Source organism: Lepidochelys kempii, chromosome 14 (genome assembly GCF_965140285.1).
Source record: "Lepidochelys kempii isolate rLepKem1 chromosome 14, rLepKem1.hap1, whole genome shotgun sequence".
In the NCBI taxonomy this organism is placed as follows: Eukaryota; Metazoa; Chordata; order Testudines; family Cheloniidae; genus Lepidochelys; species Lepidochelys kempii.
The window spans coordinates 3,716,832-3,962,088 of NC_136393.1; the positions used below are offsets into that span (position 1 = coordinate 3,716,832).

At 59.0% G+C, this 245,257-nt stretch overlaps 2 protein-coding genes across 3 annotated transcripts; both read left to right on the top strand.

Moving 5' to 3' along the window:
* The first annotated feature begins 38,796 nt into the window (after positions 1-38,796).
* Positions 38,797-205,864, top strand: SDK2 (sidekick cell adhesion molecule 2). Its single transcript, XM_073310179.2, has 45 exons — positions 38,797-39,661; positions 123,852-124,011; positions 149,420-149,526; positions 154,819-154,966; positions 159,656-159,789; positions 161,996-162,107; positions 162,569-162,759; positions 163,191-163,274; positions 163,378-163,572; positions 164,347-164,463; positions 165,648-165,815; positions 166,071-166,173; positions 167,128-167,304; positions 168,611-168,747; positions 169,194-169,341; positions 169,438-169,578; positions 169,701-169,882; positions 170,471-170,586; positions 173,227-173,422; positions 173,743-173,841; positions 174,660-174,851; positions 175,215-175,336; positions 175,491-175,600; positions 176,066-176,216; positions 178,345-178,582; positions 178,786-178,901; positions 179,653-179,842; positions 180,790-180,888; positions 181,654-181,848; positions 182,015-182,216; positions 182,548-182,651; positions 183,124-183,194; positions 183,815-183,950; positions 185,092-185,148; positions 185,522-185,623; positions 186,097-186,212; positions 188,215-188,401; positions 190,200-190,337; positions 191,886-192,047; positions 192,353-192,478; positions 193,970-194,134; positions 194,940-195,080; positions 197,251-197,389; positions 198,016-198,142; positions 204,188-205,864. Exons 1-45 carry the CDS (start codon positions 39,583-39,585, stop codon positions 204,539-204,541), a joined length of 6,534 nt encoding a protein of 2,177 aa, XP_073166280.1. The 5' UTR covers positions 38,797-39,582; the 3' UTR covers positions 204,542-205,864.
* A 12,795-nt stretch (positions 205,865-218,659) lies between these two features.
* CDC42EP4 (CDC42 effector protein 4) lies at positions 218,660-237,149 on the top strand. 2 transcript variants are annotated; one of them, XM_073310794.2, is made up of 2 exons: positions 218,660-218,876; positions 234,224-237,149. In XM_073310794.2, exons 1-2 carry the CDS (start codon positions 218,712-218,714, stop codon positions 235,298-235,300), a joined length of 1,242 nt encoding a protein of 413 aa, XP_073166895.2. In that variant the 5' UTR covers positions 218,660-218,711; the 3' UTR covers positions 235,301-237,149. The 2 variants fall into 2 exon arrangements, with proteins under 2 accessions (XP_073166895.2, XP_073166896.2); XM_073310795.2 differs by lacking the exon at positions 218,660-218,876 and adding an exon at positions 219,599-219,793.
* Positions 237,150-245,257: the final 8,108 nt, after the last annotated feature.

Here is a 245,257-nt window from a genome sequence, read left to right on the forward strand (position 1 = left end):
AGCCAGCCACCTGAACACTTCATCAAGGAAGCCAATCAGAACAGGGTGCAGGTTTGCCAGGGCTTTCTGCCTGGCAGCGGCCTGGCTCATGGAGTGGCCACACAGCCAGCTCCTCAGCAACGGCCCACGCACGCCCCGGGCCAGCCCCTGCCCTGCCTCCAGCGCTCTGCCGGGCTTCACATGGGCAGCAGCCAGCCAGGGCAAGAGAAACCCTGCTGCAAAAGTGCTGCAAGGCAAAAGCAAAGCCCAGGGGTTCCAGGCAGACTGAGAGGGGTTTGACAGAGGGCGGTAGCACTGGGCGAGGGGGCTGATCCCAGCCCCACTCCTAGGCAGAGCAGAAGGAAACACTGTTGCTGTGACATCCAGCTCCCATCGCATCAGCAGCTCCGAGGGCTGTACAGCGCAAACAACTCAGCGGGTTTCCGCCTCCCTGGCTCTTTCTTTTCCAGGGTTCTCCTGGTTCCACACCCTGCACCCCAATGACATGGCTTTTCTCTTCAGCCTGCTCCGCACCAGGGCCGTTTCTCTCTCCTCTCCATTCCTTTCCCGCTCCCTACTGACCTCTGGGGCTGAGGCAGCCGGAGCACGGCTCTTCCTTACCCATAGGCTTGGGAACTAAGGGTGCTGGGGGTGCTGAAGCACCCCCAGGTTTTGCACCCAGGGTCCCAGCCACAGGCCCCTCCCCCGGGGATTCCACTGCCACCCAGGGTTCTGGCCACCAGCCTCTCGCCCAGGCTCTGCTCCTGGCCCCGGCCCTGGGGTCCGCACCCGCCCCCAGGTGTGGACCCAACCTCGGCTGCCTTACCCCTGTCCATGTCCTCCTCCTCCTGGAGCCACGGCCCTGCTCCCGGCCCCAGCTCAAGGGGGCAGTGAGGGGCTCAGACAAGGGTAGGGGGGGCACAGCTCAGCACCCCCTCGCTTAAATCTGTTCTAGCACCACTGTCCACATGCAGGTGAGGGAGGTGAGCTGGTAGCCCCAGACGTAGGGGAAGGAAGGGGGAAACCATAGCAGGGAGGGGGAACGTAAGGGAAGGGCAGAGATATCACTTAGTGCTCCATAGACTCCACCGTGCAATTCATGGTGCTGGATGCAACAGGCTGGGTCCTGGTGACCTCAGCAACTGACCCTACTCCATACTGGCCTTTATTGGTATTACAGGAGCCCCGGCAGAGATCAGGGCGCTGCACAGACAGCGTGAGAGACAGTCCCTGCCCAAAGTTCTCGCTGTCTAAACAGCCAAGGTGCAAAAGGAAAACAAAGCACAAGGAAGTGGAGTGATTTGGCCAAGGTCACCCAGGACCAGAACCCGGCTCTCCTGAATGCCTCAGTCACTAGACTGTGCTGTGCCGTCCCTCCAGCTGGGCCACTCATACGATGATTTCAACCCTGGGGGTGCAAAGGGTGGGGCTGTCCCATGGTGGGAGACCCAGGTGATTGTGCCCACACGTCACCGCCTGGGCCTGTGCTCACCACCTCGCCGTCCGGGCACACTCACACAGCTGTGCCGTCCCCCGCGCCACGTCAGCTGCTGTTTATTTATGCCCCATATGCAAAAGCAGCACATAACTCTTATGGCTACACGGATTATATTTCCGTTGCTCTCCGGTCTGCACCAGCAGCCCGTCTTGCGGCCTATAATTCAAATGCCTCGGCCCAGCGAGACTGCGTCAAAAAGAAAGAAAGAGGTTTGCCAAGGAAGCCGAGGCTGGCACCAGGAATCGGTATTTTAAGCCTGTGCCAAATCCCTGAAAATCCCGTGTTAATCGATCAGCTAATTTTGGGCTGAAGCGATTGGTGCCCTCCAGCGCCAGCCCTTGTTGGCCAGTAGCCGCTTCCCCTCGATGCCAGTTCTGCGCAGCCGGGGAGTGAGGATCAGACCTGGTGGGTCTTCTGCGAAGATGAGAACTGAGCTCTATGGCACAGATCTGAAGCCAGACCCTCCAGAGACACTGCCGCTGATTGAAAGGCGGATTGGTTCTGCCCCCAGATGCAGCGCTGCGCATGAGTCGACGGCCAACAGCCGAGCGCCTTGTCCAGGGGTAAATGCAGGTGCAAAATGGCCTCCCGTGCAGCCTCTGTGACAGATCCTCTCCCTGCATCCCTTGGCGCAAGTGCCTGGACCCTGGCTGCCTCGGATTCCTGCGTCCGACACCACAGGGCTCATCTGCTGCATTCCTTCCGAGGGGCTGTGTCGAGGGAGGGTTTTTGGATAGCGTGCTTCCTTTTGTCTTTTAGTCCCAGAAATGAACAGGGCTTTATGATTACTTGTTTTTTTTATCATAGGAGCCGCATTAATGAACCAGAATATCATGGCACCACAAACACACAACAGCCCCTACCCCACAGTGCAGACAGTCTAAATACAAGAGGCGTCGGACACAAGGAAACCAGGAGACAGTGGCGGTTCTTATGCTGGCCAGTGTCTCAGCTCACCAGACGTTTGCCTACGTACACTTGCAGCATCATGGAAGTGAGATGGACAAGTTCTTCTAGCTCATCCCACCCATTTTCCAGCAGGATAAATATCCCAGCAGGACATTTTTGAGTGCCTTGCCCTGTTTAGTCTAAATGTCCCAAGGAGGCAGCTTCCACCGCTTCCCTGGAGAGGCTAATTCAACTGACAACTCAAGCAACACCCTCCACTAGCCAGTCTGTTCTCCTTCCACACTGCCTGGTTTCTGGAGCTGGACCAAATGAGACGCCACAAGAATTTGGGGTAATGTTCCCCCAGTGCAGAGAGAGAGCAGAAGATGTCAGAGCTGACCTTACATTGTACACCAGTTCTCCCCCTGCCTTTGGGTGGATTTCACCCAGCATGAATAAAGACAACTGGTTTCTGGGGGTTGTATTATTCAGTGTTCCTGGAGCCTGAAAGTCTCCCCGATGTGAACAGGAAGGGTGATTGGAGAGTTTGCACCAGGGCGTGTGTTGTTTGAAATTTGCTACGGCGACCCATTCACGGAGCAGCAACAAATCACACGCCTTAGGTGACCGTCCACCCCGCAGGACTCGTGAGCAGCAGCGAGGGGAAGAGAGCAGTACACGAGCTCTGCGTCGGCCAGCGTTTGTTTGCGTAAACTCGCTACAAACCCCCCAAGGTTCTGTCTACACTGCAGCTGGAACGGACAGCCAGCTAGTGCCAGCTAGCGTGGACCTGGTGGCACTGGACGAGGCTCGTCCACACAGTCCTTTTTAGGGCACTAACACGAGCCCCACTAACATGAGTCGGTCTACCCAGGCTGAGATGCAGTGTAGACAGACCCACTGGGACTTGATAAACCCTCCCTCACTCAGAGTCTTCACTCCGAGACTGGACGTTGGCCACAGGTTACTGGACCCGATGGGGCTGACGGATGTTACTGGAGAAGTACAGCTCCCTCTGCTGTGGGAGTCCCGGGGGCAAACTCCCCGGGCTGGGCTAGGCAGGCATCGACTGAGATGTGGAGCTGCCCAGATGTGGCTGCAGCTCCCCGGCACCTGAACCAGCCGGCCAGGCTAGGAGATCATGGCGGTCCCTGAGGCTTTGAAATCCACAAACGCAGGACGCATTCCCAACAAGATCTGATCGTCCACAGGCAGCCCCCAGAAGAGAGGCCGACATTCCCTGGCTGGGGCGTCTAGCGAGCGACATTCCAGCACCGTGGCGTCTACTCGCTGGTCCATATCGCTCTGGCCAGACGCTTCCCAGGGAAGCTGTTTACTTTGGGCGCTTGTCAGGGTGGGGGAGGGAACTGGAGCGGGGTCTGAGGCGGTTGTTTCCCCGTCTCAGATCTGCTGATCCGCAAGCTACCCCGCTGCAGGCACTGCTCCCCGGCATCAGAGTCAGCACGCCCAGGCCCCTCACCAGTGTGATGGACTCCAGCCCGGGTCAGCGGGTCACCAGGCCTGATTCCCTCAATCCCCCAGAGATGCGCTGCTCAGCCAGTTAGCCAGATAACAGACCTTGGCCGCTTAATCTGAGATTAAGGCGGTGACCCCCCGGCAGGCCTCTGCTGCTGGGGGAGAGAGAGAGATGAGACACTGCAAGCCCAAGACGGGGCTATTTCTGCCGTTTCAATATGTCCCCGACACCTCAGCAAATCCCGTTGTGGGAGAGGGGAGACTGGGAATGAGAGCCAGGAAAGCCATTTCTGTACCCAAGGTCCATAATATTCCCCCCTCCCAGGCCTTGTCTGTCTAATAGCCTGAGACCAAGGCAGCTACAATCTACCACTGTAGATTTCTGTAACCAAGTCTCCGTCCAGTGCCATATGGACACGGGGGGAGGAGGGGTTTATCCCTCCACAGTGAGAGACCGATCAGCAGAGAGCTCTGAACCCGGGCAGAGATCAGCCTCAGGAGCTGCCAGACCAGATCAGTCTGGTGTCCTGCCACCAGCGGTGGCCAATATTTGGCCCTGATGGTTCAAAGGACGGTAAAATCCACCATAATGCACCAGGTGCCTTGCAGCTCATTGGGGAGGCAGGTAGGGAGGGGGCTCCGTTCTGCCACTCCCGCCCCCCAGGAGCTGCTTCCGGCTGGCCCTGAAAGGCAGCAAGGTTCAGGCAGCTGCTGATGCTGCGCCCTGCCTGACCTACAGGCCCGCTCCTTTCCACCTGCTTTCTCCCAGAGGGTGTCTCAGACCCTTAGGTTGGACTGATTCTCATACTGGTCCCGCCCTGCCGCCCTACCTGATCCAAAGCGCTGTTTGTGTCAGTAAGGGGTGCAGGATCGGGCCCTGGAGCTGGGAACTCCCAGCCACACTGCATCAGACATGGGGTTTTGGCCAGCGAGAAGCCCACCCAGCTGAGCTCCCCTCATCCCCACCCACCCCGCCAGGCAGTGGGTGGCACATGCCCGTGGAGCTGCAGCAAGATGCCAGGGGAAACCGTGGCACAGCAGCCCCGTGGCATTCCGGGTTGCGCTGCCTCCCAACCCCATGGCACTTCGATCCTATTTAGCTCTTGTGGGTAAGTAGGCTGCAGCCCAAGAAAAAGAAGCAGGCGGAAATAAGAGGCAGGCTCCCATACGCTTAATTGGAGCTGGGTACTTCATTACCCACACACCTGTTCCCAAGCACCATATGGTCCGAGGTAAATAGACTGTCATCGTTTATCCAGAGTCGGTGTTTCAATGCGGCGTGTGCAGGCTCTTGGAGGAAGTCACCTTCCCCTCTTCGGGAGCCAGTGAGCTGAAGGTCAGGGAGTCCAGAGACTGGGTGACAGGCCTTTGTGGTCTCCCCTGCTTCTTTCTGAGCTCCTACTTCTCTGCTTTGATCCATCTCCGGGGCCCCTCTCTGAAGCTTGTCCACAGCATTTCCTCTCCCGCTGAGCCCATCCTTCTGCGCTTGGCAGTGGCTGAGTTTTCACTCCAGCAGCAGCTCACCGTGGCAGTGTTTTTGTTTGCTTCTCTGCATGGATGCCTGTGTCATCGGCATTGCCCTCGGGAAAGACCCCGCGTGGCTCTGGGAACAGCGTTTATTGGTTAGCTCCGGCGGAGGGGGGCTTTTCTCTTGTCACCACTAGTGGCTTTGATGATGGAGTGGCAGAATTTGAAACTGATGCCATCCTTTTAAATTTTGCCAAGGGACCAGTGCCCACTTTGAAGTTGACGGGTACAATGGCCCCAGGCAGCAGGCAGCAATCCTGTCTGGGGGACTGTCCTATCTTGCTGGGAAAGGGAGCATGGGCCGGGACAGTAATGGATGGAACCGCCTGGGAATGGCACGAGGGGGTGAATTAATAGGTGACAGTCTTCTCTCTGAGCCAGTACTGAACAAATGCCCCGATATGGCACATTGAGGTAACACTCCCTCTTCAGGAGCAGACCTGAGGGCCTGCCACGTGGTCTTTACAGACGTTTCGCAAACTGAGGTCCACGGACCCCTGGGGGTCCCCGAAGGCACTCCAGGGGTCCGCAGACCCCTCTGATCAACTCCTCCCCCTCCCTCCCAGCGCTTCTTGCACGCCAGGGAACAGTTGTTCAGCCGCATGCAGGAGGCACTGGGAGGAAGGGGGAGGAGCCGGGACAGAGTGTGCTCAGGGGAGGGGAGGAACCGGTGGGGAAGAGGAGGGGCAGGGGTGGGAAGAGGTGGGGTGGGGTCTTGGGGGAAGGGGTGGAGTAGGGGCAGGGCCTAGGGCTGAACAGGAGCTTTGGGGGGGTCCATGAAAGATTTTAAATCAAAATGGGCGGTCCTCGGGTTGCTAAAGTTTGAGAACCTCTGCCACAGCACTTTCTGTAAGAGTAGGGCATTAATTAGTTGTTATGTTAACACCCAACTGCAATGTTAAGAGGAGAGAGAATAAGTTAATATTACTGCAGTTAATATGACCACCGCTCAGTCAGACACCTTATTCTTTACGCCCTATCCTAAGCGATCATGTGGTGTTGTGGCGCGCTGTTCAACAGGTTCCACGTTCCACCCTCAAGGTGGCTGCATTTCAGCTGTAAAAGATTGAAACACTTTCCTGACCAGGGTTTTGTTGCCATGTGGAATTGCTAAGTGTTTGCAATATGCTTTGAGACGTGCTGGTCAAAGGCCCTAGAGCGGGCTTGTTTCAGTAGCCAGTGGGGCCTAGCCCTTTCACATTCATTTCCTCTCCTTTTTTGATGCTGTGAGCAGTCAAACCCTGCCACATATCCTGGGAGGGGGGCGAAATGGCGGCATGCATCAACTCCTGTAGGTGTGGTGAGGCATTGCTCTCACCAGGGCATGTGTGTGATTGAACCAAGCGTGGCAAGGAAGTATGTCTTGTCCTCTTAATCTGCAAGCAGTTAGTCCTTAGTGTGACAGAAAGTCTGTGGTACTTTCAGAGATGATTAATCATCAGCAAAATAAAGAGATTAATTTCAGCCCAACGTGTTCCTTGGGTAAGCTGGGAGCTACGCGTTACAATCTGTACACTGTCTCCATGCCGTCATCTCTAGGAGATTTTTTCCCCACTGCCCTGAGTTTGTACTCCTCAGCTCAGTTCTTCTCGGTGTGTGTAAATTTCATTTTGTTTTATTTAAGCGCAGGCGTCTCCCTGAGCACCGGCACTCACGCGCGCAAGGGCGGCAGACGATTTACGGAGAGATGATCTACGACCCGCTTGCTCATCTTAGTTTGCAGCTAATATTCGAGCTAAAATTTCTCTGCAGAGGAAAGGGGGAGGGGAAAAAAAAAAAAAGCTTTTCCTCCTCAGTTCTGTCTCTCAGCAGAACACCGGCTTTTGTGATTGTGCCATTTCAAAAGAGGCCGGGACACAGCAGTAATACATTCTGGCCTTGCTTGAAAGCTGGCGGTTTAAAAAAAAATAAGGTTTTTAAACAGGCTCGCAAATTGATCCCCAGCCACCCATCTCCTCGCGCTGCCTAGGGTTAATGGCAGCCTGAGAGAGTCCTGAATCCACTCCCAGCTAGCTAGGCCTCTTCCCCAGGGCCATCATTAGCAGAGGGAGAGAGATCGGAGAGAGCGTTACTGCTCCATCCGCCTCCGTCCATGAGCTGATTAATTGATGGATCTTTGGGGGACCCACTCCAGGCATTGCTCTGGGGAGAGGAGCACTGGGTACCTCGCGGCTGGACCTGAGTAATTGGCAGGCTCCGAGATGGCTCAGGGAAAGCCTGTACCCCTGAGTTTCTCTGGGCAGGGGGCAGCTTTATTATTCTTTTCCACTGATGCTTGGAGTCCCTGGCTAAGATCAGGGCCCCGCTGTGCTGGGCACTGCCCGGACACACAGTCAGAGACAGTCCTTGCTTGAATCTGAAGTCTAGACAGACACAAGAAGGGTTATTGTCCTTACAGTGCAGACGGGGAATGGAGGCACAGAAAGCTACCGTGACTCGCCCAGAGTCGCCCAGCAAATCTGTGGCAGAGCCAGGAACCTTGATCCCCTGAGCGCCAGTCAGGGGGTTATCAGTGACTCAGCAGCCAGCAGTCTCCTGGTACCTCATGAGCACCCTGACCACTGGCTTCAGCCTCCATGGTCCCCTCTGCACATGGGCCTTTGAGCAAGGCTGAATTTCACCCGGAGGGGTTATCTGCCACTGGGAGGTATCTGGCAAACTGCAGCTGTGCCTTCTGCCTCACTCCACAGATCCCAGTCATCAGGCGGCCAGCATCTGACACCCGAAATCTGACCCGGCTAGCTGAGCTCTGATTAGTCCCCTCAGTCACAAAGCATTGCCCTTGTTCCCAGTGTGCATCGGCTGGGATTTCTTGACATGTTGCTGTTCCTTGCATGGGCAAGTTACAAACTTGCTCCCGCCCCACCTCTGTGCCGGTGACGCTCCAGGTCCTTGCACCCGCTGGGGCCAAATGCAAACAGCCACAAACCGGTGAGTTAATTCGCACAAATATTCACAAGGCAAACGCCGCTCAGTATTCGCCCGGCGTTGCTCAAGTCTGTGTCTGAGCAGGGATGGGCCAGTGAGGAGAGAACAGTAACTTACCGGGTGTGTCAATAAAAGCAATAGACTTCTGCTTCTGACGAGTTCAGTGAGCCAGCCAGCCTGCAATGCCGCCGATAGATATGTGCAGGCACCGGGTGCTTGTGTTTGTGTGCAAATGCTGGGCCAAAAGCTCAGTGGGCTAAATACTACCTCCCGTCTGACTTCAACAGAGCAGCTGCAGTTTGCACCACCTGACGAGCAGGCCCACTGTGTGTGCGTGTGTGTGTACCGATAGATTGTGTCTCTATGTGTGTACAGAGAGACAGTGTGTGTGCGCAACTAGACTGTGTGTATGTGTACAGAGAGACTGTGTGTGGGTAATAGCTTTATACCATCTAAAATAGAAAAGACAATTGGATGTCAAAAGCAATTTGAGGAACACATTTATACCCACTGACTTTTATGGAATCCCCACTGATTGATTCAAGCCCCATAAAATCTCCCCGGGCAACTTACACACCTTCCCAGCCTGTTCCTCCCAGCCCCGGGTGACACTCTATTGAATAGGAACTTGATTGACTCCTCTGTCTTTAACAGGATTTTATCTGGGATCCCTGTTATGAGTAGTCTATTTTCAGCTTTCCATCAGAGGCCCACTCCAGCTAAAGAATGCAGAATATATGCGGCTGTGTCAGAAAACGTACAGAGCCCATCCATCATGCTGTCAAAGTATCAATCAGGAGAGAGAGCGCATAAAGCGGAATCAGGATGCTGTTAGGTTGGGGGTTGTTTTATGGTTTTCCAAGGAGAAAACAAATGTGGGCAAATTTTGAAATCACTTTATCCCCTCGTGTGGGTGAATTTTCCACTCACCCGAGTGAAGTTCTGATAGTTCAGGGCTGAGCCCAGGATCGTGAACCAGGAGCTGGGTAAATTTACCCCACGTACAGCTCTGCTGAAGCACCCCACATCCTGACCTGCAGCCTCCCCGGCTATTCCTGGCCTGGGCTCTTCCCCACACATAACTCTGCCAATACCCTTCAGTCCTGATCCAGCTCCCCCGCTCCCTGCTACTCTGGTCCTGGAAACCCACGCCCACAGCTCGGAGGATGCCTCTCAAGCTCAGCCTCTGCTCTAACCACTAGGTAACATTGCCCCTCACAGAAGAATTGGAGAAGAAAGGTGGGATGGAGAGGAAACCTAAAATGTTTGTCCTCCTGCCTCCCCACCCTACCAGAGCGGAGATCAGATGGAGACGTGAAGAGAACCGGCCCAGAGGAACAGACTGTGGTCTAGAGACAAAGGGGAAAGCCAGGAAGTAGAGATGCTGGCTGCTGGCCTTGGTGGTACCTACTGGGTTTCCCTCCTGTCCATCTCTAAGATGGTCAGCGGCACCATGTGCCGGAGAGAGCAAAGCTCCCACCACAGCCCGCAGGCAACCTGTCCAGTTCGATCATTGCAACTGCCTTTGTGTGAAATGAGCATCAGACAGTTTGGGGAAGGCATTAATGCTGCTCTTCGGTGCGATTAATCACCATCATCAAACCCAAACGGGCCCATCAGAGTGCAGAGAACTGTGGGCAGGGCGTTGATTGCCCCGGAGGATTGGGGGAGCCCATGGGGCACCAAGGGGCGGGGTCTTCAAGGTAGCTCAGCTCCCACACAAACAGCTGGGAAGGAGCTGCAGTTACCCACTGTCTGGAAAGTCTCTGGGCTTTTCCTCCCCTTGCCAAGAGCAATGCGGGGGAGAAATGTAGGCCCGGCTTCTGCAAGGGGCTTGGCCACTGCCATCTCTGGGCCCATGCAATCCTCTGGCACAGACCCCGGGCGGCGAGCTGCATGGTGCAAATCACACAGCATGGGTGCACGTCGCACCATCCTGGTGCACATCATGCCACGCTGGTGCACCACACCCCTCCACTGGGGGCTGAGCTCCCACTGTGCACAAGGCCAGAGGGGTGGCGGGCGGGGGAAAGGATCGGGGAGGCCGGGATAGCGGTGGTGACGCCAGAGCAAGCGCCTTCCTAGCTGCTGGCACTTGTCTTGGCCGTTGGGCATCAAGCAGATGCGGTAGGTGGCAGCTTCTACCACACACACACGCACCCCCCTCCCTCCTGCTGTTTAGCACGTTAACTTCTCCCAGCAACTATGTTTTAACACATTTTCCTCTGGACGCATCATCATTTAATCCCTCCCCCCGCTCCCCTGCGGGCACCCAAGTCCTTCTGGCTGCCAGCACCTTGTCTAATCAGCTTCCCGAAGGAGGGAGAGGGATGGGGAGGGGGTGGGAATTCCCCCTCCCCACTGCGCTGAGGCCCTGGTCCCCCCCCCATCTCTCCCCTATCGCTCCGAGTCACCGAGTATGCAGCGAGAGTGCCAATCAGGCCACATACATTATTACACAGGGACTAATCGCAAGCTGTTTCCAGTGCCCGTCTTCACATTGCAACTGCCCCCACCCCAGGAGTGGTGACAGTCATGCAGTGAATGGACCTACCAATCGGGGCGTGGGGGTTGGTCCGGTGGGCGAGGGGAGACGTGTCACTTTCCCATCCCTGGGCAGCGGTGGCCAGCCATATTAACCCACTGACTCTCGTGGGAGAAGAATGAGACCCCTGGGTTTTTTCCTGCAGGGTCCCAGGATAGGAGGGCACCTCGCTGCTGTGTCCCAGCCCCCCTCCTGCACCTTGGTCTGGAGCCTGGTGGGCAGGGGCGTCAGCCGTGGGTGGATGCGTGGGCATCGGAGGCAGGTCAGAGGTTGGGCACAGGGTTGCATTCGGGAAGGAGACTGCTCCATGGCTCTCACAGGGTATGGGAAATGTCCCGCTGGTGCCCAGGCCCCCGTGGCTCAGGGATCCAGTTCTGCTGGGCTGCCCGGGAGGGGGGTCACGGCTGGGCATTCCTGCAGCGCCTACATAAACATGGTGGTGCTGTGACATTTGTAAAACCGGGGGCAAGGTGCAGCCCTGTGGGCACAGATGGAGGAGCAGCCCCGCCAGCCCCCGCCCCACATTCTGTTGCCCAGAAGCCCGTGAGGCCCCAATACCCCGTTCTCTGTCACCCTTTTGCCACCTCACGGAGCCTGTGTTGCCGTCTGGAGTCCCAGCACCCTTCTTTAGGGTCTTTCCGGCTCAGCAGCTCTGCGAAATGACACTTCAGTTTGGTTGCTGAGCAAAAGCTCCAAGCGAAGGGCTCAGTGGGGCTGTTCCGGGATGGCGTACTGCAGGCCCCATCTCCCCCCAGGGCTGGGCATCCCAGCTTCCCTCCTGTAGGTCAGCTCTTCCCGACACCGTCTCTCTTCCCACCCCTGTAACCCTCTGGTAGGTTTGAAAAGGGCTCAGGTTGGTGGGCTTGCTTTCTTGACAGCTTGTGCCCTTAAAACAAAACCGCAGCACGACTCTCCCCCTCTCGCTCCGCCCCGCGCCTGCACGCACCCCCGGCCTCCCAAGTGCTGTGCTTTTCGGTGACCCTGACAGTGCTTGGAGGGGATAATTCCCAGCCCTGGCTGGGCTTGTGAGGAAGATGGAGCTGCCCTATTGATCAAATGTCTGGGACACCTACCAACAAACCCTGGATGTGAAATCGATAGCACTTTGCCCTGACATTGTCGAGAGCAACAACAAAAAACGGCAGAAGCTGTCAGAGGAGAAGCCTGGCTGTCAGAGGAGAAGCCTGCACCCCACTCCCCCCCCTCAAAAAAAATAGAGCAGAACAGGCCTTTATAGATTACCCATCAGCCCTGCAGGTGTCCCCCAGCGGCACTCCAGGGTATGCAGCATTCCCTGTGTGCGCATCCTGTTCCGGAGGAGCCGGCCAGCACTGAATGCACCCTCCAGGCCCAGAGGCCCAGTTGCAGCAGGCCCAGGGTCTCCGTTTTTACTTATTTTGACAGATGTGGGGGTTTTCAAGAAGGAAACCACTTTGGCGCGTGAGATTCTTGGGGTTCACGCTGGCTAAATGAGCTAGGTCCCCCGCTACAGGCAGGTCCATACGGAGGTTAACAGCCTACTACTGCTGTGAGCTAATAGTGTTACTCCTTTCGTTCAAGTGGTCGAGGGTTGTGCTGCAGGTCCTGGATTTGGTTCCCGCTGACGGCTATGCCAATTTACACCAGCTGAGGATCTGGTTCTGTGTGTTTTGTTATGTATGAACGGCCACACTGGGTCAGACCAATGGTCCAGCTAGCCCAGTCTCCTGTCTCTGACAATGGCCAGATGCTCCGGAGGGAATGAACAGACCAGGGCAATTATTGAGTGACCCATCCCATCATCCAGTCCCAGCTTCTGGCAGTCAGAGGCTCAGGGAAACCTGACGCACAGGGTTGTGTCCCTGAGCATCTTGGCTATTAGCCATTGAGGGATCTAGTCTCCAGGAACGGATTTTATTCTTTTTTTTTTTTTTTTTGGAATGCAATCATACTTGTTGCAGATAGAAACTTAAACTGGGCAGCTAGCTGGATGCAGTAGCAAGGCATGGGACCTAGGGGTATGCCAGAGCTAGAGCCAGTGGACTAGGTGGGGTAGATCTGCCAAGAGGAGCCCAGGGAATAAGTACTTTGATTCTCCCCGCTCAACCTTGCTGGTACACTAAAGTAGGGAGACAAGCCAGGCCCTGCATTCTCTTCATGATAATGCTTCAGGAGGTGTTAGAATGCTCCAGACCAGAGGCCAAGTGACTGGAGCTGGCAGAAAAGGGGTGTCATTGCCGTGAGGGGTGTGATTGCTGGTATGGCCTGATGGCTGTGGCGAAATGGAAAAGATTACAGTCAAATAATATGGAGGGGAGTCGGACCAGGGCATTTCCTGAGCGTTCCTGATATGGAGCCACCGGTGAGCAGAATTCGACGGGCCGGCAGCGGTCTTGCAGGCAGAAGATGGGGCTTTAAGGAGCGAGCTTTGATTAAATGGAAACTCCAAGGGGGGGGAAATATATACCCTTGACTCCCCATCCCCCACATGCTCACACACACACACACACACCATTCGTTACGGAGCAAGAGACAAAACACAATGAGGCCTTGGCCTGGATGTCTTCCCCACTCCTGCCTTACTAGAAACACTAGCCAAGAATCACAGTGATCCCGAGTGAGGCAAGGGAGGCCCATTCAGTTCTGGGCCTCTCCTCCAAGACTGCCCACAAAGAAGCCAGTTGTGGCCTCCCGAGGAGGTGATTTTTGCCACACGTCTGGCTGGCCCATTAGGACCCGCGCTGTGACCCACCAAACTTATTGCCCACAGGCCCCATGTGAGGTAACGCTGCCGTCCAGAGCTGGGTTTGAAGACCGGAGACAGTTCATGGGGAAAAGAAGCTGGTTTACCAACGGATCCTGCCTCTCTGGAGAGAGAGTTTGATTTTTTCATAGGCTGGGGCCAATTACTGCTGTGGAAGTGATGCCCTGTGTTCTCTGAGTTTCCCTTTGCTGAAGAGGGTATTAATTTCAGAGGAGAGAAAGTAGCAATTAAAGGCATTAGCAGATCCGCTGGGCTGGGGCTGGGAAATGAAAGTGACCAGATTTAAATTAATTGCACTGGCTGCTGATAGCCCTGTCAGCTTGGCTAGTGAATCCATCCATCTTGGCTTTAACCTGAGCACAGGCAAAATACCTAGCCAGCCAGCCTGCTGTCTGTGATGGGTAACCCCGCGCAGAGGGGTGTGAGGGACATGCTACAACACAAGGAGAACGGAGGCCGGCTGGGAAGAAAGGCGGGAGGAATTCCTGGGCATTACTGTCGTGTCTGGAGCAGCAGTAATTAGTCAGTCTCAGGAGGGGAGGATGAAATCTTGTGGCTGAGGCACTGGGCTCTAGAGATCTGGGATTAAGTCCGAATTCTGACATTTCATTTCTTTCTGTTTCAATGTGGACAATGGGGAGACTAACCCTTCCCAGCCTGTGTCTGGCGGGTCGATCTAGACTGCAAGCTGCTTTGGGCAGGGGCTGTCTCTCACTATATGTGGGTGCATTCCCATGGCACACGTAAATAACAGTGGTAATAATGCCCTGTGGGCCTCTCTAGAGCAAGGGTACTGCTCCCAGACCCTGCCGCCCGCCCCACTGGAGCAGACATTCACGCACACAGTCCTAAAGCGGAGACAATAATCCGTAGAGGAGTTGTGAGGTTTAATTCATCAGTGGATGGACAGTGCTCGGGAAGCTGTTCCTACCGAGCTAGGCCTTTCTATGGCACTTGTCACTGGCACTAGAGAAATGATGCACCAGGGCCAATAGGCTCCCATGATGCACTGTCCTCTCAGCAAGAGAGGAGACTGTGGTGCACCATGGGAGATGTAGTCTGATCAGGGAGCCAGTGCCATAGAGGAGAAGGGGGGGTGAGACTCTCAAACTACAACTCCCAGGAGGCACCACAGTTGCTTTTCCACTTTGAAATTTTTGGTTTTGGGGGTGAACATTTTCAATTTTTCACCAAAAAGTCACATTTTTTCCATGGAAACCCCCATTTACTGAGCAGCTCATGCAGGAGTGGGCATATGACCCCTGCGATGCCGGGGGGGTCTCTTAAGCAGGTTAAATGCGGCACACATTCCCTGGAGAACCAAGGACCTCAGTCCTGGGAACATCCTGCTCCTGGATGAAAGAATCTAAAGCCACCCTCAGCCCTGCAGCCACAGCCCTTGGAGCTCCATTACCCTGGGCACCCTCCTTTGGCCCCCCCCAGGCCTGGTAGAGCCTGAGCTGTCTGTTAACTGGTGCTATGAATGTCACGGCGCCAAAACCCTTCGCGCCTGCACCTGATTCTCTGAACAGTGGGAGGGACTTGAGGTTAGTCCCACGGAGCCAGACGCTGCTCATCCGACACCGGTACAGCCCTGCAGATCAGCATTCAGCGCCAGGCAGGGCTGCGGTCGGGTGTAACTGTCGAAGAGGGCCAGCCTTGGAACCAGATCAAGGAGAGCACCCCGGCCGCCCCGCTCTGCGCCCTTCCCCCGGCCGCAGCGAATCCTGTCGTTATCCCTCGCCCAGCCGGGCTGAGCTGACGCGCTCAGGAGCCAGCCGTGGGGCAAGAAGGAGGCCACGAGTGGTTTCAGCTGTAACTCAGTGAAGCTCTGCCTCTGCTTTCCCCAACCTGGGGCCTACTTCTCTCGCCATCGCCCCGAGGGAGAAGGAAATAACAGGGTGCATGGGTGTGTGACACATGCCTCGAGAGTGCGTCATGACAGATGAACAGGCAAAGGCGAGCCCCCCTCAGGCAGACGGCTAGGGCCCAAGAGACTGAAATGCCCGGGGTCTGGTTTCCAGATGTGAAGCAGCTGGAAGCCCCTTTCCCAACCCATCCTGGGAGGTCCCTGGTCCCGGGAAGAGACAGATGTTGTGATGAGAGAGTCAGAGCTGACGGATGCCACAGGGAGGGGTGTGCGCTGCAAGGAGAGGGCATCTGCCGTAGCCCAGCGGGAGAGGAACGGGCTGCGATGCGAGAACCAGGACCGTATGGGTTCGGTAGCAGGAGGCATTTCATGACTGCGAGCTCTGGATCCTCCCAGGTGTAGGAGCTCCATTGCTAGGGCCGGGCAGAACTGGACCAGGCAATGAATACTGCCTTCTGCGGGGCGGGCCCTGCCATTCCTGGGTTGGGGCGAGTGCGTGAAGGAGCCTTTCCCATCTCTGATCTCCAGGATAAAGCTTCACATCATTCGCCTGAAGTCTGTACGGCCGGGGTCCTGAGAGCTGGAGCAGGGTCACATTATCTCTCTCGAAGGCCTGGGGCCCCTGGCTGCTGGTAAGAGATGTGGACACTGCCCCCACCTCATCTATGGGATGGCAAAGGCCACGTCCAGGGCGCTCCCAGCGTGCAGACTGCGGTTAGCAACCCTGGCCATCTCCCCCGCCAGCCTCCTGCACAGGCTCCCGGACCCTCCAGCGGGTACACGTAAATAGACGGCTAGCTGCGCCCCTGTTAATGACGCCCAAGCCCTATTGCGTGTCAGGCACAAGAGCAGGCTGCTCTCCCTGTCGTTAACACGGCCTAGAAGGCAGGCGTGCACACAGTGTGCTTGACGGGAGACTGTAGGTGAATCTCCTAGGTGCTCTATAAATAACTGGGAAGAGGAGGGGTTCGATGGAAGCGCACACACCGTGGAGAAGGATTGCTGTGCTGTTGAACGCACACAGCTGTACATGATGCACAGAATGGATGTACACACGCCCCAGGCCGCGCTGTCGGGCATTTATAAAGGTGCTATCAGAACATCTCCCCTCGAGCACCTTCCTCTGCACATCTCAGAGCGCTTCACAGGCATTTATGGCCCGAGCCAGGGAGGTCTTCGGGGCTGGGACAGGTGTCTTCCTACGTGTGGGCCTTGTACAGTGCGTAACGTGGGCTCAGTGCTGAATGCGGCCTCCAGGCGCTGTCACAAGCTGAATAATGAATAATGGCAGCCACAGTAGGGCTGTCTATTATTGTTCATTATGGCTATTGCCATAGGGCGTAGAAGGCGCAGTCAGGGCTCGGGGCTCCAGGATGCTCGGTGCTGCACAGATACAGAACAAAGAGACAGCCCGCGCCCCAAAGAGCTGGCGATGGAAAGCAAGGCAAGAGGCAGCGGGGAAGCGGATGTGGTAGAAGTGAATCCAGGAGCCCTGTTTTCCCACCCATGACTGTCGGAACTGGGTTGTTGTTTTCAGATCCAGCCCGGGGTTCTTCATCCGGTGCTTGGTAACCCCTGGTGTGGTTCCCCTCTGCCTGTCCCCGTGCCAGGCTCCGTCCCTGCACAGGAGCACGGCCCTATATCAAAGCCACCTCTGTCTGCTGGGGCTGCTGTGAGCGGGATCGCCCTTTGCGCCATCCTCCATAGGGCTGGGCATGTGGCCTCTGCGGCCCTGCCAGCTCCGCGGCAGGCTGAGCGGACAGCAGGAAAGCTGGGCCAAGATCTGCTCTTCCATGGCATGCGGCCCCAGGACTTCCAGGTGCGGCTTGGTCAGGGCCACTGCGCTGCCATGAAGAAAGAGCTTCTCCAGCTGGGGCTGGCCCGAGTGCTGAGGTCAGGAGGGTTCAGCAGGAGTATGGGAGTCCTCAGCAGCCCTCGCCAGATGCAGAATTTCTAGAGATGAATTCCAGCTGCAAGGCTCAGATCCTGACTCCGACATCCCCAGAGCTGGGGGCCGGCAAAGCTCAGCACGGAGCTGAGGCTGGCCAGATGTGAGGTCTGAGCCCAGATCTCCTCTCGCTCAGAGTCCAGGGGACTTTGTTGTGGGCCCTTCACTTCCATACGCCACTCCAGAGGATTTCCAGCTCAAGGAAAATCCAGCCATTGCCTTCTTCTTTCTCAGGGACCCTGCTCTCCCACTGCAAGACCTGAATCATTCCAGTGGGAATTCCTTATATCCCACATTTTGGAGCAGAGGACAATCAGCCGTTGCTGCCCTTGGTGGCTCAGATTTCCATGGCCTCTATCACACATCGCTCCTTATATGAAGAAGACGTATTTTTTACCCCTTTATAAAATGCAATGTGCCGGTAATAAAGAATTTAATAACCCACTGTGCCTGTGTGGATAGAAAACTCATTTGTTTAATAGGCAGCAGTTTGGCTTTGTCATGTTCATTTAGTTTTTAATGACGCACAGTTGTGCCAATATTGATTTTAGCTTATAGGGACTCAAAAAATTTACTATCTGGAATTATCTGAAATGTAACCATTTTATCTTGCAGTCAGGAAGATGGATCTCCCCCGTCTCGCTCTGAGCACCCTGAGCTGTTTGTTCCGGCATCCATGTGACCCTTTCCAAAGCCCACCCCAGCTTCTTTAAATCTCACCCCATCAGGCAGTACTGCACTTGCCGGGAGAGGGCTGGTGTGTAATGTATTTTTCATCTTGCAAAGCATAATGGGAAAAGAAAAAGGAAGTCAATTTCCCCAGCTCTCTGCCCTGTTGTGTGCGAGTTTAATTTCTCTCTCTCTGTCTCTAATTCTGCTCGCTCCTGCGTCTCATTGGGATTGTTCCCCTTTATTGCTTTCCTGGTACGCACACAAAAGAACTCGCCTGCACCTGAAGGTTGGGCTTAGCAGCCGCTGGCAACCCTCAAGCATAACTCTGATTCTGCTCCAATCCGTGTCGGGTGGAGTGCTTCGAACTGAGGATCTGAAATATACATGGAAACCAAGACTTGCCCCGGAGGCATCTCAGATTCCGCCCCCGTAGCCAGTGCATTATGGAACCTGTGCTAACAATAATAATAACCCTGGGGCCGGGATTTTCGTCCAGGTGTTTTGGTCTTTAGCCCCGGTGGGTGAGTGGGGAAACTGAGGCACGGAAGGGGAAAGTGAGTTGCCCAAGGCCCCACAATGAATCAGTGGATGAGTTGGGAATAGGACCCCGGAGTCCCATCAGCTCTATGCTCAGGCAAAGGCTGTGCTTCCCGCAGTGTTAATGGAGGCAAGAGCCATACTCTCAGGAGGGACAGGGCCCCTGAGCCAGGCTGCCTCCTCCCAGGTGCATCTGAGTGGGTTTTATCTGACATGGCTGGGCTCTGCGCTCTGGAGAGGAGCTCAGCAGGCCCCAGAGTCATCAGGGTGATCGGCTGATTATCAGACAATATTTATGATTCATTCTGAGCGCTCCATGGGCCCAGCTGTCTGAAACAACCAGGGCTGGCTCAGAGTGTGGCTTCCCAGGCCGCTCTCAGTGACAATAATACTCAGTGCTCCACGGGCTTTCCAGGGGGATGGTCCGTTATCCCCCATCCTACCCACTGCGGCTGGCACCGCGCTCCAGACTGAGCCAGCGGCAGAACGGGGAAATAGGGAAACCCAGGCATCCTGCGTCCCATTCCCAGACAACGTCCATGCCCCCTCCATTCCTAGTGACCCAAGGACTCATTCCTAAGGCGCCTACATGGAATGAGCTGGGGGAGGGGGGGCCCATTATGGCTGCCAGTGGACAGCTGACCCCATCGCCGTGGTCACTGGTGCCAACTTCGCGATAGGCTCAGGAGAGCTGGCGGCAGGATGAACATGGAGGTGGGAACTTCTTGCCACCCCGGTGATTGGTGCTGGTTCCTCCAGCCCAGAGATGAGGCATAGCAGTGGGGGGGGCGCTATTTATTAGTCTTATAACAGTAGCGGCTACCAAGATCAAGGCCTCATTGTGCTAAGCATGCAGAGTGGCAGGCAGTCCCTGCCCTGAAGAGTTTGCAATCTGCATGAATAAGACAGGCAAAGGGTTTTAAGCCTCATTTTACAGATGGGGCAACTGAGGCACGGAGCGGCGACTTGCCCCAGGTCAGACAGGAAGAGCCAAGAACTGAACGCAGATCTCCAGATCCTTCACCGCTCGCCTTTCCTTTCTCTTCAAGGCCAGCGCACAAAGGACGGGGTGGGGGAAAGTGCCCGGCGCTGCTTCTGTGCTGTATCAGTTGTACAGGTTCCAGTCTCCCTGGTACATTTAACCAGCATGAAACTCACTAAGTGAACAAGGGCTGGAGCACTACATTGGATTGTGCAAACACAAGTGCCTGAAATTAAATTGGGTGATAAACAGCCTGCATTAGCTTTGCTTATATTTTTATGAATCAGCATTTTCCATGTCAATCCGTTCCCCCACACACCTGAACCCATTAGGCTTGATACTGTACAAAGTGACAATTGACAGCAAATTGTATTGACAGACTCTTATTGACCATAATTACTCCACAGGAACCATCCTGAATCCATTATCCAGAGTGTAAAAGCAGCAGTCCTTCTGTGGGGCCCGCCACGCTCGAAGAAAAGATCAACGACTACTGGTTTTGTTTTTTCCCAGTTAAAAAATGAAAGGTGTTCTGGGGCAATTCACCACGGGGAGCACCTGAGATCTATTCTGGGGCTAAGCCCTCTGTCTGGTCCTCTATATTTCACCTGCATTAACAGTTCACCTGTCAAAACTAAATCCAATCTTATCAGAACACCAAGCCCACCACCCCAACTCCATTATCATCCGTGTAGACAGTTCAAATAGAAGGTGTGGCGACTGATCCAGATTTCGGGAGGAACTATTATTCCCAGATCCAGACTTTGCCGGGGCCAGGACACCAGCCTCAGCCGATGTCTGTGTGCAATCCGCAGTGCAGTTTGCAGGGCTACCACTGATGAATCGGCTCAATCTCGCAAGAACCAGATGCTGTCGCTAGGATTTGAATGTCAGTTGTTTAGTCACCTGAAGCTATCAAGGGGGTTTCACAGAACCCTAAGCAGGTAAGGCACCTACCTCACTTAGGTGCTCTTTGCATCTTTTAGGTATCTAAATACATTGGTCGATTTGGCCTTTGGTTGCTGTATTGTAGCAGGATGTCCTGGGAGCTGGAATTTTCCAGCTGAGCTTGAACTCTGCCAGTTTATTTTCTTCGTCTGGAAATATATTATTTACTATTTTCTACTATTATTATCTATTATTTATCACTTAATTCTGTAGCTCCTGCAATCCGGGGCTGCACCGGTAAGAAAGATGATATGGAAAATAAAGTGCATTATTAATATGTCTTATGAACAACAACACTGAACCAAAAAAAAATAAAAAAGGGGGGGGGACACATTAAACCAGAACTTGAAATCCCCCTAACCCTTGGCTGGGTGCTGCACAAACACTGAGTGAGAGACCATCCCTGCCCTTAGATAAACGAGGCTGTAAAGGGTGGGAGAGGAAATGGAGACACAGAGAGGGCAAGTGACGCATGCGAGGTCCCCCGGAAGGTCAGTGGCCGAGCAAGAATTGTAACTCTGGTCACCGGAGACCTCGTCCAGTGTCCTATCCGCTAGACCCTACTGCCTCTGCGAAAGCAGCTCTAATGTCCAGCTGTATTCTGGCCCAGCTGCCATGAGCATGAACGATCTGCGGGGCTGCGTTGGCCCTTGCTGGAACAAAACAGGTGGCCCATGCCTCCAGTCCATAAACCACGCCCCAGCATGCCGCTCTCTGGCTCCCATTACACAGCACCTACCAAGCAGCCCGCTTTGAGAGACAGGACTTCCAAGTCTCTGCAGCCCATTCGCTCAGCACCCTGACAGAATCGGGCCCCAGAGGTGGATCAGCTGTTTGCAACATGCTGTTTTCTTAGCTAAAATCCCTTCCCAGGAGGCAAAGGCTGAGCCTGCCCACGTCCCGTGCTGATCACTCCCTGCGCCTGCCCTCCACCGTCGCTCCTGCAAGCTGCCATTTCTCTGCGCCGTCACGGACAGCCGACAGTCCCATCGCTGGAGCGAGCACTCGACGCGGCATTGTGTGGCCCCAGCCTTTGGTATCCCCCGATTTCTGAAAGGCACAATCCCAGGAGGTGAGACACACGTGACAGCAGCATGGAGGGGAGGAAAGCAAGGCCGGAGCTCAGGCTCGGCGCACTGGGAACAACATGAAAACTCTGCCAAGCAGGTGCGAAGCAGATGCGACTGAGGATGGCAAAGTGACAGTAAAGCTGCTACCAGCGCGGCCTGGTCACCAGCACGCTGCCTTCCCCAAGGCCCAAGCTAAGAGAGCATAGAGGGGCCAGTCGTTTCTCAGGCCAGGTCTACACTCAAAAGTGAGGTCAACCCAGCTACGTTGCTCAGGGTGTGAAAAATCCACCCCCAGCGTGACATCAAGCCAGCCTACGTCCCCATGTAGACAGCGCTAGGTCAGCGGAAGAATTCTTCAATCGACCTAGCTACCGCCTCTCGGGGAGGTGGAGTGTGTACGCCGAAGGGAGAGCCCCTTCTGTTGGCGTAGGGGGTGTCTACACTGAAGCAGCCTAACTGGAGCTGTGCCACTGTACTGTTCCAAGTGTAGACAACCCTCAGCAGGCCTGATCCTCCGCTGCCCGAAACCCGTGTCACCCCACGGAAGCCGGTGGGAGCGCTGCTGACTTCCACCAGCGGAGAATCTGGTCCAGTAAGTGGGGAGAGGCAGATGCATTCCCTATGCCCCAGAGAGAACCGGACAGCAATCGGCAGCAGCAAGGGTAGCCGACCCCGGTGCTTCTGCAGCCCCCTTTCCATGCGAAGTGGCCTGAGATAATGGACAGTGCGAGGCGGGCTGGGAGTCTGTTCCCAGCCCCTGCCACTGAGTTGAAAGGCATCCTTGGGCAAGTCACCTAGGCCAAGATTTTCAGAAGTGGCCACTGATTGTTTGGGTGCCTCTATATTTCAGGAGCCCAAGTCAAGACACCATGCAGTCCTGTTTTTCAGGAGCCCAAGTCAAGACACCATGCAGTCCTGTTTTTCAGAGGGGCTGAGCCACTGAAAACCAGTCCCTCAGGGTCTCAAGTTGCCCGGTGGCATTCATTCACTGCCATGGAGCTGAACGCTGTGAAGACACCAACCCCTGTAGCAGAAGTGTTGGGGTCAGGGACATGGCCAGGGTATCCATGGATCTACTGGCCAAAATCTCCTATTAGAAGTGGGCTGGGTGAGGGCTCTTGCCCAAGGGGAGATGATTGGCCCGGCCATGTCCCTTGGCAAACCCTCTGAAAAGCCCATTTCCTTGGACAATTTGCTAGGAGGGAAGAATTCGCCCTGCTCCCTCCCTCGGATTGTAAATCACACAAATAAAAGCCGGGGCCAGTCCTGTCTGCTGGATTCGTGCTGTCGTGGCTAGCGCCTGGGCAGGGGCTGGTTGGCATGTCTGCGCACAGAGATTCCCACCTGCGGTTCGCTTTTCCCTGGCTCTGTCCCACTCTGGCCATCAGCGGGCCACGTAGCCGTGTGGCTCGTAGCGTTGGAATTACACGTTGCATCGGACCCAGGGGCCTTTGAGCACGCGCTGCCTCCCAGTTAACAAGGCATTATGGTCGCCCCTGGCAGAAACCGCAATAACAGAACCGTGGCAAATAAAGAGCGATAATCCTGCGGATTTGCTTTAACAGCGAGATAACGGGAGAAACAAACACACGGAGCTTTGCAAACAAAGGGGAGCGCCCCCTCTTCCCCCCCTACACACACTCATACAGCCGCACACATACTTTCCCAGGCCTTTGCTTCTGCGTAAGCGAAGAATTTGAACTCCCTCGTGAGAGGATTGTTGGCACCGCGCAGGCAGGTTTTGAGCAAGCTTCTCCCATCCGTCATTGCTTTGCATGTGCCCCTCATTTCTGATCTGACCTCTGCCCTGGGCACCCCCACCCCGCCTGCTGATGCCCCTGAGTCCCCAGCAGGATACATTCTGCCTCAGTGGGCCTGGCTGGCGGGGGGGGAAGGGGGGTATTTCAGTCTCTGTGTTCGTTATAAATGGGCTTCCAAGGAATTGATCCTGTTTCCATCTGCTGTGAATTCAGGCCTCATTCTGAGCTGCGCGGGCTGCTCTCGTCTGTGACACCAGTTTGTGTGGTGTGGGGTCTGGACTGAGATCCACCAAAAACACCTTCCACATAGACTTGAAAGGTGGAAGGCTCCGGGGCTGGGGTTTCACAGCAGCCAAAGTGAGTTAGGCGCCTCAATCGCACTGAATCCCTTCTATCTCCTTCCTAATTCTCTGAGCCATCCAGTCCCCTTCAGCCCCGGGGAAGTATCTTGTCCTGGGACCAGGCTGTGTGCAAACCGTGTGAGACGACCCTGCCCACGCTGGCCGATCAGGAGTTAACAGTCATGCAAATGTCTGACCCAAATTTAATCAGCAAGGAGAGCGAGCGGGCGAGCGCTGATCTCTGTCAAAGAGAATAACGCGGCTTGGGGTCAATCTCCCGTCACTCTCCTGATGTGCGGATGATGTTGCTGAGAGGTGTTTGCGAAAGGACTGCTGGCCACTTCTGGGATTTCTTTGCAGCTTTCGAATCCCAGCAAATCACAGCCCCGACACATGGTGCAAGGAAACACAGGGGCCTCGAGGCCACTGGGAAAAAAATTAAGTGTTGATCCACAAACTTTGTTACAGAGGGAGGGGCCATGCCCCTCCTGAGCTGTGCGACGCTGATGCGGAAAGGCAGGCCCACTCGGTGCCGGCTGGTGTGCAAATACCACGGGTGTCTCCCGTACGCCCTGCTCTCTCCTCCTCAGCCGAAGTACAACAGGCATGCTACGTCTGGGCCGGGGGCAATTTATGCTCCCATAAAGACTTCTGACATGTCTTCGCCACGCTGCCCTGGTAGCCCAAAGCTGGTAGCAGACTTAGCACCCTGTGTATGCGTGGGGGACAGCAGGAGAAGGGGACGGGGTGCTCTGTACTGCCAAACAGCCCTGCCTCCCTGTCAGGGCTGTCTGGGATCCAGGAGGCCCAAGCCAGTGAGAGCAGAGCAATCACCCCAGGATGCTGGCAGCCCGCGGGTAAGTCAGGTGCATCGCAGTGGTGAAGCGAGGGGTTAAAGGTGCTGTTCTGGGTGAAACCTTGCCCATAGCAATGGTCTTGGGCTAATCCGAACCAGATCAGGGGGATGCTGATCAAAGACACGTTTCTAAGAGACAAATTCCCTCCCCCATTTGTCTAATAAAACCAAAGATTATGAGCAACAGGAGAACTTCAAACTGCCTGTTTCCCTTTTTCCACTGATCCTGTTTGTTTTTTGCATTTCGGTCAGCACGGGCAATGGGCAGACCTCGGTCTGCCAACTCTTGTGACTTTACTGTAGTCTCGCAAGAGCTGGCGTTTTACTTAAAGACTCAGCTCCGGGAGCCCTGTGATGATGAGAGACTCTCCGCTCTCCTTTAAAAACAAGAAGTAAATTTCTAGACCTGGAGGTTGTGGAGAAAAACTTGAACAGGCAACCCCTAAATCCACAAAAGAACCAGAATTGATTTACTATTTAATCTCAGGACTTGTTAGCAAATCTCAGGATTGTGGGGGGGGGGGGCGGTGGCGGTGTGAGCTGGTGATTATTTTTGAACATTTGGGGTGGGGAATTCTGCAGACCTGTGGGTGTCACTGAGGTTTTTAGTCATTTTATGCCAGTCCCTCCCCTGACAATCACCCCAGTATCAGAGGGGCAGAGCCTGGGTGGTGGGCAAGAGCTAGTTAAGTAATAGACCACCCCACCCCCGCTGATGCCAGTAGGACTGAACAGGGTGTAACATCCCAGCTCTCAGACACTCACACAAGGCTGCGGTGATGGGGTAGCAGACGTTAAAGGGGAAAGTTTGAAGCCAGACAACGAGCCTGTTTCCTTGGGAATTTTAAAGAAACCACCAGGACTTTGTCAAACCGCAGAAGGCTTGTTGGTTTTGCAGAACCTGCCCCTGCAGGCCACTATGGACCCACAGGGACCAGCTTGGCCTGCTGAACTGTCGTCTCTGGGGCCAGCCAGACTCAAGGAAGCCTTGGCAGGAAATTTTGCAAATGCACACCTGTGCGGCTCATTACCTCAGCCTCCGGCACACCTGTGCTGTTCTGCAGAGGGTGGAGCTGTTAGCTGGAGCTGCACCAGACAGGATGTGCTCCAGGGGGAAATGGTTGTTTTCTTTTCTGAACTGGGCCCTTCTTTCAGATCTGGGGCTTGGGCCCAGCCCGCAGGGAGCTGCAGCCATGTGGAGGCGGGTGTGCCCAGCAGGAAACCGGTAAGAGAGTCTTTTCCATTCACACCACTTCTTAAAACTGCTCTTTAGTCCCCTCCCTTCCAGGCTGCCTGCCAGCTCTCCCCTCTCCATGCCCGGGCGTGGGCTGAGTCCAGGGCTGCCGCGGGACAGTTTGTTAAAAATATGGTATTATAACAACAAATACTGAGATGCTATAAAAAGCCCGTGTATTTTGGCAAGTGTTCCTAAGGCGTATTGGAGCCATTTGCTCTTGCTGCTGGACCCAGGTAGAACTAAAAAGTCCATTGTCCCAGGATCAAAGGGGACTCTTAGAGGGAGAACTTGGCCCTTTTTAAAAAACCTGTTTGCTGCCACAAATCCAGCTGCAGGGGTTGGCTCAAAGAAAGCCGAGCGTTGGTCTCTGAGGCGGTAGCTGGGCAAAGCTCGGCTGTGTCACGCTGTGCCGGCTGTGGTGATATTTGGTGACGGTTTCTTTTAAAACCTGAGCTCCTGAGATTAAGGGAGAATCTCAGTCTTCGTTATTTAAAAAAAGAAAACAAATTCTCCAGCCCTGGTGGTTGCAGAGAAAAGCTTGCACACAGCTCAGAAACAAGTGAAATATGCCAGGCTGGGAATTTGGGGGGGCTGGACTGTGGATTGTGGAATGCTTGGGGTTGGCTGAAGAGAATTCTTGGGGAGACATCTGAGATACAAGCAGGTGGGCAGAGGAGGTCACTACCCCAGGGGTCACTCTTCCATCGTTCAAGTCACAAAGAGCTACCCCAACTTGCCTTGGGGGTTGATTCTGAGGTGGTGGTTTTTCCTCCAAGCACAATAAGGAAAACTCAGGTCTCCAGGGGCAGGTAGGAGAAGGCCAGGGGGCGGTCTGTAATTTTTGGAGCTGCTGGGAGGAATATTTTGCCAGAATCTGGAAGAATTTGTGCTGGGTTCAAAAAGTATTTGTATAATAATAACAAATCGGCCCTGCTCGTAATCCTGCAGCTGCCGCTTTAGGTTGTTTGTACGAGCGAGGGCACGTGAGAGCCGATGTTCCAGACAAGGGTTTCTGTCTCCGAGCCCCCTACTGGGAAAGACACTGGAGGCTGATGGGAGTGGGAACAGACTTCTGCCCCGAGAGATGAGGCCTTCCGCGTCTCCAGCACCTTCCCCCGCTGGGCTCCATGTGCTTTCCACACCCTCTTTCCCACAGGGACGCGGGGCTGCCGTGCTCGCTGGGGGCTCCTTCCTGTAGCCCGGGGCCATGCCCTGGGTGGCTGGGGCTGGAGGCTGTTGGACCGGGGGGTTGGGAGGACTAGCCAGACCTGCCTGCAGCCCCCTGGGAAGCTGATCAGAATTTTGACTGAAGCAGCCGCTTCTCCTGCGGCTTCCGTATCCCTGCACCCCTTGAAACGGGCACCCCCCTTCAGTGCCATTTAATGGCCTCTCCACCTCCCTCGCCTCACTAGCCCCCGGGAATCCCTCCCTTCTCTCGTTATTCCCACGCCAGCTTTAGCTGCCCTCACCCCTTCGTGTGCACTCCCACCAGGGAGCCCCAGTGAATAGCTCCCCCCAGTGGTCCAGTTTGGAGCTGCCCCGCCCGGTTTCGCCACCCGGTTTCACGTGGTTGGCATGGGCCTCCAGGTGACAGCATGAGGTGAACACAACCCAAAGCTCGCCTGGGGCTACTCCGGCCCTGCCTGCGTGCCGCACGGAGCGGGGCAGGCTGACGGAGAGGCAGATCTGCCGATATTTAATCTCAAACGCTGAAGTGTAATCTCTCCTACCCCTGAGCAAGGAGAGGGGGCAGACAGCGGCACTTGGTCAAAACTTTAACCAGGCTCAAAGAGGAACTGGGTCAGTTGATGGAGGATACGTCTATCGGTGGCTCTTAGCCAAGATGGCCAGGGCTGCAACCCCATGCTTGGGGAGACCCTAAACCTCTGACTTCCAGAAGCTGGGAGGGGAAGACTGATGGGTTGCTCTATAATTGCCCTGTTCTATCCACTCCCCCTGAAGCTCTGGTACTGGCCACTGTCAGAAGCCAGGATACTGGGCTAGATGGGCCATTGGTCTGACCCAGTGTGGCCACTCTTGTGTTTTTATAAGTCCCGCTCCGCTCAGATGGACCCTGGTACAGTCGGGGAGCTGTGCTTGGGGACAGGTGCTGCCCGCATGGGATTGGAGCCTGGCTGTCTATCGAGCACCCTTCGCCGGGGGTGTGCACGCTTTGGCCCTGAAAGCTCTACTGAGTTACTGATGGCATGGCCTGGGGTGGGGGAGAGCTTGTACGCCCGTGTGACTCTTCCGGTGCCATCTGGTCTCTTCCCAAGGTGACCGACTTGCACTCAGGGTGTATTTGAGTCCCAGGCGTGAGGGAGCCAGTCTGCCTTTCCTTTTGGTGGCAAAGCTCTTTGGAGACCGGCCCACCTCAGTGATTGTCAAAGACCCTGTGGAGCCAGGCGGCTCTACTCCCCAGGAGAGAACAGTGCTCCCAGGGTCACATGGGGCCTCCGGGACTCCCAGCCCCATTGCCCTGATCCAGGTGCGTCACACTTGGTCTGTGTCACTGAGGTTTAGCTGAGAGCGCCCCCTGCCTTCGCTTAGCCCTCGGGGCCGCGTGGGGCGTTCTTGCTGAGCTGCAGAGCAGGCCTCGGGGAGGGCTGGTGCCTAATGCACTCGGGGGAGAACAGGTGTGTTTGTTCGGTAGCAAATGCTCTTATTGTTGCCTGCTTCCCCAGGGAGGGGATCACTGGGTGGATTAATGTCTGGTATTCTTTTTCCTTGCAATCAGTTCCTCTCGGAGCCCCTTGCAGGCTGCCGGGACGGTGTTCAGCCCATCGTGGGCTCTGTACCGCCTACTCGATGTGTTTTGGTTTGAGTGCCTGAAAAATCGATTGTCCCCTTGGATCGCTCCTAACTTCCCAGCCACTGGCACACAGGGTGTTAGCTCCCCAGCTTCCTTCCCATGCCAGGGAGCTTGTTTCTGAAAGGCCTGGAGGCAGGTTTGGTCTTAGCGAGACCTTGCACCTGCTGGAGGGTCCGTTCCACAAACAGGGAGCCCGCAGAATGCCTCCTCTCTGCCGTGGGTGCGCGTGCATCCTCTCAAGTAGTGCCCGTAAGAGCTGCGAGTGTCTTTGCCGCCGTAGTTCAGTCATTTTCTGAGTTTCACACTTATTACTCCCTGTTTGCCAAGAGCGTCTTCGGTTTTAAACTGTGGTCTCCAGTACCAAGCCTCTGTTTGAGGAAGGGATCGGGCTAGCACACGCATGCGCGTCTCCCTGCTCCTTGGCTGACTACGCATTGACATTGAAAGAGCTGAACAATAAGCAGCTATTGACGGGCGCGAAGGTCAGCGAGGAGATGTATCGGCCTGCTAGGGGGCTATCGAATGAGGCAAGTCCAAGGTTGCTGCTGACCTGGAGGGATAATAAATAAATCTTGATCAGAACCAGAAATGGGAATCGATAGCTCCATGGTTAGACATGGCCTGTTGCCTTTTGCAAGCTATTGGCGGGAGCCTTGGCACCCCCAAGTACCCGGGGAAGGCAAAGGAGCAGCCCTGATAGATGCCAGTGGATGCTGTGTCCAGATCTCCTTGTTATATTGCATCAGGGGGGAAGCTCTAGGTTCCTGGAAGCTCCACGCCCAGGTCTAGCTGCTTGCTGTCAGCCCGGGCCCCCAGGAGATCTAGTGTATTAGCCTCGCTGCCCCCATTTCTTCCCTACATCCCACCATGGGGGCACACCCGTTGCTTGTCCGAGCTCAGGAGGACTGTGGGGCTGGGGTGGCTTCTGCCCTGGGGCGTTCAGGACCAGGCGGTGCAGAATGCCAAGCCATCAGGCCAGGGTTCTTGAGTGGCACTTGTCTGGGGACCTCCAGCTTGCCGGAAGTGCGGAACTCTCGACACCCAGCTGAAGTCATTGCCAGGGCTCGGCCCCTCTGAAAATCAGCCCCCACGTGTCTTATGTTGGGCTCCCAATTATGGAGGCCCCTGCCCCAGATTGAAAGGCACCCCTGAAGACGGGCCAGACAATTCCCTGGCCAGGGCCTTTCTTGCAACATTACTAATGCAGGGGGCGGATTCCCATCTCTGCTGGGCGGGGGCATGGCCTATAAAGCCAGATGCTGTGCCCAGCTTGGGTCTGCGCCTACTTCCCATGCTGCCCCCTGTGCTTGGCGTGTTCTTCCCACCCTGCTGTCCCAAGCCACCTCCCTGCCCTCATGCATGTCTCTCCTAGATTTTCCTCTTCACTGATGCATTGGAGATGGGACACAGTGCGCGGGATGGCCCAGGGCTTGGAGGTTGCACCGAGCTTTCTCTCTTTCTCTGGTGCTTGGCTGGTTGGTTCTTGCTCCATGCCAGGATCTAGCTGATCGCCGTGTGTGGGATCAGGAAGGACTTTTTCCCCCAGGTCAGATTGGCAGTGGCCTTTGGGGTGGGGGCGGGAGGTCACCTTTCTCTCCTGCATGAGACCCAGGTTGGGTGCTGGGTTCATCTCACAGTTTGCATGGCCTTGTCCATTAGTGAGCCTCAGTCCTTCCTATTCTCTTCCTGGTCAGTCTCCTCAGGGCTGCAAGACCTTGGTCTCCTTCCAGCTGTTGGGTTTAGTGCGTAAGGAGCAGCGGGAGGTCTGATACATGGGAGGTTGGGCTGCAGGATCTGGTTGTCCCTCCAGGTTTTGAATTTTCTGATGCCCCGGGAAGGGAACTGATCACTCACTTTTGCTTGTTTAATGATGCTCCCCCCCCCGGGGTTTCCCAGTGCGTCATGTCTCCTGCACCCATCTGCGTCACGCTCCTGTCCTATGCAGCACCATGCACGCTGCTGGTGTGATAACCACCCCTGGGGGTCATCGGCGGAGTTCGAACCTCTCCCCTTCAGCACAGTCGCCTAACACCTGAGCAAAAGGAGCGTCTCCAGTGGCTGGCAGCAGCAGTCGGCTGTTATCCTCCATGAGGATCTGCCAGTTGCGGGGGATATGAGACAAAGAGTGCATGTGTGTCGAACCAGCACCTGTTGTCAGCCCTGCTTATTAGAGATGAGACCAGGAGCCAGCCTGACCCTAGCCAGTGCCTCTGAAATGATGCCCCTCGGGGCTGTAATCATTAACAGACTGCTTCCTGTGACCTCCTGCCCCAGCAGGTGATCCAGGAATAATCCTGTGGGCTTGAAGTGGTTTCTCTCCCCCCCTCTCCCGCGGGCATGTTAGCTCTAGCTATTGGAGAAAGACTAAACCGCTGGGCTCCCCTGCGCCTGGCGCTGATGGCTGCAGAATTCAGTTACTCGTGGATCAATCTTATTTCAGGGTGGAAGGCAGATCTTAATTGGCACCGAAGCTTTCAGGGCATCTGACTGGGGTGGGCAGTTCTGGACCAGGGGAAAGGAAATTGGCCTTTAACTTGGTATCCAAAGAAGATATTTAAAACATGTTGTTGTTCTCTTTTTTCTCTCTCTCTCTTTCTCCCCCTCTGTGGTTTCTTTGTTTGGTTTTCTTTTAAGCCCTCAATTCTTTAACACAAGCCTCTGTTTTGCGACAATTAGTTTAGAGGGTCCCCTTCGGAGGAGCAACGGTGTAGTCAGAGGAAATTCAGAGCATGGCACCATCGTTCCCAAATGGGTACACGCGACTGCTCAGCTGTTCCCGGCCCCTCACGCTGGGTGGGGGGAATCTTGGGAGTGGCTGCTGGGCTGGCTGTTTCTTTCCTTTCCTTCGCCATTCCGAAATGCAGGAATTATCCAAAAGGTGCATGGGCTGGAGTGTCCAATCCCAGGTGTAGCTCAGACCTGTGGCTGGCAGGAAGCTGAAAAAATGAAAACTGGCTCCTGACTCCCCAGAGCGTTCAGGGGGTGGGGCCAGAGGAAAACGGCAAATAAATGGGTTTTCGAGGGGCTGACCCTTCAGATAGGAACACTGACAACTAGGTTCTCCAAACCAGTCAGTGGCATGAGGAGAAGGCTGTGGGGTGGGGTGACTGCTTGTGGCAGACTCCCCAAAGTGGCAGGACTGCTTGGTCCAAGACAGGGCCCGTGTGCAGTCACGCCGGACAGTGCAGGCTGTGCGTGTCAGCCTGGGAGAACCACTGGGTCCGTCTGTGCCCAGCAGCCTCCGTGGATGCCTCTGCATTCACCACAGCAGGATCTAGTCCCTCCTGTAGTGTGGGGGACACCGCAGGTTCTAATCCCAGAAGCGTCCACTCCATCTTTCACCCTTCCCTGCTGGGGAAACTGATCCCTGTGCGATGTACTGTGTCCATCAGCATGGGGTTTTGGTTCATCTGATTATTTGTACTGTAGTAGCATCTAGAGTCCGCAAGTGAGATCAGGGCCCCATTGCGCCGGGTGCTGCATGGACACAGGGGGAGATGGCCCCTCCCCCAGAGAGCTCCTAGATGAAAGAGACAAGTTGCCAGTTTCTGTCATTTTATCTTGTCTTGTGATATTTGTTGTATTTCTTTGAGCTCCAGCTCCAGAGTCTTGTGACTTTGGGGGGGCGGGCAGAATCTTGCGTGGTGGTCTTTTAAAAGTAAGTTTCTCGCCCTCGCGATTGTGAGGACGATCTCAGAACCGGATCCCACATTCGTGATCAAACCAGACAGCAAAGGAAAGAAAACCACACTGTTTGTATTTTCAACATCTCGTGATTTGGGGGGCGTTGTCTGATTTCTGAACCCTTGGGATCGGCGGTACTGGATTTCTTCTCCCCCTTTTACAGCTGGGTGGAGCTGAGGCCCTGAGAGTTGGGGTGATTTGCCCAAGGTCACACTGGGAGTCTCTGCCAGAGCCGAGTCCTTTTCCCTGGGTGCCTTTCCCCTGATTGTGGCTGGAGGGCTCCACCCTGCAGCAGTGCAATGAAAAACCCGCTAACCACAGCCTTTCTGTAGGAGGGCTGGAACAGCCGTCATCTGGAGAATAACTCTCCCTCGGTAACGCTCAATATTGCTTCACAAGAGCACAGCATGGGAGCGAGAGAGCCGGAGAGAACGGATTTTGGATTTTGCATCTATTGACTCCCCCCACGCACCCTACCCTACCTTAGCGCCAGGCAATAGCTTCCAAACCTTTCCCTGTCTGGAGCCTCGATGAACTGCACGCTAGTACATGCTAGTCTCTGAACAAGCTGTTCCAATGCCTGTTCTATTTGAAACTAAAGGCTGAATGAAAGACTAAATAAATAAATAAAGCCGAAGCGTGTATTTGGTTTTGTCTTAGCAGAGCTTGATTTTCGCCTCCTGGGGCTCCAAGGTTAAAGTGTTCTCTGCAAAGGGCCTTAATGTATCGTTCTAGGGCATCCTTCAAAAGGCACTTTTCCAAACCTGGGTCATGAGCTGCTGCTTTCTTTGTGTAGGACAAAGTATAATTATGTCCCTTTTCCCTCCCCCAGACGTGCCCCCGCTGTTTAATTTCATGGTGATCATAATGAGAGCAAGTGGGGGGTGCCCATGCCTGGGAAAGCCAGGCTGATGGAGTGACGGGCTCTAGCAGGATAATTTCCCTCAATTTAAGCCGCGTGGAGTTATCAGTGCCGTGCCTGGGACCCTGATTCAGCTCTCCGCCCCAGCACAGGGCTGTGAGCACCGGTAAGGCAGAGCCTTGGGGACCGAGAAAACCAGGAAGCGCCTTGGGTTGCATCTGACCTCCTAGTGCGCTGCTAAGGCGCACCGGGTGACCGCGTTGTCCCCTCACATCCCACCATCGCATTGCAAGGCTGGGATGCAAGTTTTGCAGGCCTTGCAAATATATATATTGGAGGGGAGGTCCCATGGAATGCTCTGCAAAGCTAGGCTTTCGGGAGGCGGAATGGCACAGAAATTGGAATGATCCCATTAAAAAATATGGCATGGGGAACAACCCCTGTCTGCCTAGACAGCAGCAAGGCACGTGAGTCTGGGCATTGCCGTGTCTAGCCCTCCTTAACTGGAAGGAGAGGTTGGCCCCAATGAGCAGCCAGGGCTGGATTAAGGGGCAGGTGACTCAAGCGACCGCCTGGGGGGGCACCAGGCTGGGGGTGCTGTAAGAAATTCAAAAGTTTGACAAATGGGAGGGGGGCGCCATTTGGTCTACGACAGGCCTTGTGAGCTGGGGAATCTGAAACAAGGGATTAGTACTTTTTTAGGCCAGAAGGAACCACTGTGATCATCTAGTCTGACCTCCCCTCTAACACCGGCCATAGGATTTCTCTGAATTCCTTCTGGCTTGGACCAGAGCAGATCTAGAATCTGGCATTAAAAATATCCAGTGATGGAGAATCCACCTACAACCCAGGGTAAATTGTTCCAATGGTCAATTACCCTCGCTTCTAAATATATGCCTTTGTTCTAGTCTGAATTTGTCTAGCTTCAACTTCCAGCCGGGGGAGCCCATTAGACCTTTGTCTGCCAGCTTGATGAGAGCTCTCTTCTCACATTTCTAGTCCCCATATAGGTACTTCGAGCCACTCCTTAACTTCCTCGTTGTTAAGCTAAATAGATTGAGCTCCTTGAGTCTATCACTGTAAGGCAGGTTTTCTCATGGCTGCTCTCTGAGTCTTCTCCAATTTATCAACATCCCTCGTAAATTTCAGTCAGCAGAACTGGACACAGGATTCCAGCAACGGTCGCACCAGTGCCAAATACAGGGATAATAGAACCTCCCAGCAGCTACTCGAGATTCCTCTGTTTATACATCCAAGATCACACAGATGATATAAAGCATGTTTCTCGGTGTCCTATGCTGGTCTCTCTTCCTCCTGACACGATACCACAATCCCTATGAATGTCAGTGAGCCAGGCTGTCTGGGGAATGCTGGTCTTCTAAATCAGTGGCTCTCAACCTTTCCAGACGGCTGTCCCTCTTTCAGGAGGCTGATTTGTCTTGCATATCCCCAAGTTTCACCTCACTTCAAAACTACTTGCTTACAAAATCAGACACAAAATTACAAAAGTGTCACAGCGACGGTTACTGAAAAATCACGGACTTTCTCCTTTTTACCATCTAATTATAAAATAAATCCATTGGAATATAACTATTGTACTTACATTTCAGTGTATAGTATATAGAGCAGTATAAACAAGTCATGGTCTGTATAAAATTTCAGCTTCTTCTGACTTTGCTAGTGCTTTTTATGTTGTAAAACTAGGCAAATATCTAGATGAGTTGATGTACCCCCTGGAAGACCTCTGTGTACCCCAGTGGTTGAGAACCACTGTTCTAAATAGCAGGGGGATAATGGGATGTATTCAAAGCAGAAAGATTGGGAGTTCGGGTGTGGGGAAAGGAAATCCATTTCTGTTGCTGTGTTGCCCTCCAGCATCACAGGCCGGCAGATCCCAGAGTGTCTGGCATGTTGAGGAAGATTTTTCCATTTCAAATAAACCCTTCATCTTTTCTGTAACTTGCCTCGGTTTCTGGGAGAAGTTTTAATTCAAACCCAGCGAAGTATTTTGGGTTTGTCTTTGATGCGCCCTCTTCAAGCAAGGAGCAAAATAACAGCTTTGAAACCTGCAAATAGCATACAGTCAGCCCCTTTGCCACATGCCACATGGGTTACACAAGAGCTAACTGGTCATTAGGGAGACGGCTGCTTTCCTTCCCCCCTGGTTTAAGATCTTACGTTTCCAGCCAAGCTGTTAGCCCCGGAGAGCCTGTGCGCAGGATCCAGATACTCCTCTGGCACCGGGGACCTGTACACGGATCCCTCTCCTGTAGTGCTGCTGGGGGCAGAGGCCTCCTGTGGGATTCACCCAGGGGAAGATTTCTACAGAAAGTCACAGAACACTCAAAAACTCCCTGCACCTCTTGACCAGCACATTCAGACGCCTGCATTTTCCCCTTCCAGTGCAGTTCCCATGCCAGGGCAGGTGACGCAGCCACGCAGCATCGATCAGAGCTGGTTTGTGTCTCCAAAACATTCCAGTTCAAAGGTTAATTAACCATATAATGGCCCCAACACCTGGCCTGGAAGGTGAAGATTCTGAGCCGGTGCGGTTCCAGAGTTCCTGGGTGAGCCCAATACTTGCATTGAGAGAGGATTAGAGCCCTGGAGACAGGAGTTCCTATTCTTCACAGAACAAGGCCTTGATCCTGGAAAGGCTTACGCAGAATGATGGAGGAAAGCTTGTGTAGTGAGCTTAGCAGAGTGTTATGTCCCCTTCTAGTGGCTGGTGTGCTGGAGGATAACAGTCTACTACTGCTAATGGAGTTACTCCTCTAGCTCAGGTGGTAGAGGCCTGGGCTGCAGCAGTACAGCTGGTGAGCTGTGGGGCAGGGGGCGAGGCTTGAGCCCGTTTCCAGGCCAGAGAAGCTGGTGCGTTCCTTGATACCAGGAGGCTTCACACACACAAATATATCGGTGTGTATAAGAAATACACACACTTGTTTCAGGTGTAGAGCAGCAGTACGCTTTATTTAAAAGAATGCCCTACAACTACATTCCCAACCCAATCCAACCTTCTAAATTCCTCCCAAGTATTGAGTTCTCCCCAAGCTACTCCCTTTTCCTGTCACCCTCCTCTGTATTCGTCGCTTTGGTCACCCAGAGAGAAACCCAGGTAAGTTCTATCTTCTACGGCCTTCGTCACCAGCAGCTGAGCCTTCCCAACCTGTAATGTATTTCTTCTCCTAATACCCCTGTGTGGTAGGGCCAGGCTGGAGAGACTCGGTGGCTTGCAGGAAGTCTGGGGCGGAGCAGGGAACGGATCACGGGTCTCCCGTAGCAGTATCCCCAACCACGAGGCTGTCCTCCTTCCTCAGTCCCGGAACCATTGCCAGACCAGACCAATGCAGAGGTCCCTCAAGCACCCGAGCTCTCATTTTTGTCTACTGTAGCTTTGCTTGTCGCTCCTGGCGGGGGGCTCTATGCGAAGGCAGGAGACTCGCTTGTATTATTAGTGGCTTTTTGAACTATACCCTGACCTCCCGTCTGTATGTCCTGGCACCCATCCCTCCACCGGACCTTCAACGAGATGCCATTGCTGTTACGTCTGCTTGGAGAACTGCGACGGCTGAAACTAACTTATTATCTATGCCCCATTCTCAGACAGGGAACATCTCACGGTGCCTGCTCGCATTCAGGGGAGGAATTCCATTCCTGTGTTCCGGGGTGGGATGCCACGGTTCATTTCCCGACAGCCTTTGCTACGGCCGCTCACACATCCCTGGACAAGCGTGCTACCAGCCCTTCACCATGCGTGGGTGATCGGCGCTGCCAGAGTGGAAGCATGGGTGAGAGAGAGTCGAACACAGCAAATCAGTTCTGGGGTCCATTTGAACATAGTTCCTGGGTCAGGCTCAACCGGCTACTCTCTGGCTTGACCAGTTTCACAGCTGTGCACCGGCTTGGCCTGCTTTCCTCCCCACACTGCGATGGCAGGGCAGCGTCACGCAGACAGCACCTCGCGGTGGAAGAATGCCCAGTCCAACATCTGCAGGGCGTTCAGCGATGCCTCGCTGCCCTTGGTCCAGAGGCTATCTCCTGGTTACAGAATCCGGTGTCTGCATAGGAGAGAGTCTAGTCCAGTATCCCTTGCTTTACTTTTGGCTGACTCCCAGCAGAAGTCCTTAACCAACACAACATTAATCTCTCCACCAAATTGAAGATCTACTAGGCAGTGGTCCTGACATCTCTCCTGTACGGTTCTGAGACACGGACTCTTTACAGTCATCACATTAAACAGCTTGAGCAATTTCACATGCGCTCCCTCTGCTCAATAATGCACATTCGCTGGCAGGACAGAGTGGCCAATATTAAGGTCCTTGAAAGAGCAAACACCAGCCAGCATCGAGGAAATGCTATTGAGAGCACAACTCAGGTGGACCAAGCATGTCAGAATGGAAGACCACCGCCTCCCAAAACAGATCTGGTATGGGGACCTGAGGCTGGCAAAAGAAAGAAGGGCCATCCGTATAAGCACTTCAAAGAGAAGTCTCCAGCGGGCTGGTGTCAATCTCAAAGAATTCAAGCAAACGGCTCAGAACAGGACTCACTGGCGGCCTCTGATAAGATCAGAGGTTCTAGCGTGATCCACAAAATCATCTCCAAGCTGGGCGTGAAAGGTGCCACAGAGCTGCATCATCAAACATCACGGATAGGGCCTTCCCATGCCCTCCGTGCGGCTGACTCTGTGCATCAGGGTTCGGACTTCAGAGTCATACCCATAGTCGTAGATGAGAATTGTGACCATGTGGGCATCATTGTTGGCAATGGACTACTACTTACTTATAATACAGTAGTGCCCAGAAGTCACAGTCACATCCACTGTGCACAAAGCTGTACAAACATGAAATAAGCTAGTCGCTGGGTTTACAGACAAAGGCCCACAGTCCTGCTATGGGTGGACCACAGAGCCCAGTGCAAGGCTGGGACCTGAGTCACTGGAGTATTTTGAAGCTATTAACTCACATGTGTCTAATTCTTTTCAATCCTTTTAAGTTGGCTTCCTTAACAATCTAGTAGCAGTGAGTTCCACCGTCTGATTGTGAATTTTAATATTGGGGGTTTTTTAAGTGCAGGGGTTTTTATAAAAAAGCCCAGCAACTCTCCAGACACCCTGAAGAAGATCGGGAAAGAGAGGACAGAAGCGATCCCTGACTAGCGCAGGCTCAAAACATAATCCCTGCAGCCTGTGGCTGTTTCTAGGAGTGCTGCAGGTTGGCTGGCCTGGGTTATTTAGTGGCCCAGCCGCACCAGCGAATGATAAAACTCCCCCTTTACAGGCGCGCTCATGTCGGGGCTCTTAGCCCTGCCCCGTGTGCGGGACAAGTTTCATCCCTGCGCTCTGCACCAGGGCCGGGCGCGCAGGGCCCTCGGCGCTGCAGCCGGGCTGGGGCGGAATGGGAGGCCCGGCCTGGAGGAGGCAGGCACCCCCCGCCGCCCTAGGGGCCCTCTGAGCTCCCCGCGCTGGGGGCCTTAGACTCTTCCCCAGCGCCCGCCCCGCGCCCTCTCCCCGGCTGGCCACCGGGTAGCGCTGTGCGCCTCTCGGTCTCCCCGCCTCCCCCGGCTGAGGCTGCCCCCCCCTGCTCGCGGCTCTGCTGCTCCCAGATCTCGGGCTCAGTCCGCAGCCAGCGAAAGGAGCGGCGGCAGCCCGCCGGAGAGCCGAGGGGCCGGGCGAGCGAGCGAGCCGGAGAGGCGAGAGCCGGGCAGCAGCGCACCCCAGGCGGCGGCAGGCAGGGGCTGAGCGCGCCCGCCTCCCCACCTCGCCTCCCTTCCCTCGGGCACCTCTCCGGGAGCGCGGGTGGCAGGAGGAAAAGCCCGAAGCCACCGGCCATGGGGATCGCTCCGCTGGCGGGCTAAGGAGGGGGGCAAGGGGGAGCGCCCCCTTCCCCCATCGGATCCCAGCCCCCCCCCTTCCGTCCCCCCAAAACTTTTCTGGCTGGATGCGGAGCGCGGATTTCGCCAGGAGTGGATAAAACGGCCGCGACCCCCGCGCGTCAGTGGTGGGGGGCTCCCCACGCTCCGGGGCTTTGCCATCTTGGGGCGCCCTGCGAAGCTGGGGGGGGGCTTGTGCTTCCCCCTTTGGAGCAACCGGGGCGGGGGAGATCCCCGCGGTGCTGAGCCCCGGTCCAAGGCGGGACCCGGTGCGGACAAGGCAGGGCTACGTGTCCAGAACTGGGAGCGGAGCCTTTCTCGCCCGGCGGCTGGGGCGGCGCCGGCTGCGGGCCGAGGGCAGCGCGGATGGGCGATTTCCCCTGAGATCTTCCCCCGGGGGTCGGCGGCTGTTTTTCGGGGCGCGTCTGTCTGCCTGCCGCAGCCAGCGAGACTTTGCACGGGGAGGAGAAGCAGCCCGAGCCGGCGGCGCGGACTGGGGAAAGGATTATAAAAGTCGGGGAAAGTTCCCTTCCAAACCCCCGCGGACCATGGCAGGGGGCGGCCGCTGGCAGCCCCTGCTCTGCATCCTCCTCGCTCTCCAGGGGACCCCCGGCGCCGGGGCTCAAGGTAAAGCGGAGGGGGCACGACCCGAAGGGGAGGGGAGGGGAGGGGAGGGGAGGGGGGCCCTTTCCAGACCAGCCCCCGCTGGGCATGGAGCAGCCTGGGAGCGCGCAGGAAACCGGAGCCCGGATTTGCACGGTTCGTTATTTTTAATTGTGGGATTGACTTGGATGCTACCGAAAGCTCGAGAGACGCGCAGCCCGCCCTGTGCTCAGCCGCTCTCTGGAGGTGTCCCTTTTCTGTGTTGATTGACTCTCTGGGGGTGTCCCCTCCCCGTGCCCCTTTCCCCAGGCGTTTGAGTTTCTTGTCCAGGCAGCGTCTGGTCCCGGTGCTTGTTTTAAACAATGTTCTGCGCTGGTTCTGGAGGGAGGCGGAAACCTCGCCTGGCTGATGGAGAGGAGGAGCAGCTGGCCATGGAAAGTTGTGTCTGCGTGATGGAGAGTGGGGGTAAACATCAAGAGCTCAGAGGGATGGGAAAGGAGACATGCGGGGGGGGGGGGGGGGGAGGCTGCAGCGTCCTGAGACTCGAGCCACAAAGATTTGGAAAAGAGAGACTTTAAAAAAAACCAACCAAACAACGAAAACCCAACTTGAATATAAAGGCCGGGGTGGGGGTGGCGGTGGCGTGGGGGAGAGGGATCTTTCTGCCTGGCTCGGTGCTAGCCAGCCAGGTTGTGACTAACCCTCAAAAAATGAAAACCCGGGGCAGCATTTGTAACGTTGAGCCGAGGAGCCCTTTCCAGACAGGATGTTGTGTCCCAGCCCTGGGCTCTGGGCTTGCTCTCTCGGGCCTGGTCAAAAGTATTGTGTGTGGGTTTTTTTTTTATTTGATTGTGCAGGGTGGTATTGAGTGTGCTTGGGCTCCTGCAGACAGCTGAGAGGAAGCAAGAGAGCGGAATAGGGCAACATGTGAAACCTGTGATTTCTCTCTCCTTATTCCTCCTGTCCCCCAAAATCTTGGTGTTATTTAGGAGTTAAGGTCGCCTGCTGGAGAAGAGTTACGCGTGTGTGGGAGGGACGGGGGAATGGTTTCTGATGTATGCTGGCCTTAAACAATCTGGCTTTGTACTGTAAACTGTGACCTCCATCTCCCTAGGTCCTTCAATCTGTTGCCTGAAGATAAGGTTTCTAGCTGGCTACAGGTGGGCGTGTTGTTAATAGCGGTAGCAGAAGGAGCAAGGCAAAGCATGTCCATATGATGATGGCTTTGGGGGGCACGAAACCCTGCCCCACGCACGCTTTTCCACAGCTGGTCTCGCGTGGCTGGCTTCCTTAGCTGATTGCTTACATGCCATGGGGAAGCACACGGGCCGTTTTCCAGGGCTGCGTGCTACCCTGACATCTAGTCCCAGTTGCATGCAGTGGTTACCTGTGTGAAATCAGTGAACTGAGTAGGGCTAGGTTTCTTTTTCCCAGCTGCAGGGATGCGGATCTGTATCTGTAGAAAAGCGTTGATTTGAGAAGCCCTGTTTACACCAGCCATGACCTGAAACGCAGGCTCCTGGTCTGATGTCTTAAAAGAGCCGGCGCCGGTGGCTGGAATCAGAAAGTTGTGTATTCCAGGGGGCTACACGCTTGGAGAAAAAGCCACTCGCAAAAAGAAAAGGAGGACTTGTGGCACCTTAGAGACTACTCACGAAAGCTCATGCTCAAATAAATTGGTTAGTCTCTAAGGTGCCCCAAGTCCTCCTTTTCTTTTTGCAAAGACAGACTAACACGGCTGCTACTCTGAAACCACTCAAAAAAGGCATCCTTGAATATTTGATTGTCTGACGTGGAACTGAAGAAGTCCCTTGCCATGCACTGAGGAAGGGTGTTGCCTCTCTCCCTCCCCAGAGCTCGCTGCTTGGAAAGTTTCAGAAGCTCTTTTGGAAAGGGACTGAATATTTGGTTAGTTATCCAAACAGCTGCTTTAAATGACTAGGAACAGCTTTACACTGTGTGTATCTCTCCCAAGCACCTTTCTCTCTCTCTCTCCCTATCTTAAGACCTGTCAAGATAACAATACAGTCAGGAGAGATTTACATTCAGGAGGCAGGAGAATGTGGCCAACTGAACCCTGGAAGCTTATTACGGTTCCTTAGGTAGGGGGTGAAAGGAGGGGGGGACCCACGACAACCCGACTTTATTCTTTTCTTCCAAGGTCTGGTGAGAACTGGCAGCTCCCGATAGCAGAGTCTTGTTCAGAGAGAAGCATCTGCACAAGCAGAGCTAAAACTGTAGCACCCGCAGGTGCAGACAGTTTGGCAGGCTGAGTCTTAAAGGAAACCCTACGGGGCAGAAGGGAGGCATCAGGTGGGAGAAGGCAGAGCTGTAAATACCTATAGTGGGGGAGGTGGGTTGTGCAGTAAAATGCTACATAATCTTGCTGGGTAGGTGGATGGCAACTGCCTTTGTTGCATCCTGTTTCACGCTCTTGAATTCCTGTGTCCGTGCTATGAGGCTTCTGCTAAGATTAACCATCTGTGCACACTGGGATTAGACGGGGTGACAGCCCTGGAATGCGTTTCCACCCCTTGCTTCGAGAGGCCCCAGTCAGAGATTGGGGGCTTGAGCTTGTCACTGGCTGCTGAGAAACTGCACGCTTGTATGTTTAAAAGGCTAGCCCGCGCGGCGTGGTCCTACGCTGTCCGTCCCCCCTGCTCTCCCCTCCCTGTTGAGCTGCAGTAATGTAAGTAAATTAGAGCTGCAGTTTAAAGGGGATTCAAGGCAGTGCTCAGTGAGCTAATCCTGCAGGGCAGTGCGAGCCCCTCTGACAAGCTAATCGCCTCCAGGATGCTTATGTACTGTGGAGCCTATTTTCAGCTGCCTCTGTCATCTGAATGGGCTGTAGAAATGGTTGCCTGGTTCTCCACGGTACAGTTTGAGTTCACGAGCGCGGAGCAATGCCAGACCCTGGACGCTGGGAAGGCCGGGCTGAAGGGAAGGGGGATTTCGCTGGCAGAGAGAACCACAGCCCTTCTGTCCTTTCATTAATGAGGACTTTGAGGAAGTACAGAATCTCCTTGCTCAACAGCCATGTTAGATTGCAAAGAATTCAGGGGTTAACTTGCTAACTCTGGGGCTCATCTCCTGCCTAGGCATGCTGGATTTGTGTGGCATCTTCTGGGCTGCCTGCATCCCAGGAAGAGTTAGGGAGTCTCTCTCTCTCTCTCTCTCTGCAGGTGCAAGGGGGAAATCGTATGATTTCAGCCCAGGCTTCAAATGAGAGGGAGAATCTATAGGCAGAGCATGCTATGGGACAGCTGGTCCAGGCATGGGAGCTGCACAGGAGAAGGCCCTTGCGCCAGTAGCTGTGTGCTTGCGGGACTTGAGCTAGATAGGCAGGAGGGAGGGATAGAAAGGAGGAGGGTGTCTGTTGTATGCAGTTCTACATCCATGGAAGGTACATGGGATGCCCACGTGTGTTAAAGCATGTTGATCCGTGTAGCAGATTTGCCTGAGATCTTGTATTACTGCTTGACTCTAAATGGCTCTGTAGCCACACTTAGCGTCCTTCCGTCCCCCAGGTTTTGGGGGCTGGGTGTGCAGAGACCTTGTGATCAGACAGGTTGGGAAATTTCGGACAAGGGGAGGTCACTTGCAGTGGATCTGGCCTGTAGAAGGGGAGGGGGGTGGGTAAGGAGGCCTCTGAACCCCTCCCCGAGACAAGCTGTCTTCCAGGGATATAATATACTCTCCCTCTAAATTTACAGCCATCGTTTTCAGCAGCAAATGGAGCCAAAGCCCTCTCTGCCCCTGGCTTCAAACTCCCCATCCACTGCCTCTCCTTAGCACCGGTGCTATAATTTCTCAGTAATTAAGTTCAGAACATAACATATAAACTGGCAGTATATTACACAGGCAGTCCCTGTGTCGGAAGCTGTGACGGTCTCTTTGATTGATTCACTCTGTCTCTGAGTTTCTCTTCTCCTTGTCTTTGAATCTCTGTCTTTCAGATTTCCCCACTGCTGCGTTTGTTCGTTCCCTTTGGAACTATTTCCTGGCCTTAGGAACTTGCCTCCTGTTTGTTTTAAGGGCTCTGGAGCTCTCAGTCGGGAGGGACTGTGAAGTTTGGTTTACGTGCATGGCTTTGCCTTGTTTAAATGGGTCAAAAGTGGTGATGGGCGGTTGCTTGTTTTGTTTTTTTTTCTTTCCCCTTTCCCCCCAGACCTATTGTTTAATGAATTGAACTTTTCATATTTAATTCCATGGGACTGGTTGTTATAAATATGTGTGAGCTTCAGGAAATAGAACAATTGGGGGAGAGATGGGAGAGAATTTGGCAGTGAGGCTTAGGCAGTCCTTATTTTACCTTTACCTTTTACCTTTACCATTACCTTTTGGTAATGGTCCAAAATACCTCCGCTTAACCAGGGCCGCTGCCGGGTCATCGAGCTGTGACCGAGGAGAGCGTGGCCACGTGGGGGAGCGCTCATGGAATCTGAAGCAGTGGCCTTTCTGTGCAGGGCTTTCTTGTGACACTGGCCCTTTGCGACCTGGTTGGATTTTTACTAGCAGGTGGTTGGAGTTGGGTTACTTGGGGCTTGCACAGGGATCTTGGCATAGATCTAGGCATAGCGGTACCCCGATGCAGAGACTTGTTACTTGCCATCTCCTTCGCGCTGTGAGCACAGGGTAACCTCACAGCAGCCATAAAGCAGTGGAGTGCTGCCAGGGGTGAAAGCCACCTTACTAGCCCCAGAGGCTGGCAAAGAAGCCTAGGGCACTGCACTGGGAGTGTAGCTGGAGGAAGGGGAGAGGGAAACCTGCTGGAGCAGACTCCCAGTGTGGCTTTGGGCCCCAGAGCCTGCGACTGCAGCTCCGAGGTAGGTACAGATTTCCAGGGGGGTCTGCTGGGAGGTATCCTGCTGGAGCCAACGTGGGCATGCTGCAAGGCTAAGAGAGGCAGCGTAGGATCCAGGGGAGGTTGAGGTTGGAGCTACGTCAAGGCTGCGTTTGCGTATGAAGCCACTAAAAAGCCCTGCCAGCCGTCATGAGCATTGGGTCCCAAGTGGGAGAAACCCCACAAGGTCGCACTGTCTCTTCAGCTCGCGGCTGGGCCAAACCCTGTGCGATGCCAGCGTCTGAGCTGGAAACTGCTCTTCCCCACCGACTCGGGCCAAAACCACAGAGGATGCTCTGCTCTGAGCAGCTGCCCTTTCCCCCTCCTCCGCCCAAAACCCAGCGGAAGGAGTTTGGAGCTGAGGTTCCGGCTTCGGCTCGTCTCTGGTGGCAAAGTGCCATGTCCCTCAGGCATGCCGGGCCGGCTCCTCTTGTATGCCCACTGTCGCCCTTCTGGGGAGCGCCTGGCTGAATCTCACCTGCCTGCACTCCCTTACCTTGACTGTGAGCCCCGGGGCTGAGCGGAGCGTCTTCAGTCAGTCTCCTGGGGCTCCCTGTCTTGGTGCTGCCCACGTGAGCTGTGCGGGAGCATCCCAGGTGTGGGCCCTGGGGATGGAGTGAAGGGGAGCTGTGGTCCAATCCAGCCCAGCTTGGTAGCTCGGTAGGCCAGCTGACTGTTGTTCCCAGCTGATGGCTGCTTCGTATCCACCTACGTAGCAAGCTGGGTTGTCTTGGTGAGTAGCTGACAGCAACCGGGTCCCTGATGGGCAGAGAACACGAGCCGTGGAGATAGAACTCCTCGCCCTGTGAGGAAGCGCCTCCCTCCGGATCACGTGTGGTGCGTGGGGGAGCCCGTGCCCGTTCTCCCAGGAACCCAAGGGCTTTGCTCTTCGGGGCTGTGTCTGGGCGCCAGATTCTATTTGAGAACGTTTGACGGTGGAAGAAAATAACCGAGCAGTATAGCGAGTTGCTCTTTGTGTGCCCCCACCCTGTGCTCTGGGGCTGGGGGGGGCAAAGCTGGGTGCGTCAATTGCCACCTGTATCAGGGACTTTCAGCCCCCCCAGTGCTCCCAAAAGCTCCCCCAGGCCCAAGTGTGGGAAGCCTGGGGGGGTGGGGTGGCCCCCGTACGTTCCTATTGAACCGACGCGAGCAGTGTGCGTTTGTGTGCACAGTTGATTCAGCCGGCTGAAGAAAGACGGATCGATAGAGCGAGAGCGAAGGAGGAAAAGAATAAAAAAGTGGAAACCACTCAAATGCTGAAACAGGGATCGTTGCTGCCCCAGAGGTGCTTCCCGGCACTGGTAGCTGATTCTGCCATCCCAGCTCCCGGTAAAGAGGAGTGAAGAGTTTATTACCGGCCGCCATTAAAACAAAAGACACCCTGACACCTGGGGAAGAGGGAATGAAAGTTTAATTATAGCCTGGCTGTGACATGTAATTCTGAATTACCCACGGCAAAAAATAACTTATTGATTAGGGCATCTCGCTAATTACCCAGCAGAATGCAGCACTCGGCACCAGCTAATCAGTCACAGGTCTGAAGAAGCGGGGTGCTGGATGGAAGGCCTCTGCATCCCATTCCCGTTGCCTGCCTGGTTTTGCCCAGCTGTGCTAGACAAGGGCATAGGCTGCATCTGCTTTGCTTCCTGTGGCTGCTCCGAGTTTGACTTAGGCCCTGACCCCGTGATCGGAGCCCTGTTGTGTGCCAGGCTCCATTGCAGGATTGAAGCTGTGGCGGCAAGGTCCCTGGGGCGAGGCCTCTGTCTTGGGTTTGTACAGCGCCGGGCACGCTGATGCTCTGCAACAAATGGACCCCCTATTCTCCCGGTCTAGGGGATGCTTTCACCTTGGGGGTGTCAGATCCTTGGTTTGTCAAGCCTTTCCTGGCCCAAGAGTTTCTTTTGTCTAGGACTCAAAACGAACTGCCAGCGCTAAGCCTTGTGACCTGGTCGAAAACAGCCAGGGCTCTGCTGCCAGGCAGGGCAATAGAACCTGGCAAGATATCAGATGTTTCAAAATGTCACTAAAAAGATTTTTGTGGGTGGGAGGGAGGGCGAAGGGGAGGGATTTTGTTTGCAAATTTCAACTTTTTCATCTGACACCATTCAGCAGGGAGCCCTGCCGGACCCCCTCTCGCTGATCTAAGGACGAACCCTGCATTGGGACTTGTCTCCCACCCAGTCCTGGGGGGAGGGAGCAGCGGTACCCCTCCCAAGGGAAAAGATAGTCTGGTGGGATTTAAAGTGCTGCGGTCGGGCCTGCAAGGGATTGGGTGATTTAGGGCTCCAGACAGGATTGGGCGGGAGGGATGGACCAGACTACCTCCCCAGGCCAAAGGGGCTTATTAGATCAGATGCTGAGGCACCTTCTGGCATTCATGGGCTTTGGGCCATCCCATGGCTCTGCACACCCGTGTTTGCTGGTCTGCCCCCTCCCCTCCCCCCAGCTCCACGCAGGGTTCCTGGCTACTGTGAGGTCTCACCCTCCGGGCGGGCTTGTTTTACAGGGGTTGAACTGGAGCGGGGAGAGAGGCCCCTTCCCCTGCTACTCAGAGGCAGATGGGGTTTAGGAACTTAGTAATCTGAATTAGTCGGGTGATTTGGGTAGAACTAGCCGTGCCCGCCGCGAGGCCATGGTCGCAGGCGGAACGGTCTCTGTCGAACATCTCCCTGCCCCACGTTTTCCCGCCCAGCCCAGTTACTGGGCAGGCACCCCCCAGAGTGTCCACTACCGGCCCTGCCGTCTGGATGAGGGGACCCTCGGCGGGCAGGTTCCTCTGTGTAAGATCAGCAACGGCCGGCAGGTTAGCACCACGCGGAAGGGGAGAGATTCCCCTGCTGCAGGGAAGGGGCTGCCCTCAAACTGTGCTGTGAATTTGGAGCTGGGGCCGGGCGTGCCGTGAGTTAAAGCTGGGCTGGCTGGCCCTGTACCTGGCTTTGCTGGCAAGCCTTGGTGCTGACCTGTCATGCTGCCTGATGTTCTGTGCCTGGGCTTGCCGGAGCAGAGGCAGCTGATGGTCCCGGGTTGAGCAGCGGGTTTGCGATGCAGCCAGTTTGCTTGTGAAATGGAGACTGCTTAGCCGCTGGATGTGGATTTTTGTGGGGGATGCTGCCCCATCCCATCCTGGCCTAGGAGCTGCGTTCCCTGCTGGCATGGTGTCCCGCCCGCGCCCATGGAGAGGCGCTGTCAGGCACGGCTGCCTCCTGGCTCTAGAGCGGCACTCCCTGCAAACTACACTAGGCTCAGCCCCTTGTGCTGGCTTCGGGCAAGTGGCTGGTTTTGCCCTAAGACTGGGTGGCCCCCCACCCCTGACTCCTGGCGCTGCCCCCGATCAGTGCTGGGCTCCTCCGTCCCCCCGGGCAGGGATGGGGTTGCTGCTTGCAGCCTTCCTCGGCTTCGCTCCCCACTGAGATCTCACCCTCCCGCATTGTATTGGTTTTTCGCTGCTGCTGAATACAATTTCCCATAGGCCAAGCCCTCTCGTGCCCCTGGAGCTTCTCTCTGCCCCCCCCCCCCCCCGGCCCCCGTGGGTCTTTGCCAAGGATGCCCATCTGGGCCCCTCAGTGCCATGGGGAGAGTGGCACGGTACCGAGCTGGCAGGCCCAGCGTGCCCTGGAGAGGCCCAGCCGGCTGCGCCGTTCACCGATCCAGCCTCCACGACAGCCAGAGGCTGCTCTGCGCCAGTGGCCCTGGGGCCCAGCTGACGGCTGAGCTCTGCGCTGGATCGCAGCCCCCTCCTCGCAGCGCTGTGTCTGATTTAAGGTGGGCGAGCGCGTGAGCTGCTGGCCTTGTGCGAAGTGGCAGGGGGAGGGAAAGTGGCTTCTGGGGAAGAAGGGGGGTGAGGGAGAAGACAGGACGATTCAAATTTGATGCTGCTTAGAAAGCCATTAGTGGCCAGCAATGGCCATGACATTTTGATGATCCAGTAAGCGAAAGGGGAGGGAATATTATGGGCTGCAATGCAGCCTGTTAATGACTCTGGAGGGAGCTCGGTTCGAGCAGAGCCGGGGGGTTGTTCGGGCGGCTGGGAACATGGGCCCATGGTCTGTAACCTAGTAGAGCCGCTCTGGGCTGGCATCTCTCTCTGCTTTTGGTCTCCATCCCCCGAAGCTGTAACGAGAGAAGCGTAATTATCACCTGACGTTCCACCACTGGACGTTCCAGCCCGGGGTCACAGGAGGGGCATGGCCTGTCTTGGCAAAGCTAAGTGCATAGGCCATAAACCAACAGGGCAGAGTTCCCACTGAAGGCAGCAGGAGCACTGACCAGGCAAGTGCTTTGGGATAACTGGCTGCGGGGGCATGAAGGCCTAGTGGGCACCATGCTGGTGAAGGAAGCCCCTTGGGCATGGTGCCAGGGGGGTGCTGAGCAGGGCTGGCTGGATCTAGAGTTTCCTGGGGTGAGTCACTGCCCCGCCTCTGTGACTCAGTTTCCCCACCTGTAAAAATGGAGGACATTCTCCAGCCCCCACCCCCTGGGGCATAAGGCTTAGCAGGCCCATGCCTGCAAAGCAAAGGGGCACCATGCTTACCATTGCTTATCACGATTTGGGTCCCAGGGAGGTGCCCTTCGCAGCTGCGGTTCCCGACTGAGCAAATCCCCGTCGTGTGTGTGTGGCGCATGCATACGTGTGGCATGATCCCTGTGGGTGGAAGGGGCTGATGGTGGCAGCTTGAGTCAGGGGAGCTATAAATTTAGGCCCCCTCCCCTCTGCCAGCGCACCCCAATCCTGACCGACACCTTCCCCCTCAGCACCAGCCCGGGCTGGGGACCATCCCTGGCACTGCACGTGGGTGGCCACCATCTGGTCACAAGCCGGGTCTGGCGTGACAGAGGGGCCATCAGGCCTCAGAGGAGGGAGCCGGAGGTGAGACCTGGAGGCTGGCTGCTCGCACCCCCAGAAAAATGCCCATTATTAACCTGTGGGGATAGAGGGTGGGGGAGGATAGTGGCATCCGCTTGTGTGCGTGGCAGCTTGCAGGGCGAATGTGGTGCTCCCCTAGGGCGGGGACGATGAGACAGCTGCTGGGCATGGATGCTTAGCAGCTCCCCTCTTCTCAGCCCTTTGCAAACCCACTGCCCCTGAGGAGTAAGAGCCCTTCTCCAGCGATGGGCAAACCGAGGGGTAAAACAAGCTGCTCACTGTCCCCCAGTGCGCCCCGGAGCCTGGCCTAGAACCCAGGAGTCCTGGCTCCCACTCCTGTGCTTGGAGTGCTCTCCTTCCCGGCCTGCATACTCGTCCGAGCGGCCGGCCTGGCGGACTTGAATCAGACTCTGGAGAGACTAGAGCCTGTGGTGGCTGGCGCTGTGTAAATATCTGAGAAATGATGCAGTGATTATAGAGAGACTCCAATGCACCTCTCCAGCACGCGGCTCCTGTCCGTCCCCGCTGAGAAGCAGGCAGCCACGACGGCCCGATTAGTATTGACGTGACCTCGCGAGTCATTTAATAAGGGTTATTTTGGAATGTAAATGCACAGCCTGCAGCCCTCCTCTTCTCAGAGCTCATAAGCTAAGCAGGGTCAGGACTCGGACTGGGGCGGGGGGGACTTCCAGGAAAACCCAGCCTGCCCCAGGACAAGCGAGCGGGGGTGGCGCTGTGCCGTCAGAGGTGCTGCCTTTCAGATGAGATGGAAATCCAGGCCTGGCCGTGGCTGCTCTCTTCAGCAGAACAGTGTCTGGAGCCAGCGGTGTTAACCCTGGAGCCCTGGCTGAAGCCCAGCAAGGCAGGTGCATCGGGTGCACGATCCCTGGAAGTCCCTGTATGCTGCAGCTGGATCCCCATTCCTGCAGTGTTGCTGTTATAACACAGGCTGCTTCCAGCCAAGGCCAGCTGTCTCGGAGATGGGCAATGGCCATGTGGCTATGAACCGCTGCGCATTCTGCTCTGGATGGGAGGGGCTGGGTGAACAAGGAGACATTGCTGCAAACAGGCTCATGTTGTCCTCAAACTAAAATGACATGGGGCAAGTGGGGTGGAAAGGCTCCCCCTGCCCTCTCCAGGGCTGTTCTGTGGCCATCACCAGAACTTCCCTGAAGCACGGGGGAGCTGGCGTTGGAGGCTGCAGGGAAACCCAGGAGTTCTGGCTCAGACCGCTAGAGACGAGCTGAGCATGCCCACGATGAAGCGGCATGATCACAACTTCCGTGTTTAGAAGCCACCTTTCTTGGTGAGCTGTTGGGCCCTCCAAAGCCCTGGGACTAAGCTCCTGACTTTGTACGGCTCTGTAGGGTGTTCTCTGGTGGTCCGGTGGACGGAAGCTGGGCCTCTGGTGGGGTGTGCGCAGTTTTGGCTCTCAGTTGGGACTGCGTGGCTGGGGCGGTGGGCTAAGGGAAGTGGTGGAGGCCTGCTAGCAAGGAAACGTCAAGTGCGGAAGCTCTGGCATTGAATGGGAGATGGGATCAGCTTGCCTGACACGCAGCCGTGAGGGTTAGCAGGACAGGTGAGAGGCCTTTCAGCGCTCACAATAAAACCCAGCCACTCGTCTGCATCGGGGCTCCTTTGAACTCCAGGGGAAGTTGGACTTGGCAACAAATGAAAGCAAATGGGCTAAATTAACAGTGGCCGAGGGCAGCGCGTGGCTGCTTTCAGCTTGCGGATCTGCGTTTGCACAGGTTGCTCTCCGCTTTGTTCCTGGCAAGAGCCTTTCTGCCATGGTGAGGCCAGGTTAGAGTCCCGAGGAGGAGACGCAGCGGGCTCTTGAGGCAGGCCAGGCGTCTGCGGGCCACGTGCAAGCCTGAAAGGCGGCGCTGTGAAGGGGCTTCAGTCCTGCCACTGGTTTTGCACCCCTTTTCGGTGGCTGGGGCGAGCGGAGCTCTGACCTCGGACTTGAGGCTGGGGCCAGGCTGGGGCAGGAATGAGAGCCCTGCGGGAGCCTGAGGTCAGTGTGACTTCCTGGCGGTTGACGCCCCGCTGCCAAGGCGGCCTGCGGGCGCTCTGGTACGTAACGTCTGGCGGATCCAAGCATGCCGGAGGGGCGTGTTGTGTGAGGCGTCCCAGCCCAGCTGCAGCCGCTGCTCAGGCAGCCTCCGGTGACGGCGTGGAAGCTGAGCGGGCCCAGCTGCAGCAGGGCTGGAGGGTGACTCCTGTATCTGAGGCGTCATGGGAAGTATCTCCCATCTCGTCCCCCATCAGCCAGCGCCCCCGGGCAATGCACCGAAGGAGTCTGGCCTGTGCACCTCGCGCCAGGGTGGAGGGCTAGTTCCTACCGCGCCCACTGCTTAAAACAGCTGCTAGCTGGCCTCGCCCTGACACGCTCTCCTGGCGCGGAGGTGCAGCCCACGGAGACCGCGAGTCCCAGCCTGCAGCGCCCGCTCTCGAGCCCAGAGGCCAGGCAGCATTGCCCGGTGGGATTTGTAGAGGCCGAGTGCTGCCGTTTGGCACTGAGAAGGATAGTGCTGCGGGCTGGCTCTGCTCAGCACCAGTCCAGGTAAGCCTGGACCCTTGGGCTCTTTGCAAGTTGCCAGAGTGACCGTCTGTTGTTCACGCTCTGAATGCAGCGAGTTTTTGTGTGCGTGGCCCTCCAAATACAGCCAGATGAGCTTGCCCCGGTGCTGCGGTTAGCCTTGTAAGTTGCAGGGCCCTGTATAGCCTATTCTGAGCCATTGCTTTAAGAGAGAGTAATTCTTCCCCTAAATGTTTGTGTCTCCTCCTCAGCCCATTTCCAGAGGGGCCAGCACGGCCCTGATCCCACCAAAGAGGGCGATTGTGTTTTTTTTTTGCTGCACGCCAAGGAATGTTTCAAAAAAAAAGGCGCAAAGGGCAGTTGCGACCCGGCATGTAGGAGGAAGATGCACTTCAGAATCGAACTTGGTAGCCGGGAGTCCTGGGGTCGCTCGCCTGGAGTTGATGAAAGCTCTCGGCTTCCCCATATTTTTAAATCAAAAGCTGGTCATGCAGCCCCATTGTTTTGGCGTTTGCCCGTAGATCGGGGGCCAAAGAGACACTCAACTGGAGTAAGAGCCTGCGGGAAGCAAGGAACCTGCGTGGATTTCTTCTACTATATTTATTTAGTGAAACACTGGGTGGGAAATACCCAAGAGCGCAGCTGGCAGCTGTGCTGGGAATAGGAAGCTGCAGGTGTATGACACATGCTGCTGGCGAGGCCTGGCGAGTGTCCATGTCGCTAGTTCTATAGTGATCCCTCCGCTCCCATGCTGGAGCAGCCTCTTACCAGCCCTGCCTCTTCTATGGTGCATCCCCTGAGATTTCCCCCCCAACGCCTTACTCCATGGCATCCAGGCCAACACAGCTCTCCTCTTTGTTTCCTCATTGGCATAAGATGGGGGGACTTGTGCTTGCTCTCTGTTCGACCCTGTGGGAGCAGGACAGGGCATGCCATAGGTCCTACGTAAACAGTGGCTTTTGGGCTGCCTTTAAGGTTTCTCGGCAGCACGGGGCGTTCCGTTTGAATCAATCTTGGAATCCAGAGGGCAGGCCTCACGTGTGGCGGGGTTACGCTGCGTACGCCAGACCTGAAGCCCGAACTAGGCAGAAGTGAAATCCTCTTTCAGCTGATCGGTCCCAAACGGGATAGTGAAACAATCGACACCTTTGTTCCCCCGGCCGCGCCGTGCACGCACCCTCGGAGAGCAGCCCACTGCTGTTCCTAAGCTCTTGGCCAGCAAGACACCAGCTCCCCACTCAGAGCATGGAGCTATCGGAAGGGGCTGCAGGAAGACCGCTCATTAGCATAGCTGCCCTCTAAGCTCGTTATCAAGTTGCGCGTTGCTGGGTGGAAAACAGTCAGGGCTGGGACCATAATAAATATGCCGCTGTCAGTGTTGATGTGATTGGACTAATGAAGAGAAATCCGCCACGAAAGGGAGCTGCCGCACTGCCACAAACTCCCTTCCCCCCCAGGCTGGGTGCACTTTGCCCCCTTTTCCCGGGGTTCTGCAGCAGAGAGAGGAAGCCAAGGGAATGTGACAGGCGGGTGGGCGGAGGTGGCGGACGAGCGAGAGGGAGAAAGCGGGGGCCACTCTCGGGGGCCCATTGGAAACACGACAGGGAGTTCGGAGCATGGGATTAGAGCTTGTTTCCCGAGTGCATAGCGCTTCCCGTCTGGCTCTCCCAGGGCACTTGCCACTTTGCCGGGTTGGACACCAGCCCACACGAGCAAATACAGGCTCAGCTCTTGTGCGCTGCCTGGGGCTCTGGGAGCTGCTGCTTTGGGTAGGGGGTGCAAAAGGAGGGTTTCGGCCTGCTGTCTTTGGAAAGCGCCATGGGATCTCTCAAGCCTCCAGCCGGACAGCAGCTCCCGGAGGCAGGCAGGGAACGCTCTCCTGGGAGAGATGCACCTTGCCTGGGGACGGGAGGGAGGAGGCCAGGCTGACTTGGGACTCCTACCAATGTGGGCTGCAAGACGTACACGGGCTGTTCTGCCAAGCATCTTCTGTGGGTTCCTCCCAGGGTGGCCTCTGTCTCTCTAGGCTCCTTAGGCTCAGGCCTAGGGGAGAAATGGCTTTGACTCTCACTGGGAGTGGGGGCCAGACTTCTGAGCAGAAAGCTCACCAAAGCAACACAGCTCAAAACCTTGCGCTGGTTGAATGCAGGATCTGCGGCTCAGCCTCTAGGGGGCGCTGCTTTGGGCGGCAGGGTTCTCTGGCTCGTCAGCTGGTCTCATTGCATGGCCCAAGGACAGTGCTGCTAGCCAGGCTCTGGTCCGTCCAGCTGGACATATTTGGCATTCCTTCATGCCTTTTCGCCACGGTGAAGGGGCGTGCCGTCTGAGGAATCCAGGCGTGGACAAAAGATGCCAGTGACTGCCTGTCTGCTGGGCATAGGGCAGGAACCCATCCGTTCAGCCTGGCGCTGGGACCGAACCAGAGCCCTGCACCCAAACACAGGAGCCCATCTCAGACAGAGCCAGCACCGGAGAGGAGCTGCCCCGGCTCCGCTGGAGCGTGCCAAGCGTGCCGTAGGAAGCAGGATAACAGATGGGCCGATGCTGCGCCCGGCGAGCGAGTCGCCCTGCTGCTGGCGGTCCGCGCTCCAGGGTGCCCTGCAGGGTGGCGGTTTGTTTTCCAGCAGGTTTCTCTGGATGGGTAATTAAGCGAAGCGCCCGCAGAGCTCTGGTGGCCGCCTGGCTCCCAGCGCGCGAGGCTAATGGGCGGGCGCTCTGACTGCAGCCTGGGCATCAGACGACTCGACGGCTCTCTTGTCGCCTCCTCCCACAGGCCAGCTCCTGGAGTCACGTGCCGGCCAGTGGAGCTGACTCCTGTGTCCATGTGACCCTGTGCTGGGTCGGGAGGGCGGCCGGGAGTGCTGCCTCGCCTGGGTTAAATTCTCTGCCCTTTTGAGGGACAAGGGGTTCCTCTTCCTCCCCCCTCTCCTGGCCCTCCTGTCCTTAGGGCGAAGGAGGACTTGGGCACTGCTGCTTCTGGGGTGGCTGGACCATCTGAGGAGGGGGCATCTCCTGAGCACCATGAGCTACTTCCCCAGAGCCCCCGGGTCGGCAGCAGTCAGGAAAGGCCTCGGTACCGAGTGGAAGGAGCTGTCAGAGCATCACTTTGCAGCCCCAAAGCCGGCCCACCCCACCATGCGGCTGGGAGCAGAGCTGGCAAATGCTTTGCATTCCTTCCTGGCCCCTCTTTCAGCGGCCTGCTGTGGGCCACCTGCCTCCAGTCAGTTGGGCAGCCTCCTCCCGGGACCCTCAGGAATGCTGCTGCTGCTGCCAAAGTCCTGGCTGGGGACCGAGTTGGCTGGGAACTCCGTAACCTGATCCTGGGAACTGGGGGTCGGGGGAGAAAAGGGTGGGGGGCCACGGATGTGACAGCAGCAGCAGCAACTGGTGTGTTGTCCCCGCACTGGCCGGCCTTTCTTGTGCTCTCTCTGGGTCGAAACCGCTGGCCCCGAGCACGTGGAATTAGCCGCAGGAGGGTACCCAGGAGCTGGGAGCAAACCTCTCTGCTGGGGTGGAGGCAGCTGACCGGGCCCGGACTCCAGCTCCCAGGCCTGCCCAGAGGCTGGAGTTGGGATTCCCCTGCTGTGGCATTGCCTGGCTTTCTGGTGGGCGGACTTCAGCCCACCTGCCATTGCCCTGCTCTCTCTGGCCCGTGGTGACTGCTGAGGCCAGGAGAAGCAGCGCCCAGCTGGGTGAGCCCAGCACCAAGGGGGCTGCCATGTGGCCTGCCGGCCGCCTCGTCTTTGCTACAGAGGAGACTATAGGGTCTCCGCTGGGGGCCACGCTGATCGAGAGAGAGAATTGCATGGTGGGAACTGCCGTCTCCTCCAGCTGCTGCTCAGAGCAAGTGCAGCTGCAATCTGCCCTCGTTTGTTTGTCGGCCAGGTGCCACCTCCTGGCAAGCAGCCAGCGCAGCCCCCAGCTGGGCAAAGCCCGAGGAGCCCTTGGCAAACACCTTCTTGGTGTTGGCAGCTGGGCACCCGAGTGCCCAGGGCAGGGTGCATGTAAACCGTCACAGCACTCTGAAAGCACAGGGGTTGCTGGATTCCCCTGGACTTGGGGACGCTGGAGCGGATTGCGGCTCCCAGTTCTTCCCCCAGCTCTGCAGGGGCCTGCTGGCTCTGAAGCCCAAACTGCCCAGGATAAATAGAACTCCTCTCCCCATGCACCCCCCCGCGCCCCGTTGGGACCTCGGCATCATCCCCACGGCAACCAGGAGCCATGTCACAAACGGGATGATGACGACGTCGAGGGCAGAAACAAGCAGCCGGATCAGACTGTAGTTCTGAAGAGCGGAGGTCTTGTCTCTCTCTCTTGGTTTTTTCTCCCCTGAACAAGCAGCCTCAGTGGCGGAGCAAGGGGAGAGGTGCAGGGACGCGTAGAGAAACACAATGGATTGGGGCTCTCTAGAATGCTTCAGAATGGCCACCCAGCAACCCCGAATCTCCCCAAACTGTCCCGCAGGCCTGGCAAGCGGGCCAAGAGCCCGTGTGGTGCGCCAAGCTATGGCTGGCCGAGGTGGCCCCCAGCGAAGCCAGGAGAGAAGCTGGAGAGAGGAAGGGGCTGGACAGAGTGGGGAGCTCCCAGCGGGGGACAGTGCTCAGTGACCCACAGCAGGATGAGCTCATCAGTTGCATGGGAAGTGCTGTCAATGAAAGAGGTGCTGGGGGAGCCATTCCCGCCCTCTGGAGCCCCAGGGAGTTTCCCCTCGACCGCTCCACGGCTTTTATTCTCCAGGTCACAAAAACATCAGGTCAGACCTGAAAGGGTTAAACAAGAGCGTTCCTCCAGCGAGATGAGCATGTCTGCTTCTGGAGCTGCAAGCACCAGTCCCCGTAACCCTCCCTCCCTCTCATTTTGTGCAGGGGGTAAACTGAGGCACAGAGGAGAAGCACCTTGCCCAAAGTCACCCTGCAAGTCAGGGCCAGAGTTGGGAACGGGACCCAGGCATCCTGCTGCCTGAACCAGGACGTCAGCAGCTGGACCATGTGTCCTCTTCCACTCGATGCTGCCTGCAGGAGCGTGGGGGGTGCCTGGCTGGGATCTCGAAGCGATGGCTGTGGACGGCCTCCTGCATGAAGGCTGATGGGGTGTAGCCTGAGCTGTGCGGCCGCTCTGTGTGTGTGCGGGTGCTCCTTTTTCAGTTCTGTCTCATAAATCATTCCCAGCCCTAATGTGAAAACGCCGTTGTTCTCGGAGCCGGGGAAGGGAAGGCAACCTTGATGGTTTCGACCATTAGCGGCAGGAAGTCATTGATCTAATTTTAGCTGCGATCGCTAATTGCCTTTTACGGCGCTCGGTGAGGTGACTACCTGAGAGAGCCCTCCCTCCTCTAACCTTGAGCGCTTGCCCTGACTCACGTGTGGGCAGAGCTCCCCGTTCCACATGTGTCGCAGGGTTTTGGGTCCAGAAAAGTTGGCCTGTTCCCCTCCGTGCCCCGGGCACCCGGCCGGAGAAACGGCTTTGCCAGCGACTGTGGCAAAGGGGGTTTTCCCAGCTGCGGAGGGCAATGGGCAATGCTGCCGTTGGCTCCTGGAAGAGCTTTGCTCCAGAATGTTTGTGATGCTTGAAGCGTCGGGAGGCAAAGCGGCTCGCTGGGCCCCCTTCCAGCTCGCCGCTGTGTCTGGACTGCCGTTGTCTGAGACCTGGGCACAGCGGTGCCAGGCAATGCGGGCGGGATGCGCTGGAGTCTGCTGCCTGTGTTGTTTTCAGCAAGCCAGCTGGTGCGGGACCTTCTCTTGCCTCGTCAGCTGCTGCACCGGGGTACCGGGGCTCCCTACGTAAGCCGTACTTCTGGATCTGAGTCTGCCTGGCATGGGAAGGATCGGCAGGACTAGACCAAGGGTCTGCGGAGCCTGGGGCACTTGACGGGCCCAGGAGTTTGGGCTGCACAGACCACCTGGGCAAACGCTACCCCGCGTCCAATGCCAGCTCCAATGCTGGGCGTTTCTTTTGCAAGCTGGTACCCCAAATGCCCTTCTAGCACACAGCCCTTGTGTAGCGGGGCTGAAGCCTGCGAGCTGGGGACAGAAGCTGGCGTGTGTCTGCAGTGAGTTCATCAGATGCCACCTGTTGCCCTATAGGCAGATGTTCTTTGGCCCCTCCTGAAGTGTGGGCAGCTCGGGATGGGACCAGCTCTGTGACTGTGGGGCATGGTGCCCCCTTCCAGAGAGACGGGGGAATGCGACCCCTCGGCGGGCGCTTCAGAGCTTTCCTAAGCTGGTTCCGTCTGTCCTGGGGCAGCAATGCGCGCTGCTGGCGATGGGCATGTGGTTCTGCTGCCTTGGCAGATAGGAGCTGGGCCTCGTGCCCGGTCTGTGGCACCTGTGCCCAGAGCTGGAGGAGGAGAACCAGGCTAGATGCTGGTGAGCCAACGGGGCTCCAAATCAGCTGGGTCCCAGGTCCCAGCTTCTCCTGCCACCTAGGAGAGGCCCGAGCAGCAGGGGGGAGGCAGAGCATCCAGCACATTTTGTTTATTCATGACTCAGAACAAGTTGCTGGAGTGGAGCGCTATTTTTAGAGCCTTTAACTGATGGCTTTTTGGTGGGGGGTTGTGTGTAGGTTTCCTGTCTAACGAGCGGGCATTCCATGGGACGATTAATTCTGCTAGGCGAAGGAAGAGAAGGGGAGGAAGGGCTTGAGGAAAGCAACATCTACATGATGTATCTATGAAATTTAGCTGGTGCTAACTGAAAGAGACACCTGCAAACCTGCAAGACGGTTGGTCCTCTCTGGCCGCGTTTTGGCGACAGACCCAACCCTGGGTGGGACGGGTGAATAAATCGGCTCGTTCATTGCAGTGGGAGCTTTTTCCCCGGGTTTCTCTCTCCCACGTGGGGGGCTGGGCTCCTGAACAGGATCCACTGGCTGTCCCCTTTCTGCAGGGGACCAGTAGAGCTTGCCTGGAAATGGAGAGCAGAGAGACACTACTTTCTTCCACCCAGCTCCCAAATCCCAACCTCCCCGGCTTTAGATTTTCTCAGGGGCAGCTTGAAGAGAGAGGCCCCAAAATGAGAGAAGCGGGGCTCGATGTCTGGCTTGATCTCTGCGTCTGGGTCAGCCAGCAGTGTGACCATTTGGGCCACCCGCCTTCCACATGGCTTCCTGACCCACAGAACTCAATAGCTAGGGCAGTGCCAGGGACTGACCCTCGCCCTCCCAGCCCTACCCCCCTGCCATTCCAAGGACGAGGTTATGTTCCCATGTTCCCCCGAAGAAGCCCCCTCCAACTTGGACGTTAGCGTCTCGTGAACCCCGGTGTCCTACTGTTCCTCTCCAGGCGGCTCCAGCGTGGAAGCTGCAGGTGCTGGCATTTCTGAAGGGATGCTGACCTATGAATCATGCTACTGGCTGAGAATCTCTAGTCTGTGGCCCTCCCAGGTGCCCCCCAAGATGCCCTGGCTTTATCCTGACTAGCATGTAAAGGATGCATCCTGCTAGCTACCTCAATGTAACGCCTCCTAAAACGCAAGTCCAGACAAGTCCAGTTGTGCTCTGGTTTGGTGGAGCTGAGGCCTGGGGCATTGTTTGTGCGGACTGTGTACATAGACCCCCCCCCCCAGAGGGTCCTCATCCCCCGGCGGAGAGACTTTAGCAGGGCCTGGCAATCAGGGGCACGTGGGGTGTGAATCCTAGCGCTGACGTTCCCTCCATGGCCTCGGCCTCATCTCTTAATCCCTGAGCGCAGCACTGGAGATAATGGCTACCTGGCAGGGAGGATTAATTAGGTATCTGGGAAGCGTTTGCTGCTCTGCACAATGGCTGAGTGTTCTATTCACGCTTGTCCTTGACTCCCCCCACGCGTACCTTTTCAGGCCCGGCTTTCCCTTTTTCACCAAGGCTGGGGCTTCTCAAGCAGAACGGTGCGTCGGATTTCAAATCTGCAGCCGAGCTTTCGTCTCCAGCCCGCGTTTCTCTCTGCTCGCTGCCGATTCCATTCCCCCAGCACTGCTAGGGCCCTGCTGACGTAGCGCTGGGGAGAGGGGCCGGCTGACAGCTCTTGGGGCAAACTGGCTGGGTTTAACCACCGAGCAGGTCCAGTGGGAGCAGATCCCCTACGCTGCCCCCCTTTGGGGGGGGGGAGAGGGGTCCCCAGTCCTTGGCCTCTCCACTAACCAGCAAGGGGACCCACTAGTGGCAGCTCTAGGGTATAGATTCCTGTCTGCTGGGAGCTGGGCTGGGGGCCCCAAGGGTCTGGCTCAGTCTCCCGGAGCTGTTCCCCGCACTCTATCCATGGCTAGTCAGTCCCCCTCCTCCTTCTCCCGTTCCCGTCGCTGTGGGGCGAGATCTGGATTCTTTGTGTCCGATTCCCGCTTGTGCAAGGTGCGAGCCGCACGGCCTGTGACTGCGGTGCTGACCGGGGTGGGACGGGGGCGAATAAGCCTGGCTGTGTGCAAGAGCCCCACCCAGAACCGGGCCCACTGCGCCCATGTGACTCCGTTCAGTGCTGGCAGGAGCTGGGCTGGTGCACTGGGACAGGAGCCCACGGTTGCAGGGCCGAAGGGGCTGGGGTACTTCTAGAAGAGGGACTTTGTGTGATGCAAGATCCGGGGAAGCTGGGTTACGAATAACCAGTTACAAACAGCACAGGGAGCCCCAGCTTTGCCCAGCCTGGCAGTGGGCTGGGGGTACCCGACGGGCAGAGAGGGGAGCAGAGTTGAGCACTCCACCAGCTTTAATGTGGTTGTGTAGCCCATGGCGAAGACAGGTCCCAGCAGCCACTGCTCTTGTTCCAAGGAGCTAAGTGGCTTAGGACCTCACGCGCGTGGAAACTCACTTCGTCCCAGGGCCGTTGGCGTGCATTGCTGTAGGCGTAACCCCCAACCCCCGGGGCCTCGGCGAGGTATGCCTTAGCCAGGCAGGGGTGGGCAGGAATGCCATTCCAGGGGGATTTAAGACAGGCCGTTCCCTGCCGGTGCTATTGACTGACACAGTAGGGGTGGGGAGCAGAGGTTGGGGGTGGACACAATAGCTCCGATTTCAGAAACCCGCATCCTGAATGCCTGAAAACAGCTGACAGTCATGAAGGGGGATAAAGTGGGATTAGCCCATCCTTTCCAAAGAGAGACTAGTCTGCAGAGAATCACAATGCACCCGCTGTCCCGCCGGCTTCCCGCTTAACTTCTCAACCCCCCAGTTCGATGTGGAAGGGCAAGGGTGGGGGCAGGGAGGCCGATGTACTGCCATGAGCTCGGGATGCTCCTGCTGGCCATAGGGCCCCTGCATTTCCTCCCTTAGCCATCTTGCTGCAATCAGCTTTTCCTCTGCAAACAGACAACCCCACCCATCCACCCAGGAATTTTGCCAGTGTCTGGACAGCCTCATTCCAGCCCGGGCCACCCCGCAGCAGCCACTGCCCCTGTCTAGAGTAGGGATCGAGGGCTGCTTCGCGGCGCATTGCCATGTAGACAGATGGCCGAGTGCGGCCGGGGCTGGGCGCGTTGTGGGGATTGCAAGATGGGTTACTCTGGGGGAGTGAGGGAGCAGCCTCTGGTGTTTCTGGGAGTGGTTCCTTCTGTTCTGTTCTGTTCTGTGTAGGTCCTTAGTCCGCCCCCACCAGCACAGCTCCTGAGCACCTTCCAGGGGAGTGAAGTAAGGGACGTGACTGCCTCTCCAGCTGACAGGCGGGGCGTTTCTCCAGGCCCTGGCCCAGAGTGAGAGGATGGCGGTAATGCATGGGGGCACTCCTGTGGGAAGGGCTTGCTAAAGTTATTCTGAAGAAGCATTTCTCTTGCAAATGGCCGATCCTAGACTCAGGGAAGCACTTCACCCCATGGAGATGGGCCCAGCTCCCAGCCCTGCATCCAGACTCCCCGGAGCTTCAGAGGCAGTTGGCAAACTTGACCTTGGGTCTCCTCTGAATTTAGTAGCTTGCATGGGAGTGCCAGGCAGCTGCTGATCCCACTTAGATTCCCTCTTGCGCCACGCACACAAGGTACTCAGCCAGACCTCATAGCCTGGACCACGTCAGCTACAGCACTCTTCCTGCTTGGCTTGGGAGCTCAGGACAAGCCCTCCAAGAAAAGGAGCAGGAGAGAGAGGCTCTGCCTTCTCCTCCAGCTTGCAAAGGGCCTGGGCTTTGCTGCTCAGGCATCGGTTACTTTAGCAACGCTGCATGGTGAGGAGTAAACTTCAAGAGGGGACCTGTAGCGCCTATTGATTTTGTAAATTGCAGAAGAGCAGAGACACTGGGAGAAGGGGGGGCTGCAGCAGGAGGGATTGAGTCACACTTAGTTAATTTACAGCTGCAATGCTGTTGAGATGTGGGGGGGGGGCGTTGGTGAAATGAATTGATGTTTGTTTTGATAATGAGTTCTCAGTGCATTCGCAAACTAATAAAATCAACTCATTAGGCAGCATGTTTAATTCAAAACTCTGCTGTTGGGAAATTTCCCCCCTCCCAGTGGCTGATGGGTAATATTAGCACCCTGCCTGCGCCTGCATGTATTGTGTATCCAGGTGTGTGCCTAGATGGTGAGGGGAGTGTAAAGGGGAGAAATTAGACGTGAGCCTTTTTAAATTTTGCTTGTTGGTCATGTAGAAAGCAGGGCTGATCACTTTAAAGTAAGAATGAAAATACAGGGGCTAGAAGCTGAAGCAAAATAATTTCAGTCTAGAACGAAGGTGCAATATTAAGTGTGGGGAATTAGCCATTGGAAGAAATCACCAAAGGGAGTGGTGGATTGTCCATCACTTGGAGTCTTTATATCTAGATTAGGTGTCTCTGTCTATGAGATGTGCTCTAGCTCACCCACAGGAGATGGGCTTGATGCAGAAATCGCTGGGCTAAATTCTCTGGCCAGGAGGTCAGAGTAAGTGCTCACAGCAAGCCCGGCTGGCCTTAAAAATCTATCATTTGGTATAAATAAATGCAATCATTCTGCTCAATATTCAATATTATCTGGCTAACCTGTTGGAGTCTGATTGGCAAACTAGTGCAGTGATGGCATGACAAGAACCAGGAGAGGTTTAATATTAATTTAATAACACTGGCACTTTCCATCCGTCTACCTCGACGCACTTCATAATGCTGGCTCGGGGGAAGCAAGGCTCCTCCCTCCTCCGTCTCCTCATGCCCATTATCCCATCCTGTAGATAAGTGACTTGCCAAAGGTCACCCAGCAGGTCAAAGGCAGAGACCGGGAAGTAGCTCAGGTGTCCTGACTCCCATCCCGGTGCATTATTTGCTGCACCACAGTGTCTGCTCCTAGTAGAGCAAGAGGTGTGCGTGGTGTAACCCCTTGGGGAGGAGGAGATGAGCTACGGGAGGCAGGAGACCAGCCCAGAGCCCCAGGCGGCTCCATGTGTCCGGGGTTGGACACACCGCGTACATATGTGTGTGCATAATGGGGCGCCAACCGTCCGCAAGGGCTCGTGCGCTCTGCGTGGAGCGTGTTCCCAGCAAAGCTTATCGCAGGCGACGTGACCTTTCTTCTGCTGAGGCTGTTAGAGCCCCGGCCCTGGGCACTGCCGGGAGGATCCCCCGTCACCTTGAACGAGCGTCAGATGGACAGTCGGGAGCTGCGCTCCCTCCCCACCCCCCCGGGGCATTTATTTTTAACATAGGTCAGAGAAATAAACGAGAGCAGTTTGACTGCAGCCAGGGTGCTGCTCCTGGTGCACAGGGAGAGGGAGCAATGGACTCTGCTGGTATTTCAGTGTGACATTCGCTTGCCTCCCCGTTCAGCTCCAGCCGGGTCTCCATCCCCTAGGAGCAACATGGGTTCCCCCACGGCTCCTGGCACATCCACAGAGGGGGAGGCTTCAGTCTCTCAGCGCCAGGGTTGTGGGGTGATACGCCGGCCCGCGGGCTCCCTGGCACCCCTGTCGGCCCGCAGGCTCCCTGAAAGTAATTTGGGAGGGGGGCATCAGGGCTGGGGTTACACAGTCGCCTCGAGGGCTCGCCTCCGCTTCCCTTGGCCCCTCCCCTCCCCCAGCGTTGCAAGAGGCGCCCCTGGATGGTCCATGCAGTTTTGCGTTGGCCTCTCTGAAGCGCCGGGCTCCTGTGCCCCTCTGTTGGGGAGCCGTCTGGGTCACCAGTTCCCAAGGCACCGTCCGCTCTGGGTTGTGCCGCTCTCGCCCGTTGTCCATGAGCCGGAGGCTTCTCGAGTCTCTCCGACAGCATCCTCTCCCCAGGGGATCCCATAGCCTGCGGGTGGTCAGACTGGATGATCACAGTAGATCCTTATCATCCATGGAAAGGTCACCAAGAGATCTGTGTGCCCCCAGGCTAAGGGCTCCTGGCGGGGCACAGCTCGTTGTGGGCCAACCTGGGGCCTGAGCGATTCCCACATGGCAACAAGCTTCCGCTGCCCTGCTGCAGAGCCCACGTGGGTCGGGCCTGAGGCGTTGCCCTAGTCAGCGCCACGTGTCCCAGTGAACCGGAGCGCAGACCCGGCGGGCCGGAGCCAGCCTGGCGTGAGCAGGCGCACGCCGCACTGAGGCTAGCTCAGCGGCTCTCAACCTTTCCAGACTCCCTTTCCGGAGTCCGATTTGTCTGGCGTGTCCCCAGGTTTCACCTCACTTCAAAACTACTTGCTGCAAAATCAGACACAAAAACACAAAAGTGTCACCGCCGCGCTGTTACTCTCAAATCGCTGACTTTCTCCTTTCTACCAGAGAATGATAAAATAAATCCAGTGGAATACAAACACTGCCCTGGCAGTTCAAGGTGTAGTAGGTAGAGCCGCACAAACCAGTCGTAGTATGAAATTTTAGCTGGTACTGACTTCGCTAGTGGTTTTTATGCAGCCTGTTGTAAAACTAGGCAAATCTCTAGATGAGTTACGTCCCGCCTGGAACACCTCTGAGTGCACCCGGGCATACGTGTACCCCTGCTTGAGAACCCTTGCTCTCGCTGGCCGGGGCTGTCGCGGATTGTCCCATGCAAGGCCACTCTTCACCCTCTTGGGCGTCAGGGCAGAGTTCGTCCCGCAGGGGCTGAGGGAGTCACAGCAGAACCTCGCGCGCCTGACCCCCACCCCGCTCCATGCCGGTGCAGCTCCGCGGGCTCAGCGCCAGGAGCAGAGCGAGAGGAGCCGGCGGGGGGAAGGTCGGTGCCCTGGGCACAGCGGCCCCCTCTCCGTTGCTGGGGCAGGGGGGCGCGTATCTTGGCAAAGGCCGCGGGCCCAAGTTTCCTGGTTCTTGGCTGCAGAAGGGGGCTGGGAGAGGAGCTGGGGAGGAGGTCGCTGAGCTGAGCTGCCGTTCAGAGGAGCGGGCAGAGAAGGGCTGTGCGTCATAGGTCGCGCTTTCACCTCTGTAGATGGTGCCCCCCCACCACCGAAGAATGAGAGAACTCGTGGGTCTCTAGGAACCCGAGCTGGAGCCGAGAGAGTCCAAGGCCGGAAGGGACCCTGGTGATCACAGTCTGACCTCCTGTAAACACAGACCAGAGACTTGTCCCAGCCATTCCTACCCCCACGCCCCCTGATCTGGAGTGCTCCCCCCACCCGCCCCTTGCCCTTAAAGTCATTCCTGGGGAAAGTAGCCAGTCCTGTTGCCTTCCCCCCACTCTGGCAGAACCTTCATTGCACCGAGTCACCGCTCTGAGTCATGGAGCCAGCGAGTGACCCAGATACGGAGAAGACGGGTAATCGCAGAGTCTGAAGGATTTGGCAGCCTCTGAAGAAGTTTGAAGGTATTTTGGGCTGATAGCCGGAGCCGCCAAGTGATTGAGAGCAAAGTGGGGGTGGCTGGCCCCTGCCTGGGCTGTGTCTTGGCTCCTGGCTGAGCGTCTGGGTACACAGAGGGGAAGTGAATGTTAATCCAGACTGGGCTTAAATCACAGTGAGGAATCTGGTGTTCCCCTACCTCGATACACCAGCGCCTCTTGGGGGAGCCCCGTCCCCCTGTGAACTCTGCAGACTTGGACCCAGCCCAGGCAGGGCCTCGGTGCGTGGTGACAGGGCTGAGGAAATGGGACTCCCCCTCTGCCCTCCTTCACCCCACAGGGCAGGGGGTTTTGCATGAGAGGTAGGAGAGTCCAAGGCTGGAGACGTTGAGCAGGGTTTAGGGGCCGCCTGTGCCTTGCACCGGAAGTTGGAAGCTGCCTTCCTAAATTCCTCTAAACCCTGCATCTCTTTGCAGCCTCTTTGTTCCCTCACTGTCCTCCTTCCCCCAGCTTGGCCTCTCTCTCTGCTGCCTGGTGCCCGTCTATCAGACTGTGGCGAAGGCAAGGTGGCAGCAGGTCAGGGCGCTATTTTTAACCCAGGTGCATCCATGAAGCCGAGCTGTGAAATCACAGCTCCATCCCCGCCAGCTGGGAAGGGGAACAGCTCTGGCGCTGAGGCGTCAGACTCGCCGACTGAGCCCTGCCTGCAAGATCAGGGTCAGCGTCCTGGACTCTTGCCTTGTGGATCTGAGCCTGTTAATTTGCAGCCCTAATCTGGGCGCCGGGGTGCTAACCCGGGAGCTCCGGTTCAGCAGCTGCTGCCTGAAGACACAGCCGAGCTGCGTCCTGGCCTACCCAGAGGCAGCCGAGAGAGAGACTGGGGAACCGAGCGGGGTGGCTGCGGCACCCGTCGTCTCCGGCGCTCATGCCGCACACTTTCTGCAAACCCATTGTTTGTCCTTCAGTGGTGGAGCCTGCCCGCAGGGGTTGGATGGTGGCTCGGACCCCAAGCTCAGCTTGTGGAGGAAAAACCTTGGGTTTGACAGTGCATACTGGCTTGTTGCAACAGCCCCTGGGCTCAGGCAGAGTCCTTACATGGCCCTCATTACCGCAGTCTCTGAGCACCTCACAGTGTAATGGAGCGATCCTCACACACGCACCTGGGCATCAGGGAAACTGAGGCACGGAGCGACTAAGAGCTGTCTCCATAGGGATGCGACCTGAGTGAAATGAAACTCCAGGAAAGTCAGGCCAGCTCGCAATGCCAGTGGCTGCACTGGGTTAGCGTGCTTCAGCTTCACACCTTCAGCTAACTCAGCTGAGCTCTCCAGCGAGTGCGCGTGTAGCCAAGCCGTGAGTGACCTGGTTGCACCGGGCGCCTGGCAGAGCAGAGAAGTGAGCCCAAGGCTCCTGGTGCTCTGACCGCTGGGCCGTTGTGACTCTTCATAGGAGTCGTACACGCAATGCTTTACACCCTGTTACTGAGTGGGGGGGCTGGCAGTGACTCCGTCTCCTGCCCCCTCCCTTCCCTGCCCCACGCTTCTCCAGGGAGTGGCCATTTCCCATCTCTCCTCACTTTGCCAGACCTGCGGTGTGACGAGAAGCAGCACTGAGAAATGCACGTGCCGGGTTCATGGGAGGGTCGGCGGGGCCGGGAAGGGCTCGGCAACAGCGAGACCCCGTCGCCTGTCCCAGGCCCAGCCCCCGCTTGTCGGTCCCCGGAGCCCAGCGTCCGTGTTTGTCGTGTCCCCTGGTTTTCTCCGCTGCCCAGCTGGTGTCAGGGCTGATTGATTGGGTGGGACGGCTGGCCAGTCGACGGAGCGGGCAGCCGTTCTCAGCCCCGTGCGCTGATGCAGGCTGACAAGTGAATTTGCCGAAAATGTCGACTGTAATATCATTGGCACTTGGGGGCGGCAAGGGGGGGGGGGGCTGGTCGGTGAGGAGAAGGGGCGGGGGAGCTCTGGAGGAGGCTGGGAGAAACTGCATGAGCAAATGAAGATTCAGTGTTGGCTGGGGTCTGGTCTCCAGGTGCAGACCTCCCCACCCCTCCCCACCCCACCCCACCCCACCCCACCGTGCTGCAACCCCTCGCACACCACCACTCGGATCCCACGCTGGCTCTGGGATTCTTCAGACAAAAGGCAGGGGAGCGGGTTGCCCTTTTCATGGTGAAAGGGGGGTGCCCAGGAGCCTGCTTCCGATGGGGGCCCACGCACCTGGCTGCTCCCAGGTAAGCGACCCTGCTGACTGCCTTGCAGCCGTGAACCGAAGTGCTCTGGGCTGGGTTTGTGGGGGGCTGGATCCCAGCACTTTCCAACCCCCCAGTGGCATTGCACACAGAGCAACTGATCCTCTCTGCTATCACACTGAAGTCTGGGAGCTGGGGAGCGTTATGAAGGGTGGACAGGGTCAGAGAGAGAGAGACTATTCTGTCCTGGCTCTGCAGCCTCCAAGCATTGGGTGTCTGTGTGGCAGGGATTCATCAGAGACCCTGTCTCTCTCTCGCCTGTGGCCGGGTTCATCCTCCTGCTTTGCTATCCCAGGAGCGCTTGGCATCCCCGGCTGCAGTGTGTTTTTAAAAATCCCACTGGGCATGTGCCGTGCTGGCCCCCCACCCCAGCTAAGTGCAAGCCGGAGCGTCCTGTGCGATGAGGGCAGTGCTGGCTCCCGGCTCCCCTGGCAGTTGGGACTGAACAAAGGTGCCAATGTGCGTTTCTTCTGGGGGAAAATATTGGTTTTTCCAGGGCTGGGTGGGGCTGATGTTTCTGCAGCCGAGCCTCCGTCCGAGACAGAAATGCTTGTTTTCCCCAGTTTGTGTCAACAGGCCGTCTGGCTGAAAGCAACTCTGTTCCCCAGCCGGGACTGAGCCTCCTCTCCCAGCTACGAAGCGTTTGCAGCTTTGGCTCTCCACTCTCAGCCCCCTTCCTGCCTCCCATCCCGGTGGCAAAAATACAGACGCCTGCCCCACCTTGGGATAAACTCAGAGCCCCTGAATGGCCCAGTCCAGGCCAGCTGAGTTTGACAGCGTGCTCCTGTTCCCTGATGGAGCACCGGCTCCAAGGAGTGAGGGGTCGTTGGGGGGCCCGTGGCCCCGCGAGTCAGCGTTCCACGCCCCGATGCTGCCTGCACAGTGGGCCCAGCCCCAGCGGGCTCCAATCCCTGCGCTGCCCCAGACCTGCTGTGTTGGAAGAGGGCAGCTCTGGGGAGTTAGATCCCTGAGTTTGGCAGCCTCAGTGGCCACTTGCAGCTGTAGGGTGAAGGAGCAGGGGGCTCAGAGATGGGCCCCGGAAAGGGAGGGTGGCTTTGAGTTCCTGGGCGCCGTCTGGCATGGCAGCCTCCATGCAGCGGAGCAAAGTGAACCGGAGCTGGCTGGAGCGCGGCAGGGGCATGAGCCCGGCCTCCGCCCGCCCTGCCCTGAGAGCCGAGATGCGCACAGCCCCCAGCCCTGCTGCCTTGGCGCCGGGTCTGTGCGAGGCTGGGAGAGGTGAGCTCGAGCGCCGGGCTGGGACGTTGGAGCCCCGGAGTTCTAATGCTGCCTCTGATCCGACTCTCCCTGCCGTCCCGGAGCAAGTCCCTCCCCCACCCGCCCCGTCTGTTCTCCGCTTCCCTGGGGGCTGTGAGGGTCAGTCACAGCGGAGCTCCATGACCCTCCTGTGGAGGGGGCGGCAGAGGGGCTGGGCCTGCAACGCACCGGGCTGGAGTCTCGCAACACTGAGGCCTTGTGCCACCCACATGCCCGTCGCCTCTCCAAGGATTTAGGGCGTAGCCGGATAGCCGCAGGGCTGGCAGGGACAAGCCCAAGGAGACGGGAGGTGCAGCCTGTGGTTTAGTGCCCGGAGCCACTGCTGCCGGGGAAGATGGAGCTGTTTGCCTCTGGGATCAGCCTCTCCTGTTCAACCGCCTTTAATGCTGGAGCCTCCTGGCCCTCCGGCCCATATTCACCGAAACTGCTGGAAGAGCCAGGCTCTGGCTCCTTCTGCGGCTTGAGCCCAGTTCTGTTGGATGTGGACCCGCTCTCGTGGGGCCCCCAGCCTCTGTGCCCACATCCCCTCCCGTCTTCTGGGCCACACTGGCACTGGCTTGCTTCCCCCTCACAGAGGCGGGTTGTGGCAGAGGATCTTGTTATGAAGGCAGTCTGCTTTTAATTAACAAATTAAAATCCTCGTTAACAATCCAGCCCCAGGGCTGTTGGAGGGCAGGAGAAGCCAGAGCATTTGTTATGGAAACAGCAGTTAATTAACAAAATAAATAAATAATCCAGGCCCAAAGCCGGATGCAGGAGGGGAAGGGAAAAGGACCGTACGACCCAGCGAGGCTGGGCTAGTGGGCAAAGGGATTGTTGCCGGCATGGCTGTAGCCACCCTAATCCTTCCCCCAGGGAAGCTCTGGCCCCAGGGTTTGGACGGTAGGAGCCAGATCCTGCCCTGGCGTAAATGCACCAATTTCCATGGAGCGACTCTGGATTTATTCCGGCATAACAGCTCGGGGTTGACAGCGCCATGGATAACTGGTGGCTTTGGCCTCCCCCCGGGCGCTTGGGGCATAATTTAATGCCTCTCGCTGCAAACCAGCGCAGCCCCTGCATCTGCCCCACACGTGGGGCCCTGGGAGGCCGCTGCACTTAAGGAGCCAAGGAAGGGCTAGTGAAGTGGCTGGTGGCTGATAGGGAAGTGCTCTCCGGCGGGCAGCTCGCCCAGCCCTTGCAGAGAGCGCACCTCCAGCGGGGCATTGAGTGGGCACCACTCGGTGAGTGGCTGGAGCATTCATGGTGCAGCAAACGCTGAGCCCCGGAGGTGGGGCGGGAGCCGGCCTCTCCCTGCGCTATGAATTTTACGAGGCTGTGAACAAGCTAGAGGAGTAGCTAAAAGTGGCTGATGAATGTGTTCACGCCGTGCACCCAACAGCGGTGCGGCCTGCACCCTCCGGAGTCCCCGCCTGCAACAGCGGGCAGCCTCCTGTGCCCCCCAGAGCTACCGCCGGTGACCCTGGCGCCTTAGACCAATGCTGCTCAGTCTCTATCGGGATAGGAAGCGCAAACCCCAGGTGCGTCGGGCCCTGCAGCCCCCGTAGGTGCCTCTCACGCAGTGCAGCCTTTCCCGGGAGATTCGGGGAGCGCCCTGCGGCCCCTTACAGCCTGCCGTGAACAGGGATGGGGGACACAGCCTGCTCAAGGCCCAAGCTGGGGGCTGTGATGCAGCAGGGGAGGGAGACCATGGCTGGGGGGAACAGGGGGGGAGGGCTGTGTTTGTGGGTGTGCGAAGCGAGCCCCGACGCAAAAGCAGCTGCGGTCACAGGCAGGGCCGTTGTCGGCCTGGGAGCGCTGCAGCTGTCTGAGCCCGGCGCGGGCGGGGGACCCCGTGCAGCCGTTCCACTGGGCACACGTGGAGGGAAGGGGCGGTGAAGAACGAGCCCGCCTGAGCTCAGTGCATGGAGCCAGTCCCAGCACAGCCCTCTGCTCTCCCTGGGTCGGGGGCATCCCCCTGCAAGGGGGGCAGCGCAGAGCCTGGCTCCGTTACAGCACCCCCGCCTGCTGTGTCCTTGGCAGGGGTGCCAGGGGAATGAAGCCAGGACAGTGCAGCCGGGGTGGGTGGGGGAGGGAAGCGGCTGTGAAACGTCAGGAGTTTCGCTTCCCCTGCGGCTGCCTTTGGCCCCCTATGTGGGTGCCCTGCCCTTGGCTTACCCCAGGTGGTTCACACCTCACCAGGGGATGGGGCTTCTGCTCCCCAGAGCCTCTGGGAGAAGGATCGGTGCAGCCAAGGGGCTGTGCACCTGGGTCCCAGCTCCCCAAGGTCACGGGACCCTGCCCCAGCCCTGCTGTGGCTTGCTTTTCTGGCTCCTGCACTGCCCATCGGCCAGCTACAAAGCCAGGTGCTTGTGCTGGGGTACCCAGGCCGGCCCGAGACGCTTCCCCCCCAGGCATGAGCCTCCCTGGCAGATGGCAGCAGCCTGGGCCTGGAGATTTCTGGGGACCTCAGTTACCTCCTTGGCAGTCACCATGGCAACCCTACATGCTGCAACCATTCTCACCCCCGCTCCCAAACTCCAGCATCTCCCTGGATCGTGTCCCCTGTGCGTTCCCACTGGGCAGCTGATGCCGTCCGGGCTCTGTCTGGCCATGGCTGTGCAGCTCAGCGCTGCAGCCAGACCCCTGCGGCTCGTATGAGAGACCTCTCTGAGGGTGGGCTCGTGGGCTTCCGCTGCCAGTGCAGCCATTTCAGTGGGGGGGGCAGGCTAGTGGCCAGAGCAGAGGCCTAGGGTCAGGACTCCTGGGTTCCGTTCCTGGCTCTCTCACCTTGGCCAAGTGGCTTTCCCCTCTGTGCCTGATTCTGTACAGCCGGGCTCATGCCCAGCTCCCCGGGGTGGCGTGAAGGCTGGCCCATGCTAGATCCTAGCACCGCAGAACCCCTGAGCAGTGCCAAACATGCCGGGAGCCTGGGCTGGAGGGGCCGGCACCATTTGGAGACGGAGTTGGGACCTGAGCCCAGCCAGACCAAAGCAAGCTTTTTCTGGCTGTTCACAAACATTTGGGGGTTTTGTTTTGTGGGGGCCGGGTCACTCCTGCCTAGCCGTCCCCTGTCACAGCTGTAGGCTGGCACCTCCCGCAAATGGCACTGACAGGCTCCAGCCCAGGAGCAGCTGGTCTTTCCCGGCGGGAGCTGTGTCTATATAGCAGGGTAATACAAGGAAACATGGAAAATGTCCGGCTCAACCCGCGTTCCAGGAGTCTGTCGCCAGGGTCCACAGTGGGACAGTGCACCCCCTCCCACCCGCCCCATGGCCTGACAACTTACCGCCCCTCTGCGTGCCCCGATTTGGGCCCAGACACAGTTACTATCTACGGAACGAGACCAGCCCATCGCTTTCCAGGGCACCTCGTTGGTAGCAGGGTTAGGAATGGGGCTTCACCAGCTAATAGGGGGTCCGATCCTGCACTTCCCGCCCTAGTTAGGCTGCCGTCCGGCCTTTTCACCGCAGGTTCTTGTGTTAATGAACCGTCAATGCCAGAATGCTGTGGGCCCGTACGCGGCTTCCTTTGGGCCCTAGCTGGGGTGTGATGTGCTACGTGCGATATGTTGGCAGCTGAGACAGCAGGGCCAGGCTGTCACCTTGGCCAGGCCTCGCCGCAGCGGCTCTGGGGTTCACTGCTCTCACTTCCTGCAAACCGGCAAGTTACTTAAATTGGGCTTTACTGCCTAGCAGCCCTGTGATCACTGGGCCGTGTGACGGTGCCGAGGTGGGCTGTGTGTGCCCCACCCCAGAGGCAGCTGCACCGAGTCCCAGCAGCCTGTACCCCCTTGTGTAGTGTTTGAAGGGGTTCCGAGCTGGCATCTGAGCCTGGCACTGTGGTGACCTGCGGGTCATACCCCTGCCCTGAGGTCTGTAGCCGGGGGGGCAAGCGAGCTGTGCGGTGGCCCCCTTTGCCAGGGCCGTCAAATCCTCCAGCATGCAATGGGAGAGGCAGCCAAGCAGCATCACCTTTCCAGGGGCTTAGGTTGAGAACTCAGTTTAAGAGCCGGCTCTGCCAGCCTCACGTGGGCAGGAGGCTGCGTGCTACTTACTGGCCGCTTTGGGTCTGCGCGGCACTAAAACTCCCGCGGCCGACGCACCTCGGCCAGCTCGGGGCTATAAAACTGCAGGGCAGATACTGGGGTTCGGAGGGACCTGGGGGTCTGGGCCCCTCCTCCCTAGTGGGGTCCCAGCCCGAGGAGCTGCACTGCAGTCTGCTAGCCCTGCAGCCCCTGCCCGAGTCAGCGGCTCCAGGCCAGCCGCAGGGTTTTCACTGCAGTGTAGACATGCCCCGTGTTTTCTCTTGGAAGCCTCCTGCCTAATCCAGTTAACACCCCTTCGCAATCCAATTAGGTGTGAGAAACCCAATCTCATCAGCGGGAGTCATGTGAGTGGCTGCGGGGGAAGCAGCTTCAGCACCATATGCTTCTGCGGGGCCCCGCTGGGAACAGCTCTGCTGCCTGTAGCTGCAGCCCTGGCTCCCCCAGCAGCCCTCGCTGCCTTGCAGCGGGAGAGGGCGAGGGTTAAGGTGCCGGAGACTGGGGTTTGATTCCCTGCGGGACCTGCCTGGGCCCTGGCTGTAAAATGGGTATCCACCCTCTGCCACTGTGTGTTTGGACAGGGAGCTCTTTGGGGCAGGGGCTGCCTCTTGCTTTGTTTGTGCAGCACCTGGTGTGGTGGGGGCCCTGATCTGGGTTAGCAGTGCTGTACCATGCACACCTGCTTCCATAGGGTTTCATCCACCTGCCCCGCACCCACCGAGACCGTGACTGATCCTCACTGAAGTGGTTGCCTGTAGTCACTCTCCTAAGTCTGGGACAGCTGCGCTGCCCTTCAAAGGGTTGTTTGCTGTCCACACCTCCACATTTGGCAAATTTGGTCAGCCCTGCGCGTGTGTGATACTGAGTCTCACGTCCTCTTACAGGTGGGGAAACTGAGGCAGAGAGTGGGGCTAAGTGACTTGCCCCAGTGAGTCAGCGGTGTAGAATCCAGAAGTCCTGATTCCCAGCCACCTTTCTCCCCAGCCCTGCCCTGCTCTAACCACTAGACATGCTTCCCTCTTTTTTTTCCTCCCCCCTCTCCCACTTTGTGGTGAGCATTCAGCTGTCCCACCTCTTCAGCAGAGTGAGGGTGCTGCTGTGAGCAGCTGGGCATGTTCTGTGTGCACACACCCTGTGCTGTGAGCAGCTGAGGGAGAGACCAAGTGTTCTGCGAAGTCAGAGGGACAATCATTCTCTTTGGAGGGAAGGAATCGGGTCACCCTTTAGCCGGCTTGGGGGTTTGTGTGCAGAGAGAGAAACTACGTTTCACAGCCAGACACGTTATCCCATATGAACGGCTGGGCTTGTCTCCCTGTTTGTTATTTGCATTGCACTGTACACACCCCCCTCTGGAAAGCTGGCCCAGGCCCCAAGCAGCTCTGACCAGCTAAGAATAAGACCTTGTCTGTATGAGAAAGTTGCATCTGTTTCACTTCAGCAGGTTTTGAATCTGATTGGGTTCAGGCAGCGCCAACCCGTGTGGAAGTTGTTCTTGTGGGTCCGAATTGACTCCAGATCAGCCTGGCTGACAGCGAAGGCAGAGCGTCCACACAGTGCCTTGCACCCAACTAGTTCCGTCGCTTAAACCCCTGCAGGTGTCTCCTGTAGACAAGCTGGAAGAGACAACCGGTGCATACAACACACCATCACAGGGAAGGGCACAAGGTGGCTGGAGCACCTTACAATGAGCCCTGCCTTTCCCAAGTGTTTTACAGTAGCCAGCGAGTGTCCTGTCAGGATAACGGGCCACCGAAGCTCCGGCCCAGCAACCGGATGCTGCCCAGCTGGGCACCCCACCAGATAGTTATTTGCTGGTGGCGTGACACCAGTCACACACACAGCTAAGAGGGGTAGGTGGGAGCAGACTGTTCCTGTCTGGGTGGGCGGTGAGCTCTGAACCAACACTCCCTTGCCGCACCGCCTTGCTCCTCTTAACCTTGGCAGAGCCCCGGGCTGCCACACTGCAATAAACCCGCCGTTGGACGGGGCTCAGCGTGAGCCTGTCAGGTTGCAGACAGATCCATTTCAGTAAGCCAGGTATGCGGGTGGTGCGCTGGCAGATGGCTAGAGGGCACGGGGGGCCTGGCTGAGCTTCACTGGAATAATGGAGCACGCAGGGGAAAGTCGATGCAGGTTAGGTGGCCCAGGCAGCTGACTCAGCCTACCATTCATGCTTGCTTTTCGGATTAGTCCTCCTGTTGGCCACAGGGGCTGTCAGCGGAAGGTTTTATTGTGCAACCCAGTGATTAGGATTGGGGCTGCCTGTGCTGTAACCTTGATACCAGAATGACATTGGGGGAGGAGGGTTTGAAATGCAGCTGGAAGGCACATGCCCTCCGTGGGTGGCGGGCGGTGGAGAGCACCCTCGGAAGAGATCTGCCCCTCCCACAAGTCTGCAAGTCATGGTGCAAAACAGAGCAGGGCTGTCAATAGCATCTGTTTGCCCTGGTACGGGGTGTGGAGGGGGTAATAACATGGAGGGATTTAGCATCTCTCCTGGTCACTGGCACTTCTAGATGCTCGTGCATCTGTAAAAGCAAGGTAGCTCAGGTCTAACCTAGCCGGTACCTTCAGGCCCTGGCCGGGGGCGGGAAATGGGTTTATTTTTAGAGCCTGCTGTGATCTCATGCATTTGGCACTGAGTGAGGGGAGATCTCTATATTGCTCTGTCTCTCAAAAACCCTCTTAACCGTGCTTTGCGCTCGCTGAGAATAAAAGGCTCCTTTTTGGTGTGGCCCAGTTAAAATAAAACATCCCCAGCCCCAAGGTGTGGGCTCCCCCCGCTGTCTCTACCACAGCATGCTGCTGCTTACAACATTCCTCCGTCTGACCTTGGCACTTAAAGACAGGACCAGAGCCCAAACCCACCCTCTTCACGTCGGATAAACTAGGAACGCAGGAGGAGGTGGGGCAAATAGGAAAATTACCAGCATGGGTAGGGTTTCCAAGCAAGGGTTATAATTCCCAGCCCCAGCGTGGCAAAGAAATAGCAATCCAGAAGCAGCTCTGAGTCCATTGTCATGTTTTGATTTGCAGTTTCTCTTAAAGATGAATAAACACACCCCACCTGCATTCATTGTTTCTGTAGGACCTACAGTGTGGGTGCATTGTGGTTCCTACCTGACCTGCAGATGGAGCAGAAGTGAATGAGAGAGGGCAGGTGTGGCGATGGGATGGCGTGTCTGGTGGTCATGGTCAGAGGGGAAGTGGGGTTGAGGCCCCGGATTGGGATATCCAGTTCATAATGTGGGTGACAGCACTTGTTTTCTCCCACCTGGGATCTGTCTCGTCTGTTCAGACTGGGAGCTCTTCGGGGCAGGGACTCTTGTTCCGCGCAGCACCCAGCGCGATGGGCCCCGACCTCTGATTCTGACAAATGATTTCACAACCATGCTGGTGCCCAGAGAGGGAAGCCAGGAAAGTCTCTGCGTGACTCCTTCATGTCCCTTCTAGCATGGGCTGTCATCTCCAGTGAGGCCTCTGGGGACACCCAGTCATCACAGAACCGGTTTGGACAAGACACCGGCAGCAAGCCAGTGCTGGCTAGAGGGGAGGAGCAGGGCAAGAGGGAGGGCCAACATTTTCAAAAGCGTCGAGGTGAATTGGGCACCTAAATGGCTTTCAATGGGAGTCGGGCGCCTAACCTATGTATTTGCTTCTGTAAATCTCACTAGGCCCCTAAATCCCTTCGTAACCCTTAGGCATTTTTGAAGGTTTTACCTGAGACGTAAGAAAGGTTTTTCAAGCATCCTTTATTTGCACAAGTGTGTGCGTCACCAAAACCGAAGCAAATTGCACAACGCTCGTGACTTTGGATTGTTTCAGGTGCACTGCGGTGTGCGGATTTCCAGGTGTGCTCAGTGTGTGAATGCGTGCGTGCGAATATACACAGTACTTTTTGCATGCTTCCATTTGCAAGGTCTGTAACTTTTCCCTTGTCACGTCCGCAGCGTTGCAGTCTTCCCTGACCACCTCCGTTTGCGGCAAGATCATGCCTGCCCGTCCCCCCCGGACACTGATGCCAGATGTGCACCTGCAGTTATGATTAATTACCCCGTTCTGTCGCCAGGCAGTGCGTGTTATCAAGGGGAGGAACAAATGTTTGCTTAGAGTCCCTTTGCGCATGCACCTTTGAAAGCTGGCTGTGCCGCTGGGCTCGGGGAGGTGGCTTGGATGGTGAGGTGGTGAAAGCTGGGTCTGTGGATGGGGTGGGCAGGGACTGTGTCCTATGCCCAGGGCTCACTGAATCTTCTTCTGCATCAGTAACTGCTAAGCAAAAGGGGACGGGGCAGGAAAGGATGTCGCAGAGTCTCAGGGATTTGGGTGCTAAGAGGGACAGCTGCGGGAACAGGCAGTGCCAGATGCTGGGACTGTGGCTAACAGCGCCCACGAGGGGCCGAGATCAAACCACTCCGAGCAGCCCCACAGCACCTGGGGCTCTTACAGTCTGGTTCTTCCCTGCCTGTGCCCTCCCTGCACCGGGACAGGGTCTGCGGAGCTGCCTGGCTCACCGCCCATGAGGCAGGGCTCGAAGGTTGAGCGAGAGACTCTCCGAGTGGGAGGCTGGGGTTTGAGCTGGCCTTTGTCGGGGGCCAGAGAAGGGCGATGACTGTGGGCTGGGCTGGCGGAGGGGCAGGGGCTTGGGGACCCCCATCATTGTGTGTGTGGGAATGAGGGCCCAGCTGCCCCAAAGCTCTTGGCCGGATGCTCACTTAGCCCCGCCACCTCTCCAGGCTCCTGCTTGGGTTGTGTGTCCACAGGGGGCGAAGGAGCCCGCTGCACAGGGCTCCAGGAACCGGAGAGGGGTCGAGCTGACAGATGGATCATCCCCTGCCCCCTTTCTGTGTTGAGACTGGGGGCGTTCTCGCCCTCCCAGGGGTGGGAATCTCCTTCCACCCTCTTGTTCCCAGCAAACGGCTTCTCTGGCGTGCCAGGCCAGTCTTGTCAGCAGGGCTGCCTACGCTGGCGGTGCTGGGAGAGAGGCAGATGGAGCAGTCTGGCCCCAGCAAGGACAGAGAGCAGCTGCCCCGTGGCACAGGGCACTGGCCATGTGCCTGCATGAACAGCAGAGCCTGGCTGTGTGGGGGCCTCGTCCTACCCCCCACATGGCACCCTCCCCCCCCCAGCTTTCCAGACTGCGGAGCACTTCCAGGGCTAATGGGAGCTTCCATCAGTGCTCTGGGGCTGCCAGGACGTGTTTCACACTGCTTTAAAAGCTCTCTGGGTCATGCCGAGAAAACCTCTTCCCGGAGCCACACCTGCAGTCGTCCCTCGGCTTCTCTCGTGCGTGTGACCCCCCTCCCCCTTCCCCACTCAGGGGGAGCCCTGCCTCTCAGCACCTCTCTTCCGGGCCTGTGCCTGGCACTCAGTGACCTGGGGGCCAGGTCAGTGAGATCCCCCCGGCCTGGTTCTCTGTCGCGGGCGGAGGGAGGGGAAGCTTGGCCCTGGAGCTGTGTTGGGGGGATAGTGTCCTAGCCTAGCACAGCCCCTATTCACCACCACACACTTCGGGGGTCGTGCTACCCACAAGCTGTCCTTGTGTCCCTCCCTCCTGCAAGTCGCCCATCCCTGCCCAGGTTCTCCTTGCTCGAGGAGCCTCAATGGACTCAGGAGAGACCCCACGGCTGCTTTGCTGTCAGGCGCCTACCCCTTCGCCCCCGGTCCCAGCACCTGCCTGCCCCCAGCGAGGCGTGGAAAGCTACAGCGAGTGTGGCCGTAAAGGGGTGAAAGTTCCTCGGCAGCCTAGCAGAGGCCAGAGCCTGCTGAGCTAAGTGAGAAGATTCACCCGGGACTTTGGTTCCCGTTTTGATCCTGCTCTGCATGGACTACGCTGGGCTCTGCCCCAAGTGATTTGTGGTACAAAGGTGCCCGGCCGCCCCCGCTGAGATCGGGGGCCCTGTTGTAATGGGTGCTGAATGGACATGACAGTGCCTTCCCCAAAGAGCTGGCAATCTAAACTCCCAGCCAGGACCCGGGGAAACCCAACGTGTGCCTATACTCACGTTCAGTCTCTCGGGTTGCCAGCCTGGCACCTTGGATGTGCTCAGCAGAGTGGCCCTGGTTCCCACACGGCCTCTGAAGCCTGCCCTTTCTGGACTGGGCCCACGGGAGGTTTCATGCGCCGGCCGTGGCTTAAGGTTGCCATCTGCCTGTGGGAGAGACAGAATGGGGAGGACTCGGGAGCTAACGGAGGAAGGGAAAGTTCCTGGAACTTCTCCTGGAAACTCGCGCTGAGATACAAGCCGCCCTGCTCCGCTGTACTTTTTAAATAATGCAAAAATGTTAGAGCCCTCCGCAGAGGCTGCATCTAAACGCGGTAAGTGGCTGAGAAATGGAGCATGCGTTTGGGGAGTCGCTTCTGGGGCTGTGCGCGGACTGCTCTGTCCTCCACATCTTGTTTCACAGCCGCCAAACATGCACGAAACCACCCCAGGCAAAGCCCCCAAAATACCAGCGCCCCAGGAGGGGGAAGGGATGTTACTGACTGAGAGCCTGGGAATTCCGGTTAGGAAAAAGCGGCACTTCGTCATGGTATTCACCCACAAAAGCTCCTGCTCCAATACGTCTGTTAGTCTATAAGGTGCCACAGGACTCTTTGCTGCTTTTACAGACCCAGATTAACACAGCTACCTCTCTGATGCTGCTTAGGAAAGGTGTGTGTGTGGCGGGGGGAACCATGAAGTCTATCAGAGCATTGGAAATTACATTTCACAGCCCGGCGGGCTGCAAAGCCAACTCCTGCACTGTGCGTTCAGAGCGCGGAGAGAAGATAAGATTTGATTAAGAAGGCCGCTATTAATTTATGGCAAGTACACTCACGATAACAGAGAGGTTGCTTTTAATTAATAGCCAGAAGGAGTTTGAAAGCTCTTTGTCTCAGTGGGGGCAGGAAGGCGAGCTGGGGGATGGGAGGAGAGAATGGAGCAAAGTCAGTTACAAAGATTAATGGACACATCTGCAATTATCTGCCTTTTCGTTAGTTGAAGAGACGCGGGCAGAGTGGGGGCCGGAGCGTGTGGAGCAGAAGGAGCCCTGGGTTTCCTTGGCTGATTAGTTTTTAATTGTGCTTTTTGTCCTGTTGTGGGTGGAGCGGGACGCAGGGACTCAGGGGAGGAGATGGGGCATTAGAGAGAGTTGGCCATGGCAGAGCTGTCGGCAGCCCGGGCTCCCTTCCTGGGCTAACCATGCTCGGCCCAGAGGCCACATATCCCTCTCCCCCCAGCCCATTCCTGGCAAGGGGGAGTTGAGCTTTCAATGCTCCCTTGTGCCACCGGCAGCCCACCTGCACTGCCCTGGCCTAGTGTCTTCTAAAGCTGTCCCAAAGCAACGCACCCCACATGGCCCTGCCTGGGGGACTTGTCCGCATGGTGTCCTGCCTCCAGACCCAAGAGGAGACACTTGGCACTTTGGCTGTGGGCTTGCACCTGGGCCTGCCCCAGCTGGACTGTGGATGCTTTAACCCCTGCTGTGCTGGATGGAGGGCAGGGCTGGGGCCTGGGATCTGAAAACCCAGGGTGTATTCTGTGTACGGTCAGTGAGAGGTGCTGGCGCTACATCCGCCGTCCAGAGAACTGCAGGAGGCCACAGCGACGGGTGGGAGGTCGGGCCCCCTGGCACCACGTGCTACGCAGAGTTTTCACTCTGAATAGTCCAGACCAACGCTCAGACTGGGGGAGTGACTGGCCTAACGTCACCCAGCTGGCAAGTGGCAGAGACAGGAACAGAACCCAGATCTCCCGAGTCCCAGTCCAGGGCTCCTCCCGTCTGCAACACCCAGATCATTGGGCTCTAGTAGTTTCGCTGGGTCGCTGGGGACAGATGCAAGCTCCCTGTCAGCAGGATTGCGCTAATGACGGATGACTTTTAATGTGTATATATATCGCTGGTCATGCTGGCCCGGAAGTGATTGACTGGACCTGTGCCAGCCCGGGGCCCGCTGGCTGGGGCAGGAATGGTCATTGGAGCCATGAGACTTCCTGTGGCTCTTGGGTGACTTGCCAGTGGAGGGCCAGGTGGGTGAGGATTCTTGTTTCCTCCTTGGCTGGAGAGATGCCTTTCCAAAGGGGAGGGGAGCAGATCATAGGTCCTGGCTCCCGGTCCAAGATTAACCCGATAATCCGGCTGAATAAGCTATCGTTGCCCGGCTCTGCCATGCCCGTTATGCCTGGTGGCTTATCTTCCAGCAGCTCCAGTGACTCGGCCATGCTGCTCTGGTGCGAGGGAATCGTTCTGCTCCCCAGCGGCCGGCAGCGATCTCCGCACGCACGTCCCCTGGCCAGCGCGCATCCCAGCCGCATGGTCATTCCTTGGCTCTCACAAACCTACCGGCCTTTAGCAGGTGCCTTGGCCCATTGATGAACGCACCTTCTCCCCTTCTTTGGCTTCTGGGGTTTGATTTGTCCCGTGACGTTCCTGCCTTCCCTGGCATGGTCTCAGGATGAGACTGGGTCTGGACCCCTGGCTTCCCCTGAGCTCTCCCCATCCTGCTTTCTCCATAGCTGCTTTTTGCTGTCTCTGAGCGGGCTTAGCAGAGCTCGGCCTCCCTTGGGAGGGGCGAGGAGTCCCTGCCCGCCTGTAGTCCTAGCACAGAGGGCCTGCAGTCTGCATCCAGCAGCCCACCCATGGTGGGCTGGCTGAGCCTCCAGAGATCAGCCGCCAGGGAATGGCTGCACTTATTGAGTGAGTAGCTCAGTGGGCTCTGATGTGCCCTAGGGACTAATGAGTCCGCTGTGCTCCTCAGAGCATGACTGCTCCTAGGAGAAGGGCTCCTGGCATCTCCTTTCTGGAGGCAGTTCCCGCTGTGCTGCTCGCCTACCGACTAACTGACCCTTGCTGCTGCGGGCGGGGGGTGGAACTGGCCATCCGTGCCCACATGCCAGCTGCTTCATTCTCCCAGTAGGCGGGGTAGGATCAGAGTTTTATCGGTACGTATCGGCAAGAGTCGATTTCACTGGACGCTAACCGGTGGGAAAATATTTCCATTGGTGATGGAGAGAGACGCAGGCAAAGTAAGTGCTGCTGGAGAACCAGAGTCTCGGTTAAGGCTGGTTACCTTGTATGCTCTGGCGTGACGTGGATAGTTTGTGTTTTAGGAGTTATTAAGCTTTCATTTTTTGAATCTCAGCATCTGCTGTCCTTAAATAATTGTCCCGCTCCCCCCATTTCCTGACCCTCCCCCCATAGCTTCCCACAACTATGACAATTTCAATAGATACATTTAGAAAACATGCTTAAAAATAACCATCGATATTGTCCATCGTAATTATTTAAAAAATAACCAGTGAATTCTGCTCAGCCCATCTGTCCTGTGAGTTCTTCCCTCCTGCTCGTCACCCTGGGCTCTGAGCACCTTCCGGCCGTGCAGTAAGCGATGGGACTACACCTCGTCCCGTGTGGTTTGCTCTCTCCCCGGGGCAGAAGGGCGTGTGTCCGTACTGGAACCCCCCCTCAGCGGCCAGTGCCTGCCGGGCTGCAGAATGTGGCCGTAACTCCGATTTGATTTTTCAAGTAGTTGACACCTCAGTCCAGTGTCAGCCCTTTGTGTTCCAGACCAAATTGGGCCAGGCCAGCAGTTCCCTCACGTCAAGGAGACCAGCAGGCGACAATGGGATGAATGGGGGAGGTATAAGAATGTGAACAAATCAGACCTTTTATCTTGAAGCAGGCAATGGGAGAGCTGGCCACCTCACAAACCCCGCTAGCCCGTCATGGGAGGAGAACCCACTGTCTCCTTCCTACCCCGGTGCAGGAACCAGGACCTTTCTTCTGTCTGTCCTCCAGCGCTGCTGGTAACGAGAAAGGCCTCATTCCTACGAGCACTGCAGCCAAAGAGCTGTGCCTGAAACCCACATCTCAATGGGGACCTGTCCCAGAGCCACGGCTGCAGGTGTCCCCTTCGCATCCTGGCTCGGGTTGGAAATGAAGCCCTGGCGCTGTGAGGTGCCTCCCAACCTGTGTGCATGACTCCCCCTCTTGGTAACATCACCCTCTGTAAGTGTTTGCACTTCCCCATCTCACCTCTGCACCGGCCCAGCATTGCTAGCTCTGGCCTGGAGTCGCTGCATCCTTTCCCTCCACCGCTGCTGGGGCCTGCAGCTAGGGGAGAATCGGGAGTAAATTAGAGAGGGAATTGGGTCCCCTTGGGAGAAGCCCCAAGCCTGGGAGCAGCTCCTGCGGCAGGGTATCGCCAATGCACCACGTGCCTCTTGTGCATGGCGAGAGGCTTGCGTCCAGGGGGCTTTTCTGTGTTTGTGTTTGGTGCTCGCTGGAGTGTTTCAACCCCCCTGCCAGCCGCGGGGCTGGGGTCTCCTTGGCAAGCGCTGACATGCAAGGGGCTGTGTGAGCCCCGGGGCGCATGGCTCTGATTGTGCTAGGAACACACCCGTGCGTATCCCCCACGCCCGGGGCAGGAGGAGGCGTGATGCCTGGCACTCAGGACACTTCATTTGTTTGCCGGGGTTCTTGATGACCTAACTCCAGAGCGGTGGAGCGGCACGGAGCTCCCGGTGAGCCATGAAAGGTCGAGAACACGTGGCGAGAAGCGATGGAGCCGGCGTCGGCCCCGCTGCGTGGACTCGAGAGCATCTGAGGCTGAAGGAACTCGAGGAAGGGCAGGTGGCTGGTTTGGCCTCGGTCCAAGAGGTCCTGGCACCTGCCCACCCATAGGCTGCTGTCCCGGCCCAGCGAGCCAGGGAGGCAGAAAGCCACGCCGGTCCCTTTGGGAGGGACCTTGGTTTGTGGCGGGGGGCCTGGGCGAAGCTGCCTCTCCCTGCTGAGGGAAGAGCCCTGTGAACTCCACCGCGACTGCTGAGAATTGAGTCTGAGACAGACGGGCCGGCCGAGCCCAGCCCTGAGCAGCTCTGCCCTCAGCTCTGTCACCCACCCACCCTGCCACGCCAGGTGGGGAGGGTCCGGCAGGGGCTGAGGGGCTCTGCGGGGGTGAAAAGGGCTCTCTGTCCATGCGCCGAGCCCTGCGAACGTGGGGCGAGGCCGGAGAGCCGCAGCTAAGGGCTGCAGGGCCCGTGCTCTCCCCGGCGCCTGGAAAGGGTTTGCCGCCGAGTCCCCGTGGGTGGGTTCCTGGCAGCGGTGCCCCCGCGTGGCTTGGCCGAGTCGTATCGCCCAGCACCGCCTGCCGGGGCCGGTGTCTGGGAGAGGGACGTGCTGCTTGGGATGCGGAGACGTGGTGTTTCCCCCTGCCCAGAGAGCAACGCCATTGTGAGGGGGAGCGAGCGGTGGAGGAGTGAAAGGGCCGGGTATGAGTCTATTCAGCGCGACAGCTTCCCACTTCAAAGCGGGCGCCTTCCTCAGAAGAGCTGCCGCTTTTTGTCTTGGGATGAAAGCCGAGTTCCTGCCGAGGCTCCATCTCCGCTTGGCCCCTGCCTGTCTCCCTGGCTACAGGGGTGGCCTCGCACGCCGAGGTCGCGAGCGAGTCCCTCTTCGGTGTCTGTGCTGGTTCAGTGCCTCCGGTGCGTGGGGGGTCGGGGCTGCTGGTCACGCAGGGACGCTCTGACCCCTGTGCCTGGTGCTGGTTCGGATCAGCCCTGCCTCGGTGGACGGGGCTCCCGAGCTGTCAGTCAGAAAACTAGCTCACATCCAGCTGTGATGAAGCGGGACTGTTCTTAATGTTTCCTCTGAAATTATGGGGGTGCCTCAGTTTCCCCTATGCTGTTCTTAAGTATCTAGGGGGTGGGGTAAGGGGGTATGATCGTTGCAGAGCCCTAGAGGGCAGGTGTGTGCAGGGGTCTGGACACAGAGAATGGCCGACACCCTGTTTCCTGGCAACTGATGGCCTGGGCCCTTCCCCCCTGCAAGGTGAGAGCTAAAGGGTTGGAGAACAAAGGAATCAGGTGACCTCCTGGCCCGGGAAAGGGACAAAGCCCAGAGGACGGGGCAGGGGCTGGAGAGAGTTTCAGTTTGGGGCTGGCTGGGGACATGGAGTGAAGTGCAGACGGGGTTCTCTGGTTCACTGCCCCGCAAAATGGACCCAGCTGAGGGGTCCGGTTCTCTGCATATACAAGCTCTGTGTTAGACCATGTTCCTGTCGTCTAATAAACCTTCTGTTTTACTGGCTGGCTGAGAGTCAGGTCTGACTGCGGAGTTGGGGGGCAGGACCCTCTGGCTTCCCCAGGACCCCGCCTGGGCGGACTGGCTGTGGGACGCGCACGGAAGGGCAGAGGATGCTGAATGCTCCGAGGTCAGACCCAGGAAGGTGGAAGCCGGGTGAGCTGTGTGTCCTGCAGACTGGCTGCTCCCAGAGAGGAGACTTCCCCAGAGTCCTGCCTGGCTTCATGGGGAGCAGTTCCAGAGCATCGCCCGGGGACTCCGTGACACCAGCCCTGGCTGTTTTTTGGCTTTGGTGGCTTGTAGCCATGAGGGGAAGTGGGTCTGCCGATGTGGTTCCGAACAGGGCACAGTGCAGCCCGGCCCTGGGCAAACTGCCCACGTATGCAACGCTGCTGATGCACCTCAACCCTGACCCGCAGCCCGGCTGCTTGGCCAGACCACCCCCCGGCTCTGCCGATGCCCCTCAATCCTGACCCGCAGCCCCTGAGTTCTTCAAACCCCCCTCCTCCCCCCCGTCACGTCCAATGCCCGGCTGTCAGCGTGTGTCCATTAGCGAGAGCGACGTGGGTAACTGTACCAGCCGGCGGCCCCAGCTGCTGCCAACGCTGTCATCCCCTGCCGAGGGGAGAGGAGTGGAGAAGGGCAGGCGTTAACAGAGCAAAAATCTCCTGGGGGATGGGGCACCTGGAGCTGCGGTCTAGGTGGGGCTCTGACAGGCTCCTCGCTATGGGTCAGGCATGGTTGGGACCTGTAACACGCACTCTCCAGTGAACTACACCAGCACTGGCCCCATACTGGTAGATATGGCCCATCTAGTGAGAGTGCAGGGGACAGACTATGGCATGGCATGTTTCCTCTTCCCTTCTCCTGCAAGCTGCGCCTTTGCGGCCATGTCCGTGCCTCATGCCGGGAGGAGAGGCCAGGGCCGGGTCTCCTGCGTGGCTGGGCCCAGAGCACGTGGGTCTGAGCAGGGTGAGGGTGAGACCGGATCTCCCCGTGCCCCAGCTCCCAGTCACTCGCAGCAGGGTGGAATCCGGCGCTGTCAATCCGCGGCTGGGCTAAGGGGGTGGCAGAGTGAGGTTCTTTCAACCTCAGCTGCGTGGTTCCAACGGGATCAATCAAGGCAGAGTGAGCTATGCAAATGAATCCTGCCTCCTCTTGCCCAGGAAGCGCTTTGAGAGCAGCAGGCAGAGCCAGAGCGGCGCTAATGAAGACCCTTGGCACAGATGCCAGTGAGAGGAGGGAGAAGGGGCTAGCAGGGAAGAGGAGTCTAAGGGCGGGGGGCAGCCTGGCTCTGCAGGGGACTCACCCCGCTGAGATTCGTGCCAGCAGGGACGCTCCGCACCCTCCCTGCTTGGGGGCTGCGGCACGGCTGAGCCGGCGTAGCATTGGGATGGCAGGACCTTCTCTGCCCACCAGCCTGCCCATTGCTCTAATGCTTTTACAGGGCACTTACACCTCAGCCCTGGACAGTCGTGTGTGGATGGACAGCGTACTCCCTGCACACGGCAGCCCCAGGAGAGCCCTCTCTGTTTTATTCTTCCCGGTCCATTGCCTGGACCGCCTGGCTGTTGTCGGAGTGCTGCGTGGGAGGCGTGGGAAGCGTGGGCTGCGGATGCTGGTTTGTTATTGTAGGGTTGTTCCAGAGGCATGGGGCTGCGCAGGCCACTTTGTTATCGTAGGGTTGGCCGCAGGCCACGGGCGCCGCTTTGTTATCATAGGGTTGGCCGGGGGCTGCGGGCGCTGGTTTGTTATCGTAGGGTTGGCCGGGGGCGCCGGTTTGTTATCGTAGGGTTGGCCACGGGCGCCGGTTTGTTATCGTAGGGTTGGCCGGGGGTTGTTATCGTAGGGTTGGCCGCGGGCGCCGGTTTGTTATCATAGGGTTGGCCGGGGGTTGTTATCGTAGGGTTGGCCGCGGGCGCCGGTTTGTTATCATAGGGTTGGCCGGGGGTTGTTATCGTAGGGTTGGCCGCGGGCGCTGGTTTGTTATCGTAGGGTTGGCCGGGGGTTGTTATCGTAGGGTTGGCCGTGGGCGCCGGTTTGTTATCGTAGGGTTGGCTGGGGGCCGCGGGCGCTGGTTTGTTATCGTAGGGTTGGCCGGGGGTTGTTATCGTAGGGTTGGCCGCGGGCACCGGGTTGTTATCGTAGGGTTGGCCGCAGGCGCCGGTTTGTTATCGTAGGGTTGGCCGGGGGTTGTTATCGTAGGGTTGGCCGCGGGCACCGGGTTGTTATCGTAGGGTTGGCCGCAGGCGCCGGTTTGTTATCGTAGGGTTGGCCGGGGGTTGTTATCGTAGGGTTGGCCGCGGGCGCCGGTTTGTTATCGTAGGGTTGGCCGGGGGTTGTTATCGTAGGGTTGGCCGCGGGCGCCGGTTTGTTATCGTAGGGTTGGCCGGGGGTTGTTATCGTAGGGTTGGCCGCGGGCGCCGGTTTGTTATCGTAGGGTTGGCTGGGGGCCGCGGGCGCTGGTTTGTTATCGTAGGGTTGGCCGGGGGTTGTTATCGTAGGGTTGGCCGCGGGCACCGGGTTGTTATCGTAGGGTTGGCCGCAGGCGCCGGTTTGTTATCGTAGGGTTGGCCGGGGGTTGTTATCGTAGGGTTGGCCGCGGGCACCGGGTTGTTATCGTAGGGTTGGCCGCAGGCGCCGGTTTGTTATCGTAGGGTTGGCCGGGGGTTGTTATCGTAGGGTTGGCCGCGGGCGCCGGTTTGTTATCGTAGGGTTGGCCGGGGGTTGTTATCGTAGGGTTGGCCGCGGGCGCCGGTTTGTTATCGTAGGGTTGGCCGGGGGTTGTTATCGTAGGGTTGGCCGGGGGTTGTTATCGTAGGGTTGGCCGTGGGCGCTGGTTTGTTATCGTAGGGTTGGCCGCGGGCGCTGGTTTGTTATCGTAGGGTTGGCCGGGGGTTGTTATCGTAGGGTTGGCCGCGGGCACCGGGTTGTTATCGTAGGGTTGGCCGCAGGCGCCGATTTGTTATCGTAGGGTTGGCCGCGGGCACCGGGTTGTTATCGTAGGGTTGGCCGCGGGCACCGGGTTGTTATCGTAGGGTTGGCCGGGGGTTGTTATCGTAGGGTTGGCCGCGGGCGCCGGTTTGTTATCGTAGGGTTGGCCGGGGGTTGTTATCGTAGGGTTGGCCGCGGGCGCCGGTTTGTTATCGTAGGGTTGGCCGGGGGTTGTTATCGTAGGGTTGGCCGCGGGTGCTGGTTTGTTATCGTAGGGTTGGCCGGGGGTGCCGGTTTGTTATCGTAGGGTTGGCTGCGGGTGCCGGTTTGTTATCGTAGGGTTGGCCGCGGCCGGGGGTTGTTATCGTAGGGTTGGCCGGGGGTTGTTATCGTAGGGTTGGCCGCGGCCGAGGGTTGTTATCGTAGGGTTGGCCGCGGCCGAGGGTTGTTATCGTAGGGTTGGCCATGTTTTCCGTGGCCGCTGGCATTGACCTCCCGACGGGTCTGAGGGGGATACGGAGTGGCCGAAGCACCTGCGTGAGCACTAGACTCGGCTGCCAGGAGCGCGGCTGGCGCGGCCCCTGGAATTGCCTGAGCTCTCCAAATGCTCTGCACAGAACTAATGGCCCCGGAGGCAGGCGGGAAGCTGGAGTTTAAGGCCATGGCTGGCTCCTGCAGGGGCAACTCAGCCTTGGCACCGCTCAGGAGAGAGAACTCCAGCAGGGCTGGGGCGCGTGGGCTTTTAGCCTGCATCCCTGCCCGCGGGATGCCTGTCCCTGTGACGCGTGGTCGCTGGGAAGGGAGTTGCGAGGTCGCAGTGCAGCTCCTGTGGGCCAGGCTTGCACCACACACGAGCCCCTCACTGGCTGGGCAGATCATCACCAGAGAAGCCCAGGGGTCTGAGCACGTCCCTCCAGGTTAGGGCTGAGGCGTGGGCTGAGGGGGCCAGGCACTGGGCTGGGAGTCAGGAGATTTGGGATCAGTTCCCAGCTCTTCCACCCCTTCCCTGAGTGAACTTGGACGGGTCACTTATTTTGGTGACTGACTGGGAGCTGGGCTCTCTGGAGAACCCGGCCAGTAATTCCCGGGCCTCGGTCCCCATCTGTAACAGGGACACTGACCCTGCCTTTCTGCGCCCAGCTGCAAATGGCTCGAAATCCTTCTTTGCCCAGCACGGCGGTGCCCTCCTATGGCCCTGCCTGTGCCCGGCTCGCTGAGCAGAGATGTGTCACAGGCAGCTGGAGGGTAGAGACAGGGCGCCGTGGGCAGTTCCTGGGGTCTGCAAAGAGGAATCCAGGGGTCCCTGCCCCCCGAGATTTGCTCTCATTACCCCTCCCCCACTCTTTAAATGTCGTGTTCCGAGCGTCCCCCCGGAAGAACCCTCAGGTCCGCCCCCCGATCCCTTCAGTCGATCCGGAGCGAGGTGCATTGGCCGCCCTGTCGGGCGCGGGCGGGAGTTGGTGCAGACACAGCAATCGCTGCTGTCCCTCAGAGCTAAGGTACACTGGCAGAGCCGTGTAGGGTCCCAGGACTGGGACAGCCGGCAGGCCGTGGGGTGCATGGCAGAGCCGGGGCGGGGGAGGAGGGGCTGTCCCCGTCACTAGCCTTACATTCACCCCCAAAACATCTCCAAAATAACGAGAGCGCGCCGAACGTTTGAGCCGAATGCCGACTCTCCATAGGCGGGGTGCCGATGCCGGCCCCAGGCGCAAAGCGGTTTCCCCGCCGGAGCTTGGAACTGAGGCTTCTGCGCGGCGACGTTCCCTTTAATGTTCGTTGCTTTAACAAATGCATAAAAAATAAACAAGTTCCTTCCCTCCAGCTACATTTTGTTCTTTAGCTAATATTTGCCAAGGTTTGGTTTTGCCGGTGGCGTTTTGTGTGACAGGAAGATTAGAGAGGAGTAGAAGGAGCTTTCACTTCGCGATTTGCCACTCGTGGACTACGGGAAGAGGGGGACAAAACAACCCTTTACAAACACATATTGCTGACAAGTCTGGGTTTTCCAGCCAGTCTTTGGCTCTGCGTCTGCGCAAGGAGAAGGAGAAGAGATTTCCTTTGCTATCAGAGGAGGCTGGAGATGTCTGGAACAATATTGTCTTGTACTCAAAAAAGCCAGAAAAATTTTCCGGTGCTGAGGGGGGCGGATTCTGCGGTGCATGGGTAAAGGATAAAGGATTTGCCGTTGAAATGTGCCACGTCAGGCCGGGCTGCAGGCTCTGGGCTGGGGAGATGAAAGTTCTGGCAGGGCTCTTGAAATGTGCTAGAAAAGAGCCTTTTGTTTCTTTCCTCCCTTCTCCCAAGTTTTAGGCCGACAGGCAACAGCAAAATCATTGAGTCTTCTGCAATAAGTCGATAGGAGACCCAGTCTGCAACAACTCGGTCAGGGTTCCGGGGCATCGCCCCGGGACTGACACCGCGGTGACAGACGGGCCCTGGAGGCTGGGCGGGCGAGGGGGCGGGGAGCGTAGGCCAGCGGTTCCCAGCTTTACTCCACAGCCACCAGGGTTGCAAACACACACACACTCCGTGCCGTGGCCTGTAGCCGTGTGCACGTACACACACACACAGGGACGTGCGCCATTTAATCAGCGCGATTACTCGACCAACAGCCAATGAAAAATTAATGGCTCCTAACCGCACGCTGACATTTACCAAGCAGCAAATGTAACTTGCACAATGCAGGGCTCTGCTGGCCCCAGAGCAATGACACAGCTGAACACGCTCTGGTCCCTGGCCTTATCTCCTCCGCTGGTACCTTCACCCTCTGGCTCTCTGGGCACCTGCGAGGTGACGGGAGGGGTGACCTGGAAGAGCCTGGTGTGGTAACCTCCTCTGCCATGCTGGCAGCAGAGCCAGCAGGGGCTCGGGCTGGGGGTGGGGGGGTCCATGCATGCTCTCTGAACCCTGGACTTGCTGTCCTCCCAGAGACACCTGGTTCAGCCCCCAGACTCAGCTGGAACAGGGGTCAGGCTGGGGATCCATCTAGGCTCCGACAGTCCGCTCCAGCCGGCTGCTTCGGGGGCAGGAGCGAGAATTTGGGATAACCTGCCCCAGGGACGCTTTCCTGACCCCTTCTTTCCCTGGCTGCCTCGTGCCCTAAAGCATGAGGTTTTTCTCTTTCCTGGTTGTTTTTACCCCATGTCTCTCTAGCCATTCTCGCTGCCCGTACCCCCATCCTAGCTGCCTGTGCAGAGGAAAGCCAGTGCAGTGGGTAGGGCTGTAGCCCGTGGCTCTGGAGACCAGAGTGCCATTCCTTGCTTTGACACAGATGTCCCCTGGCAGGTCACTTATTTTCTCTGGGCCTCGGCTCCCTGTCAGACCACTGGCCTGCCATGCAGGGGTTGTGAGGATAAACACGTTACAGATGGTGAGGTGCTAAGTGCTACTGCAATGGGGCTGAGCAAGGGGGGTAGTGATATCCAACTCCTCAAAGCTCTCAGTCTCCACAGTATCCAGTGGCAGCGAGTTCCACAGGTTAATTGTGCCATTTGGACAATGCAGTCCATGGACCAGAAAGGGGAGCAAAGCCAATCCTTCCTGCCCATCCTCCCTCGGGCACTGAGGTTCGATGGCCCTTGCCTGGGTTTTTCCAAAGGACCAAATGACTTGACTAGTTGGTTTAAATGTGGAGGTTTTGTTAAATAACTTCCGACACAAGCCTGCACGTGTGTGTGCGTGCAAACCGGCAGTAGCACGGCTATTACACGCTCCTGAATGCATGGAGGAGGGGGGCGGGAAGGGGGGCTTTGCTTTGGGAGCTGAGTTAAGGCTCAGGAAGTGGGGTTTGGCTCAGCTCTCCAGCCAGAGGGGCTGGATCGTCCGCACTTGGCGGGCGCTCGGCTCGCCTGGGGGAAGGAAGCAAGCGTGCAGTTGTGAACCCGGGAGCCCGGCCAAGCAAGGCCACATCTGGGAGCAGGCCCCGTACGCCTAGCGCTGGCTGCCGAGCTATTTTTAGAAGAGGGGCAGTATTATTACTTGGAACAACTCCGGCTGGCTAAATAAGGCTTCAGAGCGGGAGGGGGGGGGGCGGGGAGAGGGGAACAGACACTGCTGGGACGGGCTTTGCCAAGGGGAAGCGTGTTTGGGGTGAGACTGTTCTCCAGGCTGCAGGAAGGGCTCGGGCCAGGAACATGCAAAGTCCTCCCAGGCCCCCGGGTCCCATGCAGCCCGAGGACGGCCCCAGGTCAGCTTTGGGAGCACGCAGAGCCTGCGGCGCCCTGGGGGGAGCCCTGGGAGCACGGGGCACGCGCCCCCTTCGTAGCCACAGGAAGCAGCCTGGCAGAGACCCGCCGCGACGCTGTTCTGTGCAGCCAATCCCCTCGCGCCTTGGGCAGGAGGAGCTAGGCTCTCCCTTCTCACGTGGGCTGGGGGTGTCTGGGAGTCTGAGGGGCTTTTCCAGGACTCCCCTCTTGGTGCCCCTCCCCCTTTTTGGATTCTGCAACCTGCCCCTTCCCAGCATGAGGTGAGCACCTGGTTGTCCTGCCGGGGGGCCCAGCAGGGGGCGGCAGGGAGTGATCTGGGGGAGGGGTGCTGGTGCGACATCCCTTTTCCAGGGAGGCTCCAGCTGGAGCGGAGGGAAGAAGAGAGCTCAGCAGACTCCTGAGCCGTGGGGCTGAGCTGAGATCTGAACGGCCACCCCCCCCAAGGCTGTGCCCTCGGGCTCTGCTTAGGGAGGTGCCGGCACCCTGGTGCGAACGGGAGCGCTGCGGGGAGAAGGGGCTGAGAAATGTAGGATCTGAAACCGGATTCGAACCCTGCTCTCGGTGGAGGTGAAAGGGCTTAACCCTTTAATTCCTCGGCAGATGTGCGTGCGTATATAGATCGATGCATGCGTGTGACGCCCCCTCCAACTGCCTGTGGGCATGGGGGCATGCTCCTAGACATGTGTGTGCATCCATGCACACGTATGCCCATAACCCCCTCCCCCCCGGGGCATATATGCATGTGTGCATGCCTGCCCATGCCTCCTCTCCCCACGCTCCCTGTGCTGGCGGGGCCTGTTTCTCCAGATGCGCATCCCCTCGCCTCGAACTTGCCTCAGCGCCGGGGAATGACGCCTCGAATATGTTGCACAAATGAATAATAAAAACAAAGGCAAATGACCCTCTTTATGGAAACTCATTTTATGAATAAAACAATGATTCTAGTAATTGAAAAAATGTGTCGTTAAATTAAATGCAGTGGTTTCTATTAAAATTTTAGTGGAGTTCTTTTTTTTTTTTCCCTCCGTTGCTCTCGCTGCTGGCGGCTCAGGGCTGGTAATTATAGCAGAGGGTTTTGCTCGCTCTTTATTGGTTTTTAATCTCTCCCCGAGCTGTGTGGCTCTGATGATATTTTGATGCCAAAGCAACTTAACTGGATACCTGACGAGGGAGAGAAAAAACGGGGGTGGGGCGGGAAGGCCAGCATAGCCGCTGTGCGGGCTACTTGGCTGGATGGCGCTGGGGATGGATGTGGCCATTGGGCGTCTTGTCAGTCCATGAGGCAGATGGTGGCCAACGGTCACGCGGGATTTTCGCGCCTTTGCCCCTCCTCCTCCTCGTTGGCTCCCTTTTCCGGCTCCCCCTTCCAAAGAGTCTTAAAGAAAATCATCCCCAAGAAAGAACAGAAGTAAAGTGTCTGTGGAGAGAGCGCAGTGTGGATGTCTCCTCTGTCACAGGCTGTGGCATTTTTGAGGCCAAAGTGGCTGCTTAGAGATTTAAAGGTGCAGTGGGCAAAAAAATCTAGCTTGCTTTTCCGGCTCCGTGCACCGTGCAGACCGTCCCCTTCCAACAGGCAGGAGCAAGCCTCCCAAGAGAGGGGGTTCCACTGATGTGGGAGGCTGACCCTGGGCAGGGCGATGGCTGGTGTGACCCAGCTGTGAGATGTAGGCTGTGCTCGCCGTCTGAGCTGCGCTTTCCTGGCTCTGCTCATGCTAGCCGCTGTTGGATGCGGTGCTAGCCCGGTTCCCTCTCTGGTGGATTCTCCCCAGCACGGAGGGGGGCTTGATCCTCAAGTTGGCGGGAAAAGGGGGCTGGCCCAGCTGGAGGAATCCTTGCCTGATCCGGAGCGAAATGCAGTTTTGATCGTGCATTGCAGACGCATCACAGGCTCAAAGTAACACCCCCGCCTGCCCCCGCTCCGAGCCAAAACCTCGATCCAGCCCTCGGCAAAATGGCTGGAGGCCAAAGGTCGGAGCTGGCAGTGTGTGTGCGAGACCGGACAGGGCGGCAAATCCATTGTGCGCTGGGCTGGGGAGGGAAGGGAAGGATGGAGCGACCATGAATGAGCGACCTGTTTGTTCCACCCTTACCCTGTGGCACATGTGGGTCTGTGTCATGCTGACGTGCCTGCCCGGATGGGGGCGGGGGACCGGGGCATCTCTGTGACACACTGTGGCTCAACCCCGGTTAACCTGGAAGAAACCCTAAAATCATCCCTGATAAAGTCGGCAGACAGCACAAACATGGGGGAGTGGGAAATAATGCAGAGGCCAGGTCACTGATACAGAGCGATCGGCATCGCTTGGTAACCCGGGCACAGGCAGACAATGTGTGTTGCAATACGGCTACATGGAAATGTATCTGTCTGGGAACAGAGAGCACAGGCCATGCAGACAGGATGAGGGATTCTATCCTGGGAAGCGGGGACGCTGGAAACGATTTGGGGATCGTGGTGGATAATCAGATGAACGAGAGCTCCGGGTGTGGCGCTGTGGCCAAACGGACTAACGCGATCCTTGGCTAATGCGCCAACGGGGCAATCTCGGGGAGGAGCGGAGAGGTTCTTTCACCTCTGGATGTGGCTGTGGCGAGACAGCGGCTGGAATCCCGTGTGCAGTTCTGGGGCCCACAATTCTCGACGTTGATACATTGGAGAGGGGTTGGAGAAGAGCCAAGGGTTAAAGGGTTAGAAAACCTGCCCTACAGGGACAGACCCAAGGAGCTCAATGTATTTGGCTTAACAAAGAGACGGTTCATGGGGATCCCAGTCCGGAAGTACCGACGTGGGGAACGAATACAGAATAACGGGCTCCTCCGTCAAGCCGAGGAAGGTCTCACGCCGTCCAGTGGCTGGCCGCTGAAGCTAGACACGTTCAGACTAGCGCTAGGGGGGAACGTGATGGCAGTGGCCGTCCAATCGACTGAGGGTCGTGGTAGATTCTCCATCCCGGGCAGCTTTTACGTGGCGATTGGATGTTTTTCTGAAAGCTCTGCTCTGGTTCAGCCAGGACTTAATTCAGGGGCGTCCCTGGCCTGTGCTGTGCAGGTCAGACTGGATGTTTCCTGTCTGACCTCAGAAGCGGTGACTCCATAGGAGACGGGGGGGTTGTGTGACACATGCACACGTGGACCCTGCAGGAGATGGTGCCCCTCTGGCCCCAGTGCCCATTGGCAAGGGGCTCCCCAGCTCCCTGTGGGCAGTGCCATGCAGCGAGCTCAGCAACCAGGCACACCTCCCTCCCTCTCCCTGGCATGTGGCCCACACCAGCATGGTGCATGCTGGGAAGCTGGAGGTCTGCGATAGGGGGGGGCTATACAGAAGGGCCCCTGCGGACACGCCGCGGCTCGGGTGCTGGTGCACTGGTGCTGCTGAAGGGAGCCTGCAGCTCAAGGGCCACTGGGGAGCTGCCAAAGCCCGGTGGCAAAGGCCATGGCAGGGGGTGGCCCAGGCTGCAGTGAGCCCCAGTGATGCAGAGAGTCTCCCCCAGACTGGGAGCGTGGAGGTTTGGAGGAGCCTTGGACCAGGGGCCAGCCATGCTCCCAGGCCCGGCGGAGCTCGCTGGGACAGTGGCCGGGAGCCTCGCCCCCAGTGGGATTTAGATGGAATTTTTTGCAGGCTGTTTCCTTGCTCACAGCTGTTTGCTGAGCTGCTGTCCTGGTCTTGGTCCAGATCCCTGGGGACTGAGGAGAGCGCCCTGCCTACTGCCAGAACAAGTCGCATCAGGAAATCTGGCCTCCCCTTTTTGCCTCTCAAATCCAGGGTTCCTCTGGCACTGGGCACAGTGAGCTGGATTCCGGCTGCCCAGCCAAATCCCATCCAGAGCCCCCATCCCCACTCCTCCTTCTCCTCACAATCGCTGACGTCGCCTCCTGAACAAACCAGGCAGGCACCCCTGCCCAGACACGTGGTGAGTGGGTGGCAGCCGAGTGAGCAAATTGCACCCTGCACAACGGGATGGGGAGGGGGGAAATTGCCACGGACCCAGCAAGTGTTCTGGGATCTTTGGCTCCTGGCTGTGCCCCTCAATCCAGACCGCACCCCACCCTGCTATCCAAGCCTTGGGTTGTCCCCCCCCAGCTCTGCTGGTGCCCCTCACTCCCGACCCGCAGCCCCCCGCTATCCCGGCTGTGACCCCCCCCCCCCAGCTCAGCCCTGGTTGGGGGGTGTTGATCATTCCATGCGGCTTGCACTGTAAATTCCTGCTGGGGGAGCCCCTGGCTGCTGGCTCTTGGGAGGGAACTGATACGTTAGCAGGCCTGCACTATTGATTTAACAGGCTGAGGCTTTACGGTCCAATTACCCCCCGAGTTTTCATTGCGTCCACGTGTTCTCCAGCTGCTGGGGTGCGGCGCATCCTGCTGTCCCCATGCCTCACCTGATCGGCACCTCGAGACCGGGGCATGCCCCCCGCAGGGAGACCGGCCCGCCCCACCCTGGCTGGGGAAGGGATGGTGGAAGGCAGCTGAGAGCCCTGGGAGGAGAGACCTCGGAAAGATCCGCTCCCAAGGCTTGTTCTCCGACCCCCTTCCCCCATCTGCTTGCAATTACGACCGCTTTGCTGGTATTGGAGTTGTTCTGGCTTTTAACCAGCTCCCTGGATGGGAGCACTGGTATAAATAGAACGCAGGCTTTTAGGCTGGCCTGCGCTGCTCCTTGCGGGACAGATGTTCCAGATGCAGCGCTTGCTGGTAGTGCCCGGGGGTGCATACCTTGGGCCCCTCACGGGGGGTAGCCCATGCTCGTAGGCGCCGTGCCAGGAGCAGATTTAGTGGCCCCTCGTGCACAGGGGAAAGGTGGGAATTTGCTTTTCTTTGCCCTTTTTGCCTCACTGAAGGGTCAGAAGGTGAGACGCTGAATCTCCAAGCTCTTGGCGGCCTGGCTCCAAACCTTTCTGCCAGCTTTGGGGGCTGCTCTGGGGGGAGAATGCGGCTTTTCTGGCTCTGTTTCATGTGGCAGAGCTGGGTCTGCTCTGAGGCTCAGCGGCTCCTGAGCAGGAGGGAAACAACCCCAAAAGACCGCGTTTGTGCGGCTTCTTGCAGGGACGCTCTTCTGTGGTTGCTTGGTTGGGATGAGTGGGGGGTTATATAAATCACCGTGGAACTTCCTGCTGCAGGTGTGATGGAGGCCAGGAGCCTGGTCCGATTGCAAAGCAGTCACTGGCTATTTGCAAGGGGGGTGAGGGGAGCGTCTGCAGCCGGGCCAGCTCAGCTGCAGCCAGTGTTTGTGTTATGGATCCGCTTGCTTCAGGGCAGAAGCCGGGGTCAGGAAGGAACTACCATCATGGCAGCAGAGCCGCAGACAGGCTGTGATGGGTGTTACAGCAACCGCGGGAGGTGGGGGTGGGAAGCCTGTGCAGAGCCCCCCTCATGTGTCTCAGCTGTAGGCATGTGAACTGCTGTGTGTGATGAAGACACTTCTCTCGCTGTCAGCAAGGGAGCAGTGTGGCCTAGTAGCTAGAGGAGAGGCCTGGGTGCCCAGATTCCTGGGATCTCTTCTCAAGGATCCAGTGAACTCTTCACTCCCCGGTTCATGCCTGCTCTGTGCCTCAGTTTCCCTCCAGTAAAATGGAGACGATACCCTCTCCCCTGGGCACATAATGATATGGACTCTCCCTGATGAGGCCCCTCCCTCTGCTGTGCCAATGAGTGAATGAGGCTGGCCCTAGCGGAGCGGTGGGGAGGGGCCATGGCGAGAACTGGGCCGATGTCCATGAAGTGCTTTGAGATCCTCTGAAAGAGACGGGCACATTGTATCTCCCCCAGCCCTGCACCCTCCCCTCCTTCAGCTCCATGGGCTGGGAAGGCAGCTAGGGGCGCACCTAGCCCCCCAGCAAGGGGCTTCTTTGACGGGGGGGGGCAGGCATGTGCTCGGTATTTACCACTATCACGTTTTCCTCTTGTCATTGCAGCCTGCCTCTTCCGTCCCGTCCCCTCCCCTCTCTTCCTCTCGCTGAAGCTCCTGTCAAAGCTGATCCGAGGTTAGCAGGATCCCAGACTTCTCAAGGGCAGCTGCGTGCCCGGCTGGGACGGTGCCCTGGCCGCACGCACCTGGGAGAGCCTCCAGCAAGCACGGCCTGCTCCCTCCTGGGTGATGGGAGAGAGCGCAATGCCCGGCCCGGGCAGGGGCATTGCAGAGCCGGAAGCTGTTATACTGAACCTGGCCTCCCCGGCCCGCTGGCCACTGGCCGAGAGCAAGTGGCAAACACCAGGGACGGCTCTGTAAAACCAGTGGAAGCATCGCGGGGGTTCTGGGCACAGGACTGCTGCCCATGGGCTGGGAGCGTCAGCCGGGTCCAGCCACTGCCCTGGTGCTGGAAGCAGCCTGGGGCAAATGCTCCAAGAGTCAAGAGTTGCCTCCCGCCGTGCTCAGTGCTCCCCCTGCACCTTAGGCACATCTAGTGAAACCACCTTATAGGAGCCTGGAGATGAGAAATCCCCGTGGATCCACCTTGCCCCCTCCTGGAACGTCCCTCCCCACCCCCAGGCTCTCCAACCGCTTTGTATGTAGGGCTGAATTACCTCCCACCCCGGATGCTGGTTGTTATCATTCATTTTACAGCTGGGGAAACTGAGGCACAGGCAGAGCTTTAAGTGACTTGCCCAAGGTCACCCAGCAGGGCAGTGGCAGAGCTGGGGATAGACTCCAGGTGTCCTGGCTCCCAAGCCTGCGGTTCAGCCAGGAGAGACTCTGCCCCATCTGTACCCAGCTCAAGCACTGAGGCATCTGTCCACGGGGACTGCGCCCCACAAGGCTTTGGCTGGTGTGCCCAGTGCCGGGACGCGTGGCCCTGCGCGGACGCCCGTCCCAGGGACCTCGCCCCACCCGGCCAGGCGGGCTCCATAAAGGCTCGGTGTGAGCCTGAGCCAGAGCGAGGGGATCAGTGCTGGGGTCCATTCGTTCCCACAAGCCCCGCCAGCTGCTTGCTGCATTTCGCTCTTTGGCATGGGCTGGAGGTGGGGTATTTTTGTCCCTTGCTGAAGTGGTTTATTGTGCTGGACTCACTGTAATGAGCATGTTCGTGTGTGTGTGTGTGTGTAATGAGCGTGTGTGTGAGTAATCAGTCTGTGTGTGTGTGTGAGAGTAATGAGCATATGTGTGTAACGAGCGTGTGTGTGTAGCGAGTATGTGTGTGTAATGAACATGTGCACATGTATGTATAATGAGCGTGTCCGTGTGTGTGCGTGTAATGAGCATGTGTGTGTGTAATGAGTGTGTGCGTGTGTGTAATGAGTGTGTGTGTAATGAGCATGTGTGTGTAATGAGTGTGTGCGTGTGTGTAATGTGTGTGTGTAATGAGCATGTGTGTGCGTGTAATGAGTGTGTGTGTGTTTAATGAGTGTGTGTGTAATGAGCATGTGTGTAATGAGTGTGTGCGTGTGTGTAATGAGCATGTGTGTGTAATGAGTGTGTGCGTGTGTGTAATGAGTGTGTGTGTGTAATGAGCATGTGTGTGTAATGAGCGTGTGCGTGTGTGTAATGAGTGTGTGTGTGTAATGAGCATGTGTGTGTAATGAGCGTGTGCGTGTGTGTAATGAGTGTGTGCATGTGTGTAATGTGTGTGTGTGATGAGCATGTGTGTGCGTGTAATGAGTGTGTGTGTGTTTAATGAGTGTGTGTGTGTAATGAGCATGTGCGTGCGTGTAATGAGTGTGTGCGTGTAATGTGTGCGTGTGTAATGAGCATGTGTGTGTGTGTAATGAGTGTGTGTGTGTGTGTAATGAGTGTGCGTGTAATGAGCATGTGTGTAGACAGGGCAGCAGTGAGTTGTGTGTGGAGCTGACAGAGATAGAGATCAGGCTTGTCACCAACGCCTCCCTGGTTATCCTCTCTCTTTCTTCTCCCCACACGCCAGCGGATTTAAAAACTCTCAGCTGAGGAGAATGCTCAGAGCTGCTTGTCAGAGCCGAGCTGCTGCCAGGAGCAGCCCTGTTCGGTGGACAAGGGGGCTCTCTGGCTGGGCCGTAAGTCACTCTGCCAGCAGAAGAGAGCTCCCAGAGATGCTAACCCCTGTCCCCTCAGCCAGCAACCCAGCGTACGCGCCGTCTCTCTGCTGCTGTTCTCCACGTTACTCAGCGCAGCCAATTGCTGTTTTTCTGTTCAGTGTTTCCAGCGGCCTTAGCAGGATTTGGGGAGCCCATCCCCCCTGGGAGCAGGTCTTGGCCTTGTAATACGTCTTCCTGCCAGACACTGCAGTGGATAACGGTTTGGACTCGATTCTTGTCTAGGGGTTCTCCTTGCAGCACCTCCTCTATCTCTGCCGGTAGCTCCCTTTGCGTCAGAGCGATGCTCCAGGGCTGGAGCTGATAGGGCCCACCTGGTCTGGCTGGCAGGATGAGTCAGTGGAATAGTTCTGCATCTTTGTGCTGGGTCTATTGCTGCTTATCTAACCCCAGGATGTCTGATAGCTCTGTGGGGGTGGGCGCCTGACCCTTTCCGAGAGATGTTATCTTCTCCAAACGCCGCCCTTTTCAAGCAGGTCCTAGCGCTGCCTCCTGCTGGTCAGAGTGGGGGGAGCAGGCCCAGTAGAAGCAAGTGGGGGGGCGCTAGCCACAGCTTCCTGGACAGTGAGACCTGCCTAAATCCACACGACTTGCTGGGCACAGGCCTAACATGAGACTTTCCCCACTTATCCCAATAGCCGCCGGGGCAGTTGCCTGCAGACAGTCACTGGCTCCTGTCCATTACCCCCAGGGAAGCTGGTGTCCCATTACAGCAGAGGTCCGGGGAGAGAGCTGGGCAGGAGGTCTGCCCAGAGGCGCCGACCAGGTTGTGTGAAGAGATGCTCTGCACTGGCTTAGCTACCTTCATGCAACCCCCCGCCCCATATTTTCACCAGTGTAAAAAGTGATTTGCAGCCATGCAGGGCGTCTGCACGAGTGCTCTGCGTCCAGCCAGCCACCTGCTTTGCATTGCAGCAGCCAGGTTGGTGCAGGTCCCCGGTGGACACCCCCCGTGGGTGTGCGTGTGAAAGTGAAGGGTATCCAACCCCCTTTGCAAAGAGGAACGTTAGCGAAGGGACGCACCAGCACCAGCGTCGGCCGGGGAGAGCTGGGCTTTGCGCAGTCAGGACCCGTGAATCCCAACTGAAATGAGACTGAAAAATCCAGGCAGCCGCCCCCCCTTTGGGGACTGTGTGGGGGACACGGGGAGGTGGTGGGGCAGCGGCTGAGGGATTAGCAGAGCTCTGGCCCCGGCTGCGCTCGCTATTCCAGCTGTTTCTTAGCCTGATTAATATCAATTGGTGGGAAGCAGGCTCCGGGCTGCTTCGCTTCCTATAAATCAACCTAACCTGGGGGGCCAGGGGAGGATAATTCTGCAGGGCCTTGCACTTGAATGATTCCCCTTCCCGCCGCAGGAGGTGGGCTGTATGGAAACCTGTTTTACATGGGGGGGGGGGAAACTGAGGCACAGAGCAGGGTGGCACCTCTTCACACAGTGAAGAAGGAGTAGAGCCCAGTGATGGGTCAGCAACCCCAAGCTCATTGCCCCCCGTGCAGCGTCCCAGCCCCATGCTCCCGGCCTGCAGCGGGGAACAGCAATAGTGAACGCTACCCAGTGCTGGGAGCCAGGGCCGCTCTCCCCATTGTTCCCAGGGGGAAATGGAGGTACAGAGGGGCAGGGATTCACCTGCGCTCATGGAGCATCTGCATCAAGGCCGGAGTTCCCCTCTTCCGGACCATGCTGCCTTGCTGACACCCACACCCACCCCTTTCCACGCTGGCAGGGAAGGGGCCTGGCCTGGCTGTTCTGGGACCAGCCGCTCACCGCCCTGGCTGCAGACAGGCAGTCGCCTGCCAGACCTGGTGTGTGTTCAGTGCACCCATGGGCCAAGCTATCTGGCTGCAACCCGGCCTCCCCCGTGGGTCCCCGAGGGCCGGAGCAGGGACCGGAGCTGGTCTCTGCTTGCTGAGCACACCCGCCAGGAAGGGCAGAGCGTAGAGGGGGCCTGGGGTGAGGGGGTGCTGGGATCAGGTGTGACTCCCCACCTGCCATCCTCAGCAAGGGGGCAGCGGCTGCTCCTCCATCTTCCTGGCCTGCTGGAGCAGAGCACAGGAGCGAGGGACCATTCCCCGGGCTGCAGCAGGGGAACCAGCCTCACTGAGACGTGCTTTCTCCGTGGGGTGGGGAGGCGTTGGTCTGGGAAAATGACCAGAGCCCCAGCTCCAGCCCGAGCCCAAATGTCTATATGGGTTTTATAGCCCCACAGCCTGGGCCTGTGAGCCTGGTCAGCTGACACAGGCCAGCAGGGGTGTTAAACTGCAGTTCAGACATACTCTGTGCCGTGCCAGGCCCGACGGGGCCCCCGTCTCGGTCGCCGGCCGTGCCACATCCGGCCCGACGGGGTCCCCGTCTCGGTCGCCGTCTGTGCCGCGCCCGGCCCGACGGAGCCCCGGTCTCGGTCGCTGTCTGTGCCGTGCCAGGCCCGACGGGGCCCCGATCTCGGTCGCTGTCTGTGCCGTGCCAGGCCCGATGGGGCCCCGATCTCGGTCGCTGTCTGTGCCGTGCCAGGCCCGATGGGGCCCTGATCTCGGTCGCTGTCTGTGCCGCGCCCGGCCCGATGGGGCCCCGATCTCGGTCGCTGTCTGTGCCGCGCCCGGCCCGACGGGGCCCCGATCTCGGTCGCTGTCTGTGCCGTGCCAGGCCCGACGGGGCCCCGATCTCGGTCGCTGTCTGTGCCGTGCCAGGCCCGACGGGGCCCCGATCTCGGTCGCTGTCTGTGCCGTGCCAGGCCCGACGGGGCCCCGATCTCGGTCGCTGTCTGTGCCGTGCCAGGCCCGACGGGGCCCCGATCTCGGTCGCTGTCTGTGCCGTGCCAGGCCCGACGGGGCCCCGATCTCGGCTATTGTGTGTCTGTGCAGCACGCTGGGGCCGGCTCTCAGCTGCTGCTGGTAAGAGTCCAGTGGTAAAGAAGAGCCGTGGTTGCCGATGCTGTTGGATTGTGCACAGACAGAGACAGTGTCACATTCGCCCTCTCTGAGCAGCTCGCCCGTGGCTTCTGGGGCTCATTCCCCGCTCGGGGCGGCCAGCGGGGAAATCCCAGCGGTGGTGGTGGTAACGCTGACCGGACGCACGCGGCTTCGCCCTGTCTCCTGACGGGGTGAGCATTGCGCTTGGCCTGGGGTCTCTGGCTCGCTGGATTTGTATTGCTGCTTCTTAGGGACCCTCACTCCTATTTGCTCCTGTTTCCTCCTGGTAACCCTGGGAGGAATCGAACACAAGGGGGCACCTCCAATCCTGAAACAGAAACAGATTCTGGGCGTTAGCTGATCATCCTCCCTCCTGCCCCATCCTCCCAATTATGCAGTGGGGGAAACTGAGGCACGGCGGGCCTGTGACTTTGTCACGGAGTCCCTGGGCGATGCTCTGAACTTCACCCTACGAAGCCAGGCAGGACTCTGGTGAGGTCTCCTTTCTGTGAGCAAAAAGAAAAGGAGTACTTGTGGCACCGCAGACTGTCTTCAGGACACACAGCTCACCCGGCTTCCACCTTCCTGGGTCTGACCTCGGAGCATTCAGCCTCCTCTGCCCCTCCGTGCGCTTCCCACAGCCAGTCCGCCCAGGCGGGGTCCTGGGGAAGCCAGAGGGCCCTGCCCCTTAACTCCGCAGTCAGACGTGACTCTCAGCCAGCCAGTAAAACAGAAGGTTTATTAGACGACAGGAACATGGTCTAAAACAGAGCTTGAAGGTACAGAGAACAGGATTCCTCAGCAGGGTCCATTTTGGGGGGCAGGGAGCCAGAGAATCACGTCTGCCCTTCACTCCATGTCCCAGCCAGTCCCAAACTGACTCACCCTCCAGCCCCTCCTCCTCTGGGCTTTGTCCCTTTCCCGGGCCAGGAGGGCACCGGATTCCTTTGTTCTTCAACCCTTTAGCTCTCACCTGGCAGGGGGGAAGGGCCCAGGCCATCAGTGGCCAGGAGACAGAGTGTCACCATTTATGTACACTGGACCTGTGCTCTGCAACAATTACATCGCCTTATCCCATCACCTAGAGACTTAAGAACTGCATAGGGGAAACTGAGGCACCCCTACAGTATTCAGAGGAAACGTTAAGAACAGTCCCACTTCGTCACAGACTTGCACACATCAATGCAGCAGCAAAGCCAGGAATGGAACCCAGGCATCCTGTCTGCTATCCCTGTCCTATGCTTCCTGTCTGGTCTCTGTGTAACTTAATAAGCAGAGCCCGCCAGGAGGGACAGCAGCAGCTGAGAGAATCCTTAAGTGTTGCGAGAGTATGCAAGCTAATGAATTGGGGATTGACCTTTGACCCCCCTGGGGACAGCCCTCCAGCCACAGCCAGGTTCCCTGCCCCGCCTGGTGCTTTAGCAGAACCAAGCGGGGCGTGTTGTCCCCTGGCCTGCAGCGGACCCTCTGGCTGGAAAAGCATCTCTCAATTATCTGGAACGTAGCACGTCTGGGTCTCTCCAGCTCCTGGAGCAAATAATGACTGGCCATGTCTCACTGCGCCACCGTTTGCTTTGCAGTGGGAATTCTTCAGCTGGCTCCTCCAGCTTTCCCTCAGCAGGGCCCTGGGGGCAGCTCCCGGCCCTCCCCTCTGGCTTTAGCTCAGGAGGCGAAATGAATCTGGTGGATCTCATTGCGGATTCCAGTTGCCCATGGCGTGAGATTGCCACTCGGTTCGACACCGTTGGGCACGGCTCAAGGTTGGAGCTGGGGCCGGGGGATGCCCTCTCAGCAGAGCTGTGTGCTGGGCATCCCAGAACTGGAATAGTGCAGGGGGCAGGTGTTAGGAACGAGGTGCATCAGCAGGCCCGGGATGCGGGGAGCCCCGGGCTGGAATAGCAGGAGGGGCTCCGGCCGAGCTGTGGGTTTGTCAGGTCGGTTTGCCTCTAGAACAAAGTTAAAGTCCCTCGAAAAAGGTTCCAAGGCAACGTTGGTTTGGATCGAGGCTGGAGCAGCCCAAAGGGGCTTTGTGGCCATGGGGGCTGGTCTTCCTGACACCGCCTTGCCCGTGTCCGTACAGAGCAGAGCCCCCTCCGTCGGGACGTGCCCGCTGCACGCCCCACCTTCCCTCACCCCCCAAGCCTCTCTCGTGCCCCCCTCTCCTGGGCGCTTGCTCCACCCGCGTCTGGCTTCGCCTCTGTCTCCCGGGCTCGCTGCCCTTTCCAGGCAGCTCTGGGTCTGACCCTGCAGCTGCCCGCGGGACCCCGGCTCAGTGGCACGCAGCTCCCGACAGCTGCCGGAGGATTAACGGCAGCCACAGAGACATCGATACAGGCAGAGCGTGAGGGGCTGGCTGAGCCCATCCCAGCCTCTGCCACGTTCCTGCGTGAAGCTGAGGATGGAGCCAAATCCTCCTCTGCGTGGAGTCACGGGCCTGGGATGCGGGGAGCCCCGGGCTGGAATAGCAGGAGGGGCTGCGGATCGGGAGTGAGGGGCTCCGGCTGAGCTGTGGGTTTCTCAGGTCGGTTTGCCTCTAGAACAAAGATGCCCTGCACACAGCTCTGCTGAGAGGGCACCCCCCTGCCCCGGCTCCAACCTTGGGGCTGGCAGGGGACGTGCGGTGAGGGGGGCACAGGGGAGCGTGAGGCGGGCAGGGAGGGTACCGTGGAGGGTCCCCCTCCGTCTCCCTTGCCTCCTCTCTGCTGATGGTACCTGCACAATCTCTTTTGCCGGCCAGCACCAGCCTGGCACTCCGCGTGCAAGGGGCCATGCCAGGCCCGGCACTGCCTTGTTGGGTTACCTGTTAGCCTGCAGCCCCTGCTGCCTGCCCATGAGTGCGGGCGCAAGGGGGCCCTCTGCTCCCTGTGCCCACCGTGCACGCTCCTCGACTCCCGTTGGTTCCTTGCCCCCCCTCCAGGAGAGCCCTGGGGTGTTGGTCTGAGAGGCCCCTTAGCTGTCCTCCTCCATCAGTCCGGCCCCGCCCGCCCGCCTCCCCTCTCCTCACCCTCCCGTTCCAAAAGCCGGAGTCGCTCTTTGCTTCCCGAACATCTAGCTGACAACAGCAGAGCAGAGCAAACAGGCCCCGGGTTAGCCCCAGCCTGCAGAGCTGGGGGGTCAGATGGGGAGGCCCAGCAGAAATCAGGGCCCCATTGTGCCAAGGGCTGCACAGACCGGCCCTGCCCCAAAGACCTGGCAGCCTGATGAGACGGGCGCACGCTCAGGTGGGCGGCGCTGGGCCAGGAACTGCAGAGTCCTCGCCTTTGTGCTGGAGCCCCCTGTATCCAAGAGCACAAGTGAAAAAATCTCCACTATTCCCAGGGACAAGCTAGTACCTGTCCTTGAAGCTGGGGCCCGGCCCGGGAAGCAAACCCAGCCACACTGCCCGCTGGGGCGTCATGCGCATCTCTGCCCTCACCGAGTCAGCCCAGCCAGCGGGGAATGGAAACCAGAGTCACGCTGGCGGGAGTGTCCTTTCCAGGAGAGGCCTGGCGTGGAGCGAGCCAGATCGATGTCCAGGGACAAGAGCCCAGAGACGCAGCGGCATCCGTGTGCATTAGCCAGCTAGCGGCCGGCAGCACAGTCAGCCGAGCCTGGCTGGAGTTGGGGCCAGGGGAGGCTTCAGGACAGAGACTGTGTCCTCGGCCCCCTCCAGCTCTGGGAACCTTGCAGTGGCTGCCCCAGCATGGGGTGAGCTGCCCCCGTAACCAGAGTTGAGCGCAGTCAGGGGGGAGCTGGAGCTGGTCGGCCGTGCTCCTGGCCATGCTGTGTGGCTTGCGTCGGCTCACTGCTCAGGGCCGCGCCCTGTCGGCCCAAGGCGTCCCTGCGCCCCGTCCCGCGGCTTGTTAGCGCGGCCAGCAGGTCCGGAGCAGCCAAGCAGGCGAAGGGGGATTCGGTGTCTCTCTCGCTGGCTTTGCCCGGCACTGCCGAGCCGCTTCGCAGCCCCCTGCCCGTTTGTGCGGGGCCTCTGCCCTTTCCTCCCCTCCTGTGCCACGCCCGGGGGCCCGCAGGACACCAGCTCTTAGCGCTCCTCCGGGCGTGGCCCCTGCTCCCCTCCCAGAGCTTAACTGGTGCCCAGGCTCTCCAGGGCTGAGCTTTGCCTCTGGCTTTACCGCATCAGCTATTAAAGTGGAAAAATTGCTTGTACCCCAGCACCTCTCATTACAGATTATGCCCGGCCCCCTCCCCTTCTCTGGCTGAGCTGGCTGATGGTGAAAGGCGCCTAGTCAATAACCCATCCTCGCTGGCTGAAAGCACCTGAGGGCGGGGGGGCTGCGAAGGACACGCAGTCGAATCGACAGACTTAACATCTCCTTTGCTGCCCCTCGGTTTTATCTCCCTCGCTAACAGCCTCCCTCGACCTGAGTGGAGTCCTGGCAGGGGTTCAGGTTTGGTTTCTCAGGGCTTAGAAGGCGGCGTCCATAAAAGGGGATTTTCCCGGGGCAGGGCGAGGGGCTCTCTCGCGGGGTTTATCTGCAAAGCTGCCCCATTACGGCTGGGAATTAGGCTCCATTACTCCCCGTCGGCGCGGGGCTGGGGGGCAGTGAAGCGTTCCCTTGACCTATATAAACGCCCCCCTGCCCATGCTAATGCACAGAGCGCTGGTCCAGAGCACGGCTCCTAATGCCCGTTGTGTAAGTAAAGTGCAGGGGCAAAGATTTTTATCCCATTAAGAGGGATTAATGGCATGAAAGGGGCAGCAGTGAGGGAGGGCTCTTCACTCTCCCAGCCCCGGCGCATTCCTGCTGCTCTTTTCACTGGGTTTCCATGCCCCCCCTTACTGTCCCCGTCCACTCGGGCAGTCTGGCTCGTGTGGGTGAGCGCTCCTGCTGGCTGGGACGGAGAGGCTCTCACTGGTGGCTGGCTTTCCCTAAGTGCGAAGCAGCGGCCATGAGCCAAGAGCAGCCGCTGATGCTAATCTGCACCAGCCGTGTGAAAAGCATCCATGGCTAATTGGACCAGGAACATGCCAGTAGTGGCCGGCTTCCACTGGGTTCCCCATACACACCTCTGCCATCCCGATCTGCACTGGCAAAGCTGGGGGGGTGGAGCCCAGGGCTGGGTTAGCAGAGGGCTGCGGGTCGGGGTCGAGGGGCACCGGCAGAGCTGGGGGGTGGAGCCTGGGGCCGGGTTGGCAGGGGGCTGCGGGTCGGGATTGAGGGGCACCGGCAGAGCTGGGGGGGTGGAAGCTGGGGCCGGACTGGCAGGGGGCTGCGGATCGGGGTTGAGGGGCACCGGCAGAGCTGGGGGGGTGGAAGCTGGGGCCGGGCTGGCAGGGGGCTGCGGGTCGGGGTTGAGGGGCACCGGCAGAGCTGGGGGGTGGAAGCTGGGGCCGGGCTGGCAGGGGGCTGCGGGTCGGGGTTGAGGGGCACCGGCAGAGCTGGGGGGGTGGAAGCTGGGGCCGGGCTGGCAGGGGGCTGCGGGTCGGGGTTGAGGGGCACCGGCAGAGCTGGGGGGTGGAAGCTGGGGCCGGGCTGGCAGGGGGCTGCGGGTCGGGGTTGAGGGGCACCGGCAGAGCTGGGGGGGTGGAAGCTGGGGCCGGGCTGGCAGGGGGCTGTGGGTCGGGGTTGAGGGGCACCGGCAGAGCTGGGGGGGTGGAAGCTGGGGCCGGACTGGCAGGGGGCTGCGGGTCAGGATTGAGGGGCACCAGCAGAGCTGGGGGGGTGGAAGCTGGGGCTGGACTGGCAGGGGGCTGCGGGTCGGGGTTGAGGGGCACTGTGTGAGGCCAGGACCAGTGTAGCGGGGGGGGCTGCTGGCCAGGACTGGTATCGCCGCACCAGGGCTGTGTCTGTCTGTCTGTGTACCTGTCCTAACAGTGTGTGGGTGTCGGAGGGGGCGGGGAGAGCTCCGGTAGCCCCTGCCTGTCGGGTGCCAGGAATTGCTGGGCCCCCGCCCCCAGTGCACCCCACTCCCCTGCTGCCTGGAGCAGACCCCGCCCCAGCGGGGAGCTGATGTGCAGATGTTTCGAGTGCCAATTCTCCCTCCTCGCCACCGCCTGGGTTTGGAAAGGGGTTGAATTCCTGCACCAGCTAATTAGTCTCTAATTAGCCAGTGGCGTGTAAACAGTCCCAGCAGATGGGGGCGAAGCGATAATGACCCATCAGTGGCGGGGCTGCCTCTGCCGGGCCGGAGAGAAAGGGGCAGAGCCCTGCCAGCACCGCTTACCCAGCTGGGCTTAGCGCGTGGCCTCCCCGCCAGCCCGCGATAACCTCCCCATCCCAACCCGCTGGCTCTGTCCGCCCTCGGGGAAGACGCCGATGGGTGTCTCCAGCGTGGGCCCAGTGTGGGCGACGTCTGCCTGGCTTTTGCTGGTGGAGATCTGCCCGAGGCCTCCACCTGCTGGGGTGCATCTGCGTGCACTTATGCCCACATGTCTGCGCGCGCGTTGGCAGCCCAGATTCGCCAAGGCCCTGAGCTGCCTCAGCCCCCCTGGACGTCAGCAGGAGCCCCAGGGCGCCCAGCCCCTGGGCACACCCCTCCTTGGGCGCGGCTGTGCCCCCAGGGCTTGTGCGTCCGGCGTGGCCCGGGGGTGCGCTGCGGCTGTGCCTGGGGAGCGCGGGGTGCCCAGGACGCTGCCCGGGCTGCGCGAATGCACGTCTGGCCGGCACATTATGGCCGCTGCCTCAACGCGATTGCAGAACCAGGGCGCTCCCCCTCGGGCGCCCAGCCGCGGGAGCTGCAGCCGTTTGGGCGGGGCGGGGAGGACTCTCCTTTGAGCCACCTGCCAGGTGGGACAGTCCTCGTCTTGCCCTCACCCTCGCCCAGTCCTGCGTGGGATCCTTAGCTCCACAGCCGCCTCCCACCAACGGGGTTCACCCGCCAGGGGCTGCAGCCCCACGGGGGTCCAGTGCGGGGCAGGCGGCTGAGGGCCAGGGGAGTAGGTGGTGCAGACGCTGCCCTCCCAGGAGGGGGAGAGCATCACCCTGCAGCGGGCCCCCAAAGACCCCCCAGCTCTGACCAGCGCCCTCCCCCTCTTACCCAGCGTCCTCCCTGCCTCAGATCTGCAGGCGAGAGCGTCAGGTGTCAGTGGGAGGGTTGGGGATGGGGAGAGGCAGCGGGGGGACAAAGCAAGGCTGCTCCTGGGGAAGGAGCCGGTGTCGAGGAGTGAATTGGAAATGGCCTGTTGATACACTCGGCCCGTCAATCACGCCTGAGCCACTCACGTCCCCGCCTGTCAAAGTGCCAATCATCCCGTGCCTGCGTACCTGCTGCATCATGGCACCGTCAGTTACCATTAACGCTGCCCGGGGCCGGGGGCTGCTCCGCGGGGGGCCTAGCGACCGGCTGGCTGGGGAGCTGGAGGTGCGAAGGGCCGGTAAATGCAGCGCTGAGTACTGCGGGGGGAGATCGGTGTGTCTCCATACACACCTGTCTAGCGATGCACGTATCAACCACTTCTACTAAGCCCATCACCACCGCGTCAGGCCTTCCTCCCGTTCTCCTGGCCACTCTGAGCCTTCCCGCCAGCCCGCGATAACCTCCCCATCCCAACCCGTCTGGGCGGGACTCGAACCAGCGACCGAGAGGTGAAACTCTCTGCCTGGCTCCCCGTCCCTCCACTCCTCAGCAGACTTCACCCCCAGGCAGTCACTGGCACTGGCTGGGGGTGTGTGGGGGAGGAGGGTGAGAAAACCTGGATTTGTGCTGGAAATGGCCCAACTTGATTATCATACACATTGTAAGGAGAGTGATCACTTTAGATAAGCTATTACCAGCAGGAGAGTGGGGTGGGGGGAGGTATTTTTTCATGCTTTGTGTGGATAAAAGATCTTCTACACTTTCCACAGTATGCATCCGATGAAGTGAGCTGTAGCTCACGAAAGCTTATGCTCAAATAAATTGGTTAGTCTCTAAGGTGCCACAAGTCCTCCTTTTCTTTTTGCGAATACAGACTAACACGGCTGTTACTCTGAAACCTGCCTGCACTATGTGACTCGTGATTTGTACCATGGTGCTTCCCGCTGTGCTGGGCCCTCTGCAGGCTCCAGGGTGGCTCCCGGACCCTTGTGCCTGTCGCACACTCTGCTGTTATCCCCATTGCACCCATGGGAAACTGAGGCACAGAGCTATAATGCGACGTGCTCAAGGTGACGCAGGGAGATGTCAGAGCAGGGAATTGAACCCAGCTCTTCCTAGACCCAGGCTAGTGCCCGAACCACCAGAGATCCTCCTTCGCTCACCCCCGCGTGTTCCCTCCCATCATCTCCCCGTTACCAAGCCAGGTTTTCTTCTCTCTCTCCCCCATGAGCATCTCGGAGTAATTTTGTATTCCTCCCCCTCCGTCTCCTCCTTTTCAAATTGAGCCACCTGAGTGCAAAAATCCACACGCTCTGCCATCAAACTCCAGGAGCTCGCGCTCATGTCTAGGGGCATCAAAAAAGAATCTACATGGAAAATTTCCAGGGAAAGAACTTTGCTGCATGTAAATTGGAGGCCCAGAAATCTCCCAGCCTCAGATCTCGCTTTTATTCCAGTTCAGTAACTAAATTGATGATACCTGAATTACAGAGCTGCGTCTCAGAGTGCTCCTCTTGCTCACACCCAGCCTGTGCTGTCTCTCGTTGCTCACTAGTGGGATTGGTTTATTTTTGTTTTATTAAGACTTTGCTGTTGCAGCTTCCCATTAACGAGCTAGACAACGTTCGTCAGCAGGCTCCTTTCTCGGCCTCAGCTGGGATGGTAACGACGTCACTCCAGGGCGCCAGGTTCCAAACGCCGCGGTGGCGAGGCAGAAAACGAGGGCTTGTCGGAACGCTGGGGCACCAAATCGGCCTCCATTTATTATTATTCATTGTTTGAATTGCAACAGCACCGCGAGGCTGCAGCTGAGATCGAAGCCCCATTGTGCTAGGTGCTGGATGGACACCCAATGGTTGAGTGACTGCCTCAAAGGAGGGATCAGTGGCCTTATGGGGGGCCCAGAGACAAAGTGATGTGCCCAAGGGCACACACAGAGGCAGTGGCAGAGTCAGGAGCTGAACCCGGGAGTCCTAAGCCAGAGCCTTAGCTGGCAGGCCTGTTCCCTGGTCAGGAACCTCCAGCCGGTGACGGTCTGAGCAGAGCGGGGCACTGGACACCGACACGGCCCTGCTGCCTGCACCCCTCCCGAGCTGTCCTGGCATTCAGCGGGAGGCGAGGAGGCAGCAGCCTTCAAAGTCAGGCTGTTGGTGCTGAACCTGCTCCCCGTGAAGTCCAGGGGAGTCTGGCTTGGTTTCGGCAGGCGCCAGAGCGGGACCTGTGAGGGGAGATGGCCGGCTGGGAGCGGGTTGATCTTGCGAGCAGCCTGCCTCCTCCTCCTCAGTCGTTTAGGGCTTGCTGCAGGCCTCCGGCTCCCTCTGGCTCAGGTTCCCTCGGCGCCTGCTGCTTCCTCTCCCAGTCCCACCTGAAATCCAAGCCCCCCTCCATTCCCACCAGCTGCCTCCTCGTCATTTCCACAGCAACCATCCTCGTCATCCCGGAGGGGGGCTGGAGGACTCCAGGGGGGAAGGAGCAAGGAAAGCCTCAGCATGCAAACGAGGAGAGTGTCTGAGGGAGGATAATAAGGGTTTCAGGTCACACTGTGCCCACACCACTCAATTGCAGCCACCTCTGGGGTGGAGGGTGGCAACCGCCAATGCACAGCACAACACCATGAAGACCGGAAAGCCGGGCTGGGGAAACTCCCGCACTCCTATGAAAGACATCATGGGACATTTGGGGTGCCAGAAAGGCAGACAAACCTTGAGGAACTCGCCTAGAACTTGGAAGAGCTGTGCGGGCTCTGTCCAAAGCTGGCTGCATTTCAGCACTGAGTGAGCAATCTCTGTGCAGTGTTGCAGTGTGGTGGTTAAATGGCTGCTGCACCCCACCCCAGAGGTGGCTGCATTTCAGTGCTGCATGAGCAATCTCTGTGCAGTGTGGCGGTGTGGTGGTTAAATAGCAGCTGTGTCCCACCCAAGAGGTGGCTGCATTTCAGTGTTGAGTGAGGAATTCGGATCCGTGCTATTAGAGAGATTAAGCTTTTCAGATCTGTATCTCCCAGCATTCCACTGTCCCCTCCCAGTCTCGGCCCAGAGCCGAGATGAGTTCCCAGTGTTGCTGAAGTCCCTGCTGCTTGCTGGTGGGCTCTCAGCAGATGGGGCTAGGGCGGGGGAACACAGAACTAGCTGCCGTAAAAAGGCTGCCGTGACCTTCGCGAGCGCATACCCATGGCATGATCAGTAGCAGAATTACACGCCACTTCTCCGCCTCTGCGCTGCGTTTCACCCTTTAACACAGAACAGATGGCGGAGGGGCTTCAAAGCGGCAAGAAGAGAGCTTGCTGTTTGCGATCAGATTCGGAGGTGTGCAGACTGCCGCGGGACCGACTGGGGAGGCAATCGCTCCGTGCCCCCCACAGCTGGAATGGGATCTCGGCTTGGCACAGGGAGGGGCTGCCTGGGTGCCCTGAAGATGCCAGGCCTCAGCCCTCGAGTGTCTCGGACCAGCCCCAGAGCTCTTGCGTTGCTCGAAGTCCGTCTGCTGCTCGTGGCCTGCGCCTTAGACTTGGGGGGCTGGGAATTCTGGAGCCCGGATCCTGGCTGCTGATGCCTTCTGGGGTGGGAGGTCTCAGCCTGTCAGCAAAGAAAGCCTGGCCCACCCCGCCCTGTCGTGAGTGGGACTGGATCCTGTGGCAGCCAGAAAGGGAGACTTGGGCTGCGGGGCACAGGACTCTGCCCATCCCCAGAGGCCGCGTGCGCTCCCTGGCCTGGGTTGTCCACACTTTCCAGGCGGTGGCCTCTCGCCCCTCAGGGGGAGCCCCCAAGCCCAGCCTGCCCCCTGCCGCCAGGCATGGAGCAGGCTGAGCACAGGGCCGGCCAGTGTCAGTGTCTGTAATTCTCCCCCCATGCAGACCCGCCTCCCTGCAACCCGTATCCCTCCCCCCCACACCTGCCCCCACCTCTTGGGTTTTCTGCTGCTGATCCTGTTTGCCATTCATCTGTAACCAGTCCATTTGGGCCTTGCTCATTTCAGAGCCACTGCCCCCAGCACCCTCCGCCGCCCCCCCTTGGTCCAATCTTCCTCTCCGATCTCGTTCCCAGCCTCACAATTACCGGGCTGCCCTGGGAATGGCCCTGGAATCGGCTTTGATTAACTGCTTCGTCTGGAGAGTGGAGGGGCCGCCGGGTCGCCCGCCTGTGGTAACGGCTTCGGTGGGGAGAGAGTGTGTGTGTGTGTGTGTGGGGGGGTCATTCAGTGTAACCGCCACCCTGCACCCAGCCCCCCTCCTGCCCTCCCAGGGGGCAGCCAGGACAGGTGCGGGGCTATAGACAAGCTGCGTGGGAGGAGGTGTGGGGGGAACGGCTAGGCTGACACCTCTAGGGGGTGGCTAGGACCCGAGCTGGCTCAATCTGCTTTCTCCTGCCAGACCCTGTCCCCCGGAGGAGCAGACTTGGGGGGCTTTCTATCTGTGTTGAAACCAGGCGCGGAGTTACCTGGCTAGCACAGCTAGCCGGGGTCTCAGCTCTAACCAGAAATGCTCATCGATGCTACTGGAGGGTGCTGTGTTAGCACCGGCCCGGCAGCAGATTAGTGAGGGACGGGCAAGCAGATGGTGCAGTATATTTGGATTTTAGCAGAGCATCCGGCAGGTCTGCTGGGAGAAGGCCAGATTCTGGTTGTGTTTGGCACGCTGAGCGGGGCCTTGCCCATTGTACTGGAATCAGCCGTGGGAGGAGGCGTTGGAGACAGGAGTGCGGGGACAACAGGAGTTAAATCTGCAGGGAAGACGAGCCCTGGAGTGATTGGGAGGGGGTGTTGGTGCCATAGACAGGGGAGATTGGAGGAGCTAAATCTACCTAGGGTGTGAATGGGGTGCCCCTGGGGGGGATGAGATGAGGAGGTGATCAGGGAAGGCTCCCTGACAGTTAGATCAGCCCAGCAGTGAAACAGGGTCCGCAGGGGATGGGACAGGAGCCCTGCTGTCTGACAAGCACTGGACAATAGATTATTGTCACGAAGTGGGACTGTTCTTAATATTTCCTCTGAATACTGTAGGGGTGCCTCAGTTTCCCCTATGCATTTCTTAAGTCTCTAGGTGGTGGGATAAGGGGGTGTAATTGTTGCAGAGCAAAGGGCCAGTGTACATAAATGGCAACACTCTGTCTCCTGGCCACTGGTGGCCTGGGCCCTTCCCCCCCTGCCAGGTGAGAGCTAAAGGGTTGGAGAACAAAGGAATCTGGTGACCTCCTGGCCCGGGAAAGGGACAAAGCCCAGAGGAGGACGGGCTGGAGAGAGTTTCAGTTTGGGGCTGGCTGGGGAGGAGGAGTGAAGTGCAGACGGGGTTGTCTGGCTCACTGCCCCCCAAAATGGACCCAGCTGAGGGGTCCTGTTCTCTGCACCTACAAGCTCTGGTTTAGACCATCTTCCTGTCATCTAATAAACCTTCTGTTTTACTGGCTGGTGGAGAGTCACGTCTGACTGTGAAGTTGGGGGGCAGGACCCTCTGGCTTCCCCAGGAGCCCGCCTGTGGGAAGCGCACGGAGGGGCAGAGGATGCTGAATGCTCCGAGGTCAGAACCAGGAAGGTGGAAGCCGTGTGAGCTTTTAGCCCTGCAGACAGTCTGCTCACAGATAGGAGACTTCCCCAGAGTCCTGCCTGGCTTCGTAGGGAGCAGTTCAGAGCATCGCCCGGGGACTCCGCGATAACTGGAGGAGGCGATCTTTTAGCTGCAGGTGGGGCAGAGCTGGGTCTTCCCTTCGGCAGCGTGCGTGTTGGATGAGCAGGACCACGTGCACCGCCCAAGCTGGAGTGACCCAGCTGCTTGGGTGAGAGCGTGAGGCTCCGTGTCGGCCCGGCCACTGCGCGCCCCTAATCCCTCCTGACGGATAGCGTCGGGCCGTGGGGTGGCAGGCGCTGCCCCTGAGATCACACCGGGTTGCCTCTCGTAGACTTGCTCTGGGCAGGGCCAGAGAGCGTCAGGGTCTCAGCTCTCTGGCACCATCTCCTTTCCCAGGAGTGAATGCAGGACGTGCTCCAGGCCCAAATACTTCCTCGAGGGGCTGAAGGGTGAGGTGGGACTGGGAGCAGAGCAGCCTGAAAGGCCACTCATCCAGGGACCAGCTCTGGGTACACCAGCAGCTGTCAGTTCCTTCCCTGGCTCGTCTCATCCAGGAGACGAGACCCAGGACATCAGTGAAGCAGCTCGCCAAGTTATCATGGAGGACCGGTTTTCCCAGCTCTCCTGACTTCTCCAGGACGCAGCCTCCCCGGTGAGCTGTCACATGGGCTTGTGAGGCTGCAGCGTGGTGGGACTTTGTAGGTTAGCTTATGGAGGGGACCTGGGTTCTAGTCCCAGCAATGCCATTGATTCAGTGGGTGACCTTAGGCAAGTCACGTCCCTGCTCTATGCCTCGGTTTTCCCATCTGTGAAATGGGGCTAATGCTGCTTGCTTTCCTTTGGGTGTGATCCAGCTGCAAACTCCTCAGTGCCTAGTTTCCCCACTGAATGCCATGGGATTTCCACGTGCAGGGGGCTTGTGGGACAAATGCATTGAGACACACCGGTGCAAGTGGCTGGGTTGGGGCCAGGTATTGCTGCTACTCCTTATTCTGTACGGCCTGTTCTGTGGTCAGTCACATCCCTGTTTGCAGAGCCAACTTTCCATAGCAGTTTCTTTGCAGGCTGGCTGTCTGCTAGCCATGGCCATAGCAGGTCACAAACCAGACATGGCTACTCGGTTCCTAGATAGCACCTCCAGAAATGAAAGGGGGGGGGTGAGGGACGGTGTCTGTCATGTTTATTTCCTTCCCTTTCGTTTGGGAGCCAGCCTGTCAGAGCAGCCAGCTCCAGCTGGCGCATTTCAGCCAGCCGAATGGGCGCAAGTGCCTTTCATGCCCCCTGAGATGTGTTTATCCTGTGCGCTCTCTGCCAAGGGGGCATGCCTTTGATCCCCCTCCACTGTTAGGAATGCTGCCGGATGGCAGACAGAGGGCATCTGTATTGTAGATTGGCATCAATTTATTGTTTTCCTCTCAGTTCTCAACACTTAGCAGTTTTGCTTAAGCTAAAGAGCTTGACTTATGCCGGGGGGGGGGGTGGAAAAGATGAAGGCGTTTTCTCTTTCTTTCTTCTTTTGCTTTTCTTTTTCAAGAAAGATTAGATTGAAAATAAAAGCGAAGGAAGATTAGCCAGCACTGGACATTCTGGGGGCAGACAGTCCGGCGGCAGAGGATATGTTTAGGGGTGAATTTGAAACCCCCAAGAGGATGGAGCACGAGAGAGAGCTCAGACCCCTCGCTGCCATGCAGGGCGCCCTGAAACACACCAATCCCGTTCATTATTGGCCTGTTCCTTGGTGCGGCTGGGGCTTTGCTATCTTCAGAGTGATCTGGGCCAGGGACTCCGGGCGGTGCCCTTTGTCCCTGGGTTTCAAAGCACTTTCCAGTCATCACAATGCACCTGGTAGGCAGCTGCATGCTGCAGGGCAATCTTGAAGGCCAGAGAAGGCAAATCTAGACTAGGGAATAAATCTCCTGTTATCTGGGTGCATTCAACCCAGTCCATGGCCAGCTAGCATGTATTCAGATTAGCTTCCCCTGTCTGTGCTGGGGTGGCCATAGAATCCCTGCTGTCCTGGGAGCGGGGCTTGTGACCGCTGTCCTCTGGGCATAGGGGGAACCATGGCGCTTGCCTGCCCTGGGGTAAGAGCCCGACGCCTTTGGCTCACCGGAGACATTCTGCCGCCTTTACACTGACAGTCCTGAGTTTGGTCCGTGGACGAGAGAAGCCAGGAAGTCCAAATGCCCACCTGCAAGCGAACTGCCCCGCATGAAAGAAGCTGAGAGCCTTTTAGTTCCATGCGCACCCCCTTCTTCCCCCGCCCTGTTGTTTGCTGTGAAGCAGGCCCCCAGCGGGGAAGGGGCATTCAATCCCGGGGGGCCAGGGCTGCTATTGTCATCAAACAAACTGCTGATGACAAGAACTAAGGGCAGTGGATTTTGTGCGCCGTGTTTATTTTCTCCCCCCCCCCGTAAATAAATAAAATAAAACTGCAATTCAAAGCACACTTGAAGGCTGCTGGGGAATATGATTGTGCCTTTGAAGTATAAGGGCTTCCATTTGTTTAACCGAAAATGGAGCTGTGTATTTCAATTTAGAGGTTCCTTAGCAAATAAAACCAGAGAGGAGCGACTGTTTCTTCTTCTCTCGCTCAGCCTGCAACTCCCCAGCCCCCAGTGTTAAAAGTCCAGCACCATCTGAGCTGCTGCAAAGGGAGCGGGGAATAAAGGAAACAAAGCAGCTTAAATAAGCCCTAGATGGACTAAGCTCCTGTCGATATGGCTGCAAAAATGGCTTGGAGGGGAGAGGTGGAGGGAGGTTTCTGAGCTGTGTGATTACTGGGGGTGGCTTCTCGGGGTAACCAGATTAATGTAGGCCCATGCCAGCCACCTCTAGTTTAAAGAGTGACTGCGGGAGTGTGGCGGGGGTTCATCTTGTAATGGATCCAGCTGTGTCTGTGACACCGCTGCAATCTAGTGAATGGATCAGAACTGCTCAGTTGTGTTTCATAGAACCTGTACTGTTAATCACTAATGGGGATTCTCCGTTAGTTCAGGTGGCAAGATCCAAATTCCGTCCCCACTCATGCCAGGATTTTCCACCAGCAGTGGGATGACTGCTGTGATTTCCTAGGTGTCCCAAGGTTCTTTCCACTATTCCCAGATCTAATTGGCGCAGTTTGTGTGTTGAAAGCAGGAAGTCCTTAATGGTGCTGGATCACCACGGCCAGTGGTTTCGCTGCTGCAAAGGAGGAAGGGTGCCCAGCTCACTCTCCTCTAGCTGTGTCGGCTCAGGCCGGGCCAATGGGAGCACGAATTGGCTTGTGTCAGTAAAGCCGCTTACACAGGGTGACCTGCTGGAGAGTGATAGGGTGGGATAGGAATTGAGTGGGAGCCCTCTGGAGCAGCGGCTCTCAACCTTTCCAGACTCCCGTCCCCCTTTCTGGAGTCTGATTAGTCTCGTGTACCCCCAGGTTTCACCTCACTTCGAAACTACTTGCTTAGAAAATCAGACATAAAAACACAAAAGTGTCACAGCCACACGGTTACTGACAAATCGCTTCCTTTCTCCTTTTTACCATAGAATTATAAAATAAATCCAGGGGAATATAACTACTGCCCTTCCATTTCCGCATACAGTCTATAGAGCAGTATAAACAAGTCGTTGGATGAAATTTTAGTTGGTACTGACGGCGCTAGTGCATTTTATGTAGCCTGTTGTCAAACAAGGCAAATAGCTAGATGAGTTGTTGCATGCCCAGGAAGGCCGCTGCGTACCCCCAGGGCTATGCATAATCCTGGTTGAGACCCACTGCTCTAAAGGCCCTCATGGTGTCCTGCGTTCCAGGAGACACCAGAACCCTGCCAGAGAAGCAAGCTTGATTTGTCCTTTACGGCTACCTCAGCCATGCCTAGAAACACCTCCCCTCCCTCGCCCCCCCTGAGTCCAAGCACCACAAAGATCCTCAGTTCCTTTGGTCTGGGTTTTTTACCCCGCCTTCGATGTGCTGCGAGGAGTCCACTGGCAAGACTCATCTTCCCAGGGAGGAGAGCAACGATAAGAGTCTTTGGTCCTTTCATTGGCTACTCCCCAATCCAGACGTGGGGAGTTTCCACTTCTCAGATGGACCCAGAGCCCGTCTGGCATTGATGGGGCTCCTCTTTCGGGAGGGGTGGAACAATTTCCCTCGAAGAGCAACGCCTCTCCCTAATGAATGTCCCTCCCCTGCAGAGTCATTCAGCCGGTCACAGAGGCTCACGCTACGCCTTCTCAAACATTACACTGCAGTACGGAGCACAGACGCTGCCAGTGAGGTTAATTCAGGCAGACGCTTACAAGCATTTGACAGCGTCTGAACGCTTCCTTCGCATTCTAATACCGGTTTGATCAATATTAACCTGCCAGCGGGCCCGGCGGATTCCAGGGCCAGATCTGTCGGTGTCCAGTTGAAACATGAGGACCTTGGCATGAGCTGGGGCTTGGTCTGCCGGCATCACATGGGCGAAGGCCAGTGGGAGAGGAGGTGCTGAATGCGAGGCGGGGGGGTGTCCAGCGGACAGCCAGAGGGTGGCGAAGCGCCAAATGCAAGGGGTAGTGGTGTCTGGTTGATGGCCAGTAGAAGGCGGGGTGCCGAATTCGAGGGGTAGTGGTGTCTGGTTGATGGCCAGTGGAAGGCGGGGTGCCGAATGCAAGGGGTAGTGGTGTCTGGTTGATGGCCAGTAGAAGGCGGGGTGCCGAATTCGAGGGGTAGTGGTGTCTGGTTGATGGCCAGTGGAAGGCGGAGTGCCGAATGCGAGGGGTAGTGGTGTCTGGTTGATGGCCACTGGAAGGCGGGGTGCCGAATGCGAGGGGTAGTGATGTCTGGTTGATGGCCAGTGGAAGGCGGGGTGCCGAATGCGAGGGGTAGTGGTGTCTGGTTGATGGCCAGTGGAAGGCGGGGTGCCGAATGCGAGGGGTAGTGGTGTCTGGTTGATGGCCAGTGGAAGGCAAGGTGCCGAATGTGAGGGGTAGTGGTGTCTGGTTGATGGCCAGTGGAAGGCGGGGTGCCGAATTCGAGGGGTAGTGGTGTCTGGTTGATGGCCAGTGGAAGGCGGGGTGCCGAATGCGAGGGGTAGTGGTGTCTGGTTGATGGTCAGTGGAAGGCGGGGTGCCGAATGCGAGGGGTAGTGGTGTCTGGTTGATGGCCAGTGGAAGGCGGGGTGCCGAATGCGAGGGGTAGTGGTGTCTGGTTGATGGTCAGTGGAAGGCGGGGTGCCGAATGCGAGGGGTAGTGGTGTCTGGTTGATGGCCAGTGGAAGGCGGGGTGCCGAATGCGAGGGGTAGTGGTGTCTGGTTGATGGCCAGTGGAAGGCGGGGTGCCGAATGCGAGGGGTAGTGGTGTCTGGTTGATGGCCAGTGGAAGGCGGGGTGCCGAATGCGAGGGGTAGTGGTGTCTGGTTGATGGCCAGTGGAAGGCGAGGTGCCGAATGTGAGGAGTAGTGGTGTCTGGTTGATGGCCAGTGGAAGGCGGGGTGCCGAATGCAAGGGGTAGTGGTGTCTGGTTGATGGCCAGTAGAAGGCGGGGTGCCGAATTCGAGGGGTAGTGGTGTCTGGTTGATGGCCACTGGAAGGTGAGGTGCCGAATGCGAGGGGTAGTGGTGTCTGGTTGATGGCCAGTGGAAGGCGGGGTGCCGAATGCGAGGGGTAGTGGTGTCTGGTTGATGGCCAGTGGAAGGCGAGGTGCCGAATGCGAGGGGTAGTGATGTCTGGTTGATGGCCAGTGGAAAGCAGGGTGACGAATGTGAGAGGTAGTGGTGTGTGGTTGATGATCAGTGGAAGGTGAGGTGCCGAATGCGAGGGGTAGTGGTGTCTGGTTGATGGCCAGTAGAAGGCGAGGTGCCGAATGCGAGGGGTAGTGGTGTCTGGTTGATGGCCAGTGGAAGGCGGGGTGCCGAATGCGAGGTGTAGTGGTGTCTGGTTGATGGCCAGTGGAAGGCGAGGTGCCGAATGTGAGGAGTAGTGGTGTCTGGTTGATGGCCAGTGGAAGGCGGGGTGCCGAATGCGAGGGGAAGTGGTGTCTGGTTGATGGTCAGTGGAAGGCGGGGTGCCGAATGAGAGGGGTAGTGATGTCTGGTTGATGGCCAGTGGAAGGCGGGGTGCCAAATGCGAGGGGTAGTGATGTCTGGTTGATGGCCAGTGGAAGGCGGGGTGCCGAATGCGAGGGGTAGTGGTGTCTGGTTGATGGCCACTGGAAGGTGAGGTGCCGAATGCGAGGGGTAGTGGTGTCTGGTTGATGGCCAGTGGAAGGCGGGGTGCCGAATGCGAGGGGTAGTGGTGTCTGGTTGATGGTCAGTGGAAGGCGGGGTGCCGAATGCGAGGGGTAGTGATGTCTGGTTGATGGCCAGTGGAAAGCAGGGTGACGAATGTGAGAGGTAGTGGTGTCTGGTTGATGATCAGTGGAAGGTGGGGTGCCGAATGCAAGGGGTAGTGGTGTCAGGGCGATGGCTAGTGGCCAGGGAGATGTTCACAGGACACGGTCTATTGGCGTGTGCCCCCGACATTGCCTAGGATAGAGAACGCTTGGTTTCACAGCCTGAGCATGTGTCTGGGGACCTGGGATGTCTGGGTTCCATACCCCCCTTGTGTGACTGTGGGTGATGTCCTCGGGGTTCCCCTGTGCTGGGAAACAGGGGTACAGCTCCTGCCCGGCCTGGCGGGGTGGGGAGGAGGTTTGCAAAGGGCTCTGAGACTCCCTGGCACCAAAGCCTCATTATCTCCCTGGCCGCAGCATGGAAGCCTCCACTGTCAGCGCAGAAGAAATCTTCCCTGGGGCAAAGACGTCCCCAGGTCTCATCTCAGCCTTGGCAGGGCTCTTTTAAGCACAAGGTGGCTGGAAAGAACAAGCCCTTCAAAGTCCCCTTACTCCCCCCTTCTCACTTGCTCCTTCTCCATCCCCCATGCCTTTCGCCCCTGCCCACCCCGGCCCCTTTCCAAACCTCCTCCCCCACCCAGACGTGTGCCAGGGCCTCTACCCTGCTGCACAGGAGGGGTCAGGTTGGCAAGGGGGGGACTTCCAGAGAGCAAGGCTGGGGCTGAAATTGCCTCAGTGAGGCCCAGCCCGGGCGGGTCTCGGGGGCTGCACTGGCTTTTTTTGGTAGGAGTCCTGACAGCTCCATCCTGCGTATGCAGAGGAGAGAATTGGCTCCGTCTCTCAGCCACCAGCCCGGCCAGACCGTGGCACTGTCAGCCAGTGCGGGGACATTGGAGTAGACCCCCAGCAGCTCCGTTGAGAGGGTTTTCTCTGTGGAAACCCAACCCACACCTCTCCCAGTCCTACCCCCCTCCCAGCTCCGGCATAACGAGCTGCCCACTGTTCTGGCAACAGTGGGCTGGGCTGGTTAGCATGGTGACAAGGGAGGTTAGAGCAGGGGGTTGGGAGGCAGGTTAGGGCATGGGATTGAGAGTCCAGGTCCCAGGGATTTACCCCCATTGAGGGAGGGAGATGGCTCTGACGGTTTGAACAGGACTCCTGGGTTCTCGTCCCAGCTCTGTCCCTGAACCGGGCCACCTGCCCTTGGTTTCCCCAGCTGTAAAGCAGGACTGAGACTGGCCAAGGTGTGTCATGGGGCCCCGGGATGGCGCAAGGGGTCGCTGGAGAAGTGCTGCCCCTGTGCCTGGCAGCCCTGGGAGAGGGAAAGTGGCCTTGGGGTACAGCACTGGGCTGAGAGTCAAGAGATCAACTTCCTCTCTGCCACTGAGTGCCGGTGTGCCCCGGGCAAGGCTCTTCACCTCCCAGGGCTTCAGTCCCCCCAGGTAATCCTTGCGTCCTCCTGCCCAGGACCATGGGGCTCTGACCGTCCAGGCCGAACGAGCAAAGAGGAGGCCTCAGTCTCAAGCCAGCCCAGGGCCCAATGCCCAGCAGTGCAGCCCCCACCTCCCCGCAGGGCAGCTCTGCTGGAGTCAACGGAGGCACCTGCCAGTGGCTCAGGGAGGCAGCTGGGCTGGCGTGTGCTCACCTGACAGGGCTGAGGCTGGCCTTGGGAGGGGGTGACTCCTACCAGTTGCTGTTCGGCCTGGTGTCCGGCGCCTGCAATGCCGTGGGTACCATGGGGAGGTGTATGCACCGTGAGAGGGGACGGGGGCCCCGTGGGGTGCTCTGGGGATCCAGTGGGTTTCATTTTGCCCCCTTTGCCTCTCTTTCTAGATGACGTTTCGCCATATTTCAAAACGGAGCCGGTCCGGAGCCAGGTCCACCTGGAAGGGAACCGCTTGGTCCTGACCTGCATGGCCGAGGGCAGCTGGCCCCTGGAGTTCAAGTGGCTTCACAACAACAAGGAGCTGACCAAGTTCTCTCTGGAATACAGGTGAGCGAGCCCCTAGGCCTGCCCTGCCCTGCCCCGGTGGGGAACTGCCGGGACCTTTCCTCAGCAACGGCGCTGGGGAGGCTTCCGCGTCTTGACTGTTTCTTCTGCTCAGGCTGTTGTGGGGTGGAGCGAGGGGAGCTGGCCTGGCGCTGGGGGACCCCAGGTGAGGGCACATAAGTGTCCTGTGAAGCGGACGAGTTCCCCCGTGGTCTGGGCCCACAGAGGGGGTGGCTTGCTGGGGAGGTGGGATGCAGGGACAAGCTCGGAGCCAAGATGAAGTGACGTTGCCCTCTCCCCACATCCCTGGGCCCAATCCACCCGAGGGCAGGAAATCGCTAACAATGTCGCCAGCCGTCCGCCCCCGTAGGTTGATCAGCGATCGAGGAGCAGGCAGGGCCCCCAGGATGTGCCGGGATGCACCAGCCCCCACAGCCAAGGCACTGGAGAGCGGCTAAAGGGCCAGGGCTGAGGAAAAAGTGAAGAGTAGCAGGAGACGTGTCCCCCTTTGTTCTCCGAGCTCCTGTCCCTTGCTAAGGGCCCCGCTGGGCAGCGAGGGTGGCAGGTGCCGGCGGTGGTTTTCCTGGGGCGTGGGCAACTGCCCTGTGCTGGCCATGGGTGTCCAAGAGGCCTGTGGGAATTGACAGTTAATTCCCAGATTCACCCCCTTCTCCCAGACGCTACGGTCTAGTCTCTGGCTTGTGCCCGTTGGGGGCAGTCTGCCCACCTGTTGCCCTGCAGGCTGCCCCGTGAACACTGTGGCAGGGGCTTTTGGGAGGTGGCTGAGCAGGGACTCAGGATTGACAGGGACGAGGTGGCCACGGTGCAGCCCATGCCAATGCCATGCCAATGCGATCTGTGGCTGCCGTCCCCTTGACCGTGGAGTGCGGCCTGGGGAGACTACAGGTCCCAGCATTCAGTGCTCCATCTTGGCCCAGCACAGGGGATTAAGGGGGAGTGTTGCATGCTGGGACTTGTAGTCTCAGCTGGCTGCCCCTCTGCAGGAGATGAGAGAAGCTGGTATCGGCCACATTTTAGGCAAATGACGTGGCTCCCTCCCCCCGAGGTTCCTCAGGCCTGGCCCCTGGTTCTGGTCCATCTGGGTGGGAGGGAAGGAGCCGTGCGTGTGGTGCCCCTGGGTCGGCGCACGCTGCTGAGCATGCCAAGGGCTGCCTTGCCGCGTCTGGGGAAGCGGATTTGAGCAGGCCGGCGTCGGGAGGGAGTGCTCAGGCAGAGCGGCATGCGGACTGCGCAGTGGGCAGAGGCCAAGGCGACCCTGCTGGCATGCAGCACACCCAGGGCACGGTCTGGAGAGGCCTGCATGTTTGTCAAGGGGGAAGGGGCAGGAACCGGAGCCTGCCGGGCCTGCTGAGGTCCCTGCTTTCCCAGGAGGGTTTAAAACCCGTTTCCCAGGAGCAGTTTGGCTGTGGACTCCCTCTGCCCCGGACCAGCACCACCCCCTGGCCGAGACGTTCCCAGGGAGCGAGTGCGGGACCCGGGGGGGCATGGGGAAACCCACTGGATGTTGAAATATTATAGTGCAGTAGCACCTGGAAGCCACGGGTAGGGATGGGGCCCTCACTGTGCTAGGCTGTCCCAGGCTGACCCCACCTGGGACTGATCAGCTGCCGCCCACTGAGACTGGGAGGCCAAGGACCCGGTGATAACTTGAAGATCACCTGGTCCTCATAAAAGCCAGCAGGAGCCCAGCAGAACTGCGGCAAGTTGGTAGATCCTGCATGAGCAGCTGGGACCGGGTTTCTAGCCAGCTCAGGCAGGTGGCCTGCAAAGAGTGATCCTGCAGGGAGCAGGCTAGGAAGGAGAAGGAAGCAGTGAGGCCTTTGACAGGCAGGCAGGCAGCCAGTGTGGGGTAATTCTGGCGAGGAGTTGGCTCCAACAGAAGACCCCTGGTCAGGGGAGAGGATCGGATTGACCTGTTGAATTTATGTCACACTGTTTGATTTGGAAGATCCAGAGCTGAGGCCTGGGAGAAAAGGGACTGGGGCCTCCGGCAGGAGAGCACGTGGGCCAGGGCATCCGCCTGGTGGCTTCCCCAGGCACCGGACACACGTGTAACCCAAAGACAGCCCCTGCCCGGGTGGCTACAGCAAACGGGGGCAGGGGGCTGGGTACTGATTTGGGTCGGTGAGATCTGTGTGCGGCGTGCACCCCGCTCTGTTAATCCATTAACGCTGGGCAGAGCGCTTTGAAGATGAAAAGCGCCGCATGCTAATATTGCAGAGCTGTGTACTTAGCCGGTGCTCGCCATCTTCACGTTGTCCCGTGCTTTGACCATTATTGATAGCTTTCGCCGCGATTGGCAACGCCACCCCCTCCAGCCTGGCGATGATAGCCCCTCCCGCTGACCCCGGGGCCCATTGTCAGCTTTATTCCCAGCTCCCCGGCTCTCGTGGCAGGTGGGAGGAATCAGAAAGAAAAGCCACTGGCCCGGAGTCACAGCCGCTCGAGGCTCACCTTTAAATCAAGCCGGGTGCCTCTCCCCCTCTCCTCCATGTGTGTCATCCTCTCTATTTTAATCAATAATTCAGCCCTAGATAAGCCATTCCCCATTTCAAGTAATCAAATCCAAAAGCTTCTCGTTGCCGTAGCAACTCCTAAGTGGTCCAGGACCCTGGGAACTGCAGACAATGGGCCCGCGTGTGAAATCCCCTCCCTGACGGTCGCCTTGAGGGCCCCATTGTTGGCCGCTGGGCCCACGGCCTGCTATGAAGGGAAGTAACTTTGTTTTGTGTTAGCCGAGGGGGTGGGAGCAGAAGGCTCAGGAATGCCAGTCTCTGCCCTCGCTGCACTGGGTGGGATCTGACTTCTGGAGCTGTCTGGAGCCGTTCGCTTTCCTTGCAAGGCTGAAAGCGGGACCCGGCATGCGGGAAGGTTTGCTGAGCTCCCTGGCATGTCCGTGGGAGCACTCCGCAGGCAGACTGAGGGGGCACCTTGCGCAGGGCGGCTGGGGTGGGCTTCTGCTTTGAGGTTTATTTTTCCAGTTGAAATTCTGGGGTTGCAAGAAAAAATGCCAAACTCAGAGTCAAATTACCCCTCCCTGCTGTGCCCAGACAGGCAGCGAGCTCTGGGAAAGCCAGAGTCACACCCCGTCGCTCTGCACCCAGGGCCCATTCCTGGGCTCTGCACTCCAGCTAACCTCTTGGGGCATTTGCCTGAGTGAACAATGTCTCTGCAGCTCCCATCACCATCGCATCTGGGCATCGCACCATCATTAATGACTTTGTCTTTACATAAGCCCCTGGAGCTGGGCAAGTGTCATTTTCCCCATGTTATAGATAGGGAAACTGAGGCACAGAGCTGCAAAGGGTCTTGCCTGCAGTCACAGAGGCAGCTGGCTATTGAACCCAGAGCTCCCAAATACTGGCCCAGTGCCTTAGCCACAATCCTGCAGCGAGCGTAAGACCCTCCAGACTTGGCTTGCAGTGACTCTCTGGGGCAGGGCAGGGGAGGGGGGTGTCACTCACTAAGCCAACAAGCATAGAACAAATTGCCAGTGAGAGGGCGAGAGTGAAGCTGGTGCTGCCCAGTGGAGTGGGGGCCGGGTGGGTGAGGAAGAACCAGCACAACGTGTGGGTGTTTCACACGCAGCCCGTCACACGCCTCAGCCTTCCCTGCCCCCTGCTGTGAGAACAGACCCGCCCGCCCCAGCTCTTGCACCCTGAATTGGGAGGGAGGCACCACCGTGATGCCCGCAGCAGCCCCGTGGAGTGGGGGGGGGAGCCTGTCCAGGGCAGCAGAGCCCAGGGTTCTTGGGAGCCCCCTACACTGCAGCCAGTCATGGGAACACAGCTGCCAGTTTGAGGGAGCTAGGGATCTGTGGGTACAAATGCTCCCATTCGGGCTTCTGACAACCCGCAGGCCCAGGAGACAGACAGACAGACACACACACACACACACACACACACACCCCGCGGGCAGCTGGGGCAAACCCACCAAGACGCTTAGCACAGCCGACTCAGGGGACTGACCAGTCAGGGGAGGCACCAAGATGGGGACTTGAGGGCACTGTTGGAGTGGGAAGCGAGATGAGTGTCCCGACCGGGGATGTGGACTCCCAGACAGAGGGCTAGAGCTGGGAGCTAGAATCAGGCTGGGTTTGCTGCTCTGCCACCTGTGCATTTCTATAAACTCTCCTTCGATGCTGAAACATCCGGGAGGCAACAGAAAAGCCGGCGGGGCTGTGGGCGGGGTGGATCTCTGGGTCCCTGTGGGGGGCTGGGGATCGGTGTGGTGAGCAATATGGGGAGCCGATGAATCAGGGCAGCGAGAGAAGCGCTGAGGTGGAGGCCGACCCGACAGCTTATCTGGCAGCTGCTGTGGCGGTGTTTCCAAGGTGGGCTTATTTATTCATGTGACAGGTGCTGGGGCTGGGATTGTGGCATGCACACGGATCAGCCTGGAAAGGAGCCAGCCATTGCAGCTCTTAAAGGAGAAGACAGAAAACAGGCTCCTGATTAACGTGTTATGGTGTGGGGCAGTATGTCAAGGGGGCTTTTTCCGTCTTCTTGGAAAGTCCCGCAACAGCTGCACTGTGCAAGACCGGGACGCAGAGCCACTCGCTGCCCCCTCGCCCGCAGCGCCGCCCCGCTGGCCAGCGTAGGTGCTGCGGGGCATTTCGATACGGGCTGCCTCCGCTGAGAACCAAGCTGGTGTCGTCCTATCTTTGTTAGTGGCATGGGGAGGGGGAATCGAGGCCTTTCCCCGTGGGAAAGGGTCACGTGGCTAGGGAGGCTTGGAAGGGTTAGCGGGATATCAGAAAATGTCCGTTTCACCACAAACCAATAGGTCCATCAAGGAGAAGTGAAATTTACAGCTAGGCAAAGTAAGGCAAATGCTGCCTGAGAACTCGTTCGAGTTGGATTTAAGGCTACTTCCTTTGTGTGTTCTGACACGGGATGATGACAGGTTGTGTTTTCAGGGTTACAGAGCAGTGGTTTTCAACCTTTTCTCATTTGCGAACCCCTAAAAAAATTTCCAATGAAGGGTGCAGACCCTTTTGGGGAATGTTAGACATAGTTTGTGGACCCCAGGTTGAAAACCACTGTTAGAGACCTTTAACTTTTTGAATCTCAAGTCTACTGTCATTAAATAATTGCCCGGCTTCCCCATTGTCTGACATCCCCACCCCATAATTTCCCACAACTGTGAAAATTTACATTGATAAAAATTAAAAAATAAACCTGCTTAAGAATAAACGTCACTGTTATCCATCGAAAGGTACAGAAATGAAAATGGGTTTTTGCCCAGCCTCTGGCTGGGAGAGGGATGGGGAGATGTGATGCCAGGGTGGGAGGGAGGGAAAGGAAAGGGACAAACAATAAAGATTAGACCTTCTCCAGGGCCTTGTCCAAGTTACTCAGCCTGCTTGCACCAGCTGGACACTGGAGAGAGAGTGCCTCTGAGCTGCTGGAGGAAGGAAACCTTTTCACTTTGCCAAACGGCAGCCAGTCACTTGTCTGGCGTGGAAAGGCAGGGCAGCTGACGTAGCCACTTCTCCAAGGACTCTCTGGCTGCCAGGGTCCAACTCCCAAGAGGGTCAGGGGGGATTAACCCCTTCAGTTATGGCCCCATCTTTCTCTCCCTGACTGCATCGGCCCGCGAGCCCTTGGAGTGATGGGGACGTTCTCTGGATTTCACAGGGCTGTGGCCGGGTTTCCCAGGTTTTAGGTGTCAGGAGAGCAGGGCTGGGCTGAGGATGTCACGCCAACGGTCTTGCCCCTTGGTGACCTGGACACATTGGAAAACAAGCACCTGATGCAAAGTGAAAACCATCATCGTCGCTCTAATAACTAGCCGTACCTCTGTGGCTCCCCGCAGGCTTCCCTCTCCTCAGTTAACCACGGCAGAAACGGAGGCCCGGGCACCCGACGACGAGTCTCAAGTCAGCGACAGAGCCTGGAGTTAGGAGCCAGGTCTCCTCTGCCCTTTCTGCTGGACCATGCTGCTGCCCCTGCCTGCGATGCACGTGGTCAGTCGTACCAATGCCATCTTCGACTGGTGGGTCAGCGTGCCCAGGGGAGAGGACCCTTTCTGACCCCCACCAGCTGGTCGTCCAGTGTTCTGGGCCAGGGGAGCTGCTCTCCCGTGTCTCAGCACATGGGGCTTGCAGGCCTAGTGTAAGCAAGTGCCAGGCCACTGAATTTGATGCCTCCTTTACCCCATGGCTGGATTTGGCCCCACATGACATCAAGGCTCTCAGTGCTCTAGGGTACAAGCTGGACTGGCCAGCGTGTGGAAACCCCTCCGTTTCCAGGCCAGAGGTGTCGGTGAAAACAGGAGTCATTAAGCCCGGCGGGTGGCACAGTTCATGTCTTGATGAGAGTTACGTTAGATCTCCCATTGGCGATGAGGAATGGGGAGCCCGAAGAGGGGCCCAGATTAGCTGAAGCACTCTCAGGCCAGGAGCAAAACGTGGTCCCCATTGCTGCGGGAATAATGCAAAATGTCAACCATTAAATTGGATTGTGGGAACCCGAGTAAGAACAGGGTGGGGGTGGAGGGGCGGCGTGCACAGTCTGTGGAGGAGAGTCTGCAAAGGGGGTGCTGAGGTCACGGGGACAAGGCCGCCCCAAATGCACCCTGCAGCATCCACCACTGTCGTGTCCCGGTGCCGAGAGTGGGTGGGTTGGGTTTACTACAGGCAGCGTGGCCTCCTGATTAGCATAGGAGACCTGGAGTCCGGACTCCTGGGTTCTATTCCCACCACTGAGCTGGGCAGTGGGGGCTAGTGGTTAGAGCAGTGGGGCTCTGGGGGTCTGCTTGCTGGCTCTGGGAAGAAGCGTGGTTTAGTAATTAAAGGACTGGTAGTCAGGACTTCTGGGTTCTATTTCCGGGTCTGCCACTGACTCATTGGGTGGCCACGGGAGAGTCACCGTCTAGCTCTGGGCCTCAGTTTCTCCATCTGTAATATACGAGCAGGGCCCATATTGCTGAAGCGCTTTGAGATCATTGGCTGAAAGGTTTCATGTAAGTGTGACGGTCACGGTTGTCTCTTGGGTGCAAAGGTGGCCGTTTTTTGAGAAGGCTCCAGATTCCCCAATCCAGCTTCCAGCCAGAGGCTTGTGAGAGAAAACAACCACGTGCTGCGGGGAAAGGCAAACAAGTCAACCCGCCGATCTGCAGCTAATGAAGCAAATCACTGCCTAACTCTAACCCTCTTCTCTAGCTGCTCGGGCCCAGCCGGCCCTCGGCAGCTTGGTGCCGCCTGAGTCTCCGTGGAGACGGACGCCATTGAGGCGAGGGTCTGGGCCTCTTGTCTGGAAGTGGGGGGCTGCTGGTGAGGAAGCAGAAGCACCAGAATTAGTTGTGATGGGCCTAAATGGAAGGTTAATAAAGATGTAGGTGGCACGGTGCCAGCCAGAGGGGCGGTAGTAATTAGCTGCTAACGAGTTTAGAAATGGACTTGTCCTTGGGGACAGTAGGGCTGGCCTGGATGCAAGGGCAGGGCTGGGAGATCCCTTTATGCCAAGGGCTCCCGCCTTTCTCTGACCCTCGGGAGGGTTGCGCCGGGGTGCGGCCATGGGCACCTCTCCAGCGGGCGAGTGGATCGACGCCGTGGAGCTGCCGCTGGGCCCGGCTGGCCTTGCAGAGCGTCTCGCTCCCCAGTGCTCCGGCAGTTTCGTTCTTTGCTGCCAGTTTAGGCTTGGAAGAGCTCGCACCCGCCATCCGTCTGTGCTGCGGGCCCTGGTGCAAAAGGAACAAGGCAGGCCCCCCGTGTGCGCCCCTTGAAACCCTTCACTTCTCCTTCACTGCCCCCAGGAAACCCATCTTCTCCTTCACTGCCCTGGGCCCCAGCATGGCTGGGTCATTGCAGTGGGTTTGCTTCGGCAGCTCTTCCCAGCACCGGGGCGAAGGATGTGGAGCTGCCTGGGTCTCTGCTACACATCAGGTGGGAGTGGCGAATGGAGAGGCAACCCACCGCCACGTCATTACAGGTTACAAAATCAAGCACCAAACTAGGCCGGCGGTCTCTTTCCAACATCCCGTGGGTGGCTGCACCCCTTGGCTTGCCAGGGGCCTAGCGACAAGCCAGAGCCGTGTAGCTGTGTGGCTGTTACTTTCAGCATCGGACTGATCAGGCAGCCCGCCGGGGCAGAGCTAGCCTGCGTAGCAATATGCTCTACCTGGTCCGTTCAGCGTGCTCCGGCTATGTACAGCGCCAGGGACTGTAAGTCAAGCAGCATGCACCATACGGCTGCCAGCCGGTCACTCCCACTGGGATGCTTTGGGGCTTAGCAGCGATGCTGAAATGTGACCTGAAACCCAATGCTGCGGCTTTCTTTCCCCTTTCTCCGGAGCCGAGCTCAGCCAGCCCTGCCAATAGCTCGCTCCTAATGGCACAATTACTGCACTGTGCAGCCCTCGTAACAGGAAAATCACTCACGGTTGTTCAGCAAATACCAGTTTCAGGGTGGAAAAAAGTAATTACGCGGGTCAAAATTGTTTATCATCTTTAGTGCTTCTCTTCACTAGCCGGGGTTTCTGCTCGGATCAATTGCTTTACCAGTGAAGTTTTTTCACAATTAACAGTGAATTTTGCCGCATCTGGAGAGAGTGTTTTCCCTTCAGGTACATCAGGAGAAAGGTAATTGGATTGTAGAGTCTGCTGTTATAATGCTTAGTACAGGGGACTCCTGGGTTCTAATCCTGGCTCTGCAAGTCCCTGGCTTTCCTCTGCGCCCTCAGTTTCCCCTCTTGTTAAGGGGTTCCAGTCGGAGGGTGTGGGGCTTAATGCAATCGTTAAGCAAATTGGTGCCGCTGGGTGGAAGGTGCTTTCGAAATGCACAACATGATTATTTATTTGTATTGCGGTACACTAAGGGGGCAGGACCCAGACCCCAAAGGTATTTAGGCACCTTGATTTGAAGGGGAGTTAGGCACCAAAATTCCATTGAGGAGCTGGGCCCAGGGACCTGTTACTCTGGGCCCGATTCAAGCCTAACACCAGTCAAGGTCTCTACCCTGAAGCACTGAGTTTCAGACGAGACACAACAGGTGTTGACAGCAGACTCCAGAGGAGCACCTGGGAGCCAGCAGACAGCGACAGGGTGGGGTGAGCGCTGGCCATTGATAGCTATTCACTATCTGATCGGTTCCATTGCCAGGGCTATGAACTAGTGCCCAGTTTGATTTGTAGTTGTTTAAAGTGGCACAAGGGCAGCCCGGTTACCAAGCCAGCTGAGTAATCTCTGTGCCTTGATCCTTCCGTCTTGGCACCAGCCCAGGAAGGAAGCAGTTTGGGGTATTGTCGCCCGGTAGCAGCCCTGGGTACAGCTGGAGAAGAGAAGTACCGGCTGACTCCTGGCTTGGTTGCTCTGTCGCTCGATCCTCTCTCTCCATCCAGGCGTTCGCCCCGGGAGGCCCGGCTTGGTCAGCAGAGATGCAGGCCAGAGCGTTAGGAGTTGGCTGATAGCCTAGGAGTTGATGGCCACCCTAGACACTGGTTATTGTCTGTGTCACCGTATCGCCCCGAGACCGAGCCAGGACACTGTTGCGCTAGGCCAGGCCAGAAAGCCAGTCCCTGCCCCAAAGAGCTGGCAGCCTGCCCCCGTGAAACTGGGGTGTCCAAGATGCCAGCTGCCTGCCCAGTGAGAAATGCCTGGATGCGAGATGGGAGTTCTGGATTTGGGTTGGCTTCTTGTTATCCTTTGCACCCGCCCTCTGGGCTAGGTTTGGCCCAAGGCTCTGTGTGGAACACAGAGAGGGGAACGGCTTTGCCCAGCTTCGCAGAGTGAGGCAGTCGCAGGGCTGGCCCAGGAACCCAGGCGTCCTGTCTCTGTCTCCCATTTAACCACTCCAGCAATCTCCTCTCTCTCTCTCCCCGGACAGGAAAGCAGCCCTTGGCCACACGCAGGGCAGAGTCCCCCCATCCCCCTGGGGAGGGCAGTGACCCAACAGGCCCAGGCCCTCTCTGACCCCCCCATGCCCATGGGGAGGGAGGTCCGTGACCCCAGAAGAGTTTAGAACAGTGCACCCTTTGAATCTGGAGGCTACATCCGCCCCTGCCTACACCCCATCCATGCCGCCCCCTGGCAAGACAGATTCCTCCCTCGCCAAGAGCAGGGAGTGTCTGAGGAAGTGGCAGCCTGTCTGCCGAGGCTCCGCGCAAGGAGCCGGTGGACGGTGGTTCCCGGAAAGCCCTTGGCCAGCTGGCTGCAGCGCTGGGGGCTCCTTGCCCTGGCATGGGGACAGCCCAGGCTCCAGTTGCTCTTGCCAAACAAGGCATCACTAATTCCCAAAGCAAGCGCCATGCCCCCCAGCCTGGCGTCTGCTCCGTTGCTTTCGTTGCCCACCTTGCACCGGATCTGGGTGCTGTCGCGGGCAGCCCGTCATGGGTGCAACTGCCCTGGAGTCCCTCCCCCCGCATACACCGAGCCCTCAAACCGATTGAAAAGAGCAGGGAAGTAGGAAGGAGCGGGGGCACGAAGGCTGATTAGCCCAGCGAGGGCTCCTGCGCTGCCTTTCAATCATTATGGCATTTAAGACTAATAAGTTCACTTTTTTCTTTTTAAAGAAAAGAACCTGTCTCCCGGCTTTGCCCCGGCGTTTCCATAGTAACCCCCCTCTTCTCCCCTGCCTCAGTCAGGGCCTGGCACGCAAAGGGGGGCGACTTGTGGAGGTGCCGAGAAGGGCGAGGGGGAAGGATGCGGGTCAGGGAGCCCTTCCTCCTTGCGCAGCCCTGGGGTTGCATCAGCCTGGCGCAGAGCTGGCGAGCTTCCCCCATGAAGCGTGCTGGGCTCATCCTTGTGGCTCCAACAGCCCGGCCTACGGGGCGCTGCAAGGATACAGAAGATCGCTGTGCTGGTTAGCTTGTGTCTGTGCACCAGTCTCTGCAGGTCAGCTCCCACCCTCCCCTTTTACCTGCCTGGTGCATGTGTCTGGAAAAATCCTGGGGAGGCTCTCAGGGAAAAGCTAAACAGCTCAGAGGAGGGTTTCGTCCTTCCTTAAGGAGAAGGCAGCTTAACGCAGCGTCTCCGGAGAGTTTTGAGGCCGAGAAGTTGGAAAGATTTTGCCTATTGTGTGCTGCACTCTCTCTACCCCAGCCCGGTGCGCACACACTCCTATGGCTCGGGGCTAAGAAATTTTTCTGCGGTTTCTCTCTCCAGCGTGTGGCTCTCCTGTGGGTTCTCCGGAGTCTGAGCTCTTTTCATACACGGAATCATAACATGCAAATCAGGCCGTGCGATGTCTTCAATGAAACCCTCCGAAGGAAAGAGCTTCTCTGGCGGATTGAGGATATTTATTTCTCGTGCAAGAAATTTAACATGCAGATTGGTTAGAGCTGGTAATTTATCACATGAGATTGTCGTATTAGGGTTTGCATTGAGTCCTGCTCCCTTCTGAAATTACATCGCGCATATATTAGAATATGGAAGGACGGACGGACTCTCACACACACGCCCCTCTCCCTCTATTAAATAAATTCTCATTCCGCTTCCATCCCTTTTCCCCTCCACATCTGGTGCAGGACTCCAGCGCCCACCCAGAGGATTTCCCACGTTTTCCCAAGAACCCAGAAGCCCTCTGCCAGAAGCATGGAGACTAGGAAAATTTAATTAGCTCCTTGGCTTGCATATTAGCTTCGTCAGACACATCGCTCACCCCCCAAAACATTTTTGCATGACTAATTCCCCACAAGGCTCTGGTTTGGGTTTCCTTTGCTATGCCACAGCCCCCACACCGCCTCGCTCGGGCCAGATGCCCGCGGGTTCTCTTTCTGGCACAGGATTGTCGTTTTGGCTCTTGTAATACCTTTTCGGAGGAAGCTGGGAAGAAAACGGGCCTAGTTCTGCTCTCGCTCCCACCGGTTTCCCTCTGGAGCGGCTCTGCCCGAGTCAGTGGTTTTGCACCAGTGCGAAGCTGACGCAAGCGAGAGCAAGAATCGGCTGCTGAAACCAGAGAGCAGAATCCCAGTTTGGTTTCTGGGCTCCTTCCTCGCGCCTCACAAGTAAATGGCCACCGGCTGTGGGGATCTGAGCTGAGCGGAGAGCTCAGGGTTTGGCTGTCTGATCGGAATTGACCGCAGGGGTGAGGGAAATGCAGCCAGTTAAAAATCAGACACATCCCAAACCCTGCAAGGTTCTTGAGGGTTCAGTGAACTTTACATTTAAACCAGAGCGGGAAGGAGGAGTGGAAAGGGTGGGGGACCCGTGTCCGTCAGGCTTTGCCCTGCCTGTGGGGACCCACATTCCAGTGAGCCAGGTGGCCACCGCCTGGCCAGGGATTGGGGCGGATTGGAGAAGCAGCGGGTTTGCAGTCACTTCTCCCGCCGGCGCCCCCCACTCACAGTGGTGAGTCCCCACCCCCGCCCTGTGGGAGGCTGCTGCTTCTGCCCTTTCTGGGTGTCACTTCGTTTGAAGGGTCTGCTCAGTGCCGCGTGTATGTATGTACCAGTGCCCTGTACTGGGGGCAATCGGGACCGCTCTACTGCGTGTGACAGGCCCCTCCGAGGTAGGGGAGACTTTTCTTTGATTCATATAGCTGGGGTGCGTGCTTCTGGAGCAGGGGGCTCTGAGTTCTAGCCCCATTGCTGGCAGGAGGGTCCATGCAGCGCAGTGTCCCCATCGAATTATTTGTTTCTGGAGAAGAGGAACAAAGTTTAAAAAACACTGAAAAGGCCAATATCATGGGAAGCCCTAGGGGGGTGTTTCCCGGTTATATTTGGAAAGAGACACTTTTTTGATTTTCAGTTTTCTCCTGAGCCCTGACCTACCCAGGTTGGTATGTTATTGTAGGGTTGCTCTGGAGGGCGGGGCTGCGTGTGTTATTGTAGGATAGCCAAGCTGTGCGTGTTGATTGGTTAATGGGGAGGGGAGGTGTCCGTGGAAGAGCTGGGGTTACAGATCCAGTGTCTATTCGTGAGTTTGGATCAGCAGTCCAGGAAGGCACTCACCCCAGCAGCGGAGGAAAGTAGGACGTGTTCCCAGCCTCCTGCCCTGACCTTGGCTCTGTCCCTCTTAGATACTGAAACATGAATAGCCGTCTTGTTGTTTGTGCCTCTCTCCGGCCCGACGTGGCTGGGCTCTCCGCCCCTTGCGCGCCGTAGGAAGCCAGCAGATTAATGCATGTGCATAAATTATTAAACAGCTTATTGTTCTAGCCGGACCAATTGAGCTGGCGATTTACAAGGCCGCTGGAGTTACTGGAATTCCCCTGACCACAGCAAAAGGACTCTTTGCAGGAGCCGCCAAGGATGGCTCTGGCCTCATGTGTCAAAATGCAGCTTTCTCCAATCAGGAGCTAATTGAGATTCAATAATGCCGTTAACATGAGCTGATTAAATACCAGGGGGATGGTTAAAAACATATTGAGTGAGGCCTCGGCTGGGGCTGGCCACGGCTCTCTGCATGTGGGGAGCTGGTAAATCTTGCTAAGTGTGTTTTAATGCTCTCTTGCCATGTCCTGATCACACAATAACGATTCTCGTACACGTCCCCCTGTAGAATTAATTAGTCGTTATACAGTGTGTTAATCAAAGGGGCTGTGCCAAGGCTCTGCGATCCCAAATCTATTGAGCTGCTGCTTACCGTGGCTTGTGTTGAAAGCGTCACTGGACCTTGCGGCGTTCTGGTTTTTAATTTGCTAAAGCAGATGCTTCAGCTGCGACGTCCCCTCACCCCCCAAAATAAATCAGTGGCATAAGCCATTAAACATCCCTTCAATAACAAACCAGCCTGCACGATCCTGGGCAACCCTACGCTAACAAAGGGAGTGTTAGCATCCCAGGGCTCGTAAGCACCCGTGCTGTACAATAACAAACCAGCACTTGCAGCCCAGCCCTCGTGAGTGACCCTATGATAATAAAGTGACATGAGCTTCGGGTGATGTCTTGGGTCAGGCGGCCACCCCCCAAAATAGCCCAGATGCCTTTGCATCGGATTTGCTGCCACAGAAGGAAGTGCTAGCCACTGTTTCTAGTTGTTTCATCTTCATGGGAGGAGAGGGCTGGGGAAGGAGCCCACAAGGGCATCTCCCACCCGAACCAACAAAGCAGATGAGCCTAGAAATCCCCACGTCTCCTCCCCTGGGCAGAAGGGGCTGTTTTGCCAGCAGGTTCGCCCAGGGGAGCAGGTGTGGGTCACCCCGGTTCCAAACCCCTTTTGGAGGGGAAGGGCTTTGGGAGATGGATTTCCTGGGGCAGCTCAGGGGCCGTTCCTTTTCTCTGCCCCTTGGCCTTTGCTGCCCCGGCATTGGATGCAGCGTCATTCTCCCAGGCCTGGAAGAAAAGACCTACTGCGTGGATTGATTTGGTTTAGCCTATGGCCAATGGGATTTAAAACAGCGTTATTGAACCCCGGGAGTAGCAGTGCGGTGACAGCTCCGGGGGCTTGGACAGCCACTGAGCTTTCAGGCCTATTAGCTGTCTGTGATGGACACGTGAGGGGACTTAATTAAGCCGTTCTCCATCAGGGTGTCAAGTGGTGCCGGGTTTACGCAGAGCTAGATCACATTGGATAGATAGACGGGGAGGGTTCAGTGTCACGCTATCGCTTGGCCATCGCCATGTCACATTATCACTGCAGCTCTCAGGGGCTCTGGCTTGGTGCTTCAGAAAAGCCACGAAGCCACCTGCATAACCTCTCCCTCCCTGGGCTGAGCTCCCTTCCTGAACCCTGGGCCTGGAAGTCTGGCTTGGCTTTTCCTTCTAACTCTCGGTCATCGGTCCCGTTTGCACAGCCCGGACCATTCATCTCTGTAGGCATGGATTCCGCTCAGAAACAACGTTCTCTCTATCACTGAAAAGCCCGGAAAATCAATGCCAGCAGCCCGGCACGTATGGGCAACCTTCCAATAACAAACCATCGTGTGTCCCAGCCCCTGTGAGCGACCCTCCAATAACAAACCAGCGCTTGTCCCCACCCTGTGAGTGACCCTACAATAACAAACCAGTGTGTATATCCCCACCCTTGTGAGTGACCGCACCATAAGAAACCAGCGTGTTTCTCCCCACCCTTGTGAGTGACCCTACAATAACAAACCATTGTGTATATCCCCACCCTTGTGAGTGACCGTACAAGAAGAAACCAGCATGTTTCTCCCCACCCTGTGAGTGACCCTACAATAACAAACCGGTTTGCCCCAGCCCAGTGCTCGTGAGCAGCGTGGCAGCAACAAACCAGGCTGTGACGGAGGACAGGCCGTGCCACGACGGGGCTGGTTTCAGTGCCAAACGCTCCTAAGGGTTTATACCATAAACAAAACTTCCTGCTTAATAACTGCAGAGCTGCCCACCACTGCATTGTGATCCCCGATTAATTCGCGTCCCCGTGAAGACAGCCCTGGCCCTTTGTCAGGCAGCCACCTGCACTCAGTAACGATCCTCTAAATGCCAAGGGAGATCAGAAAGGAAACAAAATTAAAGCCAAAGTAGATAAAAGCCTTTACGGAAGGCCAGCAGTGGAGAACAAAGTCTCTCCTCTGATTTGGTTAATAACTGCAGGCCAAGCTGTGCTGAGTAATTTGTTTCCTTTCTCTGGGCGATTTCCATCCATTCAGGTGTGCAAAACAGGCCGGCTCCTTAATGGCCCCTTTGCCTCTGGTGGCAAGGAGAAGAGGCCCATTAATTGGGCCTGCAGGGGTGTCTCGCGTCACGGACCTAGCTCAGGATCTCTTCATTCTCCCCTGGCAGGCCCAAGGTGACGGCTCCGAGGTGTTTGATGCACTCCACAGTGCCGGTGAATCCAGGCAAAGAGCCTGGCAGGCCGAGACACTGACATGCTGCTCATTTGATAGAAAAGGCCAGCAGGGGTGTGAGCGGGGAGGTTGAATTCAAATGAGTCTCTAGCCCTGGCTCCGGGGGTTGGCGGACCAATTTGACACACCCAGCTCACAGCACAGACTCGGTGGGGTGAAGCATCGTAAGAGTTTTGTGTCTGTCTGTGCATTTACAGACATGGCTATGCTTGTGCCTACACAGAGGGCACTTCTGTGAGCAGGCTGCATGTGCACCAGGCATGATGCAAGGCCAGGTATCATGTAACGGGCGCTGCTGGGGATCAGACAAGTGAGGGTTACCCACACGCCCAACGTGATCTGATCCTCTGGGTGAGCCAGCAATTCAGGAAGCACGTGTGGTACTCAGCCCTTCCTGTTTATTTACCGAGCACTTAGCAAGCTCTGAGCCCTGCACAGTCTGCTTAAGGCAACAGGGCATATTCTCATCCCCCTTTTACAGATGGGAAACTGAGGCACGGCACGGGGACATGGCCCCAGGTCACACAGTGAGACAGTGTCGGAGCCGGGAATGCAGCTGCCGAGTCCCCGCGAGCTTTCCCGCCCTTTGCTCTCTGCAAGTCGGCGTGCGACTGCAGTATCACGCGCTCGCTGTCTCTTCCGTACGCTGTGCCCGGGGGGTTGGCAGTCCCGCTGCGGTGAGGTGCAGGTGCAGTGTGTGCTCCGCCCCAATGAGCCTTGCTCACTTGCTCACGGGTGGGGGCGTGGGCCATTTCTGACTGGTTGGTCAATTCCAGACGGACGCAGCACTCGCAGATTGGAGCCCGGCGGGAGCTCAGTTTGAAGTAGACATGTTGCCAATGCCAGCCAGACGTAGGGCAGAGAGAAGCCCAGAGGGTCGCCAGCCCTTCTGCATCTCTGAGCAGGACGCTGGTCCCATGGGATCTCGCTGCTGTCCCCAGATGAGGAGTGCACGTGGGGGCGGCTGACACCCCTGGGGTTGCCTGGCTGCCCCCGTGCCCTTGTGTATCATTGCCCCTGCATCACACCAGTCTTGCCAGCTCCCTCTGTGCCCAGCTCATGCATGTGGCCGTCTCAGCACCAGGCTGCGGGTGGGCCAGCAGGGTGTGTCATTGGTCTGGGGTGGCTGCAAATCCCTGGGCACCCTGTTTAATTTCCACCAGGGCATAGCGTCCTCTGCAGACCTGGGCCAGCCGCAGCACCCTGCCCCTTTCGCCCTCCTCCCGCCAGCCCCACGCTTGTCTGGCCCAGCTGTCTGCGTGTGACTCAGCCAGGGGACAGCACCGGGTCTGCCAAGCCACACGCACGGGTCCCTGGGGTGCATATCTCCCCCTGGCGCTGCTGGCCTGCGCGGCAGCCCTGCCGGGCCGCGACCTCCCATTGTTTCCCATGGGGAGGGAGTGAGAGGTGCATGGGGTCCAGGTCCACAGAGCTCCAGGCGAGTGAGCAGAGGGAGGGGGTACGAGCACACAGCTGCGTCTGTGTACATGTGGATGGGTGTGCGTGTGCGTGCACCTGTGTAAGGAAACACACCTGGGTCTGTTCTGAGGTGTGCCAGGCCTTGGCGTGTGTGTTTCTGGGCCCCAGGGTAGGCACATACATATGTGTGCTTGTCCGTGGCTCCATGTCTGTGTGTGGGTTTGAGCACGTGTGTGTCTCTACGCCGGCGCTGGGGGTGCGGGTGAGATTTATTACCGAGGACAGTGCAAGGAGAGTCTGCCCATTAGTTCTGGTGTCCGCATCGGCTCCTGACAGCTCGGCGGAATTGAAATCTCTCGTTGAAAGCCAGTCAGGATCTTGGTCGATATCGGGCGTGACACTGAAGGACTCTCTTCCACCGGGCACCAGGCGTGCTCCCTGCAGGGTCAGGCACAGGCCATAGGGCTCAGCCGGTTCTTTTATATTGGCACCTCTTTGTCTTTCGAACAGCACTGCCGGCCCCGCTGTGCCCGCCCCAGAGGGCAGGCTCCAGACCCGCTCCAGGAAGCTTTGCTCTGAAGCCGGGCGCTCGGGCAGGGGAGCAGGGAAGCCCTCACTGGTGGGGCCCAGTTCTGATCTCCCCGAGGCTGGCGTCAGGCAGGAGAGGCTCCACCCAGCTCTTCTCTCGTGCCCTGGCCCCAGCGACGCTCAGAGCCCAGCCCTGGCTCTGGACCCCAGTGGGGCACACAGGCCTTCTGGGGGACTGCTGGACACTGTCACACTGCAAACACCTGCCGGGGGCGAGGGCGTTTTCCCCCCTGGGGCTTATCCTGCCCCCCGGCCCTGTTCTGCCAGCTCCCTGCCCGGGACAGCTCGGTCAGACGTTTCCAGCAGTGGCCAGTGACAGCCGGCCCTTGTTGGGGGGAAGCGGAGGATGGGGGCAGTTACACAGTGCCCAAGGGACTGCTGGCCACTGGCCCAGACAGCGGGGGTCGGGGCTGGGGGGACTTGGGCTCGCCTGCTTCTCTCCTGGATGCCGCTCGCTCACCGTGTCTCTCCAAACCACGACAAAACTGAGCCACGACAAAACGTGAGGCAGAGACAAGGCCGGGGCAGGGGGGCAGGATCAGCAGCTCCCCCTTAGTGAGCCATCTGCCCCCGCTCAGCACAGCAGGAGATCCAGGGCTGGGAGGGGGATGCATCCCCCGATGACCCTCACCCCAGCCCCACCTAGGCGGGAGAATGGTGGCGTCCTGAGCGAGGCGTGGGCAAGGCAGGCCTAATGGCTGGAGCAGGAGTCGGGAGCAAGGGATCAGGAGCGATCGGGACAGGAACCGGGCAGGGGGAGGAGCAATCACTCAGCCAGCCCGGTTCTACCGCCACCCAGCTGAGCTCATAACCTGTCAGCCGGGGCCTGGGCTGACAAGTCCTGAGGCTCAGCTCGCTCCTGTGCAGCGCGATGTGTGCCAGTGGGTTAACACCCTCCACCCCAGAGGTGGCTGCATTGGGCGGCTGCCACCAGAGGCATGCTGGGATTGGCCCAGCCGGGAGCGCTGTGATCATCTGGGGGTGCGGGGGGACAGCTGTGTGCTGTGGAAAGGGAGGTGCTGCAGGAATGCAGGGGCCTGGCGGTGCTCCCTCTGGCCCAAAGCGCCCGAAGAGCCGGTGACAGTGACGGCTGCCAGGGAGTCGCAGCCGCTCGGGCTAACGAGGCCAGCCAAGCTGGGGCTTGGAACTCCGGGCTTGCTTGGCCGCCAGTGGAAAGCGGGGCAGGGGGAGGGCTGGCAGGACGCTGGTGGCCCCTGGCCTGTCCATTGCGCTGGAGAGCCAGAGCTGAGCGCTTAGGAAACGGTTTCCTGGCCCAACGGGGGTCCTACACTGCCACCTAGGGGCTGGTAGGGGACTCGGTGGAATTTCAGCACAGTGGTGGCTTGCACACGCTGGTGACTCGCACGGCTGCTCTCGGAACAGCGGTGCCCTGTTTTTGAGAAGAGGCCTGGCAAGCCATGCCGATTAGCTCTTGTATCTCTGCTGAGCAGCTCTCAGGACACAGGGCCTGCTTGCAGTCATGCACACCAGGCCGGCATGCGCCTGTTCCTGGCTCCAATCTGCCTTTCTGCTCTGTTCTTGTGAGCCGGCAGGGGATTGAAATACGCAAGGATCCTTCTCTCAGACACACTTGGACAGTGCTTGTCTTGTCTCTGCAAATCCCCTGCTAGCTCCCAAGGCCAGGGCAGTCAAGCAGCGTGGACAGGAAGACGGCCCAGCACTCATAGCCCATGGCAGGCCTGGGGTCCTCCAGGCTTGTCAGTCATTATGGAGAGACCGAGGAGTCATCTAGGCTGTGGTGGTGAGTGACATGAGTTTGCTAGGTCTCAGCAGTGAGCGTGCCCCTGAGCAGAAGGCCTCCTGTGCCCTATAGCACAGTCCAGTGTGGTGGCCAGGGCTGGGATTCAGGGGCATCAGCAGAGCCGACTGCGTTTCAGGGGTGGGCTTCACACTGGGGATGAGGAAGTGCGTTGGCAGAGATATGTGCGTGAAGAGGGTGCAGTGCACAAATGGAATATCAGGGGGTGCTGTGGGTCAGGATTGAGGTGCTCTGGCAGAGCTGGGTATGTGGGGAGCCCAGAGCTGGCATACCCGGGGGCTGCAGGTCGGGATTGCGGTGCCCTGGCAGAGCTGGGTGTGTGGGGAGCCCAGAGCTGGCATAGTCAGGGGCTGCGGGTTGGGATTGAGATACACTGGCAGAGCTGGGTGTGTGGGGAGGCGAGAGCTGGGATAGCTGGGGGCTGCGGGTCGGGATTGAGGTGCTCTGGCAGAGCTGGGTGTGTCTGGAGTCGAGAGCTGGCATAGCCAGGGGCTGCGGGTCGGGATTGAGGTGCTCTGGCAGAGCCGGGTGTGTCTGGAGCCGAGAGCTGGCATAGTCGCGGGCTGCGGGTCGGGATTGAGGTGCCCTGGCAGAGCTTGGTGTGTCTGGAGTCGAGAGCTGGCATAGCCGGGGGCTGCAGGTCGGGATTGAGGTGCTCTGGCAGAGCCGGGTGTGTCTGGAGCCGAGAGCTGGCATAGCCGCGGGCTGCGGGTCGGGATTGAGGTGCCCTGGCAGATCTGGGTGTGTCTGGAGCCGAGAGCTGGCATAGCCGCGGGCTGCGGGTCGGGATTGAGGTGCCCTGGCAGAGCTGGGTGTGTCTGGAGCCGAGAGCTGGCATAGCCGGGGGCTGCAGGTCGGGATTGAGGTGCCCTGGCAGAGCTGGGTATGTCTGAAGCCCAGGAGTGGAACAGGGGGCAGGGAGGTATTTTGCCACTTGTGATCGAGGGGCGTCATCAAAGATGGAGCAGGTGGGGGAAGCTTTGTACAGCACGTCCCCACGATATGACTACCTCTCCCAGCTATCAACTCACTGATGCACCCAGGGGTGGCTCAGGGCACATCTAGGTTATCTCAGGCCCCCTGAGAGGTTCCTTGGGGTGAAACAGCCACTTCTTCGACTCCCTTAGCCGCCCCCTGCTTGGCATCGGAGCCCTGGCACGGCAGAGCGCTGCGGCTGCTGCTCCCCCCAGATCTCTGTGGGGTTTTGAAGCTAAACCTTTATCGCCCTCCTCCCCTTTGCTGCATCAAAGGCTCCCGGCTCCCATTCTGCAGCCACCGCATGGGGCAGATTCAATTCCATGTGCAGCCGCGCAGGGGGCGAGATGCTCAACTCGAGCTCTTGTCTGGGTGCCAGCTGACCGGGTGGGGGGCCTCGATGGGGGGCATTGGCAGTGCTGACGCCCTCAGCGGCTGGGCAGGGGGTTTTAGTCTCTCAGGCAGTGACTATCCATTAGTCTCTCGTTATTAAAGTTTAATTTAAACTGTGTATCGAAAAGACAAAACGCAGCCGAATCAAAGCAGTCTGCGGCATTTGATTGGATTTCACGGGGGAGGCTTGGGTTCCCTTATTTATTTACTCCTCTCCGTCTCCGGTTTCTCTCTGTTCTGAAGAAAAATAGTCCAGAGGAAGCCCCGAGGTTAATGCCCCGGCTGCCACTCATGCCTTCCAACAGTGAGGTGCTGCTTTACCCTGCAAGCTCGGGGGGCTGAAGCTAAGGGGCAGTGTTGTCTAGTAGGCAGGCTGCTAGCCTGGGACACTGCTGAGCTGGGTTCTGTTCCTAGCTCCGCACCCCGCTGCATGACTTGGGCAAATCGCTCCCCCTTTCTGTGCATCCCTGTCCCCCTCCTGCCTGGTCTAGGATGTGAACGCTTTGGGGCAGGGACTGTGTGCCATGGGGCTCTGATCGTGGTCGGGGCCCCTGTAATCCCCACATGATTCAATACGGGGGGATGAGTGTTAAATACACAGGGAATTGGCGCCCCATTCCAAGCTGGGGTGAGTGGGGCCTGGCTAGGATGGAGGAGGTAAGCACTCGTGCCCAAGGGCGCCGAAACGAGCCAATGTACATTTATTTTCCTTATCTCCTAATAATCTTCTGAGGCTAGCGAGGGAGAGATAAGCGCAGCAGCCGCGGGTGGCGGTGATGATAAGAGGCTTGGCGTGCAGCTCGATCCAGACTAATCAGAACCACGCCGGGCTGGGTGACCTTGCCGGGCGGGCCGGCCCTGCTCCCCCGGCAGCCTCACTGGGCCCTCTCCTGGGAGCGGCTGAGGCTGCATCCTGTCTCTCCAGGCACTGGAGTCACGTTGGCACAAACTGGGTGGGCTGGAGTGAGCCATGAGGGCCTTTCGAGAGGGGGCGGCACAGCGGCTCGGCCGAGGAGCAGGCAAAGAGTGGGGCTTCAGGGACTAGAGCTAGTTTGTCTGAGCGATGCCTGGCAGCGTCCCTGCTCGAGCTGGAGAAGTTGCCTGTTGCCCCAGGCTGGCAGAGCTTGTCTCCCGTCGAGAGCTGGAGCTGGGAAGCCAGGCTGCTCCATGTTCCCCATCCCCAGGGGAAGCTCCTGGGTTCCCTTTGTGTCATGCCGGGGAGCTGGACTGGGCCCCAGGAATGGCCACGCTGGCTCATGGCTCGCTTCTCTTTGAGCTGCAATGGGCTTGCTGTGCTCAGAGCAATGCTCTGACTGCAAAGCTAGCATTGACCATGGGGTCCTGTAACCTCCGTCTAGCCCTGGACGTGGGCAGGAAAGGGAGAACGCCACTGGCCAAGCAGAACTTCGCTCTTCTGGGGTTCCTGCGGTGTTTGGCTTGGATCTTGGGCCACGGGGGGGGGTTGTTTCTCCTGGCTGCCTTAGCCGAGGGGCTGGAGCTACCTTCATACAGGAATCTTTGGCTGCAGACAGCCTGTCAAAATGCTAGAGTGGAAATACTAAGACAGATGAGGTAGGGTGCCTGGCAGGAAGTGAGGCCTTGTGGAAACTTGGGGGAATGAGGATAATCCATGGGACGCAGTTATACCAGGGTACAAAAGGGACAGGAAAGGCAGAGGAGGTCGTGCTGCTGGGGGATTGGCATTGTATGTGAAAGACGCATCGAGTCAAAGGGCGGGATGCAGAGATAAAAATTCTGTTCCTTGGACCAGCTAGTCCTGGAACCCACAGGGCGGGAGGCAGTTCTTCATTTAGTGCTAAGTGTCACACCGGCTCTGGTCCCAGAGGTGAATGCAGCTGAACTGCTTGATAATAGTGACCAGAATGTGCTAAATTTAACAGCCTGGTAGGGGGGAAATGCCAAAGAGACCCACCGCTGTAGCATTTCACTTCCAAACAGGGAACGACACGGAAACGAGGAAGCTAATTAGACGGCCATCAACAGGAGCAGTCACCAGAGTGAAATGCCTGCAAGCTGCATGGAGACTATTTCAAAACACCATAATAGAGGCTCGAATGAAATATGGACCCTAAATAAGAAAGGAACAGTCAAGGGGCCAAAAAATGCCTCCAGGGCTCAGCAGCAGAGTAAAAGAGGCGGCTAGAGGCAAAAAATCCTCCTTTAAAAGTAGGAAGTTGAATCCTGGTGAGGGAAAGAGAAAGGAGCATAAACTCTGGCCAGTCGAGTGTAAAAGTGTAATAAAGTCAGCCAAGAAAGACTCTGAAGAGCGCCTAGCGAATGGCACGGCTCAACCCTTTACAGCCACTTCCTTACCTGGGGTCCCCTCGGAAAGGGGGCAGAACAGGGTTGTTTTCAGAGACAGCCCCTGGGACTTTGCTTCGCTTTAATCTGATGCCTGGAGGTCTAGTGTGATGCATTGACCCGTGGCACCAGCTCCCAGCATTGGCCCCAGACCTGGGCGGGGATCCCCCAGGCAAGGGGCCCACACAAGCTCCAGACTCCCCCGCCGTGCTGAGTGGTAGGTGTGGGAATGGTGTGGCCATTAACGGCACAGCAGTGAAAGGGAAAAGCACATGCATTAAAGGCTGCAGTCCAGAATGTGGGGGAAGGAGCCCTGAGCTCTCTCCCCTTCCCTCGTGGGGTCAGCAGGGCCAAGGATGCTTGTTCCCCAAGGCCCAGAATAGACCTGAAGGTCTCTGGGTCCTTGCTGGGGGTCAGAGCTGTGCAGCCGGGTGCCAGTGACTCAGAGCAGCGCTTTGTCGGGAATTCGTTTGGCCTCTGTGAAGCTCAGAGGCTGCAAGCAAAGGTCAGGAGTTCTGGGACAGCCCCTCCAGACGTCTCTACCTTTGACAGCCTGCTGCCTCTCCATCATGTGAATCGTCTCCTATCCCTGCCACAGGTGGACACGGGCAGTGGGGCAGCTAGTGAACACTGCTCGTGTTTCCTGGCAGAAATACGTACGCAACGCATGTCTGCGTTGTGTCCTGTACTGTGAGGAGTGCCGAATCCTGCACCAGGGTGCCAATTTCACCGCAGCAAGAGGTTTCTCCCATCCCACACTTGGCGTGGTTGCTTTTGAAAGGCATGCGTTAGGGTATGCGTTAGAGCAAGGGCAGCCACGTGGCTGCAAAGCCCATAAGAACGGCCAAATTGGGTCACATAGGCACTGACTCCTTGGGTGCTCCGGGGCCGGAGCACCCACAGGGAAAAATAGTGGATGCTCCCTCCCAGCGATTCCCGCCAGCCGCAGATCAGCTGTTCAGCAGCGTGCAGGAGGCACTGGGGGGGAGAGGGAGGAGTGAGGGCGGGGTGCCTTTGGGGGCAGAGCAGGGGTCAGCAACTCATAAAGATGGTGCCTATGTTGGGGCAGACCAAGGGTCCATCTAGCCCAGTGGTTCCCAAACTGGAGTTCGCGAAATGTATCAGGGGGTTCTCGGGAAAAAAAATTCTGTAATGGCAGACAGAGCCGTCCCTAGGGACCCCAGGCACCAGGGCCCGGCAGCTCAAGCCCCGGGACCATGACTTCCTGGCAGAACAAGTTTAAGTTTTGTTGTAGTCATGCATTGTTTGCCTGGACTGCTCAAGACCCGAATGCTTGTGGGAGGAACTCTTTATCTGGGTTGGCTTCTTAAATACCTTTGTGCTGGTTCACGTCTGTACTCCTGGATGAAACATGTAGGCTTAATCGAAGTGATATGAGCTACAAAAGTGAGATCTTGGAAGAGTGTTGCCGTTTTCATAATGTAATAAAATTAATAATGTAATGATCAATAATAATGTAATAATAGTGTGTAACAAGCGTGTCAAAAAAAACAAAACAAATTATTTCCAAGATCACTGCTTTTATAATTTATGCTCAGGTAAGGGAGAAAATCCCTGGCAATATTCATTTTCAGGAGGGGGTTTGCGAGATTTGATATTTTCGTGAAAGGTGCTCACGGGTTGGGAACCACTGATCTCACCCAATTTTCTGTCTTCTGACAGTGCCCAGTGCCAGGTGCTTCTGAAGCAAAGAATAGAACAGGGCAATTTATTGACTGATCCATCCCCTTATTGCCCAGTCCCAGCCTCTCGCAGTCAGAGGTTTAGGGTCATCTCTGCAGCACGGGCTTGTGTCCCTGGGCATCTTGGCTAATAGCCACTGATGGATCTATGCTCCACAAAGCATCTTGGGTAAAAAATGCAAATATATCCTGCAGGCTGTGTTCCTGTAATACCATTGGCTGCCAGCAGGGGGCTTTCTCTTTTTCCCTCCCTTCCCCCACCCCTCCAGCTTCTTTCATGGGTTGGGACATCTGTGGTCTGGCTTTGGAGAAGTAACGGGCACCTGATGAGCGACTGCAGCGAGGCACATCAATAGCTAAGTGCCTGGATCGTTGTGGTTCTGCACAGAGAGATTTAAAGGTAGTGGGAACTCGGTTAGTCTCTTGGCTGAGATGACAGATTGTGGTTGGCCTCCCAGCGTACCTAATCAGTTGCGTGTCTGTATCTATTTAGTCACCTCTCCCTCTCTCCCTCTAGGTACATGATCACATCATTGGACCGCACCCATGCCGGCATCTACCGCTGCATCGTCCGCAATCGGATGGGGGCCCTCTTGCAAAGGCAGACAGAAGTCCAGGTGGCATGTAAGTCGCACCCTCCTTCTTGTCTCCGTTGGTGGGTGAGTTTTTGTACCCGGAGTTGGAGTGCCCTGAAGAATCCACCAGGGCCCAAAGACCTTCACGGCCCACGGCGGGCAGATGTCATTGTTCTTAATTCTGGTTATGACAGTAGCGCCTGACCGAGGCCGCGGCCCCCCTGCGCTAGGTGCCATATGAACACAGAACAGCAAAGAGGCCCTGCCCCAAGGACCTTCCAATCTTGTGCCTGGTGATGCTACCTCTATATGGGCAGAGCCCTTCGTGAGCAGTGGTGACCTCGGGATAAATTCCTCGCCGGGTGTAACTCCCCCGAGTGAATTCCACTCTTGTCGTTAAGAGATGCTCAGTGCAGTAGATTCGGCTGGCTCAGACTCTGGCTAAGAGACCAGCAGCAAAGGGGTCGGAATTGGAGCTCCGTTTTTGACACACTAAAGGTTCACAGACAGGGCATCCTGGCACTGGCTGGAAAACGGGGGGAACAGCGAGGTGACAAAATGTGCAGGACACAGGAGAGAGCATGAAGAACTTCAGAGGGGCCTAATGAAGCGAGGGGAACGGGCGGCAGGACGGTAGATAGAATTCACCGCAAGACAATACACGCTGGAAGGAATCATTTGAGCCACTCAGACACACTGCTGGGCTTGAAATTAGCTGCAACCGGGCCATGAGTTGGGGGTGTTGGCAGAGTTGTGAGAAGTTTCCAAGACTGGGATAGCTGCAGGTTGGAATTGGGGGTCACTGCAGAGCTGGGGGGTGAGGAGCCCAGGGCTGGGATAGCTGGAGGCTACAGGTTGGGATTGAGGGTCACTGGCAGAGCTGGGGGTGGGGAGCCCAGGGCTGGGATAGCCAGGGGGCTGTGGTTCAGCACGAAGGGAGCATTGACAGAACTGGGGGGTGCAGGGCCAAACTGGAAGAGCAGGGGGGGCTGTGGGTCAGGACTGGGGTGTTTTGGCAGAGCTAGGGCAGGGGCAGCTTGCCCCACTCCTATCTCAAGCTGGCATCGTCCAGGCTTCACTCAGAAGTAGAATTCACCCAAGAGCGAGAGAAATCTGTTCCTCTGAGTAGCCTTCGACAGGCACCCAAAGTAAACAGCATTTACAATCATTATGGAAAGCAAATGCAAACGCTGGTGTGGGGCAAGCCGCCCGCATAAATCAGCAGTGAGGCATCTGCAGGCGCCCTAAAGAGCGGGAAAGGCTGGAAGGAAGATGATGGATTTCAGGCTGGCGTGAGGCACGGGATTGCCAGATGGCTCCTGCCGAGCCGTGTGGAGCTGGCGAGTCTCGTCCGTCAGAGAGAGGGGAAAGAACTGGAGCAACGGGGCCAAGGAGCGTGGGGCTGGGAAGCAACGCGGCCAGTGGTGGGTCCCAGTCTGGGTCGGGGCCCACCCCTGGCCGCGTTGCTTCCTACCCCTTTTGCCAGGAGCTGCACAGACACCTGCTGAGAGACGGGCACTGCCCTGAAGGGCCGACACTGTAAAGAGACGAGGCAGGCAGGATCAGGCCCTGAGGTGGGCAACCAGCACAGCAGGCTGGGACCCCTCGGGCAGAGGGGTGGTTGTTTTGGAGGTTCACATGGGGCATGTGGAAGGCAGGGACCCAGAGCCAGCCGTGCGCCCAGGGCTGGCTGACCTAGCTCCCCGCCTCTCAGCACGGGAGAAGGGCAGAGGCAGAATTGGCTGGGAAGCGTTTGAAAAGGGAGGGGTGGCCTAGGCTGGCAGGAAGCGGGCAGAAGGGGGATCCTCGCTGGGCACGGTGCTGTTGAGGGAGGCAGGGGGGTGCCCCAACCATGGGGTCAAACACCACAGCGGCAGGGGGCTGGTAATGCAGGGATGACAGGAGCCTGGTTGGCTGGGGGGCTTGCTGTCCCGCAGCGCCCGGGCTCTTCGGATCCCCCTCATTCGGCGCTAGGATGAAAGCCTCGGGCCAGGACCGGTTCTCAGCAGTAACGAAGGGAAAAGCCAGGCGACTCGTTCTAATTAACTGAGCCGCCTCTCATCTGACAGCTACTCAGCTGGGGGCGGGAGGGGGAACGCTGGAGCACAGGCCCCCCACTGACCGCGTCCTTGAGTGTTTGTCACCCCAAGGCTTTTCTGTCTTCCTCCCTTCCGGGTCTGGTTCTCCCAGCACTGTTCCCACGCAGGCCTGAGGCCTCTTGGGATGGGCTACGTGTCCCCTCCCCTCACGGCGGACCTACATCCTTCAGGGGTGAGCCCCTCATCGCTGCAATCAGAACCACCGCAGCCACCTGAGCAGGCCTGCGCACTCCCAGCCGCCTCTGCGAATGGGGTCCTGTGCCCGCTGGTCACGAGCACAGCCTGGGAAGGGCTGCCATCTCCAGCAGTCCGTATAACGGCAATGCGCTGGCCCCTGCTTTGGGCAGAGGCCCCATGATTCACCAGCGGGGCAGCCCTCCGGGCTAGCAAGGTGGAGGCTGCACAGCAAGCCAGTCTCGGGCGTTTTAACCATCAGGTCACCTGCCCCTGCTCAGAGCCCCGTCTGCGCAGCAGCCTCCCCTGGTCCCACCCGGCAGAGCTGGCAGGGGGGCGAATTACAGCTCCTAACGGGCACAGCCTTACCCTCAGAGCAAAGCTCTGCTAGAACGAAAGGGTGGCCTCTGAGCTACGACTCCAGAGATCTGGGTTCAGGGCCTAGCCCTGTCACAGCCTCCCTGTGTGCCCTTGGGCGAGTCACTTCCTCTCCCCGGGCCCAGTTGTCTGTTCAGATTTGGAGTCTCCTGCGAGACAGGAGAATCTGTCTCCTGCGATGGCTAAGCCCAGCACCTAGCGCAGCTGGGCTCTGCGTGCGAGACCAACCAGCTCCCTACACTCGCCCCAGCCCGGGGTGGGGCTAAGCGGGTTGTCAAGGCAGCGCAGAGCAGGTGGAGGTCGAACAAGCCTGTTGCAGGCAACAGATTTTCAAGGTGAAATATTAAAATGGCAGGACAAGGTTCCCTCAGTCATCATCCCTGACACGTCCGGCGAGGGCTTTCGCCCCGCCCGAGCTGCCCCAGTGGGACTCACAGCGGCTGGATCTGAAGATGCAAACGCTCGTCTACCCTTTTGTTTGATAACGGAACCGCTCGTTGCCGTCATGAAAAACCTGGCCAAAAAGCCGCAGCGACAGGCCCAGCAGGCTGTGGCTGGGAGTCGGTGCGAGAACAGGCTGGAAGTAAGGTGCACACTGTTTGCAGGGAAGACAATTCACCGTTGCGACAGGATAGCTAGGGAAATGGGGGACATGAAGTCTTTAAATCAAGACTCTTTCTCAAAGGCACGCTCTCGCTCAGCCAGAAGGTGAGGGCTGCATGCTGGAATCATGGGGGTGGGGGTGTGCTGTGACGTAGGAGGTCACATTAGATGGTCCCCATGTGCCATTTGAGCCTTACAAATCTATGAATCAAAAAGTACCGGCACACCCAGGTGAGCTCTCCTGGGTTCCTCAGAAACTCAGCCCATCCTCTGCAGTGCGAGAGATTTCCGGGCCGTTGTAATGAGCTGAGGAATCTGTCTGAGCAAGCCCCCGCTTGTGTCTCATTGTCTCATCTAGCATTAAAGTCTCCGAGCAGAGCCAAGCAGTGACAGAACGGTACAATCCAGCTGATCGGTAAGGAGGCCTTTGCAGCTTAGTTTGAAAATGGCCCAGGCCTTGGTGCAATGAGTTTGGTGGCTCTGTGTCTGGACTGGGACCGTTCCTGGTGTGGGCTGCAGGAGTGGCACTTAATCCTGTGGGCCAAAGCAGGGCTCAAGCGGTGCCCTAGGTATTGTCTTGGCCCCCTGCCCAGCGGTGATTTCACTCCAGTGCTGAGGGACTGGCTTTCTCCTCTGGTCATTTGGATGGGAGCCCACCCCACTCCAGTGTCACCCCCAGAGCTGGTCCCAGCCAGATCCCCATGAACCCCGCTCCCGAAGAGTGATGACAAATCAAGAAGCTAATGAGAAATTAATAAGGCAGCTGCGCTAACAACTAATGATAATGGCGAAGTCGTTAAAAAAAGATTCTTTACATGTTTTTAATTACAGCAATTAAGGGAAGTCAATAAAATATCTCCCCTCCCTCCCCTCTTCCTCACACACCCTAGTTTACTCCGTTTACTCCTATTTTTTGAAACCGCAATACATTTCCAGGGTGCGCGTGGCTGAGCAGTAAGACGGCAGAGTGAGACTCTGACCTTGCCCGCAGTGCCACAGTCATGAGTCGGCTCGAACCATCCACACAGTTGGCCTATCCTAGGAGATTAGGGTTGGAAGCTCATCTGGGAGCTCATCTAGTCCAAACCCCTGCTCAAAGCAGCGCCAACCCCAGCTAAATCATCCCAGCCAGGGCTCTGTCAAGCCTGACCTTAAAAACCTCTAAGGATGGAGATCCCACCACCTCCCTAGAGAACCCGTTCCCGTGCTTCACCACCCTCCTCATGAAATAGTGTTTCCTAATATCCAATAGTGGATATAAATAGTGGTTCCTCCTCCTTCTCTAATGCATTCAGCCCTGTGGACTTCCCCCATGTGTTGAAGCGGTAGGGGGTTATCCACAAAGGGTACGGAGCCTTGAATGGGCGTGCCTTCATTTCCTCAGCTCGCCCTGCCCTCCTCTCCCCAAGGCGTGCTCAACGGGCAGGCTGAATGGAGCACGGGTGGGTTGTCTTCAGGGACTGAACTCACGACCTCGAAGCATGAGCCTCCGCCGCTTCGGTTGAAGCACCAGGTCTGTTCGTGTGGAGGCAGGAGGGGATTCACAGCCGTCTGTGGGTCACCCCAAAATGCAATTTCTTTGTGGCACCTGGGAACAGGCCCCCAGTGTGCCGGGCGCTGGACAAGCCCAGGACAAAGGGACGGTCTCTGCCCCAAAGCCTTTCCAGTCACGGTCAAAGACATGAAACGAGGGATGGATGCAGACGGGCGGAGTGGGGAGGCACCAGGAGACAGTGAGGCAGTACTGGTCAGCATGTCGGGCTGTGGTCTCTGCACACCAGCAGCTGAACCATGGCCGAAGCTTAGTGTCGGCATTGCAGCAAAGGAGAGTCTAGCCCTGCCATGAGCAGGAGACAAAGAGCTGCCCATGACCTTCGGAGCCAGGCATGGCAGCTGAGCAGTGAGGCTGGTGCTGGGGACAGCCACGTTGGCCCTGCTCGGGATGGGGGCGAGCGGCAGGCCCATGCGGTGGCAAGGAGACGGACACAGACAGTTCCCTCCTTGGCCCACGCTCTGGTGCTGGGCTCCGAGAGCACCTTGCCGGCTCCCTGCTGGCCCTGACCCCTTTGTCTCTGTTTGTTTTCCAGACATGGGCAGCTTCGAGGAGAGTGAGACGCACCAGAGCGTGTCCCACGGCGAAGCGGCCGTCATCCACGCCCCCCGCATCGCCAGCTTCCCACAGCCCCAGGTCACCTGGTTCCGGGACGGCCGGAAAATCCCCCCCAGCAGCCGCATGTGAGTCCTAGTCCCAGCCCTGGAAGGACGCCTGTGGGCGGGGTGAGGCGGGGAGGAGCCGCTGTCTCTAGGGAGGCCAAAGACAGTTGCCCCGGTGGCCCAACAGCACCGGCTGGAACGGGACGGGGTGAAGGTTTGGGGCCTGCTGCCTGTGGGGGGTTGTTGTGGCCTATGCAGGCAGGGGGTTCTCTAACTAAATAACCCCCTACTGAGCAAGGCAAGCCCACCCTGACTGCGCAAGGTGACTTCCCCCCAGGCCGCCCGCACGGCAGTACTGAGCGCGGTCCCCAGGGCAGCAATCCAGCCGGGCCTGGAAGGGCACGACTGGCATCAGGGCAGCGCTCACTCTGCGCCCTACTGCGCCCCCCTGCAGCAGCGCAGACCCCCAGGGAACGCTGGGGGCAGGAGTAGTGTTCCGAGCACACTGGGACCGCGGTGTGGAGGGAAACACCAAGCCTTCCTCTTGCATGTGTCCACGCACCAGCTTCTCGCTCCTCTTCAACTGTCTGCCCCCTAGCTTCACCCCTCTGCCTGCCAAGCGCCTGCTGCACGTCAGGAGACAGAGAAAACCCCTGAGCACATCCCCCATGGCCCCCAGGGGCCCTGTACTGCACCTTCCCTTGGGGGAGTCTGCACTCCAGCGTGTCCTCCCCTGGCGAACAGCCCTCTGGGGAGCCAGCCTGCTTACCAGCCCGCAAACCAGCCCCCCGCCTCCTCCCCGGGCTCTGCGCGCTGATTCAATTAAACGCCCGCTCCGTCACCCTGCTCCTGGCAGTTACAGCAGATTAATATTCATCTCGGAGTTCAAAGGGGTCCTGGAGAGTGAATCGGCTGGTGTCTGTGGGGCAGAGATACGGATCTGATGAATGCTATCAGGCTGGCAGAGGCAGGCCAGGGTGGCATGTAGCCACCAGCCCTGGGAGCCCACTATCTGACTGGGAAATTCAGCTTCCCGCCCCCTACCTGGTGATTAGCAGCTGCTTATCAACCCACTGGCCGGGTCCTGCCCATGCCAGGACAAGCAGGGAGCAGCCGGCAGTGGGTTTGTTTATTCGTTTATTTATTTGGGATTGATTTGCTTTTGTCCTCTAATTAAATTATCAGGTGGCTGCAGGAGCTCGACTAAGTAACTACAGAATCCTGTCTAGGAGAGCAGGGAGAGGGAGGAAATGTACCCATGGCAACAATGGGTAACAAGGAGATGCAGCCTTTCATTTATTTAACGCAGGCTGGCAGTGATGGAGCTGCTTAGGGTGACAGCTTGCATCCAAAACACAGGGGATTCTCCCCATTTACCTTCCCCTCATCTCCCCCACCCCTTACTGGCCTTCTGTCCCCTTAGCATCTTAAGGCCTTGGCCCCCAGCTTCTTCCCTGGTGCCCCCAGCTCCTTCTCCGCTTCCAGACAGCACCTGCACCGTGCCACTCTCTGCAGGAGATTCAGTGTTATCGTTTTACCTCCAATCTTGATACACTGGTGCGTGGAGGTCAGTGTCATTCACCCAGCTCTCCAAGCGGCGGTGGCTCAGCTGATGGAAGAATTCTTCCGTCCACCTAACTACGGCGCGCAGGGCGTGAAATGTTTCACAGCCTTGAGCACTGGAGCTCGTGGCGTAGCCCAGGCCTGAGAGCAGCCGGCGCTCTGTCTTGCATGGTTTGCGTGCAGGACACAGACTAACTGACGCTTTCCGTTTTAAATTGTCAACCACGTGAAGGGTTACTTTCCTTTCAATGGAGTCGCCTCCGAGGCAGCAGCCGGTCGCCCCCGGCACTGGGCTGTTCCATACAGTCACGGCCAAGCGGTATCAGTGCAAAGTATTTATTATCATTGCATGACATCCCTAGAGCCCCTTTCTTCCTCGGGATTCCAGGGGGTATGTAGTCTGTTCTTAGAGCCGTCACGGCACCCCCACACAGCCACAAGGCGCGCCAGCAGGAGCCAGGGAGTACGGCCAAGGGGCTGAGCTCTCCAGGCAAACAGAACCAGGACACTAATAACCCAACAGCGGCAGCACAGCACCTCCTGGTGGTGCGTCCGGGTATTGCTCAGAAAGTATTTCAGGGCAAAGAGCACCCCCTGCTGACGGACCTGTGGAATGCTGGTGCTTCCCGGTGTGCCGAGGGTGAGCCTAACAGAGGGAAGGGGAGCCACGTCCCTTTTGACTTCAAAGATCTCTGTAGCGATTGGGTTCCCAGCACGACGCAAACCCCCAGTCCTGGGTGCCCGCTTGCTGGGTCCCCAGAGCTGAGGTCCCCTGCCTTCGGGATAGCTCATCCCAGCATGCATCAGGGCCCAGCAGCCTTCCACAGCCGGGTGAGATTCCCAGCTCTGATGGCTCGGAAGTGCTGCCATCCCAGCCGACCCTGAGTGCAAAGAAAGAGTTGGCCCCAGCTCTCTCCAGCAGCCCCAAGCTGAAAGAACTGGCCCAGGCTGGTCAGTCTAGGGCTGACACTTATTCCGGGATTTTGTGGGGTCACACTTCTCACCAGCTCGGTGGGCACAGCTGTTAACGTGACGCCCAGATTATTCCGGGCTGCTGCCACCCCATTGTCATGCGGCTTCTCAGCCTTGAGACGCTGCTGCTGCTAAGCCATGACGTGCCGCTCCCTCCCAGCACGTGCCACCGGTTCCCTCCCAGGACGTGTCACCGGTGTCACCATGGTGCAGTGAGCTTGTCTTGCATGACAGGGTTGCTTGGGCCCGGGTCTGGTTTAAAGTGCGGATATCGTAGGCCTGGGCCACAGCTCCCGGAGTCGCATGATGAAGAACATCTATATATTTCTCGCTCTCATGCGTGCAAAGAAAAGCTTGGAAATGTGAGCCAAGCGTGACTATTGGTTGTCTGAGTTTGCAGAGAGCCGGAAACAATAGCTCCAAGATGCCTCATTCATCTTAATTCTGAAACCTGCTGGCAGCTCGAGGAGAGCTGGGGCCACAGCTGGGGGAGGGAGCCATATGGGGGTGTACCTGCATCCCTGGATTGTGCTAAATTGTGGGTCAGGTTGCTTCGAGATCAGGCAGACAAAGTACTGTTTCCTGGACCATCGATACTTTGAGGCTGCAGAAGGGCATCTCGGACTTCTCTCACAGCCTTTCAGATGCGCGTCAGACGTCCCAATCCCCCCTCCCGCCAACCCGCCTGCGGGGAGGCAGAGACATTAGCAGAGCTGTTTATTGGAGAGAATCCATCCAAACCCTGCCACGCTCACCTAATGAGAAAGCGAAAGGAACTAGACTGTATTTGTCCTTGTTAAACTAGCATTAAGGATGCTTAACAGATGTCGCGGGCGCATCACATTAGGATCCAGCGATAGACTTGACAAACTAATGGTTTTGTTTATCGTTGAGAAAATGAATTTAAAAAAAAAAAAAGAAAAAAAGCAGGAGCCAGAGGAAATGGGTGAGGGAAAGTGCTGGCACCCACGCGGGCTGGAATAGTCTGCCGGGAAAAATGGCTCCCTCTCCCCATGCCGACAGATACATTCCTAGTGAGACACGCGTTCTCCCCTGGGTTAGGCCTGGGGAAAGAGAGCTCTCACACCAGCCTCCTCTCTGCTTGTGTGCTCACACACGCGGGTAATAGCGAGGCGGTGCACAGCCTCGGCCACGAACACGTACATGGCATGCGTAAACGTACATACCAATAATACACGCTGCAGCCATGCACACATGTCATCGTTCTGAACACACTTACGGGGCACACAGATAGACATATTCCATACACGCACACACACGTAGGCAAGGGTAACGGCCCCTCTGCTCGGGGCATCCCCGGGAGTTTGAACTCTGAAGCCCAAAAAGCCTGAACGTCTGCTGCTTTAGCTAAAGGAGCACCTCCACTCACTGGCAGCTGTAGTAGGCTTGTAACTTCCTATTCGGACCAGCTGCTAGAGGAGTCGCATGCTCCCGGTATGCGTTTCACACGCCCGTGCGTGTATATATAAATACTTATGCACACTTGTACCCATGTCTCCGGACCAGAGAGACACACCCAGGCAGACACTCCCATGCAGTCACACGTACACGCACAACTACGGGGACACGGACACACACTCACAGTGGTGGCGGCAGTGTTGGGTGCTGACAGCTGCAGCGAGATGGAAATGAATTTGTAACCCACATTATGTGAGAATTGAACCGGTCTCTTTTCTATTTGCAAAGCAGGATGGAGGAGATAAAACTCCTTTATCTCGTATTTAATGGCAAAATGTATTCCTCAGGCCATTTTATGTTTCCATCAGATTAGATCATTGGGTAAAAAAAGAAAAGAAAAGCTTATTAATCGGCAACGGTCCGATCTGTCGGCCCCTCCCTCAATGCTTAGGCACTGGGGAACATAAAGACAGGCGTGATCAATTGTGTGAATTCTGCTCATTGTCCGAGATTAAGGGTTTTGTGAGCTCGTTAATTTGAGTCTTCCTGCGCTGCGCTCGGTGTCTGCAGTGGTATTTTACCCTCTGAGTGAAACCCGCGATGGGAGAGCGTGAACCGAATCTGAGCTAGGCTCTGAGCTGCCTTCCCCACCAGCTCTGGATCCGAATGTCCGCAGGGACCCCTGTCTGGAGACCAGCCTGAACTGGCCCTGGACCAAAGATCCCTGAACTTGAGGGCTGCCCCCCGCCCCGCACCCTTGCTCCCCTTGGCGGGTTCACTCCTCTCACGCTGTCTCTTCTGCACTGTCCCTGCCAGAGCCATCACGCTGGAGAACACCCTGGTCATCCTGTCGACGGTGGCGCCCGACGCAGGCCGGTACTACGTGCAGGCCGTGAATGACAAGAACGGGGATAACAAGACCAGCCAGCCCATCACTCTCACCGTGGAGAGTAAGTGCTGAGCTCCGGGGGGGTGTAAAGGGAGCTGGTTGGAGCTTCCGGAGGCCACCCCAGGGGCTTGTTCCTCAGAGGAGGAATCCAGGAAGCGCAGGGAAAGAATAAGTGCCCTGCTGGCTCTGCACCGCCTGGTGCATGAATCCCAGGGCCAGATCCAGGAGGCGGGGTGCAGGGTGACCGGATTGCAAGGGTGAAAAATCGGGACGGGGGTGGGGGGTAATTGGCACCTATGTAAGAAAAAGCCCCAAATATCGGGGCTGTCCCTACAAAATCGGGACATCTGGTCACCCTCGTGGGGTGTTGGCATTGGGTTGGAGCCGCAACATCGAGACTCGGTGCAGTGTGTGTGCACGGGCGGGCGTGAGTGCACTCTCTCAAGAGGAGGGTGATGGGCCCCCATGCTCGGCCTGGCGTTAACCAGAACGCCCAGGGAGCAGGGAAGCCTAAATGGTGACACTGGCTCTGTAGTGCCGTCCGGTGCCGGGGAGGGGGGAGCAGCCGGCCACAGAAGCTGTACCAGGGCTTTTCATGGGTTGGGGGTTGCAGCTCACCCCCTACATTCTTTGGGGGAATTGTTCCCTGCAAATAGCTCTCCTGGCTCCATCAGGGCCCGGTCCCGTCCCATCCCTCCCCACCCAGGAGGTGCCCACCCCTCCGCCCCCCACAGCCCCAGTGTCTCCAGGCCATTTTACAGGGCTGTCTCTGTGCATCTGGCTTTCTGGCCCCACTTCCCGGCGCTCCCGTTGGCTCAGGCCCAAATTTAATTTGCAGTAAATCTCTTCGGAGGCTCTGACTTCTGCTGACTTAACAGCTCAGCCTCCTCGAAATTTATTTCGGCACTTTGGGCTGTGCCGCAGGAGCCGGCGGACACTAATTATACCGCCAGCCCAGCCCCTTCCCCGTAGGCCCTGCCTCCGCACTGCACATCCCCTGCTCTGTCCCTGGAGATGGGGGCGCATAGGAGCCGCTCTGGGCAGCGCCGCCTTGCAGAGAGGGCTGGATTTCTTTGCAAGTGAGCCGCCCCGCCCCTGTGGGCATTTTGAGCGGTTCTCATGGTACCTACCTTTCCTGCCCACGCGTGCGGGGCTGTTGGCAGGGGTGGAGCTCTGCATGGGGCAGGGACTCCCCATGCACTGGTGCAGCTGTTCTGGCTCTGCCCTGCAGCTCCACCCAACTGTGCAATTCCTGTCCTGGGCTCTGCCTCCCAATGGCTGTGCCGGTGCCCCTCAATCCTGCCCCACAGCCCCAGCTTCCCTAGGCCAGGGCCTGTCCTGCCAGTTGTGTCGAGTGACACGGTGGTTTTGCGATGAGCAATGGGTTCCCCTTTGACCTCACCTGGCCATGGCCCACCCTGACCAGCGTGGTCCCTGCCACCGAGTGACCCATCCCACGGAAAAGCCCTGAGTTGGTACAAAGCACCCGCGCGATCTCCTCCCTTAGCTCTCTCCCTCCTGCTGTGTGCTCCACGGCCGCTTTATGGCTTTCCTTGTCGGGCTTTATCTGCCCGGCTCGGCCCGGCATGCCATTAATCCGTAGTGCTGCCCTGTTGCGTCCCGCCATGTAAATAAACAACGCCGAGGCCCGGTTTATGGATTCAGCTAGATCAGCAGCTTTCACGCTGATCCCTTTTTTACAGCACCTACAAGAGGGTTTTTTATCATCGCAATTATTTTGCCTTCTACACTTCCCCACTCCCTCCTTCTCTGCCGAAGCCGCAGGCAGCGCAGGGCTGCCGAGATTGCCCCAGGAGGACCGTAGCAGGGGGCAGGGGATGGATGCCCAACGCCCTGCAGGGCTTGTAGGGACCATGCGGGAGGGTGGGTTACAGAACCCCCTGAATCCTTTCCCAAAGGGGATGGCCAGGCACTCAGCTAAGCACCCTTGGCATCTCTGACTGTCTGGGCATGGGACCCCCCGTGTCTGGGCAGCTGGTGGGCCAGGCCGTGGTGGAGAGCAGGAGGGTGCCAGCGTGCACCGAGCCGGGAGTTGGTGTGGGTCAGAGCGGAGCCGTGCTGAGCCTGGAGAGGTCTCCGAGGCAGGACTGAGGGGCTCTGATCGGCTTGCCAGAGCACTGACTCGCCTGCTGCCGGTTCCCAGCCACCGAAAGCACAGCTCCCTCCCCCTCGACTCCGTGCTGGTACATGGCCCTGCCCTGCAAGCCCCGTCTAACAGCCTGCTCTGCCACCTCGGCTCCCCTTAGATGTCGGCGGCCCGGCCGATCCCATCGCTCCCACCATCATCATCCCGCCCAGGAACACCAGCGTGGTGGCCGGCACCTCGGAAGTGACCATGGAGTGCGTGGCCAACGCCAGGTGGGTAGCTGTCCCCCAAGGTCCCTGGGGCTGGACTCTCGTCTGGGGCCTATCCAGGGCTGTCCCTTGGGGCAGATCCTGAGCAGGCTCCTCTAGGTGTGGGGTGGGGTTCCTGGCATAGCAATAGTGCCCCAGGAGAGGGCTCGAGGGATGCAGTGCAGGGGGGAATGCTGCAGGTCAAGACCGGCTCCGAACCCACCTCCCACTGCGTGGCCAGAGACTCCCCTCGGGCTCGGGGTCCCCTTCTGCTGAGCCCTGCAAACCTAGAGGGACCTGATCCCTGGTCCAGAGCTGCTCTGAAACCTCCCTCCCCCTAGGACGCCTGGGTCCCCGTTCCCCTGCGGACTGGGAGGCTCCGGTTGCAGGCGCTCAGTGGGGGTTCAATGGCACCACTACCTGGGGCGGGCTGGGGACAGGGGCTGTGTCCGGGGCGGCTCTCCCACGCTTTCCTCACCCCCCAGGCCGCTGATGAAGCTGCACATCGTCTGGAAGAAGGACGGGGAGCCGCTGTCCAGCGGGCTCAGCGACTACAACCGCCGGCTCACCATCCTCAACCCCACGCTGGGCGACAGTGGGTACTACGAGTGCGAGGCCGTGCTGCGCAGCAGCAGCGTGCCCGCCGTGGCCGAGGGGGCCTTCCTCGCCGTGCTGGGTAAGGGCCCCGCTCTCTGGCAGCCCAGGCCTGAGGCCCAAGTGCAGCGAGTCTGGGGAGGCCTCGGCACCGGGTCACCGTACAGCCTCCAGGTGCTGGAGGAGCTGTGGCAGCCTGGCCAGGCTCCTGCCTTTGCCCGTTCCAGGCTCTCAGTGCCAGGGGCCGGTGGGGAGGAGTGTATTAGCGCCCGGGCTGGGAATTGAGGGCTGCCGGGCTCTCTCTGCCTCCTGGGCGCGCTCCCCAGGGCTGCACAGCAAGGGGGTGGGGCCCCCCGCAGCCCCTTGGCTGCCTCCAGCACCCTCCTGCGGCTGGGGCCCATCAGAGCCAGGCCCTGGGGGTGCCCCCGGCTGGCTGCTCCATCCAGTGGCAGGGGAAAGAGAAGCGGGCTGCTCCGGTTGTTCCTGCCTCCAGCTCTGGGGGTCTCATTGCAGAGCCGCCCCAGTTTATCCAGGAACCAGAGAGGCACGTCACGGCCGAGATGGAGAAGGTGGTGACCATCCCTTGCCAGGCCAAAGGTATCATGTCTCCCCAGCCCCACCCCCCGGCGCCCTGCTGCTGCCCAGAGCCGGGGCTGCTTGTGTCTAACGCGGCCTCTCGGGGGCGGGCTTTGGGTTGCAGGATTCCCGCCGCCAGCCATGGCCTGGTACAAGGACGCGGCCCTGGTGCACGTGGAGAAGCTCTCACGGTTCCGGCTGCTGGGCGACGGGAGCTTGCAGATCAGCGGGCTGGTGCCCGATGACACCGGCATGTTCCAGTGCTTCGCCCGCAACGCCGCCGGCGAGGTGCAGACCTCCACGTACCTGGCAGTGACCAGTAGGTGCCAGCTCTCAGCCCCGCAGGCCAGGGAATAGCGCCCAGCAGTGGGCCCAGGACTCTCAGCTCCTGGGCCTGTCGGTGCCTGGCACCAGCCCCTCGGGCGTGCCACGGGCTGGGAGCCCAGCAGGGACGGGCCAAGGCTGCCCCTCGCTGGGAGACCTCCAGAGAGTATCTAGCTAGGCTTTGCAGGGAGTGGGGTGGGTGACTCTCCCCGGGCAGTCAGTGCTGACCCCTGTGTGGAGCTAGGGGGCCTGTGCTGTGGGGAGTGGAGTGGGGATCCCCAGTAGGAGGTGCTGACCCCAATGCCCCAGTGTGGCGCTAAGGGGCGCTGGGGATCTCAGGATGGGGGGCTCTCCCCTGGCAGTCAGGGCTGACCCCAATGCCTCAGCACAGGGTGCGGGAGTTGCTGCCTAAGGATAAAAGGGGCACTGCCAGCCCTGAGCACGGTGCCACTGAGAATCCCCAGTGCCCCTTCACTGCCCATCCCGTGCTGGGCGGTGCTGTCCGGCCCCTTGTGCAGCGTCGAGGGAAGGAGGGTGCCGGACAGCTGCCAGAGCAAAAGCCACGGGAGCGCGGGGTCTCTCCCCGGGCACCGGAGGGTGCTCAGGGTGGGAGTGGATCCCAAGCCCCTGGCATGGGTCAGCCCAAAGATGAGGTGCTGAGAGCCCGAGCGGGCCAGGGGCTGCCGCAGCCTGGTGGTAGCCGCTGGGTCACCCCGGAGCTGGCCCCCGGGAGCTGCTTCACAGGCTTCTCTGTGTCTCCTCTGCTCAGGCATCGCTCCCAACATCACCAAGGGCCCCCTGGACAGCACTGTGATTGATGGCATGTCCGTGGTTCTCAGTTGCGAGACCTCGGGGGCACCGAGGCCGGCCATCACCTGGCAGAAAGGTAAAGGGGGCCACGGGGAGGATGGGCCATGCCCCAGGGCTGCGTCTCTGGGCACAGCTCCCAGCCGGACCTGGCCCTCCTCCCAACCTCCCAACCTTCCTGCTGCCAAGAACAGCACCCCACTTCCACCTGGTCCCCACCCCACTGCTGAGGCTGGGCCCCCCTGTTCAGACGGGGGGGGAGCAGTCAGAGGGTTAATGCCAAGCCAGCGCAGACAGTGGTTTGGATCAGCATCCCGTGTGCTGGGGGGTGCACTGGGCATTGGTCTAGTGGTGTGACCTGGGCAGGGCATCCAGCCTGGGGGCAGGCGCTCGGGGCTAGGGGCAGCGTTTCGGTTCCTCCTGCCCCCTGGCTGGAGATGGGGGAAGGAGTTGGGGGGAAGGCAGTGGGTGTTGCCCCAGTTCATTGCAGCTGGCAGCTCCCAAAGCTCTATGCCCTGCCCCCGAGCCAGAGGGCAGTGGGGGACTCACCTGGGCTCTCACTCCCCGGGCAGTGCCCTGCCTGCCCCATAACATCAGGCACGTGGCAGCCAGGCCGGGTCCCTTTGCTGCCGCACCCCCGGCATGTCCCCCTTCCAGGAGCAGCATCTTACCCTGTTCCCAACGTGCTGGGCTCACCCACCCCCTCTGGGAGGACACCTCTGGGTTACGCTGCTTCCCCCACAGGCCCACGTCACTGCCCTGTCAACACCCACCGGGCGCCGGCTCTTAAGGCCGCAACACTCCTTGGTCGGAGGTTCTCACTCCTTGTCCGGGGCAAAGCCCGCTCGCCCGCCCCCAGCTGAGTGCCCGGGAGACAGGCAGCATTTCCTGCTGGCATTTCCAGGCCAGGCCCGGGGGTCGGCTCGGTAAGCATGAGATTGAGGGGCTGAGAGCTTGGCTCAGAGCCAGGCACAGAGCAGGTGTGATGGACCCTGCCCAGCTCCGTCGATGCCCCTCAATCCGCAGCCCCCCTGTTCTCCCAGCCCCGCAGGACTCTGCAAACTCATGTTACTTGTGAGTGGGCTGGTTCGCAGGCAGGTGTCCAGGCAGGGAGGACAAGCCATTGACCCTCCAGCTCCTTCCCCGTCTGGCTCAGGAGCACGGCGCTGGGCTGGCTTACGGGTGCCGGGCTGGCTTACGGGTGCCAGGCTGTCCCTGGCCATCGCTTCCCACGGATGACGGGGCTCTCCCCTCTCCCCACAGGGGAGCGGATCCTGGCCAGCGGCTCGGTGCAGCTGCCACGCTTCACCCTGCTGGAGTCGGGCAGCCTCCTCGTCAGCCCCACGCACATCGTCGACGCCGGCAGCTACACCTGCTTGGCCACCAACTCCCGTGGGGTGGACGAGGCCACTGCGGACCTCGTTGTATGGGGTAAGGCCGTTCCTCCTCTGCTGGCCCCCGCCCCATCTGCCCCCGCCAGACCCAAACCGACGTCTCCAGCACCAGCGCTGCACGGCTCTCACCCTGGGTCCGGTTTCCCCCAGGCCCCTGGCATGGCAGGGCTGTGCACGACCCTCCCCAGCCAAGCTGTGACGCTCTCTCCTGCCCTCCGCCCCAGAGAGAGCCCTGCCTGGGCTGGCCTCCCGGTTGGCGGAGGTGGCTGCTCACTATGTGTCTGTTCCCCAGCCCGCACCCGCATCACCAGCCCCCCTCAGGACCAGAGCGTCATCAAGGGAACCAAAGCCTCCATGAGCTGCGGCGTCGCCCACGACCCCAGCGTGACCGTCAGGTACGTGGCCTTGGTGAGACAACAGGCTTAGCAGGGATCCGTCCTGGGAACCCCAGCTCCCAGCCCTGCTCCCGGAGCTCCTTGCCAGGGAGTTCAGGGTCCCAGCCCTGCCCAAAGGTTCCTGGCCGGGTGTTCGGGGTCCCAGCCCTGCTCCCGGAGCTCCCTGGCCAGGCGTTCAGGGTCCCAACCCTGCTCCCGGAGCTCCTTGCCAGGGAGTTCGGGGTCCCAGCCCTGCCCAAAGGTCCCTGGCCAGGCGCTCGGGGTCCCAGCCCTGCTCCCAGGGGGGGTGATCAGGGACTTCCCTATTCCCCCAGGCAGGGCAGAGATGCAGTGGGTGAACTAACGTCCCCCCCCACCCCCACCCCAAGTGCTGGGCAGGTGGGAGCCAGGGGACCCTCCCCGCAGAGCCAGAGACCCCAGCCCTGAGAGATCCGCTCCCATGGCCCCGGTTGAGTATCTGATGGGGGGATAAATCCTGCCTTGCTGAGGGAGCTCCCCTAGCCATCTCGGGTCCCCCCCCCCCCCCCAGCTTCCCGAGCCACGGCATTGCAGCCCTGCACCGCCACCTGGTGCCCGACCTGGGTACAGCGCCTGGGAGGCTGTGAGCTGGGCCATGCCCATGCCGCCCTCCCCGCCCCACCTGGCGGCTGAGACCCAGGCTGGGGGGTTGCTCTGAGCAAAGCCAGCATGCACGGGGCAGCCAGAGGGCATGGGGCAGCCCACGCGGCACGTCCCGCCGAGGGGCCAGTAGGACTCCTCCAGAGCAAGGAACGTCGCCGCGTTACAGAGAGACAGGGCTGGGTCTGGGGGTTACGTGGGGGCTGGAACACCTGGGTTCTCCCCCAACTGTTGGAGGGGAGTGGGGTCTGGTGGTTGCCACAGGAGGGCTGGGGTCAGGACGCCTGGGTTCCATTCCCAGCTCCAGCCCTGAAGCCCGTGGTGGCCTTGCGGCAGGTATCTTTGGGAGAAGGACGGTGCGCCTGTGAGCGTGGAGGGCATCCCGCGGCTCCGGCTGGATGAGGAGGGCACCCTGCACATCTCCCAGACCTGGTCCGGGGACATTGGCACCTACACCTGCCGAGTCCTCTCCGCCGGCGGCAACGACTCCCGCAGCGCCCACCTGCGTGTCAGGTGAGGGAGGCTACTGGCCTGAGACCCCCCGACGCGCTCCGCCTGGGACAGGAACACTGCAGGGGCTCGTCCTCCCACGTAGGCGCCCTGCCGGCTTCCTGCCATGGCATCTCCCCCTCCCCCCTACCCGCGCACCCTGCCTCCTCCTGCCATGGGGTCCCCTCTGGCCACGGCGTTCCTTCTATGGCATCCCCCCTGCGCAAATGCCCTGCCTCCTCCTGCCACAGCATCCCCTTCTCCCTTGTGATGCGGCTAACCTGGGCACCCTCCAGGCCCACAGGCTCCAGCACCCTGTGCCATGGCAGCCCGGCAATACAGGCAGGCTTGCCCTCGTGTTGCCAGATCCTACGTGGGTGAGCTCCTGTGACCTGTCCCATATGCCCTCAGCTCCCTGCCCCACCTCCTCCCTGCCTGCCCCCCTGTCATGGAGTCCCCGGGCGATGCTCCCTACGAAGCCAGGCAGGACTCTGAGGAAGTCGCCTTTCTGTGAGCAGCCTGTCTGCAGGGCACACAGCTTCCATCTTCCTGGGTCTGACCTCGGAGCACTCAGCCTCCTCTGCTCCTCCGTGCGCTTCCCCCAGCGAGTCCGCCCAGGTGGGGTCCTGGGGAAGCCAGAGGGTCCTGCACCCCAACTTCGCAGTCAGACGTGACTCTCAGCCAGGCAGTAAAACAGAAGGTTTATTAGATGACAGGAACATGATCTAACACAGAGCTTGTAGGTGCAGAGAACAGGACCCCTCAGCTGCGTCCATTTTGGGGAGCAGTGAGCCAGACAACCATGTCTGCCCTTCACTCCATGTCTCTAGCCAGCCCCAAACTGAAACTCCCTCCAGCCCCTCCTCCTCTGGGCTTTGTCCCTTTCCCGGGCCAGGAGATCACCTGATTCCTTTGTTCTCCAAACCCTTTAGCTCTCACCTTGCAGGGGGGAAGGGCCTAGGCCATCAGTGGCCAGGAGACAGAGTGTCGGCCATTGTCTGTGTCCAGACCCCTGCACACCCCTGCTGCCTAGGGCTCTGCAACTATCATACACCCTTATCCCACCACCTAGATACTTAAGAACTGCTTAGGGGAAACTGAGGCACCCCCACACTCTTCAGAGGAAACATTAAGAACAGTCCCACTTCATCACAACCCCCTTATCCCACCACCTAGATACTTAAGAAATGTGTTGGGGAAACTGAGGCACCCCTACAGTATTCAGAGGAAACATTAAGAACAGTCCCACTTCAACACACCCCCGCCCAGGGCACCGTCCCCTCTGAAGCTGTCCCACTGTTTCCAGCGGTGGTTTCTCCTCCCCCTCCAGGCAGCTCCCCCATGCCCCGGAGAATCCGGTGGCCGTGCTGAGCCCGCTGGAGAAGCGCGCTATCAACCTGACATGGGCCAAGCCCTTCGACGGGAACAGCCCCTTGCTGCACTACATCCTCGAGGTCTCCGAGAACAGTAAGGCATCTGCCACTTCCACCCTGCCGCAGGGCACTGGGAGCAGGGCGCTGGGGCTGGGGAGCGGGCACAGGGGTGAGGGGGCCTGGCCCGCCCGACTGGGCTCCCCAAGAGGGAACCTGCAAAGGGCAGGGGGAAGTCCAGCTACCAGTTTGCGTGCAATAGCCATACACAGCTCTCTGGTTTGTGGCACTAACCACACACCATCGGGAGGGGGCCTGGAGCTCTTCCCTGCAGGCAAGTTCGCCCTCCACACCCCAGAGGCTTTGCTTGCAGTGCATCGTAGAGAATGGCTCCCTGACAGCCGGGAGCCAGCCAGGGACCTCTGACAGCAGTGGGCGCCAGGCCAGGGAGCGGGGATGGGGCCTATTGGCGACTGAAAGGACCGTTTGCCCCCCAGCCCCATGCTGGCTCTCCACTCCACCCCTCCCCTCTCTGTCCCGCAGACGCCCCCTGGACCACCCTCATGGCCAGCGTTGACCCCGAGGCGACCTCCGTGGTGGTGCAAGGCCTGGTGCCCGCTCGCTCCTACCAGTTCCGCCTCTGCGCTGCCAATGACGTGGGCAAAGGGCAGTTCAGCAAGGACACCGAGAGGTAAGGCGGGTCCAGGTGGCCTCCTGTGTAGCCCAGGAGCTGGCCAGGGCAGGGCAGGGGGGTCTCACTCCCTACCTTCGCTGCCTCCCCTCCCAGGGTGTCCCTGCCGGAGGAGCCCCCCACCGCGCCTCCCCAGAACGTCATCGCCAGCGGCAGGACCAACCAGTCCATCATGATCCAGTGGCAGCCGCCTCCCGAGAGCCACCAGAATGGCATCTTGAAAGGCTACTTCATCAGGTAGGCCACTGGGGTGGGGAGCCAGCCCTCCCCACCCGGCCAGTCCCCAGCGTGGCATCTGCCTACCTCCCAGAAGGGACCCGGCTGCCTGCTGGCCTGACTTGCCCTCCCCTTGCCCCCAGGTTCTGCCTGGCTGGCCTGCCCGTCGGCTATCAGTTCAAGAACATTACCAACGCCGAGGTCAACAACCTGCTCCTGGAGGATCTCATCATCTGGACCAACTACGAGATCGAGGTGGCAGCGTACAACAGCGCCGGCCTGGGGGTCTACAGCGCCAGGGTGACCGAGTGGACCCTGCAGGGAGGTGGGCGAGGAGGGGGGGGCTTTCCCCAGCTCCGGGGGGAAGGGGCTGGGTCTCCGCTGGCCCAGTCTGCTCAGGGAAGGGCTGAGGGGTGCTGGGCCCCAGGGGCTTCATGAGCCTGGCCTCAGCTCACAAGCTGCTGGGGACCAGGAGATCAGCAGTGGGCTCTGGGCCCAGATCACCGCCCTGCAAAGCAGCATTTGCCAGGCTGCTTGGTCAGCCGCGCGGCTGGGTCCCTGGAGGGGCCTGGCCAGTGTCTGCCCCAGGCAGCCCCCGCCCCCCAAGCGAACCTGCCCTGCGGTTGGGGCAGAGGCAGGGCTGGACTCTGCAGTGCCTCCGTTCCCAGGGAGGTTTCAGAGCCCACTGGTCGGGGGGGGGGGGGTGCTGGGGTTCAGCACAGCTAGGGAGGGGAGCCCAGCCTGCCACTCCCTGCCTGCCTGGTGTCCCAGTGCCGTGGCAGGGAGGGAGGCTGCCTGATCAGAGAGATGCTCCCGTTGCCAGTGCCCCTGACTGCAAGCCCCAGGCCCAGCAGCACCTCCATCCCGCACCGCGTCCCTGCCCCCATGCTAAGCCTGCCCTCCCCTCCTGCAGTTCCCACCGTGCCCCCGGGCAACGTTCAGGCCGAGGCCACCAATGCCACCACCATCCGCTTCACCTGGAACCCGCCCAGCCCCCAGTTCATAAATGGCATCAACCAGGGATACAAGGTAAGGGGCAGACGGAGGAGGGGAGGGCTCCCGAGCTGCAAATCTAACACAAGGCACAGGATGGCACCCGCTCCTTGAGACACCCACCAGCAGTACGGGCCTCATCAGCCTGAGCAAAGCTGGGGGTAGGAAACCCAGCGTGAAAGAAGGGCCTGATCCTAGGAGGTGCTGAGCGCTCCATTACATTCAATACATTCCTTTCTTCTCACACATTCACACTTAGCTACAGCCAGTCCATGTCTCATTTCCTTACCTCCCTACGGTGAGAGTGAAACAGCATCTCCCTCTCCATGGGTCATCACTCGGGCTTAGACCTGGGACCTCCAGCACCAACCTCTCCCACTGAGCTAACAGAATAACTCCACTAGCTGGCAGCAGTAGTAGGCTGTTATCCTCAATGTGAGCCAGCTGCTACAGGGTGGGCAGGACACACTGCGCCCGTGTGTTGCAGACATTCAGGGCTGTACTAGGAGACCCTAATCCGTCTTTGCTCTGAACTGCGCCACCGTCTTGGATTCTCCATCGGGGGGCGAGCCGGCAATGTGAACAAAATCAACAGCATCTCTGCCTAAACCCTCATTTCACACTCGTGGCCTCAAACTTTCTAAACCTCTTTCTGAGGAAAAGTCTTTCCTGTGTCTGCTTCCCAGATCCTGAACAAAAATAGCTTCCCTTTGCATTTAAAACTCCCCAAAAGCAGGTCTTCTAATTGAGTCTAACTGACTATTAAAGTAATATTTCCTAAGATTTAACACTTACACAGGAGCTCAGCCTCTGATGCTCTGTAATTAATTCCAAATTGTAATTAATTCAAATTTACATTAATTGCATTGAATTAAAATATTATACTTGTTTCTTAATCTACTGCAAAGAAGTTCAGGAATTTAATTGCCAACAAACGAGATAACCAGAGTAAGCAGGATATTTAACATACTTATTAAATGCCACTTAGTATTTTTGATTAGTATTTTAGGGCCTGATTAGTATTTTAGGGCCTAATTAGTATCTAATTAACTTGCTATAGGCTATCTTCCATGGTCCCAATTTAATGCCTAGACATCCCTTCTAAATGTAACGCCATAGGGAAGCAGGCTATTGTGCATTGTTATCGGGGGAGTTAATCGCAAAGCATCAGCTCTCTGTTGTTTTGTACGGATAAATACAAACGCTTATTAAAACTCATTGAGTGTTTGCTTTGCACCATTAATTGATGTTTAATCAACTCCGAATAAATGAGAGACTCCGAATGAAAAGCTTTGATTTGGAGATGCATTGGAGGGTTTGCATTGTCTTGAAGAGACGTGTGGGGAGACGGCCCCCTCCCCAAAGGAAATCTCTGTTCCCTTGTGGAAAGCAAAAACATCCCCCATGGCTTGTGAGTGAAAAGGCAGTGGGTGTCCAGTGCACAACCACCTCAGAGTTCAACTTATTGGCTGGTGGCCGAGAGCCTGCGAAGTTTGTAAAGCCAAGTTGTTAAGCGCTCAGAGATTGCCCGGGCTCTGGGACAGTGGCCATCTCTTTGTTCTGTGTTTGTAGGGCACCTGCCATAGCAAATAATCATAATAATGAGGCTGTTTTAAAAATGTTCTTTATTAAAGGTTAAAAATCATATATTCAAAAATAACCCACCCACCCCCGACATGGGCTGTGTTGCTAACAACTCCTTTGATTGTTGACCACGACCTAGTTTTAAGCATCAGATTTACCTTTTCCCTGTTTTCTGGTCTGTTTTAATGTTTTGCCCTTCACTGAGCCCGGGCACTGAAAATAGTCGGGCCCCTTGCCCTGGGTGAGTCTCCTGCCAGAGACGGGTGCTGCAGTGTTTGGGGGCCAGCTAAACCCAACGCTGGGAACCTTTCCACTGATATTGCAAAGCTGCTCCATTCCCCCTCCCCACGTCCCTTCTGGCCTGGCTGTCAGCGCCCTGTGAAAGTCAAACTCCAGCGTCATGGCCAGATGCAAGATCAAGCTGGGGGAGTGAGCTGAGTTTAGAGGAGATCCAGGATCTTATACCCCAAAAGTCACACTAGCTAGAAACACGGATTCATCAGAAACAAACTCCTATTGCCTGACCGTTGCTGCCAAGGTCACGACTCTGCAACAGCTGAAAGGAGATTAACGCGTCCTTGGCTTATCTATCACCATCTGGCTCTGTCTACCCTTGTCACACCTTCCCGTCTGTCTAATTAAGTATCGGGGCAGGTTACCAAGGGAGGTTGTAAATTCTCCATCACTGTGTCTTTGAATGCAGACTGAAAGATACTGTGCTAGTCAGGCACAAATGATTGAGCTTAATGTGGGGATCGCTGGGTGAGGGTCTCTGGCCTGTGTTACGGAGGAGGTCAGAAAGACTTGATGCCCAGAATGGGCCTCTCTGGCTTTGAAATCCCACCCCCCCATACACCCTGCTAGCTAGCTGGAATTGCTTGTGGAGCCCCCATACGGGCAGCCCTTCCTGCTGTGGGGCTGGGGCAGTGACCTGGCTTCTTGGCGTCCCTCTGTGATCAGTGGACGCCCCGGGCGTTTCCGTCACTCACGACCCGTCCTTTGGGAGGAGAGGCGACTGAAGGGGCAGCTGTGGGCTGAGGGCTGGTTCTCACCCCCACGCGGGGCTGGGACACTGTTGTTTTTCACCCCTAGCTGATCGCGTGGGAGCCGGAGCAGGAGGAGGAGGTGACAGTGGTGACGGTGAGGCCCAACTTCCAGGACAGCATCCACGTGGGCTACATCGGAGGCCTGAAGAAGTTCACGGAGTACTTCACCTCGGTGGTGTGCTTCACCACACCGGGGGACGGCCCGCGCAGCCCGCCGCAGCTGGTGCGCACCCACGAGGACGGTACGGGGAGGCCTTGCATTCCCTTGGGACATAGGGTGGGGCGGGCAGCCCAGCTCCCAGAGGCTCCTGCTGAGCCAGGGACCTGGGCCCTAGAATCTCCCCCTACTCACCATGGGGGATACCCCGGGGAGACCCCCGCTCGCTCCAGCTCACCACGGGGGATACCCCGGGGAGACCCCCACTCGCTCCAGCTCACCACTCGCTTTCACTGGCCAGCGCCCTGGGGAGACCCCAGGTCACCTCGGCCTGGCTGCTCAGCTGTGCTGAGATGTGCGCTGCTTGCTCCTCTCTAACTCTTGGCGTTGGGGTTTTTTGGGCAGCGCCTGGCCCCGTGGGGCACCTCAGCTTCAGCGACATCCTGGACACGTCACTGAAGGTCAGCTGGCAGGAGCCCCTGGAGAAGAACGGCATCCTGACCGGTAAGGAGCTCCCGGGGGGGCTGCTCACCGGACTCTCCCCCAGCCCAGCTGAGCTGCAGGCCCGGCGCGATCAGCACGGCTCCATGCTTCCAAACAGTGGCAGCCTGGTGCTGCCCAAGGCTGCAACCGGGAACACTCTCTGGGCCGCGGGACAGTCCTGTCTCCCCAGCCCCCCAACCCCTTCCTTCCCGCATGGTGGGGGCCTAACGTCCTTGCAGCTGCTGCTGTTCTCCTGGGATGCTTCAGTTACCCCATTTCCACCCCGCTCCCCTTGGCCCCACATCCCAGCCACGTCTGGCTCCCTCCACGTCACGGAGTACGAAGGAGACGCTGGCGTGGCCAGGACAGTGCCCGCCAAACCAGGCAGATGTTGCTATGGAGGATGGTGGAAAACCGGCTCCATGGCAAACACTTGATGGAGAATTCAGGGCAGGAGCCGTTGGGTGGGACCTTCCCAACCCCCCATGCGGCTTGAACATCCTACTCCTTGTGCCCGAACCGCAGAGCGGTTGGCAAGCGAGAGGTGTGGGGCAGAAGGGACCAGCGCTGGCTCGAGGAGCTGTCTGTGCACCCTTTGGCCTCTGGCTAGTGGCCCCTTGCGCCGGGCTGTCAGGCTACTGGGGAGATCTGTGAAGTGAGGCCCCTCTGCCGACAAAGCATGGGGGTGACACTACATTGGCTGGGGCCCACGTGGTGGCCTGGGGAGGGGTGCGGGCAAGTTGAAGGGAGTCTCCCCCCCGGGGGGGCAGGGAAGTTTCCCACAATGGGGCGTAGAGCGTGACACCCATGTGCCCATGTGGCTGGGTTGTGTTTTGCAGGCTACCGGATCTCCTGGGAGGAATACAACCGCACCAACACGCGGGTGACGCACTACCTACCCAACGTCACCCTGGAGTACCGCGTCACCGGCCTCACCGCCCTCACCACCTACACCATCGAGGTGGCCGCCATGACGTCCAAGGGGCAGGGCCAGGTGTCCTCCTCCACCATCTCCTCCGGGGTGCCTCCAGGTAAACCTGGCTCCCAGCCCCCTTCTGCTCCTGTCACCGCCCTCCCTTTGGCTTCCGGCAGAGCACGAGCAGGCCCTGGGTCAAGGGCACCCCATGAAGAATGCGCGGGGAGCGGGTCTGGAGCAGGGGCAGCACAGGGCAGGAGCTGGCTCTCCAGGCCTTAGTAGCCATCGGCCAGGCCCGGCCACTCGTGCTGGGGGTGACTCTGCCCTATCGCTGCCGGGGCGTGTGCATGATGGCTGTGCTGTTCTCCCCTACCATCTCCCCTCGCTGCTGCCGCGGGCGGGGAGGGCGAAGGCCGGCCACACTTGCCCCTCGGACCCGCAACAGGATGTCCCCTCCCATCCTGTCCTCTCCCCACAGAGCTCCCCGGCGCGCCGACCAATCTGGGCATCTCCAACATCGGCCCGCGCTCCGTGACGCTCCAGTTCAGGCCGGGCTACGACGGGAAGACCTCCATTTCCCGCTGGCTGGTGGAAGCTCAGGTGAGGGGGTCTCTGGGGCGGGGAGGTGAAGGAGCCGGGGAGCCCAGGCCTATTGAGGGGGTGTACAGCACCTTGCGCGTGGGGGCTCTTGGGCTGGGACACTGCGCTGACAGGCCCACGTGCGGCGCCCCTCACGCCACCCCCTTGTCCACAGGTGGGTCAGATCGGCGAGAACGAGGAGTGGGAGCTCATTCACCAGCTGGCCAACGACCCCGACGCCCGCTCCATGGAGGTACCCAACCTCCACCCCTACATGCACTACAGGTGGGTGCTGGGGACCGGCGCCTGGCGAGTGCCAAGGCTGCTACCACCCCCCTCCTTGCCCTGCAGGCGGCTGGCACCCACTCTGGGTGGCATGGGGGCCTGGCCCTAATGGGCCTTCTCAGCCCATCGGGCCCCAGGCTTTCCTCTCCCAAAGACGGGTACCCCAGAGGGGCTGGGCAGAGCCTCTCCTCCCCTAGCACCGTGCACCCAGCAGAGCACCAGGGAGGGGGGCCCTGGGTCCTAGGTGTGGTTGAACCTTTCCCCAGCAGCAGCGCCCCCTAGTGTCCGCCGGAGCACAGCATGGGTGCAGCGTTGCCGGTGGGGACGCCCTGAGCTATGCGCTGAGAGGGGGTGGGGGTTGTATTGTAGCCCGCGCCCCGTTGCCCTCGGGAAGGGGATGGGGGGTGCCCGCAGCCCTCCTGCGTCCCTTCCCTGCCCACGGTGACTCGGCTCCACTCCGCGCAGCTTCCGCCTGCGGCAGGTGAACATCGTGGGCACCAGCCCGCCCAGCGTGCCCTCCAGAAGGATGCAGACCCTGCAGGCTCCCCCGGACGTGGCGCCCGCCAATGTCACCCTGCGGACGGCCAGCGAGACCAGCCTGTGGTTGCGCTGGATGGTAAGTGACAATGCGGGGCGGCCAGGTAAACCCCGGGCCGGTGCCCACCCTCTGCCCGGACAGGCACTGCCCGGGGCACTCCCTTGGGTGGGGAGCCGGGAATGAAGCAGAGAGAAAATGGCAGTCACAGGGTCTGGGGGCTGCAGCCTTGTTTAATGCAGCGTTAGCCACTGTCTTCCTGTGGGGTGCGGGGAAGCAGCCTGGCTGTGCATTGCAATGCTGGGGAGGCTAAAAGGCCTTTGTGTGCTGGGGGGGACCTGCACACAGGTTAGTTGGGCAAGGGGATAAATCTGGATGAATGGGGTTAGCGAGGGGCTGTGCTGGGTGTGGTGGGAGGGTCCGTGAGTTAGCGGGGGGCTGTGCTAGGCATGGGGGGGAGGGTCCGTGGGTTTGGGGGGCTGTGCTGGGTGTGGGGGGAGGGTCCGTGAGTTAGCGGGGGGCTGTGCTGGGTGGGGGGGGAGGGTAGGAGGGTTAGTGAGAGGTTGTGCTGGGTGTCGGGGGAGAGTAGGTGGGTTAGTGGGGGCTGTTCTGGGTGGGGGGGAGGGTAGGTGGGTTTGGGGGGCTGTGTTGGGTGTGGGAGATGGTACATAGGTTAGTGGGGGCTGTGCTGGGCTTGGGGGGAGGATACATGGGTTAGCAGGGGCCTGTGGTGGGTGTGTGGGGAGGGGAGGTGGGTTTGGGGGGCTGTGCTGGGTGGGGGGGAGGGGAGGTGGGTTTGGGGGGCTGTGCTGGGTGTGGGGGAGGGTACGTTTGTTAGCAGGGGGCTGTTCTGGGTGGGGGGGAGGGGAGGTGGGTTTGGGGGGCTGTGCTGGGTGGGGGGGGAGGGTAGGTGGGTTTGGGGGGCTGTGCTGGGTGGGGGGGGAGGGGAGGTGGGTTTGGGGGGCTGTGCTGGGTGGGGGGGGAGGGGAGGTGGGTTTGGGGGGCTGTGCTGGGTGTGGGGGAGGGTACGTTTGTTAGCGGGGGGCTGTGCTGGGTGGGGGGGAGGGGAGGTGGGTTTGGGGGGCTGTGCTGGATGTGGGGGGAGGGGAGGTGGGTTTGGGGGGCTGTGCTGGGTGGGGGGGAGGGGAGGTGGGTTTGGGGGGCTGTGCTGGGTGTGGGGGAGGGTACGTTTGTTAGCGGGGGGCTGTTCTGGGTGGGGGGGAGGGGAGGTGGGTTTGGGGGGCTGTGCTGGGTGGGGGGGAGGGGAGGTGGGTTTGGGGGGCTGTGCTGGGTGGGGGGGAGGGTACGTTTGTTAGCGGGGGGCTGTGCTGGGTGGGGGGGAGGGGAGGTGGGTTTGGGGGGCTGTGCTGGGTGGGGGGGAGGGTACGTTTGTTAGCGGGGGGCTGTGCTGGGTGGGGGGGAGGGGAGGTGGGTTTGGGGGCTGTGCTGGGTGGGGGGGAGGGTACGTTTGTTAGCGGGGGGCTGTGCTGGGTGGGGGGGAGGGGAGGTGGGTTTGGGGGGCTGTGCTGGGTGGGGGGGAGGGGAGGTGGGTTTGGGGGGCTGTTCTGGGTGGGGGGGAGGGTACGTTTGTTAGCGGGGGGCTGTTCTGGGTGGGGGGGAGGGTAGGTGGGTTTGGGGGGCTGTGCTGGGTGTCGGGGGAGGGTGCGTGGGTTTGGGGGGCTGTGCTGGGTGGGGGGAGGGTACGTTTGTTAGCGGGGGGCTGTGCTGGGTGGGGGGGAGGAGAGGTGGGTTTGGGGGGCTGTGCTGGGTGGGGGGGAGGGTACGTTTGTTAGCGGGGGGCTGTTCTGGGTGGGGGGGAGGGGAGGTGGGTTTGGGGGGCTGTTCTGGGTGGGGGGGAGGGTAGGTGGGTTTGGGGGGCTGTGCTGGGTGTCGGGAGAGGGTGCGTGGGTTTGGGGGGCTGTGCTGGGTGTCGGGGGAGGGGAGGTGGGTTTGGGGGGCTGTGCTGGGTGTGGGGGAGGGTACGTTTGTTAGCGGGGGGCTGTTCTGGGTGGGGGGGAGGGGAGGTGGGTTTGGGGGGCTGTTCTGGGTGGGGGGGAGGGTACGTTTGTTAGCGGGGGGCTGTGCTGGGTGGGGGGGAGGGGAGGTGGGTTTGGGGGGCTGTTCTGGGTGGGGGGGAGGGTACGTTTGTTAGCGGCTGGGGGGGGGGCGGGTGAGGGCGGCTGGTGCTGAGTGTCACCCCCTCCCCCAGCCGCTCCCGGAGCTGGAGTACAACGGGAACCCGGAGTCGGTGGGCTACAAGCTGCGGTACACGCGGGCGGACGGGCGGGGCAGGACGGTGGTGCACGTGATCCACGACCGGGTGGAGCGGGAGTTCACCATCGAGGACCTGGAGGAGTGGACGGAGTACCGCGTGCAGGTCCAGGCCTTCAACGCCATCGGGGCCGGGCCCTGGAGCCACGTCGTGCTGGGACGCACCAGGGAGTCAGGTACCTGCCGCTCCCCCTGCCGGCTCTGGGGCCTGCCCCACCGCTGGGCCGGCGGAGAGATCCCTGTCCTGTGCCCAGCTGCCCCTGAGCTTGCAGTGCCCATCAGACCCCCAGCCTGAGTGTGCCCTGCCCGGCTCCCGGCCCCACTGCCACGGGCAGCAGCCGGGCCGGCTTCTGACCTCACTTTCTTCTCCCCTCGCCAGTCCCCTCGTCCGGCCCCACCAACGTGTCCGCGCTGGCCACCACCTCCAGCAGCATGCTGGTCCGATGGAGCGAGATCCCCGAGGCGGATCGCAACGGGCTCATCCTGGGCTACAAGGTGGGTGTCAGCCCGTGTGATCGCTCGTTCGGACGCAGCAGCCCCCTCGAGAGCTGGGCCGGTGCCCCTCAGCCCCACCCACAGCTCCCTGCAACGCAGCCCTGGGCTGCCCCCCACTCGCTCTGCTGGTCCCCTCAATCCCCACCCGCAACCCCCGGCTATGCCAGCCCTGGGCTGCCCCCCACTCGCTCTGCTGGTCCCCTCAATCCCAACCCGCAACCCCCTGCAACGCAGCCCTGGGCTGCCCCCCACTCGCTCTGCTGGTCCCCTCAATCCCCACCCGCAACCCCCGGCTATGCCAGCCCTGGGCTGCCCCCCACTCGCTCTGCTGGTCCCCTCAATCCCGACCCGCAACCCCCTGCTATGCCAGCCCTGGGCTGCCCCCCACTCGCTCTGCTGGTCCCCTCAATCCCAATCCACAACCCCCCGGCTATGCCAGCCCTGGGCTGCCCCCCACTCGCTCTGCTGGTCCCCTCAATCCCCACCCGCAACCCCCTGCTCCCCCAGTCCTGTGGCCTGTGGCTATTCCACTCCTGGGCTCCCCGAAACATGCCTGTCAATGCTTCTGCCATGGCTTTTCCTTGGGGACAGGCTGCCCTGCATGGGGCTGTGAACTGAGGGGCTGTCGGGTGCCCCGGCCCCACCCGCGGGGGGGCCCCATTCAGCCTGGGAAGTGGGTTCGGCTGGCGCGGCAGGGCAGCCCGGGGCGTGCGGCACTGGCTCCGTGGGTTTCACATGGGCTGTGTTCCAGGTCGTGTACAAGGAGAAGGACTCGGACGCGCGGGCCCGGTTCTGGCCGGCCGAGGGGAACGCCTCCCGCAGCGCCCAGCTCGCAGGCCTGGGCAAGTACGTGCTGTACGAGATCCGCGTGCTGGCCTTCACCCGGATCGGGGACGGCGCGCCCAGCTCCCCACCCATCCTGGAGAGGACTCTGGACGACGGTAGGCGCCACTCCTCCCCCGCCCATTCGCGCTGACGGGGCGCTCAGGGTCTTTGGACGGGGCGGTGCTCGCGGCGGGTGACACGCGGGGTGAGGCCGGGCGCAAACGAGGGCCGGTCAGTGGAAGGGCGAGTGCCCCCGTCACGCTGGGATGAGGAGAAAACAGCCTCTGGTCGGCCCTCTGTCGCACTCAGTGCGGACAGCCTCCCCCTCTGTCTGCCCGTTCTGGGAGGGCTCTGGCCTCTGCACGGGCAGGGGGGCGGGTGCCAGCCCCAGAAATACAAGGTGGGGACGTAACAGGGCAGGAGAGAGCACTTTGCCCTGTCTGCCTTCCTGAGTGTGCATCTGGGCCCCCGGGGGAGTGCACAAACGCTCGGGTGTGCCCCCATGCCTGCATGTGTGTGTTTGTGCCCCCAGGGTATGCTGAGGAGGGAGTATGCATGCCCCTAAGGGGGTGTGTACAGATGGGGGGGTTCCCTAGCAGGGTGAGTGTTGGTGTGTGCCCCTAAAGGGGCTGTGGGGGTGGGGTGGGGTGGGTGTCCCTAATGGTGTGTGTTGGTGTGTGGGGCGGGTGTCCCTAAAGGTGTGGAGGGCAGGTCGGTGTTTGTCTCTGGGGGGGGTGCATCTCTGTCCCTAAGTACATGCGTGTGCGTGTGGGAGTCTTTCTGCACGCCCTGCTCCGTCAGTCTCACACGGGTCGTTGGCAGTTTTCAGCGGGACGGCTCCCAGGGGAGGGGAAGCCCCGGGTGCCCTGTGGGGCATTTGCACCCAGGTGCACCCAGCAGAGTTCTGCGATGGAGGCCCAGCAGCCACTAGCTTCAGGGCTTGGCCAGCGGGCTCCCCCAGCCGCTGGGCTGGGACGGGCTCCACTCCCCATTTGCTCCGGCCGAGGGCTCTGAGCCCGATTGCCCGTCACCCAGCGCTCCCTCTGCTCTCGTCCTGCCCCAGTGCCCGGGCCCCCGGTGGGCATCCTCTTCCCAGAAGTGAGGACCACTTCAGTCCGGCTGATCTGGCAGCCCCCAGCCGCGCCGAACGGCATCATTCTAGGTAAGCGCTTCTCCGAGCGCCCTGGCGTGTGGGTAGCGGTCCCGGGAACACTGGGAGGGGGCCGTGCTCGGGATGCTGGGCAGCGGGAGGGTGTGATGTTGCTGTGCTGGCAGGTGTTTCGCGGGCATGCAGCTGGGTGTGAGCGACAGAGCTGGGGCCCGGGGATGCAGCTGAGCTGAGCCCTGCAGGGGGGAGGGCCGTGCTGGGGGCCTCTGCAGGAAGTCGCCCACCAGCGCATGTCCATGTGCACAGCATGTTCCCGCTGGGGGAATGGCGGCTGCTGAAGCAGCTACTCCGCCGCTCAGGGCTTCTCTGCACCAGGCCGGAGCCAGCCGCCTCGGTCCCTGGGTCCCTGGAGGCGCCCAAGCTGCTCCCCTGATAAATCACAGAGCTGGCGAGCCCCATCAGCCACCAGAGGGAAGCAGAATCCTGCCTGGCACCGAGGTGGGCTGGGCAAGGGCACCCATCTTCCTGCTGCGGGGCAGACATGGACATTTGTGAACGTCTCGCCTAGGCTGAGACAGGGGAGCCAGCCCAGCGCCTCCCGCACCCGGCGTGGGGTCACCTCCCGGGCGGGCCCTAGGGCCGGACCCTGCGCGGGGAGCTGGGCCCAGGCGCTCACGACTGTCTCGTTTGTGCCTCCCCCTGCCAGTCCTGGCTCCATCCTGCTTCTCCTGGAGCAGCCTTTCTGCCCCCTTGCAGGCCGGGGTGGGGGGCAGCCTTGTCCCAGCTCTGGCTGACCGCCTCCGTCCCCCTTCTCCGCAGCGTACCAGATCACCCACCGCCTGAACACCACCAGTGCCAATGCTGCCACCGTGGAGGTGCTCAACCCCAGCGCCCGCCAGTACACGGCCGCCGGCCTGCAGCCGGAGTCGACCTACCTCTTCCGCATCACGGCGCAGACCCGCAAAGGCTGGGGCGAGGCGGCCGAGGCGCTGGTGGTGACCACCGAGAAGAGAGGTGACCATGCCGGGGCTGGGGGGCGCTCTCCCAGGGCAGGGGTGGGGCACGGCTCCAAGGCAGCCGCGGGTGTGGAACCCAGGCCCTGCCCAAGGGGGGAACGGGGCCAGGTGCAGCCTTGCTGGGCCTTCTGGCCGAGCCCTCACACCCTTCTCCCCCTCCTCAGACCGCCCGCAGCCCCCCAGCAAGCCCGTGGTGCGGCAGGAGGATGTGAAGGCCTGCAGTGTGCTCTTGTGCTGGGAGCCGGGCAGCGACGGCCTCTCGCCGGTCCGGTACTACACGGTGCAGACCCGCGAGCTGCCGGCTGGCGAGTGGACACTGCACTCCGCCTCTGTCAGCCACAACGCCACCTCCTTCGTCGTGGACAGGTGAGGCGGGGGCCTTCGAAGTGGGCAAGGCCCGGTAGGGTCTGTGGCAGGGTGGGGCAGGCGAGAGGCAGCGTGGCCTAGGGGCACTGGTCTGGCTTTTATTCCTGGCTTTGCCACCAACCTTAGGCACCGCTCTGTGCCTCAGTTTCCCCACCTGAAATTAGGAGAATGGCTTTTGTGGGGCTGATCTCATCCCCCCCATGCGCTGGCCAAAGTAAGGCTGCTCCATTTCATATCCTGCCTCTACTGGAAGGCACTGGACCCCTGCCCTGCAGCCCCCCAGCTGTGCCTCACACCCATCCCCTTCCCCTCCCGTGTGCTCCTGGCCCAGGTTGAAGCCCTTCACCTCCTACAAGTTCCGCATCAAGGCGACCAACGACATCGGGGACAGCGAATACAGCCAAGAGTCGGAGTCACTCACCACCTTGCAGGCCGGTCAGTGCCCCTTCCCTGCAGGACTGGGCTGGTGCCCCATTGCCAGCTGGGCTCGGCCCCGGGCAGGCATGGGAGACGCGGCGCACGGAGGCTGCAGGGCGCCCGGTGCCAGCCTTGTCTCTTCAGTGGCAGGGTGCAGCCCACGCTGGGTCACAGCTCCCAGCACACTCCAGGCCGGAGCCTTGTCTGTGGAACGAGGCAGCCTTGTTCCCCGGGACCCGTCCAGTGGTCAGCCAGCAGGCCAGCTGGCGCTCCTTGGGGCGAGATGGGGGTTGGTCACGTGGGCCCATTGGCTCACCTCTCCCAGCGTGGAGAGGATTCAAACCAGTGACCCTGTGGAAGGCTCCGACCGCCTGAGCTGCGCAGGGTGGGAGGGAGCCAGAGTCTGGAGCCAGCCAGCACCTGTTCTCCTGGCCAGGGGGAGGGACCCTCGTGCCTCTCAGCATCTCACCTATGTTTCTTCTCCCCCCAGCCCCAGAGGAAGCCCCCACCATCCTCTCGGTCATGCCTCACACCACCACCTCTGTCCTGATCCGCTGGCAGGTACCGTGCGGCACTGCACTGCCCCCACCCGTCTCTGTAAGGCAGCAGCTTGACTCACTTTCCCGAGCCCCGGGAAGGCCTGGGAGCAGTGTCCCCTTGGCACTGCGGATCCCCTCGCCCGCCGTTCCTGTCCGCTCTGCTCTCTCTGGGCAGGGCCACTGGCTAACTGCCAGTGTGGCTTTGCCACCCGGTGCTGCATCCACTCCAAAGCTCCCGCATGCCGCTGCTGGTCGAGTAGGACCCCGGCATCCGGGGCGCCCAGTGGCTGCCGCAGAGAGGGGCCGGAAGCAGGCTGGCCCCGGTGGGTACTGCTGCTTCCCAGCGGGCTCGGGGCTCCGGGGACCTGCAGGGGCTGGGAGCGCGGTTAAGGCACCTTGCACCTCTCAGGTTAGATTCCCTGCTTACCCCAGGGCTGGGCTCTGCAAGGACCCCTGATCCCTCCCTGGCTGTAGGGAGCCTCCTTGCAGCAGGGCGCAGCGGGAGGCAGCGAGTGAAGGGGGAAATCCCACAGGGGGGTGAGGGCAGCACAGGCTCCGGGGGCAGGCAGTGCCATGCACCGTCTCCATGGGCTCCCCCCGCTGACTGCCCCCGCCTCTTGGCTCCTGTCCCCCCCCGTGCAGCCCCCCACCGAGGACAAGATCAACGGGATCCTGCTGGGCTTCCGGATCCGCTACCGGGAGCTGGTCTACGATGGGCTGCGCGGCTTCACCACGCGCAGCGTCAGCAGCCCCGGCGCCAAGTGGACGGAGCTCACCCGTGAGTGCCCTTATTCGGTCCCCTGGGAACGCAGATGGGTGGGGAAGGGACGTCGTGGGGGGATTCCTCTCACCCCACCCCACGGGGCTCTCCGTGATGCTCAGCCCCGCCCCGTGCCCTGCCTTGCAGCCCCCCCGAGCGCTCTGTGTGTGGACACCAGCCGGCCGGCCCCAGAGCCTCCAACGCACCGATCTGAGCTCCAGGAGCTGTCCTGGGCCAGCGTGTCCCGCTCTTCTCCCGCGGGGCTCGGGGCAGCGTCACCCTGCAGGGCTGAGCCCCGCGCCTCAGGGGAGTGACATGGCTGGCGGTGTGAGTGCTGATGCCGAGGGGGGGGCGGGGCAGGGGGCTGCTCTCTGCTGGGTGGGGGGATCTGGAGAGGGCTAGGTCAGGAGCTGACGGCTTGAGAGGGATGTTGGTTAGCTGGGGAGACCGAAATTTGACCTGGTGCTTTTTTTTCCTTTTCCCTGTTTGTGAAGTCTCCTGTACGCTTAACCAGGGGCCAGGGGTGTTGGCCAGGGGCTGAGGTCCTCCCCAGACGATGCTGAAGCCCCCCTGAGGGGAGCCCCGGCCCCCAATTCCCAGGGTTGCTGTGCTGAGGACTGTCAGTCATCTCTGATCTTGCTCCCTGCTGGCACCGGTTAACGCCCAGGCTGCTACGCAGAGGAACAGCATCACTGGGGAGGGCTGCAGCCCACGCCCTGGTAGTGGAGAAGGGGAGTGGGATGGTAGGGCAGAGGCTAGGTGGGCAGCAGGTAGGCTGGCACTGCCAGCAGGGCTAATGCCAATGCCAGGCAGGACTCCCTTCAGAGGAGCTGAGGGGCAGAGCCGGGGCACGCCAGGGCCAGGGAGGCAGGAAGCAGTCTGAGGGCAGTCCCCAGGGCGTACACACACGGCAGGGCACAGCCAGCTCCTGTCACTCCCGGGGTGCTCCCCAGCTCGGGCCCCTCTGAACCCCTGGTGGCAGCAGTGAAGCTCCACGGGGTTTCTTCTCCCTCCCCGCTAACCAACGCTGCCCCCTGCGCTACCCCTGGCAGCCGTCCCGCCACTCCCAGGCCTGCGGGGCGTCCGTCCTGCTTGTTCTGTCTGTGTGTGACTAACCCCACTGACCGCTCTCCCCTGCGCTCCCTTTCAACGCCCGCAGCAGGGTACGCCGTGCGGAACCTGACCGGAGCCGGCCTCACGCACCACGAACTGGACAGTAAGTCTCCGCTCTCTGCTTCGGGGCTCGTCTCTGTCCGTCTGCGTGTCGCTCCCCTCCTGACTTCCCCGCCCCCTCCGCCTTCCAGAAAGCACAGGGTGCCCGGGGTATTAGCTGGGTACCTACGGGCGACCGCTAGTCACTTCACTGCTCCCCATCGTACCTGGGACGGGGGGCAGACGTATCGGCAGAGCTGCCCCCTGCGGCTGGGGTATCACAGCAAGACGGGACATCCCCACCGCCCAGCCTAGCCCCGAGGGGGCAGAGAAGGGGTTAATGGGAGGGAGGTGAAACACCAGTGCTCCTGGCCCTGTGGATGGGCTCCTGCCCGGCTCTTCCTGGCACCCACTTCCCCTCCTCTCACCCCCTGCAGATCTGAGCAAGCACAGGCGTTACGAGATCCGCATGAGTGTGTACAATGCCGCGGGCGAGGGGCCCTCCAGCCCCCCCCAGGAGGTTTTCGTGGGCGAGGCAGGTGAGTCAGGGCAGGTGTGAGCATCTCTGCTTCCGGGCAGGCTTTGAGCTCCCCCGTTGGTCACTAAGGGCCGCCCCGTCCCTTGGCCACATCCAGCGCTCGCCAGGGAATTCACGGGCCCTGCCCAGCTGAGCTAAGGGATCCTCTCCCGGAGCAGGTCGCTGTTGCCTTTCCCTATCGGCGGCGGGGCTGCGCTTCCCCGCCAGGAGCCAGCCTGTGCCTGCGGCCTGCCCCACTCCCCAGCCGCCAGCCAGCAGCAGGACACCGTCTGAGCAGGCGAAGGGCTGGGATTCAGTGGCCATGGCCCATGGATGGCGGCACAGCGGCTGCAGGACTCGGAGAGACCCCCGGTGTCCGCAGGGAGAGGGTGCGATCAGACGTCCCCCTCTCCCCCTGCACCCCAGCCGCCGTGCCGGGGGACGAGAGTGCCGGGGGGCTCGGGCGCTCTCACCCCACTCGCTCTCCTTCTGTAGTGCCCACCGCCCCGCCGCAGAACGTGGCCGTTCAGACCACCACGGCCACCCAGCTGGACGTCACGTGGGAGCCGCCCCCCCTGGAGGCGCAGAACGGAGACATCCAGGGCTATAAGGTACTGGCCCCCCATCTCCCGCTGGCTGTTACAATCCTCACAGCACCCAGGAGCCTGCCCCCCTCTGCCCCGGCTCCCCGAGGGGCACGTCGCTGCGGGGAGCTGGGCACCCAGAGTTCCCATTGGCTACCCACTCAACACCAGCTCAGCAACCCCTCCGTGCCTTAGTTTCCCTCTGATGCCAACAGGGCCAGGAGCACTGAGCCGGGTGTGTGAAGGAGGGACTGAGTTTAACTGGTCGGGGCTGGGAGATGCTCGGGTAGAAGGCGCTCCAGGAATACAAAGCACAGTGAACCTGTTTGACCCGACACCATCAGAGCCAGGAGGGCTAAAGCCCAGCAGTCCGTGGCATTGGGTTTGCAAGGGAATGGGAACGGGGGATGTTGCCACCACCCCTCACTGCTCAGTCTGTTGCCACCCTGCAGCTGCAGTGCCCAGCCGTCGCGGGTTCTTCCACTCCGGGGGCAGTGCCCAGCCCTGAGTCAGCTGGCATGGCGCTTGCGTACACACCCCCACACCCCCCCACACCCCCGCACAGCCCCCACACCCGTGCGCAGTTCCCGGTGTGCTCAGCAGGCGGCGTGGTTTCACTTCCAATCCCGCACCAGCCCTGTTCTCCAGGCCCTCTCAGGGGTCTGGGCGCTCCCTGCAGCAGGGCATAGCTGGGATTTGGGCAGGGCCCTGGCATTTCCACATGGGCCGGACTTCTTTGCCCCATAACCCGGTGGTGGGAGCTTTCAGCTTGGTCAGCCACCCCATTGCATCCCCTGTAGGGCTGGGGTTGGCCTGTGCCCCTGAGCTGACGCTTGCTGTAGTTTGGTGGGGGTGTACCGCTGCGGGATACTGGGTCAGCGGGCGGGGGCAGAATGGGCCCATGCCCAGGCCATGGGGTGTGCTGCAGAGGGCCAGTTCTGGGCAGTGGCTTTGCAGCTCTCAGGGAAGTGGGACCGGGGCAGGATTGCTGGGACCGTACAGCCTCTCCCTGGATATTTGGGCACCGCTCAAGGGTGACCTCAGCCCGCGTTTGATTCTCTGGGCTCTGACCTAGCTAAGCCAAGGGACGTGGGTCACATTTTCCATCTAGCATGGTCTGGAGCCGACGCACCCTGCTCCCTCCTTTCCTCTGGACACAGGAAAGCCCCTTCTCCGACTCAGAGCCAGAGACAGGCGTGTGTCTTTTGTGCTCCCGGCCTGTGTTTGGCTGGGCCCTTTGGAACCGAGAGGGGCTTCTGGGGGCTTCTGGAGTGGAGACGCCTCTGGAGCTTTGCTGGTTCTAGAACCTGCAACTGTCCAGACCCAGACACTGCAGGCCTTTAACTTCGAGGGGCTGAAAATGGGACTTAATGAAACCGGTGCAAGCCCCATGTGGACACACTCACTTCACTTTGAGAGCAGCCCGGTGGCGCTTGGCTGAAACTGATCAGGAGGCATTTAAGCTAAACCCAGAAAAGCTGCTTTTGACCCGCAGTCGATATCCCCTCACAGAGGCTTCGAGAAATTGGTTGAACTCCCCTGCCCCCTTCCCTGTGCCAAGCGGTTGCGTTTCCTGTTTGGACTAGCCCTAGGAGAGGGCACTGGCCTGGCTACACCACTGTAGGGTAGGCAAGGCCCAGGAGCTTTCCTCCTTCTGGAGCGTGTCTGACTGTGTCCCACTGAAAGATGGGGCAGGGTCTTTCTTGGGGGTCAGGGGACCTTAAATGTAAATGGCCCTACATCTCCTCCACCGCAGAGCAGCCACTGCCCCAGTCGCTCCGCCAAGGGGCCAGCAGCGGGGACCACTTCCCGGTGCTGCTCTGCAGAAGGAGAAGCCAGGCGGGCTGGATCTGGGGGAAGCTGAGTCTGTGGGGGGGGAGCCCCAGCCCGGGGTGGTCAGCGCCGGGAGCAGGCTGTGAAGGGGAGTGCCTGGGGATCAGCGGGGCTAGCAGCTATGTCAGGCCCCTGCCAGCATTGGGCCTGGCCTTACCCCAGCCCTCTTCTTCCCCGTAACCCCCACCCCCTGCAGATCTATTTCTGGGAGGCCCAGCGCCAGAATGGCACGGAGCGGGTGAAGACGCTCTTCCTGCCCGAGAATGGGGCCAAGCTGAAGAACCTCACGGGATACACCTCATACCTGATCACCGTCTTGGCCTTCAACGCCGCCGGGGACGGGCCCCGCAGCGCCCTCGTCAGGGGCAGGACGCAGCAGGCAGGTGGGCTCCTTGCCGTGCCTGGGGACACCGGGCCCATCCTCCTTTCACTGATGGGGCCGCGAATCAGGAGGGATCGCACAGCGGCCCACATGCTCCATCCCAACCTGCAGCCCCTCCTGTCCTGCCTTATCCCAGCCCTGGACTCCCCCCACCCAGCTCTGCCAAGCCCTGTGTGTTGCCACCATGTCCCTCTGTGTTCTGGTCCTGTCCTGAGCAGAGGCTGGCCGCTGGGCCGAGTTGTGCTCCTGGGGGGTGGTTCAGTGCTATTTGCAGATGAGGCTCTTCTAGGTTGAGACCTGACAGACTCGTCCCACTTTTGGCCTCGGCCTGGGATTGAAGCCAGGCGAGGGCGGGGCTCTGCAGTTAACGATGCTGTGGGGACGCCTGGCTGCTGAAGCCCCCAACGCCCTCCCTTCCCATTCAAGAAGTAAACCAGCCAGTGCATCCACGTACTCCAGGTACGGAGCCAGCGTGGGGGAACCGGGCCGGATCCACAGCCGTGTCTGGCCATGGTACCTCACTGCCACCAACGGTGCTGCCCCAGCTGATGCCCGTGCAGGAGCTGGCCCTGGGGTTCCAGCCCGTCACCCGCCGGGGCGGAGCAGAGGCGGTTTCGGAGCCAGCCTCTCGTCACGGCCTTGGGCTTCTTCTTGGCACAGCACCAAGGAGGAGGCTGAAAATAATCGCCCCAGTTCTTTGTGCTGGATCTGCCCAGGTAGCTCTGGGGCTCCCCGCTGGGGCAGGCCCCCCTTCTCAGCCTTTCGGGGGGGCCTCAGGAGCCAAGTCCTGGAGACACTCTGCTGGGCGGGCTTTGAGGACGCTACAACAACGCCTCGTTCTCCTTGACCATTCCTGCCCCCCGGGCAAAAGTGCAATGGGGGCATTAACCCCTTCCTCCTCCCACCTGCCCGAGAGGTAATGCGTCAGCATTTGCCCAAATAACCCAGACATGCAAGGTGTCTTGGCAGGGAGCTGGTCCACAGGGAAACCAGAGGCACGCCGGTGTCAGGAGGAGACACAGCCCAGACACGCGGGGGCTGCATAGCTCTGCAGAGGAGAAACAGAGAGGGGCCCAGCAGGGCCCATCAGTTGTTTCCTATCGGGTCTGGAGCACTTGGTTCTCTCACTCTTTTCCGAAGTTGCGGTGGGAAGAGGGGGGTCCTGAAGAGTCCAGCCCCGCAAGGAGGGTGTTACTGGGGAGTTGGCACTGGCGGGATGAGTTTGGAGTTCTCAGCTAACTCACTGTACCACAGACAGCCACCTCCTGAATGCCCCCTCATGGTCCAAGGTTGCTCCATCGCGCCCTGCCTCAATGTCCCCCCCTCCTAAGGGCCCTTTAAGAACTCACTTGGTCCAAAAGTGTCTCAAGTGACCCCCTCCCAGGGTCCCATTTAGTGAGTCCTCAGGTGCATGCTGGCCCTCTAGGCCCCAGTCCAGTGTCTCTCTCCTGGTAACCCAAACTTGGTCAAAGTCTTTCAAACACAGAACACAAACTCACACAGTCTCCAGGCCCACCCTCCCCACCCCCAGCTCCGAGGGACTGCCTGTCTGCTTCCCTCACCTGCTCAGGAGGATTTGCGGGGAGGGGGGGAATTCAGGCAGGTCACAAACACACACCCGTTAATGCTGACGTAGTGTGACTGAATCCATCCCTTTCCCACGGCCTCGCTCGCCAACCGCCCCGCCCAGCAAACCCAGGACGAGCTGACAGAGGAGCGAGGGGGGCCAGTGGGATCTACACCCCTCTCCTCCCTCACCCGGGGGAAGTCTGCAAAGCCCCTCTGCTTTCTCCATGCAGCCCCCAGCGCCCCCAGCACCATCAGGTTCAGCGAGCTGACCACCACCTCGGTGAACGTCTCCTGGGAACCGCCTCTGCTGCCCAATGGCATCCTGGAAGGGTACAGGCTGGTCTATGAGCCCTGCACGCCTGTGGATGGTAAGGGTCCAGGGCTCAACGGGCGGGGCGGGGGCTGGAGGTACGGCAGGGCTATTGGCTGCGGGGGGCAGGGTGTGATGGGGGTTCAGGGGCCACCACTCCCTGCAGAGTGGGGAAGCAAAGCTGGTAAAGGAGCCTGGGTGGCAGGAAAATCTGTTTCTGGGGAAGGATTAAATTTACCCCAGGCCAGGCGGATGTGCTGAGCAGCATGGGGTAGAATCTCTCTGTGGCTGCCTGCCACTCATCACTAGGCTTTGGGGACCAGCCCAGTGTCCCGGCCCAACTCCCGCTTGTGCTGTTCCCTTCTGTTGCTATTCACTTTAAAACCTTTCCCGTGTTCCTCCCCAGAGGTGGCTGCAGGGCAGCGAGGCCAGGGCAACCCTGGGTTTGTCCCATAGGTCACTGTGCAAAGGGCTCGGAGAGACACAGGGATGCCCGGTTCTGAGCGTGTCCGTGCACATTCTGTCCCGCCATTTTGACGGTGAAAATGGTTTTTTCAACAAAATGGAGAATTTTGGCCCAAGACCCTTTGTTGGTGAAAAGTTTCCGGGATTCAGAAAAAAACCAAAACAAAACAAAACCGGGCAGAGCATCTGCAGTGGAATTCCCACGGGGCCAAAACATCCCGGTGCAGCCAGCTCTAATGATCCTTCGTCACGTCTTCAGAGCTGGAGTCTAGCGCCTCCCTCCCTCGTCTCTCTGCAGTGCCCCCGGTAGCCCGGCCCACCGCTGCCACCACCCCAGCTCTCCTACCCGAGCTGTTACGTCCGGAGCAACAGACAAAAGAGGGGGAGCATTGGCTCCCCCCTCCTCCCCGAGCGGCTGATGGGCCGTCCAGAGTGGGCAGGAGAGAGCCTGAGAACGCAGTGAAGCGCGCGGGTGGGGTGGCCGGAGGGACAATGGCTGCTCAGTGTTCCCTGCTGCCACCTGGGCTTCTGAGAGTCGGGTTCAGAGGAAGGGCTGTGAAGCGAGGGCTCTGGAGGCGGGCCGCAGTGACCCCAGGGAGCGGCAGGGGGGGCTTCTCCTTTGAACCTGCGCCATGCAGGTTGTCCTTTGATCCTGCAAACCCGGCTTGCCGCCCACAGCGCACGGGGGCCTGGGGTTCTGCCAAGCAAAGGGCATGCTTCAGGGCATGCGCTGATCCCGCGGGGTCAGGAAGGCTCTCCTTCTGCTAGCTAGCGGGGGGCATTATGTGCTTCCTGCAAAGCAGCCCCGACAGGGTACTGGGGGCAGGACATGGGACTCGCTGGGCCATGTAGGTGAATGTTAACAGACACAGCCTGGACTACAGTGCAGGAGACCTGGGATCCAGTCCCCAGACCAGAGACACCAGCCCGGCTACTCCGGAATTGTGCTGCAGGGCGTCGCTGCCCCACATAGGCCAGAGCGAGGTGGGTTCAGGCCTGGATTTCACACTGGATGGGGTTGGTTTGGCCACACTCAGCACCAGGCTTGCAGCTCTCTTCCCCAACGCCAGATCCTGGCACTGTGAGGGTGGCGTGGGCGCCAGGATTTCTGCATGCCACGTCTGTGCCCTCTGCCCCCCAGGCGTGAGTAAGATTGTGACGGTGGACGTGAAGGGGAACAGCCCCCTGTGGATGAAGGTGAAGGACCTGGCGGAGGGCGTGACATACAGGTTCCGGATCCGGGCCAAAACCTTCGCCTACGGGCCCGAGATCGAGGCCAATGTCACCACGGGGCCGGGGGAAGGTACGGCACTGCCGCGCAGGCTCACGCTGCCTCTCGGGGGCGGGGAGTGGCTTTGTGATGGGGGGAGGGTCCCCCAGGATTCCTGCGAGCACAGATCTCTGCAGCAGGAAGGATTCACCTGAAGGGCCCCATGGGCCAATGTAGTGGGAGCCTGGATGGGCAGTCGGGGTTGGACGTGGGGGTTGGAGCCATGGGGGGCTGAGAAGAGAGGAGGGCAGGGGGCTGGGCTCCCCCGCCCCCAGCGATGTTAGGGGAAGGTTGTGGTTTTTCTCCCTGTTACAATGTGTTTTGTTGTGGTTTGCCAGGTGCCCCCGGGCCACCGGGTGAGCCCTTCATCTCCCGGTATGGCTCAGCCATCACTATCCACTGGGCGAATGGGGATCCCGGCAAGGGGCCCATCACCCGATCCGTCATCGAGGCCCGGCCCTCAGGTACCGTACGTGACCCCTCCCCATGCATTCCCCCACCCCTCCCTCCCCCCGCCACTGGCCTGACAGGAACACAGGGCCCAGCTCTGCCCCATGGCTGCCATCCCTACAGGGCAGGACACGTGCTGGTGGCCTCGCAAGGCACCTGGGCCCCTGGGGCCCACCGCAGGACCAGGCCCTATGGGCACCCCTGAGCACCTTCCACTCTAGACGGCGCCTCCCCAGGGCCTGAGAGGTTGCTGCGGTGGGTGGTGTGGGCAGACGCCAGGCAGGGAGGCTGAGGTAACCCATGCTAACCCACGTGGGGCCTTTCTACAGTGCAGGACCGAACGGGGTTACGCCAGGCGGGTTCTACTGGGTTGTACCTGGGTTCCCCAGCCACTTCGCCTGGCAGAACTGCTGCCAGGGCAGCCCTGCTTTTGTAACCCCACCGGCACCACACGCAGAGTGGCCGGTGGGGGAGTGGGGCAGCGCGCTCTGGGACCCCTTGCCGCACAGAGCATGGGGGAAGAAGAGCCGGCCACACACAGCATGGGGGTAAGCAGGACCAGATGCACAGAGCACGGGGGTAAGGAGGGCCAGATGCACAGAGCGTGGGGGGAAGGAGGGCCAGCCTCCCAGAGCGCGGGGGAAGGAGAGCCGGCCGCACCGAGCACGGGGGGAAGGAGGGCCAGATGCACAGAGCACGGGGGAAAGGAGGGCCAGCCTCCCAGAGCGCGGGGGGAAGGAGGGCCAGATGCACAGAGCGCGGGGGGAAGGAGGGCCAGATGCACAGAGCACGGAGGGAAGGAGGGCCAGCCTCTCAGAGCGCGAGGGAAGGAGAGCCGGCCGCACCGAGCACGGGGGGAAGGAGGGCCAGATGCACAGAGCACGGAGGGAAGGAGGGCCAGCCTCTCAGAGCGCGGGGGAAGGAGAGCCAGCCGCACTGAGCACGGGGGTAAGGAGGGCCAGATGCACAGAGCGCGGGGGAAGGAGAGCCAGCCGCACTGAGCACAGGGGTAAGGAGGGCCAGATGCACAGAGCGTGGGGGGAAGGAGGGCCAGCCTCCCAGAGCACGGGGGAAGGAGGGCCAGCCTCCCAGAGCGCGGGGGGAAGGAGGGCCAGCCTCCCAGAGTGCAGGGGAAGGAGAGCCGGCCGCACCGAGCACGGGGAAAGGAGGGCCAGATGCACAGAGCGCGGGGGAAGCCCAGCGTGCATGGCAATGGAACAGCCGGTTACAGTCAGGCGACCCTCCGGTGGCTGAAGATCCAGGGAAGTACAAGCCCTGGTGCTGCTGCAGCAGATGGCGATCCCCTGTTAGCTCAGAGGACCCCTGCCACCCAAAGGTGCTGACTCCAGACCCTCATGCCGTGTGTGCCGTTCAGCCAGGACCTTTGCACCCATCACTTGGGGCGAGGAACTTGCTGCCTTCTGCCCCCCACCCGTGCACCCACCCCTGGCTCTCTAGGGCCGCTCCCGCCCCTCACCAAGCTGGGCGCCTCTCCTCTCTTCCAGACGAGGGGCTGTGGGACATCCTTATCAAGGACATCCCCAGGGAGGTGACCTCCTACACCTTCAGCATGGACATCCTGAAGCAGGGGGTCAGCTACGACTTCCGGGTCATCGCCGTCAATGACTACGGCTACGGGACACCCAGTGCACCCTCCCCCTCCATCTCAGGTGCTGGGGCTGGGAGGGACGTGCCCCAGGCTGCTCTCCTGGCCTGTCTGTGGGGCCGCTGTGCCAGGAAGGAGGGTTCATGCCACAGGGAGGCAGGGACCACCTCATCCACCCTGTCCCACCTAATGTACCCCCCTCCCTGCAGCCCATTTCCCCTGCCCCCAGGGTGGGGGGCAGCAGGTGCTGTTAGCGCCCTGGGGGCAGGGGCCGGGACTGGAGGGGAGCTCAGCGGAGGAGGTGGGGGGCTGAGTTAAAGGGCACTGGAGCAGCCGCTCCTGGGAAGGGGGTGATCTCTCCATGCGCACGGGCACCTGCTTCCTTGGAAACAAGAAAACTCTTGGCAGCTCCGCTCGGGTGCCTGAAAATGGACAGATACGGCCAGGACACCTGGCAGTCACCGTACTGTGATTCCCCTTCCCTCCCCACAGACACTGCCCATGCCCCTCACTCCCCACCCATCGCCCCTGCCAGCCCAGCCCTGGGCTCCCACACAGCTCTGCCAGGGCCCCTCACTCCTAACCCATTGCCCCTGCTCACCCAGCCCTGGACTCTCCCCCTCGCTCTGCCAATGCCCCCAACTCCCCCTCCCAGCCCCCTGCTATCCCAGCCCCCCAGTTCAACAGGTTCGTTGTTTGCAAGTCTATTGGGGTTCCTCGGGAGCAGAGGAAGAGTCCCTGGAATGAGTCAGGTCCCATCCCAACACACAAACAAGCTCCAAGCCCCGCTAGCACCCAGGACAGGCCCCAGGGTGTGAGCCAGCAGGGCGGGTGGGGGACTCACCCTGCTCTCTACGGCTGCCTTCCAGCCCAGAAAGCCAACCCCTTCTACGAGGAGTGGTGGTTCCTGGTGGTCATCGCCTTGGTCGGGCTCATCTTCATCCTCCTGCTGGTCTTCGTCCTCATCATCCGTGGGCAGAGCAAGAAGTATGCCAAGAAGTCAGATGCAGGTGAGCGCCCAGCGGGGCTGCCCGGCCCGGCCTAGGGGGACATGGTGCCACGGAGGCTGCGGCGCGGGAGGAGCAGCCCCCAGACTCACCCAGCCGGGGGCAAGGTGCTGGGAACCAGGGGGGCTGGCTCCGAGCTGCCCCGGTGTCAAAGACAGAGGTGCGGTGCTGGGAACCCGAGAGCCGTGCCTGGGTACGGGAGATTGCGTTTCGCCTTCCCTGCCTGCAGCTTGCACCCCAGAGGGCCTGGCCGCGTGGCTGGGGTAGACCAGCGCTGCTCTGCTGGAGGTGTGCCTGGATATACCAGTGGAGGGCCAGGGCTCTCCATCAGCTTTTGCCCTAGTTGTTATGGTTCACGTACCTCCCTGCACCCCCTAACCCTGGTGTTAGGGTGGGACGTGGCTCAATTGGTGACTCCAAAGCCGGGGGAGCCAGTGTCGGGGTGCGCCCTGGCGTTTCTGGGCTGGGCATGGGGCCTGCCCCGGCCCCCCAGTGCTGGGAAGTTTCCCCGAAAGCCCCCCCAGCAGCCTGATCAGTGGGAGCCTTTCCCTTCACTGCCCTGGCCTGCGGGTAAGACCTTGTCGCCTTCTGCCACTGGCCCGCGAGCTGCTCTGCTGACGGGAGAGGAGCGACACCAGAACCGTCCCCCCAGCACAACCGGCCCATCCCACCCCTGCTCTGCCACAGACGCGGGTTAGAAAAGTGCCTCGCGGGCCGTGTTAATGGTCCTGGGAGCTAAGGATCCAACGAACAGCTTCTCTCATTGTGAGCTGCCAGCAGCAGGAAGGATCACGGGGTTTGTAAATGCGGCTCTGTTTTCTTAGCCAAATGAAGGGCTCAGATTGTGGGGCTAATGCCGCCCGCCCTGCTCACTCAATACACTTGTGTAGCAGAGCAAGGGAGAGACGCCTGGCGCTGGGAGCCTGGACTCCTGGGGCGAGTCGCACCCAGAGCCTCTAGCACTGGTGCCTGGGTTCGTGGGGCCCGGAGTTAGATGCCAAGGGGCCCGATTCTCCGCCCCCCTGCTGCTGGGTCATTGCTCCCACCTGGGCATCGTGGGTGTGAAATGCCACCGCACCGTTCGCCCTGCTGGTGCCAGTGTCCGACGGCAGCTCTGCACCAGGAAACGCCCACCCCGGCTGGAAGGCAGGGAGCAGTGGGGCCCCAAGGGACCAGAGCCGGGCAGCTTGTGCAGCTGTTTGCAGAGGAACCCTGTGCCCAACCCCAGCACTTGCCCTTCAGGGATCTCAAAGCACTTTATAGACATTAAAGAGTTAACCCATGCAGGAAATCAGGAAGCATCAGTATCCTCGTTTTAGGGATGGGGAAACTGAGTCACAAGCAGGTGGTGATTTGCCCAGTGAACTGCTGGCAGAGCTGGGACGCAGATCTCCTGATGCTCAGCCCTGATTTGCCCAGGGCCTGCTCCCCCACCGCTGGGCGCAGCGTGCCAGAGGGCCTGGGCACTTAGCAGATTGCATGCCGGGCAGGATTTTACCACGCTCGCAGCGTAGCGAGCAGGGCTGGCCAGACACAGAGCTGAGACCAACTTCCAGCAGAGCACCAGCCATGCGGCCTGCTCCTCACGCCTCCAGGGGGTGGGCTGGCACCGGGAGCTCTGCGTAACCCGTGCCCCCCACCCCGGCCACGCTGGGGACCTGTGAAGAGCAGCACCCCAGCCTTGAGCCAGCCCCACGGAGGCGCCGCAGCCCTGGGATCCGAGGGCTGGCTGGAGAGCGGGGGGTGAGCTCGTTCCCTGAGCCCTCCCAGCCCAGTTCGAAGCTGTGGCTGGCACTGGTGCAGACCAGACTGAGTGATGAGATGGGACGGGTGAAGGCTGCCCTACCCCTTTATAGCCACTGAGCTTGCTGGGCGGGGTGCCCGCTGGCTGAGCTGGGGGGTTTCCTATGCCCACGCATCTGCGGAGAGAGGGGGGGTCATTGGCCTGGGGAACCCCTGGCTCCAGTACACCTGCCTGCTCCCCCTTTCTCCCTCAACTTTTGGGGGGGCTTCCGTTCCAAATCCCATTGCTCGTCTCCAGGCCGCTCCCCACAGCAGGTCCGGGAGGGTCGGCCCAGGAGTCTGTGCCGGTCCTGTAGCCGGGTGTGTGATGTGTGGGTTCCCCACGGGGCTCGGCGCTGCCCGAGCTGATGGCTCCCCCCCGCCCCGACAGGGAACAACTCCAAGGCGAACGCACTGAGCCACGGTGAGATGGTGAGTCTGGACGAGGGCAGCTTCCCGGCCCTGGAGCTCAACAACCGGCGCCTCTCCGTCAAGAACTCCTTCTGCAGGAAGAACGGCATCTACACCAGGTACCGGCCGCAGGGGCCCAGGGCTCTGTGTGCCCAGCAAGAGATCTGGGGCCAGGCCCCCGCCCCCACTGTGCCCCACTGGCCGGCTTACTGGTGTGCGAGCACCTGCCGGACGCTCCCCAACACCATCCGCACCCGCAGGTGGTTCTGGGCGGGGAGGGGAAGCCCGGAGCAACACAGGGGTTGGACGTGGCTCCGGATCGGGCCCTCCACCTCAAGCCGTCGGCTCAGTGGGGCTGCCGCTGCTCGCCCCTCACTCAGGGCTGTCGAGGCGGGCGGGGGCTAGCATTGCTCTGAAGCACCTGGAGCCGGGACCCCAGCTGTGCCAAAGCAAAGCCCATAGGCATCCCACAGGATTGCTCGGCAGGAGAGGAAGCCGGAGCCGCCGGGACCCCGCTGGTTAATGGCTCAGCCCCAGAGGCCGGCAGACTGCAGTGGGGACAGCTGGGGTGCTCTGAACAGCCCTGCTAGTGCCCAGAGGTCACAGGGATGGGCGTCAATGGGCTCAGGTGGGGCCTGCAGGGGTGGCCGTGGCTGGTCTGCCCAAGCGGGGCCCGGGGGATCATCTCCAGCGCCAGAGTTCTCCCCTTCCAAACGAAACGTAGAGCTTCCATGTTCCTGCCGAGGTCCCCGCCGCGGCCCAGCCCTGGGAGCCTGCATTACTCCGACGAGGACGTCACCAAGTACAACGACCTCATCCCGGCCGAGAGCAGCAGCCTGACGGAGAAGCCCTCCGAGATCTCCGACTCCCAGGTGAGGGGGGCCCGCCGGGGCCAGGGCTCTCAGCTCGGCAGGGCTGGGGGGCAGCACATGCTCATGGCAGGGCCTGGCTAGAGGGTGAGAGGCATCTGCGGCCCAACGGGTTGGAGGCAGGGGTCAGATAGGCCTCCCCACCCCATTCAGCCATTGCCCCCTGTGGGGGAAAATTGCATCCCATGCCTGGGATCCCCAGGCTGGCTGCCCCCATCATCCCCCACAATTCCTGTCCCCTCTGTCAGCTGCATCCCCTGGTCCTCATCACCTCTCCGCACCCAGCAAAGGGGATCGGGAACGGGAGTGTGTTCCAATGCATGCTGGGAAAGGGAGGAATGATACAGTTCCCCACCCCCGACTAATTCCTGGTAGAATCCCCATTGCTGCCCGGGGTTTCCGCCGTGGGGCGTGCAACACCAAAGGCTCTTTCCCTGTTTGCAGGCAGGCTGCCCCCCATGCACACTGGGCAGCACCACGGGCATGGGTCACCCCCAGAGCACCCAGGGTTGTAGTTTAGCTTCTCAGCTGGGCCTGACGGACACAAAACTCCTGTCCCCTGGCATGTGCCCCCGGGACTGTTTGTTCTGCCCCAGCTGGCACAGCACATGGGTGGGGGTCGGAGGCTTTGGCCTGTCCCCAATGCACCAGCATGCCCCTGCTTTACTGCTCAGACAGCCAGAACCCTAGCAGGATGCCCCGCAGCGACCAGCATGGCCAGGGCACAATGGGACCCTGGCTTTCCTGGTGTCGGAGTGGGGAGCCGGGCGTTCGCACAGTGGGGAGTTGAGCACAGATCCAGAAGGCTGGAATCTGAGCTGCGGCAACTGCCAGAAGCTGAATATACCCAGGGACAGTGGAAACAGGCCTGCACTACGGGCTCCCTCCACACTGGTATCAAACCCCAGCTGGCTACCCTGCACTGCCTTGACCACGCCGTGAGCTGTCGGGTGTTTTGCCCGGTTCTCCGCCAAGGGAACAGCTGCTCCAGGACCCCAGGGAAGCCTGTGTCCCCATCTGACACAACCACTCTTTGGGCCATAGAATCATAGAATATCAGGGTTGGAAGGGACCTCAGGAGGTCATCTAGTCCAACCCCCTGCTCAAAGCAGGACCGATCCCCAACTCAATCATCCCAGCCAGGGCTTTGTCAAGCCTGACCTTAAAAACTTCTAAGGAAGGAGATTCCACCACCTCCCTAGGTAACGCATTCCAGTGTTTTACCACCCTCCTAGTGAAAAAGTTTTTCCTAATATCCAACCTAAATCTCCCCCACTGCAACTTGAGACCATTACTCCTTGTTCTGTCATCTGCTACCACTGAGAACAGTCTAGAGCCATCCTCTTTGGAACCCCCTTTCAAGTAGTTGAAAGCAGCTATCAAATCCTCCCTCATTCTTCTCTTCCGTAGACTAAATATCCCCAGTTCCCCCAGCCTCTCCTCATAACTCATGTGTTCCAGTCCCCTAATCATTTTCGTTGCCCTCCGCTGGACTCTTTCCAATTTTTCCACATCCTTCTTGTAGTGTGGGGCCCAAAACTGGACACAGTACTCCAGATGAGGCCTCACCAATGTCGAATAGAGGGGAACGATCACGTCCCTCGATCTGCTGGCAATGCCCTTACTTATACATCCCAAAATGCCATTGGCCTTCTTGGCAACAAGGGCACACTGTTGACTCATATCCAGCTTCTCATCCACTGTAACCCCTAGGTCCTTTTCTGCAGAACTGCTGCCTAGCCATTTGGTCCCTAGTCTGTAGCGGTGCATGGGATTCTTCCGTCCTAAGTGCAGGGCTCTGCACTTGTCCTTGTTGAACCTCATCAGATTTCTTTTGGCCCAATCCTCCAATTTGTCGAGGTCCCTCTGTATCCTATCCCTACCCTCCAGCATATATACCTCTTCTCCCAGTTTAGTATCATCTGCAAACTTGCTGAGGGTGCAATCCACACCATCCTCCAGATCATTTTTGAAGATGTTGAACAAAACCAGCCCCAGGACCGACCCTTGGGGCACTCCACTTGATACCGGCTGCCAACTAGACACGGAGTCATTGATCACTACCCATTGAGCCTGACGATCAAGCCAGCTTTCTATCCACCTTATAGTCCATTCACCCAGCCCATACTTCTTTAACTTGCTGGCAAGAATACTGTGGGAGACCGTGTCAAAAGCTTTGCTAAAGTCAAAGAACAACACGTCCACTGCTTTCCCTTCATCCACAGAACCAGTTATCTCGTCCTAGAAGGCAATTAGATTAGTCAGGCATGATTTGCCCTTGGTGGATCCATGCTGACTGTTCCTGATCACTTTCCTCTCCTCTCAGTGCTTCAGAATTGATTCCTTGAGGACCTGCTCCATGATTTTTCCAGGGACTGAGGTGAGGCTGACTGGCCTGTAGTTCCCAGGATCCTCCTTCTTCCCTTTTTTAAAGATGGGCACTACATTAGCCTTTTTCCAGTCGTCTGGGACCTCCCCCGATCGCCATGAGTTTTCAAAGATAATGGCCAATAGCTCCGCAATCACATCCGCCAACTCCTTTAGCACTCTCGGATGCAATGCATGTAGAGCAGTGGCCTCAGGGTCCAGGCCAAGGTTCAGGGAGACCCTCGGCAGCGATACTCCTGGGAACAGGACGGGGCTAGAGAGAGACCCCAGGAAACCGAGTATTCCCCCAGGACCTCCCATTACGGAACCCGGTTTCTCCCGGCCGGCCGTGCATTTCCAGGTGCAGATGCTGCAGCTGTGCTGGGACTGGCCCCTAACGAGGCCTGCCTAAACGAGCCCCTCTCCTGCAGTGGCCTTGGGGGCTGAGATTCAAATGGCTGCCTGGAATCCCCACTCCATCTGGAAGACTGTGAGTGATGGCGAGGCCAAAACAGACCCTGCCGCTCAGCGTTCTCATTAGCCCCTGGGCTGTGACAGCAACTCGAAGACGGTCGAGTGGTCATGCAGCACCTCGCGCCGGCCACGTGGGGCGAGCAGCAGGCCCGTGCCTGCTAATCCCACTTCGCAACTGTCTCAGCTGAGCCACTCGACTTCCTGGTGCACTGGTTCTTCCCGCCCTGCAGGACCCTCACTTGGGAGTGGCCAGTGCTGAGCGCACCTAGGGAATAACCTAAGCCTCAGAGCAGGATTATGGTACGCGCACGGAGCAGCAGGCAAAGGTGACAGGCCAGATCCTTCTGTCAGTTGCAGCCAGGCAAATCCCCTCTGAGCTGGGGGGGACGTTCTGGGTGTAGCTGAGATCTGACTCTGGCTCATAATGCCTGCATCTCTTTTACACCAAGGTCCCTTTGCCCTTTCACTTGCACCCATAGCTCCTTTATGCTACCGAAGTGCAGGGAGTGGGCATCTGGCCCAGCTGGCTCTGAGAACCCAGCCGACCGGCTCTTTCCTCCCTACGCCTTGGAGGACTGTAGCTGCGCGACCAAGCCGTGGCAGAGCGCTGGGAAGGGGCAGAGGGAGCCCGAGGGGGTGGAGACGTGGGTGCTGCGTGAGTACCAAGCCTGCCTGTGTAGCCCCACGACAGGAGCTCCTGCAGGTGCCCCCAGAGATCAGGACCTCCTTGTTCCAGGCACTGGGTAGCCCCGCATGGAGAAGGCCTCGCACTCGGAGCAGAGAAGACAAAGGCTGGAGAGCTGGGGCCCCCACAAGTGCAGTGACGCTTACTCGGGGCATCTGTGGCACAGCTGGGAATTCGGTGGCCGCTCCCATCACCTGAGCCTGGTGCAGGCTTGTGTCTCAGAGCCACGGAGGGGAACAGGCAGCTGAGGGCTTCCTGCTCTCCAGGACTTTGCAGATCTTCAGCAACCCCCCAGCTGCCCCATAATCCTGGGCCTTGCCTGGCCTTTTCTTTGCCTGCAAAGTGGAGGCAAGTCCAAGTTAACCCCCCTTTGCATTATCATGGTTGAGTGTCTTTGAGGAGCTGTTCAGAGCTGAGCTAGCTGAAAGCTGTCACTTGATTGCTTTCCTGGCCCGCCTGAGCTTCCTGATGAATGGGGCCATTGTGCCTTGGAGAAGGGGGAAGCTGAATTCAATTATGGAAAGCAGAGGGCGAGTTGAAAGGAGGGACGCGAGCCAACCCAGCCTCTGCCTGAGCTCTCTCTTCTTCCCCCATCCTCCCCGCCTTGCCCTCTGACAGAAATAACTTTGGCTGTTCCCAGAGATGGCGCGTAGGGTCAGCGCTGCCAGGGCGGGCGCTGGGCCTGGTCATCGGGAAGGGACACCAGGCCGGGGTGGGCACTGGGCCTGGTCATCGGGAAGGGACACCAGGCCGGGGTGGGCACTGGGCCTGGTCATCGGGAAGGGACACCAGGCCGGGGTGGGCACTGGGCCTGGTCATCGGGGAAGGGACACCAGGCCGGGGTGGGCACTGGGCCTGGTCATCGGGGAAGGGACACCAGGCCGGGGTGGGCACTGGGCCTGGTCATCGGGGAAGGGACACCAGGCCGGGGTGGGCACTGGGCCTGGTCATCGGGAAGGGACACCAGGCCGGGTGGGCACTGGGCCTGGTCATCGGGGAAGGGACGCCGGGCCGGGACGGGGTCCGGGCCTGGTCACCGGGGAAGGGACGCCGGGCCGGGACGGGGTCCGGGCCTGGTCACCGGGGAAGGGACGCCGGGCCGGGACGGGGTCCGGGCCTGGTCACCGGGGAAGGGACGCCGGGCCGGGCCGGGGTCCGGGCCTGGTCACCGGGGAAGGGACGCCGGGCCGGGACGGGGTCCGGGCCTGGTCACCGGGGAAGGGACGCCGGGCCGGGACGGGGTCCGGGCCTGGTCACCGGGGAAGGGACGCCGGGCCGGGACGGGGTCCGGGCCTGGTCACCGGGGAAGGGACGCCGGGACGGGGTCCGGGCCTGGTCACCGGGGAAGGGACGCCGGGCCGGGACGGGGTCTGTGCCTGGTCACCGGGGAAGGGATGCCGGGCCGGGACGGGGTCCGGGTCTGGTCACCGGGGAAGGGACGCCGGGACGGGACGGGGTCCGGGTCTGGTCACCGGGGAAGGGACGCCGGGCCGGGACGGGGTCCGGGTCTGGTCACCGGGGAAGGGACGCCGGGCCGGGCCGGGACGGGGTCTGGGTCTGGTCACCGGGGAAGGGACGCCGGGCCGGGACGGGACGGGGTCTGGGTCTGGTCACCGGGGAAGGGACGCCGGGCCGGGACGGGGTCCGGGTCTGGTCACCGGGGAAGGGACGCCGGGACGGGACGGGGTCTGGGCCTGGTCACTGGGGAAGGGACGCCGGGCCGGGACGGGGTCCGGGTCTGGTCACCGGGGAAGGGACGCCGGGCCGGGATGCGGTCTGGGTCTGGTCACTGGGGAAGGGACGCCGGGCCGGGACGGGGTCTGTGCCTGGTCACTGGGGAAGGGACGCCGGGACGGGACGGGGTCCGGGTCTGGTCACCGGGGAAGGGACGCCGGGACGGGACGGGGTCTGGGTCTGGTCACCGGGGAAGGGACGCCGGGCCGGGCCGGGGTCTGGGTCTGGTCACTGGGGAAGGGACGCCGGGCCGGGCCGGGGTCCGGGTCTGGTCACCGGGGAAGGGACGCCGGGACGGGACGGGGACGGGGTCCGGGTCTGGTCACCGGGGAAGGGACGCCGGGACGGGACGGGGTCTGGGTCTGGTCGTGCTCTATCACCAGGTTCCCCCAGGGCCCAATTCTGACCCTCCCTCACTCTAGTGCGGTTCCATGGAATCACTCTGGGCTCACACCAGTGTACGGGAGACCCCGGTCCCCTGAGCTCAGTGGATACACAGGGAGGGGCTGCTGCCCACCTGCCAACCCCCTCCCCTGCCTGCAGGATGGGTGCGGTGGTGAAGGAGTCAGATGCAGGCCTCTTGCTCTGATGTCGTGTAGGGTCACGGTTTCCAAGATGCCTCTCACAAGTCCAGTGCCCAGTGGGCTGCTGGGGGCACTGCCCAGCGGGTGTTTCCTCAGCTCCTTCGACTAGCACCGTGTCCTTGCGGGCATGTGCTTGTCGGGCCGGCTGAGGGCTGCAGCCGGGCACAGCCAGACCTGTCGTAACCCAGCGCTCTGTCTCTTCAGGGGAGCGACAGCGAGTACGAAGTGGATCAGACCCACCAGAAGGCCCACTCCTTCGTCAACCACTACATCAGCGACCCGACCTACTACAACTCCTGGCGGCGCCAGCAGAAGGGCATCTCACGGGCCCCGGCCTACAGCTACACGGAGAGCGATTCCGGCGACCCCGACCACTGCCCCTTGGCCAACAGCACCAGCACCCAGCAAGGCAGCCTCTTCCGGCCCAAAGTCAGTAGGACTCCAACCCCCCAGACGCCCGTCAACCCCCCCAGCCAACAGAGCACCCTGTACCGCCCCCCCAGCAGCCTGGCTCCGGGCTCTCGAGCCCCCATAGCGGGATTTTCTTCTTTTGTTTGATGGTTTCAAAAGAAATAAAGAAAAGCGAAAAAGGACGAAAAATCCCAAACCCACGTTTACGTCCAGAGTTATTTTTTCCGAGGCGAAGGAGACACCCCGGCAGGGCGAGCCCAGCGCCGGCCGGGGAGAGACACGCGGACCCAGTTCGGATTCTAATCATTTGCTGCTTCCAGAGGCGCATGGAGCCCTGTAGAAGAGGAACCCCTTGAAAGGACCTTTGCAAAAGTTTGCAGGGCCGCGAGTCCGTCTGGAGGGGCCTTCTCTTCTCTTTGAGGCTGAGGCGCGGAGAGGAAATTCACGGGGGAAAGGACAGCAGCTGGTGGGCTCCCAGCCGACGCTGGGGTCTCCGCACGGCGCTGGCTCCTTGCAGGCGGGTTTCCTCAAGGGCCTTTGCTGGCAGGACAAACCCACCCCTTTTTGGCCAAAGCTTTCTTTGTGTGACCCCTGAGTGGCCAGCCAGCTAGCGGCAACCCGCGGCGTCCACAGGAGCGGGGTGTGGAAATGCCATTGGCCAGCGTGGTCGCACAAGACTTCAAGCAGCGAACCCACGCTAGCGACCAAGGGTGTCCTCGGCCCAGCACCGCAGAGCCTGACATGGGATGGGAATGGTGCAGCTCTTCTGCTCAGCGTTAGGTGGCAATCATGCCCGCGGGCCCTTGCTTCCCAGTGGGCTGCGGATGTGCCCAATGATGGCCCGTATGCTGGACATGGGACCCGCTTTGCCAGGCTGCCCGCTCGGCTCGCCAGTCCCTCCTCTGCCAGTCTCCTCTCCTGTCTCCCCGTGCCGCACCGTGTCAGAGAGTGGAAAAGTGACAGACCAAAACACAAAGCCCGTATGCAGCCATTTGGTTTGCGGCATTGGGACGGGATGGGGGAGCGGAGAGTGGATTTTGGGGGGACAAGGACGCTGGAGTTGTGATCAATTTTCTTGAATCCTTCTGGAGGAGACATCCCCCTCCCAGCCCCCCAGCCCTGGTGAGAAGCGCTGCCCACTGGGGAGGGGTCCTCTGCGGCGGAACTGCGCCACGGGGCAGCTCAGCACGGGGGCATCGCTTATCGGCACTGACATTCGCTTTGGGGCAGCAATTCATTTCTTCCTTCCTTGGCCCCATCCTGGAGAGGGGGAGGGAAAGGAAAATTCCCTGGGCCCCAGGATGGTTGCGGGGTGAGATGTACACTCCACCCACAATGTGGTCCTCTCCCCCTGGCTTGTGACGGACGCCGCCCCTTTAACTCCAGCAGAACAGAAGGGGCGGGGGGGCAGGGCTCTGCTGGCATGATGGATTGGCCGCTGCAGCCTTGATTTTGTGTTCTGGTTTAGTACCCAGGTTTGGTGGGGGATGCGAGGGGAGGGGGCCAGAATCGAGATGAGGGGGATCGGTGGTGGTGGTTGTTTCCATCATCGCAAAACACACACAGTGCCTACTCGTCAGCTGGATCCCAAACTCCTCAGCCGTGTTCCCTTCCATGCGGGGTGCACAGTGCAAGCTGGAGGATCCAGCTGTCCCCCACTGTGTCCTTCTGCGGAGGGGGTCCGGAGCTGTCACCATGGTGATGTAGCTCCATCCATGACACCCCACCTGCTCTCGCCCGTATTTGCACATCTCTGTCCAGTCTGGTTGGCGGAGGATTGAACCTTGTGCGTGGGGTCCCTTTAATAAAGAATCAAAAGCACTGGAATAGTTGTTTGGCTTATTTCTCTCCCCCAAAAATAGAGAGACGCACTCTGGAATAACCCTGTACCCTGCAGAACTTGAGAAAGGGATGGAACTGGGATCACCCCGAACTTCCCAGCTGCCGGTCCCTTTTGCAGGCGTATTCCTGCAAGGGAGGCCGATGTGGCTAAGTAGTTGTGGCCCACGGGGTCTCTCTCCCCCGTGTTCAGATGTGCGGAGAAGGAGCGATGGTTTCTGTGCAGGTGGCTGAGAAACAGGTTATCCTGGGAAAGTGATGGACAGAAATCAGCTCTCCTGTGCTGTCTGAGCGGTCAGGGCAGGGCTCGACAGCACCGGGGCTAAAATACCCATGTCTCCCAGAACCTTGGCTACACTAGAGCTCCCAAGCTCAGCCCTCCTACGACGCAGACCGAGGTCTTATCCCTGCCTGGCAGGGGGGAGACGTGCGACCTACAGAAGTTGAGTGAGGTGTCTAAGGTCCCACAGTGAGGCCTGGCCTACACCTAAAGATGAGATCGCGCTGGTTACACCGCGTAGGGCTGTGGGATAGGTAGGGCGCCCTAACCCTGTGTGGGCACGGCAAGGTCGATAGAGACCGCCTTGTGGAGAGTTTCATTAACTCCAGCCAGGGAAAACCCCTTCTGTCACTGTAGGAAGCATCTACCCTACGTAGCTGTGGCGTAAAGATGCCCTGTCGCGCCATCTCTACCTCCCCGGGATCACAGCTATGCAGGAAAGAAGCGTCCCTGGACAGTCAAACCCATAACCCCCCTCATTGTAAGGTAGCTAAATCCTCATCCCCTCTGCTCACCACCACAGACAGGGCAAGTGCTGGCTGCTTCCCTTGAGCCCAGGATTTAATCAGCACCTTCTAATACACTGAGGACACTGACCCTGGCTTGCAGGCCAAGGCGTGATTTGGGATTAGCTCAGAGCCAGGAAATAGGTAATAAAGAATCCTCAGGGGGCCGGCTGGGAGTTTAATTTGCAGATTCCAAACCCATTAACAGCGGGGCTGGTTCCTTGTGGGGTGAATGGGGGGAGGTCGCTCTGGATCCAGACAAAGAGCAGAAGGACACTTTGCCTGGGGAGCGGCTCAGGCTCGCCCAGAGCTGAACTCACACTCCCTGCGTTTGAGGGGTGAGGTCAGAGTGGCAGAAACCTTCCTGTGCAGCTGTGACAGCCAGTCATCAAACCTGCATGACCAGAGCCATCAGCCGCGGATGGGACTGACAGAAGGAAAACCACAGAGAGAGAGGGCGCGCTTCCCATGGTGGGTGTCCACATGAGCAGGTGGCATGTGAAGGGGGGAAAGGGGCTTTAGCTCAGGTGTGGCCAGAGCCGTTGTGTATCATGAGCAAAGTCATGGAAACGCATGGGCCTAAAGGGGGCCCAGAAGGGCGTGGGTGAGCTCGATGACCCTGCCGGAGGATGGGGGGCCTGTAGCCGGCTGCGGAAGCTGCCTCAGCACAGGTCCCCTTTATCGGCTGTCAGGCAGGGTGCGTTTGCAGCTGGACTGGGATTCAGGGCGCCATGCGTCTCCTTCCACTCCCTGCTTCCAAAGGACAGCCCCAGGCCTGGGCGACTGAGCATCCAGGCTGGCTCCACCCCTGGATTTAACCCTTCTGTGAAGCGCTCGGGGGTGAGCAGAACGGCGGGAGAAATGCAGTGCGAAGGCCAGTGCAAGACACATCCCGGGCCTCCCCCTCCAAGCACCAGTCTCGTAGCCGCTGCACGGAGCACCTGCCATTTCCACAGCAGCACATCTGGAGTGGCCCTTCATCGGCTCTCTCCACCCCGCATCCCAGACCAGGTCACCTGGTGAACGAGCCGCCCCCAGGCCCTTTCCAGGGACTCCGGGGCCTGCTTTTCAGCTCTGGGTGAAGCCCGATTCTCCAGGGAGGCTTTGCTGCTTTGATGGCTCTTAGCGCTGCACATACGGCAAGAGCCCAGCTGCAAACGCAGTCACTTGACAGGCCCCAGCCCATTGCCGCTAAGCTGTTTCTGCTACCCGGATGACATCCAGCCCATGCAGAGAGCTGGCCCAAGGCCTATGCGCTGCTCAGTGCCTTGGGCTGGACCTCTCCCCAAATGAGCGGCACGCAGAGACCCCAAGACCAACTGCTCTGCCGGGAGAGCCTGGAGCAGAGCAGCTGAACTTGGGAGCAGTGCCCAGTCCAAATGCCACAGGCAGCTCATTGCCGCTAGCAGGACTGGCTCAGCAGTGGTTCCTCTGTGTTGAATTTCGCTCTTTGCTGGTGCTGACGACCTCTGGGAAAGTACAGGGCGAGGGGAAAACCTGACAGAAAGTCCCGGTTGGTCCAGATTGTGTTTATAGTGTATCTGCATCCACCCACACACGCAGAATTGTATCATTGACTGGAGCATAAGTCCGTGTGAGTGCTTAGCAGTGGTGCTGTCCCAAGGCAGCGAGCAACGGCCTCAGCTCAGCCGGATACAGAGAGGCTTTCTGCACAAAGGCGTTGTGACCCCCGGGTCACCGTCAGCACTGGCTTTAGTGTCCGTCCAACCCCTCCACCAGGAAGCTTTATCTTTTATTTAACCCTAAGTGGCTGGTGTTAGTTCACCTTTGGCTGGTGCCCGTCGTGGGACTGCGAACTCACTAGTGGATGTGGAAGGCCAAGCTCCAGCCGAAAGGCCGTGTACTCAGAATGAAAGCGCGAGGTTCCCCGACTCCACCCCGGGGCCTGCGTTGCGGGGTGGGGTGTGAGGCAGTGCCCGTCCACCTGGCTCAGAAGGAATCGGGGCTGTGTCCACCTCGGCTCGGTGATTTGAGCTGCCGGAGCTGAGGGCGGGGGATTGCTCGGCACTTGGCTGAAGGAAGGAATTGCTGTTGGTTTCTCCAGCACCATGCCCAGGAATGACCAAAAGCTGCTCCTGGGGCTCCCGGCTGGCAGTAGCTGTACTTAGCAATGAGAGGTTTCAGAGGAGCAGCCGTGTTAGTCTGTATTCGCAAAAAGAACAGGAGGACTTGTGGCACCTTAGAGACGAACCAATTTATTTGAGCAGAAGCTTTCGTGAGCCACAGCTCACTTCATCGGATACATCGAAAGCTCATGCTCAAATAAATTGGTTCGTCTCTAAGGTGCCACACGTCCTCCTTTTCTTCTAGCCACGAGAGTGACTCGTCCCGGGTGGGTGCTGACAGGCAGGGGCAGGCCCGATGCAGAGCCCTGGGTGCTCAATGGACGGGCTCCTGCTGGCTTTGGCCCGGTGAGCAGCCATGGAGTGGCGTCCCGTAAGCGTGAGGCCCAGCGGCTCCATCTGTCCTCAAAATGCTTCCCCACCTGCTCAGGTGCAACCGGCGACGGCAGGGTTTGTTTTGACCCTTCTTCTACACCAGGTGATGGGCTGATTGCTGGTGCCCCGTGTCTGACACTGAGACAGGACCCCCCCCCCATGCCCATGCAAGCACTGCACGCTGGAGGGGGTGCCTGCTGCACCCAGGGCTGCTGAGAAACAGGAAGGCGGCTGGGGGGGGAGCAAGGTTTATACAACTGCCCCCCCATACAACCCCCACACGGCCACCGTGAATTCACCAGGACGTGTCTTATCATGTCACTTGCCTTGGCATTGGCTGCCAGGCACTGGGCTTTGCAGACACACTCAACAGCCCATGTGTACCAAGGAGTAACAGGGGAGAGCGAGCTGTCTCCTTGGATCAGCGTGGGGACCAAATGGGCCTTGACAGGCCTCCAGAGTTTTGCACTGTTATGACTTGAGCTTCTCCCAAGGGCAAAACACAGTCGCTTATCAGCAGTTTGCAAACCAGACAAGATGGGAAGAGGAGCAATTCTGCAGGCAGAGCTCTGGGGAAGGGAGCCATCCTGGCAGACCAGAGCCCCGGCCCCCTGCTGCTACCTTACCCAGTGCCAAGAGGTCAGCCCTCGCACCACTAAGGAAAAGGCCATGGCTCCCCTTCCCGCAGCACTCAGGGCTTGTGAACCAGTCACCCAGATCCCAGGCAGCAGGATCCTCTGCTCTGGCTGAGCTGTGCTCACTGCAAAGCCGGGTGGGTCAAAAGTGGCTTGACACCTCCAGGCTGCTTTAATTGCCCCCGGGCTGTCCTGGCCCGCCCAGGGGCTATTTCCCAGGCCATCCGCCCTGTCTTGGCAACTGGGCTGGAGAGCACCTGCACAGACGGCACCAAACAGCCGCTTGCCCTGTAACATTCTGGCTGGGACCGCCCTGTGTGCATTGTCCTGCCCAGTTCTGCGGTAGGTAGAACCGATGCTCCATGCATGCAAACCTCAACCCCAGCCTTTCTTCCGGACTGGCAGCCAAACCCGCGTCCCACTGAGGCCAGCGGCAAAACTCCCGCGGGCCAGGACCCCAACGGTTACTGCTCTGCCACGAGGCAGTTGATAAAGGGCGTTGAGATTCCCAGGGATGCTTTAGATTCGGTGCGATGCATCCCTGCACTGGTGCAGAACCCAGGGCGGGGTCACTTGTCCCAGGGCTGCCCTGATATAGTTTGGCCCCTGGCCCCAGTGGGCCTCCGGGAAGCAGCCTGGACAAAGGAACCCACATCAGGAACCACATTGCACTATAAGGTGGGTAGAAAGCTGGCTAGATTGTCGGGCTCAACGGGTAGTGATCAATGGCTCCATGTCTAGTTGGCAGTCGGTATCAAGTGGAGAGCCCCAAGGGTCGGTCCTGGGGCCGGTTTTGTTCAATATCTTCATAAATGATCTGGAGGATGGTGTGGATTGCACTCTCAGCAAATTTGCGGATGATACTAAACTGGGAGGAGTGGTAGATACGCTGGAGGGGAGGGATAGTATACAGAAGGACCTAGACAAATTGGAGGATTGGGCCAAAAGAAATCTGATGAGGTTCAATAAGGATAAGTGCAGGGTCCTGCACTTAGGACGGAAGAACCCAATGCACAGCTACAGACTAGGGACCGAATGGCTAGGCAGCAGTTCTGCGGAAAAGGACCTAGGGGTGACAGTGGACGAGAAGCTGGATATGAGTCAGCAGTGTGCCCTTGTTGCCAAGAAGGCCAATGGCATTTTGGGATGTATAAGTAGGGGCATAGCGAGCAGATCGAGGGACGTGATCGTTCCCCTCTATTCGACATTGGTGAGGCCTCATCTGGAGTACTGTGTCCAGTTTTGGGCCCCACACTTCAAGAAGGATGTGGATAAATTGGAGAGAGTCCAGCGAAGGGCAACAAAAATGATTAGGGGACTGGAACACATGAGTTATGAGGAGAGGCTGAGGGAGCTGGGATTGTTTAGCCTGCAGAAGAGAAGAATGAGGGGGGATTTGATAGCTGCTTTCAACTACCTGAAAGGGGGTTCCAAAGAGGATGGCTCTAGACTGTTCTCAATGGTAGCAGATGACAGAACGAGGAGTAATGGTCTCAAATTGCAGTGGGGGAGGTTTAGATTGGATATTAGGAAAAACTTTTTCACTAAGAGGGTGGTGAAACACTGGAATGCGTTACCTAGGGAGGTGGTAGAATCTCCTTCCTTAGAGGTTTTTAAGGTCAGGCTTGACAAAGCCCTGGCTGGGATGATTTAACTGGGAATTGGTCCTGCTTTGAGCAGGGGGTTGGACTAGATGACCTTCTGGGGTCCCTTCCAACCCTGATATTCTATGATTCTATGATTCTATGATTAGACCTTGAGCTGGCACTCCCCAGAGCAAGGGGGCTGCTCTGTCTCACAATGCCATCCTTCACGGGGGGGATGTGAAGCCAAGGTCTCCTACGGCGGCTAAGGAGCAGTGACGTTATCTCCTGCCTGGTGTTGCCCTGCTGTACCAGATCTGAGGAGGATGCGTGTTCCTTCGAGCCTCCCGCCCTGCGCCACCGACCACGTCACGTCACATCGCGTCAGGAGGAACCTCCGATAGCTCCCTCCAGCCCTGCGTTGGAGCCCCAGCACCCTGCCAGCCATGACAGGCGTGACCCAGTCTTCAGAGCCCGTGGGACTGGGCCCTGCAGCGGCTCCCGCTGCTGGAGGCCCGCCGTGAATTCTTGGTGACATTTGCAAGTTTCCAAGAGCAGAACTTGGCTTTGGTGCAAGTGACTATCTCAAAGGCCGGAGCCTTGTGCCGTGAATACAACAGCAAGGGTGGGGCGTGTCCCCCGGTACAGGGATCAGCCCCTTCCATGCAGGTTACGCCCTCAATGCCAGGCAGCACCAAATATCCTAAGCTGCTTCTCTACAGGCTGCCCAAAGCAAACAGCTCCCTGAGACCACATCCTGCAGTCACACCAGTGTGGGCAAGAGTTACAGGTCAGCGCCCCTTGAGTGCAAGCAGAATCCCTTGCACTAGTTTTGCTTTTGTGGGAGGCAAACAGTGCAATTCCTGCCCGGCGCTAGGAGGGGGTGAATGTAGCTTGGCAATCTGAACAGGTCAGTGTACGACAAGGGCCGTGATTCTCAGTGAGGCTTGTCCTCCCCTTGAGGATGTGGACAGAGGTGGCTCGGGTCCCTCTGTTTGGGGACCAGCCTCACCCGGCTGTAACTTAGAGCCGTTTCAGGGCTGCTCTAACGTACGCTCAGCCTCTGCTGCCCAAGATCCCCTGGGAATCAGAGACGAGCCATAGGGCAGTGCAGTCTGGCCACACCCGAGATGGCCCCAGTCTGTCCCCTGCGCCACGGGGGAGAAGCAGGGCCCTAATGCATGCCCTTCACCACCTGGGGAAGCCCCCAGCACCAGGGGGCAGGGGAGACTCTCATGAGGATGGTCACAGCCACTTTAAGGCCTAAAGGGAACCCGGCGAGCTGGGAATCGAACCCAATGAGTGACACGCAGGGTGGACGTGTAGCTGCGGGAGGGGCCCTCCACGTGTAAGTCAGACTCGGTTTGCGCCATCCCTCCCGTTTTCTGAGCAACCCGCCTGTGGGCTTAGCCCCAAGGCTTTTCCACCGGGGTTCCAGTAGTCCCAGCTCGTGCCCCCCGTCAGAATGCCACCCCGGCTGGCTGGAGCTGCCAGGCCACGTATAGCTGTGACCAACCCTGCAGTTCGCAGAGTGGGACCTGGGTAAAGCCCACTGCTGCCCGGCCCCCTCTGCTTTGCCCTCCGCTGCTCACGGGCTATTTAGTCAGCTCCCCGCTAGGCTGCGCCCCTGAAGGAGCCTGGTCCTCACACAACACCGGACTGTAGCTTTCAGACCCCTGCCCTCCTTCTCCGGCCACCCACACTCATCCCCCCAGAGCAGACATTGGAGCCAGCTCAGTGTCTCGGCAGGCATGTGACTCTATATGCAATTTAGGTGGCTGAGTTTGCATCCTGGCATCACAGTCAGACCCGTTGCTTCATGCTACCGGTGAAGGCAGGGATGGGTGAGGCTTCTCTGAGTCCAGCATGCGCACATCATTCCAGTGCCCACACACACCCACACACAACAAAGGGACATCCTCTAAACTGCCGTCCCAGCCAGCAGGGTTAAATCCATTGATCTGCCCTCAATCCTTGAACAGCTTTTAATTAAAAAGAAAAGGAGGACTTGTGACACCTTAGAGACTAACCAATTTATTTGAGCCTAAGCTTTCGTGAGCTACAGCTCACTTGATGCATCCGATGAAGTGAGCTGTAGCTCACAGAAGCTTAGGCTCAAATAAATTGGTTAGTCTCTAAGGTGCCCCAAGTCCTCCTTTTCTTTTTGCGAATACAGACTAACACGGCGGCTACTCTGAAACCAGTTTTTAATTAGTCACATGTGGTAATATCTGAAGGGCTGTTGATAGTTACCCACGTGACTGAGTCCGTACATCATTCCCTGGAGCTTGGATACTTTTCCTCGGGTGTGACGAGCAGGGAGGTGCCCCAACAAAGCTTTGAAACCATCACCACTCGTCCGTCACCACCACCATGGAATTCACTCCCCCATTTCAAAGACTAAACAAGAAAAGCCCACCCAGGCGGGGAAGGGAGCAGGGGACAAGCAATGAACTCAAAAAGTGGCAAATTCAAAACTAGGCACAGGAACTGCTTTTGGCCCAGCATGTGATTAGCCTGTGGAACTCTCTGCCACAGGATGTCATTGAGGCCAAGAATTTAGCAAAGCGTCAAAGACGGATTGGACATTCGTGTGGATAACAAGGACAGCCAGAGTTGTAATGGTGCATGTGAACAAAAGAGTGTTAGAAGGGAGATTAAAAGCCCCTCATGTTCCAGGGTTTAAACCCATCTCCATTACGGATTAGGCTGAGGACTTCATGGGGAGCCAGATTATCCCACATCTGCCTCCTGCAGGGTTCCTTGAACCTTCCCCTGGAGCATCTGGTCCCTGGTGGTGAGCCAGGCTGCTGAGCTAGATGGCCCAAGGGGCTGATCTAGTCTGACAACGCTTATGCTCATATGTAAACCAAACCTGGTTCGTTCTGGTTTTCCCAGGAGGGCATGATGGGAAGCCACCTCTCTCAGGCTGTGCTGTTCTGAAAGGGTCTCCTGTGCCCCTGAAGACGATCTAGTAAGACAAGCCTGGCATGCCATCGTCTTGCACGCTCAATTACAGTTCCTGGAGGAATGGCGGGGCAGCGGCTGCTGTCATGGGCTGGCACATTATCTTTGGCCTTGTGAGCGAGGGCTGTTTCATTGGTTTCTGGCCGCTTCTTTGAAGAGTGTTCTGAGAAGCCATGGAAGAAACCCAGCAACGGACTTTGGGGCGGGGGAGGGGTTGTTATTGATTCAGCTCGCCCCACCCACACCCCTGCTCCTGAGCCTGGAAACACCAGTGACCATGGACAAACCCCGCAGGCTGGGTCCAGGAGGCTCTGTGCAGCCTGGAGCCAGAGCAGAGCTGGGGCAGGTTGGGAGGGCCCGATGCTGACTGGCAGGTTTTCGAGGTCAGTGGGTGCCTGCGTGTCGCCCTTCTGCAAAGTCCGGCAGCCCCTCCGGCTGCAGCCTAATGTCAGCCATCTCCCCACCAGCCCAGCTCCGGCGATTGATTCTAATTCCTCCTGACTGGGCTGTCTCACGCGAACACGCTCTCCTGCCAGCCCCCTGCGATGCAGCAGTGTTGGGCTGCGGGGTAGAGTTAAATGTAGTTAGCATTGTGTATACAAATGGTTATTTATCAGCCAATGGCTAGGGAACCAGCTTGGGGTAGTGGGTAGAACCCCTGGCTAGCATTTAGCCAAGGTGGGGTCCAGTCCTAGCTCTGCCACTGGCTCAGCCTTTCCCCTTGGGCAAGTCACTTCAGCTTTCCTCTGCCTCAGTCTCCTCAGCTGTAAAATGGGGATAATAGTATATATCCCTCCTTTGCAAAGTGCTTTGCGAATGCTGGACCCTTCGCCATAGGCACTCACTACATGCAGCACCCAGCCAAGAACAGCCTCAAGGCAGGTGTGTATCCTGTGGGCCATGCGGTCTGATGGGTTCTTTGTCTGCAAATCCCAGCCACGCTCCGTTTGTGCAATGCTTTGTTCCCGCGCCCATATGAAAAACGGGATGGCTCAGTAATAACGAGCTGGTTCCCCAGAGGCAGAGGAGCCACCATCAGTAATACATGGATCTAGTAGATGAGACATTAAACTGATTTCAGAGTAGCAGCCGTGTTAGTCTGTATTCGCAAAAGAAAAGGAGGACTTGTGGCACCTTAGAGACTAACCAATTTATTTGAGCAGAAGCTTTCGTGAGCGACAGCTCACTTCATCGGGAGAGTGGTCACTTTGGATGGGCTGTTACCAGCAGGAGAGTGAGTTTGTGTGTGTACGGGGGTGGGGGAGTGAGAAAACCTGGATTTGTGCTGGAAATGGCCCACCTTGATTATCATGCACATTGTAAGGAGAGTGATCACTTTAGATAAGCTATTACCAGCAGGAGAGTGGGGTGGGAGGAGGTATTGTTTCATGGTCTCTGTGTATATAATGTCTTCTGCAGTTTCCACGGTATGCATCCGATGAAGTGAGCTGTAGCTCACGAAAGCTCATGCTCAGATAAATTGGTTAGTCTCTAAGGTGCCACAAGTCCTGCTTTTCTTTTTACATTAAACTGAGTTTGCTTTTGCAAACCTCCAGTGGCTGCCGTCTGGGTGAAAATGAAAGAATTCCTTTTGCTGTCTCAGGGGACAATGCTAATGTCTGAGAGGCAACTGACTTAAAGGACAGAGCACAGGTCTGAGAGCGTTCTGATCCCCGCCAGTGACTTGCTGTATGGCCACAGGCAAGCCACTTAACTTCTCTGCGCCCGGACCTGGGCTACACTTACAAGTTAGATGGAACTAGCTCTGCTGCTCAGGCCCTGAGCACTAGTTAGATCAACCTAAGCCCCGGTGTAGACTCAGCTCGGTTGGTGGAAGAATTCCTCTGTCCACCTAGCTACTGCCTCGCAGAGAGGTGGGCTAACAATAGCGACAGAAAAAACCCTTGCCACTGATGTAGAAAGTGTCTACACTACAGCACTGCAGTCCGCATCCAAGGCTACACGTGAGCTCCTGCGGGGTGCAAATCAGCTTTTGCTGCATTTGCCTGCACGGACACTTCAAAACCAAGGACCTTCCAGACTGGAGCAGACCCGTGGGCCACCCATCTCAGTCACCACCACCAGAGGCCTCAGAGGAAGGGCAGGAAACCCCACAGTAGGCAGATGTGCAATCACGTGCCCCTCATGAAGGTCTCATCCTAATCCCTAAGAGCTTTGCTAAAACCCTGAAACATGACTCAGAACTTCCCCAGTCACACGCAGCTTTGCAGTGACAGTATTTTCTCATAGCTCCTTCCACTTGAAGTTCCCAATGTGCCTGGCAAGTGAATAACAGCTCACAACGCCCCGCAGCAAAGAGCGCAATGAATATCTTTAGGCCCATTTTACAGACAGAGAAACTGAGGGGGTTTCTACAGTACAGCTGGCAGCTTGCTTCCCAGCAGAGGCAGACAGACGCGCTAGCTCAAACACAGTGATGTGAATGTTGCAGGCCGGACGAGTACAAGCTCGTCCGACCTCCTGGGTCAGTCCTCGGGCGGCCAGCCCATGCCGCATCCCACGCCACTGTTTTTAGAGCACTAGGTCCAGCAGAACCAGCAAGTTTCTGTCACCCAGGTTGGGGGGCTTGCTCCGAGCTGTAATGTGTCATGAGCCTCATGATAATTATTGTTTCCTTGAAGCCCCAGCTCCTGGAGCAAGTGGAGACGTGATGATTCCAGCCTTCATTCTTAAAGGAAAAGTAAGTTTCTAGCCCTCATGGCTGTGGAGAAAGCTTCCAGATGTGACCCCCAGTGCACCCGAAAGGCTCAGAAAGAAGGCCAATAAAAAAAGAACTTCACATCTATTGTTTTTACATAATCTCATGATTTTAAAGCCAATCTTGTGATTTTCGGTGAGCCTGACAATACTGCATCCCCCCACCTCCCCAGCACAGAGAGGGGACGGGATGTGCCCGCAGTCACACACCAACTCTGCTGCAGGTGAGCAAAGAAGAACACCCAGGAGTCCTGTCTCCCAGTGCTGTGCTGGAGCCACAAGGCCATGAGCACTGGGGCAATAAAGATAGGGACATATGCTACAGTAGAGTTGTGTGTGTGTGTATACACACTCACAAACTCTACGTCATAGCCGAAGACACTCACTGCCAGCCCCGAGACAGCCATGGGGTTAACAGAGAGGGGAACCCACGAATCCATTAGTGCAGGGGTTCTCAACCTTCTTCTTTCTGAGGCCCCCCCCAACATGCTCTAAAAACTCCTCTGTCCAACTGTGCCACAACATCTGATTTTCATAGAATCTCAGGGTTGGAAGGGACCTCAGGAGGTCATCTAGTCCCACCCCCTGCTCAAAGCAGGACCAAGCCCCAATTTTTGCCCCAGATCCCTAAATGGCCCCCTTGAGGATTGAACGCACAACCCTGGGTTTAGCAGGCCAATGCTCAAACCACTGAGCTATCCCTGCCCCCCAGGCGCATATATTCTGCATATAAAAGCCAGGGCCCCTGTTAAGGGGGAGCAAGCAGGGCTATTGCCCAGGGGCCCACACTGCTGCATGGGCCAGGGCCAAGCTGCTTTGCCTTCAGCCCCAGGTGAGGCCCCGGGCCGTAGTCCCCCCCTGGCAGGTCTTTCTGCCCCGGGGGCCCTAGCCAGCCATGCTTAGTGGACCCCCTGAAACCTGCTGGTGGCTCCCCAGGGGGCTGCAGGCGGCCCCCTGCTTGGGACCCGAAGTGGGCTGCAGCTCAGGGAAGCTCACGCTCCAATGAACTGGTTCGTCTCTAAGATGCCACAAGTCCTCCTGTTCTCTTTGCATCAGTAACCGCGTCTCTTTGTTCTCTGGGGGGCTAGACAGGCTGGCCTCACCCTGCCCCTGGGAAAGCCCTGGCCAACCGGCACGCGCCGCCCTGTCTGCCCCGCTCTCCGTCCCGGTTCAGAGCCGGCGGATCATGAGTCGGGACGCTCCGGCGTTGGGCAACCCGGCTCCCACGGGGCGGGGCGGCCTCCCGCTGGCCCCGCCTGCCCGCCACGGGGAACCGAGCGCTGGGGCTGCCCCAGCGGCGCCGCCGCGCCCCATTGGCCCTGGCCGAGCCATGACATCATCCCCGGCCGCATGGGGGGCGCTGGGAGGATCCGTCTCAAGCCGGAGGGAGGAACAAGCCTGGGAAGGGCCATGGGATGGAGCCTCGGGAGCGCAGCGCGCAGCACTGAGGGAGCGGGGGCCGCGGGAACAAAGCCGGGCCGCGGCTGCTGAGGAGGTGGGTCCCGGCTCTCACACCGAGTGGGGGGGGGGGATCCCCAGGCTTGGGGGCTGGAGAGGAGCCACCGGCGCGGGGGGCGGGAGGGGCGCTGGCTGCAGGGGGGCTAGTGCCGGGGGAGTTTTTCCCCGGTGCTGCTCTGTGCTCAGCAGCTTCAAGGAAAATTTTTTTTGGCGGCGGCGGGGGGGGCGGCCTTTTGCGGGTCAGAGGTGTCCCTGTCGAGCTTCCAGGCGGCCCCTGCAGAGCGGGGCTCGCCTTGGGGAGGGCTGGGAGATGGTCCAAGCCGGTTCTCCTCGGGAACCCGTGCGGAGTCGCCGCCCCCCCCCGGTTGTAATGAAAGAGACCTTGCCCCCCCCCCCTCCAAAGTCAATGCTGACAAACTAAGAGCCGCTGGCCCTTGCCCAGAACCAGGGAACGCCGCGCCAGGCCGAACGTGCTTCCCGGAGCCTGGCCTGCGAAGAGCAGCGGTTGCAAACCGTGGCGGCTCGTCTCTTTCTTTCCATGCATCGGCAAAGGATGCACCCGTTCCCCCCCCCCCCCCGGCACACGGCCCACGCAGGTCCCCTCCGCCCCCCGGGAGCCATTGGCCCGCCGCTGCCGGGTTTGGGCCTGAGCCAGCGGGCGGGGCAATCCGGGAGCGCGCGGGGTGTCCCAGGTAATTTCCAGAGCTGGGCTCTTTTGTCCGGATCGCCCTGTCTCTTTAACGCGAGCCGGGAGCGGGGGGGGGCTGGCCGGGCGATGGACTGCGGCTCTTCTGGCGTGCGCGCCGGGCACCGTGCAGGGGAGCGAGGGGCGCGCCCCGGCTGTCCGTGCGCCTGGAGAGGGGCGAGCCCCCGGCCGAGCAAGGGGCCCGCGGCGCAGCGGAACTTTGCTCCCCTGAGAAACTCGCGCAGAGGAGAGGGCTGCGGGGGGCGAAAGTAGGTGTCTTGATCGCTGGAGACGGGAGGGGCGGCTCCGTGGAACCGGCGCTGGGGCAGGCGGTGGCTGAGACCCAAGCGCTGCGCTCGGGGAGGGGCTTTCCCTGGGTGGGGGGGGGGGCGCTGTTTGTTTGGGCCCGGGCTTTCACGGGGGGCAGGCACCGAAATGCACGCCGCCCCGATGGGTCTGTGCGCGCCCTGCCCCAACGCCCCGGGATGCCCAGGAGGGGCTGTGGCAGAGACGGGCTGCAGGAAGGGATTTCCTGGGCTAGGGGGAGAGAAAGGTGCCAGGGGCCTCTTGCAGGCTGTGCCAGCCCTGTGCCCAGCCTTGCCAGATCAGCCTTGATTCCTCTTCTCTTCTTATCCCCCCCCCTTGTCTCACTGGCCAAACAATGGCCAGTGTGCAGCCCCCTGCACCCTCCCCTCCCCCACACCGGTGCCCAGAGGTGCCCGTGAGAAGGGGTCGCTCCTCACTGGGGGCCCTGGGCGACTTGCCCAGCTGGCGGAGTGGAAGATGATGGAACAAAGAGCTGCAGGCCCAGGCATACAAAGGCCCTGCAGGGTTACCTCTTCCAGCAGCCCTGCCAAGCTCTGGAGGAGAGAGGCTGTGGATTTTGCCAGACTTGGGGAGGTGGGCAGTGAGATCGGTTGGTTTCCCTGACTCTGAGTGATTCTGGCTAACTTTGTTCTGGCTAACTCTGGAGTGGCTTCGAGTTCCCCAGGCTCGTGCAAAACAAACCGCTGGGCCCGGGGTTTGCTGCTCCTGTGGTCGCTGAGCTGTGAGACTGTAACCCCAGGTGCCCGCTAACTCCCAGGGCCTGTTGGCGCTAGGCTAACCAGGTGTCATTCTAGCAAATGGGCTAACTCCTCCTCGTGTGGACGGGGCGAGCTGTATTTTAACACACGCTGGCTGGTTGTGGTGTAGCCAGGCTTTGCCTTGAGCGGTGAACACTTCTGAGAATACATCTGATCTTTGCAGCGCTGGGCGTTTGGCTTCCACCTCTTAGCCTGGGTTTCTTTAACTGCTCTGCGGCCTGTCAGCTGGGGCAGCTCCCGGCCACCATGCATTATTTAGCTGGCCCTTCTTGGGATGCCAGAAGGTTCAAAATAGATGCTGGGAGAACACGGCCTTTGCGGTGTCAGGGCCTGGTCTGTCTAGCTACCACTCAGGCCTCTGTCACCCTGGGGCCCACAGCAGCTCTTAATTGGTGGGGACCCCGCAGCTGGCAGAGGGAGGTGGGTGACCAGCTTGCTCCTAGTCTGGGTTTGATTTTTCCACGGCTATGCCAGGAGTACCATCCCTTAGAGCTGTGCAGAGGGGTAAGGGTGGCCATCCTGGGTTGGACCAATGGCCCATCTAGCCCAGTATCCTGTCTTCCAGCAGCAGCCAGTGCCAGGTGCTCCAGAGGGAATTAACAGAACAGGTAATCATTAAGTGATCCGTCCCCTGTTGCCCTCTTCCCAGCTTCTGGCAAACAGAGGCGAGGGACACCCAGAGCATAGGGTTGCATCCCTGCCCATCGTGGCTAATAGCCATTGATGGACCTATCCTCCAGGAATGTCTGATGTGTTTAAATGTGCTCTGGGTGGGTGTAACTGACTAATAGGAGGCCAAGGAATCACGCCCTCTCTCCACCCCACCTGCCCTCTCTGCTTTCTCCTGCTGTGAGAAGCAGGCTTTGACCTCTGCCCCCGTGCATGGGTGTGAGCCTGCCTCAAGCTAGACAGAGAAGTCACAGCTCAGCTTGCTTGCCAGCTGGGGTGCCAGGAGCACCTTGCCATGGAAAGGGAGGTGGGAACCAGTGCAAGGGATTCTGGGGAGCATCTTTGCGGGATCAGTTGTGAATAACTGAGTGAGGGGCCAGAGTGCGACAATGCTAAGAATTGGCTGCAGTGTCTGGTTAAAGGCGCCTTTGAGATACCTTGCACCCTGTGACGTATTGGCCCCTTCTGGGAATGCTTGGGACTGATGATGTTGGGTTGTGTGGCAACATCCCTGGCCTTGGCTGTGCTCCGCACTGATGCAGGGCGAGAAGGGGGCTAGTTGAAGGTGTCTGCAGGCTATTGTCTTCATTAGAGCTGCGCCAGATCGAGACTTCAGTCTGAGCACTCTTGAGTTCAGGGGGCTGGAGCTGAGCTTCCAGGCTCGGGCTCCTCTCTGGCTCCATGTCTCTCCAGGGGACATAGTGAGTGCACGGACTTCCGTGGGGGCGGACTCTGAACCTGGCGCTCTGCCAAGCTGCGGAGAGCTCTGGGGCAGTATCTGCTCTGCGCTCATCAGCTCAATCCAGCGCAGGGGCTTAGCTGCCAGCAGCATGAGAGATGGGAATGAACGGCAGCTTCGCCCCTGTCTGGGTTAGACCTCTGCCCCCATGTGAAAACGTGGATGTAGCTGTGTCTGATGATGATCCCTAGCTCTTTGATAGCCTGCTTCATCCCTAAATCTCCAAGCCCATGTTCTCCCTGTTTTACAGGTAGGGAAACAGAGGCACAGGGAGGGCTGTGACTTGCCCTAGGTCTGCCAGCAAAGGAGGGGCAGAGCTGGGACCTGCACCCAGGTCTCCTGAGTTCTAGCCTAGTGCCCAGCCCACTAGGCCATGAGGCGGGGCCATGTTTGGTGCTAGATCTTTGTTCTTGCTAGCACCATGGCTTGACTCCAGGTGACGTCCAGGGTGAAAATGATTCAATGCCTCCCTCTTGGGCCCCCAGTCGGAAGGTGTGTGCCTCTGTGTCGGAGGCAGGCACGGAGCCTGACCTACCCCCAGCGGAGCCCTTGCCCTGGGATGGCTCTCAGCGAGCAGTGCCCAGACCATGCTTTATGTGGCGAGCAATTGGCAAACCAGTCTGGGTCTTGATGGAATCCAAGCTGGATTCTACTTGGGAGCAGAGCTGGGGTTTGCCACCTTTTGGCCACAGCAGCTCCCATCAGCTGATGTCTGTGAAGGGGAGCGATGACCTGCCTTCCCTGCTGCTAGGCAGTACCTGCAAGCTGCATGCCCTCTGCTAAGGGGCTGGAGCAGGGCGGTTCTGTAACTCAGGTGAATCCTCTAATGACCCTCCTGACTGTATTGTATCCAGGGTGAGAGTCGTTTAAAAGGGCTTCAACTGATGTGAGTGATTTCTGCTGATTGCTGCATTCCAGGTCCCATTGTTCTGTGCGTTTGTTCTGGGCCCTGGTGAGATATCCCTGAACTGCCTTCAGTCTCCCAACACATAAATTGTCTTGTCTTGTCTTGGTCTTGAACGGGCTGTGAGAAATCTGGCTGCTCGCTCCTCACCCCCCGCCCAGCCACAATATGGGGACGCAGGAATGGCAAGGCTGGAGCAGAGCAGCCGTCTGTCTAGTCCAGTATCTTGTGAAAGACACTGGCCAGTATCTGATATTTCAGAGGAACTCAAGACAGTTAAGGGATAACCTTGCCCCAGGGAATGTTTCCTCCTGACCCCCTCCCCGCACTAATTAGAGGTTGGTTCATCCCCTGAAGCATGAATGTTTATAGCCTTTCCCATCTCCTATTGTCTTTGTTAGTACTTAATACAACTCTGGATATCCTTGTCATCCAAAGAACTGCCCACTCCTTTTGGAAATCCTGCTAAGCTCTTCAGGTTGGTGACATCTTGTGGCAGTGAGTTCTACAGGCTAATTGTGTCTGTCTGTGTGGAAAATTATGCTGGCAAGAGCCCAAGATCCCTGACTCCCTCTGGTCAAACACTCTGGATAGGGATCTAATTTTCTCTGCCTGATATTTTTCCACCTGCTTTGCAATAGGTGCTGCAGATGCTTCTGATAAATGGATAGACGGTTCGGCATATCAGCTGTTTGAAAGTCTAGTCTGTCAGTCCTACACCGGCACCTCCAAGGGAGGGGGCGAAACTGTCTCCTTTCGCTCTTCTGCATGGGTGTCTTGGGCTTCGCCCATGTCTTTGCACTGATGGCTGGAGGATGAGCCTCTGTCTTCAGGGATGGGGTCTGCTTGGCAAAGAGTAGTCCAGGATTGCAGCTTCTGTCTGCAGTGAGATAAGATGATTATGCAACTCTCCACCTGCAGCTATTCTGTGTTGGTAGCTCCGTGGGTCGGAGGTGGCTCTTTGTTTGGGTGTTAAGGTCAGGTGTGCAGACAGGCGCTGTAAAGGGGTTAGGCGGGGGTGAGCAGAGATTCTTGTTGGCTAGTAGAAGGCTGATCATCTCCTGGACTCTCTCTTTCCCTCCGCCAGGTTTCAGATGGGACTCACTGTGCAGCCCTGCTCATGCTCCAGTGAGTCTGACGGAAGCAGGGGGGTGGGGTTGAACCTCCTGCCGTCTCCCAGCTTCAGGGCGCTGCCTAGTGAACCAAAACACGCAGCAAAGCTGGCGGCTCTCGTTTCAAGCCAGCCAGCCTTGGTAGGGATGGCAAAAGAGCGCGAGTCATGGTGACGGGGCGAGTCAGAGCCAGCTTAAGTTAGTGCGTCAGGAAAGCCCAGAGTCAATGCCCTTGTTTGCTATTGACTTCTGGCTTGTCACTCCTGCATGCCACCGTGTGACAGCCTGCCATCCGTGCGGCTGTATGGGGCCGAAGCAAGGCAACATGGCATGGACCAGGGGTTGGGATTTCAGAGCTCCTGCGTTCCAATCCTTGCTCTTCTGCAGACTCTGACCGATTGTGCCAGGCACTGTACAGACTTGTTGGCTGAACAGTCTCCCACCCAGCACCTCCTGTAGCTGCTGGCACCGGTGTGAAGTGCTGCACTGGTGTGAAAGGCCACAAAGTATGTGTAATGGAGAATGGATTCGTAATGAACAGATGGTTCCTGCCCCCAGGAGCTTGCAATCCAAGTCCCTAAACCACCTAGAGCAGCAGTTCTCAGCCAGGGGTCTGAGGCCCCCTGGGGGGCTTTGATCAGGTTTCAGGAGGTCCACCAAGCAGGATCCACGTTAGACTCACTGAGGTTCAGGGCAGAAAGCCCGAGCCCCACTACCCAGGGTTGAATCAAGCCTGAGCAGTTTAGCTTCGTGGGGCCCCCTTGGCGTGGGGCCCTGGGCAATTGCCCTGCTTGTTACCTCCTAACACCGGCCCTGGCTTTTATCAGCAGGAAATCTGGTGTTGTGGCAAAGCTGGGCCGGGGAGTTTTTATAGCGTGTTGTGGGGGGGGACCCTCAGAAAGAAGAGAGGCCCCCTGGCCTAGACAGCAAATTTAGCAGGCCCGCGTTGGGGGAGGAAAAGGGGTGTAATTGACTGACCAGGTGACTGATCTCTGCTCCCCTCTGGCCTCCACTTGTTCCGCCAGTGCAGACAAGCCACCTACCCTCTGAAGTGGGTTTTTGGCACTAGGCGCGAAGCTGTGCTCTGGGAGGGCAGCTGGAGCCGCCTGCCCCTGGATGCAGGTGCTGCGTCTTTAACTTTGTCTCGGGTTACACTTGCGCTTTCTCAGCAGATTATTAGTTGGCGGCTGTTAAGCTTCTCTGGGCTGGTTTTCCGCTTTTATAAAAGCGGCAGCAGGAATGTAATGGGATCTTGTCTCTTCCTCGCTGAATAAGAAGCAGAGAAAGGGGCTGTTCCCCCTCCACTTCCCGGCATAGGCAAGCCCAGCGCCTCGGCTGCAGACAGAGAGCTGTGGAAGCATGCAGAAGAGCTCCCTACAGTCACCCACTCTGTGAAATCATCCCCTCTCCCCCCCATCTTACACAATGGTCTGTAGAGTGAAGCTTGCTGAGGGAGAGAGAAGGCCCTAAGAATTCGCCCCTTTCCTGCTAGCTAGGAGGAGGAAGGCAATGGCTTGTTCTGGGCCCCTAGCAGCGTGGAGGCCTCTGGAGGAGGGCAAAGCTACTCAGTAACGTCAGTAACACTTGAGTCTCCTGCTGCCTCTTAGCCAAGGCTTTCAAAGTCTCATAAGAATGCTAAAGAAGCGAACTTGCCCCCACAGTTAGCTGTTTGGGCCAGGTCCCCAGCTGGCTTAAATCAGTGGATTTTCATTGACGTATACCAGCTGGGGAGCTGGCCTGGGGGGGTTTCTATGTCTTCTATGAAACTGAAGGTCAATAGAAATGAAATCAGGGAAAAGCTGTGTGGGCCAGTGCATAATCCTCTCCCTGCATGGAGCAATGAGCTAGGGCATGAGAACCTGGCAGAGAAACTGATTAGAAACTGACGAGACGATTTTTCCATTACTTGTAACTCCTGGCTGGAGAAGGACCGAAAAAAGCAGGCTTTGTTTTCAATCCGAGGGGATGTTAGTGACAGATAAGGAAATCAGACACACCGGCAAGGGGGGAATTGGTTAGACTTTACCCTGCATGAGTGCATTAAACCTAGTTTATGGGTAGGAAACTGACACCAAAAGGAGAAGTGTGTAAGCTAATTGTGTGTGTGTGTGTGAGAGAGAAATTAAAGTGAAGTGCCAACTTGCACTTCAACCCAGCCGCCAACTGTGTGGAACCCAGGAGTCCTGGCTCCCATTCCCTTCCTCGGCCACTAAATGCTCACACTCCAGTGTCCAGTAACAGACTCTGTAGTATTTGAATCTGTACAGTGAGGCATAGGAACCAAGAAACTGAAATCAGAAGATGGAGTATCTTCTCCGATACCACGCACAGCACCTTGAGAGCCTGGTGTTCAAATCTCTGCTCTATCACAAGCCTCCTGTGGCAAGTCACTTTGGGTCTGTCTACACGGTGCCTAAAACCCAGACGTGAGTCTCAGAGCCTGGGTCAGCTGACTGAAAAACAGGGCTCAAAAGAGCAGTGTCAATGTTTTGGGTTCAGGTTGCAGCCTGGGTTCTGAACCCCAGCAAGAGGGGAAGGTCTCAGAGCCCAGGCTCTAGCCAGAGCATCGACATGGATATTTTTAGCCCTGTGGGGTGGGCCCCACCAGCCTGAGTCATTTGATCCGGGCTCTGAGACTCGCTTGCTCGAAGGGACGAAGGGAACGTCCATGTCTCGGCTCCCCATTTGTAAAATGAAGATAATATAGCACTGGCCTCTCTCACGAGGGTGGTGCTTTTCCTAAAAGGTGTGCTCTAGGAAGGATTACGGGGCAGGTCCCTGGCCCGTGTTACGCAGGCTCAGATGAGGAACCTGAGCCTGTGTTGTAAGGATCGATAGGTCAGTTTGTGTGGTGCTCAGACACTGTACCAACGGGGGACACACAAGTACTAAAAGTGGCTGATAGATTGATTCCTCTGCACGGCCTGGGAGGGGCAGGCAGTTGGCATGTTCTGTGTAGCTAATTTTCTGTAACCTTTCAAAGGACGCTGGGGAGCGGGGGGAGTTGCAGCCTTGCTCAGAAGAGCTGTGCGCCCAAGTACTTGGCACTGTGGGGAGAGATTGTCTAACAGGTTATTGTTTAATTGGGGTGGAAGCCGGAGAACAGTTTGAGCCTTGTACCCTCTCTGAAGCAAGAGCAGTGAGATGGAAGTGATTGCAAAGCAGGAAGTCTGCCCTGCTCCGACTGAGCAATGGAGGAGCATGCAGGGTGTGTCTGTGGGGATGTCTACACTGCTATAAAACACCCTCCATGGGCCTGTCAGCTGACTTGGGCTCGGGCTGGGGAGGATCCCAGAGCCCCACAGAGCGCAAATATCTACACTACAATTTGATAGCCCCGCAGCCTGAGTTCCAGGCCAGTTGCGGGTGTTTGATTGCAGTGTAGACATACCCTGTATCTGTGGGGGAAAGCAAGGGAACTTGCAATGGTGCAGGGTGGGGCAGGCTGGGACGCAGAGCAGTGGGGAGTGGAGCCAGCTAGAAAGCTGCAGGGCTGGGGAAGTGGTAACAGAGAAAGCATCAGGACTTTGCTCCAGCAGGGCAAACGGAGCAGACTTCAGTGGATGCCAGGTCGGCTCATGAGCACGCGCTGGCTGCGGCCTGTTGCGGGGCTCTGTCTCTGTAGAACGGGTGGATGAACCCATTACACAGATGCTGCCTCTCTCACTTAGTCCAGCAGGGCAGACTCTGAAGGCGAGGTCTTGATGCCCCAGCCTTGGTGGGGCCCCCTGCATTGTGACAGCGTCTCTCTGGGTCTGGCAGATGTCGGCACCTTGGAGCGTCCAGCTGGCTGAGCAGCTGGGTCCAAAACTGGACTGTCCCATAGAAACCTGGAAGAGAGGGAGACTCTGGTCGCTGTTGGCTGCCCAAGGGAAGGCACGTGGAGCACAGCCACTGGAGTCTCCGCCTCTCAGGAACTGGCGGCTCTCTCGTGCCCGTCACGGGCGCTCCGTGGCCAAGCGAGGCCGGACAGTCTGGGGAACGCTTCCCACCCTCCGAAGCCCAGCGCGAGCTCTGAGCGGGGCCTCCAGCTTGTCCGGCAGTGGCAGTAAAACAAATGGAAGAGGAGTAGGATGGTGCCCGCCGTGGAACAGCCCACTCTGTCAGTGAGCGGTGCCCCTGGGCTAAGATCTCTGGGTGGCTCAGCTCCCCAGAGCAAGCGTGTGACGAAGTGGGACTGTTCTTAATGTTTCCTCTGAATAGTGTGGGGGTGCCTCAGTTTCCCCTAGGCAGTTCTTAAGTATCTAGGGGGTGGGGTAAGGGTGTATGATCATTGCAGAGCCCTGGAGGGCAGGTGTGGGCAGGGGTCTGGACACAGAGAATGGCCAACACCCTCTTTCCTGGCAACTGATGGCCTGGGCCCTTCCCCCCTGCGAGGTGAGAGCTAAAGGGTTGGAGAACAAAGGAATCAGGTGCCCTCCTGGCCCAGGAAAGGGACAAAGCCCAGAGGAGGAGGGGCTGGAGGGAGTTTCAGTTTGGAGCTGGCTGGGACATGGAGTGAAGGGCAGACGTGGTTGTCTGGCTCATGGCCCCCCCAAAATGGACCCAGCTGAGGGGTCCTGTTCTCTGTACCTACAAGCTCTGTTTTAGACCATGGTCCTGTTGTCTAATAAACCTCTGTTTTACTGGCTGGCTGAGAGTCACGTCTGACTGCGAAGTTGGGGTGCAGGACCCTCTGGCTTCCCCAGGAGCCCCGCCTGAGCGGACTCGCTGGGGGAAGCGCACGGAGGGGCAGAGGATGCTGAATGCTCCGAGGTCAGACCCAGGAAGGTGGAAGCCGTATGAGCTGTGTGTCCTGAAGACAGGCTGCTCACAGAAAGGCGACTGCCCCAGAGTCCTGACTGGCTTCATGGGGAGCAGTTCCAGAGCATCGCCCAGGGACTCTGTGACAAAGTGCAAGGAGAACAGGCTTCTGAGGACCTTCCAAGCTCAGGCCAGTTCTTGTATATCCCGTTATTCAGTGTGTGGAGAACATGTGTTGGATTGAAAGCCCGGAAGATTGATTCCTACCATGGAGGCAACAACTGAAATCACAGATCCGTTGTGCTGGGTGCTGCACAAGTGAGAGACCATCCAGGTCCCAAGGAGATTTTCCAGTTGTCTGTTTAGACAAGGCTTTGCTGCTGTCTAGACAAAGGATTGGAGACAGGTGGTCTCATTTTCCCCGTTTCCTGGGTGGGGCGGGAGGCCCAGAGAGGTGAAGTGACCTGCCCAAGGTACACAGGGAGTCAGTAGCGGAGTCAGGAATTGAACCCAACTCATCCTCACCTGGTGCCTCAACCACAAGAGCATGTTTCTGGTTGCTGAAGTTCTCCAGCGCAGCACGGGGAGCGGCTTCCCCATGACCCCCGGTATCCCATGCCCTGCGCCTGTGGGTGAGACCTGGCCTGGAGAGACCCTGCGTATTAGCCAGAGGGCAGTGGCATTCCTGTGTCACGGCCAGTCCTTCGTCTTCTGCTGAGACTCACAAGCAGAGGGCCGATCACCGCCAGCTTTGAGAGGGCCCTTGGGCAGGTGGTGTCACTACTTCGCCGCAGAGAGCTGTTCTGAAGCTCCCGACTTGTATCCCATCAGCCTCTGCAGAGTCATCTTGTCTCTTCCCGGGGGCACGGCCGAGCTGGGCCAGATCTGAACCGGCTGCCTGGCAGCAAAAGGCTCCGTACCCCATTGCTGATCTCCCCGTTCCTTAGCGCTGCTTGGAGCACGTGAGAGCTGGAGCCACTGCGTACCGGGAGGCCAAAGGGGTCCTGAACTCCGGCTGTTGGAAGAGCTGCTGCACAGCGGGCTGGGCTGGCTGGGGGGCAGACCCACCCCATCTTCCTAACCAGAGTCCCTGCACTGCTCTGCCAAGCCCCTGCTCTGGGGGTGAACATAAGGCAGCTCTGTCCATTCCCTGCGGCTGAGCTGGGCAGGGCCGATTCTGCCCCAGGGGTCTGGAGGGGAAAGTTTGGGGTCTGGACTGTGTTTGCAGAGTGGCAGGCTGGGATGCCGTGGGGCTGGGAATCCGAGGCTGGTAAGGGGGCAGAGTTAATGCTGTAGAGGTGGGGAAGGAAGGCAGAGCACTGCCGAGAGCAGGGAGGAGAACTGCCTCGCGTGAAGGGGCACCGAGATGGGCACGCAAGGCGGCCACCTCTTGCTGAGTGCTGGTGACCCTCTGGTGCCTGGAGCGTGGCTCCCTTCCCCGTGGGGCGGGCAGCCCCACAGCCTTCGGCAGGCCAGTGGGGCTCTAAGGAGGCGCCACTCGTAGAAATGGTACAGTGGCTTCGCGTGAGCTGGGGTTGTGGGGCGTGGAGGACGCATGTTTGCACCCTTCCTGCTCTCCTCTCCCCTCCCCGTGGAGCCAGACGCCCTGCGTTTGCTTCCTGCAGAGCGGGGTTGGTGTCTCTGGGCTAGTTATTGCTCCTAAATGAAACATTCAGAGTCTGCGAGTCTGTTCCAACGGGGGGGATGTGTGCTAAAGGCTACCAGGACAGCCGATCAGCGAGCGGAAACAAGCCTCTGGTGCATCCTGTGCCCTCTCATGTGGGGCCAGGGCAGCTTGTGCCCTTAATTCCCCACCCCCAGGGAATAGAGAGAAAGGAGCCTTTGTCCCGTAGCAACCAAAACAGCGGGTGGGGGGGGTCTGCCAAAGCTTCTTGCTGCACCTTTCTAGCCGGAGTCCCAGCGGCCGCAGCCTCTGGGACGTCTACAGCTCGATTCCCGCGCTGCTCTAACAGACGGGTCCCTGGAGGGAGAGTATGGGGGCGGGAGAACCCAGCTGCTTAGACTTCTGGCCTAGTCCTTCAGTCTAGCTCCCATGTGCCACTTTCTGGCTTCTGGCGACCTCGCGTTGCATCCTGAGCCGCGGCTCTTGCGAAGCGTTCGAGGAGGCGCTTGGAGGGTACAAAGGGCAGGCTGGTGCCATGGCTGTGAGCGTGGTATTGGCATGTGGAAAGCCAGAATCACCAGGAGACCATCTCGACACCCTGGTGAGCTAGGGGTGATGGGGACAGAGAGCCTGTCCCTCTAACTGGGGACGGGTGTTGCTGGGTGCCCCTAAGATAGGGAGGGGGGGTTTCAAATCCGCTACAGAATGGTTGAATCGAAGCGGAACAGAAGGACATAGGGCTGCCTTGTGTATATGCATGTGTGTGTCTCCCTTTCTCTCTGAGGCCCATCTGTGTTCGAGTCACGACCTGCTTCTCTCTGCACCGCAGCAGCATCTGCCTCCCCTCCCCTCCCGAGCCAAAACTGCTACCTCCGCACCAGTCGTGGGGCGGCGTGTGACCTCAGCCCGCTAGCCCGCAGTGGGGAAAGCTTCCAGTTCTGCTGATGCAGGCGCCCCCACCCGGAGGCCTCATCGCCAACCCCTCTCGGGAAAGTCCCAGCTCCCTGGCCAGGGAATCGCCCCAAGCCCCTGGGATGTGCTTAAACAGTCACTAGGCAGCATGACTCAGGCAGTGAGGGGGCAGAAGGGAGAACTGGGCAGTCTGCCCCCATCTGCAGTTCTGCCAGCGCCCCTCGATCCCGCCTTCAGCCTTTCCAGTCCTGGCTGCTTCGTGCACAGACTGCCCAGGGCAGAACATTGTCCGAGCCCCTGTGCTCCCAGCCAACCTCCGCCACCAGCATCTGCCTAGATAATCTGGCTGTGAGGATGCAGCATAGTGCAGGGGCCCTGAAATGAGGAGCTGGCGTGGAGCCATGTCACTGCTGGGGGTGGTTCGGTCTCTCAATAGGGCTGTGGAAGCCGGCACAGCCCCACACGGAGCCCAGCAAAGCCAGCTCTGACCCAGGGGATCCCCCTTCCACCGACGCTGGCTGCTAAGCAGTTCTGTGTCCGAGTGCCAAGGAATCCAGTTCACGCAGCCAAATGCAGCGGGATGGGGGAGGTCGGTGGATGGAAGCCCGCTCAGCTGGGAGCCGGAGCCAGGATAGCTCCCCCTGCATCGCAGATGCCGGGGCAGCTTGGACGGTCTCTTTCTGCCCTACTCCGCATGGCTCGTCATGCTGAATACTGGGGACGGGGGGCAGTGATTGGCCTGTCGCTGGCCGCCCAGCTCCTTCAGCGGCTCTAGGGACCCCTGGGGCTGGGTGGAAAGGAAATGTGTCCTTTGTCCCTTGCTACCAAGGCACCTGGGGAGATAGGGCCCGGGTCATGCTGCTCCGAACCAGCAGGGAGCTCTGGCCTCCTGCGGGGCCATCTTCTCTCCTGGAACGCTGCAAACGCTGCTCCACCATCATCCTGCTCCCCAGCCTCCGCCCGTGTGGGGCTGCAGCTAGCCCAGGGCTGAGAATCTCGGCCTGGGTCTGCACCAGTCTCTGCTGGGAACGCTCCTGCCACGGCAGCTCAACCAGGGGAAGCCTTGGCTGGTGGGGCTCAGAGCAAACCTAGATCCTGGGGGTTAAACCCTGTCTGCACTAAGTGCTCTCCCTGGTGGAGCTGAACCCATGCTAGTGCAGTGGGGAGACTTCCTAGGGTAGACACGCCCGTGCCGGTCAGTCTCTGTTCCTGAGCAGTCTGTCTTTCCCAGCCAGCCAGCCACAGCCCCCTCCATGTATAGCAGGAAGCGGGGTTCTGGGCTAGCTCCCAGCTCGTTGCGGGGGCGGGGATGGAAAAGGGTAAGAACTGTGTTCTGGATAATTCCCATTCGATGTGGTGGCTGCACGCGGCCTTCCAGCCCTGGTGTGACAAGCCCCAAGATAGCAGCGTGGGGAGCTGGAGGGATCCTTTCTACCAGTTCTCCCTGGGTCCCAGAAACTCTGAGCCCCTTTCCCTCCGATTGAAGGCAACTGGCTTTCTCCTAGCTGCGTGGCGCAGCCCTGAGCTCTCGGGGCCTCTCACCATTTTCCAGCCCTCCTCATGCACTTCCTGCCGTCTGTTTCCAATTCCTCCCAGCGTCCGCTGCTCGCTGCTTGCTTTACGTGAGAAAAATCCAAAGCATTTTCTCCATGTGGCTTCGAACAAAGCTGCCACCTGCCCGCAGTAAGAGGCGCAGGGCCGCAATAGGGTGAACCATCCTGACCAGCCAGTTCTGCAGCGCACGCCAGGCTCTTGTTTCTGACTTCCTCAAAACCCCTCCTTGGGTTCACTGCCTCAGTTTCTCTGGTGCTCACGTTCCTCTCTGGAGCAGGGCAAGGATTGTTCCCACACGGCTGCTGAATGTTAACTGCCTCTAGCTCCGGGTTGCTGTGACTTTCCTGTATTGTGGGCAGCCCCTCTTGTGCCGTGGGGTGCAGCATGACTGTCTTTCACCCTACCCCCAATAATTATGATGGAAACTTTACCACAATCCCAGCACCCTCAGTGAACTGACAGAGGCAGGGAGCCAACTGCTTGGGGGTGGGGCGTGGTGGCTTCTCAGCAGGCCACATCAGTCCATGGCTGTTTAGCCCAGGAAATAGAGACAAACCCTGTATCCAAGTGACGCTGCAGGGCAGGGTCCGAGAACGAGCTGGAACGTGATTAACGGCAGCTGCTGCCAGCTCCAACGCTGGGGGAATCTGCCAGGCTGGAAAACTGGTGGATAAAACCCATTTTGCTGACTGCTCCCAGGGGCAGGGACAGCCTCTCCAAAGCAGCGCCCACTGCTGGTGATAACATTGTCCCCCTAAGCCTCCGGTTCCTGTGGCCCAGCTGACCTGCCCTGCGCAATCAGCTGCTTGAGGCTAACTTTGTTGGTGGGTGCAGTTCCCCCTCCCATACCCTCTCGGTCTCTGTCCTCCGACACCGGGATGGAAAGGAAGGGGGCCTGGTGGCGAGGGACTGCAGCCTGGACTGAGCCAGGCTCTCCTGTATCAGTCGGAGGGGGGGGTGAGATTCTGGAGGTAAGGGAGGCCTGTTTGCAGGGAGGGGGCAGGGGAGAGACTCTCGAATTCACTGATGCAGGAGCTGAGCTGAGCGGCTCGGGGCCAGCGCATTCCAGCAGCGAATGCACGTTTCCCGGCCCCAGGGGGCTGAGCAGGAAACAGGGCTGGGGGCTGGCCCGACAAGGGAGAAGCTGCTCTGGGTTGTGGGGGCGGGGGAGAAGTACTCTGTAGAGCGGCCAATACTTTCAGTGGCGCAGGGAGTAGGACACGGTAGCCATGGCTCCTGTGGGGAGCGCCCCAAGGGGCGGCTCTCCCCGCTGACTGTATGGCGCCAGTGGGGCGGCATGACCAGCTGTCTGGCTCCCCCAGACTAACCTGCGCCCTCTCTTCTCTCCGTGCTCTAGGTGAGTGCTGCGGGGGAGGACAGCGAGACCTCGCTGCCCAGCCCGGCCCCCCTTGCCGGGACAATGCCGATCCTGAAGCAGCTCGTCTCCAACTCGGCCCACTCCAAGCGGCGCTCACGGGCGGATCTGACGGCTGAGATGATCAGCGCCCCGCTGGGCGACTTCCGCCACACCATGCACGTGGGCAGAGCCGGGGACGCCTTCGGGGACACCTCCTTCCTCAACAGCAAGGCCGGCGAGCCGGAGTCCCCCGAGGAGCTGGGCTCCTCCAAGCCCGGCCTGCTGTCCCGCAAGTTCCGCAGCAGCAAGCGGTCGCAGTCGGTGACGCGCGGCGACCGGCGGGACATGCTGGGCTCCCTGCGGGACTCGGCCATCTTCGTGAAGAACGCTGTCTCCCTGCCTCAGCTCACCGAGAAGGAGGCCGACAAAAGCGCCGGGAAGCTGCCCAAGAGCCTTTCCTCGAGCCCTGTCAAGAAGGCCCCGGAGGAGGCGGCTGCCCCGGAGGAGAAGCCGCGCCCCAACGGTGCAGCCACCCGCCCTCAGAGCCCCAGCCTGGATGAGCGCGATTTTGGGGACCTGGCGGACTTGCCTGTCGTGGTGCCGAAGAGCAGCTACGGCATGAAGCATGCCGAGTCCATCATGTCCTTCCACATCGACCTGGGGCCCTCAATGCTGGGGGACGTCCTGAGCATCATGGACAAAGACCAGTGGGACCAGGACGAAGACTTTGGCGCCATGGTACCTGAGGAGCCCCAACGGGATGGAGGCCCTACCCGGATACCTGCAGCCCACCGGCTCAGCCAGGAAAGGAAGCCCCTGCCAGATTCCCTCCTGATGGCGCCAGCCTGCCAGGATGAGAGCAGGGCTGTGGCCTACAGCCTGGACTCTGCCTGGAGCCAGGGCAGCAGGGACAGCAGTTCGGTTTCTAGCTGCATAGCACAGGGGCAGGAAGAGCACCGCCCATCTCCCGAAAGGCAGAGCTACGGGATCCCAGATGGCGCTCGGCACGGCCCCCCCAAACAGCATAACAGAGAGTTCTCCTTCGCGGATGAGGAGGACGACGAAATCAGAGTGTAGGCAGGTGGCTGATCCGACGGGTCTGGTGTTAACTTGCGGGAGCTTGGGCACAAGAAGGGATAACCTGAAACTGACAATGGCTCCGGGAGACACTTAACTCTTAAATCCTTTCCCTTTTCCCCCCGGGCTGTGGCCAGATTCCCCTCAGCTCCTCTTTGACGTCTCTCCAGGGACTGGGTGAATCCGTGAAACGGGAAGATAGATGTTGTGGGGTTAGTTTTTGCTATTTTGAGGTCGCTGTGGGAGAGGGAGAAACTTGGGTTTAAAGTCATAGTATTACGTCGAAGAACCTCTTCCTGTAAGGCTGTCGATCTCTGCGAGCCGGGGAAGAACAGCAGTCGGGAGAGGGGAAGAGCCCGCTAGCCAGTCTGGAGACTATTCCTTTCCCAGAAGAAAACTCCAGTGTGTACTGCAAGGGGGAAACATTCTTTCATTTCTATTGGACTTTGGATATTAACTTGATCTACTACCCACATCAAGCAATACAGAGTCCAGTTACAAGGACAAGGCTTACAGCCCCAGTGCCCTTAGTAATATATATTTTCCCCCTTGTGTTTTCATTGGTCTCTGATTTGTACTTGTAACTCTTTTTAACTGCGGATGAGGGGAAATTCCAGTCTGAAAGTACTTGGTTCAAGAGTTTAGACTTCTGCATATTGTAGAGTGAAATGGCATTGGAAACCCAGCGGTTTCTGAGCCTGCAATTGATGGTACTTCTCTTTGGGCAGAGCGCTGGGAGGCCTGCAGCTCCAGGGGCAGGGGAAGGGATTTTTTTACTCTTGTATCTTTTTTTTTCTTTTTCTTTTTTTAAGTGTCCAATGTTGCGGCACCTTCAGGGACATGGGCTCCCTGCAGCCTGCCACAGCTGCTCCCACAGATTGGACCCAGACCTCCTCTCTGGTGGGTTCCTCTTGAGAAACCCTCTCCTGCCCCTGCAGCAGCAGCATGTCTGTGGCACTGCGATGCCAGCCATGCCCCCTGCTCCCCTGGCCACGGTGTGACGCAGAGGTGGAACGGAGGCTGGCACGCTGCTAGCGGGACCCAATGACTATGGTGCTGTTACCCGGGGTGTGTGGAGGGTTACGGTGGAAGGAGCTGGGAATCCTCTTAGCCCCTGCTATCCGGATGAACAGGGCTGGGGCAGAGATGATGGCCCCTGGCCTGCCCTCAACCCCAAGCCCTCAGTGCCCTTCCTCCGCCGCATGAGCGGAGGGGATGCCCGGAGGCAGCTGCAGCCCAGTGTTGGTGGCAGGAATGGAACAGAGGGGGCAGGGGGAAAGCTTAGGGGGATAATGTCTGGCCCCTCGCCAGTCTGCACACGTGGGCACAATGGGTTTGGAGCACTGGCACAGCGTCCTGAAGCCCAGCAGTCTGGAATGGGCAGCGTGTGCAGGAAACGCAGACTCGCTCTCCTCTGCCCAGTCTCCTCCCCAGGAAGACGGCCCCTGGGCAGACGCTCCTGTGCCCAAGAGCTGCCAGGTGCAGCCTGACTAGGGGTGGGGAACCATCCTATCCAGGACGCAGGGCTGTCAGCACCACGCTGAAGAGATGTGTCCTCGCCCCCTGCCCTGCCTTCCACACATCGCACGCTCGCGGGTAGCAATAAAACACTAACTTGGACCTTTTCTAAGTTATTTTCTTTTTAAATGTTGTTTTGCGCTAGATTTCTTCCCCCCCCCCACCGGTTGAAAGCAGTGGCAGGGCGCCCTGGGGCGTGGCGTGGCCTTGCCTTGTGACCGGGGCTCTGTCCCATGTGCTCGGAGCTGTATGGTGCAGGTGAATGGAGGAGGGGTTTTTTTTATGATGATGTATGTAAAATGCAGAACAGAATTAAACGGTAGTGAAAGCAGTGCCTGCCTCCTCGGGGGTCTTTTATGCCGGCTGGGGGCATGTTGTCTCTCTCACTCCCAGAGACTCTTCCCTGTCCTGATTTCTGAGGCCTCGCCTCTGCGATGCTGGTGAAAATGTCTTCTCTTAGCCTGGGCCCTACCCCTACTTGGCCTAGCTGCAGGGGCTCTCCCCCGATCAAGCGGCAGAGATCTCTGGTGCCTCCATAACCTCTGTCTGGCAGGGGAGGGTGGGGTTAGCACAGAGGGCAGAGACCGAGGGTGAGCAACCAGGAGCTGCTCCCATGCCTACTGGTAATATCCCCAGGGCTGCCCAGCAAATCCACCCACCCTGCTCGAGGCATTGCACCTCCCTCTGCTGGAGTGCAGAGGCCTCTTGCCCTGTGGAAGGAGAGGTGCGGGAAATCAACCAGGCTAATTGCTTCTTCTGGGGATTTCTCCTCCTGGCAGAGATCAGCCCAGCCAATTGAACCCTGCCTCGGCCTCTGGCTCGTACCCCCTTTCCAAGGGGTAGCGGCCACATGTGTGAAGGGGAAAGTGGATCAGCAGTGCTGCTATGGGGCAGGTACAGGTGGGAGAAATCAGCTGGCTGACGGAAGAATGGACCTGGGGAAGCAAATACCCGACTAGCCAGCAGACGACAAGCCATGGCACTTCCCTCTGGCATCACACGGTGAGCCTAGCCTTGCTCTTAACCACCCCTCTGCCAGGTGCCGGCCTCTGAACCATGGTCCTCCAGGGTGCTGCCAGGGGCCACCTCCAAGTGGCCTACTTCAAGCGCTGCCCTGTGCCCAGTGGTGGGTCCAGGTTGCCTTTTTTTTTTTAACATGGGACTCTAGCAGGTCTTGGCACCGCCTGCAGCCAGGTAAAGGTCCCTCCGCCTCTGCGGGGCTTATCTGAGACCCCCCCAGAAACTCTTATGCTTGGGACCGCTGCCAGGGCTCTCCTGTGCCCATGGGGGTAGTCTCCCGCTGTGCTCCTCTCTGCCATGGAGTGGGAGGGGGGGGTGCCAAGTCTGGGTGCAGCAACGGGGCCTGTCCTGGGAGGATCGGGAGAGGGAATGAGGTGCTGGCTCCTGAGGGTTGGGCGTGTTCCTTCCCCATCCCTGCCCAGCTGAGGCATGAGGCTGCCAAGCAGAACCTGGAGCCTGCAGCTGGCGGGGCAAGGGCTGTGGGGCTCCAGGAAAGAAACACCAGCTTGCTCAGATGCAAGTGCTGTGCAGTGACTCTGTGCCAGTGGCACTCCTGCCCCTGCGGCATGTATCTCTCGGCCTTTCCAGTTGTGCTGTCTGCTAGCCTCTGCCACCTACCCCGCCCCCTCCAGCCCAGTGCCCGGCATGTCTGCTGCAAGCAGCCCTGCTGTGAGCGCACCTCGAGCGCGTCCGAGCCTGGGGCTGCTCCAGAACACCGGAGACCAGCCAAAGGGGAAACTGGGCCAGGGTGGCTCTAGCTGCAGATACTGCTTCGCAGGCTCCGGCCTCGTTGTCCCTCCCCGAGGCGCGCTTGGCCTCGGCGCATAAAGAAACTCTTTCAGGGAAGCTGGGCCTGGGCACAACGCAGCCAGTGTTTGGACGTCAGCTGCTGATTTCATAACCTTCCACCCCACAAGGCTGTTTATCTGCTTCCCGCGCCTCTCCCAGCATGGAGTTCCTGCCCTGGCCCCAGCCATGGAGCCGAGCCCCAGAGCTGGACCCCACCATGGCAGCTGGCCAGGCTCACTCCCCAACAGCCTACGGGGGAGAATGGGCCCTTTGATGCATGGGCTGAGGTCCACGTGTGGGGGAAAGCAGTCTGGCCTCAGCAGAGTTGGTCAGGGGGATAGATCACCTGGTGGCTTTGCGAGATCAGGCAAAGCGAGAGGCGGGAGCTGAGAATGGGCCCTTTGATGCATGGGCTGAGGTCCACGTGTGGGGGAAAGCAGTCTGGCCTCAGCAGAGTTGGTCAGGGAGATAGATCACCTGGTGGCTTTGCGAGATCAGGCAAAGCGAGAGGCGGGAGCTGAGAATGGGCCCTTTGATGCATGGGCTGAGGTCCACGTGTGGGGGAAAGCAGTCTGGCCTCAGCAGAGTTGGTCAGGGAGATAGATCACCTGGTGGCTTTGCGAGATCAGGCAAAGCTAGAGGCGGGAGCTGGGGCTGGTGCTGACTGAGGTGCCCGACCGGAGCCGGGGGTGGGGGGGGGTGAGGGGCACTGGCAGAGCGGTGTGTGTGTGGGAAGCCTGGGGGAGGAGTAGCAGGGGACTGTGGCTCAGGACTGAGGGGCAGTGGCAAGGCTGATTGGGGGTGGGGGGGGGAGATACTAGGCCTGAGATGGGGGGGCATGGCCGCTCCGGGGGCGCAGCCGGGCTGTTGGTCTGTCCCGACGTAGAAACTCAGCCTGTTCTGTACGAGCGTCACTTTATAAAGCAGGAGGGAGGCCAGAGAAAGACCGAACCACAAGGGGCGGTGTGCAATGGGTGAGCGTGAAAAGCGGGGGTGGCAGGATCAGAGGCCTGGACCCAACCCTCCAAGAAGCTAGGGCGGGTAAGGGGCTAGTGTGAGGGAAATGCACTCAAGCACAATGCGGGATCTCTGCACAAGGCAGCAGCCCATACAATGGGAGCACTGGGCTGGGACATTGGCCTATTGTTCTGGGGAGGAAAGAACAGCAGCAGCTGGCCCGGGTTAGCCCTCTGTTGTTTCTTAAAGGCCCAGGGTCTCAGTGTACCTCACTGCGGAGGTTTCATGTCACCTTGGGTTACACGTCTCCCAGGGCAGGGGGAGCCTGTTATGTATTCATGAGTGGCGTGTATGAAAAGGGGACGCTGCTCCTAACCAGCCCAGGCCCCCTTGCTGCCCTAGCCGGCGTGAATGGAGCTGGGGCAAAGCTGCAGAATCTGGAGCAGCCGCCAGCGGGGTGGCTCTGGATCCAGGGGGTTGGTTCAGGTCTCTCCCTGCTTAGCACCAAGGAGCTAGTCAGGACAAAAAGAGGCTGCCCCACCCCCATGAAACTGCCTCCCTGCTCCACACTCCCATCCCAGCCTCCCTTAAATCCCCAGGCGATGCTGCAGTCCCTTTCCCCGGAGCTCCAGCTCCGTGCAGGTGAGGAAGCCCTCCTCACTCATAGCTTCCTCCTATGACCTCAGGTCCTGACCCCTTTGCCAACGTCTCTGCCCCAGCCTGATGGTCCCTGGCAGCGTGGCAGCTCGGTTCCCTGCCAGAGCCAGACAACGTCTTCTAAAATCTCAGCACCCTAGGGGCAGGCTCTGAGTTTGTGGGTGCAGTGTCTCCCTCAGACCTTCCTCGAGGCTGCCTTTCACTTTCCAGGAGCTAAACGCCCCAGCACAGGGTAAGGGTGTGCATAGGTGATCACGTCGCTCTTGTCACAGATCCACAGGAGTGGGGTGTCACGGAGTCCCTGGGCGATGCTCTGGAACTGCTCCCCATGAAGCCAGGCAGGACTCTGGGGTAGTCGCCTTTCTGTGAGCAGCCTGTCTGCAGGACACACAGCTCACACAGCTTCCACCTTCCTGCGTCTGACCTCGGCGCATTCAGCATCCTCTGCCCCTCCGTGCGCTTCCCCCCAGCGAGTCCACTCAGGTGGGGCTCCTGGGGAAGCCAGAGGGTCCTGCACCCCAACTTCGCAGTCAGACGGGACTCTCAGCCAGCCAGTAAAACAGAAGGTTTATTAGACGACAGGAACATGGTCTAAAACAGAGCTTGCAGGTGCAGAGAACGGGACCCCTCAGCTGGGTCCATTCTGGGGGGCAGTGAGCCAGACAACCACGTCTGCACTTCACTCCATGTCCCAGCCAGCCCCAAACTGAAACTCCCTCCAGCCCCTCCTCCTCTGGGCTTTGTCCCTTTCCCGGGCCAGGTGGTCACCTGATTCCTTTGCTCTCCAACCCCTCAGCTCTCACCTCGCAGGGGGGAAGGGCCCAGGCCATCAGTTGCCAGGAAACAGGGTGTCGGTCATTCTCTGTGTCCAGACTCCTGCACACACCGGCCCTCTAGGGCTCTGCAACGATCATACACCCTTACCCCACCACCTAGACACTTAAGAACTGCCTAGGGGAAACTGAGGCACCCCCACACCACTCAGAGGAAACATTAAGAAGAGTCCCACTTCGTCACATCTCTCCCCCCTTCGAGATCGAACTGAGCGGGGTCACTTTAGCCGGTGACCTGGGGAAGTTCGAAGCCACCAACGTTCCCATGGATGCCCCAGCCTTCCTTGGTAGGAGTTACACCAGGCCCTTCCAGTTTCACGCCCTCCCTTAGGTCAGGGGTGGTCGATAGCACTCGCAGGCCGCATGTGGGAAGGTTTATGCAGCCCATGCCCTTTGGCCACCCCAAGAATGTCTCCCCATTGACCATCACCTTCTGCTCCCACTGGAGATCCGAGGGGCCTGGCCCCAGGAAACTCCACACAGACATATAGGTTGGGACCAGGAGTGGGAGCCTGTCTACATCCCCAACCATCTGGATGATGGAGTCTATGGCCTTGGGACCCAGCAAGGGAGCTAGACACCGGGGCTTTTCCGCAGGGTCCCCTTGGTTCAAATCGCCAGCCTGCTCAAAGGCAGTGAGGTGGCATCCACATCCCCCCCTCCTTAACCAGGGGCAGCAATTTAGTCTCGAGGTTCCCTGCGGAACTGGCCCCCCGGGGTCTATCCCCACTCACCCCGGGGAGGTCCCCTAGGCCTCTCCGCTCCCCCACCGCCAGTTCATGCTGCTGCTGCTTCTGCAGCTCTTTCTCGGGCTCTCGCTGTCTCTCACAGTCCTCTTGCTCCCTCGGACTCAGCTCCAATCCCGTCCATCTCCGATCCCCCGATGGGGAACCCGATCGTGAAGACCCCCGTCTGGTCGGGGACAGGAGTCTTGGGGATGCCTGGCTACCACTCCAGCTGCTCCCAGATCCTGCTATAGCCCCATTGGGGGTCAGGAATCTGTTCCTTCGAGCGGTCATCCTCCTCCAGCTGCACGATTAACTCTGCTTTGGTGAACTTTCCAACGCTCAACCCTCTCTTTTTGCACAGGGTTACAATGTCCTTCTTAAGGAGACGGTGACAGACCATCACTCCGCTCCTCCCAAGTTGTTGTGGACTCACAGGCCTGTGTGTTCTCAGCTCCCCACGGTTTCCAGAGAGAACCCCTAGTGTGCCAGCCCTTCTCGAGGTCACCACCTCTTTGCCAGGGTCGAGCTGCAGACTCCTCCGCCCCTTGGACTGCTCACTGCAATCCCCAGGGGAACCCTGTTACTGCAAAAGTCCTTCTCGCTAGTCACACACTCCCAGGGGTTAACCGCCCCCCGAAACCGCTCCTCTCTGAGCCTTCAGCAGGCCTGGTCCTCGGCAATCCCCCTTCGTGTTACTGCTCCCCAGTCACTTACTGCAGGAAGTGCCATCCACGGGGTGCAGTACATCCCACCGCTGCCACCAGTTGTCACGGAGTCCCTGGGCGATGCTCTGGAACTGCTCCCCATGAAGCCAGGCAGGACTCTGGGGCAGTCGCCTTTCTGTGAGCAGCCTGTCTTCAGGACACACAGCTCACACAGCTTCCACCTTCCTGCGTCTGACCTCGGAGCATTCAGCATCCTCTGCCCCTCCGTGCGCTTCCCCCCAGTGAGTCCACTCAGGTGGGGCTCCTGGGGAAGCCAGAGGGTCCTGCACCCCAACTTCGCAGTCAGACGGGACTCTCAGCCAGCCAGTAAAACAGAAGGTTTATTAGACGACAGGAACATGGTCTAAAACAGAGCTTGCAGGTGCAGAGAACGGGACCCCTCAGCTGGGTCCATTCTGGGGGGCAGTGAGCCAGACAACCACGTCTGCCCTTCACTCCATGTCCCAGCCAGCCCCAAACTGAAACTCCCTCCAGCCCCTCCTCCTCTGGGCTTTGTCCCTTTCCCGGGCCAGGTGGTCACCTGATTCCTTTGCTCTCCAACCCCTCAGCTCTCACCTCGCAGGGGGGAAGGGCCCAGGCCATCAGTTGCCAGGAAACAGGGTGTCGGCCATTCTCTGTGTCCAGACTCCTGCACACACCGGCCCTCTAGGGCTCTGCAACGATCATACACCCTTACCCCACCACCTAGACACTTAAGAACTGCCTAGGGGAAACTGAGGCACCCCCACACCACTCAGAGGAAACATTAAGAAGAGTCCCACTTCGTCACATGGGGCTACACCTCCGGCTTTGGAACAGTCTCTTGGAGGACCCCCAAGGGGTCTCACTCCTCCTTCAGGCTCGACCTGCCTCCCGTGAGGCTTCAGCTCTCCTGGTTCACACCATGCGAGCTCTGTTTAGCAGCGACGTGGCCGTGCTGCAGGGATCAACGCACCTCACCAAGGTCTTGCAGGGTGGGGTTTATTAGTCAGTTGGCACGCAGCCTAGGAGGTCCTTAGGTCAGCCCAGAGGACTGAAGGTTAAAGCCTAGCCCCATTGTTCAGACTCTGTGGGTCTCAGTCTGACCTCCTTAATCTGCTTAATCTGATCTCCTTAATCAGGTGAGAGCCCGGACTGCTACCAGGTGCCAGCTCTTACACTCACACCTCTCCCTCCTTTTGTCTGTGAGCTGGGGGATTTTGCCCAGCTTCCCTGCTGAGATGTGGGGAAATCCAGCTCCCTCTGGGGTGCTGGCTGCGAGGTGTCAATGTCCCAGTGGTGGGAGTTGCCATTTTCGGACTCTCCACTGATGTGGGGCTGGCCTTGGCCTTTAATGACCCATCCTGCCTCAGGCAGCTAGGCCTGCCCAGAGAGCAAACACTGAGTAGCCAGGTGAAATATAGGGGAAACTGAGGCACACATAGGCATCCTAAAACTCTTACAGCAAATTCCCACTTCATCGCAGCCCTCCAGGGGCTTCAGCCTACAGTGGTTGTAAGCCCTACCACCACTGCATACTGGAGACCTGGCCATCCCAATAACTACGGAATAGATTCCTTTGGCCCTGTCTCCTGTGCTCTGCCCACTCCCCGAATGGTGCCACGTGTGCCAGGTTCATGCCCACATCACTCACAATTACTCTTTGGAGAGAAGCAAAATCTCAGCCCTTCCGCCCCTGGCCTGTAGCCACTGGGCCCGGTCACCTAGCCAAAGCGTGATTTCCACAAGCGTGGGGAGGCCACAACTCTGGCCAAGTCAGTGAGTAGCTGCAGGGGTGGGAGGGGCGTGCCTCTCAAAAACAGGCTCCCGGTGGTTTTTATGTTGGGCTCCTAGTGGGATGGGAGGGGGGATCTATTCCCCAGGGACCATGCTGTCTGGCTTTGAGGGCTCTAGGAAGCGGGGTCTGCTCCCCCTAATCCACCTTGTGGACTGGTGCCACTTGCAGCATCAGGGCCCAGGTATCCCAGCCAAAGAGTGCCGTGCGTTTCTGAAGCGAATGTCTCCCTTTGCTCTCCTGCCACCCGGCTGGGCTCGCTCTGTCTCCTCCTGTATCTTAATGAGGCTCTCACCGCATGCGGGATCAGGATAGGGGAACCCAGCCGCTCCGCCCTCCGTTCCTGTGGCTAGCCCGCCCCAGAGCTGCTGCATTGCCTTGAGCCCGAGCACGGGAAGCCGGACGCCCCTCGCTTTGGGGATGGAGCGGGAGCAGCACCAAGGCGCCCGTCACGCGACCCCCTTCAAACATCAAGCGGCCGCCCGCGATCGTTCCGACACCTGTCACCTTCAGCGGCCCGTTCGAGAGCACCCGCTTGCCTCGCGCTGACAGGGCAGAACGCGCACCACAGCTGAGTGAGCAGGCCGGAGGGGGAGGCACTGGCATGAGCACACGGGGCTGCCGTGCCCGGAGCCAGCGGGAGTGCCGGGAATATGGCGGTAGAGGCTGAGATGCCCACACAGCTGACCGGGCACGGTGGGAGGGTCATTCAGCCACTCGTCTGGCACAGGACAAAGAGGGAGCAGGTGCCACGTGGCATAGGCCATGGATGTCAGGCTCCGTACAGAAGAGGCGACATGGGCAGGGCTGGTATTGGGCTGGGGAGACGCTGGTACCTCCATCCCTGCCTAGAGCTGACAGCTGGATTCTGCCTCTGGCCTTGGTATCACTTGGATGATGCCCATATTAGTGAGGTGGTGCCCAGGCCTGCTCAGAAGCCAGGCACGAGCTTCCCAGGGCTCAGCAGTGCTCGAGCT

Excerpts from the sequence above, each read along its gene's own strand:
- SDK2 (XM_073310179.2), top strand. The coding sequence starts at position 39,583 with ATGGCAGGGGGCGGCCGCTGGCAGCCCCTGCTCTGCATCCTCCTCGCT. Across the intron at positions 149,527-154,818 it reads GACAGAAGTCCAGGTGGCAT|ACATGGGCAGCTTCGAGGAG; the intron begins GTAAGTCGCACC and ends TTTGTTTTCCAG. Across the intron at positions 195,081-197,250 it reads TGCCAAGAAGTCAGATGCAG|GGAACAACTCCAAGGCGAAC; the intron begins GTGAGCGCCCAG and ends CCGCCCCGACAG.
- CDC42EP4 (XM_073310794.2), top strand. The coding sequence starts at position 218,712 with ATGACATCATCCCCGGCCGCATGGGGGGCGCTGGGAGGATCCGTCTCA. Across the intron at positions 218,877-234,223 it reads GGGCCGCGGCTGCTGAGGAG|GTGAGTGCTGCGGGGGAGGA; the intron begins GTGGGTCCCGGC and ends TCCGTGCTCTAG.